This window comes from Choloepus didactylus, chromosome 1, assembly GCF_015220235.1.
Source record: "Choloepus didactylus isolate mChoDid1 chromosome 1, mChoDid1.pri, whole genome shotgun sequence".
In the NCBI taxonomy this organism is placed as follows: domain Eukaryota; kingdom Metazoa; phylum Chordata; class Mammalia; order Pilosa; family Megalonychidae; genus Choloepus; species Choloepus didactylus.
The window spans coordinates 93,894,750-94,105,867 of record NC_051307.1 but is presented as its reverse complement, the minus strand read 5'-3'; the positions used below and the strand labels follow the sequence as shown (position 1 = coordinate 94,105,867).

At 44.0% G+C, this 211,118-nt stretch overlaps 2 protein-coding genes and 1 long non-coding RNA gene across 12 annotated transcripts; 2 read left to right on the top strand and 1 right to left on the bottom strand.

Moving 5' to 3' along the window:
• Positions 1-47,281: 47,281 nt before the first annotated feature.
• LOC119535044 lies at positions 47,282-148,243 on the bottom strand. The gene is made up of 4 exons (XR_005217154.1): positions 147,902-148,243; positions 147,053-147,268; positions 58,859-59,062; positions 47,282-48,336 (listed from the first exon to the last, which is right to left on the bottom strand). It is a non-coding gene; the product is annotated as an uncharacterized LOC119535044 (long non-coding RNA).
• TFRC (transferrin receptor) lies at positions 71,812-96,885 on the top strand. The gene is made up of 19 exons (XM_037837570.1): positions 71,812-71,914; positions 77,120-77,178; positions 77,699-77,909; positions 78,395-78,605; positions 79,810-79,959; positions 80,178-80,283; positions 81,891-82,004; positions 82,666-82,764; positions 83,134-83,273; positions 83,974-84,131; positions 84,881-85,000; positions 86,052-86,137; positions 86,362-86,425; positions 87,390-87,457; positions 88,780-88,838; positions 89,059-89,140; positions 91,952-92,173; positions 93,079-93,219; positions 93,811-96,885. Exons 2-19 carry the CDS (start codon positions 77,143-77,145, stop codon positions 94,051-94,053), a joined length of 2,310 nt encoding a protein of 769 aa, XP_037693498.1. The 5' UTR covers positions 71,812-71,914; positions 77,120-77,142; the 3' UTR covers positions 94,054-96,885.
• Positions 148,244-149,084: 841 nt separating the features above from the next.
• On the top strand, positions 149,085-191,374 carry TNK2 (tyrosine kinase non receptor 2). 10 transcript variants are annotated; one of them, XM_037837540.1, is made up of 17 exons: positions 168,071-168,429; positions 171,658-171,842; positions 172,766-172,862; positions 174,676-174,897; positions 175,822-175,974; positions 176,436-176,713; positions 178,238-178,364; positions 178,755-178,901; positions 179,023-179,117; positions 183,990-184,184; positions 186,112-186,203; positions 186,798-186,842; positions 187,578-187,972; positions 188,528-188,926; positions 189,005-189,100; positions 189,247-189,374; positions 190,542-191,374. In XM_037837540.1, the coding sequence occupies exons 1-17, from the start codon at positions 168,352-168,354 to the stop codon at positions 190,546-190,548; spliced, it is 2,739 nt and encodes a 912-aa protein (XP_037693468.1). In that variant the 5' UTR covers positions 168,071-168,351; the 3' UTR covers positions 190,549-191,374. The 10 variants fall into 10 exon arrangements, with proteins under 10 accessions (XP_037693463.1, XP_037693481.1, XP_037693487.1 ...); XM_037837529.1 differs by having other exon boundaries at positions 188,063-188,926; XM_037837535.1 differs by lacking the exon at positions 168,071-168,429 and adding an exon at positions 149,085-149,877 and having other exon boundaries at positions 187,578-188,926.
• The last annotated feature ends 19,744 nt before the right edge of the window (positions 191,375-211,118 follow it).

Sequence of the window (211,118 nt, the reverse complement as noted above, 5' to 3'; positions counted from 1 at the left end):
TCAGCTGCACTGGCGCTGTCGACTACACCCTCAGGGATCAGATGTACTCCTGCCTTTCCTCCACCCCCTCAGATGCTTTCTGATGGTCTGTCTCAGCTCCTACTGAGGAAGTCTTCCAGGTCCCCTGCTTGGAGTGCCCACCTCTGGGGAGCTCACTCGTTCTCTTGCCTTCAGCAGTGCTGGGCCCTGCCAAGCCTCATCTCCAGGCCCTCAGGCCCTGCCTGTCCCCCAGGCTCTGTGCCTATATTTTCTATGATTGAATTCTCCTCTTGGAGTTTCTCAAGAAGCTCAGGGGCATTCCGAGACCCAGCACTGGTGGGAAAGGAAGGAAAAGGCAGGAGTGAAAACAGCCCTGAGTAGGAGGAGCATTTGCCAACGATTTGTCAAGAGTGTGAGGGAGCAGCTAAGCAGGGCACCAGGGGCTGGATCCAGAGCAGTGGGAGGCAGGGGGGTAGGGGAATGGGAAGTTTGATGCCCAGAAGAATCCAAAGGGTGTCTCAAAGCTAGCCTTGACCGAGAGGCTAGGCCTCCCTATAATTGTGCCTAAGAGCCTCCTCCCGAATGCCTCTTTGTTGCTCAGATGTGGCCCTCTCTCTCTAGCTAAGCCAACTTGGCAGGTGAAATCACTGCCCTCCCCACTACGTGGGATCTGACACCCAGGGGAGTGAATCTCCCTGGCAACGTGGAATATGACTCCTGGGGAGGAATGTAGACCTGGCATCGTGGGATGGAGAACATCTTCTTGCCCAAAAGGGGGATGTGAAAGGAAATGAAATAAGCTTCAGTAGCAGAGAGATTCCAAAAGGAGCCGAGAGGTCACTCTGGTGGGCACTCTTATGCACACTTTAGACAACCCTTTTTAGGTTCTAATGAATTGGGGTAGCTGGTGGTGGATACCTGAAACTATCAAACTACAACTCAGAACCCCTGAATCTTGAAGACAATTGTATAAAAATGTGGCTTATGAGGGAGGACAGTGGGATTGGGGGGGCCATAGGGATCACACTCACGTTTGTCTAGTTTGTGGATGGATGAGTGGAAAGGTGGGGGAAGGAAACAAACAAGCAAACAAACAGACAAGGGCGCCCAGTGTTCTTTTTTACTTTAGTTGCTCCTTTTCACTTTAATTATTATTCTGGTTATTTTTGTGTGTGTGGTAATGAGGGTGTTGGGGATTGACTTTGGTGATGAATGTACAACTACGTAATGGTACTGTGAACAATCAAATGTACGATTTGTTTTGTATGACTGCATGGTATGTGAATATATCTCAATAAAATGAATTAAAAAAAAAAAAAGAAAAAGCTAGCCTTGACCAAGAGGGGAACAGGAACTAGAGGAACCTTCTGAGCAGCCTCGGATGCCCTCCTTGCCCCTTGGTCCCTGCCACAGTGGCCGTGGTAGGACTGGGGGAGGCTGGGGAGGGGAGGTACTGGGTGAAGGGGCATCTGGACATGGGGGAACTGATCAAGAGCCTAATGCTGTCATCCAGGGAGCAACCAACAAAAAGCCTGAGGCTTGAACTGGGATTGTGGGAATAAGAAGTGATTCATTCAATAAACATGGAATAACTACAATGTATCCAGGAGATAATGAAATAAATGTTTAAGAACAATATATTCATGCACAGTGTAATTAAGCATTAATTTGAGAGTACACACATGTATTTTCAAAAGACTGGAAGCAAATTGATCAAACGTTAATGGTGGTAGAGCAAGTGCTTTCTAATTAGCACACCTGATTCCTAGGCCCAGCTCTTCCCCTGCCTGGGGAAAGCCCTTCCCCTCTCTGGGCCTTTTTCCTCATCTGGCTCTTCCCAGCTCTGATGAGAAATGAGAACTCTCAGGACTAGGGGTTTATGGGCAGTTTCAGTGGCATGGCCGGGGCTGCTCTCCTTTGCCCTGGGGAGCTGTGCCCGCCCTGCTGCAGGCCTTCGGCAGTCCCTTTGCCAGTCAGGCCCTTGGTACAACCACAGCCCCTCGTCTGGCAGGCTCCAGTGACAGGAGGGAGCGACCACCTGCAGCCCCACCAGCTGTCAGGCCCTGATTTCAAATTAGAATCACGCCTCCGAATCACGAAAAGCCTCCTCCACCCTCCAGCTGCATCCTCAAGGCCAGGGACAAAGTGGACTGTGGCCAGAGCTTGCAGCCTCCATAGCCTTGGGTGGCCCTGTAGCCTCAATCAGGGGAAGTGAGCAAACCAACCAGGTGGGGGAGTAACATGTGTGAGCCCCCCATGCACCAGGTGCTGCCTTTGTGGGTGACTTTCTACACATTAGCCCATTCATTCTTCACCCTGGGTGGGAAGTGTGGGCTTCATCTCTGTCTCATGGAGGGGAGGAAGCTGAGGCCCAGAGAGGTGAAGTAGCTTGCCCAGCCACACAGCTAGTAAGTGGTGGCTCCACAATTGGAACTAGCTGTCTCTGCAGCGGAGTTGAAAGCAGCCACTGCCCCACCTGCTCACCTGCCAATCACAGCCAGGTCAGACCCCTCTCTCCCTCCTACCACCAGAATTTTGTATGTGGCTGCAGGGGTGTCAATTTATTTCCACTTTTACCCACTGGAAACACATTTCTCTAGAAAATCTTGTCTGGCAGAATCACTTCTCCTTTCCTTCTCCAGCCTTGGAGTCCCCCTGATTCCTCAGTGGGTAGCAGGTCCAGTAACTTCTGGGACCTGGGCCTCTCGCTCAGGGCAGAACTTAGGTCCCTGACCACACTGTCATGTCTAGCTGGCTCCCGGGAACCTGCTTCTTCTATCACAGCTTTCCTATTTACTCAGCTATTTCTGTGCTTTTTTCTCCAGTCTGCTGCCCACGGGGCGCTACCTCCACCACACACCACATTTCTTATATTTAAATTCTAAAACAGGAGGGTGGGAGAGAATTTATGTACATTCTTCCAACTGGCCTCAGATTTTAAGGTAGGCGTTCAAGATAAATTAACTGCTTATCAAATGCCATTGCTTTAGATATTTTGACTACTGGCATTGCAGTAGTATTTTTCCCTAATGTTCATTGCACATATTCAAGAATTCTGTAGCATATTGTGTTAATTGAGCCTCCTCGGACTAGCTTTGGAACTTAAATATAGTTGTACCATCGTTTCAGTGGGAAAATGTGTTCTGACTACATATGGGAATATAACCTATTTGGAAGTTGGGGGCAGCCTGTAATCCTTAACAAATTTAAATCTGCTATTTTGGGCAGTTTTTGTAACCTTGCTTATTTGACTGCTAGGACATAGCTCCTAAGATTAAATGAGATAACATGGGAATATGCAGCACATAGGAGGTGCTGGTAAACATCCCCACACTGGCTCCCACCCAATACTGTCCTGGGGGTTCATGTCAGCCCCTCTGAACCCCAGTTTCCTCACCTGTGAGCTGGGGTGACACTCCTGGAGTTGCCATGCCTACCTCATAGTGTGGCTGTGAGGTACCAAGCAGAAGGCAAAAGCACTTCCTGTGCTGAAGGCACAAAGCACAGTTAAGGGTTCATTATTTACAGACCTCATTGCACAGCTTAATTGACCTGTTTTTGAAGAAGTAAAACTCCAGTCCCTAAATCCACAAATCCTGGTCAGGACAGACTGCTCCAAGCTCACAGTGTGGGGCCTTGCCATCCACATCACTCTAGAGCCCTGAGCTGTAATGAAGAGCAAATCGGCTCTCCCAGAGGTCCCTGCCACCCTCTAAGGTTCCCGTCTGGCTCTCTGGCCTCCAGTAGTTCCCCCAGAGCAGCGGTTTCCCCACCGCCCATAGCCAACACATGCCTGCATCAGGTGGGCACAGGCTGGCGACTGCCCGTTTGTAACCCACGGCACACTGCAACAGCCTGGCAGGCTCTTTGTGTTTTGATAGTTATATACCTAAATTCATGAGTATTAGAAAAGAAACAGCTAGCTCAAAAGAAGCTTGGCCTGACCAAGAATGGAAGGATTTGGAGACAGAAGTTTTAAAAACGGATCAGTTAAAAATAATGCTTTATGTATTATTAATCTGTGGCATGTGCTCTGTGTTCCTTAGCAAAATACTTTTTTACAAAGTGAGATGAAAAAGTAGATTTAGTGATATGGCAAAAACTCAGACAGGAGATTGAATGACTGAAGTTTGGGAAATGCTGCCCTTTCTCATTTAATGAATGCTCATAACAGCCTTCTGAGAGTAGGTGTCATTGTCTCCTGTTACAGAGGCGCAAACAGGCTCAGAGAGGTGAGGAAAGTTGTCCAAAGTCACACAGTAAGAGAGTCCAGGAGCCAATCCATGGCACTGATGACCCTCAGTGGGGTGGTGGGGCCTGGAGAGAGGGTGCCTTGGGCCACTGAGCCAGGTGGCCATGGAGCCCTGGGCTGACACCAGTTTGTGTCTCCTCTGCTGGTGAGCTGTGCCAGGCAGGGGCTTGACTCAGACCAGTAACGGTTGCATCAGACTGCCTGGCCTGACGCCTGTGGCAGTGCAGATAGTGAGACCCACTAGGAATTAGGGAGGGGGAGAAAAGAAGGAGAACCAGGCAGATACAGAAGACAGGCAGAAGCCTGCCAGGCCAGCCAGCAGAGTTCTAGAACTTGTAGGAAGAACTTAATTCACACCCTGGGTTTCATTTAACCACGGGTCTGGCCTGGCATGGGTCTCCAACAGGCCTCTACCACCACATCTGGTGGTAGGTAACAAGGATTTGAGTCAAAGGAAAAGTTATAGACCCTACAAATAACACCCACTCCCACCCATACAGACCTTGCTACAGCCTCTTGCTCCCCCTGTGAGTGAGAGCGTGCCAGGGGACCTTCCTCCTCACAGATCTTTTGCCCTTGTACCTCACTTTTAAAAGCCCTGGGGTGTGTTTTTCACCTTTGGAATCATCTGTTGTTGACCTATCGCTCTGCCTTTGCTCTATAAAGTATAATAACTGTGTTTCCTGGCCTTTGTTGCCAGAGACGTAACACCCGGTTCAAATAAAAACTCACAAACAAATGAGCACGTTATGAGCAACCTCTGTGCTAGGTGTGGATGGGGGGGGGGGGTGAGAGGAGGGGCAAAAGGAAGGGGAGGGGGCAAAAGATGAATGAGGTGGCCTTGGCCTCGAGGAGCTCAGAGCCCCCCTGAGGGGGGTGAGGGGGCTTGTGAAAGGGCCAGCAGATTTCAGTGGCACTTCCAGGCCACAGACCATGGAGGGGTGGCCACAGTGACAGGCCACTCCGGGTGGCCACGGCCCCCCTTGAGGTGGAAGGGTGGGTGTCAGGAGGGTTCTTCCTCCCCAGGGGGCTGGCGCCAACTGAGGAACATTAGGTTTTTATGGTGGAGGCTTTGTGCACAGGTCACAAAGCCCATTTACATCCCTACTCAAATTAGGCCTTTACCACAGCCCCTGGGGCTGGCTGGGGCCGGGCTCATCAGCTTGGCCAGACAGGCCAGGAAACTGAGGCTCAGGGGGCAGGTAAGCTGCCCAGGAAATGATGGATAGCATCCAGATCCCTGGAAGAGAAGGCCTGGGCATTGGGGAGGGGGCCTCTCCTTGGGCCTGCAGGAAAGGAACAAAGGGAATAAAATATGGTCTCTGGTCCAGAAAAGCATCTGTGGGAGAAAGCCAGCCAGCTTCTAAAGCCCTGGGCTCAGAAAACTCACATCTGAGAGGAAGGCGGAGGGGGCTGTGCAGGAGGGGAGGGAGAGGGCCCCTTTGTTGGAGGGGGGCACAGATGGTGGTTACAGCTGGTCGAAAGATAAAGGTTTCTCATACCCAGCAAGAGAAACCTCAAAAACCTGTCATTCCCGAAACTGGCTTTCTGCTTCAGAGATTACTCAACTCTTAAAAATTAAGCCTGACTTTTCCTTAGTCAATTCTATTCTTTTAAATACCCTGTAGCTAAGACAGGGAGGAAATAGCTATTATACACCCCGTCTTTATTGTGCCATGAGAACACTGCTCAGAACCACCTATGTTGGCTTCTTGAATCTCTCAACCACCTTGGGAGGCTTCTACAATTATCTCCATATTACAGTCGGGAACACTGAGGCACCAGGAGGTTAAGTAAATAGCCCCAGGCCACTTAGCAAACTAGAGGTAGAGCTAAGACTTGACCCAGGCCTATTTGGCTCCACTGTACTGTGCAAGAGCCCAGAGACGTAGAGATTGTCTTATTTTGAAATAAACAGGCTTTTATTTTTTTTCCTGATTACAAAAGTAAAACATGTATTTTGGAAATTTCAAAAAAGTACAGGAAACACACACACACACACACACACACACACACACACACACGCAGGAAGAAAACAAAAATCCTCTGTAAACCCACAACCCAGAAACAGTAACATTTTGGGGAACATCTGTTCAGTCCTTCTTCTTTCTGTTTCTATCAACATGCTTATGTAATAAAAATTGCCACTCCACTGTTTTGTCATTTTTAACAGCTTTATTGAAATATGATTGACATACAATACCAGTGCAACAGCCACCACAATGAAGATACTGAGCATATCCATCTCCCCCAAATGCTTCCTCAAGCCCCTTTGATATCCCCCTTCCTCCTCCTGGGGCTGACATCCTGGAACTCCCTGACTGTGATCACAGGCCCCAGGAGGGGGCATTTGATTCTGTTGGCTTCCGCCGGCAGTGGCATTGTCTCCGCTCTCAGGAGTGGCTAAGCCCCGCTTTGGGCTTCGCAGCTCCTGCTCTCAGTCCTGACCACACAGCCTGGCTTCCTTGGATCTGACTCTTCCAGCTCACTGCATGGGGCTGGGCTCCCCACTCCCTGGGTTCTGTGGCTGTGTCTGGGGCGGTTGCTGGGGTGCCAGAGCCGGCAGGGGTCGGGGGGCTGGTCTGGAAGGATGGGCACAGGAGGCTCCCCGGCAGCACCCAGACTTGCTCTTGGCTGCATTTGACAGACCACTTTCTGAATCTCGATGCTCACCACTGTGATGAGCAGGATTTCCTGAGTGTAATTTAATCTTTCCTCCATGACTCAGGGCCATATTTGGAACGACGGTTGCTAACGTAAGGTGCTAGATGGAGCGTGCAGTGTGGGTTGAGGGGAGACAAACCACGGCAGTTTTACTGGAAGCCGCCTTCTTGTAAAGGTCACCCATGTCAGCTTGTCTTTGTGCCGTGTCCTCCAGCCTCAGAAGGGGAATGGAGATTGTGTTTCTGGCAGTGGAACATGCTACACATTTGTTAACAAGTGGAGGGCCAAAGTGGCCTTCTCTCAAATAGTTTTCTCATCCTCCATTAAATTAGCATCATATATCCCCTTATTTGTACATTGTTTTACAGCTCTCACTGTCCTTTCACATTCGCGTTCTCATCTAACCTTCACAAAAACCCTGTGAGAAAAGCAGGGCAGGGGCTCCTTCCCATTTGAGACTGCTACCTCACAGCAGTCTTAAAAAAAATCAATTCCAGGGCCATTTGATAAGCAGAATACAAACCCTGTAGAAGGGGGTTTAGGAAAGTGTCTCTATGACCTTGGGGTACAAAGAATTTCTTAAATAAAACATAGAACGCACTAGGTGTTAAAAAAAAGATTAATAAACTCTACTGTTCTATGATATACTATGAAATGCTATTAAAAACTTCTGCTCATCAAATGATACTTTAAAAAAAAACAAAAAGTCTCAGAATAGGAGAAGATCCTTGCAACACATATAGCCAATGCAGGGTTAGAATGCAAACTATGTAAAGAATTCCTAGAACTAAATATGAAAAAATGCCGAGTCTATGAAATTGAGTATTTTTGCAAAACAGGAAACATACATGGCCAATACACATAGAATAAGATGCTTAACTTCATTAAAAATCAGGAAGATGCAAATTAAAGTCACAAAGAAATACCATTTACACCCGCCCCATAGGCAAAACTAAAAAAAAGACAAGAATGTTGGGCAGAGGGAACTCGCATTGCCTGCTGGCACGAGTACAAATGAGTACCGCCCCTCTGTATCACAGTTAGCATCATCTTGCCCTGTAAATTATTGCCCTGAACACTGCTACTCAGTTAGGACTTGCATTTGCCCTCTTAACCCGAGCCACCAGTTCCCTTACTAGGGTACACCATGCCAGGAGGGTCCGGGCAGCGCCATTCGCAATGTCAAAAACAAAAATACAAGAAACAACAACCAAAAAACCAGAAACAAAGCCGTCAACAAGCCATACAGCTTTTCAAAGTGAAATGGACAAGTAAGTTGTGCTATATCACATAGGACAACATGCCAAAGAAAATGAATAACCTCAGCTTCATTCATTAGCAAATGAATTTCAAGAGTATGGTATTAAACAAACAAGCAAGCAAAACCAAGTAGCAGAATCTATCATGTGAAATCATTTATTTAAAGTTTAGAGATACACAAAGACTTAAAAGTTTAACAAAAGGGGAGGGAATGAAAAAACACAGAGTTGCCAGTAGTAGTTACCCTTGGGTGGAGGGGTGTGACTGACTGTTAAGTGCAAAGTTTCTTTTATTAATCTTTATAGCGTAAAATGTATGATATGTTATTTTTATTTAAGAAATAATTCACGGTAAGTGCAGATTAAAGAAGAATCGGAGCAGTGGAATTAAAGACAAGTGGAGACAATGCTTCGGTGGAGTTTTGCTGTAGGGAGTGGGGGGCGGGGTGTGGGGTAATGGCTGGCAAGGGATGAGAGAAGTCTTCGTCTTACATATGAAGAGCTGAGTTCAGAGAGGTTAAGCGACTCACCCGGGTTCCCACAACCAGCCTGGCTTAGCCCACAGTGGCACCCTGGGTCCCCAGACCTCCCCCAAAGCTGCTCTCTCTTTCCCAGGGCAAGCCTGGGTCAAGTGCAGACCAGTGACCCCCATGCCCACTCACTGAGGGGCTTGCCCAAGTTGCATGTCTGCAGCCTGGTTTTCTGAGTTTCCTGTAGGGTCAGAGCTGCTGCCTTGGAGAGATTTTACTGGCTTCTCCTGAGCTCCAGGATGTGGACTCGAGTGGGAGCTGCTCAGGCTGAGTCCAAAAATGACCTCAACTGACCCCACAGCTGTTCTGGAACCTGGCACAAGGTCAGTGAGCTGGAGGATTTGCTCTGGGCTGTGCTCGGTCTGCCCATCAAGAAAAGGATTATCATACTCCCTTGTGTACCTCATTTTCCTTTCCTGTAATGTGAAAGGGTTGGATGAGGCAACTGCTAAGTCCCTTCTGGCAAGAGAGGTTATGAACTTTTTGTATGATTTCATTTGAAACCTGCAAAGTTTGCCCATGCAGACACAGAGGCCCTGTTTCACTTCACTTAAATTCCAGAGCATTGCGTTTCCCAGCACCTGAGGGAGGCAAATCAAGCAAAAGTCATGAAAATAGCAAAAGGAGAGAAAGTCTGGGCCCTTGTGAGTGCTGGAAGGGACAGGCTCAGAGAACTGGGTGAAATGTAACCCCATGAACAAAAACAGGGTCATCAAGGGAAGACCCAATTGGTATGCAGCACGGACCTTGAAAATATTTATAGCCTTTGACCCAGTAACTTTGCTTCTGGGAAATTATTCTAAGGAAATGATCAGAAATGTGGATAACAACATATTCATGAGGATGCACATTACAGCATTGTTTGAAATATTGAAAAACTTTAAACAACCTAAATACTCAGAAATAGGAGACTAATTGAATAAATTAGGTTATGTCCATATGACCAAATGCCAGCCATTAAAAATCGTGTTATAGGAGATTTTGGAAAACAGTTATAATATGTTAAGTGAAAAAGCAGGATATATAACAGATTCTATTGAATGATGTCAATTACAGGTACATGGATGATGGATGGATGGATGGATGGATGGATGTACACACACATATACATTCAAACTACTGAAGGAAATACATCATTTTATTTGCAGCAGTTGTCTCTGGGTAGTGGGATTCTGGGTAATTTTATTTATTTCTTTATGAGTTTCTATATGATCTACATTTTCTCCCATCTTTACCTCTCTAGATTTTTCTATATATTTGAGATTTTAAATAAATATTTCTTTTATACTCAGAAAAACAACCCAAACATCATTTTAAAAAGCGGTCCGGCCAAGCTGACATTCTGCCCACACTCTCTGAGCCCCAGATACTGATTCCTGGGCTCAGTGCAAAGGGGGTCCACAGAGGTTCGTTACAAAGTCCCGGCCTCCCTGGAGCTGTGGACCAGGACTGAGCCCTGCCCTGGCTGTGAGCCATCCCTCAGGACCCCATAGGAAGGACCCGGCTGCAGGTCCTTACTCAGTCCAAAGGAAGAGCCTCGGGAGAAGACCTCAGCACCCAGAGCTGGAGGAGGAGGTTTTGTACTTGCCCTGTAAGTGTGGGCATGGAGGGGCTTGCATTCAGCCTGGCTTGTGCAGCAGAGTTAGCCATGACTGCCGGGTGAATCCTGCTCCATGACGAAACGTCTTGCTGGCCTGTTCTTGGAGCTGAAGCTGGAGGGGTGGGGCAGGTTGCCCCCACACGCAGCTGCTCCCAAATGGGGGTGCACAAAAATGGGGGTTCCCAGCTCTGCAGGGGCATTGGCAGGAATCTGTCCTTGGGATCTGAGGGAGCCTAGCTGAAAGGTTAAAAATAAGTTCTAAGCGGGCAGTGGAGGAGTAAGCCGGGACAGGAATGGCAGCTGTGTGCATCACCAGACAGTCCTACGAGCTGGCCTCCCAAACACTGATGCCCCAGTGATGCTCCTCCTCACAAAGTATTTGCTTTGAAATAGCTGGAGGCAGGGGGGCGGGCCTTGTTGATCTCAGGAAGGCTGGACCAGCCCTAGGATGTCACTAGACACCTCACTTTTATACTGATGCTTACTGTAAATATTTATATTTGCATCATAGTTTATTGTTTGTCCTATTTTGGTTCCTGTCCCTGGCGTCTGTCTCTGAGACCAGAAGGCAGGGGCTGGGTCCCTGGAACTTCCTTTATTTGGGAATATTTGCAAACGGTGGCTCCTGTCCCTTTTCCCTGCCTCTGAGTCTTCGGCTTGTGGTTTGTGGTGAGGCAGGAGACACAGTGAGGGTCAGGCCATTTCCCAAAGCCCTGGGACCACTCAAGTCAGCTCTGTCTTGGGCCAGGGAAATTAGCCATCCACCCCATGTTGTGGAAAACACAGTCACCTCCCAGTGGCTGTCACCAGACAGAAATGACTCTCCTCAGGCACAAGTGGGGAGCCGTGACTCACCGTCACCAGCTTGGAGGAGCCTGCTGGCCGGCCTTTCCCAGGGCCTGCCCCATGCTCACATCTTCCAGGGCCAGAACCTGCTCTCCCTGCAGGACCTGGGTGCCTGGGAGAGGTTGTGGAAGGGCCGAGCCCAGGGCCGGCTTCATGACCTGCAGCCTGTGTCACTGCACACGGCCCCAAATGCAGAAGGGCTCCGCACCTGGTTCACTGCTCTGCTGTCTCTGAAATTCTTAATTTTTCACCAGAGGCCCTGCAAATTACGTAGCCAGTCCTTACAGCACTGCTCACATAGCAGCCCTGGAGGTCCACTCTCTGCAGAAGGAATGACAAGACCACGTCACACCCCAATGGCCTCAGTCACCTCTGAAGTCCCAGCATTCTGACTGTATCACCCCACCTCTCTCACTGCACCCTGCCTTGTTTTAAGGCTGTTTTCTGTATATGCCATTCTGCAACTCAACTGTAAACTCCCAGAGGGCAGGGGCTGGCTTCCCACTTGGTAGGGACTTAACAAATGTTAGTTAAAGTACTTACTGAAGCCTTTAAGTCAAGTCACGCTTTTTTTTAATGGCAAAGCAAAGCAAAACAATCACTCCTGATCAGAGAGTGATGGGTTTTATCAGAAAAATGAGTGAGAAATACTGTGATCTTGAGTTATTCAAAACCAGGGCTGGTCCCTACCTGAAATCCCCCATTTGTTACATCTCTAGAAAGGGACTGATATGTATCAGACCACCTACTGGTTCCAGGCCCTTGTGCTGGGCTCTTTAATCATTATCTCCTATTTAATCCTACAACAACCTCTCCAGGAGGTCTTATGTCTGTTTTGGAGGCCACTCATTGACCAACAGAAGAATGGGGATGGAACCCAGCGCTGTCTGACTTCAAAGGCTTCCTTACTGGTATTTTGATCCTGGGAAAGGGCCAGAGATGTAACTGATTGAAGGGTGGGATGGGACAGCTTCCTATAAGGAGCAGCCACAACGTTGAGGACCAGCAAGTGAGGAGCATGTGGATTAGAGCCTGTGAAATCTTGACCTGCATGTGTTCCTGCAAAGTGTGATGTGGTGGAAGGAGAGGATGCTGCAGACAGAGCACCCCGCTGCCCCTCGCTGCCCGTGGGTCCTTGGCCAGGTGTGTCAACTTGTCTGAGACTCTCCTTTCTCATCTGCAGAGTAGGAAAAATAATAGAGTCTACCTCATAGGGTTGCTGTGAAGATTAATTGAAGAATTAAGGGAAGTTAATTGAGATGATGGCGTCAAGGGGCCAGGACCCCAACTTTGAGGCCTAGTGATCTTTGGAGATTTTCAGCTCAACTTTGGGATATCATCTTAATTGTGCAGATAAGAACATTTTTAGCCTTTACCAAAAATGATTGCCACCCAGGGTCCTAACCCCTGGGGCTTTGTGGTTCCCGATATCCATCTCCCTTTCATCTTTACTAACAGAATCCTGATTTTGCTCAGGCAACAGAGCCGCCAGCCTGGCCTAAGACATGAATCACGGCAGCCCTTGAACTGCTGGGTTCCTGACCCGTCCTGGCCAATGGGGCCTAAACGGAAGGGGTGCTCCTGGGTCAGGCTGCCTGGCACAGCTGCCTTCCCTTTCTGCCTATTTTCCAAGGGTACCTGATATTTGAAACTGCAGCAACATGATTCCACAGGGAAAGCCAAGAGAACTCTAGAGATGCCAGCCCTGAAAGTGCTGAGCACCAGCCCCTGCCCTCTTCCAGGTTTTTTTTTTCATGTGAGACAAGGAAACCAGTATTTGTTGAAGCGCCTGCAAATCAGGTTTCCTGTTACTTGCAACCGTATTTATTCCTGACAGATAGCGTCCCTTCCTTCGGTGCCCTCAGGCTCTGGAGGTCCGTGGGCCCCCTGTGCCACAGGGCTCCTCTCCTCTCCTGATTCAGACCTCTTTTCTCACATCCGTGCGGCCTGGAGGACATCCTTGTCTTTCTGTGACCAGCCACGGTTTGCTCCCATTCTTCAGTTCTTGGTCCATTTGAGCCCCGATTTCCCATTTCCTTTGGCTAATTCCCTCCCCCAAGAACACTTCCCATTCACACACACTGAGTCAGCGTCTACTCGCCTGTCACATGGCACACAAACAGCTTAGACACACACACAGGCAAACACCCAAAACACATCATAACACCCAGCCCCTTTGTCTTTTATTTTTGTCTTTTGTGATATATGGAGAGTCACGGATCTGAAAGCCAGCATCCTGATTATGTTTCTGCTCAGTTCCATCTGCTCTTGTCAGATGGAGGGTTCTCAGTCCCCGTCAGCTCACAGGTAGCCTGCCCTTTCTCCGCTCAGCTGGCCTGCCCGAGGGGACGTGCCAAGGAGGGCCTGAGAAGGGAGCCTCTCCAGGATTCCCTGTGGCAGTGTCTGGCCTCCAGAGGCCAGGGCTCCCAGCTATTTTGGGACACCTCCTCAGGCCCCACCCCTACACTAGCAGGCCCAAGGCTGGCCCCAGTGGCTGATGATAACTGAGGGAATCAACTGTTGGATTCTCTCTGTTTCTCCCCAGGCTGCACTTCCGGCTGAGTTGCCCTGACCCATGTGGGAAGCCCTCAGATAGAAGGGCTCAGCCTCTCCCCAGGTTGGGGGGGTGGGCTGTAGCTTTGCCACTGAAGGGGGTGAGCTATTAGGTGACCCTTGGGGACATGGGTCACTGCAGGGCTCCCCTCCCTGTGTAACTGCTCTCTCCACAGCAGCTGCCACCCTGCCTGGGTGACAGCACTGTCCCTATGGGTTGGTTAGGTAACCGGTGGCTGCAGAGAGTGCTCCAGCTGTGTGGGCCTGCCCAGGGATCAGCGGCTCTGGCTCTTTGAGTGCCTGTAGGGAAGGGGATCCTAAACCACCCCCTGCATGGCTCCCCACACCACCTCACCCCTCCACAGAAGGTCTGAAAGCTTTCCTGGCTTCCCCTAATTGAGGCTCTCTCCTGGGCACTGATGGCTTAGGTGGGCTCATTCTGCCATCTGCCGAGTCAGCACCTGCAGGGTGAGGCTAAGGATCCAGAAAGAAGGAGAGGGTGCCCTCCTTTAAAGGTTTTGAGCCTGGGGACCCCAGACCTCACTAAAAGGACCCCCTATGTATGTTTTGGAAAGACGCCTAGTTCTGGTGTCAGAAGTTTTGAGTTGAGACCTGGTTGTGTGACCTTGGATAAGTTGCTTTACTGCCCAGAATCTCCATTTTCTTATGTGTAGAACAGGGGAGATTACACCCGCCCTTTGGAAGTGCTCAGTGAGCCTCTAAGGATCTATGGAAATCAGCAAACACCACCAATAATGTAGTATTGATTCATAATTCCCACCCCCATCCCAAATGATCTACCAGCAAACCACTGGTGTAGGGATTAGGATATTGTTTTGCTTTTCCGAATCTCCCCGAGTGATTCTACTATGCAGCCACTGATCTGGAAGACATTCTTTTGGAGGCTTCAGTTCTTCAAAGATGGGCAAAGGGGCTAAGAGCCCAGAAGGAGTCTCCAGCAGGGCCTATGGCTCAAGAGGAACCCTGAGCCCATCCCAGGAGGAGAATAAGGAACGCCTACAAGAGGTGCTCCCTGCCTCCAACCTCAGGGGTGCTTGGGTGTTGCTTGTTCCTGGTGTGCCCTAATTTAGATCAAGGCCCTAGTCTAAAAAGAGTTTAGTTTTGTATGTTTGTGTGTTTCACTTACTTTGGACTTTTTTTTATTGTTCCCCTGTTGCCATTTTATTCAGTGACCTTTAGCCTATTTATTGTGTTTATTTTGCCTCTCTTTCATCTTCCACTGTTAATAGGGCTTGCAGCTGGAAGCCCTGCAGGGAGCAGAGGTGTGGGGGGCTGGCTCAGCCGGGAGGGGCTGGGTCACGGTGCTCCCAGAGCTCTGCTGGGCCCTTCCTGCTCCCGGGGCAGGCAGCCTGGGGAAGTCCTTGATCTTGAACCCAGACGGCCAGGGCCTGCGGGTGGCCCCACCTTCAAAGTGACAGTTCATGGGGCTAAGGCCTCTCCAGCAGAGGAAGGCCCGGAGGCTTCCTGAAAGCCAGCCGAGAGACTCCTCACCAAAGCTCGGACAGGCAGTATCAAATGGGGCAAGAGAATGGCTGATCAGCAGCGCGAGGATAATCCAAGCCTGGCACTATCCGTGAGGGAAGACAGCAGACTGAAGGAGCAAACCCGATTTATGTGTTTCAGCGAGAACTCATAAAACATGTCGTAGAGTAAAAATATGCTGGTGGCCAAACCATGTGTAGCCCATGATGTCATTTATGTGAAAAGGCTCACACCAAAACAATGCAATATATTTTGTGTAGGTTTATATATAAATAAAGGAATGTAAAGGTCTATAATCGTTAAAGTTCTTAGTTTGCCAGGGTTGGTGCAATAAAGTACCACAAAGAGTTGGCTTAAATAACAGGAATATGTTGCCTCACAGTCTTGGAAGCCAGACGTCTAAAATCAAGGTGTGGGCAGAGCCGTGCTTTCTCTGAAGTCTGTAGCATTTCTGGGGGTGGCTTGCTGGCGATCCCTAACAATCTCTGCAGCTGTCTCCCTGGGCCCAAATTTAGCCCACTTACGAGGTCTCTGGTCATATTGGATGAAAGTCCACCCTAATTCAATTTGGCCTCACTTTAAATAATAACATCTTTAAAGATCCTATTTACAAATAGGTTCACATCCAACAGGGGGCTTGGGGCTGGGACCTGAACATGTCTTTGTCGGGGATGTAATTCAATCCACAGCCTCACACAGTGTACACATCAAACCCATAAACAGTAGTTACCACTAGGAGGTGGAGCACGGACAAGGATTGGAAGTGATGGACAAAGAAACCTTAGATTTATATCTAATTTTGTAAAGAAAATTTAACTTTGTAACTAAAGATATTTTTAAAACCTAAATTTTTGTGAATGGGTGAAGGAAATGCCCGGCTTGGAGTTAGGAGTTATGGCCCTTGAACTCCAAGCCCTGGCCCCACCCCTCACAATTGCTTGGCCTTAGACTGTTATCTAACTGCATATCAGTTACCTTCTGGGGAAGAGGAGGATAATAAAAATAGTGTCTTGAGGGGGCTTTCTAAAGAGCTAAGTGGCCTAGTGAAAAAGATACATAAATATGCTAGTCATAACTAGCATTTTTTAAATGTAATTTTATTGAAATATATTCACATACCATACAATCATCCAAAGTGTACAATTGTTCACAGTTTCGTTATATAGTTGTGCATTCAACACCACAATCAATTTTTGGATGTTTTCATCACTCCAAAAAATAAAAATGAAAATAAGAATAAAAATAAAAGTAAAAGAGAACACTCAATTGTATGGTATGTGAATATATTTCAATTAAAAAATTTTTTTAAAAAAGTAAATGGGGGAGAGGAGGGTTATGGGATGCTTTGAGTATTTTGTTTTTAAGAACAATTTAGAGTCTCAATAAAAGAGGGCTTAGAAAAAGAGGCGATGGGGAAAGAGCCACCTTGAGTTTCCTACAAGTGGGCTGCATCAGACTCTCATCACCTCCCATGTTCACAGAAGGGAAGGGAAAGAAGCAAACAAGTATTACACCTTCCCTGGGCTCCAGGCTCTGTGCTGAGCGTGTTCAGAGCTCACACACCCTAAGAGTTAGATTTCTTGTTTTATAGATTCGGAAGCTGAGGTTCAGTGATGATAAGAAACTGGCCTCTGGGCTAAGTTGAGGATCTGGACTCAGATCCACTTGACCCCGTCCCCAAGCAACAAGCAGCAGCAGCGGAAAGGAAAGGACAGCCACAACAGCCACTGCTATCTCTGGGCTAAGCACTTTCCAAGTGTGATGCCGTTTAATCTTCAGAAGGATGACAGGTTTTATTATTCATGCTTTCCAGGTGAAGAAACTAGAATTCAAGAGAGGCTCAGTAACTTAGCCCAAAGTTACACAGGTCTGCCTTGTTCCATCGCCAAGGCTCCTAACCATGCCACTTGATGACCTCCCTCCTCGACCTGCCTTCCTCCCCACCCTTGGAGGGTCCAGCCTCCTCCCTCCTCATGGCGGTGGGGGGTGGGGATGCTGTCAGAATCTCTGAAAATGGAAAGGGAGGGGCAGACACATACAGCTCTCATGGCAACCACTGCCCCACATTAGGTTAGTAGATGAGGTTGACAGATACATGGGATTAGGAAGGGCATGTCCATAGCCATCTGGATTTCAGCAAGGTTCTGACAGGGATGCTCATCAGAGCCTGGAGGTCAAGATGTAGACATAGGGGAAGAAAAATGATACGGCTTGGTTGCTCCACAGCTGATTGGGCAATCACATCCAGAAGGTGCCAATTAGTGTCAACATGTCACATTTACTTGGGTGGTAGTTGAGAAGTCTTTATGCTTGGCCCTGTCCTAATTTATTTTACTGTCCTCTTGGGTGAAGAGAGAGAGTAGGTCTGCCAATCAGATCAGTGGATTCTGTAAAACCTTGAGAGATGGTTAGTAGACTGAAAAGAGGATCAATACTCAAAAACACCTCAATGAACTCCAACAATGGACCAAACTTTTTAAATTGAAAATTTAACAAGGATGGAGTCCTTTATTTAGGTTCAAAAACCCAGTTGCATGAATGTGGGATAGGGAATCCCTGTTTGGTAACAGCTCACATAATAAATGATGTTGGCTGCAAGCTGACGATGACCCAACAATGCACTGCAATCACTGAAAAAGCTAGTGCATCCTTAAGGTGCACCACTGCCCAGGAGAAATCTGGTGAGCTGTCCCTTGGCCTCTGGGCCAGTCAGGCCATGCCTGGAGCTTTATTCAGCTCTGGACACCAAATTTTATACCACATTTTGACAGTACTTGACATCCAGGGAAAGAGAGCCAAGGAAGATGAGAAGACATGGGAACATGGGAGGTGTCTTTAAATATTGAAGGGCTCCCATGAAGCAGAGGGAATGGGCCAATTATGTAGTGTCCTAAGAGAATTATGTAGTGCCCTAGTGTCCAAGGCCAATTATGTAGTGTCCTAGTGGTTCCTACACTGATGATGGCAAGCAGCATTTCAGTCCTCAGGCACAGGGACAACCGCTGGTTTTGCAGCATCTGTTTTCCCTTTTTCTAACAACAGCATCCAGATAGTCCTTCATGAAACCACATATGATTCAAGTTTAGCCAATCAGAATGCTCTATCTTTTTGGCCAATCTCTTCAGGGATAATCATGTGACTCAAGCTAGATCAATGAGTATCTATCCCAGCAATTCTGTTGCAACTATTAGACAGAAGCACTCTTCTTCCATTAGGATCACTAAATTGGAAGTATATAAGCTTAGAGCTGCTGGAGGCCATCTTGCCAAGGTATGAGGAGAGGATGCTGGAGAATGAAGTCAACGCAGAGTTTTGAAATAGAACCAAGAAATCAAGACAGAAAGATCTCTGCTGGTATATATGAATACCTGGATCCAGCCATACCTGAAGCTGGTGTCTTTGAACCTCTTTGTGGCATGACCCAATACAATCCCCTTTTATGTTTTCACCAGTTTGAGTTGAGTTTTTGTCACTTGCAATCAAGAGTGCTAAAACATTACATCCACTTGTAATTACATATCAATCTGTCTAAAGAAGACTTCATTCAGTACGGATTGTAGTGGTTCACATTTATTGAGTAACTTGTGCACATAGAAACTGTAGTAAATTTTTATTTTGGTTTTAATTTTTAAAAGAGTTATACTTGCACATCGTTTAGAGAGCTAAATAGTTCTGCAAGACTTGTTACAAGAAACACTGTCCCTTGCAACCAAGGCCCCATTTCCAACTCCTCAGAGGCAACTCCCTTCAACTTTTTCAGCTGATTCTTTATCTACTGATTTTTTTCACTGTGGAAGATTAGAACTTAGTTCATTTCCACTCTCTCTGTCCCTACCACATAGCATACTTTTCATTCCCCCTTCCTCCCAATTATGTTAGAATTTTGTTTAAATCAATTTTCATCATTATTATTTTTGTGACTTTGTAAGTTCTGTTTACAGGTGATGTAATATACAATGATTGCTCTTTCCTGCGCAACATTTTGTTTTTCTTGAGTTAATAATTGTCTTATTGTTTTTGTTTGCTTAGTATTCTATATATTTGTTACTAATTCAATCCCAAACTCTGTCATTTGTGTTAACCTCTAGTTAATATGTTCAAAACACTGTGTGTTCTACTAGTTCAGTCTTCCTGAACAAATGTGGTGAGCCTTGGGCTCTGCCCCAGTCTGGAAAGTTGCCCTCTAGGCCTGGGCCCCAGCGGTTATCTTGGGATCTCCTTTGCCCTTCAGCCAGAGAGTCCCTTTGCTCCTTGCTCTATTGGTTCTTGTTTCCTGGTTCCCATTTCTCCTTCTTTCTTGGTTTGCACCCTCATTTTGGCACAGCACCTCCTCCAGCGGCTTCCTGAGAAAATGGGTGCATGAGAATGAAATTTTTGAGATCATCTCTGGAAAGTTTCACACTCAGCCTCAGTTGCTGTAAGTGGGTATCATTTTCCCACAGGATTCTGAAGGTATTGCACAATGGTCCTCTGGCTGCCAGAGCTGCTGTTGAGAAAGCGGATGCTTTTCTGATTCTTAATCCTTTGTATGAAACTTGGTTTGTTTGTTTTTCAGTATGGTAAAATATACATTACATAAACTATGCCATTTTAACTATTTTTAAGTGTGTGATACAGTGGTGTTAATTACAGTCTCAATGTTATGCAAGCATAAAAAATTTATTTCCAAAATTTTTTGTAAACACCAAGTAGTAACTCCCTATTTTAGTTTGCTAGGGTGTCAAAATGCAATATACCAGAAATGGGTTGGTTTTTAACAATGAGAATTTATTAGTTTACAAGCTTACAGTTCTGAGGCCATGAAAATGTCTAAATCAAGACATCATTAGGATGATACGTTCTTCTTGAAGGCCAGGTGCTGGTGATCCTGGGCTCCTCTGTCACATGGCAAGGCACATGGCGGCATCTGCTTGTTTCTCTCTTCTCTCCTAGGTTTCATTAGTTCAGTTTCTTCCTTCCGTGGTTTTCTCTCTCAGTTTCTGAGGCTTTCTGTGTCTATGGCTTTCTCTTTTTATCTGAATTTTGTCCTCTTCTTAAGGATTCTAGTAAGGATGAAGACCCACCCTGAATGAGGAAGGTCACATCTTAATTTAAGACCCTACTCACCAAAAGATCCTACTTACAAAGGGTCCACACCCACAGGGATGGATAAGCTTTAAGAACATGATTTTCTGAGGTACATATAGTTTCAAACCATCACATCCCCCGTTTCCCCTCACTCCGGTCCCTGATAACCTCAAATCTACTTTCTCTGTGAATTTGCCTATTCTAGGTATTTCATATAAGTGGAATTTTTGTCTTTTTGTATCTGGCTTACTTCATTCAGCACAATGTTTTTAAAGTTCATCCATGTTGTAACATGGATCAGAACTTCATTTCTTTTTGTGGCTGAATACTATTCCATTGTATGCATATACCACATTTGTTTATCCATTCATCTGTTGATGAACACTTGGGTTGCTTCCACTTTTTGACTGTTGGGAATAACGCTACTGTGAAAATTGATGTTCAAGTATTTTTCTGAGTTCCTGTTTTCAGTTCTCTAGGAGAGCAATTAATGGATCACATGGTAATTCTACGTTTAACTTTTTGAGGAAATGCCAAACTGCTTCTATAGCCATTGTACTGTTTTGCATCTCCATCAGCAATGTATAAGTGTTCTAATTTCTCCACATCCTTTCCAGTACTTATTTTTCCTTAAAAAAACACTTTTTTTTAATTATACACAAGCTAGTAGGTGTGAAGTGGTATCTCATTGTAGTTGTTGTTTTGGGTTTGCTTCCTAAAAGCTTGTGAGATCTTCTCATTGCCCCCAGTGTTATGATATTTCATGATGGTGTTCCATGGTGTGGGTCTGATTTTTCAACCTGGAAACTCTGTCCTTTAATTCTTGGACATTTTCTTAAATTATTTTAATGATGATTTCTTCACCTCTGTTTTTTTGTTTTTTTTTTTTCAATTTTCAATTGCTGGGACTCATATTAATCAGATGGTTCTCTCATTTTCTCATCTTTTATCTCCCATTTTCCATTTCTCTTTTTACTCTTTTTTTTCTGGGGAAACTTTTGAACTTTATATTTCAACCCTTTAACTGAAGTGTTTTTTTTTTTTAAATTTCTGCCATCGTATTTTTTATTGGTTCTCATAATCTTCTTTTTTTTCCCATAGTGTCCTGTTCTTCTTTCAGGAACATATTTTCTTATCTTTACATTTTGTAGCCAGCTCTGAACTTACATCCTACTGGCTGAGCTGCCCCAGCAGATCTAGAGATGAATAAATAAGCCATAGTCTCCTAAAAGCACCAAGGTCAGTGAAGACAGATGCATTATTTGTCTATTGTTGTGTAACAAATTACCCCAAAACTTAGAGGCTTAAAACGAGAAGCGTTCATTATCTCACAGTTTCTGTGGATCAGGAATCTGGGCACAGCTTAGCTGGCTCCTCCTGACTCAGGGTATCTTACAAGAAGCCGCAGTCAAGGTGAAGGCGGGGGCTGTAGACATCTCGAGGCTCTACCGGGGGAGGCTCTGCTCACAAGCTCACTCTTGTGGCAGCATCCAGCCTCAAATCCTTACTGGCTCTGGCTAGAAACATTGGCCCCTTGCCCCGTGGGCTTCTCCATGGGATTACTCCAACATGGCAGCTGGTTTCCTCCAGAGTGAGGACCCCGAGAGCTCGAGGGAGAGAAGGTACTCAAGTCAGAAGCCTCGGTCTTTTTGTAACCCAATCTCAGAAGGGACATCCCTTGGCCTCTGCAGTATTCTAGTTATTAGAAGTGAATCAGTCAGTCTACACTCAACCGGAGGGGATTACACAAGGGGAAACAGGAGCGGGGTCATCCGGGGCCATCTCAGAGCAGATGGGCGATTAGCGCACAGGTGATAAGTGCCAAGAGAGAGGCAAGAGCAGGCTGTCCCGGGTTGGTCGTGGAAGAAATGCGATCAAGGAAGGCTTCCCAGGAGAAGAAGCTTTGGGCTGAGACTTCAGAGACAAGCAGGAGATATCCCAAGTGGATGAGGAAGGTATTAGAGCAGTCTAGGCAAAGAAAATGCATGCACAAAATCCAGAGGTGTGGACAAGCTTGGTGGGGGCTGGCAGCAGCACAGCCAGAGTGTGGGGCAGAGGGAAGACAGGAGAGGCTGGAGTGGGCAAGGCAAGCTCCTGAAGGATGCACACGTTCTCCTGAGGAGTTGGTGCTTTATCTTGGAGGCAGCACAGAGCCGTGACTAGCTTCAAGGGAGTGCGGTGACCAGATCTGTGTTTCAGTGCACTCCCTAGTTGCTGGCTAAGCAGAGGAGGGCTGGGGGAGCAGAGATGGGGGGCAGAGGGACAGTGAGGAGGCTGCGGCAGGTTTCCAGGTGGGTGTTGGGGGCCTGATATGGGGCAGCAGGAGCAGGGAGAGGAGGGGGAAGGAAAGAGGAGAAAAGCGGGAGGTAGACATGACCAAAGGAGTTTCTTCAGCGTCAGTGGGAAGGAATTCAGCTGATCTGTGAATGCAGTGAACAGGGTGGTGGGAGGAAGGGAGGAGAAAACCGACCCGCGTGGAGGGGTTGCTGCACAGCACTGAGCAGGCTCCCTGGATGCCTGCTGACCAGCTAGGCAAATGGTAAGGGGGCAGGTCTTTCTCCTTGCACTGTGGGGAAGCTGGCAGGGTTGGGTGGTAACTTTTGGAGCCTGAGAAGAAAGGTCAGGGCAGAGATGTCAGCTGCGACTTTGGGTCCCAGGTTTGGCCCCGGGAGGTCCATCCCTGTGTCCTGTTGATTTGTTTTCTTCCACACTGCTTGGATGCCTTCCTCTGGCTTAGAGCCATGGCTCACCCCCAGACCAGGGTTTAGAACTCCACGGGGGCTTCTCGAACCCTCCCTCAGATTCACCCCAGAAGCCTCCAGAGCTAGACCCACCCTCACCCTTCTGAATCCTGTAGAAGACATGAAGGCCTTGAACTAACAGTTTGTCCCTGACCTACCAGCCTCACCTCCCCCTCCCTCTCCCTGGGACCCTGGGCAAGTGAGTCTTCTCTGGGTTTCAGTCTTCCAATCTCTAAAATGAGGAAGTTGGACTAGCTCCTTCCGGTAGTCCCTGCCAGCCCCAGCTTGCTGGGGTTCCATTTCCCACCCACTTCTCCAGGATCTATGGGCTCCAGGCTATTTCCGCAACATCCATTCCAGCCATTCTGACAGCCGCCTGCATATCCTCCCACCTTGTGCACAGGAGGGATGCGCTGGAGCCTGGGATGAGCTCAGCCCCTCATCTCAGTTCTGCAAACGTTTCTTGAGGTTTGATCTACTCCCAGCTGAGCCCTCAGATCCTAGGGGCTGAAGCTGATAGCTGAGGGCCTCCTGGCTTTTAGTCTGCCCACTGCATCATGAATCATCAATTGGACAGGGCCTTCCAGAGGTCATAGAGCCCATCCTCCTGTTCCAGGCAGGACTGCTTCTACTTATCAGAGATAACTAATCATTCAATATGTATGAAGGGAAACTTCAGATCTTCAGAGTAACACGTTCATATTTTGCAGATCTTCAAAGGTGAGGTTGTTTCTTTGATGTAGCCTAGATCCTCTAGAAGCCTCAAAACAGAACACAGCTACGGTCTAAGTGCTCCTGGATGGAGGAATCATGCTGGGCCCTGTCACCCTCAGCTTTCCCTCTCCAGAAGTGGGAGTCCGCGCCTGCAAGCTGGACCCAACCCTTTGCCTCCTGCCCTCCTGGCTAGGCCCAGCCTACACCTGCCTCAGGCCAGAGCTGCAGTTGCCCTTGGCATAACGTAAATGGTCTTGGCCAGACATTCTGGTTCTGCAGGTACAGCCTGCAAGTTCAAAATTGTTCTAAAAAATGCAGGGCAGCTGTCTAAACACAGGCTGGAGGAGGAGGCTGAGGGACAGAGGACAGTCAGTAGAGAGATGTGCAGTCCACAGGGACTTTGGGCCAAGCACTCTGACTCCAAGAGAGCCATCAAACCTGGGGACAAGTGGCACACACCTGCTCCCAAGAAAAGGTTCTGTGGCCTAACACTTTCTTAGGCGTTTACTTTAGACCCAACCCAGTCTCCCGCTGCCTTCTCTCCTTTCCAGCCCTCCTGCGAGAAAGCTCTCTGACAACCCCCACCCCATCCTTGAAATTCTCAGTTCTGTCCGGTCTTCACCTATGTCTGCACTGGGTCTTTTGGGTTTTTTTTTTAATGTCTTGTTCCATTTCTATACTTCTAGTCACCTGTAACTTCCCCCTACTTCTTTTTTCTTACCCCCTTTTTTCTTTTCCTCCTTTTATACCACTTGCGTCCACTCTCCTCTACTCACTAACTAATGCGAGTGGTAGTTCCTTTCTCCCCTGCCCTTACGCTAAGCCCCTGGTAATTGCCCTGGTCGGGGAAGGCAGCGCCTGATCTCTCCATCTTTTATCTTGGGAAAGACCTTTCACCCCTGTGGGCCGCGATGACACGGGGAAAATAAATAACATGAATAAAATCTATTTTATTCTCTGCCTCACAAAATGGCTGTGAAAATCCCTAGTTTATGGTTTCTCAGGTGAGTCGGTTCCCCGAGTGGGAAACCAGGGTATCCGCGAGCGAGAGCTGAGGGCGGCGGGGACGGGGCGGGGCAGGCAAGAGGCGCTCGGGGCAGAGCTGAGCGGGGCGCGGTGGAGCCGCCGGGCGCGCCGCGGGCGAGGTGCGGAGGCAGCACGAGGGCATCTTGCTACGGCTTCTAGACCGGGTCTGCCACGCACATCCATTTCTAGACCCGCCAGCAATTGAAAGCTTTTGATGGATTATTTTTAAAAGTCGTAAAAAGCATCGCAGTATCGCTAATCAGTTCTTCATATGAGGCTCCCCCCTTCCAGATAGGCTATTTATAGGCTATTTTGCTCACAGATTAGCCTTTTCCTATTTGTTTTATCTAGAGAATCATTTTAAAGGCAGGCTTAAGTTTTCAACTTTGTGCTTGGTGTGCATGTAAATAAAAAATAGGGTTTGTTTCTTTAAATGTTGGTGGGATATTCTGATGTTTATGAAGCAGTTACTAAGTTTTACTACCTGGAAACTTAAAGTTATGCTCTAAGAAATGAGCAGTAAAAATGAAAAGCAAAAAAACCTAATGCCTCCAATCTTGATGATTTTCATATATAGAGAGAGATATATACATATATGTATATATGTATATACATATATATACGTATATACATATACATACATATATATACACACGTATATATCTCTCTATATATTTTTTAATGTTAGAAGGGTCTTTTAGGAACCATAACCTGAAATTCAGCAATTCCTTCACTGTACTTAAGTTTATCTTTTTTTTCTTCTAAGTTTAACATAAAGTAAAAATGAGTATCTATGATTTTAAGATAATAATGGTGATTTTGCTTTTCATTCAGCAGTATTGGAGTAACCAGGCACTGTTAGTGGCCCTGGGGGAAAAGCAGTGAACAAAGCAGACAAAACCTTCCCTAATGGGGTTTACATTCCAGTTGGGGAGGAATTATTTCCTCTAATTTCCAAATTTTCTACCCTGTTCAAGTCCTAACCCTGCGAATTTGAGCTTATTTGTAAATAGGGTCTTTGAAGATGTTATTAGTTAAGATGAGGCCTAATCCGATGGGGCTGATGTCCTTATCAGGAGAGGAAATTTGGACACAGGCAGAGAGACACAGAGAGAGACCTGTGACGGAGGCACAGGCTGAGTTATCCTGCCACAAGCCAAGGAACACATGGCTGGCCGGTCGCCTCCAGAAGCCAGGGCAGAGGCAGGGAACGGCTTCTCCCCTCCAAGAGGAAGGACGGCCTTGCCAATGTCTTGATTTTGGATTCCCAGCCTCTAGAACCACGGCACAATACATTTCTGTTGTTTACGCCAACGAGTCTGTGGTGATCTATTGCAGCAGCCCTGGTAAACTGAAACATACCATGGACATGTACTACTTTTATAATTTTTTACTGAGATATATTCACATACCATACAATCATCCACAGTGTACAATCAACTGTTCACAGTGCCGTCATAGAGCTGTGCATTCATCACCACAATCAATTTTTGAACATTTCATTACTCCAATAAAAAATAAAATAAGAATAAAAATAAAAGTAAAAAAGAACAGCCCAAAGTCCCATTCCCCCATCCTCCCTATTATTCATTATAATTTTTTAAATGTCATTTTGAAAAAGAAAAATAACAAAAATTTAAAGACTGGAGAAAAAGCTTGCAGCAAATATGACAAAGAATTAGGTTCACAAATAGCTAATCAAGAGTGATAATGAGCAAGGAATATGAACTAAATTTCATTCAAGAGAAACTTAAACAGTAAAAAAAAAAAACAAACCAACCCTACACTATACCAGATTAAGCTAACACCCTTCAACCATATTGCCAACAACACAAAAGCCCTCTGCAGAGTCGGTGACAGTGGGCTCACACCCTGCTAGAAAAGTGTAAATGTTAAACTCTGGACAGCAACATAGCTATAAAGAATTAAAAAGCTACCTACAAGTGTATGTTTATCTTTAGCAGAAAAAGAAGAAAACTAAATATCCAGTGATAGGGTAGTGAATAAATAAATGATGGTACATCAATTTATGTTAAGATCAGGTTGCCGTTAAAAATTCTGTTTACAAAGACTATGGGATTATGAAGGGACATTTATAATGAAAGTATCAATTGACATGCAAAATATAAACTAGTTTCCTATAACTGTAGCTATATAAAAAATGTATGCTTTTGGACAAAAAGGAAGGACTAGACAGAAAATACCATTGTTGGGCTACAATGCTGGAGTCGTCAAGATTTACTTTTCTTTTAAAATTTCCCTTAATGTCTTTATATTGATTTTACAGTAATTCTTTTTAAAGAGAAGTCAGGATGTGGGTAAGACTTTGGATAAATGTGGAAAATATGCCTGTAAGCCATCCCCTCCCTCCCTGGAAGTCTGAGCCCAGGCCTCCAGCCTCCTGCCCGGGCCCTCGCTGCCCACAGCCAGAGTTCTGAAGGGAGCCGGGGGGCTCCGGGAGTGCCCCCACCACACTCTCAGGTCCACACATCCACTCCATTTCCATTAGCCTGGGCACTCCTGGAACAGCTGGGCTGACTGCTCCCCTTTTTTGAGTCTGGCTGCCTACCAGGCTCTTTACATACTTTATCTCATCTAATCCTCACACAACTCAAGTGAGGAAGGTGCTATGGTCTCCATGTACCAGATTTGAAAACTGGTTCCTGGAGGGTTAGGTAACTTGCCCAAGATCCTACAGCAGGTAAACAGCAGAGCCAGATTCAATCCTGTGCCCTTAACCACTGTGCTCCGCTGGTCTGGTGGGTTCTCTGATCAGCCTGGCCACGTGGCTTGCTGTGCAGTGGCGCGAGCTCTTAACCTCTCCGTTCTCCTACTTATTCTTTGGTAACATGGTGGAGGGGCACTGGGAAGCAGCCTGTCGCCTGGGATCTGGACTCAGAGTTCCACATGGGTCTGAACAGTGCAGAGGACAGTGGAACCATCTCCTCCATTGGCCCACTCATTCATTCATTCATTCATTCAACATATGTCTACTCTCTATGTCCCTGGCACTGTGTTACCTCTAGAGATATGGGTGTTAAATAAATGTAGTGGGCCCAAGATCCTAATTCTTGTAAAATGTATGGGTCTCCCAGAACCTGAAACCTGAGGACAAACAGTCATAACTCGCTAGCTCCCTTTTCCTTACGTAGTCTAGCTCCTCTAACTCAAGGCAAAGACAAATAAGGAAACTATTCTGTACTTACTAATAAGATTATTTTCTTTAAGACTTCTTTCTTTCTGCCTATATAAGCTTTCTCTCGCTTTTCAGAGCCCCCCTCCATTTTACAGATTGGATGCTGTTCCATTCATGAATTGTATAATAATACTGTGAGATCCTAAAAAATAACTTCCTTAAAAAATTTTTTTAAACACAATAATAAGATGTGGTCCCAGTCTAACAAAGAGAGGAAGACGTACCAACAGAGTAATATAATGAAATGCTTGCTCCATTCAAACATCTACTCCTCAGAGAGGACTTGCTGGACTATGTTATCTGTAAGACATCTCTCCGATGTCCCATCACCCTATTTTTTCTCCATGTAATTTATCAGTTTGAAATTCTCTTGGTTATTTAGAAGTTCCAGGAGGCTGGGGGCTCTGTCCCACTCAGTTCTCTATTCCTCAGGGCTGGTCACAGTGGAAGCACTTTGCAGATGTTTACTGAATTATCTGAATGAAAGAAAGTGCCGTAGGCACCGGGAGAGACCCCTGAAGAGCTGGGCAGAGCAGGGCCCCACAGCAACGGCTTCAGAAGGGGAAGGGGTGGGGAGAAATCACACATGTGACATTTTGGGGAAGGGAGAGAAATGTACTTTTCTTGGCAAGAGGCTGTGAACACACTGACCGAAACCTAGAAGAAGGGTGACTGGGCGATGGGACAAAATCACAGGATTCAGAGCCAGAGATCCTTGCTCAGCCCTGACTCCACGGAGAAACCGGGTCAGCGGGTCCGAGCTGCAGGGGCCTCCGAGCTCATCTGGCCGACATTTAGCATCCTTAGCTTCTGGCCTCAGCGGGAGAGAAAGACGGTGAGCGGCTCATCCCTGGAGAATTCACCTGTTTTAATGAGACACACTTAAAAAGATTGTATTCCCTTCAAACTGGCAATTTATCTCCTGTAATTCGGCCTAAGAAAATAACGAAGAGATGAATGCAAAGATGAGTACAAGCATGTTATCACAGTATTGTTTATATGTCAAAAACCCGGGAAAAGCCCTGTCCAACCATAGGGGAGATGGTTAAATAATGATTTATTCATATGATGGGATAGTTTATGCTCATTAGCATGCATATGCAGCCTTGAAAACATACTCATGGTGTATATTTCATGAAAAACTGTGTTCTCAGTGTGTTTGATATTATTAAATTTTGACAAATTTATATATATGTACATGACAAAAATATATCAGTTACATCTCTGGTGGGCCTACAGGTGATTCCTCCTCATTTTTTTGCTTATTTTTTTCTACAATAAATATAAATTACTTGTATAACAAAAATGAAAACTAAAATAAAAAAAATAAAATCTAGGATCTACTTTGAAGATGTGAGTTAGGCAGTAGATCTGGCAGGTGTGTCAAATAAAGAGAAAGCACGTGCAATTCCAGGGAGAAATATCCCCAGGAAAAAAAACTCAGTCACTCAACCCTTTTTAGGTTCTAAAGAATTGGGGTAGCTGGTGGTGGATACCTGAAACTATCAAACTACAACCCAGAACCCATGAATCTCGAAGACAGTTGTATAAAAATGTAGCTTATGAGGGGTGACAATGGGATTGGGAAAGCCATAAGGACCAAACACCACTTTGTCTAGTTTATGGATGGATGTGTAGAAAAGTAGGGGAAGGAAACAAACAGACAAAGGTACCCAGTGTTCTTTTTTACTTCAATTGCTCTTTTTCACTCTAATTATTATTCTTGTTATTTTTGTGTGTGTGCTAATGAAGGTGTCAGGGATTGATTTAGGTGATGAATGTACAACTATGTAATGGTACTGTAAACAATCGAAAGTACAATTTGTTTTGTATGACTGCATGGTATGTGAATATATCTCAATAAAATGATGATTTAAAAAAAAAAAAAAAAAAAAAAAAAAAAAAAATCAGTCACCATCCACCCTTGTAGGAAACAAAAACCTCCCCTAACAAGGAAGTTATTGAAACGCAATCAACTAACTCTAATCAGCTTAGCGTTCATTCAGTACACCTCAGGGTCGAATCTGCCAGGGGTGGGGATAACGGGATTAGAAACCCCGAATTGATTTCAGGGCCACAAGGTCTGTTTTAGAGGTGGCAGAACAGGGTGGAGATCATCTGCTCTTTCCCAGGCCTCCAAGCAAATGCCACCCCTTCTGGGCTCTGGGGTGTCTGTCCCCACAAGGACAGAGGGGTAGGAGAGCCTCCTTCCTGATGATCCCTTTCCTGTAGTTTTTTCTTTCTCTTTTCATTTTTTTTTTTTTTTTAAATTAGAGCAATTGTAGCTTTATAGAAAAATCATGCAGAAGGTATGGAGTTCCCATATATCCCCTGCTCACACACACAGTTTTCCCTATTATTAACATTTTGCATAATTGTGGTGCTTTTGTTGCAATTGATGAAAGAATATTGTTAAAATTATTAACTCTAGCCCACTGTTTATGTTAGGGTTCACTCTTTGTGTTGTACAGTTTTATGGATTTTTTGTGTGTAGTAATTTATATGCAAACTAAAATTTCCCTTTATATCCCCTTTCAAATATACAATTTGGTGGTGCCTCCATCACCAGCATTGATTGCCAAAAGTTTTCCATCAACCCAAACAGAAACTCCATACAAATTAGCATTGACTTTCCACCCTCCTTCCCCACCTGGCCCATGGTGACCTGTATTCTAGTTTCTGACTTATGAATATGCATATTCTGCTTATTTCATATATGTGAGATCATACAGTGTTTGACCTTTCATGTCTAGTTTATTTTACTCAACATGTCTTCAAGGTTCATCCATGTTCATTCATCATGACTTCTTTCCTTTTTATGGATGAATAATATTCCATTGAATGTATATACCATATTTTGTTTATTCCTTCTTCTGTTGATGGACAATTAGGTCATTTCCACCTTTTAGTTATTGTGAAAAATGCCACTGTGAACAATTGGGATGCAAATATCTGTTTAAGTCCTTGCATTCAATTCTTCTGTGTACATATCGAGTAGTGAGATTGGGCTCATATGGTAATTCTATACCTAACTTTCTGAGGAATTGCCAAATTGTTTTCCAGAGCAGTGGCACTATTTTACATTCCCACAACAATGTATGAGGGTTCCTATTTTTCCACATCCTCTCTAACATTTGCTATTTTCCCTTTTTTAAATAGTAGCCATTCTAGTGGGTGTGAAGTGATAACTGATTGTGGTTTTCTTAAATGCATTTTTATTGTGAACTTTAACATATATACATAACAATGATAACCTTCAAAGTATGATTTAACAAGTAATTAGAGAGAAAATTTCAAAGAATGACATGGGTCACAGTTCCACAACTTCAGCTATTTCCATTATTGTGAAATATAACATACATACATAAAGGTGTTACCGTTCAATGTACAGCTCAACAAGCAGTTCTATAAGTAATGGGCTACAGTTCCGCAGTTTCAGTTCTTTCCTTATTGTGCAATAGAGGGTATATACAGAAAGGTGAAGACTTTCAGAGCACAATTCAACGAGTAGCTATAAACCAAATTTCAAAGGATGTCATAGGTTACAGGTCCACCATGTCATTTACCTCCTTCCAGATATTCCAACACCCCAGCATCTAATCTAAATATATATATATGTTTATAGAAAGTTTCAGTATTCATAGACCTTTGTTAAATATTCTCTTCTTTGTTGCTACCCCTCCTTCTCACTTAATATCTTTCTCCATCTTCAGGGATGTCTAGGCAGTGAGCACTCTAACTTGTTCATATTGAAAGGGGTTGACAACATAATTGGGAAGGGAGCTGCACCTGATTGTTGATCTTAAGGAGGCTGTTTCCTCTGGGTTTTAGGACTCATCTGGCATAGGAACACTCTGGTGGATTTAAGTTTCTGAGATAAAACTTAATGAGTGAATCTTTTATAGAATCTCAGGTAGGGACCTAGGTATTCAGAGACTACTTTTGGTAAGGGCATGGCATACTGTGGCCATTTGGGATGTCTAGCTGGAGCTTGCATAAGAGAAACCTCCAGGATAGCCTCTCAATTCTATTTGGGATCTCTCAGCTACAGTGATCTCAGCTTGTTGCCTTTCTTTTTTCCCTCTTTTGGTCATGTAGGCATTTTCAATCCCTCACTGCCAGGGCCAGGCTCATTCCTGGGAGTCATGTCTCACATCGCCAGGGAGAATCATTCCCCTGGGAATCATGTTCCTTGTCGGGGGGAGGTTAATGAATTTATTTGCTGAGTTGGGCTTAGAGAGAGAAAGGCCACATCTGAGCAACAAAATAGGTTCCCCGGAGATGCCTCGTAGGCATCATTATAGGAGGGCTCAGCCTCCCATTTACAACCCTGTTTCACAAGAGCACATCTCAAGTTGAGGGCTCAATTTATTAAGTCGTGGTTCCTAATTTCACTTAATATATGTTCTATCTCAAGATAAATGGTCAGTTTCTTACATTATCTTCACTTAGTTGTACAATCATCATCACTCTCAACTTTAAACAATCATCATAACATAATACATCCCAGAGCCCTTATCAGCTGCTAATTACTCACCTAGTATTAGTGTAGTGTTGGTAAGATATTCCTGTTAAATACAGTCATTAATACATAATGGGTAGCTTTTACATATACCATTCTATTGTTAACCTTCTGCACCAGTGTCATACCTTATCAGCGTATCATGTTAACACTTATTTAGGTTTGTGGTGCTACTCTGTAGGTTGCTTGCCTTTAAACAACCATTTACAAACATGTTTACCTTCAGTTCATCACTGATACTTGTAATCCCATTAATGAACCGTAGTGATACCTCATCATCCCCATACCATTAAGTTCACCCTCATTATCGTATCTGTACAGATTAGATTATCATTCCCACTTTACTAGCTTCTATCTCTAGGTCCCTTCTATTCTACATTATATAAGACACTTAGTTTACATTTTTCATGGAGTTCACATTAGTGGTAACTTACAATATCTCTCCTTTTGTGTCTGGCTTATTTCACTCAGCATTATGTCCTCAAGGTAGGATTCCACCTCCATTCTTTTGCATATGGATATCCAGTTCTCCTAGCACTGTTTTTGAGGAGACTATTCTTTCCTAATTGAGAGGACTTGGTGCACACTTGAAAAAGATCAACCGACCAAAGGGGTCAGGGTTTGCTTCTGAACTCTCTCAATTCTTTTCCATTGGTCTATATGTCTGTCCTTGTGCCAGTACCATGCTATTTTCACTATAGCAGCTTTGTAATAAGTTTTAAGATCAGGAAATGTAAGTCCTCCAACTTTGCTCTTCTTTTTCAAGATGGTTTGGCTATTGGGGACGGCTTACCCTGCCATACGAATTTGATGATTGGCTTTTTCATTTCTGAGAAGTCTGTTAGAATTTGGATTGAAATTGCATTGAATCTATACATTGCTTTGGGTAGAATCGACATCTTAACAATGTTTAGTCTTCCAACCCATGAACATGGAAAGTCCTTCCATTTATTTAGGGCTTCTTTGATTTCCTTCAGCAATGTTTTATAGCTTCCATGTGCAAGTTCTTTATATCCTTGGTTAAATTTATTCCTAAATATTTGATTCTTTTAGTTGTTATTGTAAACGGAATTTTTTCTTGATTTCCTCTTCAGATTGTTCATTAATAGTGTATAGAAACAAAACTAATTTTTGTATGTTGATGTTTTACCCTGCCATTTTGCTGAATTTATTAGTTCTAGTAGTTTTGTTGTGGATTTGTCAGATTCTCTATGTATAGGATCGTGTCATCTGCAAGTAGGGACAGTTTTCCTTCTTCCTTTCCAAATTAGATGCCTTTTATTCCTTTTTCTTACCTAATTTCTCTGCATAGAACCTCTAGTACAGTGTAGAATAACAATGGGCATCCTTGTCTTGTTCCTGGGCTTAGGGGAAAAGGTTTCAGTCTTTCACCATTGAGTATGATGTTAGCTGTGGGTTTTTCCTATATGCTGTTTATCATGTTAAGGCTGTTTCCTTATATTCCTAGTTTCTAAGTGTTTTTAACAGGAAGAGGCACTGAATTTTGTTGAATGTCTTTTCTGCAGCAATTGAGATGATTCTGGTTTTTTTTCTTTTGTTTTATTAATGTGGTATTTCTCATTAATTGATTTTCTTATGTTTTCTGTAGTTCTTCCTTATGCCAAATTTAATTTTATGCTGTTATAGTTATTGTGCTAGTTTGAAGCTGTTATGTATCTCAGAAAGTGCCATGTTCTTTTTTTTTTTTTTTTTTTGAGGAGTGGTGCAGTCTTTTATTTTATTTTTTTATATTTATTTTATTGAGATATATTCACATACCACACAGTCATACAAAACAAATTGTACATTCGATTGTCCACAGTACCATTACATAGTTGTACATTCATCACCTAAATCAATCCCTGACACCTTCATTACCACACACACACAAATAACAAGAATAATAATTACAGTGAAAAAGAGCATTTAAAGTAAAAAAGAACAATGGGTGCCTTTGTCTGTCTGTTTGTTTCCTTCCCTCATTTTTCTACTCATCCATCCATAAACTAGACAATGGGGAGTGTGGTCCATATGGCTTTCCCAATCCCATTGTCACCCCTCATAAACTACATTTTTATACAATCGTCTTCAAGATTCATGGGTTGTGCCATGTTCTTTTAATCCATTTCTGTGGGTGTAGATCTATTGTGGGTGAGACCTTTTGATTAGTTTATTCCAATGGAGATGTGACCAGCCTCATTCAGAGTGGTCTTAATCTCCTTACTGGTGTCCTTTATAAGAGGATAGAGGACACACAGAAAAAGCCCAGAGAGCTCAGAAAAGCCCTGGAGAAGCCAAGAAAAAAAGCTCTCTGCAGTATGCCCCAAAGAGCTCCAAATACAGGACCCCAAAGAAGTCCACACCCTAATCCCTGGAATTTGGGAATATGTTACATTAGATGAAAAAAGAGGCTTTGCAGATGGAATTACAGTTATGTACCTTGAGAGGGGGTGGATATCCTGGATTAACCAGGTGAATCACATCTAATCACATGAGCCCTCAAAAGCAGAGAACTTCTTCTGGCTAAAGGCAGAAGAGAATTAAGGCAAAAGGGGGAGGTGGGAGAGATTCAAAGCATGAGAAGGACTCAGTAGTCGTTACTGGCTTTGAAGATGCAGAAATGGGGCCACAAGCTAAGGGATGCAGCAGCCTCTAAAAACTGAGAATAGCCCCCCTCCCCTGTCCCCCACCTGACACCGAGCAAGGAAACAAGAACCACATGAGACTAAATCCTGCCAGTGTGCTTGGAAGCAGATTCGGCTCCTGAGCTTCCAGAAAGGAATGCAGCTCTGCCTAGACTTTGAAACCCAGAGCAGAGACCCAGCTGAGCCATGCTGTGCCTGGACTTTTGACCTACAGAACTACAAAATAATAAATATATGTTGCTTTAAGTAACTAAATTTGCAGTGGTTCTGGCCCTCCAGCCTCCGCTGCTGCTTTCTCAGTTAGGAGAGTCCCCAGGTGCCACCTCTGGAACCCCGCCTTTTGCCTTACCCTCCCTCCCTGCCTGCTCTGTCCTGCAGGGTGAGGCTGGGTGGGGAAGGAGGTGGTTGTTGAGTCTACCTGGAGCATGTGTGTGTGTGTGTGTGTGTGTGTAGGGCAGCCCCCAGCTGCCAGCATGAGCAGAAGAGTCGGGGACTCTTGCTGGGCCTCCTGCGTAAGGGAGAACAGTGTTAAGAGCAGGACCCCCAACTTCCTCAGGCAGGAAGTGGGCAGTGGACAATGGTGCCTCTTCCCAGCTCCTGTGGGAAGGGCCAGGCAAGTGGTTGAGAGGGAAAGAGGTCAGGACCCCATTGCCTGTCCCCACAGCCCCCAGATGCACAACTCCAGCCCACTGGGAAGCACCTTCGGCCAAGTTAGAAAGAAACTTTGAGGCCATCTAGCCCAACCTCCTTGTCATACACTTTGGGAAACTGAGGCCCAAAGAGGGTAGGGACCCTGCATCACACAAGCAGTCGCTATGATGGCGGTGGAGAGACCTCAGACCTCATCCCTCACCACAGCTCACACGTCATGCCGCCAACAAGCTGCACAAAAAGCAAAGTCAAGTTTTCCCTGGGCCTCGAAATCAGCCTGGATCTTTTAGGTTTTGGACAGGGGCCAGGCCATCCTGTTTACGCTTAGTCAGACAGGGGCTTTATCGCAAATGTAACCAAATTCTCCCAAGATTAAATACAAACAGCCACACTTCCAGATATTCATCCATTTATTTATTATTTATACCACACCTACTTCCAAAAAGTGTTTGAGGTGGCGCACAATAAAAGCCACACATACAACAAAATTATTCAAACATCTAGTCAAACCTTTCAGGATTTTCAGACTGTGGGAGGGAATTTTTTTTGGCCTCAGGAATTTGAGAGGGTGAACTCTGCAGAGTGGACATTTAAAGGTTTCTGGTCAGGTTGAGTAGTTAGAACTGGAGTGTCTGATAGAGGGCAAGGGCAAGGGAGAAGGGGGTCAACAGCAAGTGCAGGAGCCCACACCCAGGAATTCATTCGTCATCTATTTAAGCAGCTTCACTGGGAACATCTTACTTGCCAAGCTCTCTATGGAGAGGAACAGGACATTATCCCTGCCTTGAGGAGCCATGAAGTGAGGGTGTTGGGGTGGACACCAAGGATTGTTGACTGGATGGTGCGTATGGAACGCACCTCCTCAAATTCCCTTGGCCTCACCTGTCCCCAGGGCCCTCGGCTACATGCCGTATCTGCCACCATCTTATTTACTAAAACCGTGGCTGTTACAGCCCAGCTCTGGATGAGTACATCTGGGGCTAGGTATATTGTCACTGAACAGAGTAAGGGAATAGATGCTGGAGAGCTTCTGGGAAAGATTTTCCTTCTGAAAAAAAAAAGTCACACTTCTTGAGTACAAGTTCCTTTTTCCCACCCTGTTTCTCCTTCTTGCATGGGAGTGAGGATGTGATACTTGGAGCTGTAGCCACTATCTTGTGGCTATGAGGCAAGACACTCCTAGCATGCTAAGGATGACAGAAGGAAAGTGGCCTTGGTGCTTGATGACAGAGTCAAGCTGCTGAACCAGCCCCAGAAGAGCCTATCTTCAGTTGTTTTGGAAAGAGTTATATGTTTCTGTTGCTTAAGCCACTATTAGGAGTTCTTTACTTGCAGCTGAAGGCACCCAAACTGCTTAAAAAAATGCCAAACCACTCTGAAAACATTGCAATCAGGATCAGTAGTAGCGCAAAGAAAGGATGACCCACTTTATTCAGATGGATAATAAAAGGGGTCTCAGAAAACACCACTGCAGGGGATCTTGAAAGATGAGTTGGAGTCTGCTAGGCAGGCAAGGGGAGGGGGGCGTGCCAAGCAGTGGGATAGCAGACAAGAAGGCACAGAGGCAAGGAGGAGGAGGTGGTGAGAGAGGACACTTGGAGAGAGGGTTGAGAGGTGAGAAGGCATCTGGAGAGGTAAGCAGAACACAAGGGACCCTGGAGGCATGACTAGAAGTGTGGACTTTGTGGAGTGGACAGCGGGGAGCCAGTGAGTGAGTTTAAGGGTCTTGAAGTCGGGGCTGGAGGAAGGCAAGCAGGCTAAGTACTGAGGTGATCGGGCCACATGAGGCAGAATGAGCAGATGGGAGCAAGTGGAAGGGACCCAGAGCCACCAAGACACAGCTTCATCAGGATCAAGACTTGGTCACTGAAGAATGCCCACCTTTGTTTGGGGCTTCTCTAGGGATGCCTTGTTTTGTAGGAACCAGTCACCCTGATGGTGAGAACAAGAGTTCATCAAGCAGATCAACTCTATCGAGAAAATCCTGTCAGAGATGAGGGGCCTTCAGCGAGAACGTGCTGTGTGCTAGAACTTCAGAGGATCTAGCCAGACCTTTCATGGTACAGATGAGGAAACTGAGGGATGCGGCCTCAGCAGACCACACAACCAGCTGGAGGCAGAGCAAGACTAGAGCCCAGTCATCTGGATCCTTGGACTGGCATTCAGAGACCCCCTACCCCTCAGCTCCCTCAGAAACCACAAGTGGCCATGGACCAAACAGAGAACAAACTGAGAACCCCCAGAACAGGATGGCACGACCAATTTCCCCTCAAACAAAGAGAAGCACATTAATAAGGCCTGTCCGCCAGAGTGAGGAAGTTAACAGTAAAATTCCTTAGGCCCAGAGTGATTACTTTAAACAGAATTCCCAAGAAACTGAACTTCTATTTAAAAATAAGTAAATAAAAATAAGCTTTGAAGTTGTTTGAAGATAAAATATATTTTATGGGCCAAGTTTGGCAAGAGGAAGGTTTACAGGTATTCTTAAACAAACTGTGAAGACCCAATTTGAAAGGGTTCTGATCATAGATCCCAGATGTATTTGCCAGCACCTAGCTGAGACATCACACCAGCCTTGGAGTGTTATGGGGCAGCACACATTGCAGGGCCATCGTGTACAGAACGACCTGGGAGTGTTAAGAGCAGCTACTCTGGAGCCAGATGGCTTGGGTTCGAATCCTAGCTCCATCACTTAACAGCTGTTGGCAAGTTATCTTGCCTGTCTGTGTTTTGGTTTCCTCACCTGTAAAATAGGGATAATAATAGTCACCAACAGCAACCATCACCCAGGAGATGCTAAGGCTGAAGCTAAGGCCCCACCACAAATCTACTGAAACAGACTGTTCATTTTAACAATATGTCCAGGGAATTCCAGTGAACATTAAAGTTTGAGAAACACTAGAAAAGACCACTGAAATGAGCACCAAGTGGAGAGGCTTTGGCCCCTCGGAGGCCACCTCACCTCCCTTTGCAGCCAGGACCCCGAGAGCCCCCCTGGGCCTGAGGCCAGGGCTTCTGGAGATGCTTGCGGTCTAGGGGTCACTGCCATTTCCCTATCCCTGGTTCGCGAATGACGGGGAAGGAGGCAGATGGCGGACCCTGGCCTTGCCTGGAGTTCATCTGGAACAGGGAAATGGTGGTGCTTCTTTTATGGATCTACCAGCTTTGCTCCACGGTGACCTGATACAGATCCCTCTGGCATAGGGAGCCAGAGGCAACTTCCCCAGGAACTTTCCAAAGGCCAGCCCTCCAGGCGGAGGACAGTCATGGGACTGGCTGTGGGGATGACTAATGCTCAGCACCAGGTTCTGCAAGAGTGGGGGGTCAGCCAAAAACCCTCCACACAGCAGAGTGGGGGACCATCCACCCCTTAATTCTCCTGAGTAACATTTATTTTTTTAATAGGTGACACTCCTTTACTTAACTAGCTCAAATGGTTCTACCTGCTCCGGGAATCAGGACGGTATTGGTGTTGCCTCAGGCAAGTCACTTTCCATCTCTGGGTTCATGTGAAATTAGATGCAAATGAGAGTAGTTCTCTTTAGTCCCTTCTCTCTGTACAGGAATAAACACAAATATTCCTGAATCAGTAAGTGGAGGTCAGGTTCAGAGGGACCTGGAATGCCCAGCTGTGAATGTCCACTCTGAATTGAGACGAGCTCTAAGCAACACAGATTTTGAAGACTTCTTATGAAAGAAAAAGAATGTAAAATGTCTCATTCACAATTTTATATTGATTACACATTGAAATGATAATATTTTGGATATGTTGGGTGAAATAACATACATTATTAAAAATAATTTTACCTGCTCTTGTTTTGTTTTGTTAAAATGTGACTACTAGAAGATTTAAAATTACATATGTGGCTTGCATTAAACTTCTACTGAATAACACTGCTCTAGCATTAGCTAGCTACTGGGAAAAGAGGGACAGAACTAATGGTTAGTTTATCCTTGAGTAGTGCCCTGTGGGAATCACTTTCAAATATAAACATCAAGGAAAGAATCAACTGGGAACAATATAAGGGATAATTCTACAGTTATTCTAATGAAACTTCCAGATTTTGCCTGCACTTCCTCAAAATGTCAATGTTTGAATGTGTAACCTATTGTTCTGACTTTGGGACATGATCTGGTGCTTGCTTTAAGCCCAGTGGGTTGAATACCAGGCACAGGTCTCTGGGTGACTGTCTGGCAACAAGGTAAATAAAGAGCAAAAGTAAAGAAATGTGTTGATGCTGAGCAGGTGTTGCAATAAATTTTCCTGATACAGCAAAATTTTCCTTTGGCACAGAAGGCTGTGCTCGTGTGGCTTGGTCAAAGACTGAAAGAGCAGCAGAATGTTACCAAAGGCTCATAGGAAGGAAGATTACCAACCTGTGTCTCTGTGGATCAACTTCCTCTCATGAAATTCCCCTCAGAAGCCCTGCGCTGTCTGCTGTGTGGATTTTGGGAAGTGCTCTGTATGCTGAGGCCTTCCCTTCGGGACCCCTGGCCTGGCTCCCTGTCCGCTGCCATGTGGGTGACCCGGCCCCGGTGGCCCTGCCCTTCCCCTGCATGTCTGACCCTTGCAGTGCTGGGGGCCTGCCTGGGCAGGGGGCCAAGGGAGCAGTGAGAGCCAGGGCTGCCAGGGGACAAGAGTGGGAGACCATTTGCTTGCACTTTGGCTCTGGGCTGCCCTCGGTCCCAGCTGAAGCCCCATGCCCAGTGGACAGAGGGCGGCCCCATGCCCAGGTTCTGCCAGCATGAGAGTGGGGCAGTGTGTATAGGGCCCCTGTCCCCACCCCTGGGAACCAAGCCCCTGGCCACCTCCCACGGGGCTGGGGCAGCATGGGTCAGAGTCACTTGGCCGTTTTCAATAAGCCCATTTTTCCCTCAGTGTTTTGGAAGGAACCCAAACTCCTCGACCTATGCACTCATTACGCAAACAAACGGATCCTCACAGACCCTAGAACCAACGGGGCATGGTGACTGCACTTTGGGAATAAAACATTATAATGCAGGATCTGATAAGAACAGACTTATTTAGGGTGTGAATGGGGCACAGTATTTGAAATGGGGGCTGTGGCGGCTCATTCCATGGAGGCCATTTGCTCCAGCCTCCACAGAGAACGGCCCTCACCCAGCCACAGAGCGCCACACCTTTTATTCAAAGGCTGCAGAGCGGGTGACTCCTGGCTCCACAGTCCCTGCAGGGAGGGGGCATTTCTGATTCTAGTCCTTCCATGGAGATGTGCCCTGGAGCCCGGGGCTTCCCCACCTGGCCTGAACCTGACAGAAGCAGACGTGAGGATTGAAACCAGCCTCTTTCTTCTCTCTCTCTCTCTCTCTCTCTCTCTCTCTCTCTCTCTCTCTCTCTCTCCTGGTCAGCCTTGTTTTTGTATTTTTATCTTACTTGACATTCGTAAGTATAATTTTGAACAAAGCAGACAATTTAAGAATGGGCCAATAATTTGGGGGAATTTCTCTCAGAAGCTAAAGCTGTTGAGAGTCAAGAGTTCCTGGTTTCAGTGTGGCTGAGTCAGGGCCTGGTGAGTTTTAAAGTTAGTTTCTTTTATTTAAAAACCTAAGGTGGTTATTTACCACTAAGGGGTATTTTCGCTGACAATAAAGCCTCACAGCCTCAGGGATGGACGATCCACCCAGGAAAGTGTCTTAATTGAGATGGTTTATCCTCCCAGTCTTTCACCCCCAGAATCCAGCCTGAGGCTGTGTTGTCTGGAGTAAACAGCTCCTGACTCAGAGAGAGCGAGTGGGGAGAGCAGGAGAAACAACTTGGAAGTGCACGTCATGGGCTATGGAAGGGGCAGCCCATCGAGCACGTTTAAGGTCCATCTAGCAAGACTAACAAGACCTGCCGGCCCCCTCCACAGCGAAGGCCACCTCACTCCAGCCTCGTTTGCTGGGAGCAATCCTGTTTTAGGTCACGGAGAGTTCAAGGGGTTGAGTTTGACTCTGATCCTGCTTTGACACTATCATTTATTTATGGTTATAATCATTAACCATTTGTTGGGCTCTTGCCATGTGCCAGACCCTTGGCAAGGTGCTTTTTACATGTACTATCATTTAAAACTCTCCAAAGTCCTCCGAGGAAGGAACTGTTTTATCTGTATTTATAACATAACCAACTGAGCTTAGAGAGATTCAGTAATTTAAGTCACAGGCAGGTTCACCCGGGGTCCATTACAGCTCCAAATCTGTATTTCGTCTGTCTCGTTTTTTCTTTTACTGTAAAATGTATTTTCAAAACAGTATATATAGCAATATAAACCATTTAAAGAATAATTATATATATATTTGGTATACAAATTGTTTGTTGCTTATGCATGTTAGAAAAAAACTTGTTGTCTGTTTTTTACTTTCTTTATGGAATTTTTTAGTAAATACAAATTCTTAATTTTAATGGAGTAAAAGTTATCCATCTTTTCTTGTATGGTTTGTACTTTTAATATCTTATTTAAAAGATTATTTCCTATTTCTAAGTCATAAAGATATTCACTTAAATTGTTTTCTAAAAGTTTTATGGCTTGGCATTCCACGTTTACATTTTTAAGCTAAGTCAAATTTTTTAAAATAAAAAAATATTTTCAGTGTGATGTAGAATATTTGTTCTTCCTACTATACCAATTTAAGGCAATGTCTATGGTCTCTCAACTTACACAGGTACTACACAAACAAGGCTTACTTCTTTCAATTCAGTTCTGTAAGCTTTGACTCAGTGTCTATTATTGGCCCATCGAGAAGTTGTATGGAAGAAGAAAAAAAGGAAATTATGGATTGCTAAAGTTTTGAATCCTTAATTAAGAAATTTCCAGTAAAGACAACATCGCATATTTTCTAGCTTCCTGATTCATTATTTTCACATATGAAGAGAAGTTTTTATGAGTTCTGTGGGCCATTGGGGATTCCCAAACTCACTTCTTTTGAAATGAGTTTGGTGAACACTGTTGTGGTGTGACAAGTCTCCAGTTCTTGTCTACATCTATTTTCTTACTTTTTTTTCCACAGAGATATGGCTATGGTCCAGAGCTTTTTCTTAAGGTCCTACAATCATCCTCTAGTTTTTCACAAGTAAAGAGAGGTGATGAAGGGTAAGCATGGTACCCATGCAGCTAAATGCTTCAAAAACTAGTTATGAACATGGTTAAAATCAGCTGGGCCAGGCTTTGGTTATTAGAGCCAAACATTTGGCTTACCATAAGCCTACCATTGCCATGCAGTCCATCATGTTTGATTTTGTAGAACAGAGGTAGTTAGGGGCGTTCTTTGTCATTCAATATGAAAAATTCTTTTTACTTTTAAGTCACTTTTACCTGGGCTGAAGCAGAGGCAGGGGCTCCTGGAAGGCCTTTCCAGCTTTAGGGGAGCCAGATCCCCAGTTGCAACAGAAACGGCGCTATATACACACACATGTACACATACACACATACACTCACACACACACAAACACACACCCAAAGGGGAAGAAGAAATCTCAAATACTACAGAAAACTATAAAATGAAAAGCAAAAATTTCTCCCCCCCAGGGATGCCTACCCTGGCCTACTCCCTAGAGTTAATCACTCTTAATAATTTCTTATGTCCTTTCAAAAATTATTTTAAACATATAGAAGCAAAAATATTAATATTTCCTCTTCATATTTCCACACAAATTGAATCATATTAAATATGCAATTTTGCAGATTATTTTCTTTTATCATGGTATAATTTACATACAGTAAAACTCACCATTCTTAATTGCTGACTTCAGTGTGTTTTGACTATTGAACATTCCTGTGTAATTACCACTCAAAACAATATATAGAACACTTCTTCCCCCAGAAAGTTCCCTCATGCCCCCTTCCAGTCCACTCCCATCCCCTGTCCCAAGTTTGCTTTTTCAACTTAACATAGCTTGGAAGTTCTTTGCTTTCAATGTGTAGAGTTGTACCTGGTTCCTTTATGGTGTTGTATAGTGTTAATGGTATGAATGTACCACAGTTCCTTATAGATAGACATTAAGGATGTCACCATATTTTTAAAAATTACAGACAATATAATATAGTGGATTAAATTCCAAGTTAAAACCAGGCAGTCTTTCAATATTTAGCCCCTGGATTTTCTACCTCAGCCTGGATCTCTGGTCTTGTTCTTTCTTGTGTTGTGTTTACCAACCTTTGCTCTGTTTGGTTAAATTCCAAGTCTCATTTTATCTGTGTAAGATGATGTGCTATTAAAAATTATAAGAAGATGAGCAACAAAAGAAACAATAGATAAGTTGTACTTCATCAAAATTAAAAGCTTTTGTGCATCAAAGGTTAGAAAGAAAGTGAAAAGACAGCCAACAGAATGGGAGAAAATATTTGGAAACCATATATCTGATAAGGGTTTAATAGCCAGAATATGTAATGAACTTCTACAACTCAACAACAAAAAGACAAACAAACCAATTTTACAAATGGTCAAAGGACCAGAATAGACATTTCTCCAAAGAATATATGCAAATGACCAATAAACATGAAAAGATGCTCAACATCACTAGCCATTAGGGAAATGCAAATTAAAACCACAATGAGACACTACCCCACATCCACTAGAGTAGTTATTATTTAAAATCAGAAAATAAAAAGTGCTGGTGAGAATGTGGAGACACAGGAACCCTTGTACATTGTTGGTGAGAATGTAAAATGGTATAGTCACTGTGGAAAACAGTTTGGTGATTCCTCAAAAATTAAATGTAGAACTGCCATGTGACTTGGCAACCTCACTTCTAGGTATATACCTGAAAGAATTGAAAGCAAGGATTTGGACAGATATTTTTACACCAGTGATCATAGCAGCATTATTCACAATAGCCAAAAGGTGAAAACAACCCACATATCAGTTAGCAGATGAATGGATAAACAAACTGTGCCATAAACATACAATGGAATGTAAGCCTTAAAAAGGAATGAAATCCTGATACATGCCACTACATGGATGGACCTTGAAGACTTTATGTTCAGTGAAATAAGTCAGACACAAACCATATTGTAGGTTCCACTCATGTGAAATAGCAAGAATATGCAAACTCACAGAGGCAGAATGTGTACAGTTTGCCAGGGGAGCAGCGGGAAGGGGGAGTTAATGCATAATGGGTATAGGTTTCTGCTTGGGGGTGATAGGAAAGTTCTGGTAATGGGTGGTGGTGATGTGATTAATTCCAATGAAAGATATGCTTGGGAGTAAATGAGATGGAAAATTTTATGTTGTAGATAAGTCTCTATAATTAAAAAAAGAGAGAAACTAAAGAGACAATGACAATTAAATGCAATACATGATCCAGGATCTAATAATGGAGAAAATGCCCAAAAGCATATTATTGGGACAGTGAAAAAGTTGGAATAGAGAACGTATGCCTTATACGAATGTTCAATTTCTTGAATTTGATGACTCTACTTTAAGTGGTTATGTAAGTGAATATCCTTGTTCCTAGGAAAATGTACATGGAAGTATTATGTATTCAAGGAGCATGATGTATATTGCATACTCTCAAATGTTCAGAAAATAGATAGCTACCTATAGATAGATGATGGATTGATACATAGATAAATAGAAGGAATGATATGGGAAATGTGGCAAAATGTTAACATTGGTGGATCTAGTTATCTGGGGGGGAGGTATATTGGAGTTCTATGTATAGGTTTTGTATTATTTTTGCAATGGTCCTGTAAGTTTGAAGTATTTCAAAGTAAAAAAAAAAATTAAATCTTAGTAAGAAAAAAAAGTAGACACTGCTAATACCGTATTTCTAAAATCCTTTACCGGCAATTTCCCTCTTCAGAGGGGCCTCTGGGCCTTGATTTGTGCCTCTGCCCATTATAGGAAGGGATGAGATAGTCTCTTGAAAAAGTCCTTGAAAAAGAAAGCCTGTTTTGATATTTAATAAAGTACATAGTGCAGAAGACTGGCTTACGATATCTAATAAAGTATATAATCTACTTAAGTAGTAAGAACATTCTAGAAGCATATTCAAGAAAAGTGAACAAGTGTGAGAATCTGGTGGGAATTGAAGCACATAATAAAATTGTTACAGCAAAATAAAGCCAATGTGATCTTGGTAACAAGAGTATTTTAGGTGTGAAATGGCATTAATCGTGCATGGTGTCAGTTGCAAATCCAGAACACTTCTCATCTGACAATAAATGGTCATAACTGTTTAGTCAGTAGACCTAAGATGAGGTTCCTTTAAACCTAAATAAAGATAAAGTGGGCCATGTAGATTGGAGGACTGTAAGCCATTTACACTGAGAAATAAAGAGACCCAAAGAGCTTCTCTCATCTGCTCCTCCACTTACCAGCACCCACTCTGCACCCCAGTAAAATACTGGACAAAAGTTTACCCAGGTAAATTACTATTATTATGATGATGGCCAAAAACTGTGTTTTAAAAGGTGCATTTAAAGACACAGTCACATTGTGTGTGTACAATATAAACTGTGCAGGAATCTCTGAGGATCTCTTTAGAAATCTAGAATGGTTGTCCCTGTGTCCCACAAGGTTTCCTGCTAACTAGCCCCTCTCCTCCCCTGAACTAGTAAAGACGCATTCTTTTTAATAGCTATGGCAGTATCAGTGACCTGAAAGTCACCCAGGAGAACAGTCATTCGTTCACATAGTATTTCCTGAGGGTCAAGTTCATCTCGCAAGGTAGAATTGGCCACGTCTGTGTATGTTCCCTCTCTGCTCAAATCCCTGCAGTTAGAGCTCCATTAAGGAACTCATCATTTTTCATTTCATTTTGATAAGCCTTGAAGATTTTTGCAACTTTTCTTACCGAGAGCAAACAGTGGGTGTGATAGTCTGAAGCTGTATGTACCCCAGAAAACAGCATGTTCTTTTAATCATGTGAAAAGTTACAGGGTGTGTGTGTAGACCTATTGTGTGTGGGACCTTTTGATTAAGTTATTTCAACGGAGATATGACCTCATTTAAGATGGATCTTAGTCCTCCTACTGAGTCCTTCATAAGAGGATAAAAAGACAGAGAAGACACAGAAAAAAGCCCCAGATAAACTGAGAAAGGAAGCCACTGAAGCAAGAAGCTGGGAATAAGGAAAACTGGGAGAGAAGTGAGAGACTAACAGGTGTCGCCATGTGCCTGCCATGCGACAGGAGCTGAGGATCGCAGTGGCTGGTCTTCTTTGAGAAGATATCATCTTGTAGATGCCTTGATTTGGACATTTTCACAGCTTCAGAATGGTAAACTTGTAAGTTAATAAATCCCCATTGTAAAAGTCAACCCGTTTCTGGTATATTGCGTTTTGTCGGCTCTAGCAAACTAAAACAGTGTCTTGAGTTTTTTGTTTCCCCTCCTTAAATCTCAAGTTAAGCAGAGGGGAAAAAGACACTGTTTCAGTTTGCTAATATATATTAAAGAATATTTCAGAAGGATCAAGTTCAAGACCAAGGACTTCTGAGAAGTATGATTTGCCTTGCTCTGTTTATTGGATTGTGGAATAATTTTGTAATTTCTTTCATTTGGGGAGGAGTGGAGGAGGAGGTAAGGGTGGGGAACTATAATGTGCAGGAAACATTAGGATTTCTCTGTTTTCTCCCTGTCTCCAACTTTGATCAGTTCCTACAAATACCAGGTGTAGACATGCCCCTGGGGAGACTATCCTGTCAAGGGAACCAGAAGGTATAACCCGCTCTGGAGACAAACACTGACAAAATCTATCAGAGATGGGGCCATTTAATAAGCAAACCTTACAAACACCGAAGGTCGGCTGTCTGGGAAACAGAGGACAGGGAGTGTTGCACACAGGAAGTTTATTAAAGATGACTTCAGGACTGATGTCTGTGGAGGGTGGTGGGAGGCAGGATTGGGGGAGGCTGGCCCGAGATGCAGCTGCGATGAAGGCCTCAGCCGATCCGCAGGGAGAGCTCTGGAGCTGGGATGGCCCTTTTGGACGGGTGCAGGCTGCCCCTGGGGATGACATGACCTTGGAAGAGGCAGTCCTCTTCAGCCTTGGCAATCCCCAGAGAGGAACTCACCTTGTCCAAAGTCCTTTCTACCAAGCACCCTTCTGATTACACTTTGGTTTCCTCTGTGTTTGTCTAACAGAAAAAGAATGTACAACACAAGTGCATGGGAAAGCCTGGGCTACCTAAGAGTTTTATTTTTATATTTGTTTTTGTTTTTTTTTTAACCTCTGTGTCATTCCAGAAGAGGATTTGAGGTGGCTGATGGAGATTTAAAAAACAACGTTTCAATTATTATACTACATTATTTATTCCTGAGTTGGGACTGCTCTGCTGTAGGCCATGTCCTGGGCTAATTGTTTTTTATTACTTTATTAATCCACAGAAAAATCCCATGAGATAGATATTTGATAAGGAAATAGGCTAAAAGAGGTGAAGTATCTTGCCAAGGCCATACAGTTGGTGAGTAGCAAAGCAGAAGGTCAGAGTGATTGCAAGTCTGTTGTTTTAACTTCTCTGTCGGATTGAGGATGACAGAAAAATAAGATGAAACGAGGTGGATGGGGGTCCATCTCAAAACACTTACCCTGAAGTCCTGCACAGCTGCTGGAATGGGACCCCAGAAGTGACTCCGAGCTTCCTGGGGCTACAGCAGAGAAAGAAACATGATCAAGAACGAGATTCGCAGCAGTGCCGCTACAGTAAAAGTCCACTCTACATACCTGTGCAATAGAACGATGGTATTGACTGGCAGGGACAAAAAGGAGGCTTCCAGGGGTCGGCAATGTTCTTCATTGTGATTCAGGAGGTGGTTACACAGGAGTAAACATGTGTGACCATCTAAAAAGCTGTGCACTTAAGGTTTGTGCCCTTTAGTATTGTGTGTTATACTTCAACTAAAAACAAAGGTTATTAAAATTGAATCAAAAAATAAAGGAACCCAGTTGATCAACAGAAGCTTAGCTTTGTTTGGTGCTGAAACCCTGGAAAAATCCCCAGCAAGCTTCACGAGAGAGACACTGTGTGTGACGTGTGGTGATCTCCATTTTCCATCTTCCATAAAACTCCTGCAGTAAGTTCAATATTGAGTTTCATGTAACTTTCTCAATGAAGGTAGATAGCACGATGCAAAAGAAGAATTTAATGGAGGCTCGAGATGTCAACAGTGTGGTCCAAGGAGAAAGCTCTGTGTTCTTTCTCATTATCATTAAATTGGCATTCAGCCATGCTGACGAGGGTTCCTGAGTTGGGACTGCTCTCTCGTGGCAGTTCTGTGGGGCTGCCCTGGGTCTCCGGCTCAGACCCATTGCCACATGGAAGCCGTTGGCACGTGTGTGTGTGCAGGCGCCTTTGGTGAGTGAGGTAACGTGGTGGTTGGGAAACCTGGGTTCACCCGTTCTGCCCAAGCTTAGACCACCTGAGGCTGCAGCCCCTCTGTTCCCTCTCTTTCTCGCAGACAATGCTGCAGCCTCAGACCGCTGCAATTGCACCACTCCAGGGGGCAACACTCACAAATGTGAATGTTGTACAATGCAGTTACTGTCTGTCAGCAACGGCCTCATTTCCCCTCATTTTCTCTTCTTTTGAAGAAGGGGGCTCATTGCTGAGGAGGTAAGGCTCCACCCAGACCTCTGACTTGGGCAGTGGTTGGACCCTGAGGAGAACGAGAAAGTCCCAAAAGGGCTGTGGCCTTTGAGGTTGCCAGACAGGGACCTTCGGGACCTGCTAACCGTCTCTTCTGCCATCACTCTGAACCTGGAGTATCAACCGTACACCAGCCAGCCTTCCAGGCTGCAGATTTCCACCTATGCCAGCACAGGCCAACACAGGCTCTGGAGTAGATTAGCCCGGGTTCTAATTCTGACCACACCCCTTACCCACTGGGCAAGATCCTAGTCACCCTAAGTTTCCTTAGCTGTAAAATGGACATGGTGACCTTGCTGGGTTGTCATGTGAATTGAATGACATAATACATATACAGTGTGTGTCACAGTGTATATGCTCAGTATGGTTGACCATTTTGCACTCCTATCGGCAATGAATGAGACTTCCTGTACACCATGACAGAGGACCTCTGGGCTAAAATGACCCAGAATCTAAATTTATGGTCTTCTGCTGATCTTGCTTTGTACTGCTCTGTTGAATCCAATGTCATGGGAAACTTCAGGAAAATAAGGGTGTACCCGGAAAGGAGATATGGACTCTTTGATTAATTTTTATCGGTCTCCTGGCCAGTGGCTAACATTACACACACTAGCACTGAAATAAAACCCAAGGACATCCAATTTTCTGCTGACAGCAAAAGGCTGTTGTCACAGGGAGGAAGGGGCCCTTCCTCACAAAACTGATAATGCTGGCCTTTCATTTGAAATTCCCCCAGGCAATGCATATTTCGTACACCTTCCCAATAATCCAGATAGTGCAATGCTATAAGGCACCATCAATATCATATGATTTTGTCATTTGGAAACATGTACATTTGGGTTCAAGTGCCACAGGATAAGAAGGCCCCTTCCTCATTAATCTGAATTTCAGTTGGATGTGAATCGTAAGATATAGCCATGATGGAACAAATAAATGCGGCATTGGGTGTGCTGGCTTTAAAAGACCCAGGGGGACTACAGGAGTTAGAACTCTGTGAGGAAAGGGGATCCAGAAGCCACAGCCAGGGACTTGGAGAGACAGAAAAGAATAAGAGCCCATCTGAGGAAGAGGGACGGGGAGAGTGGCAGGGGAGGGGGAGATCCCCAAGGGACCAGATGGAGAGATGGAGCGGGTGGAGAAGGGGCAAGATGCAGAGACGGGAGAGCAAGTGCAGTCTGTCCTGAACGGGAGCCGAGGCTGAGACTTGGGGAAATAAAATGAGGACCGTGGTTAGCTTCGGAATCATTCTGACCTGAAGCTTTCACCTGTTGCTAAGGACAGCAGCAGCAGCCACAGCAAACAGGTTTTTGAGCCCTTCCATGGTGCTGAGCGCCAAGGTGCTAAACGCTTTACACGCATTATCTCATTTAAACTGCCTCATGTTTAAACCTGTGAGGAGAGTATTATAATTCCCATTTAACAGATATGAGATAATTGAAGCATAGAGAGCTTAAGCTACTTAGAGATATGTATCTCTCAGGTACTTAGAGAGCTTAGGCTGACAGTCCATGTAGGCTTATTTGGTTCCAAAGCTGCCTTCTTGGGTTTGTGTGCTCTTCTGACCGCCTTCTGGGCCCTAGCGGTGGGGTGGGAAAGTGCTTGCAGCCCACCCAGATCTTACCTCCTGGACCACCAGGGTCTCCTTTCTTCCAGGGGCCTCCCCCTCCATTTCCTTGGTCTCAGTGTTCCCTCCTTGGAACTCCCAGCAGTCCTTGTCTCACTGCACCCTGAGCCTTGAGTTTCAGGCTGGAATGTAGTATGCAACTCCTGGGCTTTTTTTTTTTTTTTTTATAAATACAGTTTTATTGAGATGTATTCACATACCCTACCATCATCCACAGTGTACAATCAACTATTCACAGTACCATCATATAGCTGTGCATTCATTACCAGAATGAACTTTTGAACATTTTTCTTACTCCAAACATAAAATAAAATAAAATAAAATAAAATAAAATAAAAAAATAAAATAAAGTAAAATAAAAAAGAACACCCAAAACATACCATATCCCTCATCCCACCCTATTTTTCATTTATTTTTTGTCCCCATTTTTCTACTCTTCTGTCCATATACTGGATAAAGGGAGTGTGAACCACGAGGTTTTCACAATCACACAGTCACACCCTGTAAGCTACATAGTTATGCAATTGTCTCCAAGAATCGAGGCTACTGGCAACTCCTGAGCTTTTAACAATTTTTAACTTTTCACTTCTCGCTTTTTCATTTTGATTTTTTCTTTTGATAAATTCCTTAAGGGCAGGAACCATGCCTTATCCTTTAAATTTATTTTCAGTTATACATTGTACATGCATATATTCTCATTTAAATATTAAACAGAAAGATGAAGCTAGTCTTGTTTCTGAATTTCAGTTCCGACAAATACCCCGTGTCGTTGATGTGATGTGTCTCCCTCTTGGTCATTTTCTGTACACGTATATACATGTCAGTGTGTCTCTAGAAATGCAGAATTTTGTGTGTTGAGTCTTAGCCTCCCCCTCAGAGCTTAGCTGGGTGCTCCACAGACAGAAACCATCACTCAATACAAGCCAAGGGGTGTGAGCCTGGCCACGCTGGAGCCCTTGCTCTTCCCCCAGCAGAACAGGGATCTGAGCTGATGTGCTGAGGTCCTGACCCAGGATGTGTCCATATCTCAGTTCTTTCCCTGTGGAAACCTGGGACTTCCCCCAAGAGTAAGTTCTGATTTAAAAAAAAAAAAAAAAAAGTAGCTGCTAGAATCCCAGCTTTGTGATTATTTCTAAGTCAGGGCAGCTCGTTTAGAGAAGTTATTTCCCAGTAAATGAGTTGGTTTCATCTGAGTCTCAGCACCAACTGATGCCAAAGGAGCTCCATCCTATGAAGCTACTACTAGGTGGCTAGGGGGTGAGTGCCCAGGACTGTCAGAGCTGCCCCCCAAATCTGTGAAGTGCGGAGTCTTGGAGGCAGGGAACACAGGAGGTGGGGGCACCAGCGCTGGGGAGGAAGATGCTGAGTTCTCTTGGGGACAGGTTGGATTTGAGGTGGCCATGCAGGAGGAGGTGTCTGCAGACACCTGAGAATAAAGATCTGGCATTTGGAGAGAGAAGGACACAAGTTGGTAGTGGCACAAATGAGCAGAAGGAGAAAGGGCCAGAGCGATCCCACCGGTGTTACAGCAGATGGGAGCTGTGGGTACCTCGTCACATCCTGCCTGTTTCAGTTCGCTGGGCTACTGAAGCAAATACCATGAAATGGGTTGGGTTAAGCAGTGGGAATTAATTCACTCACAGTTTTGAGGCCAGGAAAATATCCAAACAAGGCATCCTCAAGGCGAGGCTTTCTCCCCAAAGACTGTGGCATTTAGGGCTGGCCCCCAGTTATCCTTGGCTTCTTTGTCCCATGGCAAGGTGCATGACATCTCCTGGGCTCTTCCTTCTCTTCTGGGTTCTGTTTCAACTTATGGCTTCCTGAGGCTTTCTCTCCCTCATGTCTGAATTCATTCCATTTATTAAGGACTCCAGTAACAGGATTAAGAGCCATTCTGATTGAGGTGGGCCACACTTTACTAAAGTAGCCTCATCGAAAGGTCCTACTTACATTGGATTCACACCCAGAGGGATGGATTAAGTTTAAGCACATGTTTTTCTCAGGTACACACAGCTCCAAACCACCACACTGTCTCCGGTTGTTCATGGCATTTGAACGTCTACAAGAATTCACAAAAATTCTTGGAAATAGCTAATGATGGGACTACTTTTACAGACCCTCTGTGCTGGTGATTTATCTTGGTTTAAGTGATATTGAAATATGAAGCAAGGATGCTTCTTTTAGTGTTTAAAAGACTTTTGATGCTGTAGAAGTGGAACTGCAGGCTCCTGGAAGACCCTTTCCCTGTGGGGCACCTGACGGCTGAGTCATCAGAAAGAGCCCAAGGGAAGGCTTCTGAGGCGGCTCCTTATCACCAGCGTTCAATACAGTGTCGGGCACAGAGCAGGGACCTGGTAAATGTTTGCCAGGAAGGAGGTGAGAAGACTGGGAACATGAGCTTGGGAACGGTTGGGGTCTCTCTATTCTGTGAACTGGGTAGAAAATCAGAGCTGCCCCTCAGGCAGGAAGTAGGGATGGATGGATGGCCCCAAAGCCAGCTCAGGATTGAGAGAAGGGTGAAGTAATGCAAGCTTTCTGGCAGCGGAAGCTGAGGCCATGCAGACAGCCTAGAAACCAACCAAGTTTAGGCCATTCATAACCCAGCCCACTGACTGTGCTTCAGCTGTGGGTCAGGGGCAAAGGTTGGCCTTCCAGAGATGCCCATACAGACTGAGTCTGCAGGCTCAGTGCGGAGGGGCTGGGGGCCCGGAGAGGTATCTGTGGGCCCTGTGGGTCAGCACCACCCTCATCCGAGGCTCTAACTCTCCAGGAGGGCCTGGGTGGGCTAAAGAAGCTACAGGGCTCCCAGGGCAGAAAGCATGACCTTGGGATCCCCTTTCTCAGGCAAAAGGTGACAATGTCACCTGTATTGGGCCAGCCCCCACCCTCCTCACACGTGCCAGGGGTAGGTGTCCTTGTCCAGAAGTCCTCCTCCCTCATTCCTCTGGACAGATGGAGAAGAGGAAGCAGATCAAAGCTGGTGCCCCATTCAAGCCCACCCTTAACTAGACATCAAAATTAGGTTTCCAAATGCACATATTTTGTGAGTGTGTGAGTTGGGTTAGGGGCGGGGAGTGAGTAGTGATTTAGTCATTTGTTTCTCTATAGCTTCTCAGTGAGAGGGGTTTGTTTTGCTCTGCTTCTTAGTGGTGTTTGCTTTTGAAAAATTCCACCTGGTCCCAGCCCTGGCCCCCCTGCAGGAGAGGCTCCCGAGCGGGGTCTGCAGGGGACTGGCTGTTCAGCTGGTGTGTCCAGGGCCCTGGGTGAAGTTCGCAATGGGTCTAGGTTGCTCCTCTGTTTCACAGTTTCAGAAACTCAATTTTATCAGTTTACCCGGGTCATCAGGTAATCTGCTACCCAAGGAATCAAAACACAGATTCCTGAGGTCTGTTTATTAATTTGTATGGATAAAGAAAATGGCTAGCTAGGCCCAATTTTCATGTCAGGGTCTAGTGTATTTTCGAGAGGGAAAATCCTCTCATGAGTTAGGATGAGTGGATGTTTGGCAGTTGAGGAACCCCAGCCTAGGAGCTAAATCATCTTAAGGGTATTTTACTTAAGTGGCAACAGCCTCGGGAATTGCCCCTGTTCACTGAGAAGCTTTGTAGACTAATAGACCACCAGAGCTCTATAAAAATAGCTGCCAAGCAGACAACACTTTCCCACCAGCTGGCCACTCAGTGTGCCCTCTCCGATGGGGAGTGCAGAGAAACCGCTAATAAAAACTCCTCCTTCCTCTAAAATCTGCTTACCCATGCTCTGAAGACCAGCAGCAGGGGCATCACCTGGGAGCTTATTAGAAATGCAGAATCCCAGGCCTCCACCCAAACCTCTGGATCAGAATCTGCATGTTAACAAAACTCCAGGTGACTCCTCTGGACATTAAAATTTAAGAAGTACTGGGCTAGAGTCTAGGCTCCCTGTGGATTACAAAACCCACTTCATCTTGATTCATCCCAACACCTGTAGGGAGTCCTGCCTGTTCCTTAAAAAAACTAAGGTCAGATCTTGACCATGGTCAGGAGTCTCACGACATGAGGAGGGCACTGGGCCCAGCAGGACTGGCTCCTGTCCCCAGAATACTCTTCCCTTTTGCCTGCCTTTGAGTCCTGGGTTGGACTTAATGACAGAAGACAGTGGGTCTCTTCAAATTCTCCCCTTCCTCACTTGAACCCAATTTCAGAAGCTGTAACCTCATGCAGGTTGGCAAATTGGTTTATCATGATTACATTTTAGGCTGACCACTTTCTGATGGCCTGGTTGGGGCTGTGGACCTCCATCTTATCAGTTAAGCAAATTCCAAATCTCACTCTAGGATAGGTTAGATTACTTCTAGAAAGCATTTTGGGGGACAGTTTCCTAGCAATATTGCACGCTGTGATCTTGTCTTTTTTGTGGTCCTTTTTGTGTGTGCATGCATGTGGCATCAAATTCCACTACAGATGGAATTCAAACCTTCCTAAGATGGAGATAGTTAGGAGGTCCAGTTGGAGTGTTGTGGCAGTAAGCCACTCTCCTTGAGCACAAACTCTAACCATGTGCCTTCTGGAAAAGGATTTCAGTATTTCCATACCTGAAAGCTAATGAAAGATGGTTTTGAGACAGGAGATCTCATAGATCTGAAGTTAGGCTCTGCCATTTACAAGATGCACCACACCGAGGCAATCATTTTGTGCTCTTTGTGCGTCCAGTTCTTCAACTATAAAATGGATATGATACATATTTTACAGAATTGTTAGGAGGTCAAAAGGAGAGACTCAAAGAGAAGCATCAGTACTTGTGTTTGACTCAAGCACGAGACCAGCACTGGGCAGTGTGGGAGCTCAGTGAATGTTGGCTGACTCGGACGCCTGCAAACCCCAGCCCTGGGTTCCTTTCCCTCCTACCTTTCTGAGAATGTGTTAGATGAGCCAGGGGAAGCCAGGCCAGCCCTCACAGAGGAAACCACCATACAGTTGCCTCCTTGACCACATTTCCATGTATGAGAAATAAAACTTTTGGCAGACTCATTTTCCAAACCAAGGGAAAACTTGTCTACTCTGCATATTAGACTGAAGAAATCAAAAAATTTCTGATGATAAGGTATTTTTCCTGAACACTGGACTCATTGTCTTGGGATTTAGGTTTAATGGTCTGTTTGCAAATGTTTTCTTTATACATTTGTTCATTTTCCCCATTTACATTAGCAGTCACACAGCAGCTCACAGTGTTCTTTTCAAAGACTTCTGTTTTTAGTTTTCAATTTTGGGCAGCATTTGGTCACATGGCACACAGGCCCACACTTTATCAGAAGTACTGTTATATAAGATGCCAAATATTACACCACAGAGAAAAGGAAACTCAGATACCAGCAAAGTGTTGCAAATTACAGATATTGAAAGGAGGAAGAAGAAAATAAGAAACACCGTACTGACTCACTGATAATATTTTGGAAAAAGGGTTAATATGACTCTTTTTATTCAGTAACTCTCCTTATGAAAGGTAGGTGTACATTCTGAGATCAGCTATCTTGTAGGGACAATATGAACATACCACAATCCTGTCAAATATGTGCCTAAGTGTCCGGAACATCAGTTATCCTACAAAATCTTATTTTTAGAATTATCTGAGATTTTTTTCCCAACATGAATATGAATCCCCCAATTTAAAAAATTGTTAGTATAGAACAGTGTACATTATTTTGTATTTATGTAAAAAAAGAAAGAAAGAAAGAAAGAAAGAAAGAAAGAAAGAAAGAAAGAAAGAAAGAAAATGGCTTGCCACTTTGTGATTTTTGGAGAAAGAAATGGAGAGAAAAAGTGGGGAGAAAGGGAAAGGGGGTAGGAGAGGCTGGAGAGAGAAAGGAAAATAGGGAGTACAGTAAGGGTGGAGTGGAAGGGAGGTATGGAGAGATGTGGGAAGAAGAAAGAGGAGGTAGGGAAGGAGAGTTAAATAGGGAGAGTGAGAGGTAGAGGGAGAAGGTGGGAAACAGAAAGAATCAGCAGCAAGAGAGAAAGGAGGAGAAAGGGGTCTTTTCTCCAAAGAGAAGCAGGGAGGGTGTGGGAGAGAGAAAAGCTGAGATATGGAGAAAAGCCTGTGTGTGGCAAAGAGAGAGAGAATTTCTAAAGAGACTAGAAATTCATTTTGAATTCATTTTTAAATGAAATTAAATCCTAAATGAAAAATATATGGATCCCCAAATTCTGAATCTTCTTAAATTGTCTCAGTTGGATGGTCCCTGAACCTCTTCAATGGAAATTCTGCCTTGGAGATAAGTATACAGAGCTGTGTATGTAGTTCAGTCAGTGAGGGTTATGGTTATATTTACAAAGAGGCAGGATAGTGGAGTTATCTAGGGCCAGGTTCAGATCTAGAATGCTAGGTTTGAATTCTGGTTGTCATGACTTACTAGCTGTGTCATCTAACTTAAAGTGACTTAACTTTTGTACAGTGTCCGTTTCCATACCTGGCAAATGGAAATAATGTTAGTCCTTATTTTTAAGAATTGTTATGAGGATTACATGAACTGAAACATGCAAAGGGCTTAGAATGGGTGACCAGCACATAGTAGAAGCTAAATAAATGTTAACTATTGTTATTTGGCCGTAACATGGCAAGGATGTTCCCAAACAAATAGATTGGACTCTTCATCTTTAGCTAACTAGACCAGTGATAACTTGGGACAGATAGTCTGTGTGGTAGATTGGATTATGCTCCCTAACAAAACATGTTCTTAATCTACATTGTGTTTCTGTGGGTATAAACACATGTGTAAATAGGACCTTTGAAGATGTTATTTCTGGTTAAGGTGTGACTGACTGAATCAGGCTGTCTTAATCCATATTACTAGGGGCTTTATAAAAAGAAGAAAGTGGGTTCCAGAAGTCAGACAAGGCCACACAAGAAGCAGCTGGAAGTCAGCAGAAACTGGAAGAGCAGATGAAAGGAGAGGACATCGCCATGTGATGTGAGGCAGAGGTACAAGGCAAGGAACCCCAAGGATTGCCAGCTGCCAGCACCACTATGCTAAGGACTCCAAAAGAAAACAAGCTTTGCTGATAGCTTGATTTTGAACACGTGGCTCAAAACTGAGCCAGTACATCCCTGTGGTTAAGCCAAAATTGGTTTGTGGTATTTGTGATAGCAGCTCTGCAACCCTATGTACAGTATATCAGACAACGATAATATCTGGATGTCACATTATCCATGGAAAAGACAGAAATATGGAATACGAGTACAATTAGCTAGTACATGGGAAACCTAGATTTTGAACCCAGGACTCTCTGCCTTGGGAACTGATAGATTCTCACCTATATTGAGCTGAATTCTCTCTCTCTCTACTTGCTATAAGTTGGTTATTGTTTGAAGACTGCAATCGTGTCCTCAGGTACCTTCTTCAGGTTAACTGTCCCTGGTCCCTTCTAAGGGCCACCACGTGGCACAAGTCCACTTCTCCCTCATTGGAAGGGAAGAGGAGAAGCCAGACAACCACTTGATGGGATGAAGTAGAGGGATTTTGTTCGGTTAATTCAGTATAAATTTATCAAGCCCCTATTATAGGCCAGAGATGATACATGAATTCAAGTTCCTTTCAAGCCTGGAATTCTATTACAAAGCTAATATCATTTTGCCCAGGCAGAACTAGATAGACCCTCATGTCTTGCTCAGAACTCCAACTAAGACCATCCTTGCAGTTAATATTCTCCTTTCTCTGAGTAATCTTTGTCCCTTGCTATAAAGTGGGGACAAACACCTCCCTGTTAACCTGGATATTGCTCCTGTTCCATGGTGTGAGCTTCCTTTGAGCACTGGAGAGAAAAAAACTAATTTAGTCAGCGGTATAAGGACAGGAAGCTGAAGGTTTCCAAGTACATTTCTATTTAAAAAAGAAATGCAAAATAAAATGGAAAATAGCACCAACCTCAAATATATGAGCTGTCAGCCCACAAACCATTCTCTGGAATGCATCATGTTCCAATACAGCAGAATTCCACATTCCCATTTTACGATTCTGGTCCTGAAGTGATTCCTTAGGCTTAGGATTCCACGGTGAAGAAAATGGACCCACATGTGGTCACAGCTCAGTGTAGGGTAGAGTGTTTCCTGCAGTGGTTGCTATGAGGACCTATTGTGTGACAAGAAGACAGTCCGGCTGTCACTGACCAAAGTGTAATGTAACTCTTTGGGAGCATTTGAAAAGACTGTTTATCTAGGTTTTCTAACTCTGCCTCCCAACTCATAAAACCTCAGTCAATATTTGCTGAAATGTAGAGTGGTAGGACCCGTGGGAGTTGAAATTTAACTTTGAGCAAGACATTTATCCTAGTCACTAAAAAGACGTGCTCTGAGGAAGGAGATGGCCTAGGACTCTGATTTTCAAACACAAGTCACAGCCCATTGGGAAATAAATTTATTGCTTGGAAATCAGCATTTTAAAAAATAAGTAGAATATTCCAGAGTTCATTGCATCTGGCAAAGATATTATTTTATGAAACATTTGTTTCCATTTTATCTGAATACACACACACACACACACACACACACACACACACATACATACACATATTCCTACATGCACACATTCATACAACATACCTATGAGTGTACGGAGTTACAAAGTGAAATGGATGTTTTTACTATAGGGTGCAGTTAACAATGTTTGAGAAATGCTGACCTAAGAGACCTCCATCTACCATTTGGGCCCCAGATAAGACTTCAGAAAGAACAAATGATTTTGAATCCTGTATTATTGAGATGAAGGATTGATGCTTTTAAATGTAAGGGACAAGGTACTAAATGCATTCCTTTTCTCCACTTGCTCTTAACTTGTAGGTTTGGCTTACGAATCCTCCATGCCCTCCTTTTTTTTTTTTTTTTTCCTTTTAGGTTCTTGTTCTGTAACTAAGGTAAGAGGTACATGTTTTGACTTTGTACTTGTAACTGGGTTTGAGAGGAGAATCTGTTTTCATTTTTGCAGTTTTTACATTTAAAAATTACCTTATTTTAAAAAAACAGGTAAGCATAAAGATTAACTAGAATCTAAATAAGCATGGAATTTGTCATGTTTTTTTCCCAAAATTTTTCCATTGTCCCAAATAGAAACTGTACATTTTAAGCCTTGCCTCCCTATTCCCTACCACTCCATCTCCTAGCAATCTATATTCTAGATTATTCTAATTATTTCATATCAGTGAGATCATACAATATTTGTCCTTTTATGTGTGGTTTATTTCACCCAATATGATGTCTTCAATATTCATCCATGTTATCACATGTATCAGAACTTCATTACGTTTTACGGTGGATAATATTCCATTATATGCATATACCATATTTTGTTTATCCATTCATCTGTTGATAATACTTGGGTTGCTTCCTTTTCTTGGCAATTGTGCATAATGCTGTTATGAACATCAGTGTGAAAATATCTGTTCGAGTCCCTGCTTCAAATTACCTAGAAGTGGCATGGCAGGTTCATATGTTGATTCTATACTTAACTTTCCAAGAACTGCCAAATTGTCTTCCACAGTGGCTATACCATTTAACTTTCCCAGCAGTAATGAATAAGTGTTCCTATTTGTCCACATACTCTTCAACACTTGTAATTTTCTGTTTTATAAAAAAAAATAGTAACCATTCTAGTGGGTGTGAAACGATATATCACTGTGATTTTGATTTGCATTTCCCTAAGGGCTAATGATGTTCAGTATCTTTACATGTGCTTTTTAGCCATTTGTATATCCTCTTTGGAGAGATGTATATTCAAGTTTTTTGCCCATTTTTAAATTGGGTTGTTTGTCTTTTTGTTGTTGAGTTGAAGGATTTCTTTATATTTTATGGATATTAAACATTTATCAGATATGTGGTTTTGAAATATTTTCTCCCATTGTTTATGTTGTTGTTTTACTTTAATGAGGAAGTACTTTAAGGTAGAAAAGTTAATTTTGATGAAGTCCCATTTATCTATTTTTTCTTTTGTTGCTTGTGCCTTGAATGTAAAGTCTAAGAAAACATTGCCTATCACAAGATCCCAAAGATGCTTCTTACATTTTCTTTTAGGAGTTTTATAGTTTTGGTTCTTGTATTTAGGTCTTTGTTCCATTTTGAGTTGATTTTGGTATACCGTGTGAAATAGAGCATTCACCTTCATTGTTTTGCATATGGACATCCAGTGTTCCCAGCTCCATTTTAGACTATTCTTTCCCAATTGTCCAATACCAGTCGGCTATAGATGTAAGAGTTGATTTCAGAGTTCTCAATTTGATTCCATTGGTTTATATGCCTGTCTTTGGACCAGTACTGTGCTGTTTTGATTATGGAGGTTTTGTAATAAGTTTTAAAACAGGGAAGATTGAGTCCTAAAACTTCGTCTTTCTTTTTCAAGATGGCTTTGACTATTGGAGGTCCCTTCCCCTTCCAAATAAATTTTGTGATTGTTTTTTTCATTTCTGTAAAGAAGGCTGTAGAAATTTTGTTGGGATTGTGTTGAATCTAAAAATTGCTTTGGATGGTATTGACATCTTAATGATATTAATTCTTCCAGTCCATGAGCAAAGAATATCTTCCCATTTATTTAGGTCTTCTTTAGTTTCTTTCAGTAATGCTTTGTAGTTTACTGTCTACAACTCCTTTACATCCTTGGTTAAACTTATTCCTAGAAATTTATTCTATTTGTTGCTATTGCAAATGGAATTGTTTTCTTGATTTCCTTTTCAGATTGTTCTTCAAGGGCTTTTGAGTACCCTGATTCCAGAGTGTCTCAGTCATTAATAACAGCTAAAGACCAGAAGAAAAGGTAGTTAACTTAATATTATTTAACAGATTAACATTTATTGAGTAATATTGTGTGCCAAGCAAAGATAAGTAAAAAGATAGGAAGCAAATGTATAACCCTGAAATGACAAACAATGTAGCTAAGGAAAGAGAATTTATACATAAAGGACAAATTACGTGGATGCAAATGTTAACTACAAAGCAAAAATAGAAGCAAGCCAGAGCCTGTAATGTGCCAGATGCCCATATCTGAAAAGATAGGTAGGGTTTTTATGTGCTCACCAAGATGCCCTTGTAGTGCTCTAAATCTTGCTCCAAATTATTTGCCTATTTACCAACATGAAAAAGAGCATGTATGAAAGACCCACAGCTAACATTCTACTTAATGGTGAAAGACTGAAAACTTTCCCACTAAGATCAGGAAGAAGAAAAGGATGCCCACTGTCACCGCTGTTATTCGACATTGTACTGGAAGTTCTAGCCAGAGAAATTAGGCAAGAAAAAGAAATAAAGTTCATCCAAATTTGAAAGGGAGAAGTAAAACTTTTCCTATTTGCAGATGACATGATCCTGTATACAGAAAATCCTGTAAAATCCACAACAAAGCTACTAGAGCTAATAAATGAATTCAGCAAACTGGCAGGGTACGAGATCGACCTGCAAAAATCAGTAGTGTTTCTATTCACTGGTGATGAACAATCTGGAGAAAAATCAAGAAAAAATTCCACTTATAATAGTATTGAAAAAGACTAAAATATTTAGGAATAAATCTAATCAAGGATGTAAAGGACTTGTACACGGAAAACTACTAAACATTGCTAAAGGAAATCAAAGAAGACCTAAATAAATGGAATGACATTGTTTGTTCATGGATTGGAAGACTAAATATTGGTATGATATCAACTGTACCCAAAGTGATTTATTGATTCAGTGCTGGCAATCCCACTTCTAGGTATATACCCAAGAGAACTGAAAGCAAGGACTCAGACAGATAGTTGTATGCTCATGTTCGTAGCAGCATTATTTACAACTGACAAAAGGTGGAAGCAACACAAATGTCCATCAACAGATGAAAGGATAAATAAAACATGGTATTGAATATTACTCAGCCTTAAATAGGAATGAAGTTCTAATACATGTCACTACATGGATGAACCTCGAAGATATGTTGGGTAAAATAAGTCAGATACAAAGGGATAGATATTGTATGATTACACATATATGAAATCATTAAAATGTGCAAATTCATAAAGACAGAAAGTTGAACACAGGTGTTTCAGTTTGCTAATGCTGCTGGAATGCAAAACGCCAGAAATGGATTGGCTTTTATAAAGGGAGTTTATTTGGTACAAAGTTACAGTTTTAAGGCCATAAAGTGTCCAAGGTAAGGCATATATAATAGGGTACCTTCACTGGAGAAAGGCCATTGGCGTCCAGAAAACCTCTGTTAGCTCGGAAGGCACATGGCTGGCGTCTGCTTGCTCCCAGGTTGCATTTCAAATTGGCATTCTCCAAAATGTTGCTCTTGGGGTGTTTTGTCCTCTTTTAGCTGCAGCTCCTCTTCAAAATGTCATTCTCAGTTGCTCTCCAAAATGTCACTCACAGCTGTTCTGTTCCTTCTGTATGTGAACTCCTTTATATGACTCCAGTGATCCAGTTAACACCCACACTGAATGGACGGGGTAACACCTCAATGGAAATCATCCAATCAAATGTTTCACTCACAGTTGATTGAGTCACATCTCCATGGAAATACTCAAAGGATTCCAATCTAATCAACAATAATACATCTGTCCCCATAAAACTGCATCAAAGATAATGGCATTTTGGGGGACATAATATATCCAAACTGGCACAACAGTTTATGAGGTTGGGGAAAGGGAAATGGGAGTTAATGCATAATGTGTGCAGGATTTCTGTTTGGGGTGATGGAAAAGCTTCGGTAATGAATAGTGGTGAGGGTAGCACAACATTGTGAATATGATTAATCTCACTGACTTACATGTTTGGGAGTGGTTGAGTTGGTAAAATTTTATATTGTATATATGTTTTCACAATTTGAAAGAAAAAGAGAGAGGTTAAAGAGACAATGATGATTAAATGCAGTACATGATTCTGGTCTGGATGTCATAAAGGAGGAGAAAATGCCCAAAGGACATTATTGGGGCAAAATCAAAGAAAATGGAATATAGACTATATGCTTTATATCAGTGTTAAATTTCTTGAATTTGATAACTGTACTCAGTGAAGTTACATAGGTGAATATCCCTCTTAGGAAATATACATGAAAGTATTAAGTTTTCAAGACGCCTGATATATGCAACCTACTTGTAAATGTTTAGAAAATAGACAGATAGAGGATACAAATAGATAGATATAGATATAGGTGGATAGGTAGATGGAATGATATAACAAATGTGGCAAAATGTTAAAAGTTGGTAATTCTGGGTATGTGGGCATGGGTAGGGGTATATTGGAGTTCTCTGTATTGGTTTGTGTATTATTTTTACAAATATCCTGTAAGTTTGAAGTTATTTCAAAACAAAAAGTTTAAAGAAAGCCTTTAATGACAACTTTCAATTTTCCTTTTCTTAAGCAACAACCTCATTTCTAGCTGTTTAGAACTTTTCAATTTCCATGCTTCTCCCCATCACTGCCAGTTCCTACTTAGACTGAGCTCTCATATTTGTATAGCTGTTGTTTAAGGAGTTTCTGACTTTTTAATTCACTTTTTAAAATTCAATTTTATTGAGATATATTCACATACCATACAGTCATACAAGGTTATAATCAATTGTTCAGAGTACCATCATATAGTTGTGCATTCATTACCCCAATCTATTTTTTTTGACTCCCAAGTTATCTGTTTATTTATCTATGTTCTGTTCATTATTACTCTGTACATACTTGTTAACAGTATATAAGAATTATGACAGATCATCTTTTGTTGTACATTTGTCAGTTAACATTTAAAGATATTTTCTGATTTAACTTAGTCATCATAATTATGTTTAGAGTTCTATGAAAAAATAGAAGTTGAAAATTACAATTTTCGGTCAGTTTTTACCTCATAAATATGTGCATGTGCTTATCAGTTGAAAAGAACTCTGATTTCCCTGCCTACAACTCATTACAAAAGTCTGCATTCAACAGTTCCAGATCACCTCACAATCCTACATTTTATTTTTCATTAATATGTCAAAAGGAAAATCTCTGAATTCATGTCTGAATTTTGTTGTAAAGCATTCTTGATCGTTATTTTTCCCAATCTGATATTCCTGGTGTGAATTCCAGCTGAACACTTTTTCACATCGATTTTAGTGTTGATGTTTCCTCAGTACGAGAAATTTAGCATTGATGGGTAAATTGAAAACACCAAAGACTTTTCTTCATTCTATATATACATAGAATGTATTATACAATGTGAACCTTCTCATGTATTCTACACATTGCTTTGTAAGTAAAGAATTTCTCACATTTTTTCATTCAGTAGCCACTCCATCAAATGTTATATCTTGTTCTCCTAGAATATCCTCCGCCTAGTAAGGATATTTCTGTCAATTGTTACGGTTTAGGAGTTATTCCTAATCTGAGCTATACTTGTAAACTGAAGGATGGAGCTAAGCTGAAATTTATTATAGGTAATTACAAACTTTGAGTTCATCCTAAAATAGAAAAATTGTGTTATTTAAAGATAGATTATAAATAAAAGCATTTACCCATTTATTACATTGAGAGATATTTATTACACTCCTGTGTGAATTCTTTTATTTTAAATGTTAGAGCTGTGGCTGAAGACTCTTCCATAAGAAAAACATATTTAATGAGTTCTCTGATGTCCAATAGCAGAATAATGTCTAAGGTTTTCCTACTTAGATGGGAGAAATGTTTTCTCCCCACTGTTAATTACCTTATGTCACCTGAGACTATCAGTGAAACATTTCCCACATACATGGCAGGTGTATAGTTTCTTCTTCTTTTTTTTTTTTTTAATTAAATTCAGTTTTATTGAAATATATTAACATATAGTATAGTATAGTTTCTTCTTACTGGGTTCTTTCATGTAACCTAAGTTTACCACATAAATGGAAGGATTTCCCACATAGATGGCAGACTTATAGTTTCTCCCCAGTGTGAGTTCTCTCATGTTGCCAAACTTTTCCATGTAGAAGGAAGGATTGCCCACATGGATGGCCAATTTTTGGTTTTCCCCAGTGTGAGTTTTCTCATGTTGCCTAAGTTTATCATGTACACAGAAGGATTTCCCTCATAGATGGCCAACACGTGGTTGCTGTGCAGTGTGAATTCTTTCATGTCGCCTAAGGCTACTACAACGACTGAAGTATTTCCCACATATATTGCAGGTATTGGGCTTCTCTCCAGTGTGAATTCTTTCATGTTGCCTAAGGGTACCACAATGACTGAAGGATTTCCCACATATACTGCAGATATTGGGTTTCTCCCCAGTGTGAATTCTTTCATGTTGCCTAAGGGTACCACAATGACTGAAGGATTTCCCACATATATTGCAGATATTGGGTTTCTCTCCAGTGTGAATTTTTTCATGTCATCTAAGGTTACCACAATTACTGAAGGATTTCCCACATATGTTGCAGACATTGGGTTTCTCTCCAGTGTGAATTCTTTCATGTTGCCTAAGGTTACCACAATCACTGAAGGATTTCCCACTTATATTGGATATTGGGTTTCTCTCCACTGTGAATTCTTTCATGTTTCCTAAGGGTATCACAATGATTGAAGGATTTCCCACACATGCTACAGACATATGGTTTCTCCCCAGTGTGAATTCTTTCATGTTGCCTCAGGGTACCACAATGACTGAAGGATTTCCCACACATATTGCAGAGATATGGTTTCTCCCCAGTGTGAGTTCTCTCATGCTGTCTTAGTATGGAAATATCAGTGAAGTCTTTCCCACATACATGGCAGACATATGCTTTTACTTCAGTATGACTTCTCTCAGATTGTCTGAGGGTGGTAATATCCATGAAATCTTTCCCACATCTGTGGCAGGCATATAGTTTCTCCACATTGTGAATTCTTTCATGTTGTCTAAGGTTAAAACTTTGACTGAAGGAATTCCCACATAGATGGCAGATATATGGATCCTCCACAGTGTGAATTCTTTCATGTTGTCTGAGGGTATAACTACCAATGAAGTCTTTCCCACATAGATGGTAGCCATATGGCTTTTCTCCAGTGTGTATTTTCTCAAGTTGTCTAAGGCCAGAAATGGCTCTGAAGACTTTTCCACACAGATGGCAATTATATGACTTACATTCAGTTTGAATTTTCTTATTTTGACCAATGAATGAATGATAATTGATTATTCTTTGAAATTGTTCATTTAGGTTGGGTTTCTTTCCCATGTCAGTCATTGTGGAGTGAGTGAAGTATTCTCCCAAATCATTACTTTCAAGGGGATCCTCTTCAGTGTGAGAAATCTTTGGTTGGTAGATGTGTCCTTCTTAGAGATATGTTGCATGGTTGTAATTTCTTCTTTTTTATGGTACTTGGAGAAAACTTAATCCTTCTCTCCACAGTTCTCCTTGTTCTGACTGTGAAAGCACTTCTGATAAGCAGACCTGATACCCCATGAACATCAGGTGATTGATATTCTCCAGCATAATATCTCTGAACATCTTTCTCTGGTTTGTGTCCAGCATGACCCACTCTTCCTTGGTAAAGTTGATAGTTACATCATTGAGGGTCACTGATTCCACTGGTTTCATTGTCAGTAGTTCTGCCACCAACTATCTTCCTCTGGGTTTTCACTCTCAGACAGTCCAAGCACTAAACATCCAAGCTCAGGGGTACAGGAGCCCACTAAGCAGCATGTCATTCGGATGTTTTCATCCCTTCATGGTCACCAAACTGAAGAAGGGGCACTTCCCAAATATGGGTCTGTTGATTGATGCAGCTAGTAGAAGTCACACTGAACCCAGCTGAAGAGGAAAGATGGTTTATTATGCTGAAAGAAAGCAGGGGAATTTTTCCCATATCTTCTTCCCTGAATTGTTTCTCCAATTTGGTTTTATACCCAGGTGCAGAGACAAAGAGAGATAATTATTCAGCTAACAGGCAACAAGAATGATCCCAATCTATTTTTTGAACATTTTCCTTGTACCAGAAAAAGTGAAAATAAGAATAAAAAATAAAAGTAAAGAACACCCTAAACACTCCCCCAACTCTATTTTTCATTTAGCTTTTTGTCGCCATTTTTCTACTCATCCATCCATACACTGGATAAAGGGAGTGTGATCCACAAGGTTTTCACAGTCACACTGTCACCCCTTGTAAGCTACATTGCTATACAATCATCTTCAAGGGTCAAGGCTACTGGGTTGCAGTTTGGTAGTTTCAGATATTTACTTCTATCTACTCCAATGCATTAAAACCTAAAAAGGGATATCTATATAGTGTGTAAGAATGCCCACCAGAGTGACCTCTTGACTCCATTTGAAATCTCTTAGCCACTGAAACTTTATTTTGTTTCATTTTGCATCCCCCTTTTGGTCAAGAAGATGTTCTCAGTCCCATGATGTCGGGTCCAAATTCATCCCCTGGAGACATATCCTGTGTTGCCAGGGAGATTTACACCCCTGGGAATCAGATTTAATTCACTTTTGAAGGAAATGAATTAAGGGATGCCATCTGCATGTAGCTCATAGGGAAAGTTAGGCATAGAGCCATTAAGCCTCAGGTTCTGCAGCACAGTCGCTGACAGATCTGAAGCCAGTTGCTGATTTCTAGTCTGGGGCTCTTTCCTCTACATCTGTGGCTTCTCTAGTTTGTTTTCCCTGCCATTCCTCCTTCACAAAATAGCAGATGCCTGCTTTCATCTCCAGGTGAAGAAAAAAAGAAGAGGGAGAATTTTGCAGCCGTGATCTTCATACACACTCCTTCCTCAGTAATTCCCCTGAAGTGGCTGTCATATCTCTGTAGAGTAGGATTTTCACACACTCATTCTCACTTCAGAGGCTTCACTGCAGGCTGGTACTCTGAACAATTGACTGTAACCTTGGATGAGTGTTTGGTAACTACTATCTTCTTCCTCATCAACCCCAAACCTACACCAGCTTGCATTCCCCTCTTCCATGCCCCTTTCCCTGTCTAACTCTACTATATCCCACCCAGATTCTGACCCAATTTATGTTGATCTAGAGTCTACTATGTGACAATCATTGTTTTTAGGAGATTTTGCTTGCTTTATCTCATTTAAACTTATGGAAAACCTGTGAGGCAGGTATTTTTAATCACCCATTTTAGAGATGATACAACCCAGGCTCAAGAAAGTTGAGAATTTCTGTTCCCTGACTCTGCACATTTAGTACTCTTCCACCACAAGGAATTTGTGTGTGTGTGTTTGTGTGTGTGTTTAATTTGATTTGTGTGTGTATTTTTTAATTCATTTTTATTGAGATATATTCACATACCATGCAGTCATACAAAACAAAGTGTACATTCAATTGTTTACAGTACCATTATATAGTTGTGCATTTATCACCAAAATTAATTTTTGACATTTTCATTACCACTGGGTGTATGTTTTTTAAATTTGACTGTGGAAATATATATACACATAACATTTCCCATTTTAACCACTTTGATGTAAACGATTGAGTGGTGTTAATTACATTCACAATGCTGTGTGGTGTTCTAGTTTGCTAATGCTGAGGAATGCAAAACACCGGAGATGGATTGGCTTTCATAAAAGGGGGTTTATTTGGTTACAAAGTTATAGTCCAAAGGCCATATAATGTCTTACACACTATATAGATATCCCTTTTTAGGTTTTAATGCATTGGAGTAGATAGAAGTAAATATCAGCACTCTGGTACCTTCACTGGAGGATGGCCAATGGCGTCCAGAAAACCTCTGTTAGCTGGGAAGGCACGTGGCTGGCATCTGCTCCAAAGTTCTGGTTTCAAAATGGCTTTCTCCGAGGACGTTCCTCTCTAGCAAGCTTGCTCCTCTTCAAAACGTTACTCACAGCTGCACTTAGTTCCTTCTCTTTGAGTCAGCTCATTTATATGGCTCCACTGATCAAGGCCGTCCCTGAATGGGTGGGGCCATGCCTCCATGGGAATATCTCATGAGAGTCATCACCCACAGCTGGGTGGGGCACATTCCAAGCAAATCTAATCAGCAGCAAAACATCTGCCCCACAAGACTACATCAAAGATAATGGTGTTTGGGGGACACAATACATTCAAACCGGCACGTGGGATTTTTTTTCTTAGCACATTGTACAGTAATTCCTCTTCAACCTCCAGTTTCCTTCATACAAAATTCTAGAAAACATTATTTTATTTCTGTTCACCTTTTAGAAGAATTTTGGTTCCAGTGTAGGGTAAGTCTTAAGTAACAGTTTATGGAAGGTTAGAGATTGAATAATACCAATTCAGTTATGCTGGATAGTTTAAATAAAGGTTACCAAAGCCTTATTTCATTGCAAGCATCCAAGCTAGGGGGTTCAGAAGTGGGAGCTAATGCTATATAATAATGATATGTAATAACAACAATAACAAAAATCGGAGAAAAAAATAAAATCTTTGAACCTTTGTATGGAGTGTAAGGCAAAAAAAGGTTTCCTCAGTTGTATCCCAATATGTTGTATCTCAGTATATATAGTGTGCAACAAAGCAAAACAAATTTATATAAATCTACTTGAAATTGCATGCTATGCAAAGCTTCTAGAGAGGAAGGAATGGTAAAAGGGAATTTATTGTATAGTATCCATTATTACAAATAAAAGCAGGAAAAAATATATTTGACATCCTAAGTTATGCACTTTATTATTTCGTTTTAGTGAATGAAAATTTTTTTTGTTTAATTTGGATTTTTATAGGTTCAGTCCTGTCCTCCATCTCCTAAACCCATTTTCTCCATGAAGTTAGAAGATTTTCACCTAGGAATACTAACATTGTTTCTTTGGAAACAGGAAAGTGGGGCGGAGACTCAGCGTATTGTCTGATTTTCAAGGCGGCCCTTTCCATAGCTAATCTGTATCCATCCCATGCTTTTCTTAACCATCTCTTGTGTAGATCCACTAAGGTGCAGCGATAACATTTTACAATATTTCTCTTTGGGAAGAGATTTTGGGGAGCGAGGATAAAGGGAAGGGCTGTCGTCAGTTTTCCTCGTACTTCCTCTATCTTAGAGCAGAATAAAGGGAAGATCAGGAGCCTGAGGCCCGGAAACGGATTTGCATTTTACTTAAAGGACTGTCCGGCATCCCTAAGGGCTCTGGTCTCAATAGCATTTTATCTGCAACTCTTTTATGGCCCTGATCGTTTTCTCGTTTTCTCGCTTTGTAGCTATCTGTGAACTTGTCTTATCTCTCTCAACAGAGTGTAGGTTACAGACCAGAGGGAGGAAGAGTGTGTGGATGTTTGGAAAGCGTTTAAAAAGTGACAAGAATCCACTCTTATTTATTTGCTATGCATTGCGCAATCCCATACTCAACCCTAACGGAAATGAAGATGGAAGTTCACCGACAATTTTAACACCCTAACAAATCACTTGTTTCTATTTTCCCTTCCATTCCCTCACATATCAAACATGATGCAAAGCGCTGTGCCAGTCTTGGTTCATATGCAGCTTTTACACATCCTAAATGCAAACTTGCATTCTGCCTTTAATTTTTTCCCATTTTGCTTATCCCAAGTGTTTCTGAGACTGCAAAATATATATTCATAATATGGCTTTAGTGGCTACATAATATCCCGTCAAGGACAAACCCTTGCATATATAAAATTATTTCAGCGTGTCCAAAATTTCTTGGTACATGTTAGCACCATTTGAGACTGCACCGCAGGGCCCGGAAGGCGGTCAAGGTTAGGTCGAGGGCTCCTGGGCATCAGGGCTGCACCGGCAGAGAAAGGCGCGCGGAGGAATCCCGTGCGCGAATCACGCAGCTCCTGCAGGCACCTGCCGCCTTGGCGCCCTTTCCCTCCGGTCTGGTCTCGCGCGCCCTAGCTAGGAAACCCGGTCTGGGTGTACGCACATGCCTGGCCCCAGGGGGCCCATTTCCGGCGTCACGTATACGTAAGTGACGCACGTTCGGGGGCGGGAGGAGGAGAAGCCGGACTATAAACCTCCGGTTGGTGGTGGTTATCCGCTTGAAGAAGATCGGCCGGTGGCGGTTTGGGCTGCGGCGATTAGAGGAGGCGAACCCTGAGTGAGTGACACACTGCTGCTGGAGCTCCGCCGATCCTCCTTTCCTCCCCTCGGCTTGCGGGGCTGGCCCCAGCCGTCTCCTGTCCGGCCCATCTCGGTGCTGTCCAGCAGCCATTGGGATCCTCAGGAGAGCGGGAAGGCTGCGGCGCCTCGGGGCGGGCGGGGAAGGGGACTGAAGGTGCCGCGGTGTGGGGAGAGGGTCTGTCTTCCCTTGTTGTCCCGTCCCTTCTTTTCCCTTCCTTCCCCTTCTAGCTCGCCTTGGTCGCGGAGCAGCGAATGGCTTCTCTGGTAGGGCTCTGAGGGCGAGACGAGGAGTACCCACGGTCGCTCTCCGACCCGCCATTCTGCTTTCAGCTCTGCATGCCCCGCCGCTGACTTTTCCTCGGTAGCTCTTCCTTCAGAAATGCAGACCGTCCTGGAAGAGCTCTAGAGTGCAGGTTCGGGAGCGAGGCGGCAGTCGCGCGGGGGCCAGCCACGCTGCGGCAGCACTGGCCTTGCCTGTTCCGCGGCGAGCACATGGCTCCCCAGGAAGTCGCCCCAGGGAACGGCTGTCGGGGTTCGTGGGTGACCTTGAGCTCGTAACCGTGGGCTGAGTCGGTTTTGAGTGTGTCAGGCGCAATTAGGTGGGGTTTTCTGCGAACTGTATATTCGAACTGTGGTATCCCTCGGCTTTTCTTGCCAGGCTGTTGGCCTTGTGTGCAGGTTCTCAGTTTTCCCAAGGCGGAATCCGACTGAACGCCGCTGTTGATATTCTCACGTTAAGGATATTCAGATTGCTAGGCAGCCCCCGCTACAAGATGGAAAACAATATGATTGAGATTTCTGTTTTGTGAGACCTATAGTCTTAGCTTCCTCCTTCACTAAACTAGCAGTATTCCTAACGGCCTGTACTGTATTTATAAACGCATTAGAGGCCTATTGTGTCTTGTTTCTGGTAGCTCTCTAAGGTGATGGGAGAGGTGGGTAAGAAAATATCTTGTGACTTAACTCTACGGTTAACACTTTCCCTCTGCCCTCCTTGGATATGTCACTTATCCAGGGAACTTGATTGCTTCCTCCACACCCACCCACCCACCCCCCACTTTGGTAAGAGAATTGAAGGAGTAAATATTGTCACAGAAGTAATTGGGTACCTGATACCTTCATTCTAGGCTTAGGCATGAATTTGGAATACTAGGTGCAGATTCATTTGTCTCTGAGCTGAAGAGTTTGACCTCCTTAACAAAGACATTTAAGCTGATTTTCAGAGGTTGTTATCTACTGTAAAAATAAAGTCTAGGCCATCTGAAATGCTGGCCAACCCTGCTGGGTTTTTTCCTCAGTTTTGGACTGTAATAAATTCAGTATGTTTCACAAGAACATCCACAGTTTAAAACTTCTTGTCATTGATGTGAGATGTTTTCCAAAAGGCTATATAGCACCCTTTAACTTTTCTTTGGTGGGGTGTTCTTGCAGGTAGCTGTGGACCTAGGCTGTGCTGAAAATTGTTGGATAGAGAAGAGTACTGCAGGCTAGGTCTTCCCTAAGGCGAGGCAGTTAATTGCCTCTGATAATGTATTTCTCTATAATGGAGCAAGGTCCCCAGATAAACCTGAATTAGAGGACAGTGAAATCCAGTTAAAAATGATCCTCTGAAGCCTGTTGGAACACTTTTTTGTTTGTGCCTTTCTGTTTGCTCTCCCCAAATGAGCACTACATAAATAGACTGCAATGGCTTCATGTCATCCTGAGCTCTGAGATGGACATTCTCTTTTCAGAAAGCTATATGGGAATGAAGATCCATCCTACTTGTTACCTTTTCTTTCCTCTACTACACTTTCATTTTAGGCCAATAAAGTTAGACTCTTAAATGTAGTAAAGACCTTGATCATCTTTTGTCTAGTCATTATAAGTATGTACAGGTACATAAGAGTTCTGAGGGCACTGCAGAAATTTGTAGGTTCATGAGATCCTTTCTTTTTCACCTGGCAAATGCACAGCTGTCTAAGGAAATAGTTTACATAATGGTTTTCTACAACCATTTGCTTGAAATCTTGGGCTCTGCCAGGTAAACTTTAAAGTTTTTCTATTTTTAAAATCACCATACCGTCCAAGCTTTGCCCAGTAATTTTAGGATAAACCAGAATAGTTGCAGGGATGGGACAAGATTCCAGGCCCAAGGTTTTCATTATATTCTGTTTCATATCATTTGGAACTTCATGTGCATCAAGTATGCCCCAGTATTGTTAAGAAATAAAATCTCTTCACTCCCTTTTAATTACTACATAATTCAATACCAAATATTATAGGATAGGGAAATTGGTGAGAGCTAGCAGTCAGAGAAGGCTTCACAGAGGTGGCTCTTGAACTGAGCCTGGAAGATATGAGTAGAACCTCAAGAAGCAGAGGAGGAATGTTAAAGTATAAAGGCAGCGACTGGTCTCATGTTGGAGAAAATAGAGAGCCGTGAAAGTATTAGGTAGTGAAGACTGCTAGAAAAAAGCCTCAAAAGCAAGCAGAGATGCTTCATTTCCTGTGAGCTCCAAGGACTCGAAGCAGTGGCCTGTTTTCTAAATTGAAGTAAGCTTGTCAGTAATCAAATAAGTGGCTTATTCTCAATTCAAGGAAAATGGAGTAGCAGCTTTGAGTGTGTTATAGAGAAAGTGTATATTGGTACCTGATCCCCTGGCTCCTTAACTGTATGTTGTATACAAATTCCTGGTTTTTAGACACCCCAGAGTAGCCTAAGACTTCAAGAAAATTCTTTTAAAAATTAAACAGATACTAACATCATATTTCAAGAAAGTAGAAATAAGATAATTGAGTTTTAGAGAAGTTTGGGATGGTAGTCTAGCAGTTTCTTGCCCTACCCCTTATCTTCCACCCCCATGACTCAAAGACATTTCAGATTCTTCTTCCATTTTATGGTTCAAAAAATGTGCAAACAGAAAGGCACAAACAAAAAAGCGTTCCAACAGGCTTCAGAATGTGTGTGTGTATGTGTTTAGCTACCATTGAGAACACCTAAGATATACAAGGTGCTAACATGAATAAAAATTAAGGTGATGTTTGGTTTGTCTCTCATGATTATCAGCATTAATGGTGACATCTTGAAATAAGCCAGATAAGTGATGTTTGGCATTTTGATATTGTCTTTTATCAGAATTACCTGTTTATTGATGGGATGGTGTTATTACAACTGGTATGAGAAGTTCTTCTCCCATGCTTTTAAAGCACATAAATTAGAGTGATTTGAGTTGGAAGGAAATTCATTAAATTTTGAACAGAAAGCTTCTTTACTATGTGTGAGATCATTTTGAAAGAATCACTCAAATTTGTTATATATAAAGCCTTAGAAGTACTTTGATGGATATCATGGAAATTTTATGGTCTTCACAGACATAGAGTTAAACGAGGTTAAAATGGGAATTGCCTAAGTCAGTTTTTTCCCTCTAATGTGATTTCTTTTGTTTTAGTCTTAATTTTGTGTCTGGGAGTTGAAATAAAAGTAAAATATCTGTTTTCTCAATTTAAAAATGTACTTAGATTTTAATTATACAAAATCATAATTACATATTATATTAATATTAGCCTGTTCATACAGACCCACAACCACTCAATCTCCTCATGATTTATTTGTAAATTCTTCATTTAAATAATTATTAAATAATTGAAATATAGTTATTGTTACTTTAGTCTTAAATTAATTTAAATCTATAAAACTTGAGGAACGGCTGATTCAGATAAGTATTAAACATTTACGTGTTTTTTCCTAGAAAAAGGTGGTTAAAATTGGTACAGGGTGGAGCCTTCTAGTTCTGGCTCTAGCGATTGGGTTGGTACAGTTCTGGTGCAGTGGTAGTGATAAGGTTTTGTACCAGAAGGGATAAGAGATTGTGTTTCTAAGAATGTGATCTATTGCTTATTGGCTCTGGTCTTTAAAGCTTGGGTATTTAAAGAAACATTTTGCTTATAGGTTTTAGATAGGAGACTTTTTCTAATGCCAGATTACAGAATGTCCTTCATTTTACAATCTGCATATATCTCAGCTTGCTTTGGACCATGTGGTTATTTAATGCGTTGTAAGTGTACTTAAATGGGAAAAAGTTAAAATTGATACTATGCAAAAAATGTCCATTTTCTAAATCTCAAATAATACGACTTTTAAGCAGCTAGATGTATTCAAACCAAATTAATTAGGAAGTCCAGATTTTAGTTAATAGCTGTACTTTAACTTAAGACTCACTGTTGGTTACAGAGGTGCATTTTTCTTTGAATAAAATGAATCATTTCTTAAATTTCTGGAAATGAGAGCACAATTTCTGTAACCCAATAACCTGTTGAATTTTATTTTTAGATTATCCCCTTTTGGCCTTTCAGATAATTGGCTGCTTCATCTGTAAAATAGCATAATCTGTGTTTTTCTTTTATCTATTCTTTTTGGTTCAAAAAGCTACTAAATCATTTGTCATAACTGTTCATTTAATCATAAGAATCAGGATTTCTCCCCTTTTATTTTGGAGATGCTTTATTATTGGTCTTTGTAGCATGACCAGTCTTGACTTAATTCTGCTTTATTCCCCTCCCCCCCCCATAATTGTCTACTATCTTTATTATTTGTTCCTTTTCCTTGACTACTAAATTTGATTACTTAAATCTACCTACCATGGATGATATTTTAACTAGTTTTCCCTATATTTTTAATTTTGAAAAATGTTAAGCCTACAGAAAAATTGAAATAATAGTACAGTGAATTCCATGTACCCTTTATCTAGATTCACCAGTTAACACTTTGCCACATTTGCTTTATTTCTTATATACTTTTTTTAGTAAACTATTTAAAAGTTAAGTTACAGACATCATGATACTTCATCCTTAAATTCTTTAGCATTAATATCAAGTATCAAGATGTTCTCCTCCCCCAAAAAGAAAACTATTAACATACCCCCAAAATCTGTTACCAATGTAATACTGTTATCTGGTATATAGTCCATATTCTAATTTCATATTTGTCCCAATAATGTCCTTCCCAGCTGTCCCATCTCCCAATTCAGGATCACATTAAATTTAGTTGTCATGCAAACTAAATATTTTTGTTAAAGAGCCTTTCTAGAAAGGTGATGATGTATTTATAATAATTAATCTAGCTTAGGAATGAAGAGCTTCCCTCACTGATCTGGTATAGTACTATCTATATCCTTATATTAACTCTCTGTTCTAATTCTAGATTACTCTGTGTGGCAGTTCAGAATGATGGATCAAGCCAGATCAGCATTCTCTACTTTGGTAAGATCTTCTAAGTTGTATTTCTGTGTCACCAGTTTGCAAGGATATGAAATACATAAGTAGTAAGCATGAAATTATATGCAAAGCTACCATTGGATATTCATGTACATTTGAACTCATGGTCTTGAGCCATAATCAATCCTGTAAAGGAAGGTTATTCTCAATCTTGAGTAGGATTAATTATGGAAAAGCTTATAAGAAGTTTCAGGGTAGTTTGGGTGTGATGGAAGGGGACAGCCAAGTAGAAAAGATAAACTAAAGAAAGCACTGATCAAGATGTATAGTAGTATAATACATATCAGAAACTCAGAATGAAAAGGCTGAATGAGATAACATAGACAGAACTGGGCACAAAAGAATGTTGGTTTGAAAGGAGAACTTCTTTTTCTTTAAAGAATGTATAATAAACCATAGTAAAGGTATGTAAAAGTATAGCACCTGACTAAACTTTTCATAAATGTTCCTGTTCCCTTAATCTTCTCCTCCATAATGCTTGCTTTCTGTCTTTTTAAAATCTCAGTTTGGTGGAGAGCCATTGTCGTATACCCGGTTTAGTCTGGCTCGACAGGTAGATGGTGATAACAGTCATGTGGAGATGAAACTGGCTGCAGATGAAGAAGAAAATGGTGACAGTAACATGGGGGGTAATCATGCCAACGTCACAAAACCAAGAAGGTTTGGTGGAACTATCTGCTATGGAATTATTGCTATCATCATCTTTTTCTTGATTGGTAAGAATTGCCATTCATGACTGTAATAAACTCTGGGAAGTCTGTTAATTCAGCTCAGCAAACATTTATTTTGTATTTTTTAAGTGCCACTGTGTTAGGCACTAGGGATAGAAAGATGACTTAAGATTCTATATCTGCCATTGAACTTAGAATTGTGGGAGAAGAGAGACACATGAATCATTTCAATGTAATGTCTAAATGTTATCCTAGAAATATGCTTATAATATTTGTAACATACAAATCCAGCCTAGGGGATCAAGGTTAGATATCTATGCTTTAAACAGGTAACGTTTAAAATAATGATACTAGGTAATTTATTGCACTGAATGGTTTAAAATACATAAATTTAAAATGCATTATTTACTTTCAAACTGCTTAGAATTTACTTAAAATGAGCATTTTCAAGGCTTAGCTTAAGTAATTCCTATAGTAATATATCATAAATGAAATTCCATGTGTTAAGCTCTGAAACATTTTATCTTTAGGATTTATGATTGGCTACTTGGGCTATTGTAAACGTGCAGAAGCAAAAACTAAGTGTGAGAAACCGGCAGTAACAGAATCTTCAGACACAGAAGAGACAGAGAACTCAGAGGCAGAAGAGTATTTCCCTGAAACACCTCACTTATTTTGGGGAGATCTCAAAACAATGTTGTCACAGAAACTGGATCCCGCAGCGTTCACCAGCACCATCAAGTAAGCTTGAGCTACTTCCCAAGTTCAACCGTAATATTTTAACACATACTTACTGATTATTAAATGCAGTAAAACAAATCAAGGGTGACAGTCTCAAGGAAAAGGTTTTTAAAGTAAGGGAGATTTTCCAGGTTTAGTTACAGAGTAAGGGATCAGTATAGCATATAAATTATGTTGATAGGGAGAAAAGTTGGTAGAACAGTTATTCTGGGGACTCTCCTTTTTCTTAAAATAATTCCCAGATCCTTGAACTTTTGGCCATCTGGTTCTTTGTAGCTTGTTGCTTGCTGTCAGGCTTCTTCTGCTCTGATTTTCCATCTTACCCCCTTGCAACATTATACTAAGCTCTGCTACTCTCCAGAAGGTCATCAGTAGCCTTTTCCATCCTCCGCATCTCGACAGACTTGACTGCCAACTTCGTATGTCTTGAGTATTCCTTGATTTCTTCTGGTTCTTACCTACTAATCCTTACTGTAAGAAGTGTCCTTAAGGCTCCTGTCAGATTTTTTAATATCTTCTTTAGACACACATCTAACTGTGTGTGTGTGTGTGTGTGTAAAGAACAAATACATCTTTTACCTTTTACCAGCTTCCTACAATGTCAATGGTACTATAATTCTTTTAGTCTTAAAATAGAAATCTTGGCATTTTTGCTTCATCTAGTCAATACTTTTACATGTTCTGTACATAAGACATATGGATTTGAAGTCAGAGAATAGCCTACAAAAAACAGATCAAATAACTAATATATTGAGAATCTTTACAAAGAACCTGGGAGCTCAGAACAAAGAGCTGCTTTGCTTCCAGAGGTCTCAGAATGCTTCAAGGTAGGGGAAAATGGAAGCTACAAATCTTGAGATGACCAATTGAATAACCAAATTTCATTCTGATTACACAGATCTTTTGGAAGCCACTCACTTTAAAACTACCCTACCCAGATATATTTTATTAGGATGAGACTCTTGAAGGATTGTCTTAAAATGGATAAAGAGGTTTTAACAATTTTGAAGATATAAGTAACTTCAGATATTGGGCACAATTTATTTTTCTTCCAAGTTTGTCTATTTGGTCAACCCAGAAATTTCAAGTCACAGTTAATTTATATTAATATTGAATTATTTTAAACAATTTGCTTTATCCTTGAGTTAAATGTTTATTTTAAGTTAAACTTCGCTTCTTTTAACATTGATGTTTTTCCCTCCAGGAAGCTGAATGAAAATCTATATATCCCTCGAGAAGCTGGATCTCAAAAAGAAGAAAATCTTGCATTTTTTATTGAAAATAAATTCCGTGAATATAAACTCAGCAAAGCCTGGCATGATGAACATTTTGTTAAGATTCAGGTCAAAGGCAGGTATGTTGAAAGATGGTAAACTGTTTTATAGAGAAGTAGCTATTTTCAAGTATGCTAAATATAGCAAGGACTTTCAAAAGTAAAAATCAGGGCTAAGATTCAGAGTTAAATTTCCTCAAGTTGAATAATGCAAGTGGAATGCTAAATGTATTAAAAACCATTTAATTTTTTTTTTTTCCAGGATGGTCTTAGCTTCACTTTAACTTATTCTTTTTCAGTGCTGATCAAAACTCGGTGTCCGTGATGAGTGTAGACGGTAACTCGTTCTCCCTGGTGGAGAATCCTGAGGGCTATGTGGCCTATAGTAAAGCTACGACAGTTACTGTAAGTAAGGCAGAATAGTGCACTCAACTTTTTTCCCTGTTGAGTAGCTTAAACTATTCTTTATCTCTACTGTTTTTAGGAATTATAGTATAAATTTACTTGTGAAATGCAACTGATCATGAGATTTTTCTTGTTCTCAACCCTCCAGTGCCTTCCCACTAGAGTTATAATAAAATCTAAAATCCTCACCTTGGTCTGCAGGGCCCTAAATAGTCCTAATGCTTTCCTCCTCGCTGACTCTGCTCTGGCCACCCTGACCCCCTTGCTGTTCCTCAAACACTCAAACTCAAGTATGCTCCCAGTTTGAGATCTCTGTATCTGCCTTCCCTCTGCCTGGACCACTCTTCCCCTAAGTATCAACATGGCTTGTTCCCCGACTTTGTGCAGATATCTTCTCTGACATTATCTCATTGGGGAAGTCTTACCTGATTACCTTTTCTAAAATGCCTTCTCTCTAATTCCTTTCTCCTTATCCAGCTTTATGTTTTTTAATAGCACTTGACAGCATTTGACATTATCTATTCATTTGTCTCCACACTAGAATATAAGCTACACAGATGGGTAGGAGTTGGTTTCATTTACCAACACATCCCCAGAGCCTTGGACATGCCCAACACATGGTACTGTTTGCTGAATGAATGCATATATCAGATACCCCCTTACATGGGGACAAATATAAATAATCATCTTGGCTGGGGTATAGTCTTCGCTTGATTCTTTAATGCTTGGTATTTTCAAAATTTGGGCAAATATGTTCAAACTAGTACAGAAATAGAAAACAGCCAGATGGAACAGATCATTTTCAGGTTAAACACCACAAATTTGATTATCAGGGGTATATCTAGTGGGTGCCTTCTGAGCTAGACGAAGTTTTATGGTCATTCTCTGCCTTTCTGGTTACCTAAGTTGAATTACTTTTCCTGTCTTCCTACAAGCAAGGGGTTTGGAGGTGAGTAGATTGTTCTGTTAAAGAACATTGAGGGTTTTAGTTCCCTAGCAAACATCTATATTCAGATATTTGGTTGTTAGTGTCAGTTTATAGCTATTTATCTAAACGCTAATAGAGTTTAGGTACATTATGATGACAACTTGTATAAACATTTAAAATTTGGTCTGTGTAAAATTCACTTTTTTGTAATAGAAGTGTTTAACAATTTTGAGCAGATTCATTATCAGACCTTTCAGTTACAGCCTATTCCTCTCTATGTTCTCTACTGTCTTGGGTTCAGGTGTGGGAACGATGTATAATTGGTGCTGCCATGGGTAGCCTACAATATTTATATTGGTATTTGTTGCCGTTTAACACATTCTGTTACCCTTTCTCTCCCCACAAAATATCTGAAGTAATGTAAAATACCCTTTAGATTAAAGGCAGCGTGGGATAATGAAAGACATGAATATATGAGGCTAGAAATCTTGATTTAATTCCTAAAAACCCTGACAGGTTTTGACTTTAGAACTCTTATATATCCTTTCTGGGCCTTAGCCTCCTTTTTCCCCTCTTTTTGTTTCCTCTCTCAGGCCTGATCTGTAAAGACCCTTCTGTCTCAGATTCTATGACTGTTCTAACACCACAATACTCATTAATTCTAATGTCTTTGTTCCAGGGTAAACTGGTCCATGTTAATTTTGGCACTAAAAATGACTTTGAGAAGTCAGATTCTTCTGTGAATGGATCTTTAGTGATTGTTAGAGCTGGGAAGATCACTTTTGCAGAAAAGGTGAGCATGGGTTATTAAATATTTTGGTATTTCAATCCTCAGTTCAGTGATACTTCTTGTTAATTTTCTTAAGTTATGAAAACCAGCAGTCTTGAATTCTCATACCTGATAATATAATTTAATTTATTAAAGTGCTTAACAAGTCAATAAAGTTCCAGTTATCTAAACTTACAGGATACTTCAAAACTATAGCATATTTATACGCTGTAGTTTTACATATTTTAGTATTTTGGTATTTTGCAGCCATCATCTTTCAGTGAAAATGAAGTAATCAGAAATGATTAAGTGGAAGCAGATTAAATTGCATTGCTGTAACTGAGTTTTATGTGGTTATAGAATTCATTTATAATAACTAAGTTTTATAAAAAGAAAAATAAAAGGCCAAACCTACACAGGAAATAGAATGGAACATATCAAAAGAAAGTAGTTGACTTGGATGGGTTTTTATTATTTCTCTTATCTTCCAAACTCTCCTTAATGATAGTTTTAAGGGAAATACTTTTTCCTAAATGTATAAGCTATTTGAAACATTCGGGAGTATCTGTCTAGTCCCCTGCCTTGTCAGGTAACCATTTGTCCTGTAGTATAAAGTCCCATATGTATTCTTTCCATTTTGTATGATCAGCTCTTTGTTTTCTGAGCTTTTCTTGTTTTTCTTTAGGTTGCAAATGCTGAAAGCTTTAATGCAGCTGGTGTTTTGATATACATGGACCATGCTATGTTTCCCATTGTTAAGGCAGACCTTCCACTCTTTGGGCATGTGAGTTCTTATTTTTTGAGTAAATGAGTTTTTTGGGTTCTCCAGATTGTTGCTGGATTCCATTTACCACAGTAGAAATAAATAGAATTTAAATACTTTTAAATATTTTTTTTTCTTGTGAGAGGAAGAAGATGGTCACTTTGTGACCTGGTTATTACTTTTTGCTAAAAGTACTTTATCAATAGTGTCTTGAATTGAGAATTTAGCATATGCCATATAAAAAAAAAAGTCACATGTTGTAGAGCCATGCATACTTTCAGACTTGTAAGGCTAAACTAAACTTGGCTTGTAGCCTCATAATAAATCTGAATATTATAGGGCAATTCTTAAATAAGTGCCTGGTGGAGCTAATTACTCTTGTTTTAACAGGCTCATCTGGGAACAGGTGACCCTTATACACCTGGATTCCCTTCCTTTAATCACACTCAGTTTCCACCATCTCAGTCATCAGGATTGCCTAACATACCTGTCCAAACTATTTCCAGAGCTGGTGCAGAAAAGCTGTTTGGGTAAGTTTTTATTTGAACACTGTCTTGCACGATGAAGTTTTATGATTAGGGAAGAATGATAATCTGTTTAAGTTGATTTGAGAAGATCTTAAAACAATTGGCTATACTTTTCCACCTTTGGGAATTTGCAAGTCTTTCCCAACTTTGAAGCCAGCCTATCTTATCTGTGTGTAATGGGGGTAATAATGTTTTAATGTTTATATATATATATAAGAGAGCCCCTTTGGAGGAGTCATTGTTTGGATAACATATGAGAAGCAGGGGAATATATATGACTACCAGCAACATGGGAATATTCTTTTCAAAATGAAATGAGAATTGTATACTGTCCTTGTTAGTGGAGAGGGTTAGGAAACATGAGAATATATTAATGGTCTTACATACAGCTTTCATTTTGAGTTCATCCTGGCATGTATTTCAAATGTAAACTATAGCTATGTCTCTGGCAGAAAGGCATACATGGTATGAAAAGAGATAGAGAAAGTTTAACAAAACATTGATTAAACTAGGAAGTAACTTATGGTTTTCAAATGACTGCCTACAGATCAGAGTAAGACAGATGTTTGACCACTAGGAAATAAATTTTATATGTTCTTTTACCTAGTAGAAAACTTTACTGGACAGAAAGTAGGACTGATTTTGTCAAACGTGGAGGAAGTAACGATAACTCAGAACTCTGATCCCTGTTTTGTACTTCTAGATATATGGAAGGAGACTGTCCTTCTATTTGGAAAACAGACTCTTCCTGCAAATTGCTATCCTTAGAAAATAAGAATGTGAAGCTCACTGTGAAAAATGTGCTGAAAGAGACAAAAATTTTTAACATCTTTGGTGTTATCAAAGGCTTTGAAGAACCAGGTAAAGACCTTTGTCTTGTATTTCCATTATTTCTGTGCCCTTGCTCTTCTAAGAATGTGGCTAGAGAAGGAGGGAGTGCAGGGATGCTGTTTTAGCTTGGTTTCATGAGGTGCTAAATCTTGTCTGTGACTATTGAAGTGTTGGCTTTATTGGGAGGTAATAGGGCCCTAGGAAATGGACTTGTTAAAATCTGACCATTATGACTGGAATATCTATTTTAAATTATTGAATAAACCAGTGACATGCAAACTTCTTAAAGGGGTGGACAATAAACATTTTGCAGGCCCTATGGTCTCTGTTGAAACTACTCAACTCTGTTCTTGTATGAAAGCAGCTGACAATTCATAAATGAATGGGCATGCAGGCTGTAGTTTACCAATCCCTGGAATGGAAACTCTATCCATTTAAAGCAGTCAAACAGTTGTATTTTTTAGTAAGGAAAGCTCTTGGACATAAGTTGCTTCTTAAACAATTAGTGACCACAAATAAGTAGTTACTGAGTTAAATTAGTCATAATGTAGAAAAAGAATAGCAATACTAATAAGGAAAAAGGGTATTAGTGTTGTCATGTGAAATTTTAATCCTCTGGATCCTAAGTCATATCTAAAGTAAGGTTCTTTTAACTTTAATACATATGCTGCATTTTTACAATTATATTAGCTTGCTTATGCTAGACCTCAATGTTAGAAAACAGTAAAAAAAAAAAAAAAAAGATTACATTATTTATCGTCTTCTTTTTTATTTTTAAGACCGGTATGTTGTGGTAGGGGCCCAGAGAGATGCCTGGGGTTCTGGAGCTGCAAAATCCAGTGTAGGAACAGCTCTTCTCTTGGAACTTGCCCGGATATTCTCAGATATGGTCTTAAAAGGTAGAGTACAAGTTTTGAGGCTTTAAATATCTATATACTACAAAAGTTCTAAATATTATTATATGCTTTATTTACTTTTGCCTCTGTTCTTAGGGTTCTCTCATTAATGCTAGATCCTTAGTTCTTTAACACAAGACAAATTCTTTTGTTGTACCTGCCATTTGACTTTAAAACAGCTTTCCATGCATTGCACTGGGAATCATCAATTTCTTTGACACATTGGTAGTGTGTTACATTGGGCCCTAATTCTTAGTTTGACATATCCAGAATGATATAGCAAATCTAACTTGGTCCCTAAGGAATCCATTTGAAATCAGCGGCAAACTTCTATATTAATGTACTAAGGTCTTAACAATTATTATAATTTCATTCTGTTTACTTTCAAGCCTTTCTCTCATGGTACTTGCCACTCCCCTACACTTGCCACATACATATGCAAACCCCCATTATGTTTTGAATCTTTGGGTCATTGGGTAAGTTGCAGTGCTTAATTTTTATACAAAATATTTAATGTAGAAAAACATGTATGCAGGGAATGGGGTGGGATGGGGGACAATGGCACATGTAGTCCCAAAGAAGTTATCACAAACGTAATTTCTCTAAAAACTCTTCCCATAACTTAAATTTGTGACTTTTCATTCTATTTGTAATTGTTTTAGAAATAGTTCAATATTTTAAGTGACTTATCTCTAAGCAAATTGTTTTCAAAGAAGATACTTACACCATACTTATACTATGATTTTATATATCTCTTGTGTTTCCGATATTTCTTGGCCCAGAAGTTAAAGGACTGAAGGAATGGAGTTGTACAGGGTGACTACCAGTAAGCTGACCCTACTATGTACTTGAAATCTTACTTGCTAATGATTCCCTATCCTGTTTTTGTAGGTTTCTTTTAAAATCTATTCCTATTCCTTTATTGTCCTTTCCTCAAGAAGAAAGGAAATATTTTTTAATCTGCTGTCTTGAATTAGAGTCTGCTGGTTCATCTTAAGTTGGTTGCCTCTATAATATTTCCCCGAGGTAAAACTAACTTTTTGTCCTCTTTCAGGTGGGTTTAAACCCAAAAGAAGCATTGTCTTTGCCAGCTGGAGTGCTGGAGAATTTGGAGCTGTTGGTGCCACTGAATGGCTAGAGGTATTATCTATACATCATCCATACCTGGAATGGACAGCTGAACTTAATTGGCTTAAGCTGTCTTCCAGAAACCATGCTCTTTTGGGTTTGGTTATACCATCTTTCTTTTTGTATATTTAGTCTCAATAGAACCCAATATAAAAATAAATGCCTAATAGTAGCTACTCTATAGGATAAATAGATAAATAAATATTAGTACATTAATATTTTCCCTTCTCTTCTAGGGATACCTTTCCACTTTGCATTTAAAGGCTTTTACGTACATTAATCTGGATAAAGCTGTTCTTGGTAAGTGTCCTTTTCATTAGCTGCTTAAGAATTCAGGTAAACTTCTTATAAAACAGCAGACGAAAGCTTTCTAAAGCAGCACTTGTTATTTTTTAGAATTTATATTTCCCAGAATCAGATCGAAAGATTGACTTAGCTTTCACTTAAATAGTACAAGTTAAAGAATGGGCACAGATTGCCTTGTCTAGAGAGTGGTTCTCAGTGTGGTTTCCAGACCAGTATCATCAGGATCATCTGGGAACTGTTAGAAATACAAATTCTCTGGCCCTACTCCAGACCTTTCGAGTCAGAACTGGAGCTTGGGTCTAGCGAACTGCATTGTAAGAAGCAGTCCAGGTGATTCTAATGTACTGAAGTTTGAGAACCACTGGTCTGGACTATATTTTAGATCAGAAGACCTAAAGCATACCATATAGAATGGTACTTGTAGAGACTAATTCACATCCTGCTCAGTTATGGCATCACTGAGAGAAATACTGGATAATCAAACTTCTAAGAGTTTGAATATTATTAAAGGGCATATGTAGCCAGTGCATGAACTGAAAATAGTGAAATGTCTACACTGGGAAGAAAAAGGAAGGAGTTACAATTAAACTAAATCCTTAATAGTTTAGTAGGTATTTCCCTGATTTACTTATGCAGCAGAACATATTTATAGCATGCTTACTATAGCTAGCAGATGACTGCCCCAAGTTGGGTGAACCAAAAAGCTACCAAAAGAATCACCAGCATCAGAGTATGCAAATTTAAGTAGTAAGAGCTTCAGTTCAGTCAAGTTAAGGTTAGCATAGTTACTAAAGAACTTGATTCCTAAATCACTTATTCTTCTGTTTCATTAGGATAGTTGTTGTGTAGACCACTGATCTAGGTTACTGCCTTCCTGTTTGTTAAGCACTTGTAGAAATAGAAATATCAGTGTGGAAGTTGCTTGACTGGAGAAGGGGCAATATTAATCTCTTTGCAGGTACCGGCAACCTCAAGGTTTCTGCAAGCCCACTGTTGTATTCACTTATTGAGAAAACGATGCAAGATGTGAGTATATTCCTAATTACAAAGAAGTATAACTTAATTTTTGTCTATAATTTATATAAGATGAAAAACATATATATTTAAACCATTGTATGTGTCTTAGTTTGCCAGAGCTGCCATGACAAACACCACACAGTGGGTGTCTTAAAATTTATTGGCTCTCAGTTTTAGAAGCCATAAGTCCCCAGTCCAAGTGTCAGCTAGGCTGTGCTTTATCTGATTATGTGGTGTTCCAATGATGGCAATCCACCTTCATAATGGCAGTGTCCTTGGTTTCCTCCTATAGCTTTTTCTCTTTATAAGGCCTCCAGTAATATGGTTTAAGGCCCACACTGATTCAGTTTGGTCACACCTAAATAGGATTTTAGAAGATCCCATTCCTGAATGAGTCCACACCTTAACTGATAATACACCTTCAAAGGGTCCTGTTTATAAATGGGTTCACACCCGCAAGAATGCAGATTAAGATTAAGAACATGTCTTTTGTTGAGGTATATGATTCAATCTATCACAATAAGTAACCAATAACAGGAATTTAGAATAACTTCTATAACAGCATTAATTCAGGCTCTTGGCTTTATTGGGACCTCATCCTAGCGAATCATGTAAGGTGAAGGAAGTGGTATATGAAGAGCTCTGATTTCAAAAAATATGTAGTGTATTTAGGAATATATAATAAGATGCCATGAGGCCTGAGCTGTACTATAGATGCTCTCAGAGATTGTCTGTAGAGTCAGAATGTTAAGGAAGGTTTCAATGAACTTGAGCTATACCTAAACTTAAATAAGAAGGCCATATGAAATATTCATTGAATAAAGACAGCCATGTGAATGACTGTAATTTTGAAAGAGAATGAATATGTGAAGATATTTGCCTAGTGAGGTGAGAGGCTATATATTGGAGTGATTAAAGTTGCAGGTAAAGAAGGGTCAGATAGTAGCCCTTGGCCTTGATACCATGGGAAACTCGGGATTACTACAGGGTTTCAAACAAGGCAGTAATGTGTTAATATGTTAGGCTGGCCGAGGTATAATATGTTCTAGAAGGGAGAAGCCAGAAACAAGATAGGCATACTGCGAATGCTAGAGAGGGCCTTTAAATGGGTAAGCCACCTTTAAAATGCCTAATTAGGTGACAGTGCCTAATAGGAAGAGCTTAAGAAATTTGATATTGTTATAACTGTCTTAATTTTTTTTCAAGGAGTTAATGTAAAAATTAAATATTTTTCAAAAACATTTATGGAGAAAAACATTTTAGTGACTAGTCTGATTAAGCAAGTTCATAAAGGTTTAGTTTTAACGGTAAATTAATTTTTTATTTTACAGGTGAAACATCCAATTACTGGACAGACTATATACTGGGATAGCAACTGGACCAACAACGTGTACGTTGAGAAAAATTAATGAATAAACTAGTAGAAAATTAGAATTACCAAGTTATACTTACTATGTTAGGTAGAGATGCGAACGTAACTTTGCAATGAGCTTACCTTCCTTAGAAAGGTTCAATTTAAGAATTTATTTGGGGGTAGGTGATGGGTTGCATGGTAACACAGACTGTTTTTTAGAAAACTTTGTAAAGGCACATTCTCGCTTTCCTTGCAGTGAGAAACTTTCTATTGATAATGCTGCTTTCCCTTTCCTTGCGTATTCTGGAATCCCAGCAGTTTCTTTCCGTTTTGGTGAGGTAAGTCTGAAGTACTCTAAAGCATTATATCTTAGATATTCTTATATCAACTTTGAGACCAAGTTACATATAGTACTTAAAACGTTTTAAGAAGTTGTACACATGCAGTTATCATGTTCTTCCTTATTTTCAGTCTTAAGATAACATAGCATTGAGGCTCACTTACCTTAATTAATTTGGGTTTATTGCTAAAACTTCTTCAATTAAGTATGGTGAGGCTTAATTTCCTGAATGATAGAATAGTTAGTGGCTACCTTTTGGGCAGTGCAGGTATAGAATATTGCCATCATAACAAAATTCTTTTGGACAGAGCTGTTCTAGATACCTTCTGAATTATGTTCTAAATGTTAGTCCAGAGTTGTTAGTCTTTTAAAAGCAGGGGTTATAGATAAAAGCACGAAAACCAAATGGATGTAGGGTTGTCATGAGAAAAAATTTTGAACCAACAAAGTTGTAGGAAAACAAGATGAGCTTGGTATATTAGCCAATTACGAGGCACTGAAAGCCAGGGAGAGTAAACAGAATGATGAAGGCTTCTGTGCTGAGGTAATAGCATTGGAAAACTGGCTCTGTAATGAGGTCTTCTAAGGGGTGAAAAGATCCTAGAATTAGCAGAGGGGGTAGGGGGATAGGGTAGAAGCCATTGATGTTGGCATCAAATTATCAATCCATTAGAGACCAGATCCTTACTGGATTTTTTATCACTGGGTTTTTTAGCCTAGGACTAGGAGAGGGGCAGTCTGGCGTGAGGAAGAAACAAAAGATCTGGATTTGGACCTTCTGCTAGAGCAGCAGTATGATTGGTATTGAAATAGCTGGTCATGATACCTATTTAGTACATGAAAAGGACGGGGTGGCAGGTCCTATGATTGAAGAAATTATTTATGAATGATTTCTATTGACTTTCAGAAGTCATGTTTTTTAAAAACTTTAAACATAGTCTGAGATTTCAAAAGCCTCTGGTTCAGCTCTCAATTCGATTCCACCGGTCTGTGTGTCTGTTATTGTGCAGGTACCATGCTGTTTTTACCACTGTAGTGTTGTAGAAGTATGTTTTAAAGTCAGGAAATGTGAGTCCTCCAACATCATTCTTATTTTTTCAAGATGTTTTTGGCTAATCAGGGCACTTAAACTTTTCAAATAAATTTCATAATTGGAATACTCATTCATGGGAATGTAAAATGAAATAGAAACACTCATTCATAAGAATGTAAAATGGGACAGGCACTGTGGAAGAGTTTAGCAGTTCCTCAGGAAGCTAAGTATAGAATTACCATATGAATTAGCAATCCCACTACTAGATGTATACCCAGAATAATTGAAAGCAGGGTCTCAAACAGATATTTGCACACCAATGTACATAGCAACATTATTCATAATTGCCAAAAGATGGAAGCAACCCAAATGTCCATCAGCAGATGAATGGATAAGCAATATGTGGGGTATACATCCAATAGAATAAGAAAGAACGAAGTCCTAGTGCATGCAACAACATGTATGAACCTTGAGGACATTATGCTGAGTGAAATAAGCCAGATACAAAAGGACAAAAATACTGTATGAGCTCACTGATATGAATTAATTATAATAAGCAAACTCACAGAGTAAAAACCTAGAATATAGGTTACCAGGGGCTAGAATGGGGGTAAGGAATGGGGAGTTAATGCTTAAATTTTACAGTTTTTCTGTTTGAGTTGATTTTAAAGTTTTGGTAATAGATGGTGGTGACGATAGGACAACACAGTGAATGTAATTAACAGCAGGGAATTATATATCTGAACGTAGTTAAAAGGGGCAATTTTAGGTTGAATATATCTTACTAGAAGAAAAAAATTTTTAAATGGACTGTACACCACAGGGAACACTTTTAAAAAAAGAAATAAATAGAAATAGCAAGAACAACAAAAAAGAATGAAGGAAGGAATGTGAAGAATGCAAAGACACCATCAGTGACCACTTTACCTTTGGCCTCTTCTTGACCATCCAGGGAAAATTCCATCAATTCATCTGTAATCTCCTCTGCCTGGTCTTCTACTTGTTCTGGATTTTTATCCAATTTTGGAACTGTAGTAATGGGACTTCCCAGGTCTTTCATTTCACTTTCCATGAAATTTCCATTGTCCTATCAAATATATTGGTAATATTAAAAACCTCCAGTAGTTTAAAAAAAAAAAAAAAGCCTCTGGTTCAGAGGTAAAGGTAACAGAGGAATATACAGCCTGAAAGTACTAATTGAGGTCAGACGAAAGGATTGTCAATGAGATTGTCATCAAGGACAGTGGTAGAGAATAGAGTTGAAGAATAAGAAATAGTGACTAAAGTTATCTAATGAAGGTAGAGAGAAGTTCTTGAGAGCATCAGACATTCTTGTTAAAAAGGTAATTTGTATGAATAGATAGCGCTGCGTGATTAGGAAGAAGGTACATTTTAGTATAAGAATAACACTTTATATTGAAGGTGCTTTTTATGCATGTTCTCTTTTCCCATGAACATGGGCCAAACTTCCCAGAGAGAAGAGACCAAGGGATACTGCCTGAAGGAATTTGGCTAGAAATCTGTCCAAGACATATGGTATGATAGAAGAGGGATTCCGTAGTACCTAGAAAAAAGCAGATTTCTAGGAGTAGATTAAATTCAGGGGAAGTAGAAGAGTTTAGAGTAGTAGATACATGAGATAAAATTGGGGTAGGAATATATTAGAAGCAAGGGAAGAAAGAGTCGCAGTTACTGTTACCTTGATGGTGAAGCCTGAACGTGAGGCTCCAACTCTTATAGTCCACATGAGTACAATAGCCTATCTTGGTTTTCCAGGACACAGATTATCCTTATTTGGGCACTACCATGGATACCTATGAAGTTCTGAGTCAGAAAATTCCTCAGTTGAACAAAATGGCATGTGCAGCAGCAGAAGTGGCTGGCCAGCTCATAATTAAACTTATCCATGACATTGAATTGAACTTGGACTATGAGAAGTATAATGACAAATTACTTTTATTTTTGAAGGATATTAAAGAATTCAAAGCAAACATAAAGGTAAGTACTAATTAAAACTAGGTATGCTTGAAGTATTAAGCATTTTGAAGTAAGATGTTTAGCTGTTTCTGGGAAAGGACATGATTGATAGCTAAATTTAATATATTTAAAAATAAACTGAGGTATAATTTTGCTTGGAATCTGAAACTTATTCTGAAAGGGAAGTTGGGAGGTTGTGGATTGATCTAGGATAGACCACAGCAAGTGTTTCAGAATCTAGAGTTGTGTTAAGCCTTCTGTCATTCTCCAGGTATTCTAGGCAGCCCATAAATACATTACGTTCAAGGACTGAGGGTAGGAACCAGAGGATATAAAGATCTTAACTATGAGTTGGAACCTATGAATTTGAGCCATGTACCTTTCAGATATGACATGGATGGAGAGAGAACATAGCCAGCGTTACAGTCTTATTTAGGTGTTGATCCTGTGTGTCTAGCATTCAAATATTTGATAAGATGGCATTAATATTACTAAGTGGTATCCCTAAATTGAAGTAAATCACTGATAACAAAATCTTATTTATTAGGGTTTTCTTAAAACTTGAAACTAATTGTAATGATCAAAAAAATGGGCTTTACCAGCTGGAAATAACTAACTTCTGAAGTTTCTTGAACCAAAATGTTGAGATTTCCCCTCCTAGGGAAACTGAACAGGAACCAGTGTACCACATAGCATTCTATTCTAAGGATGGTTTTCTTATGAGGTTAATAATGGATACTTGTACTATCTTCTAGTCTCAGATATGAGTATTATTACAGTCCATAGAGCTTGAAATCTTTTGTACGAGTGCTTAAGTCTAGCTTCCCCTGGGTCTTGAACTTGTCTGTGAGTCATCTCCTTTAACCAAAATCTTCTAAATTAGAAATACAACTTCAAATAGTGAATTTCATATCTTTCTGCTTCAGGAGATGAATCTGACTCTGCAGTGGCTGTATTCTGCACGTGGAGACTTTTTCCGTGCTGTTTCGAAACTAACAACCGATTTCAGGAATGCCGAGAAAGCAGACAAATTTGTCATGAGGGAAATTAATAACCGTATCATGAAAGTAAGTAAACTCTTAGAAAAGAGAGGTATGTTAATTTTTAATTGGTTAATCTTGCATTTCCAAAAAGTGGAATAATTCCAGAAACCTAGAATCCTTTGCTGCTCTAGAATGCTGCACAGATTTTAACTCTTAGTAAGATCTATAATTAACATACCCAAACAAAAATACTAGTGACATTAGAACTAGTATTGATTTGTTTTTAAGCCAAGAAGTGCATTTTTTAGAAGGGACCATTAATGATGTTTAGCTGTCCTTTTCCCTGTGTTTCTGTTGTCTAACTCATACCTTAATTACTTTTTCCTAGTCTGCTTGGAAGAAGCAGAGAGACTTTCTTACAGTGGAAACTTCTTGTAAACCTTCCATGTACTCCAACTTAAAAAAAAAAAAAAAGCCCTCTACAGTTAAATTGAGTTTGCTTTAGAATTGTAATCTTAGAAATTAGTAGCCTGGTTCTTAATGTTCTTAAATTCAAGGAAACTCAACATTTGAAGTTAGAGAATGATACATAATTATTTTATTCTGTCAAGTCCTTTCCCCTACAGCAAAAGTCATAGTACTGCATAAGCTGTCATGTATGTTTTGTTTTTGTAGGTGGAATATCACTTCCTCTCACCTTATGTATCTCCAAGGGATTCTCCCTTCCGACATATCTTCTGGGGCTCTGGCTCTCACACTCTGTCAGCTTTACTAGAGAACTTGAAGCTGCGTCAGAAAAATAGCAATGCTTTTAATGAAACACTCCTGAGAAACCAATTGGCTCTAATTACTTGGACTATTCAGGGTGCTGCAAATGCCCTCTCTGGTGACATTTGGGACATTGACAATGAGTTTTAGAATGTGATGCCCATAGCCTATTCTAAGAATGGAAGGGCAGTCTGGTTTCTAGACTTGTGCTGGTTTTGATAAATTTTCAGTAGGGCAACAAAACCTAATGTTAAAATTCTACCCAATTATCTTGGTACTTCTAGATATCTTTAGGCAGCAGCTTAATACAAGGTAGGTACCTGTACACTTCAAGTTAAAGTGAATAACCTCTTAAGAATGTTCAAGATAATATATTTTCTCTGATTATCTCTAGAATTCTAGGTGCTTTGTAATGGTAACTGCCTCTTTGCTGTTACAGTTATGAAAAAGTCAGAACCAGTTACATGAACTATTGCTTTAAATCCTAAGGACGTGAGCTGGTATCTTTTGAGGTGGGAGGAGGAAGGTGGTATATACTAAAGGCTAAAAGTGGTAGGTTAATGTAATCCTCCATTTTTATTTGATGCTAGATAGGAGATACCAGGTTGTAAGACCTTATTCTCCAAATGAAATAGAGGCCTCTCCATAAGGATTTAGCTGGTTTTCATCCACATGCCTGTATGAACAGTTAACTTTTAGAAGAGATGGGACTTGTTTTCCAGCCAACAAGATGTGAAATAGAGGTCCTTCAGGTGGATAAAATGAGGTTCAACTGTTTATCACGGAAGTAAGGCCTTAATGTGTTAACCTCAAGGTTATTTATGAAAAGAGGATACCAGAAGCCAAAGACTTAGTATATTTTCTTTTCTTCTGTCCCCAGCCCCATAAGCTTTTGTTTAGTGTTCTATTTTTGTTTTTTTTCCCCAAAGTATTTCAAAAAAAGAGAACCAGTTTTAGGTGTTTGATTTCAGACTCAGTTTGTCAGACTCTAAAGAACACATTGCCAAATTTTGGCCAAAGTGTTCATCTTGTGGGAAAGTTTCTATCATTTTGGCACTGAGATATTTATTGTTTATTTATCAGTGACAGAGTTCACTATAAATGGTGTTTTTTTAAAATAGAAGATAATTATCGGAAGCAGTGCCTTCCATAATTATGACAGTTATACTGTCGGTTTTTTTTTTAAATAAAAGCAGCATCTGCTAATAAAACCCAACAGATACTGGAAGTTTTGCATTTATGGTCAATGCTTGGGGGTTTTAGAAAACAGCCACATAAAATAAAAATAAGCCAAATAAATTATAACACTAAATATTAGGAAAGAATGAAATTTAACTAGAATTGCTAGTCAAGTTGGACTTCTATTTAGCTGAGCAGATAAAAATGATAGTTTTCCTAAATGCAATGAATTTTATTATGTTGTAAATAAATGTCACTTAAAGGCTGTGGTAATACTTTTATGTGCAAAATTTTACAGCTCAGTTTGTCCAAGGTGTAACTTTAATTCCAATTTTGCAAAATTTCCAGTACCTTTGTCACAAATCTAATTCACATTATCGGAAGCAGTGTCTTCCATAATGTATAAAGAACAAGGTAGTTTTTGCCTACCACAGTGTCTATATCGGAGACAGTGATCTCCATATGTTACACTAAGGGTGTACGTAATTATCGGGAACAGTGTTTCCCATAATTTTCTTCATGCAATGACATCTTCAAAGCTTGAAGATCGTTAGTATCTAACATGTAATCCCAACTCCCTATAATTCTCTATCTTTTACTTTTAGTTGCAGAAACATTTTGTGGTCATTAAGCATTTGGTGGGTAAATTCAACCACTGTAAAATGAAATTACTTCAAGATTCTTTTTTTTAAAAAAAACCTAATGTAGGTGTTATGTTTGTGGTGTCTCGGGGTCTTTGTTTAGTGGGATAGTAGCATACATTTATAATGTTTGCTGTTGACAAATGAATTTAACTTTTCCCTTATTTGCATGTATTGCCTATAAACTTAGTTCAGACAGGTTTGAGTCTAGACTGACCTTTTGGCTTAAAGCAGGGGAAACTTGTATAGGAGGTTGGGTGGGCGAGTAAAGGATGTGGGGAGGTGAAGCTTGCAAAAGGGTCTTTGATCATGTCTCCTACCCATTAGTATATGGTGGTCATACTTAAATGTAGTATATTGAACAAATAAGGTTGAGGCTACATGAGTATAGGCTTTATTTTCTAGTCAGCCACCATTGTAAACTTGATAAACAGCTTTCATTGTAGACCAGTTCAGAACTTCCAACTAAGGAAAAGTCTATAGGTTCTTAAACTTAGTGTTACCTAAAATAGAGTCTAGATTATTACAGCCTCACTGAATTGTTTCACTATTCACAGTCTCTTTAATCTTCACAGTGTTCTATCTTGGACTGATGTTTATTGTAGCTAAGTAAAAAAAGGTCATAGCTGGGACTCCTGGGTTTAGGTATCATGATACATACTTTAATGAAAGCTCAGTAACTTTAAGGAATAGTAAGAATAAAGGACACACTTTAGAACAGTAACTGTTTTTTTTTTTTTTTTTAAACAAAGAAGCAAACAACCAACCTTTTCTATGGTTAAGGTTTAGTTATTTCCAATCAAACAAGCCAGTAAGAATCTTAATATTACTGGATGAAATGTGTTTCTGACTAATGACAACCTGCTAGTCTTCAGATTTTTTCTGGCTAAAGATCATATCTGAATTTTGAAAGTAAAGGATAAAATGAGTGAGTGCTCTCATGATTCACTATTCTAGGCCTTGCATGACCTTTACTGTCCAGTGCTTGTTCTTTGAATGTTCTTGAATGTTTTAGTTGGCTAAAGATGGCTTGTCAGACTTTCCAACCTATTGCTCAGCAATATCTTTTTAAACAAGTGATATGCCCTTAATTGTATACAAGCTGGAATGTGCAACAACGTGGAGATTCCTTATCTTACTTAATAAAATGCTTGAACACTGAGTTGTCATTGTTTTTTGTTACGAATACTCTAGCAGAGCTGTCCAAGAAAATATATTGTGAGCTACATTTGTAATTTCAATGTCCTAGTAGCCACATTAAAAAAGTAACATACAGGTGAAATTAATGTTTAATATATTTTAACTAATATCCAAAATACTATCATTTTAACATGTAATCAATATTAAAAATTGTTTCTGAGATGCATTATATTCCTTTTTTTATACCCATTCTTCAAATCCAGTGTACTTATGGCACATCTCAGTTGGGATTAGCCACATTTCAAGAGCTCAACAGCCACGTGTAGTTAGTGGACACTGAAGCTCTATAGCAAAAGGCATAATTGATAAGTTTTCTCTTGCAGGTTTTCTACAGTGCAATTACCAAAAAGACCAGTATATAATATCTCATTCTTTCAAGTGCCAGCCACCATCCTTCAGTAGTTGGAGGAATTGCAGCCACTGGAATTGGGAAACCTTTGAATTGTCTCAACCATGTTCCCACTATTCCCCTGTCAGGATTAGTAGCTGCTTTTGTAGCCTGGAGGAGAAGCAAGACAGCTGTATTCTTCAGGAGAAAGTGCCTATGTGAAAGAAGGTGATGGGCCAGAGGACAGCCCTAATCAAATATTTGAATACATCTGGTTATTTACCAGATAACTTCACTTGGAATTAACACTAGTATCACTAATTTAATATTAGTATCAGATACTGTCTTCCTTGTGGCTATCAATGGGCTTGCCTACCTAGGTGCTTGAGTTAAAACCTTTGCAATTTGAGACACATGCCCTATAAAACGCATAGTGCTTAGTCCATCCCAGATAGACTGATTTGTCTAGTTGTTAATGCCATTTTTTAAAATGTCCACATAGTGATGGTCAAAGTGTAGAATGGCCTGTATTTGAAAAGTAAGTCTTTTTCCTCTTGGTCCCCCGGTTTCCTTCCCTCTAAATACCCATGACTACCAATTTCTTATGTACACTTCCAGAATAGTCTGTGTACAAGCAAGAATATCCATGAACTCTACATCAAAGCACAGGCGGTTCTGGTTCCACTGTGACAATGTAAGCCCCCTGCAATCTGTCCCTCCCATTGCTTACTACTATAAACTCTGAATAAAATAGAGGGAAAATTACTTTGAGGGCTTTGATAAGCAAACAAAGGCAGGCAGACTAGAGATGAAGAAAAACTTGGAGAAGCAATTTCTGAAAAGGGAGACAGAATTGGCAAGAACAAAAAACAGGACAAACAACTAATAAAATTACAAAATAATAAAATGGTAGACCAAAATCCAAACTTATCAATTATTTTAAATGCTAACACTCCAATTAAAAGATTGACAGAGTGGATAAAAAAAATCAAGACTTGTTATATGGTGCCTACAAGGAACACTTCAAGGACACAGATGAGTTGAAAGTCAAAAGATGGAAAAAAAAAATGCAAACTAAGCATAAGAAGACTGGAGTGGCTATACAAATAACAGATAAAATAGACTTCAAGACAAAGTATTAACCAGAGATAGAAAAGAGGGACATTTCATAATGATAAAAGGAACAATTCATCAAGAAGATATTTACAATTATAAAGATGTATGTGTCTAATAGCCTTAAATACATGAATAAAAAATTTACAGAATTAAAGGGAGAAATAGGCAATTCTGTCATAGCAGGAGATTTTAACACCCCTCTGTAAGCAATTGTTCGAACGTTATCAGGCACTTTGGTCTCACTGACATTTATAGAGAACTACATCCAACTACTGCAGAATACACTTTTTTTCAGGTGTGCATGGTATATCTATCAAGGTAGACCTATGCTGTGCCATAAAACAAATCTCAGTAAATTTAAAAGAATTGAAATCAAACTGAATTTTCTGACCACAGTGGACTTAATCTAGAAATCATTAACAAGATAGTCCAGAAAATCCCCAAATATCTGGAAATTAAATAGCACACTTCTAAATTATTTGTGGGTCAAAAGTGAAATCATGAGGGAAATTAGAAAATATTTTGAGTTAAATGATAAATACAACATAAAATTTGTGGATGCAGGTAAAACAGTGTTAAAGCTGCACTATTCAACACAGCCACCAGCCATATGTGACTATTTAAATTAATTAAAATAAAAAATTGAGTTCCTCAGATACACTAGTCACAATTTCAGGTTCTCAGTAGCCACATGTGGCTAGAGGCTACTGTATTAGGCTTCCTGAAACAGAATATTTCCATTACAGCAGAAAGTTTTATTGGACACAACTGGCTTATAGGAAAATTTGTAGCTTTTAATATTTACATTAGAAAAAAGAAAAACCTAAAATCAATGACCTGTTTCCACTGTAAGCTAGAGAAGGAAGAGCAGGGTAAATCCAAATTAAGGAGAAGAAAGGAAATTAAGATCAATGAAATGGAAACAAGACAATAGAGAAAATTAACAAAGCCAAAACAGATTCTCTGAAAAGAACAACAAAAGTGATAACCCCCCACCTAGACTGACAAAGAAAAAATCATAAATCACCAATATCAGGAATGAAAAAGGTTATCACGATAGATCCTACGGACATTAAAAGAATAATAAGGGTATACAATATACTACTTTATGCCAACAAATTAGAGAATTCTGGTGAAATAGGCAAATTTATTGCAAAAATAGACACAAGAAAGATCAGGAAAACTGAATAGCCCTATATCTAGTAAACTGATTTTATAAAAAAATTTTTATAAAAAAATCCTCTAGGCCCAGAGAGATTCACAGCTGTATTCTATCAAACGTTCAGGGAAATGACACCAATCTTACACAAACTTTCAGAAAATGAAGCAGGAGGGAGTATTGTCCAGCTTGTTAAGAGGCCAACATATCAAAACCTAACATTTTTTTTTTAATCCCCATCTTCTCATCAAATTAACACACAACACTTGCACTCACCCTGTCCTGTCCTCCTGTTACAAAGGAAGAAATGTCCTAAAACAAACTTCTTCATTTTACTTGGGATTCTTCTAATTCCACTTTATTATCCCACTCTGCTAGATCATTCTGCTCACTCTAGTTTCTATAAAAGGAAAACAAAACCAAAAAATTTCCCTAGCCCCACACTTCATCCTTACTACTGCTCTAATTATCTTCCTATCAAAATTAAATTTCATAAGAGCAAATTGTAAACACTGCTTCCATTTCCTCAACCTTAATTCTGTCTTCAGTAGATACCATTACAATTCTTGCACCCACCAACCAATTGAAAATAATCTTGACAAGAGCAACAGTGATTTCACTGCAACTAAATCATATGGAAAATTATTAGTCCTCACTTAACTTGACTTTTCAGTAATACACTATGCCAGGAATCAGCAAACTATGATTGGCCATGTATTTTTGTAAATAAAGTTTTATTGGAACACAACCATGCTCATTCATTTGCACAATGTCTATGGCTGCTTTCATTCAAAAATGGCAGAGTAGCCTCTCCTTGAATCACTCTCTTCTCTTAGTTTCTCTGACACCAGCCTCCTGTTTTCCTTTTGCTTCCATGGCCTCTCTTTTTTCTGGCTCTTCCTTTTCTACTGAATTTCTAATGTTGGAATTACACAGCTCAATCCTGGATTTTTTTCTTATCACACTCTACCCTTAATTGGCTTCATCCATTCCTGTGGCTAAAAATAGCTTCTCTATCTTAACAATCTACAAATGATCATCACTGAGACCTCTCCTTTGTGCTCCACAATCATTCAGCCAACTATATGTGATACCTTTCACTGGCTTCTTAAACTTAAAAGTCCAGTCCTGCACTCTTATTATCCACCCCATGTCTACTAAATTTGTTCCTCATGAAGAGTTCCCCCTGTAAGTTCATGGAACTTCCATAGACGTATGAACTCATTCTAGAAACCTGGGAGTCACCCTGGATGACTTCTTCCTCAAGTCAGTGCTGTCAATTCCACTGTTAGGATATGTCTTGAAACTATTGACTTCTTTATGTCGCTGTCTCATTGCTGCAAGCTACTATGCTGTCTCCCCTAGACTATCGTAAATAGATTCCCTATCTCCTATTTCTAGGCTCTGTCTAAATCATCCTTTACAAATCTGGCCCATGTTTCTCATTGAAGGATTCTGTATAATCTGACCCCTGTCCACCCCTCCTCCATATCGTGACACTGCTCTTGTCCGTTATGCACCCCCCAAAATGACCTTCTTGAGCATCATAGAAGATACTAAGTTACTTCCTATTTTAAAGACTTTTCACTCCTCCCTGCCTTTCTCCAACTGGCTAACTCCGACACATCCATCACTTCTCAGCTTAAATATCACTCCCTCAATGAGATCTTTCTGATCACTCAGTGGAAGCATGGGTTATAACCTCTCATTACACTCACCTTTTAACTTAATAGTGTATGACGTATGCCTCATACTCCATAAAAAGAGATGTTCAAGGTTTGTTATATTTCTTTGTTTGAATGAAATAAAATTTATTTCCCTCTTATTCACTCTTATGCAAATGGGAAATTCAACTTCATGTATGGGGTTATGCCCTACATGAGGACAATTGCACATTGTCAAGAAGTCTCTCTGGTCACTGACCCCTGTCCACACAGCTTAGTGTTGATATGGTTCAGCTTTCTAGTTCCAGAGACTGCTGCTGCTTTGCCATGCTGAGGCCCCAAATCTCTAGAAGTACCACACCTTCCTAGCAGTACCAGCCAGCCATTTTTCTAAGAATTTGCCATTTCCTCAAGGTCTGAACATTCCAGGGCCCATAAACTCTCTTCCCTTCCAAGTCAGGAATCTAACTTCTCTGTCTCATTGCTTCTCAAAATACTCTCCCTTCCCTCTCGCCATTTAGATCACCTATCTAATCCCAAACTTTATTATCTAGTACTTGCTGGAGGAAGTAATCTATCCAGCTTGACTGAATATCCTTTAAGCTCTTGTACGTAAAGCTTAGGTTGGTTCTCGATGGTTAGCAATCCACCATGCTTCTCTATTATATATTTTTCCCTGTTGTTCAAAGTAATTCTTTCATATCTTCTTTTATTTATTTATTTATTTTTAATCTTCATTTTATTGAGATATATTCACATACTACGCAGTCATACAAAACAAATCGTACATTCGATTGTTCACAGTACCATTACATAGTTGCACATTCATCACCTAAATCAATCCCTGACACCTTCATTAGCACACACCCAAAAATAACAAGAATAATAATTAAAGTGAAAAAGAGCAATTGAAGTAAAAAAGAACACTGGGTACCTTTGTTTGTTTGTTTGTTTCCTTCTCCTATTTTTCTATTCATCCATCCATAAACTAGACAAAGTGGAGTGTGGTCCTTATGGCTTTCCCAATCCCATTGTCACCCCTCATAAGCTACATTTTTATACAATTGTCTTCAAGATTCATGGGTTCTGGGTTGTAGTTTGATAGTGTCAGGTATCCACCACCCCCTACCCCAATTCTTTAGAACCTAAAATGGATTGTCTAAAGTGTGCGTAAGAGTGCCCACCAGAGTGACCTCTCGGCTCCTTTTGGAATCTCTCTGCCACTGAAGCTTATTTCATTTCCTTTCACATCCCCCTTTTGGTCAAGAAGATGTTCTCCGTCCCACAATGCCAGGTCTACACTCCTCCCCGGGAGTCATATTCCATGTTGCCAGGGAGATTCACTCCCCTGGGTGTCTGATCCCACGTAGTGGGGAGGGCAGTGATTTCACCTTTCAAGTTGGCTTAGCTAGAGAGAGAGGGCCACATCCGAGCAACAAAGAGGCATTCGGGAGGAGGCTCTTAGGCACAATTACAGGGAGGCCTAGCCTCTCCTTTGCAGCAACCGTCTTCCCAAGGGTAAAACCTATGATAGAGGGCTCAACCCATCAAACCACCAGTCCCCTATGTCTGTGGTCATGTTAGCAACCATCGAGGTGGGGTAGGCCAATACCCCTGCATTCTCCACAGGCCCCAGTGTACCCAGTGTTCTTTTTTACTTCAATTGCTCTGTTTCACTTTAATTATTATTCTTGTTATTTTTGTGTGTGTGCTAATGAAGGTGTCAGGGATTGATTTAGGTGATGAATGTACAACTATGTAATGGTACTGTGAACAATCGAATGTATGATTTGTTTTGTATGACTGCGTGGTATGTGAATATATCTCAATAAAATGAAGATTAAGAAAACAAATTATAGACAGATATTCTCATGAATATAGAAGCAAAATTTCTTAAATGCAAGCATATTGAATCCAACAACATATAAAAGATTAATATATCATGATCAAGTAGAAATTACTCCAGAAATTCAAGATTGGATTAACATTCAAGGATCATCAACGTGCCCAGCAACTCCACTTCTACATATATACCTGAGAGAAATGAAAAGATATGTCCACAGAAAACTTACACATGAATATCCATAGAACATTACTCATAATAGACAAAAAGTGGAAACAACCCAAATGTCAGTCAGTTGGTGGATGAATTTTTAAAAAAAGTGTTATATCCATACAGTGGAATATTACTCAACAATAAAAAAGAAATGAAGTACTGTTACATGCTACAACATGATGAACCTTGAAAACATGGTGCTAAGTGAAAGAAGCCGTTCATAAAGGGACAAAATGGTATTATGTGAAGTGTCCACAACAGGCAAATCTGTGAGACAGAAGTAGATTAGTGATTGCCAGGGGCTGGGGGAGGAGGGAATGGGGAGTGGTGTCTTATCAGTACAGAGGTTTCTTTTGGGGGTGATGAAATATTCTAAAATTACATAGGAATGATGGTTGCACAACTCTGTGCATATATTAAAAGGCATTGAATTGTACACTTCAAAACAGTTAATTTTATATTATGTGAATATCTCAAAAGTTGCTATTAAAGACTGTGTAATTCACCATATTAACAGAACAAAGGAGAAAAAACATTTCAGTTGTTTCAATTGAACAATTGAATGATTCAACAATCATTTCAATTGGTGTGTAAAAAACATTTGACAAAATTTACACCCTTCTATGTTAAAAACTCTCAGAAAACAATAGTAGGGATATTCCTCAAACTGGAAAAAGACATTGTTTTAGTTCACTAAAGCTGGTGAAATGCAATATACCAGAAATGGGTTGGCTTTACAATGGGGATTTATTAACTTACAAGCTTACAGTTCTGAAGCCGTGAAAATGTCCAAATCAAGGCATCAACAGGCCATGCTTTCTCACTAAAGACCAGCTAGCAGCGATCCTCAGCTCCTCTGTCACGTGCCCAGGCACATGGCGACATCTGCTGGTCTCTCGCTTCTCCCGGGTTTCGTTGCTTCCAGCTTCTGGCTTCAGTGGCTTCCTCTGTTTTCTGTGTGTCCTCTCTGAGCTTCTCTGGCTTTTCTCTCTGAGCTTCTGTGTCTTTTCTCTCTCAGCTTCTCTGTGTTTCTCTTTTAGCTTCTGTCTGAGTCCTCTCTCAGCTTCTTTTAAAGGACTCCAGTAAGAGGATGAAGACCCACCTGGGGCATGCCTCAACTGAAATAATCAAAAGGTCCCACCTACAATAGGTCTGCACTCACAGGAATGGATTTGCTTTAAGAACATGGGTCTTTTCTGGGGTCCATTCAACTTCAAACTACCACAAGCATTGTATTAGTTAGGGTTCTCTAGGGAAACAGAATCAATGAGAGGTATCTATGAGTATAAGATTTATAAAAGTGACTCACACAACTGTGGGTACACACGAGTCCAAATTCTGTAGATGAGTCAGCAAACTCTCAACTCCAACGAAGATGTCCGATGAACTCCTCAGGAAATGAACCAGCAACTTCGATGAACTACTCAGGAAATGAACTGGGATCTTCGACGAACGTGTTTGATGATCTCCTCAGGAAACGAACTGGCAACTTCAACAAACTCCTCAGGAAACGCTTCACTATGAGCCGAAGAAGAAGTGAAGGTCCTCTATCTGTCTTGCTTATAAGTCTTCAACTGATTAATTGGATTAAATCCAGCTAACTGCATTCTCTCATTGTGGAAGACATGCCCTTTGGTGAGTCATAAGTCACAGCTGCAGCCAATTGACTGATGGTTTAATAAACCAGCCTGTTGGTTTATTAACCAGCCAAAAACGTCCTCACAGCAATCGTTAGGCCAGTGCTTGCTTGACCAGACAGCTGGGTACTGTCACCTGGCCAAGTTGACACATGAACCTAACCATCACAGGCATCTATGAAAAAACCTACAGCTGGCATCATATTTAATGGCAAAAGACTGAATTGTTCATCCCTAAAATTGGGAACAAGGAAAGGATGCCCATTTTTGTTACTTCTATTGAAAATTTTACTGGAGGTCCTAGCCAGTGAAAAAAAGACAAGAAAAAGAAATAAAAAGCACAAATATCAGAAAGAAGGAAAGTTGTTTCCAAAAAAGTATGATTTTTATGTAGAAAATCCCAGGGAATTTACAGAATAACCTCTAGAACGAATAATTGAATTTATCAAGGTTGCAGATGCAAGGTTAATATACATGTCTTAGTTTGCCAGGCTGCTATGACAAATACCACACAGTGGGTTGGCTTAAACAACAGGAATTTATTGGCTCACAGTTTTGAGGCTAGAAGAAGTCCAAAATCAAGATATCAGCCAGACTTGCTTTCTTTTGGAGTCTGTAGTGTTCTGGTGCTGGCAGCTAGTAATCATGGGGGTCCTTGGCTTATTTCCCTGCCCCCCATCACATGGCGAACTCTTTAGCCTGTGTCTGCTGACTTCCTGCTTCTCCCAGTGGTCTTCTCTCTGACTCTGGCTTCTGATTTCTTCTCTTTCCAAGGCCTCCAGTAATATGGATTAAAACCCCCTGATTCAGTTGGTCACATCTTCACTGAAAGCCACATTTCCAAAGGTCCTACAGGTATACCTCATTTTATTGTGGCAACCTTGCATTGAGCAATTCTATCGGCACCATTTTTCAAACAGCATGTACTCACCTTGTATCTCTGTCACATTTTAATTAAGGTATATACATTGCTTTTTTTTTTTTCAGACATGCTATTGCACACTTAACAGACTACACTATAGTGTAAAACTTTTTATATGCACTGGGAAAACAAAAAAATTGTGTGACTTGCTTTATTGTGATACTCACTTAATTGTGGTGGTCTGGAACTGAACCTGCAATATACCTTGGGTATGCCTGTGTTTATGATGGGTTCACACCCACAGGGATGTAGACTAATATTAAGAACAGTTTGTTGGAGTACATAATTCAACCTACCACAATACTGAAATACATTATATTCTTATATATTCCCAACAAACAACTGTAAAATTAAAATTTTTAAAAAATCCATTTATAACAGTGCCAAAAATGTTGACTACATAGGAGAAAATCTAACAATGGTTGCCCAAGATTTCAATACTGGAAAAGTACAAAATGTTGCTGAGGAAACATAAAGACTTAAATGTAGAAATATACCTTGTTTATGGATTGGGGAAGAGTAAATATTAAGATGTCAGTTCTACCCAAAGTGATTAGTGATTCAATGCAATTCCAATAAAAATTACGGCAGACTTCTTTGCAGAAATGAAAAAGCCAGTCATCAATCATATGGAAAGGGGAAAAAAAAAAAGAAAAAAATTCACATGGAAGGGTAATGGGATCCAAATAATAAAAAAACCATCTTGAAAATGAAGAAAGTTGGAGGAATCTCACTTCCTGATTTTAAAACTTATTACAAAACTGCAGTAATCAAAACAGCTTGGTAGTAACACAGGGATAAACATATAGACCAGTGAAATAGAATTTAGAATTCAAAAGTAAACCCTCACATCTATAACCAATTGATTTTTGACAAAGGTGCCAAGTCTACTCAGAGGGGAAATAATAGTCTCTTCAACAAATGGTGCTGGGAAAACTGGATATCCACATGCAAAAAAATGAAGGTGGAAACTTACCTCATACCATATACATAAAATAACTCAAAATGGATCAAAGACTAAATTTAAGAACTAAAACTATAAAACTCCTAAAATAAAAAATAAGGAAACCTTATATTAGATTTCAGGACCTTCAGGACCTCATATAAGGCAGTAGTTTTTTAGACTTTATGCCAAAAGTATGAGCAACAAAAGAAAATAATAGACAAATGGGGCATCATCTAAATTTAAAACTTTAAAGTTTCAAAGGACATTATCAAGAAAGTGAAAAGATGACAAGCACAATGGGAAAAATATTTGGAAACCACATATCCAACTAGGTTTTAGTAAACAGAATATAAATAACTCCTACAACTCAACAACAAAAAGACAAACAACCCAATTAAAGAATGGGTAATTCTGCTACTCAGTACATAACCAGAAGATCTGAAAGCAGGGTCACAAACAGACATTTGCACACCAATGTTCATACTGGCATTATTCACAATTGCCAAAAGATGGAAACAACCCAAGTGTCCATCAACTGCTGAATAAACAAAATGTGGTGTATACATACAATGGAATATTACTCAGCAGGAAGAAGGAATGAAGTCCTGAAGCACACAACAACACAGATGAAACCTGAGGACATAATGCTGAGTGAAGTAAGTCAGACACAAAAGCACAAACATTGTATGATTTCACTAACATGAGCTAATTATAATATGAAAACTCATATTCATAAAGTTTAGAATATAGGTTACCAAGAGATAGGATAAGGCTAGGGAATGGGGAGTGGTTGCCTAATATGTAAAGAATTTTTAATGACGTTGAACTTAAATGTTTGGAAATGGATAGAGATGATGGCAGCTTGTTACTGGGATTATAAGTAATAGTGCTGAATTGTCTGTGAATATGGTTGAAAGGGGTTATTTAGAATCATGTATGTCACCAGAAGGAAAGCCAGAGATTAAAATATGGAATGTATAATGCAGTGACTCTTGTGGTGGACAATGTCTGTGATTAACACTGCAAATATAAATAAGTTCTTTCATGAACTTAAACAAATGTACAACACTTCCTCAGTTAATAATAGAGTGGTATATGGGAGAAAAGTACGTTTTACAAACCATGGACTATAGTTAGCAGTAATATCTTAATATTCTTTCATCAACAGTAACAAATGTACCACAGCAATACTACCGGTCAACAATAGGGGGAATAAGGGTTATGAGGTGTTTTGGGTTTTCTTTTTTATGTCCATTTGTTATTTTTCTTTTTGGAGTAATGAAGATGTTCTAAAATTGACTGTGGTGATGATTGCACAACTAGGTGATAATATTGTCAGCCATTGGTTGTATACTTTGGATGCATTATATGGTGTGTGAATAGATCTCAATAAAATTGGCAGAAAAAAAAGAATGGGCAAAGGACTTGTATTATTCAGGGTTCTCTAGGGAAACAGAACTGACAGGATATATATATATGTATTCATGAATATAATGTAAATAATATGAGATTTATTGTAGGAATTGGCTCACATCACTGTGGGGACAAGCAAGTCTAAATTCTGAAGGGCAGGCCACAGACTGGAAACTCTGACGAAGATTTTCAGTACATTCCCCTGGAGAAGCTGGTTGGCTGAAGTAGGGATGGAAATTCTTCCTCCTGATTGCTGAAATCATCACTCCTCCATTTAAGGCCTTCAACTAATTGGATGAGACTTCTCTCATTTTTGAAGGTAATCTCTTCATTGATTGTAGATGTAGTCAGCCATAGATTCAGTCATATTTAAAGCCATGAAATATCCTCACAGTAACAATCAAGCCAGTGCTTACTTAACCAAACAGCTGGATTCTGTAACCTAGCCAGGTTGACACATGAACTTAACCATCACACTTGAATAGACATTTCTACAAAGAAGATACACAAAATGACCAATATGCACATAAAAAGATACTCAACTTCATTAGCTATTATGGGAATACAAATCAAAGCACAAGATACCATTTCATACCCACTAGAATAGCTACTGTTTTAAAAAGAGAAAATAAGTGTTGGGCAAGGAAATGGAGACATAAGGAACCCTCATATATTGTCGGTGGAAATGTAAAATGGTACAGCTGCTATGTAAAAACAGTTTGGCCATCCCTCAAAAGTTAAACATGGAGTTACCATATGACCTGGCAATCCCACTTCTAGGTATCTACCCCCAAAGAACTGAAAACAGGGACTCAAACAGGTATTTGCACACATGTTCATAGTGGCATTCTTCACAATTGCCAAAAGGTAGAAGCCACCCAAGTGTCCATCACTGATGAATGGATAAACAAAATGCGGTATATACGTACAATGGAATATTATTCAGCCATAAGAAGGAATGAAGTTCTGATACATGCTACAACATGGATGAACCTTGAAGACATAATGTTGAGTGAAATAAACCAGACACAAAAGGACAAATATTGTATGATATCACTTATATGAAATAATAAAAGTATTTAAATTTATAGAGTCAGAAACTAGAATACAGATTACCAGGGGCCAGGATTGGGGTAGGGAATGGGGAGTTAATGCTTAAATGGTACAGAGTTTCTGTTTGAGGTGATGGAAAAGTTTTGTTAATGGATTGTAGCACAACATTGTGAATGTAATTAACACCACTGAATTGTATATCTGAATGTGGTTAAAAGGGGAAATTTTAAACTGTATATATGTTACTAGGATACTAATTTTAAAAAAACCAACAAAGTTTCTAGAAGAAATCAAGAAAAATTCCCATTCATGGATTTATCTAGGAAAAAAAGTCTCACCAAGGATTTAAAGGACTTGTACACAGAAAACTACAAAACATTGCAAAAAGAAATCAAAGGCCTAAATAAATGGAAGAACATTGGTGTTCAGGGATTGGAAGACTATGTAGATTAAGATGTCAATTCTATCCAAAGCGATTTACAGATTCAATGCAATCCCAATCAAAATCCTAACAACCTTCCTTGCAGAAATGGAAAAGTCAATCATCAAATTTATCTGGAGGGGTAAGGAGCCCTGAATAGCTAAAGCCATCTTGAGAAAGAAGAATGAAGTTGGAGGACTCAATCTTCTCAATCTTAACATTATTACAAAGACACGGTAATCAAAACATCATGGTACTGGCACAAGGACAGACATATAGACCAATGGAAAAGAATTCAAAGTTCAGAAATAAGTCCTCACATTTATGGCCATCTGATTTTTGAGAAGGATGCCAAGTCCACTCAATTGGGAAAGAATAGTCTCAAAAATGGTGCTTGGGGTCAGACTTCCAGGAAGATGGTTTATTAGGAGAGGCAGAGCAAAATTCTACTCCATGAAAAAGACTAGATAAAGGACAGAGAGCTCTCTGGAAGAGCAGTTCCAGGGTGCCACCAGCCAGGCAGAGACTTCTACACCACATGGTGAGGATCTAGCTGCAGAGGCAGACAGACTGTGTTTGTAAGGACCAGTGAGTGTATTTGGCCAGGACTGCCACTGGGGATGGGCAGTTGGAGCCAGGTGACAAGCGCAGGAGGGAGTAGATTTCCACACCCTGTGCATCCTTCATGGCAGTTGGCTGGGGACATAACCCTTTACAGCCCCACGGCTGACAGCTCCCTTGCTGGGCACTGGTAGCTAGAGCTGGCAGACAAGTGCAGAAGGGAGCAACTTTCCACACCCCATGCACCCATCTCAGCAGTTTGCTGGAGAGGTAATCCTTCACAGCCCTGCAGCCAAGAGCTCCCATGCCAGAGACTGGTGGCTAGAGCTGGCCACTGAGCACGGAGTGAGCAGCATTCTAAGAACTGTGTACCCATCTCAGCAACTGACTGGGGAGATTACCCTTTGCAACCCTATCTCTGAGAGCTCCCATGAGGGAACGTGGGATTTGGCAGACTTGTGGTGACTGCACTCACTCTTCCTCCATGGAAGCCCACAGTGTGCACAGCCAAGAGGCAAGTGTGCCACATGGAAGTTCCAGGTGCCCCTCCCCAATCCAAGGGACTCGCAGGTGCACAGCAGTCAGAGACTGCAGTGCATTTGAGCTGCAAGGTGAGATATGCAGCTCCACAGCCCCAGACTGGTCCATTCACAGTCCCAGGAATTGCCGGGACCACTGTGCCCTGGAGCAGACTCCGTACCAAACTGCGCAGGACCCGCCCCACTCCCACAGGGCTGACAATCCCAAGTGCACATGGAAAACTGCTGCACTGAGTGGATTTCCACCTGGTTTAGACCCTGTCCAGAGCACAAAGTTGGGGAAGAGCTGGCTTGAGGGTGAGAGGTGGCAAAAGAGTGCCATCTGCTGGTAGGACAGGGAAAGTGCACTCCACCAAGCTGTAGCTCTGCCAAACTATAGATAAAAGCTCAAACAATCTTGCATTTGCCAAAATAATCTTACCAAGATAAGCAAATGCCCTGAAGCCAACAGAAAATCATAATATACCTGAAGAACCAAAAAGATACGGTTCTCTGGAAGAGACACAATTTGGAGCAATTAAGTAAAGAAGTACACACAAATCTCCAAAACAACTTTAACAAGATGGCTAAAGACATAAAGGACATCAAGAAAACCCAAGAAGAGCATAAAGAAGAATTTGAAAGAGTAAATTTAAAAATAGCAGATCTTAGGGAAATAAAAGAAACTGTTGATCAAATTAAAAATATACTAGAAACACCTAACAGCAGATTTGAAGGGGCAGAAGAAAGGATACGTGAATTAGAAGACAGAGCAATGGAATGTGAATACACAAAAGAACAAATGATGAAAAAAAAAAAAAATTGAAATGGAGCTCAGGGAAATGATGGACAACAAGAAGTGTACAAATATAAGAATCACTGGTGTCCCAGAAGGAGAAGAGAAGAGTAAAGGGCTGAGAAGAGTGTTTCAAGACATAGCTGGGGGAAAATTCTCACCCCTTCTAAATGACATAAATATGCAAATCAAAGATGCCCAACTCCAGATAGAATAAATCCAAATAAACCCACTCTGAGTCATATAATGATTAGATTGCCAAATGCTGAAGAGAAGGAGAATGTTCTGAAAACAGCAAGAGAAAAGCAATTCACCACATACAAGGGAAACAACATAAGACTAAGGACTAACTACTCAGCAGGCAGCATGGAGGTGAGAAAGCAGTGGTATGACATATTTAAAATTCCGAAAGCGAAAAATTGCCAGCCAAGAATCCTTTATCCAGCAAAGTCACCTTCAAAATTGAGGGAGAGTTTAAAATTTTCACAGACAAACAAATGCTGAGAGAATTGGTTAACAAGAGACCTGCCCTACAAGAAATACTGAAGGGAGCACTACTGGCTGAGAAAAAAAGAGGGGAGAGAGGCCTGGAGGAGGGCACAGAACTGAAGAGTATTAGTAAGGGTGACTTAAAGGATATAAAGAGAGACAGGGAAAAAATAGATCTGACAAATAAAAATGAAAGGATGAGGTCTTTGTCAAGAGGCGGGGCAAGATGGTGGACTGGTGAGCTGTATGTTTTAGTTACTCCTCCAGGAAAGTAGGTAGAAAGCCAGGAACTGCGTGGACTGGACACCACAGAGCAATCTGACTTTGGGCATACTTCATACAACCCTCATGAACATGTCGAACTGCTGAGATCAGTGAAATCTGTAAGTTTTTGTGGCCAGGGGACCCGCACCCCTCCCTTCCAGGCTCAGTCCCATGGGAGGAGGGGCTGTCAGCTCTGGGAAGAAGAAGGGAGAACTGCAGTGGCAGCCCTTATCAGAAACTCATTCTACTGATCCAAACTCCAACCATAGACAGACTGAGACCAGACACCAGAGAATCTGAGAGCAGCCAGCCCAGCAGAGAGGAGAAAGACACAGGAAAAAACAGCACGAAAAACTCCAAAATAAAAGCAGAGGACTTTTGGAGTTCTGGTGAACATAGAAAGGGGAAGGGCAGAGCTCAGGCCCTGAGGCTCATATGCAAATCCCGAAGAAAAGCTGATCTCTCTGCCCTGTGGACCTTTCCTTAATGGCCCTAATTGCTTTGTCTCTTAGCATTTCAATAACCCATTAGATCTGTGAGGAGGGCCCTTTTTTTTTTAATTCCTTTTTTCTTTTTCTAAAACAATTACTCTAAGAAGCCCAATACAGAAAGCTTCAAAGACTTGCAATTTGGGCAGGTCAAGTCAAGAGCAGAACTAAGAGAGCTCTGAGACAAAAGGCAATAATCCAGTGGCTGAGAAAATTCACTAAACACCACAACTTCCCAAGAAAAGGGGGGTGTCCGCTCACAGCCATCGTGCTGGTGGACAGGAAACACTCCTGCCCATCACCAGCCCCATAGTCCAGAGCTGCCCCAGACAACCAAGTGTGATGGAAGTGCTTCAAATAACAGGCACACACCACAAAACTGGGCATGGACATTAGCCTTCCCTGCAACCTCAGCTGATTGTCCCAGAGTTGGGAAGGTGGAGCAGTGTGAATTAACAAAGCCCCATTCAGCCATCATTTCAGCAGACTGGGAGCCTCCCTACACAGCCCAGCAGCCCAGAACCGCCCTGGGGGGACGGCAGTCACCTGTGACATAGCACAGTCATCCCTCAACAGAGGACCAGGGGGTGCATGGCCTGGAAGAGGGACCCACTTGCAAGTCTCAGGAGCCATACGCCAATACCAAGGACTTGTGGGTCAGTGGCAGAGACAAAGTGTGGCAGGACTGAACTGAAGGATTAGACTATTGCACCAGCTTTAAAACTCTAGGATCACCAGGGAGATTTGATTGTTAGAGCCACCCCCCCTCCCTGACTGCCCAGAAACACGCCCCATATACAGGGCGGGCAACACCAACTACACACGCAAGCTTGGTACACCAATTGGACCCCACAAGACTCACTCCCCCACTCACCACAAAGGCAAAGCAGGGGAGAACTGGCTTGTGGAGAATGGGTGGCTCGTGGACGCCACCTGCTGGTTAGTTAGAGAAAGTGTACTCCACGAAGCTGTAGATCTGATAAATTAGAGATAAGGATTTCAATTGGTCTACAAATCCTAAAAGAACCCTATCAAGTTCAGCAAATGCCAAGAGGCCAAAAACAACAGAAAATTATAAAGCATATAAAAAAACCAGACGATATGGATAACCCAAGCCCAAGCACCCAAATCAAAAGATCAGAAGAGACACAGCACCTAGAGCATCTACTCAAAGAACTAAAGATGAACAATGAGACCATAGTATGAGATACAAAGGATATCAAGAAGACCCTAGAAGAGCATAAAGAGGACATTGCAAGACTAAATAAAAAAACAGATGATCTTCTGGAAATTAAAGAAACTGTTGACCAAATTAAAGATTCTGGACACTCATAGTACAAGACTAGAGGAAGTTGAACAACGAATCAGTGACCTGGAAGATGACAGAATGGAAAATGAAAGCATAAAAGAAAGAACGGGGAAAAAAATTGAAAAAATTGAAACGGACCTCAGGGATATGATAGATAATATAAAACGTCCGAATATAAGACTCATTGGTGTTCCAGAAGGGGAAGAAAAGGGTAAAGGTCTAGGAAGAGTATTCAAAGAAATTGTTGGGGAAAACTTCCCAAATCTTCTAAACAACATAAATACACAAATCATAAATGCTCAGCAAACTCCAAATAGAATAAATCCAAATAAACCCACTCCAAGACATATTCTGAACACACTGTCAAACACGGAAGAGAAGGAGCAAGTTCTGAAAGCAGCAAGAGAAAAGCAATTCACCACATACAAAGGAAACAGCATAAGACTAAGTAGTGACTACTCAGCAGCCACCATGGAGGTGAGAAGGCAGTGGCACGATATATTTAAAATTCTGAGTGAGAAAAATTTCCAACCAAGAATACTTTATCCAGCAAAGCTCTCCTTCAAATTTGAGGGAGAGCTTACATTTTTCACAGACAAACAAATGCTGAGAGAATCTGCTAACAAGAGACCTGCCCTACTGGAGATACTAAAGAGAGCCCTATAGACAGAGAAACAAAGAAAGGACAGAGAGAATTGGAGAAAGGTTCAGTACCAAAGAGATTCAGTATGGGTACAATAAAGGATATTAATAGAGAGAGGGGAAAAATATATATGACACACATAAACCAAAGGATAAGATGGCTGATTCAAGAAATGCCTTCACGGTTATAAGGTTGAATGTAAATGGATTAAACTCCCCAATTAAAAGATATAGATTCACAGAATGGATCAAAAAAAATGAACCATCAATATGTTGCATACAAGAGACTCATCTTAGACACAGGGACACAAAGAAATGGAAAGTGAAAGGATGGAAAAAAAATATTTCATGCAAGCTACAGCCAAAAGAAAGCAGGTGTAGCAATATTAATCTCAGATAAAATAGACTTTAAATGCAGAGATGTTTTGAGAGACAAAGAAGGCCACTACATACTAATAAAAGGGGCAATTCAACAAGAAGAAATAACAATCATAAATGTCTATGCACCCAATCAAGGTGCCACAAAATACATGAGAGAAACACTGGCAAAACTAAAGGAAGCAATTGATGTTTCCACAATAATTGTGGGAGACTTCAACACATCACTCTCTCCTATAGATAGATCAACCAGACAGAAGACCAATAAGGAAACTGAAAACCTAAACAATCTGATAAATGAATTAGATTTAACAGACATATACAGAACATTACATCCCAAATCACCAGGATACACATAATTTTCTAGTGCTCACGGAACTTTCTCCAGAATAGATCATATGCTGGGACATAAAACAAGCCTCAATAAATTTAAAAAGATTGAAATTATTCAAAGCACATTCTCTGACCACAATGGAATACAATTAGAAGTCAATAACCCTCAGAGACTTAGAAAATTCACAAATACCTGGAGGTTAAACAACACACTCCTAAACAATCAGTGGGTTAAAGAAGAAATAGTAAGAGAAATTGCTAAATATATAGAGACGAATGAAAATGAGAACACAACATACCAAAACCTATAGGATGCAGCAAAAGCCGTGCTGAGGGGGAAATTTATAGCACTAAATGCATATATTAAAAAGGAAGAAAGAGCCAAAATCAAAGAACTAATGGATCAACTGAAGAAGCTAGAAAATGAACAGCAAACCAATCCTAAACCAAGTAGAAGAAAAGAAATAACAAGGATTAAAGCAGAAATAAATGACATAGAGAACAAAAAAACAATAGAGAGGATAAATATCACCAAAAGTTGGTTCTTTGAGAAGATCAACAAGATTGACAAGCCCCTAGCTAGACTGACAAAATCAAAAGGAGAGAAGACCCATGTAAACAAAATAATGAATGAAAAAGGTGACATAACTGCAGATCCTGAAGAAATTTAAAAAATTATAAGAGGATACTATGAACAACTGTATGGCAACAAACTGGATAATGTAGAGGAAATGGACAATTTCCTGGAAACATATGAACAACATAGACTGACCAGAGAAGAAACAGAAGACCTCAACCAACCCATCACAAGCAAAGAGATCCAATCAGTTATCAAAAATCTTCCCATAAATAAATGCCCAGGGCCAGATGGCTTCACAGGGGAATTCTACCAAACTTTCCAGAAAGAACTGACACCAATCTTACTCAAACTCTTTCTAAACACTGAAGAAAATGGAACACTACCTAACTCATTTTATGAAGCTAACATCAATCTACTACCGAAACCAGGCAAAGATGCTACAAAAAAGGAAAACTACCGGCCAATCTCCCTAATGAATATAGATGCAAAAATCCTCAACAAAATACTTGCAAATCGAATCCAAAGACACATTAAAAAAAATCATACACCATGACCAAGTGGGATTCATTCCAGGCATGCAAGGATGGTTCAACATAAGAAAATCAATCAATGTATTACAACACATTAACAAGTCAAAAGGGAAAAATCAATTGATCATCTCAATAGATGCTGAAAAAGCATTTGACAAAATCCAACATCCCTTTTTGATAAAAACACTTCAAAAGGTAGGAATTGAAGGAAACTTCCTCAACATGATAAAGAGCATATATGAAAAACCCACAGCCAGCATAGTACTCAATGGCGAGAGACTGAAAGCCTTCCCTCTAAGATCAGGAACAAGACAAGGATGCCCGCTGTCACCACTGTTATTCAACATTGTGCTGGAAGTGCTAGCCAGGGCAATCCGGCAAGACAAAGAAATAAAAGGCATCCAAATTGGAAAAGAAGAAGTAAAACTGTCATTGTTTGCAGATGATATGATCTTATATCTGGATAACCCTGAGAAATCGACGATACAGCTACTAGAGCTAATAAACAAATTTAGCAAAGTAGCGGGATACAAGATTAATGCACATAAGTCAGTAATGTTTCTATATGCTAGAAATGAACAAACTGAAGAGACACTCAAGAAAAAGATACCATTTTCAATAGCAACTAAAAAAATCAAGTACCTAGGAATAAACTTAACCAAGGAACTGTACAGAGAAAACTACCTAACTTTATGAAAAGAAATCAAAGGAGACTTAAAGAGGTGGAAAGATATTCCATGTTCATGCAAAGGAAGGCTAAATGTCATTAAGATGTCAATTCTACCCAAACTGATTTACAGATTCAATGCAATTCCAATAAAAATTCCAAAAACATACTTTGCAGACTTGGAAAAGCTAGTTATCAAATTTATTGAAGGGAAAAGGGCCTTGAATTGCTAAAAACATTCTAAAAAAGAATAAAGTGGGAGGGCTTACACTTCCTGACTTTGAGGCCTACTATAAAGCCACAGCAGTCATAACAGCATGGTATTGGCACAAAGATAGACATATTGATCAATGGAATCAAACTGAGGGTGTGGAAATATCTCCAGATCTACAGTGGACTGATTTTTTATAAGGCCCCCAAATACACTGAACTGGGACATAACCATCTCTCAACAAATAGGGCTGGGAGAGCGGGATAGCCATATCCAAAAGAATGAAAGAGGACCACTATGCCACACCCTATACAAAAATTAACTCAAAGTAGATCAAAGATCTCAATATAAGAGATTGTGCCATAAAACTCTTAGAAGATAATAGAGGAAAACATTTCAAGACCTAGTATTAGGTGGTTGCTTCCTAGACCTTACATCCAAAGCACAAGCAACAAAAGAAAAGATAGATAAATGGAGACTCCTCAAAATAAAAAGCTTCTGTAACTTGAAGGACTGTCAAAAAGGTGAAAAGGCAGCCAATGCAATGAGAGAAAGTATTTGGAAGGCATGTATCTCATAAGAGACTGATATCCTGCATACATAAAGAAATCCTATAACTCAATGACAATAATACAAACAGCCCAATTATAAAATGGGCAAAAGATATGAGAAGATATTTTTCCAAAGAGGAAAGACAAATGGCTAAAAAACAAATGAAAAAATGTTCATCTTCACTAGCTGTCAGGGAAATGTAAATCAAGACCACAATGATACATCACACACCAATAAGAATAGCTGCCATTAAGCAAACAGAAAACAATAAATGCTGGAGAGGATGTGGAGAAACTGGAACTCTTATTCATTGCTGGTGGGAATGTATAATGACACAGCTGCTGTGGAAGACATTTTGGTGGTTCCTCAGAAAACTAAATATTGAGTTACCCTATGATCTGGCAATTTCACTTCTTGGTATATATCCAGAAGATCTGAGAGCAGCGACACCAACAAACATTTGCACACTGATGTTCATAGTGGCAGTGTTCACAGTTGTCAAGAGATGGAAACAATCCAAGTGTCCTTCAACAGATGAGTGGATAAACAAAATGTGGTATATATATATGATGGAATACTAAGCAGCAGTAAGAAGGAACAAGGTCCTGAAATATATGACAACATGGATGAACCTTGAAGACATAATGCTGAGTGAAATAAGCCAGATGCAAAAGGAGAGATATTATATATTACCACTAATGTGAAATCCCTGAATGATGTAAAATCAGTGTCTTATAATGTAGAATATTGGGGACCTAGAGAGAGACAGAAGCTAGTAAAGGGGGAATGATAACCTAATATGCAGAGACATGATAATGAGGGTTAACTTAAAGGCATGGGAATGGATAGGGGTGACGATGGTTCATTAATGAGAGTGTATCAGTGTCACATTAAAGGCAAACATGATAGCAAGTGGTTGTTTAAAGGCCTGCAACACCGAGAGTAGCACTACAAACATAAATAGATGTGTCTGCATGATATACTTCTAAGTTATGACACTAGTACAAAGAGTTAACAACAGAGTGACATATGGAAAAACTACCCATTACATATTATAGACTATATTTAATAGGAATTTCTTACCAGCACTACAGTAGTACTAGGGATGAATAATTAGGGGCTGATAAGAGCTCTGGGATGTTTTGTGTTATGAAAATTGTTTAAAATTGAGAATGATGATGATTGTACAACTAAGTGAAGATAATATGATATACTGATTGTTTATCTTGGGCAGAATATATGTTGTGTGAAATTAGGAACCCCCTACTTAATAAGTCAAGCCCTGGATCTTGAAGCTTTCTCTTGTGAAATCTATAGCTGTAAAAGGGAGTTAAGTGAGAGTCTCCCCCTGAGTATCTCTTTGTTGCTCAGATGTGGCCCTTTCTCTCTAGCTAAGCCAACTTGGCAGGTGAATTCCTGCCCTCCCCACTATGTGGGATCTGACTCCCAGGGGTGTAAATCTCCCTGGCAACATGGGATATGACTAAGGGATGAATCTGGAGCCAACATCATGGAATTGAGAACATCTTCTCAACCAAAAGGGGGATGCAAAGTGACACAAAATAAAGTTTCAGTGGCTGAGAGATTCCAAATGGAGTTGAGAGGTCACTCTGGTGGGCATTCTTATGCACTATATAGATAACCCTTTTTAGATTTTAATGCATTGGAATGGCTAGAAGTAAATATCTGAAACTACCAAACTGCAACCCAGTAGCCTTGACCCTTGAAGATGATTGTATAGCAATGTAGCTTAAGAGGGGTGACAGTGTGATTGTGAAAGCCTTGTGGATCACACTCCCTTTATCCAGTGTATGGATGGATGAGTAGAAAAATGGAAACAAAAAACTAAATGAAAAATAGGGTGGGATAGGGGGGATGATTTGGGTGTTCTTTTTTACTTTTATTTCTTATTCTTATTTCTACTTTTTCTGGTACAAGGAAAATGTTCAAAAATAGATTGGGGTGATGAATGCACAACTATATGATGGCACTGCGAACAATTGATTGTACACTGTGGATGATTGTATGGTATGTGAATATATCTCATAAAATTGAATTTTTTAAAAGAGGGAGATTAAGCCTTCCTATAATTATGCCTAAGAGGCACCTCCAGAGAGCATCTTTTGTTGCTCATATGTGGCCTTTCTCTCTCTTAGCCCAAATTGGCAAATAAATTCATTAATCCCCCCTCCCCCATGTGGGACATGACTCCCAGGGGAGTGAATCTCCCTGGCAATGTGTGACACAACTTCCAGGAATGAGACTGACCCTGGCATTGAGGGATTGAAAAATACCTTCTTGACCAAAAGTGGGAAAAGAAAGGTAACAAAATAAGGTTACAGTGGCTAAGAGGTTTCAAATAGAGTCAAGAGGCTACCTGGAGGTCTCTGTTATGCAAGCTCCAGCTGTATATCCCAGATGGCCACAGAATGCCATGCTCTAACCAACTCCATAATGCCCTGCCCTAACCAAAATACCTAGGTCCCTATCTGAGATTCTATAAAAGTTTCACTCACTACGTTTATCTCCCAGAAACTTAAACCCACCAGAGTGTTCCTATGCCAGACGAGGTCTAAAACATGGAGGCAACAGCCTCTTTGAGAATGACAATCAAATGCAGCCCCCTTCCCCATAATGTTGACACCCATTTTCAACATGAACAGGTTAGGGTGGTCACTGCCTAGACACCCCTGAAGATCGAGAAAGTGATTAAATCAGAGGAATGGGGTAGCAACAAACAAGATAGGTTTAACAAAGGATTACAAATACTGAATCTTTATATAATAATTTTTTTAGATGTTAGGATATTAGAATAGCTAGGAGAAAATAACTGAAAAGGTGGAACTGTAACCCATAACATTCTTTGGAATTTGCTCCATAGCTAATCATTAAATTGTACTTTGAAAGTTATCACCTTTCTGTATATATGTTATATATCACAATAAGGAAATAACTGAACCTATGGAACTACAACCCATAAAATTCTTTGAAATTACATACATAACTACTTGTTAAGTTGTACTTCGAAAGTCATCACCTGCTTGTGTACATGTTATATTTCACAATAAAGAAATAACTGAAACTGTGGAACTGTAACCCATAACATTCTTTGAAATTTGCTCTCTAACTACTACTTAAATCATACTTTGCAAGTTATGACTGTGCTGCATATATGTTAAATTTTACAATAAAAATGTATAAAAAAACAAAAACAAAAACAGAAAAAAATGGTGCTGGGGAAACTGACTATCCATATGCAAAAAAATGAAGGTGGAACCCTTCCTCACACCATATTCAAAAATTAATTCAAAATGGATCAAAGAGCTAAATATAAGAACCCAAACTATAAAACTCCTAGAAAAAAAAAGAGGGAATCATCTTTAGGACCTTGTATTAGGCAATGGTTTCTTAGATTTTGTACCAAAAGCACAAGCAACAAAAGAAAAAATAGATAAATAGGACTTAATCAAAATTCAAATTTTTGCATATCCTATGGATGACTGTAGGGTGCGTGACTATATCTCAATAAAACTGTATTTTAAAAAAACATAAATGAACCAATGGGGGGAGGGGGATGGGATGTTTTGGATGTTCTTTTTTTATTTTTTGGATGGATGAAAATGTTCAAAGATCAATTGTGGTGATGAGTGCACAACTATATTGACGACACTGTGAACAACTGTACACTTTGAATGATTGCATGTTATGTGATTATATCTCAATAAAATTGCAATAAAAAACTTTTGTGCATTAAAGGACTTTATCATGAAAGGAAAAAGACAATCTACATAATGGGAGAAAATATCTGGAAACAATATATCTGAGAAGATAAAAAGAATATATAAAGAAATCACATAACTCAATAACAAAAAGACAGACAATGCAATTTAAAAAAGGGAAAAAGAGTGAATAGAGATTTCTCCAAAGAAGATAAACAAATGACAATAGCACATAAAAAGATGCTCAACATGCTTGCTATTAGGGAAATGCAAATCAAAATCACAATGAGATACTGCTTCACACCCACTGGATGGCTACTATTAAAAATTGGAAATAACAAGTGTTAGAGAGGATGTGGAGAACCAGGAACACTCATTGCTGGTGGGAATGTAAAATGTAGTGGAAAACAGTTTGGTCATTCTCCAGAAAGTTAAGTGTAGAAATACCAAATGACCCAGCAATTCCACTTCTATGTATATATCCAAAAGAATTGAAAGCAGGGACTTGAACAGATATTTGCACATCAATATTCATAGTGGCATTATTCACAATTGCCAAAAGGTAGATGCAACCCAAGTGTCTATCAACTAATGAATGGATAAACAAAATATGGTATATACATGCAAGGGAATAGTATTCAGTCTTAAAAAGAAGTTCTGGCACATGCTACAGTATGGATGAACCTAGAAGATGTCATGTTGAGTGAAATAAGCCAGATACAAAGGACAAACATTGTATAGTCCCACTTATATGGAATAAGTAGAATATATAAATTCATAGAGTCAGAAACTAGAATACAGGTTTCTAGGGGTGGGGAATGGGGAGTTAATACTTAACTGGTACAGAGTTTCTATTTAGGGGGATGGAAAGGTTTTGTTAATGGATGATGATGGCGGTAGCACAACATTATAAACGTTATATTTAACACCATCAAATTACATTTGGAAGAGGTTTAAAGGGGGAATTCTAGGTTGAAAATATGTTTTCAGAATAAACATTTTTTAAAATCATAGAACTGTACAACCCTAACAGTTAACCATAATGTAGAGTATGGACAACATCAAATATTATAATTATAATAATATTGTTTCATCAATTGTAACAAAAGTACCACACTAATGCAAAGTGTTAACAATGGGGAAAACTCTGCATGGGAACTCTGTACTTTCTGCGTGATTTTTCAGTAAAAGTACTACTTCTATAATAAAAAAGTGTTATTGCATGATATAACATTTAAAAAGAATACCATATATTAATGGTTATAAACAACTGGTTATTAAATGGGATGGATTCAGAGTGCAGGCAGAAGCAGCTTTAATTCATCACTTGTGTCCTTTCCTGTCTATGGCAAATTTCCATCATTTGCCTTAGTGTATCTTGGATAGATCCCAAAGCCTTTCCAGGCACTTTCAGTTATCAGCAAATATTGTGGTCTTATTTCATAGTTTCTAAGTCCAATGTAATAACAAAATTTCAATCCCTCATTGCCAAGGCATAGTTGGCATCTTCATTTGTCCCCACCTTACTCTTTTCTCTTACTCACTTTGCTGTTTCTGGCTCCCTCAGGGAATGGGAGGAGGAGAGAAAAGGGGCAAAAATCTTATTTAATTAGTGCAGTTGTAATGTGACTTTACAGATATCCAAATGCCAACAGTCTTTCATGGAGGGTGTGATGGTTAGGTTCATGTGTCAAGTTGGCCAGGTGATGATGTCCAAGTGTTTTTTTAGGCTAGCACTGACCTAACCATTACTTCAAGGATATTTGTGGCTGGTTAGTAAATCAGAAGGCTGGTTTATTAAATCATCAGTCAATTGATTGCATCTGTGACCGATTACATCAATGAAGGGAATGTCTTCTGCACTGAGAATTCAATCAGCTGGATTTAATCCAATCAGTTGAAGACTTTTAAGGGAGAAGAGAGAGAACTTTCACTTCTTCAGCAGGCAGCCTCTCCATTGAAGACTCTCATTGGAGTTGCCAGCTCACAGCCTACCCTATGGAATTTCTCTTCTTCAGCCAGCCAGCCTCTCCTGAGGAGTTCATCAAAAACCTTCATCAGATTTGAAGCCTGCTCTATGGAATTTGGACTTGGATATCCCCACAGTTGTGTGAGACCCTTTTACAAAATCTCATATTTACACGTATCTCCTGTTGGTTCTGTTTCCCTAGAGAACCCTGACTAATACAGAGGTGCATTTGCAGATTCCTTGAAGATCATCCCTGCTGGAGACTTTTGACTGCAGCTCCCTGATGCAGTCAATGCCTACTCTTTAGTCCCTGGATTCCATCAGCCTTCCTGCTTCTGGTCTTCTTGGAGGAGGCACCATTCAAAACAACTCAAGTTTGGCTCCCTTTGATAGGGACTACTTCTGTCCTTCTGGCCATTTCCTTTGTCTGCTATTAGACTTCAAGTGTGAGTCAGGTACCAGACCCCAAAATTCTTGTGATCATAGGATAATTTGTCTAAGCTTCCAGAAGGGAGTAGAAAATGAACTTAGCACCATTGGAATTTGTCTTCTCAAAACTGTTTTTATAAAACTATATCTTGATACAAGAAGTGGGACAAGATGGTGGCATAGGGAGGTATGGAATTTAGTTAGTCCCCTAGAATAACTAGTAAATAGCCAGGAATAACTAGTAAATAATCTGGAACAAATGTTAGGGGGAATTCTGTGACTGGACAACATTGTACACCAGTCTGGAATGAATGGAATGGCTGAGATCACAGCATAGAACTGTAAGTAAAGTTCCCCAAACTGTGGAATGGTGCCCCTCCCCCACTGGCATGGCAGGCCAATTTGGAACATGTGGATAAAAGAAGCAGTCCCCCCCAGAAGCAAGGTAATATAGCTCAACCAAGCTCCAATTGTGGCTTTAGTTAACAAATTTGGACTACTGAATACATGCTATGAGCACAGATAAACCTGGAGCAAGCAGGAAAGAAACCTGGAGGTTTCTCCTGGCAGAGAAGATGCAGGACTAATGGAAAAAAAGAAAAATAAATGGAAACAGAGACTTTGGGAGTTGACTGAGCTCAGAATACTGGAAAAGGGCTGTGTCCCAAGGAAAGGGGCACACAAAACCAGGTACTAACTCTGGTTCTTGCTTGCTTAACTGGAGGGCTAGGGACTGGCTCTGAAAAGGGGACTTCTTTCTTTTTTCTTTTCTTTTTTTTCTCTCATTTGAAGTAGCTTATTAGAAAAAGCCTCAGGCATTTTCAATTTTTAGCACTGACCCCGGCAAGAGTGGAGTTAAGATAGTCAGAGAATCAAAGGAAAAACTCAAGTATAGGAGATAACTCCTTAAAGGGATTATTTTCTCTAAGAAAAAGGGTGTGGGGCCCAGCTCAAGTGGCAGTCCTCTCTCAGAGAACTCAGACTCCAGGGTCTGGGTCAAAAAAACAAAAAAACAAAAAAACAGGAACAGCTTAAGCTTGGCTTCTGACACCCTTGGCCCCTGGCTGGGACAGGGCCCACTGGAAATTAAAGGCACTATACTTCTTTATGCCAGTGGGAAGCTGCAGGCTGACAAGCACCACCTGCTGGGCAGGATAGGAAAAGCACAGAGTCTAGAGGCCTCACAGTAAAGTCTGACAATTTGCTGGGTCTCATCCTCAGGAAAACCTGATACAGATTACACCCTTCTGAGACCAGGGCCTATCTGGTCTGGGAAAATCTGATTGGGTAATCAAGGAAACCAGATGCCTAGACAACAAAGAGTTACAAATCACACCAGGAAAAATGAAGATATGGCCCAGTCAAAGGAACAAACTTATACTTCAAATGAGATACAAGAGTTGAAACAACTAATTAAAGATCTTCAAACAAATATGCTAAATCAATTAAAAAATCAAATCAACGAGTTGAAGGAAGATATGGCAAAAGAGATGAAGGATATAAGGAAGACATTGGGCAAACATGAGGAAGAACCTGAAAGTTTGAAAAAACAATCGGCAGAACTTACAGGTATGAAAGGCACAATAGAAGAGATGAAAAACACAATGGAGACATAAAACAGCAGATTTGAAGAGGCAGAAGAAAGAATTCATGAACCAGAGGACAGACCATCTGAAATTCTACACACAAAAGAACAGATAGGGAAAAGAATGGAAAAATATGAGCAGGATCTCAGGGAATTGAATGACAACATGAAGTACATGAATATATGTGTCATGGTGTCAAAGAATAAGAGAAGGGAAAAGGGGCAGAAAGAATAATGGAGTAAATAATCACTGAAAATTTCCTATCTCTTATGAAAGTCATAAAATTACAGATCCAAGAAGTGCAGCATACTCCAAACAGAATATATCTGAGTAGACTGACTCCAAGACACTTAATAATCAAACTATCAAATATCAAAGACAAAGAGGGAATTCTGAAAGCAGCAAGAGAAAAGTGATCCAACACATACAAAGGAAGCTTGATATGACTACATGCAGATTTCTCAGTAGAAACCATGGAGGCAAGAAGGCAGACATTAAGTTGAGTGAAATTAGCCAGAAATAAAAGGACAGATACTGTATGATCTCACTAAGATGAACTAATATTGATGAGTGAAATTTGAGAGTTGAGTTCACAAGTTATCAGGAGATAAAGAGAGGTTAGAGAGTGGGCATTTGATGCTGAAGGAGTACAGAAGGTTCCACAGGATTGACTGTATAGATCCAGAAATAGAATGGATAGCATAATAGTGTGTGATGGTAGCACAATATTGTAAGTACTCTGAACAAAGATGAGTATGAGTATGGTTGAAAGAGGAAGGCTAGAAGCATGTATGATATCAGAAGGAAAGATAGGAGACAAAGACTGGGATTGTATAACTTAGCAAAACCTAGAGTGGTCAGTGATGGTGATTAAATGAACAAATATAAGAATGTTTTTAAATGAGGGAGAACAAATGAATGTCAACATTGCAAGGTGTTGAGAATTGGATGCTATAGGGGAAAAATACAATCAATGCAAACTAGAGTCTATAGTTAATGGTAACATGGGACATGACTCCCAGGGATGAGCCTGGACCCAGCATCAAGGGATTGAGAAAGCCTTCCTGACAAAAAGGGGGAAGAGAAATTAAACAAAATAAAGTTTCAGTGGCTGAGAGATTTCAGATGGAGTCGAGGAGTCATTCTGGAGGTTATTCTTATGTGCTGTATAGACATCCCTTTCTAGTTTTTAGAGTATTCAAATAGCTAGAAGGAAATACCTGAAACTGTTGAACTGTAATCCAGTATCTCTGACTCTTGAAGGCGATCGTATAACTATATAGCTTATATGGTGTGACTGTGTAATTGTGAAAACCTTGTGGCTCATACTCCCTTTTTCCAGTGTATGGACAGATTAGTAGAAAAAAGGGGGACAAAAAGTAAATGAATAATAAGGGCAAAAAGGAGTATGGAGATGTTTGGCTGTTCTTTTCTACTTTTATTTTAATTTTTATTCTTATTTTTATTTTTATTTATTGGAGTAATGAAAAGACTCCAAAAATTTATTGTGGTGATGAATGCACAACTATATGATGATACTGTGAACAACTGATTGTACACTTTGGGTGACTGTATGGTATGTGAATATATCTCAATAAAATTGCATAAAAAACAAACAAAAACATACGACAGATGTTGAAAAAAAAACTATATCTTTCTATCTAACTGACCTTTGCTATTGTATATCCTATCTATCTATCTATCCATCCAGCCTTCTATGAACAGAGAGATCTCTGGAATTATGTTTACTTAATGTTAATGGTAGTTATTTCAAGGTAAAGATAGTTGTTTTGTTTTCATAATTAATTTTACTTTTATCAAAATAAAACTTAATGCATGGTTTCAAAAAAAAGTAAAATATTTCTTAAAAGCTCATGACAAAACACAGCTCCAATGTCCCCCAGTCCTCAGAGGACATGTTCAACCCTTTGAACAGTTTCTCGGGTATTTCTAAATAACATGCTTACAGTGTTAATCTTGATTTTTCAGTTTTAGATATATCTATTGACTTCCTATTAGAAAGTGTGTCTTTATATCTTATACCAGCTCCCTCTCTCTCTCCCTTGCTCTCTCTCTCACACACGCACACATATTTTCTCTCCCCCATTCTTCCAATATAGTCATTGATAAAATCGACAGGGTTTACATTATTGAATTATATAAACATTATTCACAGATGAGACATGCAATGAACTGTGATTACACGTCCTTTCTTGTAAAAGTCTTTGTTTTCTCTACAGGTAACAATGCATACTTTTTTAGTTTGTTTTGTTTCCTATATACCTTTCACTATTTCAATCCCAAATTCTTTGATAGAACCATTAGTCTCCCATCAATACATTCAAATACATAAGCTAATTGAGCAGTTCCAAGTTTATTCCTGTGGTCATCTCTTTAGAAGCTTCCACCTCTTGATCTAATGTTGACTGGTGGTTTTTTGGACCTGCTACACAACTATTGTCCTGTTTCCGACATCCCTCATCTTTCTACTCTTTTGGTTTCTTCTCTTATTTTGGTGGAGCACATCCTACAGTAGCTTCCTAGGAAAGGATGCACAGGGTGTCATGTCATCAACATGATGTCTTCAAGGTTCATCCGTGTTGTCACATGTATCAAGGCTTCATTCCTTTTTACAGCTGAATAATATTCTATTGTATGTATATACCACATTTTATTTATCCATTCATTGGTTGATAGACACTTGGGTTGCTTCCATCTTTTGGCAATTATGAATAAGGTCACTATAAACATCAGTGTGCTTTCAATTCTTTTGAGTATATATCTAGTAATAGATTGTCAGGCCACATGGTAGTTCTATAGTTAGCTTTCTGAGGAACCACCAACCTGTCTTCCTTAGTGGCTGCACCATTTGCATGGCCATCAGCAATGAATGAGTGTTCCTATTTTCTTTGCATCCTCTCCAACCCTTGTTATTTTCTGTTTTTTATTTTAATAGCAGCAATTCTAATGGGTTTGAGACTGTGTACCCTAGAAAACTATGTTTTTAAGGTTGGTCCATTCCTATGGGTATGAACCTATTGTGGTGGGGCTTTTTGATTTGCTTACTTCAATTAAGCTAATTAAGCTAATCCAGGGTGGATCTGAATCCTCCTACTTGAGTCCTTTATAAATGGGATGAATAGCGAGAGACAGAAGCTGAGATAGAAAGCCATGGAAGCCAGAAGCTGAAAGCAATGAAACCCAGAAGAGAAGGGAGAGACCAGCAGACACTGCCATGTGTCTTGCCATGTGACAGAGGAGTCCAAGATTGCCAGCAGTCTGTCTTCTGGAAGAAGGTATTGTCTTGCTAATGCATAGATTTGGACATTTTCATGGCCTTAGAGCTGTAAGCTTGTAAACTAATAAATTCCCACTGTTAAAAGCCAGTCCATTTTATGGTATCTGCATTTTGGCACTTTAGCAAACCGGAATGCATCTCTGTCCACCCACCATTTTTTTTTTTTTTTTACCTGTTACCACTTATATCTTGTTAGATTGTATGTCCAAAAACACAGATTTATCATTACTTTTTATGCATTTACATTTTAGCACCCAAAGAAGGTAAGAAGTGGAGTTACATACCAAACAATACACTACAATATAAATACTGGCATTTATAAATACCCAAATGGTTACTTTTTCTATAGGTCTTCATTTCTTTATGCTGCTTTGAACCACTGTCTAATGTCTTTTCTTTTCAATCTGAAGAAGTCCCTTCAGCATTGCTTGTAGGGAGGTCTGGTGGTGGTGAACTCCTTCAGCTTTTGTTTATCTGAGAATGTTTTAATTCCTCTCTCATTTTTGAAAGAAAGTTTCACCAGATATAAAACTCTTGGCTGACAATATTTTTTTCAGCACTTTAAATACTTCAACCCACTGCCTTCTTGCTTCCACAGTTTCTGAAGAGAAGTCAGCACTCCTTCTAATTGGGACTCCTTTGAACCAAACACATTGCTTTTCTCTTGCATCTTTCAGAACACTCCCCTTGTCCTTTGCATTATACAGTGATCAATATATGATGTATTTTTCTTCATGTTTATCCTGTTTGGTGTTCTATGAGCTTCTTGGATGTGCACATTCACACTTTTTGCTAGGTTTGGGAAGGTCTCTGCCATTATTTCTTTGAATATTCCTTCTGCCCCTTTTCTCATTCTTCTCTTTCTGGGATCCCCATAATGATATATGGGTGCACTTCATGATGTCCCAGAGGTGTCTTAGCTATTTTTGCTTTTAGTATTTCTTTTTTCTTTTTGCTTCTCAGCCTGACTCATTTCAGTTGTCCTGTCTTCAAGTTAACTGTATCTTTCTTCTGCCGGCTCCAATCTGCTCTTTTTTTGTTTGTTTTTTTTGTTTTCCTTTTTAATTTTTATTAGGATTGTTCAGATACCATACAATTATCCAAAGATCCAAAGTGTACAATCACTTGCCCCTGGGTACCTGTGCATCCATCACCACACTTAATTTTTGTTCAATTTTTAGAAACTTTTCATTACTCCAGACAAGAAATAAAGTGAAAGATGAAAAAAGAAAAAAAGAAAAGGAAACTCAAATCCTCCCATATCCCTAACCAACCCCCCTCAATTGTTGACTTGTAGTGTTGGTATAGTACTTTTGTTACTGTTTATGAAAAAATGTTGAAATATTACTAACTGTAGTACATAGTTTGCAATAGGTATATATTTCTTCCCTATATGCCCCTCTATTATTAACTTCTAATTGTATTGTCATACATTTGTTCTGGTTCATGGAAGCGATTTCTAGTCTTTGTACAGTTGATCATGGACATTGCCCACCATAGGATTCAGTTTTATACATTCCCATCTTTTGACCTCCAACTTTCCTTCTCGTGACATATATGACTCTGAGCTTCCCCTTTCCACCTCATTCACACGCCATTCGGCACTGTTAGTTATTCTCACATCTTGCTACCGACACGTCTGCTCATTTCCAAACATTTAAGTTCATCCTAGTTGAACATTCTGCTCATATTAAGCAACCACTCCCCATTCTTAAGCCTCGTCCTATATCTTGGTACCTTATATTTCATGTCTATGAGTTTACATATTATAATTAGTTCCTATCAGTGAGACCCTGCAATAATTGTCCTTATGTGTCTGGCTTATTTCACTCAGTATATTGCCCTCGAGATTTTGTCATCAACCCATTTTTTTTTTTTAACATGGTTTTGTTCACTCACCATACATTCCATCCTAAGTAAATAATCAATGGTTCTCTGTATGGTCATGTATTTATGTGTTCACCACCTTCACCATTATCTATATAAGGGCATCTACATTTCTTCCACAAGGCAGGAGGGAGAGTCAAAGAAGGTAGAGAGGCAAAAGAAAGAGGAAAAAAAAATGACAGCTAGGAAGCAGCAAGAGGAAAAATAACCTTAAATCAAAGTAGAGTAAAGAGTCAGACAACACCATTAATGTCAAGTGTCTAACATTCCTCCCCTATCCCCTCCTTTTATCTGCATTTACCTTGGTATATCACCTTTTGTTACATTAAAGGAAGAATAATACAATGATTCTATTAGTTACAGTCTCTAGTTTATGTTGATCGCATCCCTGCCCAATGCCTCCCCATTTTTAACACCTTGCAAGGTTGACATTTGCTTGGTCTCCCTCATAGAAGAACATATTTGTACATTTTATCACAATTGTTGAATACTCTGGATTTCACCAAGTTACACAGTCCCAGTCGTTATCTTTCCTCTTTTCTTCTGGTGTCTCACATGCTCCCAACCTTCCTCTCTCAACCGTATTCATAGTTATCTTTGTTCAGAGTAGTTCCATTGTTGTGCTACCATCTCCCAAAATTGTGTTCCAAACCACGCACTCCTGTCATCTATCACTCTGTAGTGCTCCCTTTAGTATTTCCTGTAGGGTGGGTGTCTTGTTCACAAAGTCTCTCATTGTCTGTTTGTCAGAAAATATTTTGAGCTCTCCCTCATATTTGGAGGACAGCTTTGCTGGATATAGGATTCTTGGTTGGCAGTTTTTCTCTTTCGGTATCTTAAATATATCACACCACTTCCTTCTTGCCTCCATGGTTTCTGCTGAGAGATCTGCACATAGTCTTATTAAGCTTCCTTTGTATGTAATGGACCGCTTTTCTCTTGCTGCTTTCAGGATTCTCTCTTTGTCTTTGACATTTGATAATCTGATTATTAAGTGTCTTGGCGTAGGCCTATTCAGATCTCTTCTGTTTGGAGTACGCTATGCTTCTTGGATCTGTAATTGTATGTCTTTCATAAGAGATGGGAAATTTTCATTAATTATTTCCTCTATTATTGCTTCTGCCCCCTTTCCCTTCTCTTCTCCTTCTGGGACACCAATGATATGTTCATTTTTGTAGTTTGTTTCATCCTTAAGTTCCTGGAGATGTTGCTCATATTTTTTCATTCTTTTCTCCATCTGCTCCTTTGCATGTAGGCTTTCAGGTGTTTTGTTCTCCAGTTGCTGAGTGTTTTCTTCTGCCTCTTGAGATCTGCTGTTGTATGTTTCCATTGTGTCCTTCATCTCTTGTGTTGTGCCTTTCATTTCCGTAGATTCTACTAGTTGTTTTTTTGAACTTTCAATTTTTGCCTTATGTATGCCCAGTGTTTTCTTTACAGCCTCTATCTCTTTTGCAATATCTTCTCTAAACTTTTTGAATTGATTTAGCATTAGTTGTTTAAATTCCTGTATCTCAGTTGAAGTGTACGTTTGTTTGTTCCTTTGACTGGGCCATAACTTTGTTTTTCTTAGTGTAGGTTGTAATTTTCTGTTGTCTAGGCATGGTTTCCTTGGTTATCCAAATCAGGTTTTCCCAGACCAGAACAGGCTCAGGTCCCAGAGGGAAGAAATATTGGTTTCCCTGAGGGTGTGTCTTAGAAAATTGCTCCACCCTGTGATGCCTCAGGTCACTGTGCTTTTCTGCCCAGCAGGTGATACCTGTTAGCCTATAATTCTTGGCTGGTGTGAGGAGGTATGGCCATGTTCCCCCAGGCTCTGGGGTCTGGTTCTGAATGGAAATGGTCCCACCCCTTTCCTCTTAGAGAAGATCAACCCCCTAGGGTGAGTAATTAGCATTTCAATGGTCTCTCTCTCTGCTTGTGCTGTCTCCACCCTTCTCTGAGACACAGCCCTGGAAACTGAAAATGACTGGGGTTTTCTCCACTGAGCCAAAAAATAAACAGATAGTCCCTTTCAGACCTAGTCCAAGGCAACCCTCCGGTTCTCCAAGGTCAGTCGTCACCCAAAGCCTCTGTCTGTTTTTTGGGGATGCGTACCTGTAGTGAGCAGTTCACACTCGCTACTTAAAACTCCAGTTGGAGCTCAGCTGAGCTATATTCGCTTGCTGGGAGAGAGCTTCTCTCTGGCACCACGAGGCTTTGAAGCTCGGGCTATGGGGGAGGGGGTCTCGTGACTTGGATCCGCAGGTTTTACTTACAGATTTTATGCTGTGATCTTGGGCATTCCTCCCAATTCAGGTTGGTGTATGATGTGTGGACGGTCTCGTTTGTCCCCCCGCAGTTATTCTGGATTATTTGCTAGTTGTTTCTGTTTTTTTTTAGCTGTTCCAGGGGGACTACTTAGCTTCTACTCCTTTCTATACCACCATCTTGATCACCCCTCCAATCTGCTCTTGAAACCCTCCTGGGCATTTTTCATTTCAGTTACTGTGTTCTTCAACTCCAGTAGTTCTGTTTAGTTCCTTTTGAAAACTTCTGACTCTTTACTAAGACTCTCATATTGCTATTCATTGTTTTCCTGGTATCCTTTAGTTCTTTCTCTGTATTTTCCTTCATCTCTTTGAGCCTTTTTAAGATCATTTTTTAAAAGGCTTTGTTCAGTAAGTCCTCATTCTGGTCTTCATTGGTGTTTTCTGAACTTTTATCCTCTTCCTTTGGATGGGCCAACATTTCCTGTTTCTCTGTTTGTCTTGTAATCTTTTGTTGCACACTGTACATTTTAATGTTTTAAAATGGCAACTCTGGGATTTATTCCCTAAGGTGTCTGTTTTTTGGTTTTGTAATCAGCTGGTGATATGACAGAGATTTTGCTGAACATCAGCCCTCCTATCAGGAAGGTCTGCCCAAGGGAAGTGTAGTATGTAGGGTTTTCCCTGTCTTTTTGGGCTCTGTCTTGTCCTGGGCCTTTGCTTGTTAGTGTTTTGGAGTTCCCCTGCATGCAGGTGTTTGGTTGTCCCCTCTATATCCCAGGAGACAGACCTCCTTCTCTCAGGTGTTTGGAGCTAGCAGGCCTTTATCCCCGAGTGTCCACCTCTATAGTTTCTCACATTTCTTTCATTGTCTCAAGCTGCTTTTTCTTGGAGGGCAAAACTGGAATGAGGGGTATGATGGAGAGGTCTTTCCCAAGTCACTCTTTCCCAGCCAAAATAGGACCAGGGGCCCACGAAGAGGGCACAAGACCTGCTTCAAAGTGCCCTGGAAAGGGGATCAGGAAGTGTGCCAAGAGCTTCTCTGATGGCTCCTGTGCCAGTTTGAATGTATTATGTCCCCCAAATGCCATTATCTTTGATGTAATCTTGTATGGGCAGACCTACCAGTGTTGATTAGATTGGAATTCTTTGAGTGTTTCCATGGAGATGTGCCCCACCCAACTGTGGGTGATAACTCTGATGAGATATTTCCATGGAGGCGTGGCTCCACCCATTCAGGGTAGGCCTTGATCAGCGGAGCCACATAAATGAGCTGAGGGGCAGAGGGAACGCAGTGCAGTGCAGCTGAGAGTAACACTTTGAAAAGGAGCTATAACCTAGAGGGACACTTTGAAGAAAGCACAGGAGCTGCAGATGAGAGACAGTTTAAAGACGGCCATTGAAAGCAGACTTTTAAGAGAGGACAAACACCCCAAGAGCAATTGAGAGTGACATTTTGAAGAGGAGCTGCGGCCTAGAGAGGAATGTCCTGGGAGAAAGCCATTTTGAAACCAGAACTTGGACAGACGTGTCTTCCCAGCTAACAGAGGTTTTCCGGACACCATTGGCCATACTCCAGTGAAGGTACCCGATTGTTGATGCATTACCTTGGACACTTTATGGAAGACTGTAACTTTGTAACCAGGTAACCCCCCTTTATAAAAGCCAATCCATTTCTGGTGTTTTGCATTCTGGCAGCATTAGCTAACTAGAACAGCTCCCCAAAGCTGAGCTTCCCTGGCCTGCCCCACAAATGCAGCCCTTCAACTAACTATTCCCTGCAGCCCTGAGGAAGCCCTGCATCTTTAAGTTTTCACCACACTGCCCGTTTCCAGGGAGCGTTGAAACAATGACTACCCTCAGAGCCAGGCCCCTAGCAATCTGAATTCACTAATCCAAAGTCCGTGAGCAGTGATCAGCCATGCCCACCCCTGGTTATGGGGAATAGGATTTTTATGTCCCTTTCTGTCACCAGTGAGCAAGCCAGGGGCTGGACCCCATGGTGGACTGCCACAAGAGGGTGTCAGTAGCCAATGCACGGAGAGAGCAATTTATTGTTCTTTAGCAAAGTTTATCAGCCTGTTCCACTTGCTCCTCCCTGGATGCTGTACAGTGTTCTTCTGGCCTCTAGAGTTTCAAAATAGTTGTTTCAGGCAGTACCTGCCTGTTTAATAGTTATTCTGGTGGAAGGACTGAGTCCTGGAGCTCCCTACTCCACCATCTTCCCACTATCCTCCATCTCTTTAATTTTTTGATCTACGTTCTGAGAGATTTCCTCAACATTATTTTCTAACCTTTCCTCTGAAAAGTTATGCTATTGTATATTTTTAAATTTCGAGAACTTCTTTTTCTCCAAGTATTTCTTTTTATAGCCTTCTGGACTTGTTTCACGGATTCAATATCATTTCATCTGACAATATTAGTGTTCTTTTGACTTCTTCTTCTGCTCCCATTGTTTCTGTATCTTTGAGTATTTTCTTTTTCTTGTTAGTATGTCTTTCATGTTGAAGCTTACCCCAAGTATGTGGTGTGGTGTTTGGTAGTGTTTGGCGAGAGAGAGAGAAAGTCAATGCTGCATGTGTATGGTATGGGTGGCATTTGTGAACTGGTGAACCTTCAGCAGAGTCACCATGTGGTGTTTGGGATTGAATTATGTACCCCAGAAAAACATGTTCCTAATCTTAATCCATTCGCATGAGTATGAACTTGTAAATAGGACCTTGTGATGAGGTTATTTTTAGTTAAAGTGTGGCCAACGGAATCAGGTTGTGTCTTAATCCTGTTACTCGTGGCCTTACAGAGAAGGCCACAGAGAGAAGCAGCCAGAAGTCAATGGAACCCAGAAGAGAAGGGAGAAAATATCACCATGTGCATTGCCATTTGATGGAAAAGCCAAGGAACTCCAAAGATTGCTGGCAAGCCAGAAGATATCAACCTGGGGAGGATGCAAGTCTTTAGCCTCTGATACTGTGAGCCAATAAATTCCTGTTGTTATGCCAACCTATTGTATGGTATCTGTTTTAGTAGCCGGAAATCTAAAATTGGTGGAGACCCTTACATTTCACTGAGGCATCACCCAAGGGTTAATATTTATAGGTATTTTTTCCTGGATTGATCTATTTCCCTCAAAAGGAGTTCCTGGAGGAAGACATTTTTTATCTGGGGAATTATAAACCTGGTTCCTAATATTCTGGATTTCAGGGAGAGAAGTTGCTGGGGCATGACCATTTAGTCTGCAGACTTTCCCACAATGCTTTAGATATGGTGCCTCACTCTCCCACGCAGGTGTGCTTGGTGTCCTCTCTTTCAACCCCTCTGGAGAGTAAATCTCTTGTCTTCTGCCTGGGTAGGGAGGGATAGTTGCCTGATTAGGTGGATTGGGGAAGTGAATGGCAATCTAAGGGTTCTTGATAAAGAGTTTCCACCAATCTAGGTGTCCTGGATTTGGTCTTTCCCCATTCGAGTTCATTCCTTTGTTCTTTAATACTACACAAACCTCAGTGTGGCTTCTGGTTTCCAGCAACCATGGTGCTATCTCCTCTCTGCAGTGGTTAAAAGTGCTTCTGACTGTTCCTAATCCTAAAACAAAATAGAGCTGATAATAGCTGTCTAGAAAAATATTATAAAAATTGGATTCCTACTTCAATTCCCACATCAAAATAAATTCCATATGAATTAAAGATTCAAAATTTAAAAAAGAAACCATAAAAGTTCTAGAGACAAATACAGGAGAATTCTAAAATAATCTTGGAGGCAGGAAAGGCTATTCAAAGCATGAAAAAAAAAAAAAAAAAGAAAGAAAAAAACCAGATGCTACACGGGAAAAGATTGATAAACTGATTACATCCAAATTACAGTTGCATGGTGAGAAAAAATAGCATAAACCAAATCATAAAGTAATTGACAAACTGATAAAAATATTTTTTTCCACATAGGAAGGGCTAATTCCCTTAATAACTAAAGAGATTGTATAAGACCTTTTTTGGTGCCCCATTATTGCCATGGCCCCTTCCTTTTCCTGTATTCTCATTGTCTTATATTTGAATGAATATAAGAGGCTTTTAGCTTGACTTGTTTCTAGTGTACTTGCTACCCTTCTTCCTATTCCTCTCCCCTGCAAAAAGGAAATCCATCCTACATAAGTGTTAACACCAGGACCAGGACCTCATCAGCTCAAGTATGTTTGACTGTTACCCACAGATGCTGCTGGTATACAAGAAAAAAGTGTGGGCATGTGTGCATGCATGTGTGCTCAGGGAGTGACAAGGTGGCCTCATGATCTTACATATCCCTGTGCTAGCCTCAGTCCCAGCCTTCCTTCATACTCAGCTGGTCCCTACAACCATTGCCTTCAGGTGCTTTTCCATCACTTCTAACCAATCAGAGACTGGACCATATATAACCCCTATATGTAAACTCCCACAGTTCATAAAAATATTTTTACTCTCTTCTCTGTTTTTGCAGCTCAGCTTTGGCTTAGCATATATGTGTGTGTTAGAGGGATTAGGGAGTTGGGTAAGGGAAAAATAGTAGAGTAGGAGCCCTGGATTTGTATCAGGGTCATGGAGAGTCTAATTCAAGTTTGGTCACTACCTTTGAATTGCTAGTGTCCTGGGGTAATGTACTATACTTCCCAGAATCTCAGTTACTCCATTGCTAAAGGAGGGCTTTAGATCTAATGTTCTCCAGCCCTGTCCCAAGATGCCTTCCCTCTGAGAATATACTTTCCCTTCTTCAAACTCGGATTCAATTCTATCCTTTTAAGGTACCTTCACAATCCTTTCTTCTGCATCCTAATCACACAGATGTGCTATTGATGAGACTGAAATAATCTGTATTTATTTTATAGACATTGTTTGGGTACTTGTGCAGGTACTCTGGGTTTCCCAGCTAATGCTCCTCTTGCTCTAAACATCTGAATGCCTTCTTTGAGGCTATTAATGTTGAGGTCTCTCAGATGACTAAAGCTAATGTTCCAGGAATTTGCCATTTTACTATGGACAGACCCACCACTGCAGGAGTTATAGATTAGTATCCTTGCTAATGGTGACATATATCTGCTGTTCCAACTGCTGCCCTGATTTCTGATTTCTGAAACAGGATTTCTTTGAGTTCTAACCCACAGATGTATCTTGACTTATAGTTTCTGCTGCTTGGCCCTTCTAGGCCCAATTTCCCACCCTGTTATTATGCCTCCTATAGACCTGCTGTGATCTGCAAAAGACCTAGGGAAAACTAGGGGTAATTTTAAGTTCTTAAGTAAGGAATTGGCATGATGAAATCGATGTTTGAGGAAGATAAATGCGGAATTAACATGGAGGCACAGAGACTGAAGTCAGCAAGGTCATCTAAAGAACGTTTACAATCAAGATGTAAATATCAAAGTGTTACCAGACAAAGGTGATGGATTATTTGCCCAAAATGCTCAAATGACCAATTCCTGAGACACCAGGGTTTCAAAAGGAGAAAGAGTGTATTGCTAGGCACGAAGCAGATCAGATGGCCTATTGGCCCAAAAATCCGTCTCCCTGAACTGCAGTAATTCTGATAGTTTTACAGAATCAAAAGATGAACGGACTTTAGGATAATGAGCACGATGGCTCCAGATTATGTAATTAGAGGTGATCTAGTGATTGAGCATGCACAGATCGATTACATGCTTAGTCACATACGTAAGAAAATGGCAGCCTTAATATGATCATGGGTATGAATTTTAGTATTATAATGAAGTATAGGTGGCTTATAGTTTAAAGTCTAAGTGTGGGAGCCCTGGGCCCAGGGCCTTCCCCAAGTGCCTTGAAGATTGCACACAGCAGTTTGCTTGACCTAGGACAGTTAAAGTTTGACCTATCCTCCTTGTAAAATCAGGCCTCAGGTGCTAAATGTAATCTATAACTACCTCCACCCTAAAACTCCCTGAGATACTGTTACCTACAAGACAACCTATAATCCTCCCCTCCTCCCCGCTGATTACAATCAACCCTTCCCTACATTGTAAGACCCCCACTCCTGCCTTATGCTCTCATACCTATTGGACTATTGAGCCAAGTCCTTATAACCAGATTATTCAAACTACCCCCCCAAAAAAGTGTGAAGTATCTTCACGTTGAGCTCTGAACTCTCTGTCATTCAGAGCAGCTCCTGAATCCATTCAGAGAAGTTCCTGAATTCAGGGCAACATGACTCAACTTCCCACCCTGTAGGTAAGCCCCATAATAAAAGCTAATTTCTCAGAATGTGTCTGGTGCTTTCTTTAGTCCTTTGGCTACAAAAGCCCTCTGGGCTGTGACAATTGGTGTGCCAGGCTGGAGACTAAAGAAATCCCAAGCACTGATGACATCAACTTGGGGAAGGGTAAGGGGAAGTCCCTGGGTGGGATACCAGGGTGGCCTGTGACATCTAAGTGGAGAGGAGTGGCTACCCTTCTAGATGAATGGAGTCTACTGAGGGAGTATGGAGATGCACATAATTCCCTGGCTGGACTAATAACCCTCCTGCAACTGGCCACAGGACTACTAGAATTTCATGAGAAAAAGGAAAGCCATCAGGCTGCTGCAGCAGTATCCTGTCCACTCTTGGAGGCTGTGTGTGCAGCAACAAAAAAAGGCCTTAACACCTGATGCAGTAATCTGCCACTTAGAAGAAGAATTGAAGTTAGGGATATGCAGTTGACCCAAGCAGGATTCAAAGATGCTCTGGATAAAAGTTTAGAAACATTGGCATGCCAGTGCACTAGAGTAAGATGGCATAAGCTGCCCAAAGGGCAAGTTAGGCATATCCTAGCTTCCCCTGACTGGAACCCTAAAGTGTGGGACCCTGTTGACTCCTCATCAAAAGATGATGAGCCCCTGTCTGACTGGGAAATTAAAACTAAGGCAAGTAAGCATGTGCGTCCTTGGTCCAACAAAAGGTGACTTCCCCCAGATGTACTGTGATAATATATCAGTATAAATTACCAGGGTCATTTAATAGCCCTGTCTGGCCAATGAAAAAAACTAATAGTACCTGGCAAATGACTGTTAGTTATATTGAACTTAATTTAGTAACTACTTTGTTCGTAGCTGTGTTGAATATAGCTACCTTGTTGCAGGATATGAGTACTTAATTAAGCCAATTTCACTTTGTGTTAAACCTTGCTAAAGCTTATTTGAGTATCTTAGATTCCTCCAGCCAGACTGTGTCCACCTTCATGTGGGAAAACCAACAATGATCATTTGCTGTGTTTCCACAGGATACCTCCACAGTCCCACCATCTGCCATGGACTGGTAGCAAAAGATTTAAAGAAAAGGCACTATAATGATGATGTCATGCTAACCAGTAATTCTTTTCCAGAACTAGGAATTGCTGCTAGCACAGTGGTGACCCACCTTAAAAGTTGAGGATGGGCAATAAAGCAAAGCAAATTACAAGGGCCTGGACATGCCATCAAGTTCGTAGGTATTGTCTGGTTGGGTAAAACTAAGGTTATTCCTTCAGCTGTTCTTAAAATACAAAGTTATCCTACACTGCTAACTCCTAAACAATTAATAGCTTCTCTTGGTGTATTAGGTTATTGAAAAGTGTTTATACTCTACTTAGTACAAATTTTAAAACCTTTGTACACCCTAATTAGAAAAGGAAAAGCCTGGGAATGGGATTTTCCATGGCAGGCTGTGGTTATGAAAGCTAAGCAAACTATCATGCAAGCACAGGTGTGAGGAAGGGTGGACCCCGATATACGCTGTGAATGGATGTGGCCAGTGCCAATATTGGCCTTGGGTGGAGTTTGTGGCAAAGGCAACTGGCTAAATGTGTAACTATGAGATTCTGGTCCCAACCATGGAAGGGCACAGAACTCAGATATAGCCCTTTGGAAAAGCAATTGGGTGCAGCTTATAATGCTCTCTTACAAGTGGAAGGTCTAACTCAAAGGTTCCCAGTGACCTTATGGATGGCTATACCCATACAGGGGTAGTTACAGGAGATTATAAATAAGCCCCATTCAGGGAGTGCTCAGCTAAGCACACTGACAAAATGGAAAGCCTATGTCCTACAATGCTGCATTTTTAACAGCAGCCCTTTGAGTGCAGAGATGCATGAAATTTTAGGGCTGGTCTCCCACGTGGAAGAGCAGCATGCCCCGCCTCCTGTTGATCCTCCTGAAGTGGCTCCTCCCATACCCACCATTGATGTGCAAGGGAGTATACATGACTCTGCATGATATATTGATGGATTGGCACTTGGGCAACATGCTACCTGGATGGCAGTGGCTGTCCACCCAAGTACTGACACCATCTGGTGGGAGACTGGAACTTTGCAAAGCAGCCAGTGGGTTGAGCAGTGGCAGTACAGATGGTAATTGTCCATGAACCAGGAGATACCTTGACTGCCCAGATAATTGAGCCATATATCGAGGTCTAACAGTATGGATGGCCACATGGAACTAGGAGCAATGGAAAGTGGTTGACCATCCCCATGGGAGAAGGAACTCTGGGAAGACATCTGGATGGCCTGCCAGAGATGTAAGGTAACTGCTTTCCATATTTCTGCCCATAATGTTAACTCATTGCCAGGTAATGCAGAAGCAGATGCCCTAGTGAAATTCCACAGCCTAATACCAACGATGCATGAGATGACTGAATGGCTGCATCAGAAAACCAGGCACCAAGGGTACCAGACCCCATGGAAGCCGGTGCAGCAGTTTCAGCTGCCTATCACCTGACCACATTGGCTGAGACCAGATCCCTTTCACCTGATGGCAATAGACTATATTGGCCCCTTCCTCTGTCGAAAGCGGCAAATTATGCCTTCACCACCGTCAATATGGCTACAGGACTGCTGCTGGCTTTCCCAGTGGGCAAGGCCAACTAATGAACTACCATATGTAGCTTAGAAAAATTGAGTGCCTTTTTTCAGGGTCCCCATACATGTGGACAGTGATAGGGGGACCCTGGTTGAGAATCCTAAGCCCGTGGGGTATTATGCCAAAGGTTATTTGCATTCCCCATCTGGGATCCCCATACCTCAGGGAACTGTATGTGTGACTTTGCAACCCCAAATTAACTGTAGATCTGACCCCGAAGGGCTCCCCACAGGGGAAGAAAATACGGCATTTTAAAAACCTCCTCACCTGGAACTCTTCTATTCACTAATGAAAATTCAGCTTATATATTGTTCCTACATGTACTATCAATTCTTGTTAAAAAATTGTATATTACTGTTTCAATAATGCATTAACTAAAGGGTTTTAAGTATTTAGCATTATTCTAAGAAGTTTTAATGTCAGCGGTAATTGTATGCTGTAGAATGTTTGCTTGAAAATGGTTTCCAAAATTATTTTGGTAACTTAAGCATAAGAGGTATAAAGGATGTTTTGTATTAAAAGGAAAAGGAAAGTAGTTTTGTCCTAAATGCTTGTTTCAGAATGAAGAAAAGGAGAAAATGTAGGACAGAAACTGTATGGATATAGCAAGTTGCAGAAAGTTTGTGAAAAGAGAAATTTATTTCTGTGGACAAAGTTAAGAAATGGTGAAAAACTAGATATAGCATAAAGCAGACTGCCTGGTAGTTTTATCCTTTAGCTATTTTAGCCCCAGGTGTACCTGTGCTTTAATTAATATTCAATTTGTGTATATGTACCTGACAACTCACAGACTGTAACACAAGCTCTTAATCACATGCCAGATCATACACAAAATATTGAACATTTATCTGATGATCCTGTGTCTAAATGGTTTAATTCTTTAACTTGTCCATGGTGCCACTTGAATAGGATTACTGTCATATGTACTGGTTTACTCATACTCTGTTGTTCACTGCATTGCTGCTGTAAATTGTGGATGTAATGTCTTTCCTATGGTCAATGCACATTGCTGTGTGGGGCTGGACTGTGGGAGCCCCGGGCCCAGGGCCTTCCCCAAGTGCCTTGAAGACTGCACACAGCAGTTTCCTTGACCTAGGACAGTTAATGTTTGACCTATTCTCCTTGTAAAATCAGGCTTCAGGTGCTAAATGTAATCTATAACTACCTCCTCCCTGAAACTCCCTGAGATTCTGTTATCTACAAGATAATCTATAATCTTTCCCTGCTCCCTGTTGATTACAATCAATCTTTCCCTACGTGGTAAGAGCCCCACTCCCGTGTTATGCTCTCATATCCATTGGACTGTTGAGCCAAGCCCTTATAACCAGCTTATTCAGCTCCCCCCATCAAAGTGCGAAGTGTCTTCACGTTGAGCTCTAAACCCACTGCCATTCAGAGCAGCTCCTGAATCCATTCAGAGAAGCTCCTGAATTCAGTGCAATGTGACTCAACTCCCCACCCTGTAGGTAAGCCCCATAATAAAAGCTCATTTCTCAGAATGTGTCCGTTGCTTTCTTTATTCCTTTGGCTACAAAAGCCCTCTTGGGCCATGACACTAAGCTACTGCACATATCAGGTGGGCCCATTTTAATTAGATCCAGCTTATCCAGCTTATCCAAAGTTATCAAGATAACTTTGGACTTGGGGTGGGTTAGCTTTGGGCTGGCCCAAGACCCTTCATTAATAAACATCAGGGGCTGTCTTTACTGATCCTAAGACTAACATTGAAAAACTAGACAAATGGGTACAAGTGAAAGTTCAGTTACAAGGTTTTTAGAATCACAAGAGCACAGGATAAAGGCTTTACAATCATTATCAGAGATCAAGGCAGTTGAATTACAATTCAGAGATTTCAAGTATTTCCCTCTGTCTATTCTAATATACCAGAAAGTAAAAAGCATTAACTATATAATGATTCAGTAATCAAAATCATCCCTCAAATCCTAACTTCTTGATTACAACAGCACTGTCTTGTCTAATCCTATTTTCTCCCTGTGAGGGGACTGGACAGGAAGCAAATTCATAGTTAGGTGTCTGGCATTTCAAAGGTAGCATTATCATTTGATTGAAAAAATGAAGGTGGTGAAACTAGGACTTGGACTCAAGAACCAAGATGGTAGCTGAGAGGGACAGCAGGGAAGTGAATGAGATGATGAGACAGAAGATGGAACCCTGCAATATTTGGGGCCTGAGTAGAGGGCTGAAGATGGAGATGGATAAACAATGCTGTCAAGAAGCCATGAGTCTGGTTTCCGGGCCAATGAGAGCCAGGGAGAGTAGTGGAGAGAGTTGGGGAGGGCTGAGTTTGGATTCTGTTGCCCACTCCTCAGGTCAGTGTGAACAAACAGAAGTGTCTGGTGCTTAACTGAATGCAAGAGGGTAGCTGCAAATGGAGGGGGCTCTACACATGTGGACCTAATTAACTCAGATACAGGGGTGGGGGTCAGGGTGTGAGTGGAAATGAGCTTCCCAAGCTGGAGAGGATGACCAAAAAAGCAGAAGGTATGGCTGTGCCAGGACAGTCATCATTGGAGCAGAGGGAGGAAGGAGCAGACAAGGATTGTAGGGTGTCTACCTACAGATGGGAGGGATTTAAGCAAAGAAGGAGAGAGGAGCAGCAGAAGGTATAAAAAGTGAAAAAATACCTTGTCATTTAAAGGTAAGCCCTGATGGCTCCTCATTGGATTTCAGTGGCTTAAGGAAGGAGTAGATGAAGAACAAAGGAGCCAGTACATCATGTTTAGTCTTGTCTCTCCAACTAGGTTGAAAGTTGTATGTATTAGGCCATGTCTTGAATGATTGTGCCTGACGGGGCCCAGTGAGTATCTGAACCCATTGATGAATTTGTTGGTTGCCAATGCTAACCCTAGGTGTCCACCAGGGGGCGTGAGAAATCCAGGACTCCACGATGCTCCATTTGGAAAAAGCCAATTGTGACCCCAGGGCTTGTCACCTCTCAGCTCATTTGGCACTCACATCTAGGCCTTTTCTTTTGGCTGGACAGAGAGGGCAGACGTGGGAGCATCTGGCAGCGTGTCCTCCAAACACCCCAGAAGATTCCGAAAACTAATTTGCTTGGGAACGCTGACTTGAGTGATAGGGTGAAGGCACAGTCTGTTCCCAGTCCTGGGAGGACATGGCCGGGGTTAGCAGATACCCGCTCATGCCCAAGAATTCCTTCCTCAATCCCTCCCTTCACCTCCACTAAGAACTCTGACCTTTGTCAACTCAGATCATTTACTCAGGGACCAGCCCAGACCTCAGGCCTCACCAGACCCCTGCTTTGGCCTGGGCTTTGTTCTAGGCACTGATGGTAGAGAGACAAAGACCAAAATCTCTGCTCGCACAGAGTTTACATTCTAGCCAAGCCCTTCCCAATTCTGGCTGCACACTGGAATCACCTGGGGAGCTTTAAAAAGATACAGGTGCCGAGCCCCTCCCCAGAGATGCTGAGCTAATTGTTCTGGGCATAAGTATTTTTAAAAGTTTCCCATGTGATTCTTATGTGCAACAGTATTAAGAACCTCTGGGTCCAAGGCCTTGCTATTCCAAGTGTGGTCCCCTGAGCACCACCCCTTCTGCTCCCCACTCCCTTGCTGAATCAAATCTGAATTTCAACAAGCTCCTCATCCTCAGGTGATCCAGATGCATACTGAAGTTTGAGAAGCATTGATCTACTTAGCATATTGTTTTGCTTCACCCATGCTCATTTCCCTGGCCAGATTCACAACTTCCAATATTTTCTCAAACTATTGGCAGTGGCTTTTAGAACTTTTTGACTGTGACCTCCAGACACAGAACATACACACACACACACAATAAAACAAAAATGTAACAAAACAATATCTTTACTGCCTGTGATGCACTCCATGCATTCAATGGATGTTGCTGGCACATACTATATGTCAGGCATTGTTCTAGGTGCCTGTGATAGTACAGACAAAAACCCCTGTCGTTAATGGAGTTTACATGTGTGTGTGTGTGTGTGGGGGGGTTCATAAAGTTCAAAATAAACCATGACAATGGAGGGCATGTTGGAATATTAATATAATAAAATTTCTTTCAAAAATTATATTTCGCAGAGGGCTCCTGGGGTGCTAGTTATGTTCTGTTTCTCGTTCTGGGTGCTGGATATATTCACTTTGTAATATATATTACATACTTACATATGTAAACATATGTTAGCTTTTGCACTTCTCTGATGTATGCTATGTTTCAATAAAAAGTTCAAAAAATTACATTCTGATATTTTCCATTCTATTAGATTCTCTTTCATTAAGAAAAATACAGCTAGTCAAATTCCAGTAAATTCATTTGACCCCTTACTGGGGTGGTGACAGTAGTTTTAAAAACATGGCTGTATTTTAGAAAACAAAACGAAAAAACCTTCAGCCCAATCACTCTGTGACATGCCCCACTGTTGGTTGAGCACCCCGCTTGCTGGTGGAGTGACCAGGCTGCTTGTCACTCTGAAGTTGTCTTCCTTGCCCTCTGGCTTACCCTACAGTGCAACCATCTCATGGTTGAGGTTCTTACGGGCACCACCAAAAGCCTCCCTCAAGCACCTCGGTCTGCCTCCGCTCAGAACTAGACTTGACAAGTCCTTCTCCTGGCAGAGTCACTGTGCTGTGGGCAGCTCTCCTAAAGTTCCAGATCTGGGAAGAGACTGGCACAGGCACGTTCGAGGGATGGGTTACCCCCACGTGGGGCCACCTCTCAAACCTCCTGAGCCTTATGCTACCAGTCTGTCTCATTTCCTCCATCACGCTGCCAGCTCCCTTGGTGTCTCTCTGGCCATGAGTACCAGAGCCACAGAACCAAGTAGACATGGAGACAGCCTCAGAGACATCTCCCCAGTGCTCACCACGGCGCTGGGGACAGTTGGTGAAGAACAGAACAGGAGAGGGAAGGGAGCCGGAGACCTCTCTCCCTCCAGCCTAAAACTCCAGATAACCCTGCAGTCGGGGTGTGTGAGAGCCATGGATCTGGCTGTTGAGGGAAACTGAAGGGAAGGCAGGTGAATGCGGAACCGGGCTCCCCTAAGAGAATTGCCTAGAAGGACCGACCAGGATGGAGGTGTTTTGACCCCTAGCTTTATTTAATTTGGAGCTTGACTTACCAAATCAGTTGTTTGCATCTATTGACTCCAAAAATGTAGTTAGTCCTGATGCTTCCCGAAGCCAGGCTCCTGGGTTTGAGGTTGCTTTGTTGTGCCTTAGTGGTTCAGAGGACAGACTTTGCAGTCAGAAAACTGTATTTGAATCCTGGCTTCACTACTCCCAGCTCTGTGACCCTGAGCAAGTTCCTTAACGATGTAGAGCCTCAGTTCTATCATCTGTAAAATGAGAATGATATGCGTATATCATTGGGTTGTTGGGGAAGGTGAATGAGAATAAATGCAAAGGGCAGCTCCTTACCCACAGGTCAGCCCCATAAATGTTAGCAATTATCATTACCGACGTAGTGTGAGAGAGGATGGGCAGAGGACTGGTGTTCTCCAGACTTTCTCCCTTGAGGTCAGGCAATAAGGGGGAAGACTTTGGCCTGACTGTGCTCAGAGGTGGGGTTGGGGTCCTGCCTGCCACAGACCCTCCCTTGGTCAAGGTAGGGTGCATTCATCCACATGCTTGGCAGCCTGGGCTCTATGGGGAAGGGCAGCGTGACACACACTGTTACCAAAGAATTTTGCAGAATTTTGTAGAAAGCTGCCCTATCCACCTCGCATGGCAAGGTGCCACCACCGAAAACCACACAGACCAGGCCCTCTTTAAGATATCTGGAATTCATCCCCTTCATGGTGTCCTGCTACCTACCCTCTGGTCATGACCTTTGGACGCAATGCCCGCCACAAAGACTGTAGAAAGAGCCACCCTACTCAGTTCCAATGGAGGAGCACCAGGGGGGAGGTCTCCGATTCTAAGAAGCAATTCTGCTGCTGCTGATTTACCATGTAAAAAAAGTCACTTACACCTGGCCTCAGCTGCTTCATTTCCAAACTAAAGAAGTTGGACTGGAAGGTTTCCAAGGGCACATCCAGTTGTTTGTAGTGTGGGACTCTAATCCCAATGTCTCTGCAGTCCCAGAGGCCTAGGACTGGGTGTCATCCACCCTTTTCCTGGGGCCAATGGAGGGTACTTGGATGAAGGGCAGCTGGTCTCAGGACTGTGGCGTTTCCCACCAGGAAAGAGGAACCCTCCTCTTTCCTGCAGTGCTCGCAGGAAGTGGGGTAAGTGAGAACTCTTACCCCACTTCTCAGAAGAGGAAACTGAAGTAATCTGCACCTCACCTCCCAGGCAAAGAAAGAGAAAATTCAGAGATCTGAGTCCCAATGACAATGCAGCTACAGACCTGATCCTAGCCCAGCGGGAAGCAGCCCTGGGCAGTGGAGCTTAGAATCAAAGGCTCAGGGCCAACTGGCACTGTTATGCCTCTACACCGTCTGTAAAATGGGTACAACATAATTGGTTGACCAAATGGTCTCGATCTGATCTCCCTACCTTCTGCTTCATCTCTCCTACCTATGTCAACACAGGACTGCTCAAGCGGGACGGGTGGGGGGAGGGGGAAGAGAAAGATGGCTGTGTGGGGGGATTGTAAACAGAACCTGGCCCTTTAAGGGGGCGGGCCGATCCCCGCCAGGCCCCGCCCCCCAGGCGGCGCAGGCGCACGCGGGGTGCAGGAACCAGGCGGGAGGGTAGGCGCTCGCTGGCTCGCCGGCCGGCTTGCGGGGCCGCAGCATCTGCAGGGGCCGGCGCGGGGCGCGGCGCCCGAGGGCCGACCTCGACGTCCAGAGGCGGGGGTGGGACCCCACAGCCCTCCACCCCCGGTGGACGGCGCGGAAGGAGCCGGGCGGGGGGTGGTGTGAGCGGGCACGGAGGGCAGCACCATCTGGAGGGGCGGGACCGCGCGGCCTCTGGGGGGCAAGCGAGTGCGCTGGGCCGAGCCAGTGGTCGGCCCCCAGCCGGGCGCTCAGCGGGATCGCGGCGGGCTTAAACCCGCGCTGCCGGAGCAACAGCCGCAGCGGGTCGGGGTGCTCAGCTGGGGCCCGCAGCAGCTCCGCGGGCTGAAGCTCGGCGTGGAGGAGCAAGGGGGGGTGGGTCCGGCGGTGCAGGAGGAGGGCGGGGTGGGCCTGGTGGTGCAGGAACGGGGCGGCCGCGGCCACGAGCCCAGCCTGGGGGTGGTGTGGGGGCCGCCCGACGGCGCGGACTGGAGGCGCCCGCCGTGGTGGACCGGCTCCGCGAGCTGGCCTGTGGTGCAGGAGGAGGGGCTGGGGCCCCGCAAGCAGCACCAGGAGAAGTGGGGAGACAGGCCCGCAGTGCAGGAACGTGGAGAGGCCCGCGCCGGGGTGCAGGAGCGGGGGGAGGGGAGCCCCCGCAAGCTGCTGCAGCAGTCGGAGCAGTTTGCGGACGGCTCCTGGGAACGCAGGGAGAGGCTCGAAAGTTCTGGGGAACCGGGAGACGGGTATTGGGAGAGCTGCGGGCACCTCGGACGGGAGGCGGTGGTCCTGGGAGAGTCACTGACGCGCCCGGAGAGACCGGAGCTGGTGGGGAGAGCCCGGCTCGTGGGGCCCCAAGGTCCTGAGGGGGAGGGGCGCCTGGGGGTGCAGGAAGTAAATTGGCTGCCCGGGGTACAGGAGGGACAGGTGGTGCGGGCTGTCCAGGAAACATACCTGGAGGAGAAGGAGTCCCAGGAGAGAGAGGGGCCCCCGGAGGAGCACAGGATCCGAAGGCGTAGACGGAGGAGGAGGTGGTAACCCGCAAGCTGTCTGCCTTGCACCAGGAAGAGGGGAGCGCAGGATGTAGGGGTGGGGGGAGCACATGAGCGCGGTGAACCTGGAAGAGTTGAGAGCCACTGACCGAAGGCAGGCCTGCAGGATCGTCTTTTGCCATCTCACTCTGGGCATCTTCGAAGCCGCGTCTGCCGGGAGGCAGCAGAAGGCAGCAGGTGAGGAAACACAATTCTGGTCTCAGTTGGACGTTGGTGTGAATGTTTAGAAGCAGGAGACTGATGTTACCTCAGGAGAGGATGGTCTCCAAAACTGCCGATGTACTCTCGCCTGTTTTTCAACCTGGGAAGGGAGGAGGCAGAGCAATTTTCAGTAGCAAGGTAGGACACCACTCCCTTTCCCCCTGTACCAGTAAATGCTAACTGGAGTGATGGGGCATCCTCTTAGAGGCTGGACTGGAGGTGCGACCGTCTGGATGGCTGCCAGGCATGGGCAGAGGGAAGGGAAGGGTAACCCATGGCTGGAGATGTAGGAGAGGGGGTTGCCCTGTCACCTGTCTACTCACGGAGATAGGGTTGCCTCCATGTCACAGCTGAGATGGTGTGATTGGCACAGGTTTCCGCAAGTGATCAAAACATTCCAGAAAAGGGAAGTGGGCAGTGGCATTTAACAGAACTTAGTCTTTATCGTGTAACCCCATTGGCCCCGTGAGCTGAGATGTGAGTGTGGTAGCGGTGGCTGGGACACGAGCCTGACCTGCTCCTGCTACGCCTTCTTATCATAGTTGATTTAATGCTGAGGGCCCTGAGCCAAGGCAGATGGGGAGAGCTGCTGGGGAGGCCTTCTGTCTCCACGTAGGACTTTCGACCCCAACCTAAAGGGATGAGTGGGGAGGGGGTATCTATGCCATCAGACTCTGGGCCTTTTCTGTGGTGTGGGCCCTGACCTCTGTCCCGCCCTGGTCAGCCAGAGCCAGCCCTGAGCCCAGCCTAGAGGTGGGCTAGATTTGGCTTCCTGTTGACTACCTCATGGCCTGGATACCAGGCCCACCCCTCATTCTTGGCCCAGGAGGGCTTGGTGGGCCATCTTATGGGGCTGCTCACCTCTTCTGTGGCACTGTCTGGGTTCTTGTTTCCCTAGCTCTGGGATGGGGGGTGGGGTACATAGTTGCTGCCTGCCTCAGGGCCCTAGCTGGGACCCATCTCTGCCCTCAGCCCAGGTGTGGCTCTGAGTCAGATGGCCCCCACACCCCTACCCCAACCAGCCTGTGTGGGGAGAGTGAGCACTTCCCCTTGGGAGCAGGGGGAGTAGTCATGGCGTCCTAGGCAGGCAATTGCTTGGACCTTGCTGGAGGAGCCGGTTAGCCTGCTCTTCATGCAAACCCAAAGCAAACCTGTCTGTCAGCTTCGTCCCACGCCTGTCATGCTGCCACCCCAAACACTTGTACGCTGGAAGTTCAGCTGCTGTGCCCATGGCCTGGTGCCTGGGCCTTTTGGAATGGCCAAAGTGGTTCTGTCTTCCTGGCTTAAGTGGAGAGACTTGTCTGTTCTAAACACATACACACAGACACACACTTCATCCACTTTTTCCTGGTTGACTTTTTTTAATTTGTGGTAGATGAAGGGATGGAGAAACGCTTTGGCATCAGACAGATCTGGGTTGAGCTCTGGTTTTACTTCGTACTAGCTGTATAATCTCGTTGGTCAAGATAATGTCTCTGGGCCTCAGTTTCTTTGTGAAATGGGGAAATACTGGTACCTATTGCACAGGGCTGTTGTGAGGACTGTTGCATGCAAAGCCCTTGGCACCATGCCTGGCACATGGCAGGTGCTCAGCAGATAATTCCTTTTATTACCATCTCTGGGGCTAGACTCAGAGCTAGGGAAGGCTGTCTCCAAAGCGCCGTGGGCCAGGGCTTTTCCTAGTGTTCTGAGCACAGAGGGGTCAGTCCCTTGTTCCCCAGTCTGGTGCCTACCTCCGTGGGTGTCCTGGCTGGCAGATGTTGGGATGGAGAGGTCAGTGCTCCCAGACCTTGTTCTCTGGCCCCTAAGCCCCTGATTATCTGCCTGCAAGTTTTTGAAGGTACATACACTTTTGTATCTCTTGGGTAAATCTCTAGGACTGGGGTGACTGGATCATATGGTAGGTATACATTTAATATTTTAAGAAACTGCCAGACTTTTCCTAAGTGGTTGTACCATTTTACATACTCACGAGCAGTGTATGGGAGTTCTGGTTGCACCACATTCTTGTCAATACTTGGTAGGGTCAATGTCTTTAATTTTAGACATTCTAATAGGTCTATAGTGGTATCTCATTGTAGTTTTTATTTGCATTTTCCTAATAACTAATGTTGTTGAGCATCTTTTCATGTCCTTATTTGCTATCTGTATGTCTTCTTTGGTGAAGTATCTTCAAATTATTTACTCATTTTTTAATTGAATGGCTTGCTTTTTTATATTAAATTTGAGATGTCTTTATATATTCTGGATACAAGTCTTTTATGAGATATTTGATTTGCAAATGTTTTCTGCTGGCTGTGGCTTGCCTTTTTATTCTCCTAACGGTGCCTTCTGAAGAGCAGAAGTTTTAAATTTTAATGAAGTCCACTTTACCAGTTTGTTCTTTTATGGATTGTGCTTTTGGTGTTGCAGTCTAAGAAATCTTTGCCTAACCCGGAGTCACAACTGTTTTCTCTTATGTTGTCTTCTAGAACAGTTTTGGGTTGTACATTTAGATCTATAATCCATTCTGGGTTACTTTTTGTATATGGTGCGAGTTATGAATTAAAGTTCTTTTTTTTTTTGTTCATGGGCATCCAGTTATTTTAGCACCATTTGTGGAAAAGATTGTTGTTTCTTCACTGAATTGCTTTGTTGAAAATCACTTGTCCATATATGCATGGGTCTGTTTCTGGAATCTATTGTGCTCCATTGATCAATTTGTCTGTCTTTATGCCAATACCATACTGTCTCAAGTACTGTAAGTTTATAGTAAGTCTTAAAATCAGGGTAAGATCTCCAACTTCGTTCTTCCTTTTCAAAATTGGCCAGACTTTTTCTAGGTTTTTTGCATTTCCATATGCTTTTTAGAATCAATTTCTACCAAAATAAAAAAAAATAAAAAAAAAAAGACCTGCAGGGATTTTGGTTGAAATTACATTGAATCTATAGATAAATTTGAGGAGAATTGACAACAATATTGGCTCTTCTTGATCCAAGAGCAAGGTATCTCTCTCTATTGAGGTGTTCATTAATTTCTCTCAGCAGTGATTTGTAGTTTTCAGTTTACAGGTCTTTCACATTTTTGTCAAATATGTCCTTAGGCATTTCATATTTTTTGAGGCTAGTAGAAATATGTTTTTATGGTGGTGTTTTAAAAATTTCCATTTCCAATTGTTGGTCATATTGCTCGTGAATCCTACAACCTTGTTAACTGACTTGTTGCTTCTGGTAGCCTTTCTGTAGCTTCCATTGTATTTTCTGCATAGAACATCATGTCATGTGCTAATAAATACAATTTTGCTTCTTCCTTTGTGATCTTTATTTATGCCTGTTATGTATTTCTTTCTTTCTTTCTTTTTTCTCTCTCTTTTTTGCCTTATGGCAGTGACTAGACCAACTGGTGTAATGTTGAATAGAAGAACAATTGCCCTGGTCCTGATATTTGGGGGAAAACATTCAGTCTTTCACCATTAAGTATGATATTAGCTGTAGAGTTTGATAGTTCTAGTTTTTATATTTAGGTCTTCGATCCATTTTGAGTTGATTTTTGTATATGGTGTGAGGTAGGGGTCCTCCTTTTTTGCAAATGGAGATCCAGTTTGTTGAAGAGACTGTTCTTTCCCAATTGAGTGGTCTCTGCCATCCTGTCAGTAACCAGTTGTCCATAAATTTGAGGATTGATTTCTGGACTCTCAGTTCAATTCCATTGGGCTATATGTCTGTCCTTGTACCAGTACCATGATGTTTTTATTACTGTTGCTTTGTAATAAGTTTTACGATCAGGAAGTATGAGTCCTCCAACTTCATTCTTCCTTTTCAAGATAGCTTTAGCTATTCGGGGCCTCTGAACCTTCCATATAAATTTCATAATTGGTTTTACATTTCTGCAAAGAAGGTTGTTGGAATTTTGATTGGGATTGCATTGATTCTATAAATTGTTTTGGGTAGTATTGATATCTTAGTGATATCTAGTCTTCCAATCCATGAACACGGGATGTCCTTTCATTTATTTAGGTCTTCTTTGATTCCTTTAACAATGTTTTGCAGTTTTCTGTGTACAAATCCTTTACATCCTTGGTTCGATTTATTCCTAGATATTTGATTCTTTAAGTTGCTATAGTAAATAGAATTTTATTCTTGATTTTTTCTTCCAGATGTTCATGGCATGTGTATAGAAATGCTACTAATTTTTGAGTGTTGATCTTCTACCCTGTCACTTTGCTTAATTCGTTTATTAGGTTTAGGAGCTTTGTTGTGGATTTTTCAAGATTTTCTGTATTTGGGATCATGTCATCTGCAAATAGGGAAAGTTTTACTTCTTTCTTTCCAATTTGGATGCCTTTTATTTCTCTTGCTTGCCTAATTGCTCTGGCAAGAACTTCCAGTACAATGTTGAATAAAAGTGGTGAAAGTAGGAATCCTTATCTTCTTCCTGATCTTAGGGGAAAGCTTTCAGTCTTTCATCATTAAGTATGATGTTAGCTGTAGGGTTTTCATATATGCTTTTTATCATGTTGAGTAAGTTTCCTTTTATTCCTAGTGTTCTACGTGCTTTTATCAAGAAAGGGTGCTAGATTTTGTCAGATGCCTTTACTGCATAAATTGAGACAATCGTGTGGGTTTTTTCCTTCATTCTGTTAATGTAGTCTGTTACATTAATTGATTTTCTTATGTTGAACCAACCTTGCATACTGGGGATAAATCCCAGTTGATCATGCTGTATAATTCTTTTAATGTGCTGTTGGATTTGGTTTGATAGTATTTTGTTGAGGATTTTTGCATCTATATTTATAAGCAATATTGGCCTGTAGTTTTCTTGTGGTATCTTTATCTGGCTTTTGTATGAGGATGATGTTGGCCTTGTGGAATGATATAGGTAGTGTTCCCTCCTCTTTAATTTTTTGGAAGAGTTTGAGCAAAATTGGAGTTAAGCCTTCTTGAAATGTTTGGTAGAATTGCCCTGTGAAGCCATCTGCTCCTGGGCTTTTCTTTTTTGGGAGGTTTTAGTTACTGAGTCAGTCTCTTTACTAGTAATGGGTTTATTAAGGTCTTCTGTCTCTTCTTGAGTTAATGTGGGTAGTTTGTGTGTTTCTAAGAATTTGTCCATTTCATCTAGGTTATCTAATTTATTGATAGACAGTTGTTCATAGATTTCCTTTTATAGTCTTTTTTATTTCAGTGGTGTTGGTAGTAATGCCCCCTTTTCATTTCTGATTTTAGTTATTTGTATACTCTCTTTTTTTCCTTATCTGTCTACCTAAATAAAGGGTTGTCAATTTTATTGATCTCTTCCATGACCCAACTTTTGGTTTTGTTGATTCTGTTTTTGGTTTGTTTGTTTGCTTTCTGTTTCATGTATCGCTGCTCAAATATTTGTTATTTCCTTCCTTCTGTTTACTGTGGGTTTAGTTTGCTTGTCTTTTCCAAATTCTTCCAGTTTTGAAGTTAGGTGTCAGGTATGAAGTTTTTCATCTTTTTTATTGTAAGCATTTAGAGCTGTAAATTTTCCTCCTGCACTGCCTTTGCTGCATCCCGTAAGTGTTGGTATGTTATATTTTCATTTTCATTCACCTCAAGATATTTCCTAATTTCACTTCTGATTTCCTCTTTAACCCATTGGTTGTTTAAGAGTGTGTTGTTTAATTTCCATATGTTTGTGAGTTTTCCATTTTTCCCTTTGTTATTGATTTCCAGCTTCATTCTGTTTTGGTCTGAGAATATACATTGTATGATTTCAATATTTTCTAATTCATTGAGACTTTCTTGTGACCCAACCATTGGTCTATCACGGAGAATGATCCATGTGCGCTTGAGAGAAATGTGTATTCTGTTTTTGTTGGGTGAAGTGTTCTATATATGTCTGTTAGCTCTAGCTGGTTTAGACAGTATCATTCAAGTCTTGTACATCCTTACTGATCTTCTGACTACATGTTCTATCTATTGTTGAGAGCGGCATAATGAAGTCTTCTACTGTTAATCTAGAACCATCAGTTTATCCCTTCATATCTGTCAGTATTTGCTTCATATATTTTGGGGCTCTGCTGTTAGGTGAATTTATATTTATAATTGTTACATCTTTCTATTGAATTGACCCCTTTATCAGTATACAATGACCATCTTTGGCCCTCCTAACATTTTTGACTTAAAGTCTATTTTATCTGATATTAGTATAGCTACCCCAGCTTTCTTTTGGTTACTACTTGCATGGTATATTTTTTCCATCCTTTCACTCAGCCTGCTTGTATCTCTGAATTTAAGGTGAGTTTCTTGCAGACAGCATATAGTTGGGTCATAATTTTTTATCCATTCTGCCAACCTCTGCCTTTTGACTGGAGAGTTTTAATCCATTTGCATTTAAAGTCATTACTGATTATACAGGACTTTCTACTGCCATTTTCTATTTAGCCTTGTAAGTCTTATACCTTTTTTTGTCCCTCTCTTCCATTAATACCTACTTTTATATTTATTTGATTTTTTTGTGTGTTGTACCATATTGAGTGCCTTCTCATTTCTATCTGGATATATTTTTCATCTATTTTCTTTGTGGTTACCATTGGGGTTAAAATTTAACACACTAAATATATAATAGTCATATTTTATTTGATACCAACATAACTTCAGTAACATGCACATATACTTTTCCTGTATCCCTCTTTCCACCCACCATTTATTTTTTACTTGTTACTGCTTACATCTTGGTAGATTGTATGTTCAAATAACATAGATTTATCATTACTTTTTATGCATTTGCATTTTAGCACCTGTAGGAAGTAAGAAGTGGGGTTACATACCAAGCAATACACTACAATATAAATACTGGCATTTATAATTACCCAAATGGTTACCTTTACCACAGGTCTTTATTTCTTTTTGCCACTCTGAACCTCTTCTACGTCCTTTCCTTTCAGTCTGAAGAACTCCTTTTAGCTTGCTTATAGGGCAGGTCCCTCAGCTTTTGTTTGTCTGAGAATGTCTTAATCTCTCCCTCATTTTTGAAAGAAGGTCTCACTGGATATAAAACCCTGCTGGCGGTTGTTTTCTTTCAGCATTTTAAATATTGCCACCTACTGCCATCTCGTATCCATGATTTCTGATGAGAAATCAGCCCTCCATCTAATTGGGGCTCCCTTGTACGTACCACATTTGCTCTTCTCTTGCAGCTTTCAGAACTCTCTCATTGTCCTTTGCATTTGACAGTGTGATCAACATATGGCAGGGTGTATTTTTCTTCGTGTTTATCCTGTTTGGTGTTCTCTGGGCTTCTTGGATGTGCACATTCATGCCTTTTAAGTTTGGGATGTTCTTTCTCATTATTTCTTTAAATATTCCTTCTGCCCCTTTCTCCCTTTCTTCCTGTATGTAACATGCCCCCCCTTGCTACTTTTTAAAAAGATTTTCTCTTTATCACTAATTTTGAGCAATTTGATTATGATTTGCCTTGGTGTAGTTTTCTTCATATTCCTTGTGCTTGGGGTTCCCAGAGCTTCTTGGATCTGTGTGTTTATAGTTTCCATCAAATTTGGAAAAAATTCAGCCATTATTTCTTCAATATTTATCTATCCCCAACATTTCTCCTTTCTTCATGTTATATGTATACTAGGCCACTTAAAGTTGTCCCATAGCTCATTCATTCATTTTTTTATTGACTCATTTTTTTAAAAATTTCTCATTTTTCTGTGTGTTTCATTTTGGATAGTTTTCTATTGCTGTTTCTTTAAGTTCACCAAGTTTTCTTCTGTGATCTCTAATATGCTCTCATTGCCATCCAGTGTATATTTTCAGGTCACATTTGTAGTTTTCATTCTAGAAGCTGTATTGGAGTCTTTCAAAACAGTATGTTCTTTGTCGTTAACTTTAGAGCATATGACATATAGTTTATAGTACTGTTTTGCTGCGTTTGGTCTACATGATTCTAATACATGTGTCCATTTTGGGTTGGTTTCAATAGATTTATCTTCTTCTGGGTTGCCTGCCTCTGCACATATGGTAGTGGTTTTTTTTGTTTGTTTGTTTGTTTTTTTTGGGTGCCAGACAGTGTAAAATTTTACCTTGTTCAGTGCTATATATTTTTGTACTACTACAAATATATGAATACTCTTGAGGCTTTTTATTTCTGAGATGCACTTAAGGAACTTGGAAACAAATTCGATCCTTTTCGGTCTTATTTTAAGTTTGTTAGGTGGGACCAGAGCAGTGCTCAATCTAGGGCTAATTATTCCCACTACTGAGGTAAGACCCTTCTGTGTATTCACACCCAGCCTAGCTTTTCCTGTCTGACTGATGGGAACAGGTACTTCCCCAGCCCTGGGTGGCACTGGGCTTGGTTATTTCTAATCCTCTTAGGTTGTTCTTTTCCCCAGCATATACTCTCCTCACATGCATGTGATGATTGGTACCCAGCTGAATATTGAAGGGGGGACCCTTTGCAGATCTCTGAGGTGCTCTTTCCTCTGTGATACTCCTTTCTGCAAACTCGAGCCACAGGTCCTCTCAAGGGAGTCCATTGGCCTCTGACTGGGAGGTTCTCCCTGGGCCGTGGCCTGGAAACTCTCAGCAGTAGGATTCACCTTCTTTGTTTCCTCTCTTAGGTATCTCTTACAGCATTTCCTTCATTGCCTGATGTCTTGTATCTTGAAAACAATTTTGTGTATTTTGTTGATGTTTTTTTTTTGTTTCAGGCAGGAGGATAAATCTGGTCCTTGTTATTCCATCTTGGCCAAAGATGAGGATTTAAGTTCCATTCCCTGTTGCCACCTTTCCCATCTCTCAGTCTACCCACTATAGATGTATCTTATTTTTTCTTCAATCTGTTGTCTTGGGTTTATGTTGTTATGATATAAACTGAAGACATTTCCTTCCCCCCCACAACTTTTTGTTCTCCTTGGAGTTGCTTTTTTTGTGGGCTTAGTTTTCTGTATACTTTTCACTTAGTCAAACTCTCAAGTAGTTGCCTAAATTTCCAAAATGTCCGTTTCAATAGGTATTCTGTCACATTCATCTTTCTGAAGTCTCCTCCAGTCTTGTACCCTGCAGCAGCAGGGACTGGCTGCTCTTTACCACTTAGCCTTCCTCCTGGAGTCTCCCTCCAGCATCCAGGGCTTTCCCCTGGAGGATTGAGGGGGGAGGTCTACGACGCTGGTTGGCCATGTGGACTGTGTGTTGTGACCAGATGGGCCATTTATTGGTAACTTCCAGTGTCTGTATCTTTACCTTCTTGGACTGGTCAGGTCCCCAGAAAAGAAACCTCTCATCTCTTACCAGGAGATGGAGACCTGCTCCGTGTCCTGAGAGCAAGCAGAGAAGGGGACTGGGATCGGCATCTATGCCGCATGCTTTCCTTTAATCCCCTTGTTTGGGATGTGGCACCCCATCCTCAGCTGAGCCTGTTGTGCCACTGTCCAGAGACTTCAGTTGATCCTCTCTAGGGAAATCCCTGGCTTCTGCTGGGATTTTGCCCTTTGACTTAGTGTTGAGGAGGGATTGTGGAGGTCTTATTGCTTCTTAAACAGTTTTTCACTAATCCTCTGCATTGTAGCATTTCCTTTCCATCACCTCTTCTTTTTCCAGAGGTTCTAGGGCTGCTGGTTCCTAGGCCTTTTGAGGATTTGGTGGGGTAAATGATCAAGAACTTCTCCTTAGAGTGTGTGATTTTTCTTAAGCCTGTTGTCAGTTGTCACTGGCCCATTTGCTTTCCACCTTCCAAAGTTTTGTTGTGGTTGTCTCCTCTTTAGGGATGTGTGCCATTTACAAAAAATTTTCTTTTTTATTGTAATTTTGTTCTGAGAAGGAGTGAAATTATATGCATGTGAGCAATCTATCATCTTTTCCTGGAAACTTTTTTCCTTCATTAAACTTCCTCACAGAATCCATGAATTCATCCAGCATTCAGGATACATTTAGAGTCTGGTATGGGATATAAGACCACAACCCCACCCTCCAGAGGCCCACATCATTGAGCCAAGCAGTTCAGTGTATAGTCATATATGGACCGAATCCTGGCTATAAGTCTTACTCTCTGGGTGATCCTGGCCACCTCTTCAGAGCCTCAGTTTCTTCATCTGCAAAATGGGAATTATCTAGAATAGTAAAGAGGGTTTTTAACCCATTAGTGAAGAGAACTTTTTAGTAAAAGGCCTGGTACCTAGTGTCTCTGTAAGGCCCTGACCATGACTTCTGCTCCTTCATATTCCTCCAGACCGCTAACCCAGGCTGAGCACATGGTAGGTATATGGTGAGTGGCTGCAGAGAGGGATGGGGTCTGTCCCTGCAGCAGCCGTGCCTCCTGGGAGCCCCGGGCTCTTCCTGCCTCTGTCTCTGCTTGTCTCCTAATGAGGTGACGGCCCCTCCCTGGGCCCCTGACCATCCCCAGTCCCTGACCTTGGCAAGGCTGCCCAACCTTGTCCAGAAGAGAATCCTCCTGGCCCTGAACGGTTGATCTCCCCCAACTCCTAGTATCCATTCCCCATGACAGCTTCTTGAGTGCCTCAGACCAGGTAAGTCCCTTCTCCTTCCAGGGTCTCAGTTTCCTCATCAGTGAAACGGGTGGGCAGGATACAGTGGGATTTAAGTTGTATATCTTGAAGTCCCTGATCTTTTTCTTACTCCTAGATCTGGACCTTTCCCCTCCTGGGCCCTCCAGCCTACCCTGGGTAGAATGTTCCCAGCTCCTGGGGTTCTGGTGGAGACATGGGTCCAAGGGGATGAGCAGTCCCTTCTGCAGAGTAAATGCTCTGCAGTTCACAGCTCTGGCTTCTCCTTACCATGCTTCCTTTCTCCCCCCACCTCCAGCACCCAACAATAGGCCCCTTCAGTTCTGTGCTCTTGCTGAGGGGGTGGGGTGAGGCCCGAGCCGGCGGACAGGGTGACCAGCTGGGCGGCCTCTACTCGGCCACCGGAAGGGCTCGGGAATGGTGGCTGCTGGGAGCTGGCCTGCCTCCTTCCTCCCGCCCGCCGTCCTCTGTTCCCAGGAGTCACTGCTGGCCTTGGCACTGCGGCAGTGCCTGGGAGGGACGACTGCATTGCAGCCCTGGCACCCCAGTGTATGGCGTGTGTGTGCACTGAGACCCAGACAATGGCAGGAATTTACCTTCTGTGGTACACAAGTGGTGTTTGTGTGGGGGGGAGGGATGCTCCAGGAATGTGTTGGGGCTCTCAGTGTCCTGCCTCTTAGGTGTCAGGGCTGGCATGCCAATCTTTAGCTGGTTGTCTTAGTTTGCCAGGGCCACTATGACAAATACCACAGGCTGGTTGGCTTAAACAACAGGAATTTATTGTTTCCTTTTTGGAAGCTATGAACCCAAAATCAAGGTATCAGCAGGACATGCTTTCTCTGGGAGCCTGCAGCATTCTGGTGGTAGCTTGCCAGCAATCCTTGGTGCTCCTTGACTTGTAAATGCATCCCCTGCCTCCATTGCATGGTGATATATGTCTTCTCTGGCTTCCACTGGTTGTGGCTGAATTTCCTCTGCTTTTAAGGACTTTAGCCATATTATATTAAGGCCCACCCTTGTCCAGTTTGGCCACACTTTAACAGCATATTCAAAGACCCTATTTACAGATGTGTTCACTCCCATAGGACCGGGGATTAGGACTTGAACATGTCTTTTGTGGAGAATGTGATTCAATTTCCAATATTTGGTGGAGATGAAAAAGCTTCAAATGCTTTCAGAACCAGCTTGGTACATATGGGGAGGAATTGAGTTCAGTGTCGGTGTCTGTGTCATGGTGTTTAGTGAGAACCTTTCCTCTCTAAAAGGAACACCTCCTTCTTAGTTGAGGGTTGGAGGGGATGAAGCATCAGAGGGTCCCAGTATCTGGTGTGTCTGCCCCTCCTGCACTCAGCCTTCCCACCCTGTTGCAGCTCTCCTGCCCCCTCCTCTCTCATGGGGAGGCTGGGCTGCCTGACAAACCCGGGCCTCCTTCCCTTTAACCCCTGTGGCATCCTGTACCCTAATTCTCCCACCAGAGTTTTCACAGAGAACGCCCATTCAGGTCTTGCCCTCTGCCTGAGGGACCAGCTGAGTTGTTATGGGGTTGGAAAAAGCTTTGTGAGCGCAAAGTAGCTTGGTGGGTTTTGGACAGAAGTGGCTCTGGTGAGACTGACAGCCCCTCTTCCCCTTGAAGGTGCTGGCTTTTCTGGAGTATAAGTAATGGCGAGGGGCAAAGCCAGGGCTGGTGGACGACAACCAGGCTTATTCCTGGAATCCACTGGGAAAGTAAGGTGGCAGCAGCTTAGGGGAAAAAAGGTAGGCTTCCCTTTCTCCAGTGTCTGTCACCAAGGCTTGATGTCCTTTTCAGCAAAGCTTCTCAACCAGGTTTCTTGCCAGGTTCTGCCTTCAAGGTGACAGATACAAACAGATGGTTACTATACAATGCATAAACCACACAGAGGTGAGTGCAAAGGGCTTCCTTGACAGAATTATGTTTTGATACAAATGTTACAGGAGTATTGGCCCTTTAAGGATTGGCGCATGATGGATAAATTTTTAAATTTTGTTCTTTTGGTTCTTTGCCACATGTAGTATTACATGTTTATACTACTCCTGTTTTCAAATTTCACTTTAACCAAACATCATAGGAGCATGGCAAAAAGAACAATTGGAGGTAAGGAATTGGGGATTTACAGCGGAAATGAGGGGTGTATGCAAGTTCATCTTGTAAACAAAGATGAGGAATGTCACAGACAGATTAAAGAACAAGGTATGTTTAAAGCAGGGCAAGTATTTGATGTGGTTGCGACATAGAGACATTTGAAGGGAGTAGTAAGGGGGAGGTGGAAAAATAGGCAAGGAGTGGATCTTGAAGGGCCTTGTATACCAGTAGAGAGTTTAGCTCTGTAAGTTTCAGAAGGATGTAAGCAGGGGAGGGACATCAGGTCTGTGTTCAGATGATGATCATAACTGGAGATGACTGTGTGCCAGTTGCTGTGCTCAGTGTGTTATTCATTATCTCATTGAATCTTCACAGCAGCCCTAAGAAGCAGGTACTATTTATCTCCTTTTTACAGATGAGGAAACTGAGGCTTAGAGGTTGTCATTTGCCCAAAGTTTGCCCAACTAGAAAGTGACAGAGCTAAGATTTTAGCCCAACTCTGACTCCTGATTCCGAGGTTATTGATGGGAGGAATAATCAGGAGGTAGAAATGACTTTGTGGCCTTCCCAGGTGGAGAGGAAGAGGAAGGAAGAGGACTCATGGCTCGGGGACCAGGGGTGAGGTTTCTAGCCTTGGTGGCTAGTGAGTTTGTGATGTTTTCAGTCAAGATATGGGAGCATGGATTAGCAAGTTTCAAGGAGGTGATGAAGAGCTGAGTTTGAACGAGTTTGTGGTACCTGTGCGGCCTCCTGGGTCTAGAGCTGCAGGAGTGCAGGAATGGAGACAGACTTTTGGGAGTGGCCAGTACATGGTGGTACTTGGAACCCTGGGAGGAGAGGAGGTCACCCCCAGGGAGCGGAGCATTCACAAAGAAGAGAAGGAAGGGCGAGTTCAAAAATCTTAGGAAATACCAACAGTTAAGGAGAAGGTTGAAGAAACTTCAGGGCTGGACTCTAGACCTGTGGGCCCAGCACTGCCAGCAACACAGCCTCAGCCTTGCCTGCCCTCAGGACATCCTCTGGGAGGGAGTGGGCCCCTTGTGTGCTGGAGATGGAGAGGGTGTGGACAGCCATGGTGCATGTCTGAATCACCCCCTTCTTCCTTGGCCCCTGGCCAGCCGCCTCCTCAGACCAGCGTGATGTCAGACCTGGCCTGACCTGGAGGTTGCCCAGTGTATTCCACAGTTCCCTCTGGGATGTGGTTCCAAGAGGACCCAGCCTGGCCTTGTTTCAGAAGCTTGGGTCCTGCGCAGAGAGGGGTGAGTTAAGGGTGACAGGCTTGGTGGGGCTGGATAAAGAAGGCCAGGTAAGGCTCTAGTTGGAGGAGGAGCTGTAAGCAAGTCACCCCTCAACCCCACTGGGCTGTTTTTCATCTTGGGCTTGGAGAAGAGGCAGACAGAGGTGGGAGAGGGCCAGCTTGGAGGTGGGGTTAGCATATATTCCTGAGAATACGGTAGCTTGTTTTGGAAAAATCTCTTGGCCGGAAATTGCATGTCATGTCTGCTCCTCAGTGTGGATTTGTCACTTCACTGATGCTGTTGGGGAGCCTGGGGAGGGGGGAGTTACAATGGAGGTAGGCTGGTTGCCAACCCCTTCCGGCACCCTCTAGCTAGGTGGCATGAAGAGATAAGGGGGCAAGCTGTAGACCAGAGGGGGTTGTACATGTGGGGGTGGATGCCCCAAATCCTAGAGGTAGGTGCACCCTGTGGGTGTGTCACAGCTGGGTAGTATTAGAAGGCAGAGAGAGCAGGAAGGAGGAATGGTTTGGATCAGACCCTGCAACCCACCAAGGGAAGGGACCCACTTTTTCAGCTTTGCTTTCTCCACAGCCCCCTGACTTTGGGTCCTTGAAGCTGCTCTCCAAACCAGTTTCTGCCACACGTGCAGTAAGATGCGGAGGAGCTTCTGCCTAGAATAGACCCAGGCATCCTGGACCTCCTACCTGGCGGGGTCAGTCCCCCACCCCAGGAAGGGGCTGTGTGAGGAATGTGAGCCTTTTGGGAACTCCCCCAGTGCCCTCCCGGGGTCTCTTTCTCAGCCTTGAGGCTGAGTGGGGGGTCTCAGCATCTCCCCCTCATCAGCCTCAGTCTGGAAGGGGTGAAGGTGTCCAGATCTCTGCCCTAAATACCTGGTGCTAAGCAGTCAGTGGATGCTTCAGATGCCAATGGAATGAGAGGGTGTTCGTGTGGTACCTTGGGGCTCTGGGGGCTGGGGGAGGTGCCTCTCTGCAGCGGGGCTTCCTCTGCTGGCAGTAGCCCCACTTCAGTGCTGGGTTCGGGGGATCGCTTGGAGGTGACGCGAGCCCTCGGTGGGTACGGGTTGGAGCAGCTTCTGCAGGGAGCCCAGCACTCGAGTCACTCCTCCGAGGCCACGGAGGTCAGCCCGGGTACCCTGGCCCTGCCCTGCGCCCGCCCCCAGGCACACAGCCTTTGCTGTCTTTTGGGCGTGTGGGGGTGGGCAGGCAGGGAGGTGTCAAGGCCGGACGTAGCTGAGGCACTGGGCCAGGGACGGGCCTCGCCGGGTGAGGGAGGCGTGGTCTCCGCGGGAGCCGGAGTGCGGGGCTGCCGTGAGGGGGCTGCCGCCAGGGTGCGGCCGGGAGCCCGGCAGGGGGCCTTCCAAGTGGAAGCTGGGGCAGGTGGAGGGCTAGGCTTCAGTCCCCTGCATGTCAGGAAGGACGGAACTCAGGAACTCGAGTCAGGACGGAGGTTTCTCTTCGGTGGGCTTCTGGGATGGACCTCCTTATCGTGGAATCTGGGGAAGGGGCGGACCTGATTGGCGGCTGTGGGGGCTCTGGGGTCCTGAGGCGGGCCGAGGGGCCCGGGGGAGCTGTGACTCTGGTCGGCGGAGTGGAGCCCCCAGCACCTGGCTCTCTCTGGGGGTACATTCCGCGGCTCGCACGGCTCGGGGAGACTGGATGGGAGCAGCGCTGCAGAGAGGCCGGCGGCTCGTTTGAATGGAGGCTGGGGTGGGGTTGGGGGAGGGGATGGCCGCAGGCCCAGGCGGAGGAGAGACCGCGACCACCCGGGCTTGGCCAGCGAGTGGCCGGATGTGAGGCTGGAAGGTGAGGAGGTGGGGGTTGGGGAGCAGGGACCGGGGACCTCCTCCCAGGTCGAGGCGCTTTAGCAGCCGCTACCCTCTTTCTAGAGAGGATGCTCGAGGCCCAGCCCCCCAGGACGCAGGGCAGTGACGCTACCGGTGCTGCTGGAGGGGCGGGGGCTGCGGCCGCAGCGGTGTCCGTGCTCTGCTTCCCTCCCTGGCCCTGGCTCCGGCCCCGGGAGTTTCGGCTCCATGGGGGAAAGATCTGCTTACCAGCGCCTGGGCAGGAGCGAGGAGGGCCAGCAGGTAATGGGGAGAGGCTGGATGGATCGCCAGGTGCCGGCCCCATCCCCGTCTACTGTCGGAGCCAGCCCTGCTCTATGGGGACAAGATCCTACAGCTGTGAGGCTGGGTAAAGGGTGGTGTGTGCTGGGGGGAGGGGATGTCAGTGGTGGTGAATCACTGACGTTAGCTTCTGTGTCAGTGTCCACAGGTCCCCAGTGATCTAAAACCTCTGGGACCCAGATAGGCTGCTGGGTGGGCTTTCCCCCACATCCCCCAGGAGGCACTGCCAGGATTTGGGTTTAGAGTCTTTTATGGGTACTAAGTCCTTGTGCTTTGGAAGTTCCCCCATACTGGCCTTTCAAATAGGCACATCCAACCAAATCTGCCTGTTTGCTTTGGAAAATGTGGTCACTCGATTTATGGGGTCACTGTCTCTCCCGTTGGGCACCAAGCACTTTCTCTCCTGGCCGGCAGAGGGCAGTAGCTGACAGGAGAAAGGGAAGCAGGGGCAGGAGGGTTGAGGCAGAAAGCGGGGGTGGTGGTACTCTATTCTCCTGGGCTGGGAGATGAAGTCCTGGACCTGGGCCTGAGCTCTGACCCCCACCCTCCACCCCTGCTTTTCTGCATCTCACAACTTCCCAAGGCTAGATTGCTGGGCAAGCTTCTAAGGTTGGTTTTTATGGCACATACAAGGGAAGGGTCAGGCATTGAATCTGGTGGATTGGGGGCACATCTTTCTGGGGGTAGCTAGATATTCATCTGGCCAGTGTGACCCAGTATACCCCGTCTTGTGGTAGAGGGGGTAGCCCTGCTTAAATTGTCCCCCTGAAGCCAGGCCTCTGATTCTCCTTCAGGGTAGTACCTGGTGGGGGGTAGGCTGTAGGCTTCTCTGAGCTGTGGTCATGGTCTGCCATGGTTTGGGGCAAAGTGAACTCCAGTGTGACCTTGGCTTGACCTCACTTTGTCCATTAGCTCTAACACTGGCCTGCAGATTGGTGATTCACTTGGACTGAGGGGAGGTTGCACCTGGCTGGCTCCACAAGCATTAGGTGGTAGGTGACAGGGGCTGGTTGCTAGAGGTGTTCCCCCACCCCCACCCCCAGACCAAGAAATGGCTGTCCCTTCAGGCACTGCCAAGGAGGTCAAACACTGAGAGAGGCCCTGGAAAGAGAGCCTGGGATGCTGACTCCCCAAACCTCTGCCACTCCAGCTGCCTACCCCACCAGCCAGCTGAGTCCCCCTGGCCAGCTGGACAGGGACAAGAGAGCAGTGTGCAAGAAACAGGGGCTCCCAGGGCAAGGGTGGGGGGTGCTGGGGGAGTCAGAGAGGACTTCCTGCAGCTGTCAGGTGTGTCTGGGGGCCATAGCAAGGAGGGGGGGATGTAAGAGCAGCTGGTGCCCTTTTGAGGAGGGGCAGAAGGATCATTTGTCAGCTCTAGGAACGTGGGGGGCCCATGGAGGCTTGATGGAGTGTCTCCAGGCCTCTTAAGCTGGGATTGTTGTCTCTGTGTGGGGTGACATAGAAGAGCCATCTTACAGCCTGGGTTCCTCCAGCTCTGGGGTGGGGACATTCTAGCAGTGGGTTAGGGGCATGTTTGTTTGTTTGGAGGGGGTTTGGGACTTTGGCTAGCTGGACTGGGGAGGAGGCACCCTGAGTGTTGTAGGCAGCAGACAAGGCCATCCCAGGGGAGGGGGTGGAGAGCCTTCACCCCCACCCCACCCTCTTGGCTGGTCTGCCCCACTCTGGCAGGCTGCCGGCCTCCTATTTCCGTCGGGCACCAGGGTAACAGGGCCACATTAGGGTCTGAGCCAGGAGACGCCCAGCCAAGGCTGGGACTGGGGGAGGGGGAGGGTCTCCCCTGCAGAGTCCAGGGAGGACATTTTAGAGTCCAGGTCCCCAACTCAGGCTGTGTTCTAGCCCCCCTCTGTCCCAGATGAGCCTGTCGGGGGGCCTGCAGCCCTTTTGTACATTGCTGCCCCTTCTTGTACATTGCTGCTCCATTGACATAGCCCCCACTCCCAAATCCCAGGAGTTGTCTGCAACTGTGGGGGCTGGGGTGGAAGCCAGAGACAGGGGGCCTTGTGTATGGGGCGGCAGGGGGGCAGCGCGGGTGGTTGGGAGGAAGAGTCCCCCCGTTCCCGCTGCTCTCTTGGCAGTGATTCAGAAAGGTCCTTTTTCAGCCAGTGTCAGGGCTGCTCGGCTGGGGAGGGAGGGAGGCAGGAGGGAGGACGGGCAGGCGGGTGGGGGAGCCAGGGAGGAGGGCTGGAGCTGTGACCACTGCACTGGAGAGAAGACAGAGAAACGGGACAGAGACTTGGGCTGGAGAAGAGCTAGCCTGCTCCCTGCCAGACCAGCTGTGAAAACTCCACCAGGCTTGCAGCAGAGAAGGGCACCTACCCTGTTCTTCTGCCCCCTTCCCCACCCCCAGTGTGGGATTTGGGGGGCTCCTGGGGCAGACCCCTGGCCAGCTTCCCCTTTGGGCAAGCCTGAAGCGCTGCTCCTCCACTTTCTGGGGCCAGAGCCCCAGGGGACCCATTGGGGTCCAGCTCCGTGGAGATGCCGGCGGCCTGTCGGTTCCCTGGCCTGGAGCTCTCCTTCCCTCTCCTGGCCAGACTGCGGCGACACCTGTACACAGTGAGTAGGGGGCTGGGGGCGGGCGGTGGCTCCTCAGAGCTGGCACTCTGCTGAGGGGCAGAGGGCAGGACTGAGAATGCCCAAGGGACACCTCCAGCCAGGGCTTGTCGGGGGTGGCTTTGGGCCGAGCGGCCTCACCTCTCCGCTGCTGCCTTCTTGCTGGCAAGTCAGAAAAAGTGTGCAGCGGCGCAGGTCAGGTGTGTGCTTGTGCACGCCAGCCACGAGAGCCACATGTGTCAGACACGGGTGCGGAGTCCGTCCTGTCCTGGGGCCAGGCACACGCAGAATTGAAGACCAAGCAGGGTGGGGGCTGCGGGCAGGAGCTGCAGCAGTGCGCTGTGCTTCACAAAGACGCGGTGGGGGAGGGGAGGGGACTTGTCCAGGGTCATCCTGGGCTTAGTGGCGGTAAAGTTATACATGACCTAGGATCCTGAGTCCCTTCTCACTGGGATCCCAGTGTTCTTTCCAGGCTTCCCCCATAAACCCCCACACAGAGCAGCCCTGTGCTGGGGGTTGGGGAGCAGGGGAGGGAGCGTCCTGCTGGCTGAGCGGGCGGACGAGGTTTGCTAGCTGGCGTTGCAGGGGGAGAGCTGGACTTTCTAAGTAGCCTCAGGCGAGGGGCCTCTGGGTCTCCCCCAGCCCTGAGCAGCCAGGGCTCAGCTTTAAGCTGTTCCCAGGGGCTGCCTCCTACCCCAGGGGAGGGCCGGGGTGGGGAGCCTGGAGTCCCTGGACTTTGGGGATGGGGAAGAGGAGGAGGGGGCCCACAGACCTCTTGCCCTGGTGGGGGCTGGGAACCCCTCTTGAGTCTGAACTGTGTAGGGGGTGGGGTCACTGCTTGACTGCCTAGCAGAGTAGTTTTCACAGTGTACCTGTGGGGTTTTCTTCTGGAGAGCAGTGGCACCCACCCTCTAAAACATCACACCCTCTTTTTTTGGTGACATGGTTTTGTTGAGGATAAACAAGTTAATATGTAAGTGCTTAGAACTGTACTTGGCATATAGGATGAGCAGTAGAAGTGCTAGTTGTTTTTATTGTTAACCATTCTTAAATGAAATTGAGATATAACCTGATTACTGTGTGTTGTGTATGTGTGTGTATAGTAAAAAAAAAATCAGTATGATGCCAAATGTGACGTAAAGAAATGCCAGATTGACACCTTTTTATGTATTCTACTTTGTCAGTACTTCGGTATGACTACATGAGGTGTAACAAAGTAGTCAGTTGCTAAGACCTCAGGTAGAACTGCTACAAAGGGGACATCTGCAAAAGCTGACTGAGAAGGGTTTTTAAAATAATACAGGTGGGTTGCAACCTTCAGTGAGGTTTTCCAAAATAGTGAACAGGTTGTGCTATGTTCTGAACAAAGCAAAGTCCTGTTTTCCTCAGTTTCCACACTAGTTCCATTCCAGGAAAACTGCTAAAGTACTTTCTTATTGGTGTGTAAAATAGAATTAGGTTATAGGCTTAGATGATAATAAACGGGCTTTTCCTTTGAATTAATTGAAAGTTGTGTAGGATTTGGGGCCATGTGTGAGACTGCTGTGTTCATTTCCAGATAGTTCTTGTTCCCCACTAAATGACACTCATGCCAACCCCCCCCCCAACATTGTGACAACCTAAAATGCCCCTTAGGGGGTGTGTAGCCCTTGTGAGAGCCATCAGAGTAAAGGGTTGCAGCTTAAAGTTTGAAAACCACCCATCTGCTCCAGCCCCGTTGGTGAAAGAGCCAGGGCTTGAACTGAGGCCTTCTCATTCCCATTTGTCACTCTTTGTACTGCCCTGAACTGCCTGGGAAAGTCTGAACTTCTGGCACTGTGTTGGCAAGACGCTGGGAACTGTGGGGGCAGGAGGCTCACGCCGGGCCCGGGCTGTGAGTGCAGCTTCTCTTAGTATAATGCATGGTGAAAGCTGGGGCAAGGCCACCTCTGCGATGGGGAGGCAGGGGTCGCCTTGCCCCTGCAGGGCAGCTGGCCCTTTCCCTGCTGCCCTCTTCCTCGGAGGGATCGAGCTTGGGTCAGGGACTGGCCTGGTTAAAATGCTCAGCTCTGAGGATAGGGGTGGGCTTGGCATCTGGTGGGCCAGGCTGCTCAGCTTTGAGGGTGCCACTGGCCTCTTTGTGCCAAAGAGAATGCAGCTCGGAGGCTGCTCGCTGGTGGCCCATTGGCTGACTGTGGCTGGCAGAGGTGTTTTGTTCGGTCTGCACACTGTGTGTGTGTGTGTGTGTGTGTGTGTGTGTGTGTATTTCAAACTTGACTTAGTTGACAGCATTGAAAATCAGAAAGATATAATGTTCAGTGAAAACAAGGAACAGAACAAAGGGGATAATATGTAAATATTTGTGTGGAGGGAAAGCAGAGCCTGGAAGGACACATAAAAGACACTGATGGCAGCTGGCTTTGGGCAGGGGCGCTGGGTGGTTGTACAGTAGGGGAGGGAACGAGACTTGAGACCGTAGGCTCCTGTGTGCCTTTTGAATTTTTTACCATGTGCATATGTTACCTTAAAAAAAAAAAAAAAAAAAAAACTAATGGCAAGATTTCATACATAAATCCAGATTTCCATTTCTTGAAAAACGGGGAAGCTTTGATAACGCTGGGCTACAGTCCTCCGGGACAACCACTGTCAGGAGCTGCCTCGTTTAGAGGGTGTCCACAGGCCCACCCAGTACCCGCCTCTCCCTCTTACTGTGTGCCTGCTCTGGCACTGTGGTAGTCCTGTGGAGTGTAGGGTTTGTCCAGGAATGTTAGGCGTTGGGAGGAACCCAGCTTAGTGCTCATCTGGTCCTCCTGAGGTCTTTCCCTGGGGCCCATCAGTTCTGGGGAGCCCATGATGGGTCTCAGGGGATACTGCACCCCCAAAAAATTTTTTATTAAAACTTCATTGGTGAGAATATGTGCATTTTTCTGGAGAGACAACAGCTGTCATCAGATTCTCAAAGGGCTTGTGACCCCAGGCGAGTTTTAAGAACAGATGAGAGAACTGAGCACAGTGATACGTATCTCAGGACACTCGGCTTACAGATTGCAGGGCTTGGGAGAAAAACCACACTCCTGACTCCCAGGCCAGGGCTGTATACCAGCCACCCAATTTCTACCCTTGTTGTTGGCAGGAAGCGGGGAGGTGGGTTCCAGGGTTCAAAATGTGGGTGGGCCTGCAACTCTCAGGGGTAGAGTCCCCTCCAAGCTCCCTGTGTGCCTTGGTCCCTGAGCGCTCTCCCCCTCCCCGCAGAGGCTGGGGAGTAGCAGCATGCAGCCCGAGGAGGGCACCGGCTGGCTCCTGGAGCTGCTGTCCGAGGTGCAGCTACAGCAGTACTTCCTGCGGCTCCGCGACGACCTCAACGTCACCCGCCTGTCCCACTTTGAGTACGTCAAGAATGAGGACCTGGAGAAGATTGGCATGGGCCGGCCTGGTAGGTGGGGACATTGCGCTTGCTTGTCCTCTCCCCACCAACCCTTCATATCCCTTACCCTCAAGACTGTGTGAGGAGCCCTTTCCCGCTTTGTCCTGAGAACTCTTGCTGCCTGTGCCAGAAGCCCCTGAGGTGGGCTGGGAGTAGGTGCACTGAGAACAATTTGTATTTGTAAAGAAGGAAATCTGGCTTGCTTAAAGGTCTGGCAAGTCAGGGTTAACTACAACCCCCTTTTTGTTTGTTTAGACATTTGTAGACCTTGCCTCGATTTCCTTTGTAAGTGTAAAATTGAATCTGTTCTGTTCACTATTCTAAACATAAGGGGTCAATGTCCAGAGATTTGTGTAGAGAAAGGGAGATTACAACTCAGCGTGTTAAATTTCTCTTAGTCTCTTGTCTGTCTCCTTCCCTTTCTCATGCACAAAGATCTGTATAAGTTTAATTCATCTACCTTTGTATTTATTCTAAAAGTAGTGGTTGCAGCACTTAGAAGTCTTTGTAGAATATTAGAAACTTAGTGCATTCATCTGAAAGTAGCTAAATAGGTAATAATGTGCTAAATTAGACACTGACGTTTGTCATTTTTTGGCCTGGATAGTTGGTGCCTGATACAGTCAGCTTAAGAAAATTTTATGGGAGAAAAACTCAAAATTGAGTAAAGTCTATCTATTACCTTATTTTTTCTGAGAGTCAGGCGAAGACCACTACTGTTCAGTTTGGGTGGTTAAACGCCTCCATCCAGTTTGAGAGCCACTGCCTAGGAGTAGAACGTAGCGACCACCTGGTTCACTGAGGCCCCTGGTTGCTTTCCCTGGTGTCACGGTGCTGGGCAGTGTCTAGTGGGGCGCCCACCCCAGGGGTCCGAGGAAGCCTGCAAGATAGGAAGCAGAGTTTCGGGGTGGGAGGGAGCATGGGCTGCCTCGGCAGCACTGGGTTCTCGTCTCTCCCTGCAGGCCAGCGGCGGCTGTGGGAGGCTGTGAAGAGGAGAAAGGCCATGTGCAAGCGCAAGTCTTGGATGAGCAAGGTGAGGGGGCAGGGAGCGGGGTGCTGGGGGAGGCCTTCTCTGATGCCCGTCCTAGGAAACGTCCCCGCATGTCGCGCTGGGTTCCCTCCTCCTGACAGGGTACTTGTAGAGCTGCCTGGCAAGTGCCTGCCTCTGCTGGAAACAGACTGGGGGCGGGAGGGGGGGCAGCCTGTGTGCTTTCTCTACATCCCCTCCCGGTGTCTGGCATTGCTATACATGGAGCTCACAGACAAGTGCACCTTAACTTGAGCCTTTGCCCTGAGTGTCGGGGGCTGCGCCCAGTGTGGGGAGGTGGGGACATGGCTTCCTTCCCCCCCCACCTCTATCCTGTAGAGGATTTCTCTGGTCATCTGGCCCTGTTGACAGCTTTCTTCCCCACAGCCTGCGACCCCCTCCCCCCTTGCCCTAATTTGGAGCTGTGGTGTAGTGAGTCCCAGCTCTGACTCAGTGGAACTTTGCCCATTGTCTGGAAGACAATGAGGGAGGAAGTGAACCAGCCAGGGCCTTCCCTCCCTGCTTCTGGCCTCTGGGCTTGGGAGGGGGAAGGAAACAGGGCAGAACAGCTGGACTGGGATTGGGCAACAGAGATTTCCTGGCTGAGATCCGGGCAAAGGGGCTGCCTCTTGGGATCCTGTGGCCTCTTCTGGGGACACCGTTCTAGCTCTTTGCCCAGGTTTTAAGGAAGAATAAGTGTGTCGGGACTTGCGGATCTGCTACTGACAGGCTTAGGTCCCTCTTCAACTTCAGTCACAGCTTCTGTAAAATGGTGCCGGCCCTACTTGCCGGCTCACCTCACGGAGCTCTGGGGGGGATCCCCCGAGTTGATTGTTGAACCTTGCTTGTAGACATGAGGGATTCCACTTAGTGGGAGGAAGGACAAGGAGGAGAGCCAGAAGAGGCCCTCAGATTTGAAAGACCCCATAACCCATAAAGAGAAGGCTCTGCCAACCTTGGGGGTGGAAGAGGCCAAACTGGGCAGCCTGAAGCCAAAACTCTAGGTGCCTTAGTGGAGGTAGCCAAGCCACACTGACCAGGCCAGTTCTGACCCTCAGGGCCTCCCCCTCCAGTCCCTTGACTTTGGGCCCCCTGTTCCAGCCCAGGCCTCAGAGTCCCCTCCAGTTTCCCTTCATTCTCAGCCCTAAGTTCTGAGTATCCATCTAGAAGCCTAGTTGTCTTCCCAGGTCCTTCCTCAGCAAGAACCAGCTTTGTGTGCACAACACACACACACACACACAGTTGAACCTCAGACTAAAATTATCCTCTCCCCTGGGCAGGATGAAGGGCAGCCGACTCCCCGGGGAGGGTGCAGACAGACAGCGCCAACTGGTCAACCCAGAGCAGGGGCCAGGGCTAAAAATGGACAGGGAGGTGTTTGTGGAGGGTCCTTCAGGCTCCTGCCCCTTCTCCTTGGGTTAGGGGCTGGAGTCTGTGCTGGGCCGGGGGTCCAGGGAGGGGTGGGCAGAAGGACTGGAAGGAGATTCAGACTGTAGCTTCCTCAGGGGCGGATGGTTCCTGGAGCAGCTTTGAGCTATCCCTGACCCCACAGCTGGGTGTGAGGCCACAGCAGCCCCAGGCTGCCTATCTGTCCGTCTGTGTCTGGCACACACCCTGAGGCCACGCTGAGACTGTGGGTTTAGTTTGGGGGTGTGGCCTGGGGGGAGTTTGGGTCCCAGCCAGGCTGCCCCTGGCAGTTTGGCAACACCAGAACCAGTCTGGAAGCCTAGCGGGGTCCACCAGGTAGACTGTGGGGCAGGACCGGGTGACTGGCCCTGGAGCCTCAGGCTCCCGTCTGGCCCCGGCTGCCTTCAAACAGGTGTTCAGTGGAAAGCGGCCGGAGGCCGAGTTCCCTCCTCATCACTCCCAGAGCACCTTCCGAAAGACCTCGCCCACCCCAGGGGGCCCGGCGGGGGAGGGTCCTCTGCAGAGCCTCACCTGCCTCATCGGGGAGAAGGACCTGCGCCTCTTGGAGAAGCTGGGGGATGGCTCCTTCGGCGTGGTGCGCAGGGGCGAGTGGGACGCCCCCTCGGGGAAGACGGTGAGCCCCCTCGTCCTGTGGGCAGGGCGGAGGGAGGGCCCCCAAGAGCTGTGTCGGGCCCTCTCCACCCTGGGAGGCAGGGCTGCCCTCTGCTGGATTTAAATGGGATGGGGGCAGGTTCACAGGGTGCTCAGATTTAACTGGATGTCTCCTTTTTTGCAATTACAAAGGTAGTATAATCATTGGAAAAATTTGGAAACTACTTGAATTAAAAAAAAGTGCAAATCACCTGTAATCCCACCACTTTAACATTTCTGCCCTTTTTTTCCCAGTTATTTTGTTGAGTTTAATTAAGATCATACCCTGGATATATATAACTTTCTAAATCTTACCCTTTTCTCTTGGCACTATGTTTTTAAATTTTTCCTCTGAGGAATAACTTACGTGCAATGAAGAGTACAATTCTGAAGTGTACATATGGCTCCATGAAAACTTACTTGTGTACAGACCCAGGTACCCACTACCCAGATCAAGACACAGAGCATTTCCCTCGGCCCAGGAACCCCCACCCCCCATGGCCTCTTCCAGGCAGTATCCCCATCATCCAAGAAAAACCACTCTTCTAACTCTGATCAGCATAGATTAGTTTTCTGGCATTAAATTTAAAGCATTTTAATTCTCTATGAAAATTGTTTTTAATATTCCATTTTATGATAATATTTAATACCTCATCATCCTATTGCTCCTCTCTTACCTTACTGTTGATAATTAGCCTGGGGAGTCCCCTGCAAAGGGGAGGCTCAGCTGACAGCCCTGGGGTCAGCCAGCTGCCTCCCCCACCCAGGCTGCATGCACACCTGGGCCCTTCAAAATGGGCATATCTGAGGCGGAGATGGTTGCGCCAGCTGGGGAGGAGGAGCAGGTCGGCTCAGAGTGGCCGGGGACGGGGCATGTTGTGACTCTGGCACTCGCCACTCTGGGCAGGTGAGTGTGGCTGTGAAGTGCCTGAAGCCCGATGTGCTGAGCCAGCCAGAGGCCATGGATGACTTCATCCGGGAGGTCAATGCCATGCACTCACTGGACCACCGCAACCTCATCCGCCTCTATGGGGTGGTGCTCACGCCACCCATGAAGATGGTGAGGGCTGCTGGGTGTGGGGGATGTGTCGGGGGCCATGGTCTCAGGGCCCCCAGGTCTGCCCCTCCTCCTGCCTGTGCTCACGTCCTCCATCCTGAAACAAGTCAGAGCCCCCGGATCCTGCTCTGGTCTTCCATCCTGGCTGTGTCTGCCAGAGCCCAGGTCCCGCTCTGGATTTTGCTTGTGCTCATAGGCAGAGAGTCGTACCCATTGGAGGGGCTGGCCCTTGAGTGTAGTTTTTGGAATTTTAGCCTGAGCCTCTCTGGGCTGCTTCTCCTTGGGCTTTGGTTTCCCTCTCTGACAGGAGGGAGAGGCCTGGGAAGCTGTAGGATTCCTGGAGGAAGGGACATGGAACATGGCTCTGGCCAGCCTCCAGGAAGGAATGGGCACCGGGCATGGGGAGCTGAGGGAGGGCTGGGGCTGATCCAGGCTTATTCCTCCCACTTCCACCGTGGCCTCAGGTGACAGAGCTGGCGCCTCTGGGCTCGTTGTTGGACCGGCTTCGCAAGCACCAGGGCCACTTCCTCCTGGGGACGCTGAGCCGCTACGCTGTGCAGGTGGCCGAGGGCATGGGCTACCTGGAGTCCAAGCGCTTTATTCACCGCGACCTGGCCGCCCGCAATCTGTTGCTGGCCACCCGGGACCTGGTCAAGATTGGGGACTTCGGGCTGATGCGAGCACTGCCCCAGAACGATGACCACTATGTCATGCAGGAGCATCGCAAGGTGCCCTTTGCCTGGTGAGGGGCAGGTGCTGCCGGCTCACGGGGTCTGGACCCTGCCCTGGTCACAGCAGACCTGGGCCTCAGAGCTCCTGGGACCTTTTGTACCCACTACATCTCCTGGCTCGTCCTGGGCCTGCCCACGCCTGTGCTGGGTCTGAGGTGCCCTTCTTGTGCCCCATCCATTCTCCTACCCACCCAGGGAATCTCGAGGCCCCTGTACCAGCGACTGGAGCACTGGGAGGCGCAGGGATAAGTGCCATGGCAACTCCTCAGGGGGCGCGTTGCTCAGTGGAGTATTAGGAAAGACTTCCTGGAGGACTTGGTATGGATGCTAAAACCTGAAAGATGAAGGACAGATAGCCAGACAAAGACTGGTCGGTAAGCGTGTTTCAGGCAGAGCTAGCAGCAGGCAGGGCCAGTCCACACAGCCTTGTAGACTGTCGGGGCTGCTCACCTGAGCCCCGGGGAGCGCCCCAGCCCTCTCTGGCTCCTGCCCGGGCTTCTCCTGTGCTGAGACCATCATGGTCCTCTATTACCACTGACCAGAGTGTGGGCTCCCTGTTTTGGAGTCAGAAGGGTTGGTCCAGTTCTGCTTGCCAAAGCTGTGGCTGTGGGACACCCCGATAGTCAAGGATGTGTGATCATCTGGTTAGTCAATACCTGGGGTGACCATACATCCCAGACACTGCCTGTTAGCTTTTAGTGATTAACACTACCGCTTTTCATACTCACATCCTGGTTTGGATGGTAAATTATTAAACCATCTATTTTATGAGTCCCTTAAAATAATGCTGGGAAGTGGACAGGGTATAGTCAGTTTGATGCATGGAGAGATAGAGGCTTAAAGGTCTTGAGGGACTGTCCCTGCGTCCCTCTTCCTCTGGGTGGCAGGGCCAGCTCTTGAGGCACACGAGAGATCCTTGGATTCAATGTCCAGGGCACCTTCCTACCTGTTCTGCACTCCAGCCCCTCGAGAAGACCCCTTTTCCAGCTTCACTGCAGTGGCATTTTCCTTCACCTGGGGAGTATGGCGGTGTTTGGGTGAAGCCAGAGTGGTTGTTTCCATCCATTTTGGTTCTTCCCCAGGCCCTGTCCAAATTTCCCTCCCACACCTTCCTGTAGAAATGATCCAAATCCCAGGATCCTGCCTAAAAGCTGGAAGCTGTCATCTTCCCACCACCCCCGACTAGAAAACAGCCTGAGCCCTTGTTCCCCCACCCCCACCCTACCCACGCCCACCCTGCAGCCTCCTGACCTTCTTTTCCCTGCTTCCCCAAGCCTGGGAAACTTCACCCTCCTCTTGTCACCCCGGGCTGCATTTGAATAAAAGACCTGGGTAGGGATGACTTGCTCCCCGCCTGTGCACCCCTGAGGTCAAGACGTCCCTCCATGGCCTCTGTGACTGCGGTGGGGCCTGGCGTGTGGTGGGGGCAACAGCACATGCTTGTCAAAGGAATATTTCTGTCCATCGGGGCCGATGCAGGTGGGGGTGCTCTGGGTACTCTGAGGAGCCTTCTGTCTGATCCCTGCCTCTGCCAGGTGTGCCCCGGAGAGCCTGAAAACACGCACCTTCTCCCATGCCAGTGACACTTGGATGTTTGGGGTGACGCTGTGGGAGATGTTCACCTATGGCCAGGAGCCCTGGATTGGCCTCAATGGCAGCCAGGTGAGGGGCGGGGGGCTTGCCCCACCGCGGGGTGGCCCCTGGCTCCCAGCTTGGCCTTGTTGGAGTTGGCCCTTACCTGATGGACGCCCTCCCCACCCCTTTGCCTGCGTGACCTCTCAGGGACTGCCCCAGTGGGTCAAGGAGGGAAGAGTTGGGTTTGCTCTCATTCTCCAGGTCTTGCAGTATGCATCTGTTTCTGCGGCTTAGACCTGGGAGTCAGGGTTGGAGGCCCTGGGGACGGGGCCTTCCCCGGAGGGCAGGCCTCTTCCCCGGAGGGCATGCCTGGCAGCCAGCAGCTGCAGTCCTGAGGCAAGCTGGATGGAAAGTGGGCTGTGAAGAGCTTGGGTGTGCTCTTGTTCTCAGACTCTGCACCCCCTGCCCCACTTCCAGATCCTGCATAAGATCGACAAGGAGGGGGAGCGCCTGCCCCGGCCCGAGGACTGCCCCCAGGACATCTACAATGTCATGGTCCAGTGCTGGGCTCACAAACCAGAGGACAGACCCACCTTTGTGGCCCTGCGGGACTTCCTGCTGGAGGTGAGGGGCAGGTGTGCCCATGGGGGTGGGGCTGTCCCAGCGGGGGGGTGGCTTGCATCCGTGCTGGCTGCACAGGGCTCCATCCCCTCCCTGGGTGGGAAGTGACCCGTTGTGCCTACAGGCCCAGCCCACGGACATGCGGGCCCTTCAGGACTTTGAGGAACCAGACAAGCTGCACATCCAAGTGAATGATGTCATCACAGTCATCGAGGGAAGGTAGGCATTGTAGGGCTGGACCTGCTCTGGAATGCCTTGAGGGGCACAGGGAGGACGGGGCCATGGGGCAGAGGTCTTTTTTGCCTCCAGGGTTCCCATGGCAACAGACAGGGATGGCTCCTGGGCTGGAGCCCTGCAGCCTGAGGGCAGGACAGGCCTGGGGCAGGCTCCTTCCTGGGTGCTGGGGTTTGTTACACAGACACCGCTGCTCTGAGGGGAGTTTTCTCTGCCTAACCCTGCCTCCTCCATTACCCCGTTCCCACTCAGCTCTGGCTCTGGCCCTGTGGGTAAAGGGCCAAACTGCCATTAGCGTGAGGAATAGGAGACGGCTCAGCCATGACGTTCCCCTCTGACCTTGCCTGCCCTTCCCTCCCTGCCTCTTCGCAGCACCCCTTTCTGCTCCCCACCTGGGTGCCTTTGAGTACCCGGAAGCAGCCTGGTCCCTGCCCACCCACCCTTCAGCTTTCCATCCTTCCATCCTTCCCACCAAGCCTCCTCCATTGCTCCTTCCTGGCCTTCCCATCTGCCTCCCGCGACCCCCTGCCCAGACCCCACACCCTCACCCCTTTCTTCCTGGTCTCCCCTGCAGGGCCCTCTCTGTTCCTGATCCCGGTGGTGGCGTCCGCCTCGCCCCCTCCCACCCACCTCTTGCACGCATGTGCGCGTGTGCACACACACATGTGTCTTAGCCTGCAGGCGGCCTCTCCTGAGTCACTGGCTCCTGCTGCAGCCCCCGCAGTTCAAGCCCTGGAGGCCCCGCCCTCCTCTCACCCCACTTTCTGTTATCTGATCCCCAGGGTGTGTGAGGAACTGGTTGGGGCAGGGACTGGTTTGAGGTGTCTTTTGGGGTAGAGAGGAGCATTGAGGACGAGGAAGAAGAGAGGTAGAGGAAATTCCCTGTGCTCCCCGGGTCCTCTGACCCAGAGCCTGGAAGGACTGGGGGAGGGGGCTGCATCCCACCAAGCCTTTTCTACCTGGACTTTGGCTTTGGGGCCCAGGGGGCCTGCCCTACCGCCTCACAGGAGGGTTGGTGAGAGAGGAGAGCCTCTGGGTCTGAGAGTGATAGGGTGACCCCCCAACCCAGGCCGGTGACGTAGGAACGTGGCCTGAACCTGCTGTGGCTCTAGTACCTCTTCCCGAGGCCAGGGCTCCCCTCACCTTTGGGCCTGAGTACCTGGAGCAAGAACGACATGCCAGCAGATTGCAGGAGAGTGTGGTTAGAGCTTCTAGGAGAGGCACCTGGGGGGACAGGAAGGAACAATCTGTGGGTTTGGAGCTGAAGGTCCAAGGAAGGGGCTGTGGGCATTGGCAGTCTGAGGGGGTCCAAGAGAGCAAGATACACAGTAATAGAAACTTGAAGGATAGGGGCGCTCAGTGGTGGTGCATGGCGGTGTTGTAAGCCAGAAGTCTGGACCTCCAATCAAGGTGGCTTCTTCCTGGCCCACAGTGAGCCTCAGCCGTTCCCAACTCCGGAAGAACTTGACCTGTCCTCGGCTCCCCTAGTCCCCAAAGCTTTACTGCCCCACCCCCATTTCTTGCTCCCAGTGGGAGCCCGTGTGCCGGGCCCAGTGTCCCTGAGGGGGTGACTCAGGCACTTCATGTGTGTCTGGAGCTGATGCCCCGGGTCACTGCCAGAGCGAGGCGGGCAGCGGGCGGGGGTCAGGGAGTGCCCCTCCCAGGAGGTCGTCGTGGGCGCACCCTGCCCCGCCCTTCTGCCCCAGGCTCCCGTGGGCCCCAGCTGCTGGCTCTGCCACCGCCTGCTGACAGTGTGGGCTCCCTGGCTCCTCCTTGGGGGCCCCGAGCCCTGACTTGGAGCGCAGCGGCTGCCCTTGGTCCCAGAGCGGCCCAGGAGGTGGGAGGTGAGGGGCAAGCGGCCACGACAGCCGGTGAGGCTTTGGGAGTGGGCCTGTGTGTCGGTGGCACGGAGCTTTAACGCTTCCCCCTTTTTTCCTCTGTCCCCGAATACCTCGGTGTTTGTTTGCTGAGTCTCCATGTCTCCGGGTGGATGGGCTTTCTGTTTGTGTGTGTGTCTCTTTGGGTCTGGATTTCTATAGCTGTGTGTCTGTTTCCTTCTCCCTCTTAGCCTGGTTCTCAGCTCTCCCCATATCATGTTCTGTTCAGCCTTGGATCCCTTCTTGTTGAATCTGTCTCCAATACTTCTGTTTTCCTAGACCGGAGTCCAGGACACTGCTTTCCTCGGCTCTGACTGAGTCTGTGGGCACAGTGCTGCTCCAGGTCCCAGGCAGTGGGCAGAGAGAAGACACCTCGATGCTTTGTGAGCTGAGCTTGTGAGGCTGTCTAGGCTCTCGGGGACAAATGGAAGACTTTTTTTCCCCAGGAATCTGAGTTGTCCCTTGAGGCCAGGGGCTGTTTGAGACCCCCAGAGGGAAGGTGGCATGGTATTTTGAGCACAATTTGTAAGTAACATTTGCTCAGCCTTTCCTGGTCCACCTTAGGCCAGGACTGGGACAAGGTGCTAAGATTTCCAGAGACTGGTCTCCCGCAGAGCTGAGTAGCCTTAGGCAGTTCTCAGCTTGATCCTGGGTTTCCCATTTTGCAGAAGCTTCCTTTTATCTTGTCTGTCATCCCAGGATGCCAGGGTGGGGAAGGCTGAGGGCAGCAGGAAATAGAACTTTCAGGCTGGCAGTGCTGGGCCCTTTTCTTATTCCTGCAAGGACCTCCTGTCTGTGTTTGCATCAGTAACTCAGGGATTCTGGCTTGTTGGTGGAGAGGGAGACGAGAGCAGGCAGGGGGAGAAGAGCTGGCTTCAGTCCTGTCTGGGCTGCTGGCACCTCAGCCCTTGAGCCTCAAAGAGGGGAGATGGGCAGTGAGATGGAGCGTGGGCAACCTTGGGCGTTAGGTTTGAGCCTCATTGCGGGGACTGCTGCTTCTGCGTGTGCTTGAGAGCAGTTCCTGGGGTCTCTGTTCCTTTTACATTCTCTGCATTCTGGCTCCCCCTCTCATGGTGAGAAGCATGTTTTTGAAAAGTGGTGCCAGGCTTGACCACACCTGCAATAAAGGGGGGTGGGCTTGGTGTCCTCCTACCCCCAGAGGTGGCTCCAGAAAGAAGCCTCTTGAGGCATTGTCTGTTACCAAGGTTGTTGTAGAGAGAAGGGAAAAGGGTGCAAAAGTGACCTCCTACCAGACCCCCCTTGCTCAGGGGCCGTGTGTCTGGGAGAATGCAAAGAAGGCTTGGCCCTGGTGGACCTGGCCGTGGAGGCGAATCCATTCAACTTGACGTAGCGCTTCCCCCAAGGGCACTAGCTCCTCTGGGGAGGTGTGGAGAGCAGGGCCCACTGTCAGGCCCTGGGTGGGTGTCTGGGACAGGAGGGGAGGGGCTGCCTGGTGGAGGGGCCTGTGGAGCCCAGGGAGATGAAGAGGGGAGCATCAGCAATGGGTTCCTCCCCACTGTGGCCTTCTTGGGGGGGATACTTGACCTCAGCAGGCCCTGTGTGCGCCCTGGGCTGCCGCTTCTCTCTGGAATGGTCCTATTTTTGGTTGGGCTTTGTCCCTCCTGGGGCGTTGTCCTCTCTTCTTCCTTCCTTCCCTGCCCTTCCCACCCTGAGGGCAGGGTGGTAATCACAGGGTGGCCGTGTCTGGTGGTGGGGTCCTGCCCACGGCCTTGCCACAGGGAGGCAGGGCTCCCACCCCTCCCCAGCCCCACCTCTCGTTCCCGAGGACTGCTGGGCGCAGGGGGTTTGGCTTTTGGTCTTAGGGAACAGGCTGCTTTGGAGGGCACTCTGCCCCAGCGGGGCCACGTCACCTGCGACGTGGTGGGCCCAGGTTTGGGGGCATCCCTGCCGCCTCCATTCTCCAACACCTCCCCAGCACCTCCCCGAACGGCTGCCTTTCAGAGGTGGTCTCTAATTATTCCTCCAGCTCTGGGACAAGTTGAAGTAGGGGTTGGGAGTGACAATGGTGTGGGGAGCTCATGTCCCATGTGTCCACTCCTGCAGCATGTAGCTGTTGTCACATCTTCTTTAGACCATATTCTGCTCACATCCATCAGGTGTGAGTGTTTCCAGTGGCATGCCCAGGAGCCTCACAGCCTGCAGAGCTTTATGGCATTGGATGTGTCCAAGGCGGGGCTCTGCTCTTACTCACCTGTCCCCCACCCCCGTCCTATCAAATAGGGTTCACATTTGAGGCCAGAGTGAGGGGCTGACCATCCTGCAGTCCAGCCACACTGGGAGTAGCAGGCTCCCTTCTGGAGGATAGAGGGGTAAGGGTGGGCCTGCTGGAAAGCACTGGAGAGAGGGAGACTGGTGAAGAGAGGGCTTGGGTTGCCCCAGAGTTTCCTAACACTCGAAGGTCTGAATGCAGGAAACCGCTATTAGTTGGAGGGCTTGGCCCAAAGCCCAGGGCTAAGGCCCTTGGTGCTCCATTGGGTCCCCGCATCTCTTACAGCTTCTGGGACTGGGCCCGAGAGTGAAGGCAGGTCCTGCGCCCAGGAGGTTGGGGGTCCTGGCCTTGCAGGGGAATGGGAGGCCTGGTGGTGTTGAGAAGGGCGCTGGGTTTGCAGTCAAAATAATGGGGTTTGAACCTTGGATCTGCTCTGGTCTTTTTGTTAACCGTAAGCAAGTCCTGTCATTTGTTTGAACCTGTTTCCTTATTTGTAAACTGCGGGAAAAACCATCTGACTCACGTAGCTAGCTCAGAGTAAGGCTGTTTGCAAACAGCAGGACACTGTTCTGAGGGAGTGGCAGGTCACGGTGCTACGGGGAGGAGGCTGACGGCAGAGCCCCTGGTCCTGGGGCCTTGGCCCTTGCCTTCCCCTTCTGCTGAGGGGGGTGGTCTCGTGTGTAAAGGGTCCTGCTCCCTGGGGCTGTGCCCCCACACCCTGGTGTTCACGGTGCCGTCTCTGTCGGGCAGGGCTGAGAATTACTGGTGGCGTGGGCAGAACACGCGGACGCTGTGTGTGGGGCCCTTCCCGCGCAACGTGGTGACCTCTGTGGCCGGCCTGTCAGCCCAGGACATCAGCCAGCCCCTGCAGAACAGCTTCATCCACACGGGCCATGGTGACAGCAACCCCCGCCACTGCTGGGGCTTCCCCGACAAGATCGACGAGTGAGTACCTGGCCAGGTCCCCTGGTGGAGGAGGAGCTCGTCCTGACTGGCTTCAAAGCTCTCACACACACACACTCCAGCCTCCTCCTGCCCCAAGCCGAGGTGGACACAGACCCCCACCACACACACACACACACACACACGCACGCACATGTGATTCTCCACTTCCCAGGCTGCTCTCCCTCTCTGGCTACCAGCCTCAGAGGCACAGGTGGCACAGTCCTCCCAGGCCACAGACGCCGAGCCCTCCGGGGCCCTTGCTCCCATGTGACCGTTCTCCCCAACAAGGGGCAGCTTTGGTTCTTTTCTCCCCGTTTCTCATGCTGTTGTGTTTTTCTGCTGTCTTCATTTGAGTCGTACGCCTCTCCCAGTGTGCTCCCTGCTCTAGTGTGGTTGGACAGGGTGGGTTATTGGTGCTTGCAGCGGGAGGAGGTGGCGGGGAACTCCCTGGCAGGCAGCATCAGCGCTTTTGCTCTGGAAGAGAGGTCTCTAGGTATCGGTGACCGATGAATAAGCACAGGCGCCTCTGTTTTCTCTTTCTTGCTTGTCCTTCAGTGCCCGCCTGTATGTTCCCCGCCTCACCATGGTGCCCCAGCCCCACACTCATCTCATGTCTTCCCTCTCCCCTTGGCTTCCATTCCTGAAGCCCGCGTGCTAGAACAGGATGTGGAGGCAGCGTGGGGTGAGAGGTGTCGGTGCCAGGCGGGGGGGCCTCAAGTTGGGTGCTGGTTTTCAGGGCTGGGGGTGGGAGGTGGCTGGGCCCTCCTTCATGGGCTTCCGGCTCCCTCTTTCCCCTGGCACTTCCCCTGCTGTCCGTTCCAGAGTCTCGGAGTTGTGTGCCTGCCGGGCCAGGCCCAGGGTGGGAGTGAGTTTGAGTTCCCCAGAGCCAGGGGCCCCTGTGAGCGAACTCCCTGCAGCAAAGCTTCAGAGTGGGTATGTTAGGTCCCAGCTTGGCCACCTCTCCCTCCCGCGTATCACCCCACAGAGCCCACTCTTTGTACCCGGGCAGGAGGCTTGTAGTCTCCTTTCAGTAAAAGGATGAGGTCACCGGGGAGCATCTGGGAAGGACACAGAGAAGAATTAGTCACTTCCTGGATGCCCCTCCCCAGGGAGCATCCAGGCAGCTCCTCAAGCCTGGGGGTCCTGGAGGAGGGCTCCCACTGCACCTGCCTCTTGGGGCAGAAATGGACGTCAGAAGAGGTCAGCAGGAGAAAGGACTGCCAGAGGATGGAGTGGGAGGGCCTGTGTCTCTCGCCCTGCAAGACCCAGGCGAGAGCCTGAGAGAGCTGGGGCCAGAGAGTGCAGACATCCTCCATAGGACAGCCCGGTGCCCTCTGCCCCACTCCTGGTGTGCTGTGGCCAGCCCAGCCCCATTCCTCCCGGCTTTAATCAGCCCAGTGACTAAGTCCCAGATACAGACAGTTGATGCAGGGTTGGTGGAGAGGAAGCGCCCTCTGCCCCCGGCCCACCCGCACTGGGCAGTGTGCCCCAGTGCCTCTGTCGGCAGGCCCTCCCAGTGGGGCCTGGGGGGCAGAGCAGAGCGTGCCAGCCAGTGGATGACTGGAGAGAATCCCTGAACCAGCCTCCTGGAGACTGGGGAGAACAAGCTCTGTCTTTGGGGGATGTTCTTGGAGCCCCTGAAATCCTAGGCCCTTCAGCCTGGGATCAGTGTTCTTTTTCTCTGTGATACCCTCCCCCGGTTGCAACTTAGATCAGCAGTGGAGATGTGGATGTGAGGGGTCAGAAGCCCCGTGCTCCACACCCGAGCCCACCACTCAGCTTCCTCTAAGATAGGTGCTTTGATGGATGATCTTCTGGACACATCGGATTCCTATCCCAGGGCCAGGCCCAGCATCTCCGCCAGAGGTGTCCTCAGTGCCACCAGCCCAGCCGTCCTCCTCCCTCTGACCCACTTCTCTCCCCACAGGCTGTATCTGGGAAACCCCATGGATCCTCCTGACCTGCTAAGCGTGGAACTGAGCACCTCCCGACCCAGCCAGCTCCTAGGAAGGGCGAAAAGTAAGAGCCCTCCCACCTCCCAGAGTCCCGCAGCCCAACAGCTACCCAGGAAGGGACTCTCTTCTCAGCCGCCCACAGCTGGCTCTTCTGACCCTGGCGACGGTTGAATAAGAGTAGTGGGGGGTGAGTGGGGGACAGCTGTGCCCCTGGCTCCTGCCAGGCAGTGGGGGAAGACGAGAGGCAGCTGTATCCGCTGAGGTGGGCCTCCTCGGCCAGCCCTGCGTTAGCCCCGCCACTCAGCCTCCCTCTTTCCCATCGTCACTGGCCGTGCTCGGATCCTGGCTTTCCTCTTCCCCCTAATCCTGCCTTTCTCTCCTGAGCCAAAACTACCCCACGGGCTTCATCCCAGCCAGGAGCCTCATGCCATCTCCCAGATCCTGTGCCTGCCACACCGGAACACAGTTTCCCCATCCTGCCGCCCCATCGCCTGCCATTTGCTATTGGGTGTGGACATTCGCCTGCCTGTATTCACTGCTCTCTTTCTCTCTCCCCCCCTCAACTCTGCCCTTGCGCTCTTGTCTGGCTCTCTCCCCTCCCCGCCTTCTGTGTCTCCTGCACTGTCACGCTCTTCTTTCCGCATGGCCTTTCTTGCAGGGGAGCCTCCACCTCGCCCTCCTCAGCCTGCCATCTTCACTCAGAGTAAGTGGGGTGGCTCTCGATGCCTTGGCCCTTGCCCCCGCCCCTTCTCTGCTCTCATTCCTCTCCTCCTGGAAGGTACAGGGCCCAGGCCACCAGCTGGGAGGGGACGTGGGTGTGTGCTGTGAGCTTCTGCCGCTGGCCTGGCCCAGCATACCTGCCCCCCCACCACCACCACCACACCGCCAAAAGCCAGGACTTCGGGAATGAGCACGTGGTCCTGGCGCCCACCTCCACCTCTCTCTGGTGGTCCTGCCACATGCCCTTTTGGACCTGCAGAGGCTGTGTCTGGACTTCGTGGTGGTTGACCACAGCTCTGTCCACTTCAGGGATGGCTCGTGTTGCCCTTCATGGTGGGGGGTTGCCCGTCGCCCTGTGCCTGCACTAACGGTGTGCTCTGACGGGTGGAGCTAGAGGGTTACTAACCAGGCCCAGGAGGTGGGGTGTTTGGAGTCTGCATCGATGGAGAGAGTGTCAGAGATGGGCAAGCATGGGGCATGGCCTGCTCTAGCTGAGATGGCAGCCGGAGAGTTACCCACAGGGGCCTGACAGCCTCCAGAGCAGATTCTGCTCTCCTGTGTGGATGGGATTGGGTATGCGTTGAGGGTTCTGGCGGCTGGGGGCTGACCTCTGGGGGCATTTGGAGTAGGGAGTTGTGGGGGATACTTGGCTTTCTTCTCCCCACAACCGGCCCCTGCCTGACATGCCTCCCTGTTGGGGTCTCTCCTTCCATTACAGAACCCGCCTATGACCCTGTGAGTGAGGACCAAGACCCCTTGTCCAGTGACTTCAAGAGGCTGGGCCTGCGGAAGCCCAGCCTGCCCCGAGGGCTGTGGCTAGCGAAGCCCTCAGCCTGGGTACCCGGCACCAAGGCCGGCCACGGCGGCGGGGGCGAGGTCACGCTCATAGACTTCGGCGAGGAGCCTGTGGCCCCAGGCCCACGGCCCTGTGCTCCCTCCCTGGCCCAGCTGGCCATGGACGCCTGCTCCTTGTTGGACAAGACCCCGCCACAGAGCCCCACGCAGGCCCTGCCCCGGCCCCTGCACCCCACGCCAGTGGTGGACTGGGACGCACGCCCTCTGCCCCCGCCACCCGCCTACGATGACGTGGCCCAGGATGAGGACGACTTTGAGGTCTGCTCCATCAATAGCACGCTGGTGGGCATGCGGGTCCCCACCGGGCCCAGGCAGGGTGAGACCAATTACGCCTTCGTGCCTGAGCAGGCGCGGCCACTGCCTCCCCTGGAGGACAACCTGTTCCTCCTGCCCCAGGGCGGGAGCAAGCCGCCCAGCTCAGCCCAGACCACGGAGATCTTCCAGGAGCTGCAGCAGGAGTGCATGCGGCAGCTGCGCGTCCCAGCCGGCTCGCTGGCCTCCTCCCCGAGCCCAGCCAGCGACGACAAGCCCCAGGTGCCCCCCCGGGTGCCGATCCCCCCGCGACCTGTGCGCCCGTGCGGCGGGCTGTCTCCAGCCACCCCAGGCGAGGAAGAGATGGGGCGATGGCCTGGACCTGCCTCTCCTCCCCGGGTGCCTCCCCGGGAGCCCCTGTCCCCGCAAGGCTCGCGGACGCCCAGCCCCCTCGCACCACCTGGCAGCTCCCCACTGCCACCCCGGCTCTCAAGCTCCCCCGGGAAGGCCATGCCCACCACCCAGAGTTTTGCCTCCGACCCCAAGTATGCCACACCCCAGGTGATCCAGGCACCTGGCCCGCGGGCTGGCCCCTGCATTCTGCCCATCGTCCGAGATGGCAAGAAGGTTAGCAGCACCCACTACTACCTGCTGCCCGAGCGCCCGCCCTACTTGGAGCGCTACCAGCGCTTCCTGCGTGAGTCCCAGAGCCCTGAAGAGCCGGCCCCCCTGCCCGTGCCCCTGCTGCTGCCCCCACCCAACACCCCGGCCCCCGCTGCCCCGACGGCTACTGTTCGACCGATGCCCCAGGCTGCCCCGGACCCCAAGGCCAACTTTTCCAGCAACAACAGCAACCCAGGGACCCGGCCCCCAGCCCTGAGGGCTGCTGCTCGGCTGCTGCAGAGGGGCTGCCCCGGGGATGGGCTAGAGGCTGGCCGGCCAGTGGACAAGGTCCAGATGGTGAGTACCAGGCCTGGCCGTGGGGCAAGGTGGGGGCAGGGGCCCGAGCGGTGCTGACGGGTGGGCGGGTGTAACCAGCTGCAGGCCCTGGTGCATGGGGTGACCACAGAGGAGTGCCAGGCCGCCCTGCAGAGCCACGGCTGGAGTGTGCAGAGAGCTGCCCAGTATCTGAAGGTACCACCAGCTCCTGCCTGCTCGGGCTGCTGCCAACCCCACCCCATGCCCTGGCTCTGGCTCTCCTCTGCCCTCCCCACCTGTACCCCTCAGGTTCTGTGCCCCTCAGTCCCAGCGTGTCCCATGCACCTCCCTCCGCCCCTCAGGTGGAGCAGCTCTTTGGGCTGGGTCTGCGGCCACGGGGCGAGTGCCACAAAGTGCTGGAGATGTTCGACTGGAACCTGGAGCAGGCCGGCTGCCACCTCCTGGGCTCGTGCGGCCCTGCCCACCACAAGTGAGTGAGCCCTGCAGCTTGCCCGCCTTCCGGTCCCAGAAGGGCAGCGCTCTGGCTGCACTGCACAAGGCAGAATCCGGACATATGCAGTTTGGGTTGAAAGCAGTTTCTCCTAAAGGAATCTGTCTAGAACAGTAGTTGTCAAACTTCCTAAGCACTTGGTTTAGGTGAACTCGGGAGTAAAACAGAATTGGAGTTTCCTGGCCTGAAGGCGGCCTGCTTCACTAGCTCCCCCTAGTGACCCCAGGAGGCCGCAGGGAGCAGCAGGTTAAACCCCGAGGATGTAAACGAATCTCTCTCATTCAGTTTAAATTCAGTTAAATTCAGTTAAATTAATTTAAATTTAATTGAAATTTAAATTTTAATTCAGTTAATTCATTTAAATTCATTCAGTTTAAAGTAGCATATACCGTTTTAATGCCTTTTTAAAGGAACGTCCAACCCCCCAAAATCCATGATCTTTTTCCTGTAAAAAGTTTAAAAAATGTATATATAACACATACAAGAATATATAGTATAAATATATATGTGGAAGTTTTACCAAGTCCCAAAGTGGTGAAACACGGTCCAATAGGCGCGGTCAGTCGTGTGTCCCCGAGCGAGGCGCTGGGAGGCTGTGGGCCTGAGGGGTGGTAGTTGTGAAGCCAAGGTGCCTGCGTCAGACCCCAGCCCCTGCTGCTCGCGACGGGGTGACCTTGCGTGTGTTTCCAGATCTCTCAGCAGCTCAGACGCCTCATCTGTGAAATGTGTATAAATAATAGTGCCTGCCTTGTATGCGTGACTGAAAGGATAATGAGAGAGGCATCTGTCGGACAGCACACCATGTGTCTGCACACAGCATGCCATCACTAAATGTTAGATTTTATCTCATAGTTATTATTCCTAAGTTGCATCTAGATATGTTTAGGCTTTCTTGGCCTGTTATCCTTGGCTACTCTAATAGACAGCAGTGCCACCTCTTAGTTTATTCATAACTTATTAAAGTAAAGAAAAAAAAAAAGGCATCCAGCATAGTAAGTTCCAAAATTATTGCCTAGAACTACCAGTTTCAGCCAATCTGCCTGGCATTTTTGGGGTGTTCTGTGCCCACCCACACTGGATATTCCATAATCTGTTTACCAGCCCCTGTTGATGGAGGGACTTTTTGGTGGTTTTTCCATCTTTTAGGCGCTGAGATATGTCTGGAGAGTCAGAGGATCTGCCCTGAAGGAATCACTTGAGCCCACCCCTCTGATATGGGTGGGGAGCTGCCCCTGCTGGCCTGGAGGACCTGCTGCCACCTGCTGCTCCCAGTGGGCAGAGCGAGGCCAAAGGAGCAGGAGGCTGGGAGCCCTGCCTTGCCATCCCTCCTCACCCAGCGCTGTCCCTGCACACTTCGGTTCAGCCCTTGGCGCCCTAGCCCTCATGCAGGTGGGCGCCCTGTGAAGGCAGGTCTGGGGCTGCCTCAGGAGGCCATGAGGCCCACCTGCCTCTGGCTCCAGGCTTCGGCTGTGCTGTGGCTGCAGAGGGGCCCCGGGCCCTGGCCAGGGGACCAGACTGAGTGGAAGCCAGGCCTGGCCTGGGAAGGGAGGATGTAGTGGCCACACAGAAAGGAGGACCAGCACCCCATCAGGCCCCCCCACCCCCAAGGCCAGGCCTTTTTCCAGGGAGCCCCTAGGGGGGCATTTGGGGTGTCGAACAGAGTGTGGCTTGTGGCCTGGCCATGGACATGGTACAGGACTTGGCTGGTCTTGTGCCTGGAAATAGCCCCAGGTGGCTCAGGAAGCAGAGAAAGGGTGCCAGACTGCTCTCTGGCAGGGACCAGGGCCCCAGGCCCCAGGATTGGAGGGGGACCAAGGGAGGCAGTTGCCCTGGGGGGACACCAGTGCTTCCCTGTGACCCAGCCCTTCCCCTTGTGCGGCTCCTTGTTTTCCCACCAGCCTCTGTTGCCAAAGTTGCTGCCCCAGCTATCAATACCTGCTTCTTCCAGAGAAATAAAGTTTAGTTTCTATTTTATATTAGTTATTGGCACCTGCCTGTTTCTTTGCATCTTGTTCAGCCACTGGAAGCCCAGAGGCTCTTCAAGCCACTGCCGCCTGCCCAGGGCAGCAGGCCTTGTAGCACCACCTGTAGGCAGAGAGTGGAAGTGCAGGTCTGGGAGGCCCTGAGGGGTCTCTCCTTTTCCAGGGTGGGCATAGGGGCCAGAGTCCCCACTTACTCTAGACACTGACTCTCACAACTCTCACATGCTTTATGTTTTTGCTCTATAGATTTCCACAAAGCGGAGTATACTGTAGGAAAGAGTACATAACTCAGTTAACTAGATACTAAAGAGTATGCAGTGAAAAGTCGCCCACCTCAGCTGTCCCTTCCCCTCCCCAGAGGCTGCTGTGTCATCAGTTTCCTGGGTTTAGTCACTTCTGTTGAGGTGTTCCATAGCAATACTGAAAGACCTTCCCCATTTTTGTTTAGGGTTGCATGGATACCCTCATATGGATGTACCATAACGTATTTAACCAGGGCCCTTTCGAGGAAGGGATATTTTAGTTTGTAATCCTTTACAGTTACAATCATTGATGTGATAAATCATGGGTTATTGTTCACTTGCAAATAAATCTGAAGATTCCCACAGTGGAATCCCTGGGTCAAATAGTATGTACAGAAATGATGCATATTGCTGAATTGCTCTCCACAGAGGAGGAAGCTCTGGTTTTCACTCCCACCAGTGAGTGAGAACTTGTGTTACAAAGCACGTTATGAAACTTTCTGATCTTTGCCAGTCTGACGGGTGAAAAATGGTGTCTGTCGTTTTAATTTGTGTTTTTCTTATGAATGAGCAATTTTTAAAGCTGAGCCATTCTTTTGAGTTACCTATTAATATTCTTGGCCCATTTAAAAAAATTAGATTATCCATCTGTTTATTACTGGGTTTTAGGAGATTTTTATGCATCAAGGAAATGAGCCCTTTGAGCTTTACATATTTTCATCTGAACTTTAGGAAAAGAGGTAAATCATAAGAAAATAAGCTGATAGTCTGGGTTTATTAAAAACAAAACAAAGGCCATTCAGGCGTGAGACCTGGGCCTGGGCCAGCCTCCGTTCTGTGTCTGTGGCCCCAGGCTGGCCTGGGTGGTGGACCCTGAAATCCAGAAGCTCGGAGGCCTGGGAGGTCTGGAGCCTTCAGATCCAAAGAAGTTCTGTGTACTCTAATTACTAAGGCAGAGTTAAGTTATTTTAAAAATCTGCAATTAAAATTATTTATATATGATACCATAAAAGAAGGAATCATCAATATTAAGTAAGCTTAGACATTGCTATCAGGCCTGGGTTCCATTCTCAGTTCTGTTTGACCTTGGAAAAGTTGCTTTATCTCTCTGAGCCTGTAAACTGGGGAAGAGTAATTTCTGCTTTATAGAATGTTTGTAAGGATTAAATGAGGTCATGCAGGTAAAGCCTTTTGCTTAGTGCGTGGGCCATAAGTACCCAATAAATTGTGATCATTATAAATTTTATTTCTTCATGTTTCTCCCTGTCTCTAGCAATAGTAGCTTACGTTATTATACACAGATCACAGTTCTGTGCATACAATTGTGTTCTACTTTCCCTGTCTTCCCCCCAACTTTTTTTTTTGGGGGGGGAATAACAGTTTATGGTTTGCTACATAATAATCCTGTTTAAAGATCATGGATGGTTTTGTCTCCATAAAAAATAAAAAGTCATATTTCTGTAAATTATGACAAATTTGTAAATTGACAAATTTTGCAAATTACGGCAAAAGCAGACTTTTGTCCACTTTACAGTACTTAAGAATCCATTGCAGAGCTAATGCATTTCACAAAGATTTTTGGCAATGTGGGGGGAGGGGACAGCGCTGAAGAAGGTGGGGATTTCTCAGGGATGCAAGATACCCCATGCACTCTTGTTGCAGAACACACCACAGTTCCCCAAGCCCAAGGGTTTCCTGCTGTTTCTCTCCTAATTCAGCCTGCCAGCTTTTGCTGACATCTCCTGGGTTTGTGGAAAAGAGCTTAAGGGAGGATGTTGAAAAGGCTGCCCAGGGTGTGTTTGCCAATGGAGAATCAATAATTCAGTGAGGATTTGTTGGGCACTTACTCCGCATCCAGCCCTGAGAGGGGAAACAAGCTGCACAGACACGGTCTGTGCCCCAGTCTTCCGGGGACTGTGACATCATCGAGGTGGCTTCCCAGAGGAGGTGACATTGTACTGAGTTGATGGATAAGAGCAGGCGTCTGCCAGGAAGATGAGACAATGGAGGCGTTCTAGGGGGAGGGCCTGCAGGGGCCAGGGGATGGAGGCATGGCTGGCCTATTCAAGTCCTGAAGGTTGGCAAGGCTGGAGCCCATCCTTTTGTTGGGTTTGGGGTGGGTAGGATGTGGATTTCCAGTGACGCTGCAAAGAGGTGGGCCTGGGTCGCGAAGCCCCTGGTGTGAAGTGCTGAGAAGTTCTGGCTGCACACGGAGGGAGACAGCAGAGAAGGGACACGGTCAGAGCTGTGCTTTTAGCAAGGTGCAGCGGCAAGTGGGGGAAAGATGAAGCGCATGCGTCTCACTTCACACTGGGAACACGATGGCGCTTGTAATTTGAAGCAAATTAATTTTCACGGAAATTTGAACTTGGGGACTGGAGGGGCCTCCAACTCCTGGGATCCTTGGCTACAGCAGCGGTTCCCAAAGGCCGGGCCACGCCCAGAGCTGGTCTAGGGACAAGTTTTTGCTGGTCTGAGGTGAAATAATAAAAATAAGAATGAGCTAACTGAGGTTTTTATAAAATGGAATGTATTGAATTTCAAGGACTATTCTTTATCTTGAGAATGTCATCTTCATACGTTTTTGGAAATGAAATGGGCTACTCTTGTGTGGTGATGGTAGACGGTTAATTTGTCCCCTGTGTCCTTAGGTCCCGGTGCTTTGTCATCACGCCCCTCTAGCAATTATTATTATTGTTATTTTTAATGATTTCTGAAATTAATCTTGAGAACCCCCAAACAAGAGTGCTTTTTGTGTTGGGCAGCACCACCTCTTGGCAAAATGTGGCATTGCAGCCACTCCGGTTAAATTTCAGATAGGAGGGAGGGATAAGATTGTGTGAAGTCATTGCCTAATAAATCAATTAAGTCCAAAAATATCGGCCCAGGTTTATGGGTGCTTAAAGGGACTCAGCCCAAACCAGCTAGGAGGGACAAGGGACAGATTCTCCCACCGTCCGGAGCCAAATGGGAGCCCGTCAGGCTCTAATACCAGGAAAAGGGAGAGGGCCGGGAGCACTGAGGGAGGCTGTGACTACACCTGGGAAAGAAACCTTTGGCCGCTGGGCTACCTGGGCAGATGAGAAGGGCTCAAGGGCAGAGGTGTGATCGCACTCTGGGGTCTCTGGCGAGAAGTCCTGGGGTGGCACAAGCTCCACTGCAAAGCCCTTGCCTCATATTTTTTTAATGTTGTTTCTATGATTCCCACCCTTGCTCATTGTTGAATTGAAACAGTCAGAAAAGCCCAGTGAGAAAATTTTAATTACCCAGAAAACCACTTGACATTTTGATATATTTTCTTCTAGTTTTTTTGTGTATGTGCATGCACATGTATGTTGTATTATAATTTAATAAAAATAAAGCCATCTGGCATGTTATTTTGCAATCTGCTTTGTTCACTTAAAATTTTCACCTCAAACAGTTTTCTATGTCTTTAAATTCATCTTCTCAAAGAATATTTATAGGGCTGCATACTTTTCAGTCTATGGGTAAACTCTTTAGTTATTCAACACATTATTTTGTTAACATTTTTATTTGGTAAGAAATTATTTTAACAAATATTGCTAAATGGCTTTCTGGAAAGATCTGGAAAAGTGTGAAAAGCACTGAACTAAAGCACCTTCATCTAACCCCAAGAACTGATGGGCCTTGGGTGGCCCTGCCTGACCTCTTGAAGGAGCCTTTGTGCTCCCTGCCCTGCCCTCCCAGATGACCCCTTGCCCCATTCCAACTGCCCCTCAGGCTGAATCTCATGATACTGCAGCCTCATCTCTCACCAGCTGGCTTTGCAGGCCCTAGAAATCCTGGTTTCTGTCTGTCCCCTCTCCAGCCTGTGGCATAGACCCAGCTCCCCCTCCACACACAGCACATTCTGTCCTGGCTGTCCTTCTCTTCGGGGTATTATTAGCTTGTTCCTGGAGGAACTGAGACTTGCATGCGATTCCTGCCATCCCCCACCCAACCTGGGCTGTAAACCTGTCTGGCAGTGGCTTGCTGTCCTTCTGAGGCCTCCAGCCCTCGTGAAATGCCACCTTCCCTCGGCCTTCACAGCCCCTCCAGCCCAGGCTGCCTCTCCCGTGAGCCAGTGGCCATGGCCCTTGTGCCGTGTCTGGCAGTGCTTGTGTCTAGCTGTGAGTCACCCCTGGGAACAGTTGCTAGGCTCTTCCTGGCTCAGTGGGGGAGATGGAAGCACACTGAGATCCTTATAAGATGCTGAGCCAGGAGCTCTGATGGGGGCAGAGAAAAGGAGCCCTGGCAGCACAATCTAAGAGTTAAGGACCTTGAAGGGTGAGAAGTTAATCAGGCAAAGAAGGGGGAGGTTAGAAGGGATGGCATGAGCAAAGATCTGGAATCGTGGATGCCCTCATGCAGTGGGTTATGGGGCAGGAGTGCAGGGAGGTAGGGGAGATCCTAGAGGAAGAGTTGGAAAGGGTTGGTTTTGTCTCCATGAGTAGGATTTTAAGTTCTAGAGAAAACACAGCACGCCATGCAGCGCACATTAGCCACGGAATGCTAAGATCAGGGATGGTCATGAGGGAGAGAGTGGGACTAAGTGCCTTGATTGTGGTTTCCGTGGGAAGCTTGTAAGGGTGAGGCAAGCATGTGCTAAAGTGGAATTGGTTGGCTATATTTGAATATGGCACACCTGCAAGTTTGGGGTGCTTCGCTTGTATGCAGGCTGGGGTCAGAATTATCTAAGAGTAACAGATAAACAGGTGGGGCTTGGTCCCCTGGGAGCATCTATAAATGTTAACTCATCAATTTACAGAAGCTAGAAAACATGTTTAATAAAACGTGCAGAAAAGCAACATCCAGCCCTAAACTGAATTTTGGGCAGAAAGGCTACAGGCATCTTCTTTCACACGTCCAAGTTGGAGTCCTGGGCAGCGCTGTTCTGGAGAAGTGACTTGGCTGTCAGAAGATCTGGGGTTGTGAGCACTTTGTCATGACTGACGATTATGATCCATTTAAACAAAGCCTAATCCACAGATGGGAGTGCTAACAGCTTCCTCTAAGGTGCCTTTGTTTTTCTTTGTCTTAGTTACATAGTTCCATTCTTCAGTAATTCTAATTCCCTTTTTCCTCTAGTACTTTTAAATTTCAAGTAACAAATTTCCAAATATGTCATTCATTCATTTATCAACAAACATTTCCTGCATTCCTATTGTGGGCTGTGCTAAGAGCAGGAAATATAGTCAGGAGCAAAATTGAAATGGGTTCCCAGGCATGAAGATTTCTTAAAGTCAGACAGACTGTTCCAGATAGTCCCCTCACCAAAATAAAAGACTAGCTTCTTTTTATTTTCTCCAAATAAAGTTTCCTTCTCTGCCAGAAGAACATCCTCATTATATAGCTTTGGAATATAGAAAAATAAAATCGTCAAACTCACCCATAGTTTTAACACTTGAATGCAACTGCTATTTAACATTTTGATATTTCTGGTTTTTGTCTCTTTTTTAGTCTGTGTTTATTATAGATTTATAAACATAGTCCATTGAGTGCATGAGACAAACGTGCTTAATCATTCTCCTTTAGTCAATTATAGAGGTATTCCCATTTTCATTCTATTATAAGTATTGCAAAGTTAATTGTGCTAAATCTATTACTATTTAATCAACTCCTCTCAGTATTTAGGATTTAATCTGGTATCTTCCTTGAAAAAAACAATTACCCATCATGCTAGTTTAGCAAAATATTTATTAAACAAATCTAAATATAGGAACCCTCCTTTTTTGAATTGTACACATTTTGGTAAAAATGATATTCTTAATAAAGCTTCTAAAAGCCTGTTTTGTACTTTATTTTATTCAAATATAGGAAGTTCAGGTAAGCAAGTATTTCTGCCACTGGTTATATGACCTTTGGCAAGTCCTTATCCTTCTCTGAGCCTCATTTTCACAGACTGTAACAGAGGCCTTTACCAGCCCTACCAGCTCTGATGTTCTGTGTTCTGTCCCAGCGAGGGGAAGGCTGATGAGGAGGGTGATCTCATCACTGCTCACACCTGCCATCCTCCATCCACACTCCTCTCTCTTGTCTCTCTGATCTTCCCTATCTAAAGGTCCTTGGGTTACAGACAGAATCCCTGGTTTGAGTTCCAGCTCTACTACTCATGTGCAACCTCATTCTAGTCTGTTAACCTCTCAAGGGCATCGATTTGCTCGTTGTGAAATGGGGTTTAGTAATTGTGAGGAAGTCAATGTGTTAGGGCTTCCAGCTGTAAGATCTTATTACGTATTAACTTCCATGTCTCTCCTGCAACCCAAGTTGGAGGTGGGCCCTCAGTTTTTCAGAACTCCTTTTGTGCCACCTGCTGTATGCAGATTGTTATGAAGAGAGAGAAAAACCACCAGGTCCCGTTTTATGGAGAGCTTAAATCTGGGTGGGGGAGCTTCACAGAAGAGACAGTTAAGCAGAGGCATGATGGTGGGCTAGAGGGCAAGTGCAGCCAGGTTCTGAAGTGGGGAGCAAGTGTGGCTGGGCTGGGCAAGGTTGGCTGACTTGTACATGGGTGTGCCTTAGCAGCAGCAGCACCAAAGAATCTAGGACCAAAGCCACTTGGTTTGGTGCTGGCCTTAGTACCCCCTTATCCTAGCCCTCTGTTCCAGTTTGCTAATGCTGCCATTATGCAAAATTCCAGAAATGGATTGGCTTTTATAAAGGGGGTTTATTTGGTTACAAAGTTACAGTCTTAAAGCCATAAAGGTGTACAAGCTATGGCATCAACAATAGGGTATCACCACTGAAGTATGGCCAATGGCATCCAGAAAACCTCTGTTAGCTGGGAAGGCCCATGGCTGGCATCTGCCTGCTCCCAGGTTGCATTTCAAAATGGCATTCTTCAAAATGTCAGTGTCAGCTTTCAATGGCTGTCTTCAAAATGTGTCCCGGCTGCAGCACTAAGAGCCTTCTGTTTGTCAGCTCTTTTATATGGCTTCAGTGATTTAATTAAGACCCACCCTGAATGGGTTGGGTAACACCTCCATGGGAATTATCCAATCAAAGTTCTTGCGCACAGTTGATTGAGTCACATCTCCATGGAAACACTCAATTAAAATTTCCAACCTAATCAACACTAATACATCTGCCCCCACAAGATTGCATCAAAACATGGTGTCAAAACATGTGCCAAACTGGTACACCCTGAGAAGCCCTAGGGTCTGCTGGTGGAGCTCCGTGGTCTCCAGCCCATTCTAATATTGAGGCCATCTGGTGAATTTTTATTTTGGTTATTGTACTTTTCAGTTATTAGATTTCCATTTAGTTCTTTTTTATATTTTATTTCTCTGCTGAGACTATCTTTCTATTCATTTCAATAGAATTTGTTCTTACTTCTTGAAGCACAGTTATAGTAGCTGCTTTAAAGTTTTTGTCTGATCATTCAATCATCTGTCCCATCTCAGAATTGGCATCTGTTTATTGCCTTATTCCTTGTTAGAGGTTGAGATTTTTCTGATTCTTCATATAGTGAATAAATTTGTATTATGTCCTGGACATTGTGAATGTTATATTATGAGGCTCTAGATCTTGTTTAAAGCCTATGGAGAATGTTGTTTTTGTTTCTTTGTTTTAGCAGGTAATTGACCTAGCCAGGTTGTGTCCACAAGTTTCTACCTGCCTTCTGTGGGTTGTTATTCCAATGTCAGTTCAGTTTTCAAGTCTGACAGTGCTCTTCAGATCTGTCCCATGTGTGTACCACCTAGTGGCCAGTTTGGAACCTGGGTAATAGCCTACACCATAGTTCAATTCTCAAAGCCTTTGGCAAGCTGTTTAGGGTAAGATGCATCCATGTGCAGTTCTGGGATGAGTCCAGTAGTTCATATACAATTCTATGGATTGATTTCTTGAACCCCCTCTGTGCTGGTTTGATGTATTCTGTCCCCAAAAATGCCATGTTCTTTGATGCAATCTTGTGGGGGCAGATGTATTAGTGTTGATTAGGTTGGAATCCTTTGATTGAGTGTTTCCATGGTGATGTGACTCAATCAACTGTGGGGGAGAACTTTGGATAATTTCCATGGAGGTGTTACCCCACCCATTCAGGGTGGGTCTTAATTGAATCACTGGAGCCCTATAAAAGTGTTCACAGACAGAAGGAGGTGCTGTAGCCAAGAGAGACACTTTGAAGAACACGCAGGAGCTGAGAGAGGAGCTGGAACACAACCTGAGATTAGCAGACGCCAGCCACGTGCCTTCCCAGCTACCAGGGGTTTTCCAGATGCCATTGGCCTTCCTTCAGTGAAGGTATACTTGTGTTGATGCCTTCATTTGGACATTTTCATGGCCTTCAGACTGTAACTTTGTAACCAAATTAACCCTCTTTATAAAAGCCAATCCTTTCACCCTCCTCTTCAAAATCTTGATACTCTCTGGCTTCCAGGACTCCCTTCTCCCCAGTTTCTCGGCTTCTGGCTTGAAAGCCAGAGCTTTACTTTCCCTCCTGTACCCCACACTTCTCATGACACAGATTGTCTCTGCAATCAAGCAAAGAGAGGATAGAGAGAGAAAAAAAGGAATGCCCCCTCCCCATACTTTTGAGATCACAGATCCTTTGGTCAGAGAGAAGAGTTTTCAGTGCCTGTTCAGCTGTTGCTGCCACCACTGCTGTGGGATTTCCTATGGATGGGTGGTAAAGAAAGAGAAAAATAGTAGGGGATTTCCTCCACTCACTCGGACCCAAAGAAGCCCCCTCTAATTGTTCTTTCACCAGAAATAGGGGCTTATCATGGAGATCTTTCTGTCTGCACATATACCACAATTCTGGTTTTGAGATACCTTTGAATCCAGGCTGGGAGACGCTAGAGGGGAAAAAAAGAAGAAAGAGTAAAACTCACTGCCAGTTCAGTGTTGTTTCAGGTTCTGGTTTCCTTCCCCAATCTACCTGCAACCATTTAATTTTCAGTCTCAGATAGCTTCCCCATGTGTTCTGAAAATGGTTTTTAATTGTATTCAGTGGCAGGACAGGGTGGAGGGTGCTCACTCCATCTTGACTGGAATTGGAAAGCAGCAATTATGAAATCATTTTGCCCATAATAAATCTGAGACCCAGAGAGATGGGACCACAGCTGATAAATGGGGGTAATCAAGATTTTAAGAAACACTCTTCCCATTTAGTTGAACTACATAATTTCACTGCAAGGAAAACAGGTCCAGAGATGGAAGTGGTTTATCCAAAGTCGCAGGGTGAGGTGGGGGCAGGTCTCAGACTGTAACAGGAAGCCACAGGCCAAGCAAAGGTTTACCCCGCCTAGAAAACTCAATTAATATCATCCTGAAGATCTCAGTCCCACCCACCCACAATTCCCACCTCAGAGGCTAATACTAACTTTATTGAACACCTACTAAATGGAGGCATTTTCATGGACTTTGTCTCATGTAATCTTCACAATAATCCCATAAACTAGGTTTTACTATTCCTATTTTACAGACAAGGAAATGAGGCTCAGAAAGGTTTGGTGACTTTCCCAAAACCACAGAGAGAGATGGCAATGGAATCCAAATTCAGATCTGGGTGATTCCAGTTCCCAAATGTTGGGGATTGAATCATGTCCCCCACAAAAAGCATGTTTAGGTCCTAACCCCTCGTCCTATGGGTATGAATCCATTTTTTTAAGATTCAGTTTTATCAAGATGTATTCACATACCATACAGTCGTCCATGGTGTACAATCAACTAGTTACAGTGCCATCATATAGTTGTGTATTCATCACCCCAATCTATTTTTGAATATTTTTCTTACACCAGAAAGAATAAGAATAAAAAATGAAAGTAAAAAAGAACACCCAAATCATCCCCCGAATCCCACCCTATTTTTCATTCAGTTTTTGTCCCCATTTTTCTACTCATCCATCCATACACTGGATAAAGGGAGTGTGATCCATGAAGTTTTCACAATCACACTGTCTCCCCTTGTAAGTTACATTGTTATACAATGGTCTTCAAGAGTCAAGGCTACTGGGTTGCAGTTTGATAGTTTCAGGTATTTACTCCTAGCTATTTCAATACATTAAAACCTAAAAAATGTTATCTATTAGTGCGTAAGAATGCCCACCAGAGTGACCTCTCGACTCCATTTGAAATCTCCCAGTCACTGAAACTTATATTTTGTTTCATTTCACATCCCCCTTTTAGTCAAGAAGATATTCTCAATCCCGCAAAGTCGGGTCCAGATTCATTCTCAGGAGTCATATGCTGCATTGCCAGTGAGATTTACACCCCTGGGAGTCAGGTCCCAAGTAGAGGGGAGAGCAGTGAGTTCACCTGCCAAGTTGGCTTAGCTAGAGAGAGAGGGCCACATCTGAGCAACAAAGAGGCACTCAGGGGGACTCTTAGGCACAATTATAAGTAGTTTAGCCTCTCCTTTGCAGTAACGAGCTTCATGAGGGCAAGCCCCAAGATAGAGGGCTCAGCATACCAAACTGCCAGTCCTCAATGTTTGTGAGAACATAAGCAACAATCCAGGTGAGGAAGTCCAACACCTCTGCATTTTCCCCCAGCTCCTCAGGGAGGCCCTGCATACGCATTTTTATTCTCTGCCCAAATTATTTTGGGATGTGTCACTATTTAACTCTAACCTATACAAAGATCTCACTTCCTATTCGAAGTTCCAGGTAATTATGATGTTTGAACAAACTGCACAAGTTAAATTGTTTAGAAAATGCAGATCCTGCACCAAATATGAACCCATTTGTAAATAGAACTTTTAAAGATGTTATCAGTTAAGGTGTGCCCGAACCAAATGAGGGTGGCCTTAATCCAATATGGCTGAGTCTTTATAAGCAAAGGAAATTGGACAAGGAAAGGAAGCTATGAGGAGCATCCAGAAGCTGGAAGCCAATGGAATCCAGGAGAGAAAGGAAAAGATGCCATCATGAACATTGCCATATGATAGAAAAGCCAAAAACCAAGGATCACTGACAGCCAGCCCCAGAATGCCACACTCTGAGGAGAAAGCATCACCTGGCCAATGCCTCAATTTTGGACTTCTAGTGTCAAAATTGTGAGCCAATAAATTCCCGTTGTTTAAACCAGCCATTGTATAGTCTTCATTTTATCAGCGGAGAAATTAAAACACCACCTATGCTGCCTGATAGCTGAACAACCGACATGGTTGCCAAATTGGATCCTATGAACCCAGCCATGAAGAGAGCTAGAGGACAGCTGAAGAAACCACATGACTTCTGGGAACCTCTCCTGGTGCCCAGAGCTGACCTGAGGGGCAAGCCTGTGCATTCTGGCCGATAGCCAACCCCAGCCCTTGAGCCTTGAGCTCTAGGCAATCTCCTGAGAGAGTCCTTCCCCTGACTCTGCCTCCACCGAGCATGCCTCCTGTTTCTCCAGCACATTCCCAATGATGCTCATTGCTCCTGTGATTGCTAATAGCACCCCTTTTTGCTCTAGGAAGTGTCCCAGTATGGGCCCTTATCGATCATATAGTCACTCTCCCACTGCAGGGATGCTTAGCCACCCCTTTGGCTACATGCTCAGCCTTATTCTTAGGTCAGGACAGGCGCTAGCCCCTCTGCTTAAAACTTCACATGGACCAGAAGATGTTTCCTGAATTTTTCTTCTGCCTCTTCCCCAACCTGAAGAATCCTCGAAGTGCTTCTGGCAGACTGCATGCTGCCATGGAAAGGGCCTGAGCTTTGGAACCCACAGATCTGGGTTCTCTACTTGCCATCTCTGGCAAGCTCTTAAGTCTCTTTGAGACTTAGTTTCTTCATCTGTAAAATGGGCATAATAAATATATTTTTAAATGGTTGTAAGGAATCAACGAGATGAATGTAAAGCACTTGGCACAACCCTTAGTTTCTCTTTTGCTGGGTTGGAGAAACTGGAGAACAGGGAGGCAGAAGGGGATCTGTGAGGGGTGGGATTCACTACTGTGGTGGAGAGGGCCTGATCCAGTCCTAATCAGAAGGTTTTTTCCCCCTCAACTTAGCCATGGTTGTCTGTGGGTTATTAAATTGTGGATGATTTGTATTTCTTAATAAAAATATTTTATTTTAAATTAAATATTAAAACACTAATATTTTTAAAAATATTTTACTTAATATTTTATTTTTCCAACTTTCTATAATTGTGTGTGTGTGCATGTAATTTTGTATTCAGAGAAAATCAAACATTATAGAAATACGTCTATTGTAATAACTGTGGTTATTTGTGAGTTAGAAAATTATTTTGGGTTGATGAATCCCAGTTCTCAGGTCAGTATGGAGCCTGGATGGAAACACAAGCTTCTGGATTCCCAGCCAGAGAAATACAGAAAAGTGTGTGCACCTCTATTTGCACAGAAAGAGGCTGGCTGCGCTCATCCACGTGGGCCCCTACCTGTCCCTCCTGGGGTTGAAGGGGAGAGTGCCCCACGCAGGGTGAGCCTTGGAACCTGGAGAAGGTGAGACTGCTGTGGAAGGGCTCTCTGGGCCTCCCACCGGGTACCTGCCCTTCCTTTCCCTGCGTGGCCCTTGTCTCTGCATCTCTCTCCCGAAAATGAGTCAGTGAAGGCCTAGGTGCAAGGCGACTGGTGGGGAAGCAGCCTCAGGGGTGAAAGGGGCCCAGTGGGGGCTCTGGATCCCCTCTTGGAAATGGCTAACCCAGTTTCATCAGAGAGGGCTGTTTCCTAATCTCCCAAACTCACCTGGGCTGACAGCCTAGTCCCGTCTCCCCACCTTCCCTGGGGCTTGACCTACTAGGAACTGCCCCATCACTGAGAGGGTCTGAACACCCCTATTTCCTGGCCCAGCCCCTGTGCATTTCTGTCAACCCAGGGCTAAAATTGCAAACGGAATCCATCCTGACCTGTGTGGGGGCTTTGCGAAGGCAATGAGTGGTGACCTCTAAATAGTCCTAGCACCCTAACAACAGCTGTGCAAAATCTCTGTGGGGACACTGAAAAAGTGGGAAGAGATTTTGGAGGGATTTAATGGTCACCATCTTATCATTATTGTTTCTTTTCAAAGTTTGTTTGTTTAGGTTAAACAAATTCTCCAGCTGTGAATAGTGTATGTGATCTAGAGCTGTTTCCTTCTTTACAAGGAGAGTGAGTAGAAAGGGGCATGGGCTGAGTTATTCATTTTTGTTTCTCAGTGCCTTTGGGTTCAGGCATTCAGTAAGGATCTAAGGAGGGAAGGAATGAAGGAGGGAGGGATGGAGGGAAGGGAGGATGGAAGGAAGGGGAAAAGAATTATTAAATCTTCCAGAGTCAGAGCAGAGTCCCAGGAGAAGTTTTCCACCATATATGGATTTAAGACCTCATGGGTTTGACAGCTGATGTTCTGGTTTGCTAGATCTGCCGTTATACAAAATACCAGAAACAGATTGGCTTTTATAAAGGTGATTTATTAGGTTACAAACTTACAGTTCTAGGGCAATAAAAGTGTCCCAACTAAGGCATCAACAAGAGGATACCTTCACTGAAGAAAGGCCAATGGCGTCTGGAACACCTCTGTCAGCTGGGAAGGCACATGGCTGGCGTCTGCTGGTCCTTTGCTCCTGGGTTGTGTTTCAAAATGGCTTTTCCAAAATGTCTCTGGGCTTCTGTCTTCAAACCTCTCTCTCAGCTCCTGTGCATTCTTGCTTCTTTCTCCCAGAGTGTTTCTCTCTAAGTATCAGGGGGTTCTCTCTTAGCATCTCCAGGGCAAACTCTTTTAGCTTAACATCTCAAAACATCCTTCTGTCTGCATCTCCAAGCATCAGTGTCTGTGTCGGCTTTTGAGCTCTCTTTACTCTAGTGAACTAGTCAAGACCCACCCTGAATGGGCAGGCCACACCTCCATGGAAACAATCAATCGAAAATGTCTCGCCCACAGTTGGGTGAGACATATCTCTATGGAAACACTCAATCAAAAGTTTCCACCCTAATCAAAAGGCTAATAAGTCTGTGCCCACAAGATTGCATTAAAGAACATGGCTTTTCTGGGGGACACAATATATCCAAACTGGCACAGTTGGATATAGTAGAAGATGGAATTTGTAAACTCAAAATAGGTCGATAAAGATTATCCAAACTGAAGTACAGAGAAGAAAAAAAAATGATCTGAGGAACAAAAGGGGGAAGAAATGATATTTGAAAAGATAATTGCTGAGAATTTTCCAAAACTGATAGAGGGTATCAACCACAGAGTCAGTCTGTCCAAGGTAACTTGTCCATGTGATCCAGCCCCAGCCCTGTCACTAGCCTGACCTGCTACAGCCCAAGGGAGAGGACAAGTGACTGGAGACTTTGGGTTAGTCCCTGTGATACATTTCTTGCCAGTGTTTGGACAGAGAGGGAATACAGAAGTCCAGGCCCTAGACACCTTCTGTTGTTGGCCACTGGAGGCAGGTCTTCAGGGAGGAACCTGGTTTTGAGTGTCTGGTAAATGACTCTTTTGTTATGTTTGGGGAATTCCCCATCAGGAGACAGAGTTGAAACTTGCTTTCCCAGCCTCCCTTGCAGCTAGAGCTCGGCCACTTTCTTTAAGCAGACACTTCTTCTCCTGAGTTAGAATGGAAAACCATTAAGGCAAGAAGCAAGACTCACAGGGACTCCACTCTGCAAGCAGCACAGCAGAGGCCACAGCTACAGCCACTTCCCAGAAGCAGTGTCCAAGGGCGGCATCTGTGCCCAGTGGTGGTGGAAGAGGTGTCTTTTGGCCCCACACATGATTTAGGGCATGGTTGCATATTAGTAGCTGGGACTTCTTGCCCTCTTTGAGGTTCTGTGAGCTGCCTGACATCCTGTAATCCATTCCTTTTCTGCCTAAGGTAGATAGAGAGTTTCTATCACTGGCATCTGAGAACCTCGGCTGAGGGAGGAGATGAAGCTGAAGGGACAGGGGTCTGCTAAATGCAGAAGTCCTGGAGGTAGTGAGATGAGAGGAGAGGCTTTTACTGTTAACAACATGCCCATCGATTGGCTCCAGGTGAGAGATGCGTGATGGGTCAACCAGAGGGCGGACTCAGGCCTAAATCCAAAAACTGTGAGCACATTCTGCAAACCCTGCCACCTCCACCTCCACGAAGACAGGGACCTTTGTTGCTTTGTTCAGTGATGTCTCCAAAGTGCCTAAAACAGTGCCTGGCACACAGTAAACACCCCGCAAATATTTGTTGAATTTGGTAAACTATTATTTCCACTAATAGATGCGTCTACCATTTACTATGTGCTTATTCCAGTGGTTCTAAGTCTATCAAACTCAATGCTTTTGAAATGACAAAGATTTTGAAACATTCTTTTTACTAGCCTGAAATGAAATTTCATAGGTAATATAACCTGCCCACACATAAAATCTTAAAAATCGGGATACTGCCTGGAGTGGAGTTGGGGGGTGGGGCACCTAGATCCCACTCCAGGACTGAGGCCGTCACTACTCCAGCTGCAGGAGTTGTCAGCTCAGGGCTGAGTCCCTGCCCAAGAATTGTCAGAGTCTGGAGCCAAAGGAAGCCAAAGCCCTGCCCCCAGGGGAGGAGGGGAGCCTATGAGCAGAGGCTGTGGATGTGGTCCCAGCCCTGCCCCTCTAGCTTCAATCTGGGACCTCTCTGAAGGGCCACCCCCAGTCCACAGCTCCCTAAGGATCAACCGAAGCCTCTGCTGTGTCTGCTTCGCAGTTTGACTTCTTCCTCTGCCCAATCCTGGGACATCCTGGGTGTTTCTGAGAACACACCCCAGTAGATCACCTGTGCATCTCTTTCTCTGTCTCTCTCTCCATCTCTCTCAGAGTCTGCTGCCTGGGGAACTCCACCCAAGATAATGCCCTGGCATATGAAGGAGAAATAAAAGTGGGCTTTATAATAAAATGTGTTCTCTGTATATCACTGTCCACCCTGGCGGGACTGCACTAGGCCCCTCAGCCTTGGCATCTCCTGGGGGCTTGTGAGAACTGCAGAATCCCACCTCAGATCTACAGATGGGATATTGCACTTTAACAAGATTCCTGCAGGGATTCATGTGCACATGTGTGAGATACTGCGAGGGGTCAGATGTTCGTCCCTGAATGACCGAGATGCCACGAATGTGGATGACACGGGGTGTCACACTGGCCACTCACTAGTGGCAATGCTGTCAGTGATAAGACTTCCCAAAACGGCAAACAACTCATGGTAAAGCGTCAAATAAAACAGATTATGAAATTCCCTTGATTTATGCATCAGCTGCACTCCTGGAAAATTCAATTGTCTTAAAGTTGTGTAAAAAATACTTTGCCATGTAGAAAACAGGACATTTCCTCATTGGGCAGTAGCTTCTGGTATGGTTTAAACATAAATTGGAAACACCCCCCAGAACTTCCCAAACTGTCCCCTAGAGGTCATCACTGTCCTTGTTGAGAACCACTGGTCTGGAGTAAACCCTGTGCTGGAAAATTACATGCTGTTATTCACCTAATCCTCCCAGGAAGCTTAAAAGGTAAATGTTATTATTCTCTCTGTTTAGCTAAGAAAATCAAGTTCAGAGAAGTTCAGTAATTTCTCCAAGGTCAGGCACACAACCAATAGGTGGGGGAGCAAGATTAGACCCCAGGCCTGCCTGTTGCCAAAGCCCATGTTTCCCCCATGGGTTGCCTTGCAGCTGTTGGTAGTTTATCATGAGTTGCATGGTCACCAGGCTTTGGCCAGATTTCTTTGTAACAGAAAAGAATAAAGCTTGTTTTGGGCCCACCCTTTGTTGTGGACACAGGGTACCTGGAGAAATGGGGGACATGCCTGCACCTGCCTGTGATCTTGAACAAGTTTCTCAGCTTTCTGGGGCCTCAGTTTTCTCATCCATATTATGGACACGACAAGAGCATTTGCCTCAGAGGACTGTGGCAATGAGAAGTAGAGTGCTTAGCAAGCAATGGTGGCTCAGTAAACATTAGCTATTGTTATATTAGCCAAGTCTGTATCATCTGTAAGGGTGTGAAGATACATTATTCTGCAAAGCAATCTTCCTAAAAAGCAGTCAAATATTTCCATAAAAATCAAATATTGCCATGTTTAGAGCTGCCCATTGGTCCATACAAAGTCCCTGCTCCTCACCCCATGGTGGGGACATCAGGCACTCTTTCTGCTCTGACTCCCCACCTTCCCCCTGATCCATCAGGTCTTACAGGGCTTTCTGTCTACCAGGTCTCGGTTCTATCGGATTTTCCTCTTTCTGGAGGGGACTTCAGGAGCTGTATAGGAGGCAGAGAAGATGAAGAAAACAGCCCTCCATGTCCAGCCTCAGAAAGGAACATTCCCTAAAGCAGCAAACCTTTCTCTTGTGAAGACTGACGGCCTCACAACTTGGGTACAGTATTATGCCAAGAGCATTCCTAGTTTTTTTTTTCTCCATTTTCCTGAAGAACCCCTCCCAGGCAGCGTATGGGGTGGGTGAGCAGGAGGGTCGGTCACATTGCTGGTAGATTAGTAGGAGAAACGCCTGGGCAGGGCAGGTTGCCGTCACCCGGGAGGCCAGAGCGAGGTGCTGTGCAGGTTGTTTCGCGGGAAAGGAGCACCACCACGGGAGGGTTGTGAGAAGGTTAAGGTGGTGGTGGGTGAGGGGAGAACCAGAGTGGGGGCGTCTGAGGAGGTGAGCAGCGAGGGGCCTTTGCATGATCCCAGGGAGCGGGACCTGAGGGCTTGGACTAAGCACCAAGCAGGAAGTACGTTGGTCTGTGACAGTCTTGAAGGGGAGGGAAGAGTCTGTTTAGGACTTGACACCCCAGGACACCCAGTACTTCTGTCCGTGTAAGGGCAGATCAGGAGAGTCACCGTTGGAAGCCCACACCCAGTACCAGCCTCAACTAGAGCCGTTGCTGGTCTGTGCTTTTCCCACCCTCTGGCACTGGCTTGGCCTTGATTTCTCCAGAACAGCCCAGAGGCTGCGGGACCCTGGGCCGAGTCCCTGCTCTGCAGCCCAGGCCTCCTCCCTGCCCTCCTGGTGACCCCATCACCTCTGCTGTCCCCCCCTGAGCTGAGTGACTAATGCACAGAAACCTTTCCAGGAAGAGCAGAGACCAAGGCCCAACTCTGAAATGGAAACCAAGCCCAAGCGGTGTGGTTGGCAACCCGGGCAGCTGGACGTCATTGTCTATGGGTGCCAGGAGGGAGGTCTGAGGCCCAGAGGGAGGAAAAAAAAGACCAAGAGTGAGAAAAGGGCAGGTGGGGAGAGTGAGCCAGAGAGGGATGGGAGGAGATTTCCACTAGACTGGAAGCTCCAAGACTTAGGAGCTGGGTTTGTTTCATGCACCCGGGGCCTGGCAAGTAACAGGCACATAGTAAGCCCTCAATGGATGTTTGCTAATTGATTAAGTGACTGATTTCAAGCAAACTTACCTAGAGGGGGTTGCACAAAGGGTAGGGATAGGAGGAGCTAACACATCTGGAGAAAAGTGACAAAGGAGTCCTTTTCCACCCCAGAATAATAGCCTTTTTGAGATGTCCAAGCAGGGCCATAGGAGAAATCTAGATGGAGCAATTCAGTGAGGGACCTCCACCTGCCGCAGGGCCAGTCACCAATGTCCCGTGGAGCATTCGAGGGGAAAGATGACTAAGGACATGGAGGATGCTTCTCCCGTGCTCACATGTTCTTCAGGGTGGATGACTGCCTGGGCCAATATGGTAGCTGCCAGCAGCATGTGGCTACTGAGCACTTGAAATAAGGCTAGACAAAATTGAGATGTGCAGCAAGTATACAATACACCCTGGATTTCAAAGACAGAATGAGAAAAAAATGCAAAATATCTCATAAATAATTTTCATATTGATTATATGTTAAAAATATATTTTTGATATAGTGGGTTAAATAAAATATATTATTGAAATTAATTTCATCTGTTTCTTTTTACTTTTTAAAATTTTGTTATCAGAAAATTTAAAATTGGACTGTGGCTTGCACTGTATTTCCACTGGACAGCACTGAGGATGCTTGCTTTTTTCACATAATATATTGTGGAAATGGTCCCAGGTCAATACATATGGAGCTGTCTCATTCTTTTTAGTGGCTGCCGTGTAAAGATTCTATAATGAGATTTAGACGTGGTGAGTTTGCAGTGATTACAGAATCCCTAAGTATTCATTGCGAAGAACCATGAGTCTTTCATCACAGAGTTTGAAGGGACAAAGGGAATTCCAAGAGGACCTTCCTGGTTTTAGGTTCATGGGAGGATTTGGGGTCAAATAGGGTGGCCCAGATGCCATTGAAGGAATGCTTCATGTGCAAAGCAGAAAACTTGAGAACCAGATACTGGGGAAAGCCCACAATTGGGAGGGGAAGGAAGATGAAGAGGAAGAGGAAGCAGGAAGTCAACAGACAAAGGGCCAGTGAGAATGGGAGAAGAACCAGGATGGCTCAGGGCTACAGAGGTTAAAGGGGAAGAGTCTGCTGGAGCAGGAGGAAGGAAGTCCAGCACAGCAGGCATCACGGTGAGAGGAGGCCTTTAACTTCTGCAAAGGTCCTCAGATTTGTAACTTTATTATTTTTTATCATCATGTGATCTTTTTTTAAAGCCATTTTCACATTAAACATAGTCATTTAACATATAGTTATTGAGCTCCTT

Excerpts from the sequence above, each read along its gene's own strand:
- TFRC (XM_037837570.1), top strand. The coding sequence starts at position 77,143 with ATGATGGATCAAGCCAGATCAGCATTCTCTACTTTG. Across the intron at positions 82,765-83,133 it reads ACCTTCCACTCTTTGGGCAT|GCTCATCTGGGAACAGGTGA; the intron begins GTGAGTTCTTAT and ends TTGTTTTAACAG. Across the intron at positions 92,174-93,078 it reads AATTCAAAGCAAACATAAAG|GAGATGAATCTGACTCTGCA; the intron begins GTAAGTACTAAT and ends TTTCTGCTTCAG.
- TNK2 (XM_037837504.1), top strand. The coding sequence starts at position 168,352 with ATGCCGGCGGCCTGTCGGTTCCCTGGCCTGGAGCTCTCCTTCCCTCTC. Across the intron at positions 179,118-183,989 it reads ATCACAGTCATCGAGGGAAG|GGCTGAGAATTACTGGTGGC; the intron begins GTAGGCATTGTA and ends TCTGTCGGGCAG. Across the intron at positions 189,101-189,246 it reads GAGCTGCCCAGTATCTGAAG|GTGGAGCAGCTCTTTGGGCT; the intron begins GTACCACCAGCT and ends TCCGCCCCTCAG.